This window comes from Cervus canadensis, chromosome 26 (genome assembly GCF_019320065.1).
Source record: "Cervus canadensis isolate Bull #8, Minnesota chromosome 26, ASM1932006v1, whole genome shotgun sequence".
Classification (NCBI taxonomy): domain Eukaryota; kingdom Metazoa; phylum Chordata; class Mammalia; order Artiodactyla; family Cervidae; genus Cervus; species Cervus canadensis.
The window spans coordinates 33848724-34087505 of NC_057411.1; the positions used below are offsets into that span (position 1 = coordinate 33848724).

Consider the following 238782-nt stretch of genomic DNA (forward strand, 5'->3'; position numbering starts at 1 on the left):
ATCTGGAACGGTTTGAAATCCTCCACTGAGGCAGCATGATGGTGGAACACATGGTTCTTATTACACGCACAGTTCCCTGGACTTTTCTCTATTTTCTTTGCCACCATCCTCATTCAATCTATCATCGCTGTTTACAGCTGGTTCCCCTGAGGCTACTCTTGTCTCCCTTCAACCCACAGAGCAGCTCCAGTGATTAATAACAAACACATTATCACAGACAGAGAAAACAAACTTATGGTTACCGAAAGGGGAAGGGCGGGGCGAGGTGGGGGGAGGCTTGGAGAGGGGTAAATTAGGAATTTGGGATATGCACTACTAGGTATAAAATTTCCCAGGTGCTGCTAGTGGTAAAGAATCTGCCTGCAAATGCAGGGGACGCAAGAGACACGGGTGTGATTCCTGAAGTCAGGAAGATCCCCTGGAGAAGGAAATGGCAGCCCACTCCAGTATTCTTGACTGGAGTCAAGAATCCCATGGACAGAGGAGTCTGGCGGGCTACAGTCCATGGGGTCACAAAGAGTCGGACACGACTGAGCGACTGATCGTAGCACGTGTCTAACCAGCAAGGACCTACTGTATAGCACAGGGAACTCTATTTAGTATCTTTTAATAACCTATAATGGAAAAGAATCTGAAATGCTGAATCACTTTGCTGTACACCTAATTGTAAATCAGCTATATTTTAATTTTTAAAAAGTTTACAGAAACACCACATTATACCAACCATTTCTGTCTTTAACGGCTTCTCACTGCACTAAGACTTAAAGCTCAAGGACCTCCCACTGCCTGCAAGGCACGATGCGGTCTGGGCCCTGGCCTCCTCTTCAGCCTCACCTAAGCCCCATCCCCCTTGCTCATCTTGTCCTAGCCATGTTGAGTCTATGAACCAGTTTAGAATAAGCTAAATTCTTTTGCTCCCCAGGACCTGGCATTAAGTGTCCTTACTAGCTGGAAAGTTCTTCTCTTGGATGTTCGTATGACTACTCGTTCTCACTGGTCAGATCTCAGCTCCGTTGCTCCTTCTTGCTCTAAGATAATTGTTTCTTCTAGTCTTTATCTCCGCACTCTGTTTATTTCCTTCATAGCATTATCAAAATCTAAAATCTTATGCATTTGTTGATATTTATTATAGATTTCTTTCATCAGAACCCAAGCTCAGCAAGTTCAGGAGCAATCTATCTTGTTTTATCCAAGTGTCTAGCTCACTGCCTGGCACATATAAAATAGTCAATAAATATTTGTTGAATAAAAGATGTGCTAAAACAACACATTTACATGCATTTGCACACATAATATCACTCATACTGTGCTTAGCTTTGCAGGTGGCTCAGTGGTAAAGAATACCCTTGCCAAGGATATACAATGGAAAAAAGACAACCTCTTTAACAAGTGGTGCTGGGAAAACTGGTCAACCACTTGTAAAAGAATGAAACTAGAACACTTTCTAACACCATACACAAAAATAAACTCAAAATGGATTAAAGATCTAAATGTAAGACCAGAAACTATAAAACTCCTAGAGGAGAACATAGGCAAAACACTCTCCGACATAAATCACAGCAAGATCCTCTATGACCCACCTCCCAGAATATTGGAAATAAAAGCAAAACTAAACAAATGGGACCTAATGAAACTTAAAAGCTTTTGCACAACAAAGGAAACTATAAGTAAGGTGAAAAGACAGCCTTCAGATTGGGAGAAAATAATAGCAAATGAAGAAACAGACAAAGGATTAATCTCAAAAATATACAAGCAACTCCTGCAGCTCAATTCCAGAAAAATAAATGACCCAATCAAAAAATGGGCCAAAGAACTAAACAGACATTTCTCCAAAGAAGACATACAGATGGCTAACAAACACATGAAAAGATGCTCAACATCACTCATTATCAGAGAAATGCAAATCAAAACCACAATGAGGTACCATTACACGCCAGTCAGGATGGCTGCTATCCAAAAGTCTACAAGCAATAAATGCTGGAGAGGGTGTGGAGAAAAGGGAACCCCCTTACACTGTTGGTGGGAATGCAAACTAGTACAGCCACTATGGAGAACAGTGTGGAGATTTCTTAAAAAACTGGAAATAGAACTGCCATATGACCCAGCAATCCCACTTCTGGGCATACACACTGAGGAAACCAGATCTGAAAGAGACACGTGCACCCCAATGTTCATCGCAGCACTGTTTATAATAGCCAGGACATGGAAGCAACCTAGATGCCCATCAGCAGATGAATGGATAAGGAAGCTGTGGTACATATACACCATGGAATATTACTCAGCCATTAAAAAGAATTCATTTGAACCAGTCCTAATGAGATGGATGAAACTGGAGCCCATTATACAGAGTGAAGTAAGCCAGAAAGATAAAGAACATTACAGCATACTAACACATATATATGGAATTTAGAAAGATGGTAACGATAACCCTATATGCAAAACAGAAAAAGAGACACAGAAGTACAGAACAGACTTTTGGACTCTGTGGGAGAAGGTGAGGGTGGGATGTTTCGAAAGAACAGCATGTATACTATCTATAGTGAAACAGATCACCAGCCCAGGTGGGATGCATGAGACAAGTGCTCGGGCCTGGTGCACTGGGAAGACCCAGAGGAATCGGGTGGAGAGGGAGGTGGGAGGGGGGATCGGGATGGGGAATAAGTGTAAATCTATGGCTGATTCATATCAATGTATGACAAAACCCACTGAAATGTTGTGAAGTAATTAGCCTCCAACTAAAAAAAAAAAAAAAAAAAGAATACCCTTGCCAAAGCAGGAGACATGGGCTCAATCCTAGGTCATGAAGATCCTCTAAAAAAAGAAAATAGCAACCCACTCCAGTATTCTGAAAAATCCCATGGACAGAGGAGGCTGGTGGGTTACTGTCCATAGGGTCGCAGAAGAGTTAGACACGACTTAGTGACTAAACAAAAACAACATCAAATAAAGTGCTTATTATACCCCAGGCATTGTTCTGAGAATGTTCTACCTGTTAACTCATTCAGTTCTCATGTAACTCTGAATAGGTGTTATTATTATCTCCAGTTCACAGCAGAGTCAACAGGCTGATTACCTATGTCCCCTAAGTTCACACAGTAAGTTAGGTAAAGCTGGGATTGAAGCCTAGCAGACTTTCTCCAGAGTCTGTGCTCTTAACCCATATGCTGTAAAACCTCTGAACAAAGAAGAACATATTTGGCACATTTTTCGTTTTCTCATGTGGAGACACTCTCAGCTGCCCACTCAATATCCACTTCAACCTCCTGCACCCTTGACTCTTGCCAACAGAATCCCTCTTTGGTCCAGCAAGGCAGTGTGGCCAGCCCCAGCACTAAGCCAGTCCTGGTAACTCCACTCCCATTTGCTCTTTACTCATATACTCAGCCTCTTTTTGCATGTAGGGATGGCATGTGACCTGGTTCTGCCCTGTGAGAGACCAGGAGGAGCTGACTGGGGGACATCCTCTTATAAAAGAGACTGGTGGGAGCTAAGAACTTACAGATAACCATTTTTTTTCTTGCTGTATATATGGATTTGATTCTGGAGCAGTGGCAGCTATTTTGGGGCCATGAAACAATGAACATGAGAATCAGAGGCCAATGTGATCAGGACAGCAGACTTAGAGCGTGGTAAGAGCGTGAGTCTGATGACATCGTGAAACTGCTGGATGAAGCTGAGAATCACCCACTTCAGACATCCAGTTATAAGAGATAATCAAATATCCATAGGCAGCTATTTTTTTTATAAACAGCTATATCAAGGTATAATTTAATTTTGGGACCATAAAATTGACCCATGTTAAGCATACTATTCTAGTTAATTTACAGAGTTGGGCAACCACTACCACAATCCAGCTTTAGAACATTCCCATCGCCCCCAGAAGGTCCCTTGTGCCTGTCTACAGTCAATCTTCATTCTTACCCACAGTTCTTGGCAGTCACTAGTTTGTTTTTTCGTCTCTATAGATTTGCCTTTTCTGGACATTTCATAAAATGACATATGGATGTACAGATGGTAAAGAAACCCACACCCAGCTGACAGTAAAATGAAGGAAAAAGGATGGCCACCAATATGGTGTAAATAGAAAGAGCCCTCAATATCAGGACACCTCGTTCTGACTCCAGCAGATGTGTGCCTTGGGTAAATTTTAAAATATCTCTGAGCTGCTTTCTCATCCATGAAATGAAGGGATTCCAGTGAATGGTTTTTGAACTCTCTTCCAGATCTTAGTTTCTAAACTATTTTCTTGAGAAATGTAGTTGAATTATTTCAGATAAAGCTGTATCATTCCATAAAAACTGACAACTCCACTCTTCTATGAATCTAAAGAGTTAATCATGGTAAGGTGAATAATTCTGTAACTGGGAGAACTGAAGGTGTTATGAAATATCTATCAAGAAAGAGATACACGTAATTGTATGCAGGAGAGAATGAGTGAATTGTTACAAAAGGATAATGTTGGATTGGACCACTTGTTGGAGAGAAGGGTGAAGGATGTTTAGAACATGTTCTGTTCATGGTACATTTGAATGCCTAGATAGGAACATTTCTACTGTAAAAGGGACACTGTGAATTAGAGTGTTGTCCCATGATTATAGATAAACAGGATCATGTTTCTCTTTTAAAAAGTTTGTTACTGTTTTTAAAGATGTGATGGTAAGATTGTGGTTGTAGATAAGAAGCCTTCTGGGGTAGTAGAACTATTATGTATCATGATTGTAATAATGGTTACACGAATCTACACATGCATCAAAATTCATGGAAACATACACACTGCAAAAAGGCAATTGTCCTGCATGTTCATTTAAAAAGTAAAATTCAAAAGAGCCTTTACCTTTTAGAGATACATATTGAAGTATACAGTATCTAGTATTTGCTTCAAAATAATGTGAGAGGGAGGGGAGTGGTAGGCTACAGATAAAAGAAGATTGGCTGTGAGTTGATAATTTTTGAAACTAGGTGTCTTACACTCTCCAGGGGTTCAGTATGCTCTCTTCTCCCTTTCTGTGTCTGTTCAAAGATTTTCATCATAAAAAGTTAAAAATAAAAAGCATCGGTGAGCAAGAATAAATTTTCTTCCTGCTTGCACATTTAAAAGAAGCTTATTTTTTATTTCCCAACTGATGACTCTCTCTGAGGGGAGATGTAGTCTATACAGGTAAAGTGGTGTCAAAGATATATCATCTCTTTATATAATGCATGCTTATTTCATGATGTGAGAATGGATATTTTTATGTATATGAAACAGCTGAGCTGAATACATTTTAAAAATTACCTTTATATTAAATCAGAATTGATAACTACCATTTATTGAGACTCTTGAAAACCCCTTGGACAGCAAGGAGATCAAACCCGTCAATCCTAAAGGAAATCAACCCTGAATATTCATTGGAAGGACTGATGCTGAAGCTGAAGCTCCAGTACTTTGGTCACCTGATGCGAAGAGCTGATTCATTGAAAGTGACCCTGATGCTGGGAAAGATTGAAGGCAGGAGGAGAAGGGGATGACAGAAGATGAGATAGTTGGATGGCATCACCGACTCCACGGACCTGAGTTTGAACAAACTCTGGGAAATAGTGAAGGACAGGGAAGCCTGGTGTGCTGTGGTACATGGGGCCACAGAGAGTTGGACACAACTTAGCGACTGAACAACAACCACAACTTACTGAGCACCTGAGCATCCCAGGTGTCACAGCGGTAAAGAATCCACCTCCAATGCAGGAGCCATAAGAGACGTGAGTTCGATCCCTGATTTGGGAAGATCCCCTGGAGAAGGAAATGGCAACCCATTCCAGTATTCTAGCCTGGGAAATGCCATGGATAGAAGAGCCTGGCGAGCTACAGTCCATGGGGTCGTAAAGAGTCGGACATTGACTGAGAGAGCACACATGCATGCACCATTGAGTGCCTGTCTGTTATATTCATCAAAATAATTCTTCAGCTAAAATACCTGGAATTTCTACTCCTCCCCCAGAAGATACTGTTTCCATTTCATGAAGGAGAGAACCAAAGCCTAGCAGGACTTGGTTGCATGTCTTGCAAGTGAAGTTGGGATGCAAATCCACATCTGCTTTTAAAGAATGTGCTGACTCCCTGGGCAGTCAGATTTCCCAGCTGGATGCTGTTCCAAGCAGGATGCTTTGTTCAGGTTCTGGGTGTCCTTCCTCCACTTCTGACTGCTTCTGATCTAGCATCTCACACCTGGGACTTTCTTCAGAGAGTTTCAGACTCCTAAGGGTTTGCTCTGCTGAAGCCCAGAGAGCCAACAGTGCTCAGAGATTATTACATCCCTATAAACTGGCCCAAAGGCAGTGATTCTGTGCACTGGAGTACAGAGGTTCTGAGACGAACTCCGAGGAATAATGAACATATCTGAGCTCCCCTGGGGATCAGGTGGGAGCAGAAGCATCATTTGAAATCAGGTCCTTGTTCAGCATCTTCCACATCCCTGGCCCGCTTCCCCCACTCCCTCACTGGCTTCTTCTGGAAGGGTTTCCCTAGTAAATCACTTGCTCATGAACTGTTGTGTCAAAGGTTGTTTCTTGTGAACCTAACCAAGGACAACTTGTTTTTCCTATTTAGATGCAGAGGTTTTTGCTAATAATTTCTTACCTAGGAAACATTTATGAGACTATGATGTGTTTTCATAGAGTTAAGTTCATAAAGTTAAGTTCTTTTGTTAGAGAAAAAGATAGTAAAACAATTTTTTATTTTTTTAAAAAAATTATTTATTTATTTAGCTGCTCTGGGTCTTAGTTGCCGCATGCGGGATCTAATTTCCTGACAAGGGATAGAACCCAAGGCCCCTGCGTTGGGAGTGCAGTTTTAGCCACTGGACTCCCAGGGAAGTTCCCATATATATTTCTGTATGCAGTTTCTGCAGTGACTGGAAATAGACATATCAAAGATAAAATATATTACCTGCTTTGAAGATCATGTGCATACTTGTGTGCTGAGTCACTTCAGTCATGCCAGACTCCTTTTGACCCCATGGACTGTAGCCTGCCAGGCTCCTCTGTCCATGGGGATTCTCCAGGCAAGAACACTGGAGTGGGTTGCCATGCCCTCTCCAGCAGATCTTCCCTACAGAGGGATCAAATCCATGTCTCTGATGTCTCTTGCATTGGCAAGGGTGTTCTTAACCACTTGTGCCACCTGGGAAGTCCTATGAAGATTGTTCTGACCCATAATGAGAGGCTAAAAATATGTGCTCTTTGTTGCCGCAGCATCCACACAAGTGATCTAGCAGCACAGCCGAATCAGAACGGGCTTCTTCTGCATGATCATCCAAATGCCGTCTGCTGAACCAGCTCAGCTTTAGCCCCTGAAGTTGGGATGAGGGTTGGGAAGAGGGCCCGTTAGTGTGGGTTGAAAAGAAAAGACAGAACGGTTTGAGTAGGCTCAAAAACTCCATCTTTGGGACTTCCCTAGTTGTCCAGTAGCTATGACGCTATCCTCCCAATGCTGAGGGCCCAGGTTCTATCCCTGGTCAGGGAACTAGATCCTACATGCTACAGCTAAGAGTTTGCATGCCTCAACTAAGGAATCCACATGCCACAACTAACGCCCAGCACAGGCAAATATATGAATGAATATTTGAAACAAAACCGAAAACCTCATCCTCAAAGCCTCCGAGCACAACAAGCACAATGCTTTCCAGTAAGCTCCTTGCGGGAAAGAAGGAACTGCATTTATGGAGAACGGAGCTCAACTGAGTCCTGTCTCCAATGAGAAGGGGCTCTCCATTGGTAAAGGGGTCTCCTGCTGTGGTGTGGCGCCGGAGCAAACCGTGGCGGTGAATAAGAATGTGATTCCGCATCTCAGTTGTGTGGATCCACAGACTGGCTCCTTCACACCTCTGAGGCTCTGTTTCTTATTCTGTACAATGAGACAATAATAAAAAAGACCTCATATTGCTGTTGAGGGAATTGTATTAGGCCTGTAAGCCCCCAGAATGTGATGAGAGCTTAGTAAGTGATTCTTACATTAGCAGAGCTGCAAACGTTCTTCTCTGAATGTCTTTATTAAAGATATTGTGGTTGGAGAGATTGCAATGTACGCCCATGTGTGTTGGGGGCAGGGACCATCGGCATCCTTTTAGAAAGAAATGCAGCAAATCAAGCACGCCCCCCCCAAAAAAAAAACTCCACCTAGGCTTCTGTAGCAGTTTGTTCTTATCTATGTTACAGTGTTTGATGTGGTATATTCTGAGTTTTCTGTTAATGTGTCTCTCCATTACCAGGAGGAGAGCTTTTGGAGGGGCAGGCATCGTATGCATCACTGTGTCCCCAACATTTAGCAGCTGATGCAGTAGGTGCTCAGTAAGTATTTGTTGTTAAATGAAAACAGAGCCTTATCCCAGTAACTGGGCTGTGGGTAGAATTATTCTGACTCAAACCAAAGAAGAAAAGAATTTATACAAAAATGTCCAATGTAAGAAAGGAAGGAAGGAAGAAAAAGAGAGAAAGAAATGAAGGAAAAAATAAAAGAAGGAAGGAAAGAAAGGAGGGGGAGAGAACGATGGAAGAAAAGAAAGAAAAAGGAAAGAAAGAAAAACAATGGGATTTCATGATAGGAAATTTTAAGCAATTTAAAGCAGATCCAATCAATTCTGATATTATAATATATATGTGTCCATTAAAACTTAGAAAGTCTCTGTAACAACACGGAAAAAATAATTATGATGAATCATGGTTTTTTTTCCTTTTTTTTTTTTAAGGGGCCATGTAGCATGAGGAGAAGGGGGTGACAGAGGACGAGGTGGTTGGATGGCATCACCAACTCAATGGACATCAGTCTGAGCAAGCTCCAGGAGATGGTGAAGGACAAGGAAGCCTGGCGTGTGGCAGTCCACGGGGTCACAAAGAGTCAGACATGACTGAATGAGCAACTGTGGCTCATGGGATCTTAGTTCCCTGACCAGGGATCGAACCCAGACCACCTGCAGTGGAGGCAAGGAATCTTAACCACTGGACTGCCAAATAAGTCCCTAATTATGATGAATTGTTCAGTAAAAAGAAAAACATGTTTTAATCTTAATGATGACATTAACTCTGTAAAAGTTACATAAATGCATACAGACAAGGACTGGCAGGGAAATATGTAGACATATGAAAACAGGCTATTTTATGATCATGATGACATCATGGGTGAATTTTTAAAATTTTTAGTTTTTCATTAGTCTTGCTATAATATTTGTGTGTGTGTGTGTGTGTGTGAAATCAAATAATGTTCTTAAATAAGGAGAGTAGCTAATCTTTCACTGCAGAACTCTCAGTTTTTCTAGAACAATGGCTTCTCCATGTCTCTTTCAGCCCAGGAGTCTGGGATTTTCCAGCTCCTAGCTCTGCACTCTGAGACTCCCAGGACAGCTTCAGAAGCAATTGTTCGTACATATTGTCTGTGCTATCAAAACCCTGTGGAAAAACAGAGTTACAATAAAGCAGAATCAATACAAGTGGTGAAAGGGATGACCCCTACCTCTGAAGTACTCTCTAAACATTTACTGAATATTTGCTAATATGCCCATCACTGCCGTAAGTGCTGGGGATACAAAGTGTGAACAGGGAACAAGATGAAGTTCTTGTCTCAAGGGAGATCAAAGCCCAGCAGGTTAGGGAGACAGCAAATAAACAGCTACAGTGTGATATGGTAATTGCTATGGCAGAGCGTGGACTAGATGTGTGGGAAGGTTCCTTAGGGGAAAAGAATAGGAGGCTTCAGACTATCTGAAATCAAGGAGGGCTCATGTAAGGGCATAGAGAAATGTCATGGAACCCAAGAAGGAAGTGTATCCTGGATCTTGGGATTCAGGAAGCCCATCTGAAATACCTTAGGAACCAGAGCAGCTTGCAGTCTCGCCATTTCTTTCTCTTTCTCCATCTCTATCTCTTTCATTTCTTTGGGGATAATGGGGTCTTTTGTCTCCACTTCCCTTGGTGCATCTATTCCTTTCTCCGGACTCACCTCATTACTTGGTTTTCACAAGGTTCACCATGGATGATGCACCATGTCCGACTCTTTGCGACCTCATGGACTGTAGCCCGCCAGCTTCCTCTTGTCCAAGGGGATTCTCCAGGCCAGAATACTGGAGTGGGTTTCTATGCCCTCCTCCAGGGGATCTTTTCAACCCAGGGATCGAACCCAGGTCTCCCACACTGCAGAAGGATTCTTTACCATCTGAGCCACCAGGGGACCCCAAGAATACTGGAATGAGTAGCCTATTCCTTCTCCAGGGGATCTTCCTGACCCAGGAATTGAACTGGGGTCTTCTGCATTGCAGGCAGATTCTTTATCAGCTTAGCTACCGGGAAAATCCCTATGGCTTTCCTCAAATGGTGCCAAGTTCCAGACTCTGTATGACCTTCAGATCTAACACTTACAGGAAATTAGAGTCATTGGGTTCCAATTTCAAATTCCTAAGAAAATGCATGTAGTAGGTGAATGTTGAATCAGGGCCAAATACCCTGAGGGCAGGGTCATGTAGCCTACTGTCTACTCAGGAAGGGCCATGGTCCCGCCTCGCTAGAAAGGGGCATCTGGAAGCAAACTGACCAATGCATCTCCTTTGTTGGAAAGCAAGAGACTTAAGATTTAGACTAGGGATGCTGTGGTCAAGAAGGTGTTTTTGAATTGAGTTTTGGGGTGACAGTGAGGGGTTAGACTAGAATAGGATGTAGATTTCAAATATAATTAGGAGGAAGAATCAATAAATGTGATTGGATGACAGAAGGAGGGTTGTAGGCTGAATCTCAGTCTGTCTCATCATTGTTTTAGCTCATCCTATTTATTAAGGAAACTTTTCAACTTCACTGTCCTTGGGAATACCAGAATTTTCTCTATAGACAAAACCAGGGAACTTCCACCTACCTCAGCAATAATACATTGTATTAACCACCAACTTCAACTGGAGAAGGAAATGGCAACCCCCTCCAGTATTCTTGTCTGGGAAATCCCATGGACAGAGGAGCCTGGCAGGCTGCAGTCCATGGGGTCGCAAAGAGTTGGACGTGACTGATTGACTGAGCACACACGGACGTCAACTGCAATAAAAGCAGAGTTACAGGAAACAGCCTGATTCCTCAGAGGAACTAGAGAATTCCACCTATTGTCCCAGCTTTTTGCTGTATTTCAAATCCACATGCTTGTGTACACGCTCACACACACACACACACACACACACACTAACATATATTCCAAACACTTTCATGAAATGATGCAGAACATCTTTGTCTGGCTGGCTATATTTGTTTTATTTGTTTTGCATAATGTATGGAATAAATTCACCACGCTATTTGTTGGAGAGAATTACAGCCAGCATATGTGGTATGTTATACTCTGTATATATGTAAATACAGCCCATTTATAAACACAGTGATTGTGTGCATATGCATGTTTAAAATTAGATTTTTTTAAAACAGAGGATCCATCAGTTTACAAACTATTATTTTGCACGTTGGTCCTTTCCGTTCCCACTATCGTCAGCCTAATTCAGGACATTCAGCTCTTCCTAAGTTATTGCAGCAGCCCTGATGGACCATTCTATCCATGACCACCAGATTCAGCATCTTAAAGCGTCACTTGCATGATGACCCTCCTTGTTCACAAACCTTCCATGCTTCCCTGTTATGTACTAAAGTCCAAAGTCTATGTCCTAGCACAAAATGCCAAGGGAATTTAGTACTTGCCAACTACCCAAGCTTCTCTGCTTCTCTGCCATGCATCAGCTAAATTGAGCTACTTTACTACGAGATTCCTAAATACACATGAATCTTTTCGATCAGGATATAATTCTCCTTCGGCCCGGAGTGATTACTTTTCTTTCCTCTTCTCCAATGATCAAGCTAATTCTATTTCTTCCACTGCATCTTTACTAATAAACCCGGTAAGAAGTGATTGTGGAGATTTCCTGGTGGTCCAGTGGCCAAGAATTCACCTTCCAGGGGCTTCCCCGGTGGTCCAGTGGTTGGGAGTCTGCCTGCCAATGCAGGAGACACCGGTTCCATCCCTGATCTGGGAAGATCCCATTTGCTGCAAGGCAGCTAGGCCCATGTACTGCAGCTACTGAAGCCCTCGCCCCTAGAGCCTGTGCTCTGTAACAAGAGAGGCCCCTAGTTGATGCAGCTAGAGGAATCACACAGGCAACAATAAGGACCCAGTGTGGCGAAAATAATAATATCAATAATAATACTAAAATAAATTAACTTAAAAGAAGAACCCACCTTCCAAAGCAGGGGACTCGGGTTTGAAACCTGATTGGGAAACTAATGCCACATGCCAGGGCGAGGGGGTGCTTGGGAGGATGTGGGGGAGTGTTGAGGGGTGGGGTGGGGTGATGGTGGTTGGGGCCCTAAGCCTAAGTGCCACAACCAGAGAGAAGCCCACTCCTCCAACGAAGACCTGATGCAGCCTGAATAACTAGATAATTGTTTTAAAAAGAAGTGATCGTGCCTTCTTCTGCACCTCCAAAATATTTCACATGGATATTTTTCCCTCCCACGGATGTGTGAGCAGACATCTCATCTCTCCTTCTAGATGGCACTACCTTTACTCTTTCTCCATCTTTGCACACGCTGTGATTTATACCTATCTCCTCCACGCGCCCCTACACCCGGCACTCCGCCTGCCCAACCCTCACCTATATCAGTCAGTTGCTTCAAACAACAGAACCCAGGCTTGGCTTTCCTTAAGGAATTTGTTGGCAAGGACTCATGGAATAACAGGAAGCTGCTGGGAGAAATATCAGTAACCTCAGCTATGCAGATAACACCACCCTTATGGCAGAAAGTGAAGAGGAACTAAAAAGCCTCTTGATGAAAGTGAAAGAGGAGAGTGAAAAAGTTGGCTTAAAGCTCAACATTCAGAAAACTAAGATCATGGCATCCAGTCCCATCACTTCTTAGGAAATAGATGGGGAAACAATGGAAACAGTGTCAGACTTTATTTTTCTGGGCTCCAAAATCACTGCAGATGGTGATTGCAGCCATGAAATTAAAAGACGCTTACTCCTTGGAAGGAAAGTTATGACTAACCTAGACAGCATATTAAAAAGCAGAGACATTACTTTGCCAACAAAGGTCCATCTAGTCAAGGCTATGGTTTTTCCAGTAGTCATGTATGGATGTGAGAGTTGGACTATAAAGAAAGCTGAGCACCGAAGAATTGATGCTTTTGAACTGTGGTGTTGGAGAAGACTCTTGAGAGTCCCTTGGACTGCAAGGAGATCCAACCAGTCCATCCTAAAGGAGATCAGTCCTGGGTGTTCATTGGAAAGACTGATGCTGAAGCTGAAACTCCAATACTTTGGCCACCTCATGAGAAGAGTTGACTCATTGGAAAAGACCCGGATTCTGGGAGGGATTGGGGGCAGGAGAAGGGGACAACAGAGGATGAGATGGCTGGTTGGCATCACCAACTCGATGGACATGAGTTTGAATAAACTCTGGGAGTTGGTGATGGACAGGAAGGCCTGGTGTGCTGCAATTCATGGGGTCAGAAAGAGTCGGACATGACTGAGCGACTGAACTGAACTGAGAGGACCAAGATTGGAATGCAGACATGAATAGGGAACCAAGGAGGACCAAGGCCCAAAAGTACAGCTATTGGTTACAGGATTCTGCCATCGCTGCTGCTGGGCACTATTGCCATTAGTAGGCACTGTCAGTACCATCGCCCACACTGGCTACAGATGAGTTCTATCCAGTTTGCTCCTCTGCCACCAGATTCAATATTGTGGGCAGGGAGCCTGACAGGCTGAACCCAGGGCTTGTGCTCCTGCCTCGGCTTCCAGGAAGGAAAGAAGTCTAAATGGAGCCTCTTACCTGCAGGAGACAAAGCTCTAGAGACCCAAAAGTGCACACACAACAAAGATTTTCTCTCAAATAAGAGAGCTAGGCAAGGTTATACCCCGCAAAAGACAAAGGTCAACCACAACTTCTATTTCCTCTTCAATCCATGACTTTGAAGTCACCTCCTCTAAAAGGTTGGTATCAACTTCTCTCTCCTCCCTCCAGGAGAGGCTACGGACTCCCTCTCAGCTTGCAGAACATCCTAGAATTTCTCTATTACAACACCACATTGCACTTAATATAATTTTTTTTTCCTATTTGAAAATTAATTTATTGAAAATGTAAAAGTATAAAGCCAAAACAAAAGCTCACTTATCATCTCATTTTTAACATTTTGGATTGAGTATTTTGATTTTTTCTTCTATTATACACATATTTTACTTATATCTACAGAGTTTGGATCACACTTGCCACGTGACATATTTATGTTCACCTCTCACCTCTAGTGGATTATGAAGTCCATGAAGGCAGAGATGATGGTGTTTCCTATCTTGTGTCTACCAGCTAGTAGCTCCTAGACAGTGTTTGACACCTGCTTGGCTCATGCTTGTTAAATAAACTGAAAAGTTTCTCAAGGGCAGAAGCCATGACCTATAAAACTTTATAATCATTATAAGACCTATTATACTATATTGCACATAGTAAATATTTTAACTTAATAGTTTTGAATTAAATCACTTGTCATATGTCAATATTAAATTTTGACATTTTCAGCTTCAAATATATATACATACATATATTTTTTCCCCTTGGCTTTACAAATTTAGGAATAAGACCAAGAATGTGAATTACAGTAGCAAGTAATGAAACCGGCCTTTGTCTCTTCTTCCTCGTCAGCAAATCACCAGGAATATTGAAGTCCCAAAATTTCTTTCTCCTTCCACCTGGTAGGGCCAGACAACTGTGAGGTTCTACTTAAATAGCCGTTCGTTCTGCCATTCTATGGCTGATCTTTCCCATGGTCCATGTAAGGCATTAAAGATGGCAGCAGGGACTTCCCTGGAGGTCCAGTGATTAAGATTCTGTGCTCCTAATGTAGGGGGCCCAGGTTCGATTCCTGGTCAGGGAACGAGATCCCACCTGAGACAGTAAAGATCCTGCACTGCGCCTAAGACCTGGTGTTGCCACACACACACACAAAATGCAGGAAACTTACTGTCACTTCTGACGCTGAAAAGTAGGAGCTATTTCTCTGCTGCTCTGTATGCTGGGCCAGGCTTGTGGCTGTTTTGACCAAAAGAATATAGCGGAAGTGACGCTGTCCCAGTTTCCTCTTTGTCTCTCTTGGAACCCAGCCTCCATATTGTGAGGGAGCCTGAGCTTGGACACTTGCCAAGGTCCCTCTGAAAGAGAATTGAGGCCCCTGGTGGCCACCCAGGCTGAATGCTCAGCTGACAGCTGGCTGTGGGAGGAGTCTGACTTGAGAGTAACCCTCCTCCCAGTCAAGCTGTCCCAGCAGATGCTACATGGAGCAAGAAGGATGACCTGTCCCAGGCTTAATCCTCTTGGGGTTGTTCAGTCACTCATTTGTGTCTGACGCTTTGTGATTCCATGGACTGAAGCACACCAGGCTTCCCTGTCCTTCACCATCTCCTGGAGCTTGCTCAAACTCATGTCCACTGAGTCGGTGATGCCATCCAACCATCTCATCCTCTGTCGTCCCCTTCTCCTCCCACCTTCAATCTTTCCCAGCATCAGGGTCTTTTCCAATGAGTCAGCTCTTAGCTTTAGGGGGCCAAGTACTGGAGCTTTAGCTTCAGCATCAGTCCTTCCAATGAATATTCAGGGTTAATTTTCTTTAGGATTGACTGGTTTGATCTACTTGCAGTCCAAACAACTCTGAAGAGTTTTTCTCCAGCACCACAGTTCAAAAATATCAATTCTTCAGTGCTCAACCTTCTTTATGGTCCAACTCTCATATCTGTACATGACTACTGGAAAAACCATAGCTTTGACTGTGCTTAATCCTGACTTGATATCAAAATGGTGAGCAAATAAATGGTTCATGTTTTAAGCCACTAACTTCTGGAATAGTTTGTGACACAGCAACATATAACCGATACAACCCCCAGAGTTGACCCTGATTCTCTCCTAGAGATAGAAGGGAGATCACGTGCCTCTGGGGCAACAGCAAGAAATTTGCTATTCCCATTTCTAATTCCTTCCTGAGTTGTATCAGGGAACTCAGAAGTTGAAGTGGCACATTTAAGTATCTCATTTTTAAAAATCAATATTTATTTATTTGGCTGTGTTGGGTCTTAGTTTCTGCATGTGGAATCTGTAGTTGTGGCATGTGAACTCTTAGTGAGGTATGTGGGGTCTAGTTCCCTGCTCAGGGATTGAATCCTGGGCGCCCAGCACTGGGAGTGTGGAGTCTTAGCCCTTGGACCACCAGGGAAGTCCTTAAGTGTCTCATTGAGAAGAATCATTTAACAACTGACCAGTGCTTCAAGAGAAACCTAGGGCCCTCAGCTTTGCCTCCCACAGAGTCATCTCTCTAAACCTCCAAGGCATTGCTCAAGAGAGCCAGAGAGGCCTTGATGACCCCTTCTTGTTTAGAAGTCCTCATTATGGCTTCTAGGAGCCCAACTAGCAGTCCTCCAAATCTTCTCTGTTTTTTCCTCCAAAGATTCATCAGATCTCTGTGAAATTAGGATTCCAGTTAGCCCTGGTAGATAGGCCCAGCCCCCTCTGATGTCCACACCTTAGTTACATTTGCATGATGTCCAAAGTGCCTTACTAATCCCAACTCTTTGCAACTCTAATAACCTTTGACTCTTTGCAAGCTTCTCAGACTCTCAGTAGCTCATTGTAAAGAGACTCAGTATCTTTCTTTCCCTTGCATTTTGTGATCCCCTATTTAAATTTCTTTTGCCTGATGCTTTGGCTGTCTGCTTTGGATGACACCCCAGCATCTTAAATCCAGAGCTCTCTTCTGCTTCAGCAGCCCCCATGGTGTAATTTCCTCTTTTAATTCTGAAGGGCTGCAGTAGGATATCAGGGCATCCTGGGGTTGGGGAGAACCCCAGGGGAATGATTTAGATCAATCCTCTGCCTTCAGGTGGGATTACATGCACAAATAATTCAGCACATAAAAATAACAAGAAATATTTATCTCACTAAAAGATATCGGAGACTCTCTTGTAATCCACAATATTTTACCCTAATCTAAAGCCTCCAGGGTTGGGACTGAAGCACTTATTAAAAAGTGGACTGGGTCCTCTGCAAACTTGGGTCTCTACCAACACTAGGGGAGGCACACATTCATCTAAAATAGGGGAGGGAGGGCTTCCCTGGTGGTGCAGAGGTTGAGAATCCGCCTGCCTATGCAGGGGACATGGGTTCCATTCCTGGTCCAGGAAGATTCCACATGTCATGGGGCTAGTAAGCCCGTGGACACAACTGCTGAAGCTCGTGTACCTAGAGCCCTTGCTCCGAAACAAGAGAAGTCAAGGCAATGAGAAGCCCAAGCACTGCAACTGGAGAGTAGAACCTACTCACATCAACTAGAGAAAGCCCATACATAGCAACGAAGATCCAGCACAACCAAAAATAAATACATAACTTTTTAAAAGAGTAAAATAGGGAAGGGGTGGTGTTCAGGGTCTTGATTAAACTAGTTCCACTAAGAATCCTTTTAGGAAAAGCAATCAATCATACAGATGGGGACATTTTTAAGAGTAAAACGATTTGCTTTTGATAATTATGTCATGGCAACAGTTACAAACTGGGACTGTCCCAGTCAAACTCAGATGTATGGTCACCCTGTGTTTGGGAGGTCCTAAGAACATGTGGGATGGGAGGAGGAGTGAGGTAGGACAGATGTAAGAAGGAAAAAGTGTTCTAACACCCATCTTCCGTGTCCTTTGGAGTTTTTAGGCCCATGGTTCTTGCATTAAAATTGTCCAAGGAGCTTTAAAAAAAAAATCAAACCCCAGACTCCAGCCTAGACCAATTGAGCCAGAAACTCTGCTTGTGAAGACATGCCTTGAACATTCCCAGGTGATTTTAATGCACAGGCAAAATTGAGAACCCTGCTTGGGACCTTTGAGGAGAGCCTCAATTCATACCTGTTAAGTTCGACACAATGTTTAGGTTATGTTGAGTTGCAAAGAACAGAAGACCCCAGTAATCAATAAGAAGGTTTGCTCATTTAAATAAATAGTCTAAGGTAGGTTGAAGCTAGGCTTGGTTAATTCAATGGCTCAATGACATCATCAAAGTCTTACATTCTTGAAACTTTGTGCATTTTTTCACTTAGTAATGTCTGGGAACAACAAGGGCAGGTTGATATCACGTCATTTTACATTGACTAATCACATGTTCTTTGTGTCCTGATGAACAGCAAGGTCTTGACTTAGCAGGCACCCAGCAATTGTTGATTGAATAAATATTAGTTCTTCCCATAAAAAAAAATCTTACATCCTTCTGCCTTTTCCCTATGTCATCCTAATTTGTTGGTTTATTTCTGGGGTAGTTACCTTCACAATCATGAGATAGCTTCCACAGTCCTAGACATCAAACTCAGCCATGGACTCTTGAAGTACTGTTTGTTTCATCCCTGTGTCTTTCTAAGATCTAAAAGACTTTCCTAGAAGCTCCCCAGCAGACTTGTCTCCTGTTGCATTAGCTGACCTGGGTCATTTGCCACAAAGCAATCACTGGCAAAGAGAATAAAGTCACCATGATTGGCTCGGATAGTTCAGGGCTTTTACCACTGGACTGGGGGAGGGCCTTCTTCCAGGAGTTCTGCGGCAAGTAAGGAAGAATGTACGGGAACCAATAGTGTCTGCAATACCTAACTGTGCCCCAGGTCAGAACAACTGCAGCAAACCCAGTCGAGTTGCCTTGTGGATAGGAACACCCACCCTCCTTGGGTGGTTTTGTGCATCACATTGAGATAGTGTAAGCTGAAGGGCTGTACATTATGTACTACTCTAAAATCATGTATTTTTACTTTTTATTATTTTTAAGTTGAAGTATAGCTGATTTACCATGTTGTGTTAGTTTCAGGTGTATAGCAAAGGGACTCAGTTATACATATATGATTATATATATGTATCTGTTCTTTTTCAATTCCCTTATAGCTTATTATAAAATACTGAATATAGTTCCCTGTGCTATGCAATGGGTCCTTGTTGGTTACCTATTTTTTTATCTAGTAGTGTGTATCTGTTAATCCCAGACTCCTAACTTATCCCTCTCCCCTCCTTTCCCTTTTCGGTAACCACAAGTTTGTGTTCTATGCCTGTACATCTATTTCTGTTTCATAACGAAGTTCATTTGCATCATTTTTTAGATTCTACATACAAGTGATATGATTTTTCTCTAGAATTTCATTTTACAGAAGGAAAAATGAAAGTGCTAGTCGTTCCATCATGTCCAACTCTTTGTGACTCTACGGACTGTGGTCCACCAGGCTTCTCTGTCCACGGCATTTCCCAGGCAAGAACACTGGAGTGGATTGCCATTCCCTTCTCCAGGGGATCCTCCTGGCTCAGAAATCAAACTTAGGTCTCCTGCATTGTAGGCAGATATTTTACCTCTTTACTGTTGGAGCCAGAAGGAAAGATGAAGGCACAGGAAAATGGGATGCTCTCATCAAGCTCACCCAGGTGGTCCAGAAGCCATCTGAAGAGCTGGCTGCTGTGCCCCACAGGTGATGGTTCTGCTGGCACTTCCCGTCATCCGGTTTCCTGGGGCTCAGCCAGGGAGTCTTCCAGGAAGAGGGTTAGAAGGAAAGTGAAGTCGCTCAGTCATGTCCAACTCTTTGTGACTCCGTGGACTGTAGCCTACCAGGCTCCTTTGTCCATGGGATTTTCCAGGCAAGAGTACTGGAGTGGGTTGCCATTTCCTTCTCCAGGGTATCTTCCCAACCCAGGTATCGAACCCGGGTCTCCCATGTTTCAGGCAAACGCTTTACCATCTGAGCCACCAGTGATGTGGGTAAGGAGAAGGTATGATGTAAATATAAAGCAGAAATGGAATGGACTCTTGCTGGAGGAATACTATTTATGATGTGTGGGGGAGAATGGAGGAAGTACTTGCAATGATCAGGAAAGGAAGAAACACTTAAATGGGGGTGAAATGTTATAAAAAACCAAATGGAGACCCAGAGAAGATGCACAATGCTGAAAGAAGCCCTAGCAGGAGACATTGGCGAAATCGGATGCTGTTGTTTAACGTCTGTCAGGCTTGCACAGCGTTCAGTGCCCGTGGTGCTACAAGATGGTTGTTGTTGTTGTTTTTGTTTTCTGATTCCTAGAAGTTGATCTGTCAAAACACAGATGTTGTATTAGGCTGCTTTGTCGTTAGTAGGGCAGCCCAGGTGGCACTACTGGTAAAGAATCTGCCTGCCAATGCAGGAGACATAAGCAACAGGGGTTCAATCCCTGGGTGGGGAAGGTCCCCTGGAGGAGGGCATGGCAACCCACTCTAGTGTTCTTCCTGGAGAATCCAATGGACAGAGGAGCCTGGCAGGCTACAGTCTATGGGGTCACAGTCAGACACGACCGAAGCGACTTAGCACACACACAGGCACGCGTGGTGCCTTGTCTCAAAGACTGCACTTGGAGAGTCTTTGCAGAGGAGAGCAGACTGAGGTGTGCATGAAACTGAGATTCTTTTTTTCTCGGATCATTTTGGAAATAATTAACTCAGTTCTTTGAAAATATGTGTATTGCTTCTCTTCCCCCGACTCCATCCCTTCTTAAAAATCTTTCCTCCAGCCTAAGTAGTTTCTTCATGTTCTTGGTGTGGGTGTAATAACATGTTTGAGAATTTTGAAATGCAGACCATGAAACAAAATATTCTGTGGTTAAGCCACAGTGCTAGTGGGGTAGTGTCATTGAGAACATCGCTGACCAAATAACCATATATACCAGTATTTACTTTCTGGTGGTACCTTGTTCTGCCACCTCTAGATGCGAATTTATATTTGGAATAGTAAACCAGGGCCAACAATGCAGAGGAAATAGCCAGAGTTAAGCAACTTGATGCATTCTTGGTTAATACGTCCTAATAAGCAGGGCGACTCTTGAGTAAAATTACAAAGATGATCGTGCCCCTTTGGGGGCTATCTAACTTCTCTTCTGCGTCTCTGTTCCCTGCTGCCTTTCTTTCCTACTGATGGAATAATAAGTGTTCTCCAACACTAGCATCCTCTGGGATGAATTCTTTCCACTGGTCTCCACACCCTCAACCCTCACTCTAGTTCATAAATTATCACAAGCACCACCACCTCTCTCCTAGCAACCCTCAGTCTATTCCAGCTCAGCATGGTTAATCCACACTGGGTGTTAGGATAGAGTAGTTGGGTAAATCAATTTACTTCAAGGCATAAATGACCAAAGATATTTGCCATTTATTTATTTATAATATTTATTTATTTGGCTGCTCTGGGTCTTAGTCATAGCATGTGGGATCTTTAGTTGAGGCTTGTTGGATCTAGTTCCCTGACCAGGAATCGAACTTGGACCCCCTACATTAGGAGTACAGAGTCGTAGCCACTGGACTACCAGGGAATCCTGATATTTCACCTTTTCAATGAGATGCTTTTAGCCCAAACGGATCTGTAATTGGTAGAACTCTAGGCAGTGACAAAGAGCAATGAAAGTGAAGACTTGGCAAACAATGACAAAGGAAGGAAGGTGAAGGAAGTCTGGGGACAACTTTGATATCAGCCGCTTAGGCCACAACAAACGAGCTACTTAACTCATCAGCAAGAGAGTCACACCTCCGCAGCTAGGAAAGAAGTAGAGGGGAAAACAGGAGATGCTGTTCTTTTTTTTTTTTTTCCATATTTTCTTTATACTTTATTTTTTTTTCAATTATTTTTATTAGTTGGAGGCTAATTACTTTGCAACATTGCAGTGGGTTTTGTCATACATTGACATGAATCAGCCATGGAGTTACATGTGTTCCCCATCCGATCCCCCCTCCCGGAGATGCTGCTCTTGTAAAGCCATGGGATGCTTCCCCCTTTGCCTTAGGTGTTGCCTACTCTTTTTATGTCACTGGTCATGGTTATCTCTGGCCTATGTCCTTAGTCAATCCAGCTGGGCTTATAATTGTACAAACTGTGATAAAAGAAACACATATCCCAGGATACCTTTCCTTAAAAGCAGTTCTTCTAAGATATCAGACTTTGGACCAGTACGTTCACAAGGATCTATAAGCAGAATTTTAAAGGAAGCAAACCCAGAGAAGCTTGATAAAAAGAGACAATGATAATGCTATATATATTATGGGCTTATTATTATTATTATTATATATAATTATTATAATTAAATGGGCTTATTATAACTATATATATATATATATTATGGGCTCTCATTCTTTGGTCCCTGGGGATTCCCTCATACAAAGACTCCAAAAGAACGTACAGATTCTTTAGTTGAGCCTGATGAACTTCTTGTGTTAAATGTCAAAAGCAGCTAAGGAATCACAACCCTGAACAAAACAGTGAACTAGCAGGCTTTGCTACTGACTGTCCGTCTCGTAACAGTGAGTTGGCCAAAAAGTTCACTTGGGTTTTTCCATAAGATTTCAAAGAAAAACCCAAGTGAAATTTTTGGCCAACCCAATATATGCACATAAACACTCTATTTCTTAGTTTTCCCACAAAAATAAAACTTTGTGCTTGATTGTCTGCAATAGCAAAAGGTTGGGGAAAAAAACCTAATGTCTATCAACAAGGAAGTTGTGAAATAAACAATAGAATGTCTACACAATGAGGTATTAGGCAGCTATCAAAAAGGACAAGAAGGCTATTTTCTGGCACAGGAATAACTCCCATAGAGATTGAACACACAAAGGTGTTACCCGCTGTTTAAGAAGGAGCCATACAGTGATATACTTCTTCATATTGATGAATTTGCATAAATAAATCAGAATTAGACGGTTACTCAGACTTCCACTGTGGCTCAGTTGGTAAAGAATCTGCGTGCAATACAGGAGACCCAGGCTCAATCCCTGGGTGGGGACGATACCCTGGAGAAGGAAATGGCAGCCCACTCCAGTATTTTTGCTTGGAAAATCCCATGGACAGAGGAGCCTGGTGGCCTATTATAGCCCATGGTGTTGCTAAGAGCTGGACACGACTTAGCAACTAAACCACCTGACGGTTACTTGTACAGAGAAAATAGGAGGGGAATCGAAATAATGGGATCCAGGGTGACAGGCAGACTCTTCACCACTTTGTATTGTTTGGATTTCTGAGCCATGAAAATGGATTACCTGTTCCAAAGCTTCTGTGATTAGAATCTGAAATATTTTCAAACTGGTTTGTTGAGAGCATTTGTTACACTATTCTCCAGGGAAGTAAGTTGAACTTGGACAACATTCTCCATTGGATGGAGGAGCGAATACAGCCTCCAGGTGATCTGGCTAAGATCCCACCTCTGCCATTCTTTGATCTTGAGCCAACCGCTTAGCATTTCTAACCTATCTGTGACCTTGGTATAATAACAGAATTGAAATGGTGAGTGTGGAGTGGCAGATGAGGCCTCAGTGAAAGTTAGCCGCTGTTCTATGATTGGTCAGTGTCTGAGATCCTAGGACCCAGGTCTTCAGATTCCTAGTCCAGTGTGCACTTCACCAGAAGCTCTGCAGGAAAGCGGCTGCTCCTTTTCTCTTGTAAGATTTTAAAAAACATGAATCTTTTAAAAGTCTTTACTGAATTTGTCACAATATTGCTTCTGTTTTGATTTCTTGGCCCTGAGGCACGTAGAATCTTAGCTCCCTGACCATGCATAGAATCCACATCCCCTACATTGGAAGGCTAAGTCCCAACCACTGGTCCACTGGGAAAGTCCCAGTGGCTGTTCTTTGCTGTTCAAATATTTTGAGATTTCTTGGAAGGAAGGTATCTTCTAAGAGATAAGAATCATTTGGTATTAATAAAGGAAAGCCTCTGAAAAGGATAGATTTTCCTTCTAAAAGTTGTTCTATTTTCTGGTTGTTATAACACTTTAAGCATTGATGGATGAATTAATATGTCTGAGGTTTGATTAAAAACACTGTAGGGCTAGAGGAAGTAGGTAGGGAGTGTAGATGAAACAAATTGGCTGTAAGTTAAAAACTGTTGAAGCTAGATGATGTGTACCTGGAGGTTTAGATACTATTTTGCCTGCTTTTGGATATGTTTAACATTTTCCATAATAAAAGATAAACACACACACACACACACACACACACACACACATATATATAGTAGCAGAATAAAGATGGCTACAAATTCTCTGATGCTCCCTCTTTTTGAGTGGTGGTGTCTATGTCTCCTCCCCTTAAGCTGGTGGCTGTTTTGATCAACAGAATACAGTAGAAGGGACCCTCCCTCTGTTAGTTTACTGACTTTGGCTTTAAAAGACTGGCAACTTCTAGCCACTGTCACTTGGGACACAAGCCAGGATCCTGGAATTGCCATGTGCGAAGTCTGACTTTCCTGCTGAGAGACCGTAAGGAGCGGTCTTGAGACCACATGGAGAGGGAAAGGGGCTCAGCTTTCCAACCGTTGCCACTGAGGAGCCCAGCTCCTTGGGAATGAAGCCATCTTTGTCCCCACCGGCCCAGCCCTGTGACCAGCTGGATACCGCTGAGTGACTTAGTTCTTACACCTCATAAAATGCACCTTTTTGCATTCTATAAAGCAGGAGAATTGCCCAGTTAAACATGCTCAGTCAAAATTCCTGCCTCCCAGAGAGTGAGCATAGTGGGATTACTGCTGTTTTAAGCACCAAATTTTCTGGTTGTTTGTTACACAACAGTAGAGGGATAACACACATGTGGACATACCTACTTCTTTATATTATTATTATTTTTTATTGAAGTATAGCTGATTTGTTGTTGTTGTTGAGCTGCTAACTCATGTCTGACTCTTTATGACCCCATGGACTATAGCCTACCAGGCTCCTCTGACCATAGGATTTTCCAGGCAAGAATACTGGGGCAGGTTGCCATTACCTTCTCCAGGGGATGTTCCCAATCCAGGGATCAAACCCGCGTTTCCTGCATTGGCAGGGAGATTCTTCGCCACTGAGCCACCAAGGAAGCCTCAGTATTGTTCTATTTATTGCTATACGGCAAAATGATTCAGTTATTCTTTTTTTAATGTTCTTTTCCGAGACATACTTACTTTAAAAATGAAGTGTGAGACATTTAAACATCTGGCTACCTAAAATGTTGCAGCATGATCAAACGAAGGTATAAAATTATGAAGAGCTTGGTTCTTAGTGTGACAAATTTATTTAAGTATTTGAAATTCAGGACAGTATTATAAAAGCAGACTGGGTCTTTTTAGTAAGTAAATTGTAATGATAGGTTGTGAAAGACTTTCAGAGTCTGAGAAGTTCTACTAGTCTTCATTGGGTACCAGTTTTGCTGACAAAACTAAAAACTGTCAAAGGGACCAAAAACTGTCAAAAGTTCTTAGGAAAAAAGAACACAAACAGCTCACAGATAGATGCAGCCATATCTCAATTAAATGTGATTTAGTGGTCACTTTTCATCGTTTTCAGTGTCATCCTTTCATTTGGTAATATGCATGTTTCACCAAGTAGATAAATTAATCATAATCTCTTGAGCATCCATTGATTTTTAAATCCAGTTTATTCATCTGCTTGTGCAAATTGCACTTAGGTTGACTTAAGTGGTAATTTCAATTGACAGAGACAGCTCCAATTTATTTACATTCAAACATGACATAGAAAGAACAAAAACAAAAAAGACAGAACTTCCTGTGTCCCAGTGCTTTCTATAGAACCTTTTCCAGCTCTTGGATTGGGCGGATCAAACCCCAGCTTTTCAGGAAGACCCCTCCCGCTTACCCTATTGCAGAACAGCACCCCAGGTTACTCTGACCCCTGGCTCTCTTTTACTTCGTGGTCACTCTGAGGGCATTATATTTTACATTGGATTGTTGCTGTCTCTCTCTGCCATGTACAGGTAAGACCTTTTGGACCTACAACATTGAGTGGAATCTAGTAGATATGTAACAAATATTTGTTTAAGTGAATATTTTTATCCCAATTGATTTATGGTGAGAAGTCACCTAAATGTATAAAAATATGGGAACAATTAAATAAGTTATATTGGGGTTGGCCAAAAAGTTCGTTCAGGTTTTTACGGTAGGCTATTGAATCCGAACAAACTTTTTGGCCAACCCAATAGTATAGCCATGTGTTAGAATAATGCACGAGTTATGATGTGGTGCTAAGTTCCGAAGCCATACACCGTGGGAGGACTTCAAAATTATGCCAGGTCTGCAGGAGGAGACCACCGGCCTCCTGACACATAGTTTTTCTTTGGGAAGAATGATTAACAGTCATTAGCTTGTTCTGAAACATAAGAAGGCAGTTAGGCATCTGCTGCCTGAGGGAAGGACAGAGTATTTTCTGTGGTTGAGCCAAGTTCTCTGTCGGGTGCTTCTTCGAGCAAATCATCCTTAAGAGGAAGTGCTCTTGTTTGCATGAGGAGCCCAGGACCTCCTGAGGCGAAGTGACCGTCCCTGAAACTCAAAGTTAAACGAGTCTGTTGGGTCAGGCTGGAAGGGCCCTAAGGCTTGCAGTTGGTACAGGCAGAGGGTCTTTTGAGAAAATTACCTTGAGGGTAGAAAGAGATAGAATGGGTAGCCTATTGCGTCCTGGGCTGGCACGCGTCAGTGACCATTCTAGGCCCATGAACATGAAAGCAGGGGAGTGTGCCAGGGCACAGGGTCTTGGAGGCAGGCCCGTGCCAGGGATGTGGCTCTGAGAATGCTGACCTCACCAAATAGTCCACCTAGTGGCCAACTTCTCAGCCATGCTTAACTCTGCAAGGTGGTTAAATACAGGCTGTAGTCTCTGGGACCCGAGGGAGACTCACTGTTACTATCTCCCCTGGGCCCTGGATGACATCAGAGTCACCCCCACCCCCACCCCAGTAGGCAGGAAGACACCCCTGGAGTGACAAGTGTTGCAAGGAAGCCAGACTGGACTTCCTGTGAACCTTGGTAAGAGATTCAAGTACTTCTCTTTGGGAAACCAGGGGGTGGAGGGATTGTGTTCCATCTTATACTATAAAGTCAGATATCTGCATTACAGGTTCTACTGGGTTAAAGGGTGACCCCCCCCCACAACATTCGTGTCCACCTGAGACCTCAGAATGTGACTTTATTTGAAAATAGGGTATTTGCAAATGTAATTAGTTACGATGAGGTCATATTGGACTAGGCTGGAGCCTAAATCCAGTGACGGGTGTTCTTATAAGGAGACCATGTGAACATACAGAGGAGCAGACACTCAAGGAAGAGTCATGTGAAGACAGAGGCAGGGTCTGGTACTTTGTTCTAACAGTCCCAGGAAACTAATACACATGCATTTATAGAATGATCTTAACTTTGACAAGAATGATAGATAAGTACCTGTATGTGTTTTCACAGGGGAAGGCATACAAAAAAAGTGGGATCTTACACAAAGACCATGTAGCAAAATGTTAGCTGTGGTTATTTTTAGTGGTACGAAAATGATCAACTTTTATTTCCTTCTTTTTTCTCCTTCGGTTTTTCTACAACCAGCAGTTATTGCTTTAATAATCAGAACTAAATTAACTGCTCCTCTAATGGATGCTTCTGGCATATTAACACCCAAATCTGTAAATCGGATTGCTTTAAACCCCACTTTTAAAAGAACTTACAGGGACTTCCCTGGTGGCCCAGTGGCTGAGGCTCTGTGCTCCCAATGCAGGAAGCTGGAGGTCACTCCCTGGTCAGGGGACTAGATCCTACACGCCACAGCAAAGATTGAAGACCCACATGCCAACACCTGGTGTGCCCAAATAAGTAAACAAATAAATATTAAAAAGAAAAAGTACTTATACTGGTTTAGTCAGTATTGCCCACCAAATGTATTTGTCTTTCTAAACATAGCTATGGTTTGCTTTTGTTTAGTTTTTTATTTCTTTGTTTTATTTTCTGTCAAAAGATAATCCTCTTCAAGTTACAGAACACAGGCCTGTGAAGTTTATTTCTCAATTCTTCCTTCTAACCATGTTGATGTTTAAAATTAGCTGGTGGTTCTAGTCTTCTAAGGAATAAATGAAAGAACCTTGATAATGATAATGATCAGCCTTACTCTGTGCTGGGCATTATTCTGTGCGTTTACACATTGACCTGGGCTGGAACCCTCTTCATCTCCAAAATGTCTAGTGTGGATAATCAATTATGCGATTACCCTGACTCTGAGGTCCTGTTGTGTGTGTGGCTGTATGTGTGTGTATGTGTATGCACTTCGTCACTTGTTGTGTCCGACTCTTTGCAACCCTATGGATTGTGGCCAGCCAGGCTCCTCTGTCCATGGGATTCTCCAGGCACGAATACTAGAGTGGATTGCTATGCCCTCCTCCTAGGGGACCTTCCTGACCCAGGGATCGATTCTGAGTCTCCTACATTTCAGGCAGTTTCTTTACCACTGAACCACTGAGGAAGCCCCATGAAGTCCGATTACTATCCCCCATTTTACAAATGAGGAAACCAAGGCACAGAGCAATTCAAGAACCTGCCCAAGTTCACACAAGGAAGTGAGGGACAGAGCTGAGACCTGAACCCAAACTCCAGAATCCATGCTCTCCTAAACACTAAACAATACATTTGCACTACATCTGGTAGAGGAATATGGAAGAGTAGAGATACTATAAGTGAAATACAACTTTTTGTTAAGTAATTAGGTGCTTTAGATGTTATCTATTTAGTATTTATTTTGATGTGGGCCATTCTTTTTTTTTAAAGTCTTTACTGAATTTGTTACAATATCGCTTCTGTTTTATGTTTTGGTTTTTTGGCCATGAGGCATGTGGAATCTTAGCTCTCCAACCGGGGATCAAACCTGCACCCCTGCATTGGAAGATGAAGTCTTAACCCCTGAACTGCCAGGAAAGTGCCCATTAGGTGTTATTTAAAATCTACTTTATATCCTACAAATATGCATGATCGAGAGTAATACGTTCCCTTAAAGTCCTGGAAAAATGAGTCTGAAATTGTTCTTACATAAGAACACAGCTGTTAGGCAAGGACATGGTTAGAAAATCAAAAGGCTGCAGAGACCCAGCTGGCCCCAGGGCACAGGACAAACCATCCCTGACTTAAAACTTTTCACTGCCTCTGTGCCCTCAGGGTCAAGTCTAACAGTCCTTACCCAGACTCCAAGACCCTGTCCACCTTTCCAGGCTTACAGGTTTTCTTTCTGCTTCTGGGACATTTTCTGCTCCTTCCAGGTTTTCCTCTGCACAAACTGTTCCCTCTGCCTGAAGAGCCCTCCCTTCTTCGCCATCTTTGCCAAGAAAGTTCAAGGTTAAACTCCACTTTTCAGAGAGGTATTTCTGGACCCTGGTCCCCACCCCTCCACTCCACTCTACCACCTCTGCCTTGGACCTGCAGTGAGTTTTGGTCCCTCTGTTACACACACTTTGCTTTGCTCATGTTTGTAACACTCATGGTTCCAGTCCAACTTCTTGTCTTCTCCATTCTGCTGGAGGGCCCTTATTCGACTTGCTCAATGCCACATCCCCAGCATCAACACACAGGGAGTCATCTGGAAATATTTGTAAACTGAATTCCTGACAATTACACAGACTAAAGGAAACAGAAAATTCACACACACACAAGCTTGGGCTTGAAAAGTTTACCTCTAATGAAAGCAATCAACAAGAATGCATCAATCATCAGCGCTAAGTTGCTTCAGTTGTGTCCAACTCTTTGTGACCCTATGGACTATAGCCTGCCAGTCTCCTCTGTCCTTGGGATTCTCTAGGCAAGATTATTGGAGTAGGTTGCCATGTCCTCCTCCAGGGAATCTTCCTGACCCAAGGATGGAACAAGCATCTCTTATGTTTCCTGCATTGGCATGTGTTAGCTGCTCAGCTGTATCCCACTCTTTGCGACCCCATGGACTGCAGCCCTCCAAGGCTCCTCTGTCTGTAGGATTTTCCAGGTTTTTTTTTTTTTTTTTTAACCACTAGTGCCATCTGGAAAGCCCACATCAATCATAAGACTGCAAAATTAACAGAGTGGGGTTAAGGCCATGGCTGAGGTTGTCCTATTTAGTTACCCCTAAAGCTAATGGTTAAATTCATCAAATAGGATTCTGAGAAGATATCTTGCCTGTATTAAATTAACTATGATATGTTCTAATTTGCACATAATAATTTACATTTCTCAGATCTCATCTTGTACTGAAAGATCCAGCTTCCATCTGACACTAAGATATGTTCCACATTAGGAAGATAAATAAGCAGACCTGGAACTAACAAATGATTAGATGTCATGGGGGCTAATTGTTTTTCCCTGCTGGAGAAATTAGTCATGACATATGTAAATATCAACTATAGGTATTTATAGCGAGAAAGTGAAAGTGTTAGTCACTCAGTCATATCCAACTCTTTGCGACCCCATGGACTATAGCCCACCAGGCTCCTCTGTCCATGAAATTCTCCAGGCAAGAATACTGGAGTGGGTAGTCATTCCTTTCTCCAGGGGATCTTCTCAATCCTGGGATCGAACCCAGGTCTTCTGCATTGCAGACAGATTCATTACCATCTGTGTCACCAGGGAGAGGTAACCAAAAAGCAAGAAAATTGATTTTTTAATGACTGTTATGAATTCTTTTGTTAGTTTATGTAAGTTGGAGATCAGTTGCCTGGGTATACCCCAGATATTCCAGAATTGTGGGAGGCACTCTGTTAGATAATATTTAAATAAGAATTTTTAACTACATAGAGTATCAGATAGTGATGAATTGACAAATTCTGTGGGGAAGGTTAAGCAGGACAGAGGACTAGGGAGTGAGGGGACAGAGGAGTGTTAGGTATCCTGGACAAAGCCTCCCCAAGAAGGTGGCTTTTGAGAAAAGACTTGAAGTTGATGCAGGGGGGCTGGAGGTAGGACAGAGAGGGTGCAACCTTTCCAGCAAGTTCAAAGGCCCCATGCCCGGTGAGTTCAGGAACCCAGAGTCTGATCTGCCTGGAACAGAGCCAGCAAAGTGGAGAGGAGCAGAAGGTGGAGATTGAGCAGCTTGGGGTAGGAAATAAAAGGTCTGTAAGGTCTTGGCTTTTAACCTGATGAAGTGGGAAGACACTGGAGGGTGTGGCAAGAGGTATCATATAATCTGACAGCTTGTTGAGTAGAGATTGAAGGGTCAAGGGTGAAAGCTGAGCGAATAATCTGGAGGCTTCTGCAGAAAAGCAGACCAGAGAAGATGGTGACCTGGATCAGGGAGCTGGCAGTGGATGAAAAGAGGTCAGATTATAAATATATTTTGAAGATGGAAACACTTGTCTGATTACTCCCTTTTCAGTGTTGATACAGTAGCCACATTTTCTTCCAGAAAACTTGTGCTGATTAGTACTTGCTATGGGCAATTTATAACCTCAGATATGCAGATGACACCACCCTTATGGCAGAAAGTGAAGAACTAAAGAGCCTCTTGATGAGAGTGAAAGAAGAGAGTGAAAATGTTGGCTTAAAGCTCAACATTCAGAAAACTAAGATCATGGCATCCAGTCCCATCACTTCATGGCAAATAGATGGGGAAACAGTGGAAACAGTGGCTGACTTTATTTTTTTGGGCTCCAAAATCACTGCAGATGGCGATTGCAGCCATGAAATTAAAAGACACTTCTTCCTTGGAAGGACCAAACTAGACAGCATATTAAAAAGCAGAGGCATTACTTTGCCAACAAAGGTCCATCTAGTCAAGGCTATGGTTTTTCCAGTAGTCATGTATGGATGTGAGAGTTGGACTATAAAGAAAGCTGAGCGCCAAAGAATTCATGCTTTTGAATTGTGGTGTTGGAGAAGACTCTTGAAAGTCCCTTGGACTGCAAGGAGATTCAACCAGTCCACCCTAAAGGAGATAAGTCCTGGGTGTTCATTGGAAGGACTGATGTTGAAGCTGAAACTCCAATACTTTGGCCACTTGATGTGAAGGGCTGACTCATTTGAAAAGACCCTGATGCTGGGAAAGATTGAGGGCAGGAGGAGAAGGGGATGACAGAGGATGAGATGGTTGGATGGCATCACTGACTCAATGGACATGAGTTTGGGTAAACTCCGGGAGTTGGTGATGGATGGGGAGGTCTGGCGTGCTGCGGTTCATGGTGTCGCAAAGAGTCAGACACGACTGAGCGACTGAACTGAACTGATGGGCAATTTAATGGGATTCCTTCGTAGCTCAGTTGGTAAAAAATCTACCGACCATACAGGAAACTCAGGTTTGATTCCTGGGTCGGGAGATACCTGATATTCTTGCCAGGGAAACCCCATGGACAGAGGAACTGGCGAGCTATAGTCTATGGGATCATAAGAGTTGGACACGGCTTAGCAACTAAACCACTTTCTCTATACCTTCACCAACAGTGAATTAATGTATTGCTTAAAATTTTAGAAGTGAAAGTTAATTCACATTATTTCTCTTTGGAGGGAGTCAGTTATTTCACGAAATGACCAAACAACAAGAAATGCCTTGGAGTTGAGAACCCCTCCCTTAGTAGGCAAGAGCTGTGAGCTGCATACCATCAGTCCATTGGGATGACTAAATTGCTGAGCTAACCTCGTGTTGCACTCAGGCCCATCTCTGCTCTCTCAAACCACATTAGAAAAGTGACAAGGTCAAATCGCACAACTGGAAGTGGCTCACCACCTGGACCTTCCACTTTGCCCTCCCACAACGAAAGGACTCTAGCTTCTTGCGGATTTGCTGTTGCTGTTGACACTGAGGAATAGTTGTTTGTTTTACCTAAGACGAAATGATTCAAAGCACTTTTCTAAGGCTCGGTATTTCAAAGACTTGTTGAATTTCCCACATGACGGTCCACCCGGGTGACCAGCAGAGCCTGTGCCTAGCAACTGTCCTTCAGCTCTCAGTTTCTGGGTTTGCACTCATCCACTCTGGGGTGTGCACATTGCTATTTCATTTTTCTCACTTTGTTCTGCTATGATAATTGCACATTTGGGAAAAGGCAGCTAAAATATCACTGAGAAAATGAGAGAAGAAAAAGGTGACTTCTTGTGGGTGCTTCCATTAATTTAAGTCTTAATTCTGGTTTGCTTTCTGTCTGGCTTCTGATTTTATGTATTTACTCTTCAGGGCTGTAGTAATTGCATTTCTGGGCTTTCTTCTTCAGAGTTGGCTTAGTAAGATTCTTACAACACCTCAAAGGTTTTGTTTTGTTCCAATATATTCAGTTCCTTTGGATTGTCTGTCCTTAATGTCTTTCATCACTTCTCTGTCCCCTCCACCCCTTTGCAGATTTCCTATTGTTGGCACACTGGTTTCTTCTTGCACCTGGAATTGTTTGCTGAGACATCTCCGTCTGCAAGCAAATTGAAAAGAGGTTGTTTCAGTAGGAGTGTCGCCTTCTCTTTCTCAGCCTGTGCTTGCATTTCTGTGACAATTTGGTCGATGAACTAATTTCCCAGTGTTTGGCAGTACACCAGGATTGTTGGTGCATCCATCACACCCCTCCCCACCCCCCCCCCCCCGCCCAACACACACACACAAGGAGAAAGCGGTCTGATTAAATCTCCCCCGAAGTTCCCCCCATTTGTCACTCACTTCTGCCTGGCTCTCCTGCTGCCCTTTGGTGGGAATTTTGGTTTTACATGAGAAAGAATTATTTTCTAGGTTAGATTTTTTCAAGGTAGCAATTTAACTGTGGTGGTTATCCTTTTTAAGAAGGGATGTCTTATTCTGGAACTGAGAAAGAAGCAGGGGGAATTCCACAAAAAATAACAGTGAAAGAAGAGAAGTAAGGTTGAAAATACACTGCCACCTAAATTTCCATTTAAATTGAGAAATAGTTCGCACGATACCATCAAAACGCAAGGCCTCCTTAGACGTGGGAGTCTGATCATCAATTAGTCTTCCTTGTTGCTTGGTTGGAGTTTATCTTTGAAAGCCTGGTTCTTTGGAAGCGGTTGTCAAGGAAACCTGGACTGCAAGGCACTTCCTGAGTTCTTTCCACGGGCCCCGCCTCTGAGAGCTCGGGTGTGCCGTGGGGGCTTTTGTCTGCAGCTTATTATAGTTTTATCTTGATTAATATGAACAATCACTTGATGACTCAGGGAAATTTTTTTTACACCTTGTGATGAGGCATTGAAAAAAATGATACTCTCATTTTATTCACCAGCTGGATTTTAGTGGATGTTCCACCTAACAGTTTTTCACTAATACTGTCATTATCCTCGAAGACTTTCATATGTGGATTTAGGATGGTGTCCTAATAAAAATATGAGTCATGAAAACTACCCAGATTTTTAACTCTGTGAAGATGAAAATTGTGATCTAAACATTATTCATAGTCTCCATTTCCTTACTGATAGGATATAAGACTCATGGATTAAGAGAATCTTCATCTGTTGAGTGTGATTCTTTAAATGTTTCTTTCAGCACAGCTTTTAGATTTTCCTTTGCTTAAGCCCTTGTGCTCTAATGTGAGGGTTTTTAAATAGATAATTTTGTTTGTTTAGTTTAGGGAAAATCCATAATACTCTATGATTTTGGCTCTATTCTGAATTTAGCTATTCCCTAAAGTCATCTTCTAAATGAAATGAGGAACTTGGGAAAATGATTTTGTTTCCAATATAGTAAGAAACCAGCAGATCATCTTTCCTAGCTGAGTCCATTGGGCTGCTATTACAAAATAGCTTACAAACAACAGGAATTTATTTCTTATATTTCTGGAGGCTAGAGGTCTGAGATCAGGCTACCCACAGGGTTGGGTGATGAACCATCTCCCTGTGTCTTCACATGTGGGAGGGACGAAGGGGCCCATTCAAGAGGGCTCCACTCTCATGACTTAAGCACCTTCTAAAGGCCCTATCTCTTAATACTATATTAGTATTATAGTAGTATAGTATACTATATGTGCTCAGTTGCTCAGTCATGTCTGCCTCCTTGCAACCCCATGGACTGTAGCCCTCCAGGCTCCTCTGTCCATGCGACAAGGCAAGAACACTGGAGTGGGTTGCCATTTTCTCCTCCAGGGGATCTTCCCAACTCAGGGATCAAACCCAGGTCTCCTGCATTCCAGGCAAATTATCATCTGAGCCACGCAGGAAGTCCCATATAGTATATATACTATATATATTAGAATATATATACTATATGCAATATAGTATACTATCTGTGTATATAGTAGCATAGTGTACTATAATATGAGCTTCCCTGAGGCTCAGAGGTAGAGAATCTGCCTGCCAATGTAGGAGATGTCAGTTTGATCCCTGATTTGGGAAGATCCCTTGGAGAAGGAAATGGCAACCCACTCCAGTAGTTTTGCCTGGGAAATCCATAGGGTTGCAAAGAGTCAGATATGTCTTAGTGACTAAAAAGAACCCAAATATTATAAATAGTAATATAGTATATCATCTTTGGGAGTCAAGATTTCAAAATATGAATTTTGGAGGTGAGGCAGAAACATTCAGACCATAGCACTAGCTCAGCAACTTTGTACTATTCATAATACCTGTGATCTAGTAAGTTCAGGTCAAAATTAGATGGCTTATGTTTATTCATTTCCTCATTCATTCATTCATCTAGCCATCCAACATTTACTTTGAGGAAGCCTCTGTAACTAACAGTGTAACTTCAGTAAAAGACCATGTGTTATAGCAGATTGATGACTCATCTTAGCTAAGGCTGTGTGTAGATGTACTACAGCCAGGCCCCATATACAGTAATAAAGGGCTTGGGTTTTTTTCTTGTAGCAAATGAAAGCCATTGCAAGATTGCAATCAGAGGGGATAATGAGTGGCTGACGGCAACATGGAGGATAAATCAGGGTGGAAGAGTGGCAGCAGGTGAGAATCGAAGAGTGTATTGAGTGGTCCAGGCAAGCCTGATCTGATGATGGGACACCCAGGGTGCAGATGGGAGAAAACATGCTCTAGAAGTGTTTATGAGGAAGAATTGCAAAGATCTGATAGATTATCCCAGAGGCACTAGGTGGGGTGACTTTGACTGCCAAGCAGGAGAGGACGGATGTCAGAGGTAGGAAGATAAAATTGTGGGTTTGGGAGGTGCTGAGTGTGGGCTGCCTGAAGGGACATTCAAGAGAGCTCTGCAAAAGCCGAGCTGAGCCAGGAGTTCAGGACACCTGAAGTGCATCCTACTGCCAACAAAACATCCTCACTTTTGTTTCTGGGTCTCTCTGTTATTCTCACTTTCCCAAGGCCACTGTGACAATCTGTTAATAGCTCTTCTCCTGGCCTCAGCTCTGGTCTCTGCTCCATGAAATTCTCTCTTCATCCTGCCCCCAGAGGGATCCAAATGAAATGCTAATCTGCCATTTCCTGATTAATTCCTTAAATGACATTTCCATGTCATTTCCTGATTAACGCTTTTCAGCGGCTCACTCCTCCCCACTGTGGGATGAAGCTCAAGCCCTTGGGCATAGCCCTCAAGCCCTCTCTGTGTGGCCCTTGCTGACATGATGAAGGATGTCCAACCTCGCACGTTTTGCCCCAGCCCTGCCAGCCCCTGGCAGTTCCCTGACCTCTCCCTGTGCTGTTTTATGCTCCTGCTATCATCTCTTGCTGGTAGGGTTGAAGAAGCAGGAGCAAGTGGACTAATGAATGAGGCAAGAACCTGGAAGACATAGAAAGCAAGTGATCAGAGACACAGGAAGACAGGGAGGAGAGCTCTGCTGGGATTTCAGGAGAGGTGTAGAAATTGTAGGGGATGTAGATGAAAGCGTGGGCGACCCAAGGGACAGGAAGTTGGGTGCAGGCGACACACTGCATCTGGGCTGCTTCTGCCAAACACAGGGTCCCTCTAATGGGCAATCTTGGCTCTGGGATTTTCCAGTGACCTGATGGAGATTTTTTCAGAACTGTGCTGCAGTCAGGACCTGCATTCCCTGTCTCCTTCCACAGGGGTCACACCGGCATCAGGGCTCAAAACCGCTCCTTGATGACTCCTACTCCCCCCACCTTTATCTTTACAGGCATTTCCCTCAATAAATCTCTGGTACATCTAATTCCATTTTTGTGTCTGGCTCATCAAGGATCCAGAATGATGTAACAGTTTGTAAGTTACCCAAATGCAGGGGCAGGGGATAAAAGGATCAAGGGAGGGACTTCCCTGGTGGTCCAGTGGTTAAGGCTTCACCTTCCAATGCAGGGGGTGCGGGTTCAATCCCTGACCAGGGATTAAATCCCTGCTAAGATCTCCTGCTAATCTCACATGGCTTGTGGCCAAAAATTCAAAAAATAAAACAGAAGCAATATTGTAACAAATTCAATAAAGACTTTAAAAATGGTCCACATAAAAAAGATCTTAAAAAAAAAGAAAAAGGACCAAGGGACTTGATGTGGTGGAAGAACAGATGTGAGAGCACAAGGATTGGAAGGGGAGACAGTGAGGATCAGAGAGAAAGATGTGTGTGTGCGCTCCGTCTCTGAGTCATGTCCAACTCTTTTTGACCCCGTGGATGGTAGCCCACCAGGCTCCTCTGTCCATGGGATTTCCCAGGCAAGAATACTGGAGTGGGTTGCCAGTTCCTCCTCCAGGGGATCTTCACGAACCAGGGACTGAACCCACATCTCCTGGGTCTCCTGCATTGGCAGACAGATTCTTTACCACTGAATCAACTGGGAAGCCCAGAGAGGAGGATATTAAAACTTAGTTGATCAGGAGGTGAGGCGTAACAAACTACCAAGAATGGTCATGAAGAATAGGGTGGGTGAAGCAGAGTAGAAGTGAAGGTCAGTGACATTGGACAAAAACTACAAGGCAAGGATATTAGTTTTCACTGATTTTACTCAGAACAGCTAAGAGACTGCCCTTCTCAGGTTTCTCCGCAGTTGGCACAGCAAAGAATATATGTAAGTAGAAGTCCTCAGAGGGGAAGGGGACCTGGGATAATTGAAGTGAGCAATTATACCTGGAAGGTACACCCATTTGCCGTTTTGTTTCCCCCTTTTCTTCTTTTAGCCTTTCAGTCAATTTGAACCCTGAGGCCACTTGAAGGATAAAAACGAAGGCTAAGAACAGAAGGACTGAGTCCCCAGTAACATGGATTCACCCTTTTCACCCTGATCTGCCTAGTTCCTAGACTTGCTTTATGTGAACAAACTCTGTATTATTTAAGCCACTTATTTGGGGATTTTAGGTACAGCTAAACTTATTATGCTTCCCAGATGGTGCTAGTGGTAAAGAACTTGCTTACTAATACAGGAGACATAAGAGACTCAGGTTCGATCCCTGGGTTGGGAAGATGACCTGAAGAAAGGCATGGCAACCCACTCCAGTATTCTTGACTGGAGAAACCCACTCCAATACTTTTGACTGGAGCCTATCCGCCTCTATGTAGTCTGTAGGGTTGCAAAGAGTTGGAAATGACTGAAGCGACTTAGCATGCACACAAACTTGTAACCAGTACAGAGATGCTGTTCACACAGACATAACAATAGGAGCTTCTGCTGGACACGGTGTAGAGAGAAAGAAAGTACGTAAACAAGAAGGCAAAGCTTTTTGTGTATCAGGGGGTGTGACTTGGAGGTCGCAGATGAGTGGAGCAAGAGGGCGGTGGCAGTTATGAGAATGTGTGAATGTTGGGGGAATCAAGTGAGCAGAGTTTTCGCACGAGAGTGGAGAAGTAATGGGTTGGAAACATCAGTGGAAGGCAGCCAGTGGGAGAATGTTTATCTCCCCTGCCTGGCCCCAGTGATTGTGGGGTGAAGCAGAGGAGCAGCTTCTAGGCCAGAAGGCTGAAATGGAAGAGTTTCTTGCCAGTGGGAGTTTTGGAAAATAATTGAAATGGACAGGGGAGCTCTATCAAATGAAGGGAAGAGTCAGAGGAAATAAATCAGAAAATGAGATTGAGGTAAAGAGAGAGGAGAGGATGGGAGGAAGCGTGGAGTGCTGCCTCTGGGGGCAAAGTGTCCGAGGATTAGAAAGAACAGAAGCACAGAGAGAAAGGCTTGCAGTGTTTCAGCCACTGACTGAGGCTCAGTGGTTGAGGGCAACACAGCCCCATGGGCTCGAACTGGAGCCTGAAAAGGTTCTGCATTTTTGCTGCTGTTCAGGGACACTTTTGTGCACAGGAGCAAGGATGAATCTAGTCACAAATGTTGATTCTGACTCCAGTATCATATAGGAGGCATCCTGTGTGCTAAGTTGCTTGGATCACATCTGACTCTTTGTGACCCCATGGACTGTAGCCCGCCAGCCTCCTCTGTCCATGGGATTCTCCAGTCAAGAATACTGGAGAGGGTTTCCATGCCCTCCTCCAGGGGATCTTCCCGACCCAAAGATCGAACCCACGTCTCTGATGTCTCCTGCGTTGGCGGGAAGGTTCTTTACCACTAGCGCCACCTGGGAAGCCCATACATGTGGAAGCTCAATCCAAAAATGGAAGCAAGATTCTCGGTGAAGAACCTCAGGATCAGAAAGTGGCCCAAGGTTGAGGTATCTGAGAATTAGGGTTTTTACCAGGCTCTTTGGAGAGAGGTACAGTTTCTCCTTCACTTGGTATTTCCTTAGGCACCCCTGCAGTCATAAGAAAATCAAGGAAAAATCACAAATCTAAGGATTTCAGGGTGGAGGCCACAAATGGAGAGTTACTTAGCTCCATGTATTACATGAAAGAACCAATGTCTGATGTGATTAGGATAAATCTGAGCATTTCTGAAGTTCCAGAGTATCGCAGCCATATTTCCTCTTTCCTTGTCTCTTTTCCTCTCCTAAAAATGATGCATGAACAATACGACTAAATTTTCTGAACCCTAAAGACAATAAAAGCTCTGATCATAAGTGTATTTTTGTTAATAAGCCAGAATTCTTGAAATTAGACCTGCCCCACCCCCCTCAAATGTAGGCTGCCTAGGACATCCACACTTTTAAGAAAAATGTTTACTTTTGGCTGTTCTGAGCACAGGCTTTCTTTAGTTGTGGAGAGTGGGATCTATTCTCTAGTTGCAGTACATGGGCTCCTCATGATGGTGGCTTCTCTTGTTGCAGAGCTTGGACTTTAGGTGCACAGGCTTCAGTAACTGCAGCACAAGGGCTCAGTATTTGTGGCATATGGGCTTAGTTGCCCCATGGCATGTGGGATCTTCCCAGACCAGGGATCGAACTGGTGTCCTCTGCATTGCAAGGCAGATTCTTTTTAGAAATTTATTTATTTTTTAATTAAAGGATAATTGCTTTACAGAATTTTGTTGTTTTCTGTCAAACCTCATGAATTAGCCAGAGGTATACATATGTCCCCTCCCTCTGCAAAGCAGATCTTAACCACTGGACCACCAGGGAAGCCCCCATATTCACTTTCTATAACTAAGTTAATTCTGTTTTTAGGATTTCGTGACATTCACTCCATCTCGAGAGAATTAGGAAATATGTGGAATGTTGCAAAGATAGGGCTAGAAGTGACTAAGCCAGATATTGCCCCAAAGTGCCTTGGTCATCACCGGTCCTAACCCAAGCCATGCACAATCTCCTCCCTGCAGAGAATACTCACTTCTTAACCTCCTCTCTTTATAGCACCCGTCAGGCCCAGGACGTCCGAACAGTCCAGCTCCCAAATGGAACATGTTTGGATTCCAGGGGAAATGAATAGACTTTGGAGGTTTCTGTTTTTGGCTGTCTTCAACGACTTTGGACATTTTCTTTCAACTGGTTAAGATTGTGAATGAATGTGAACGTGCAAGTAGCTCAGTCGTGTCCGACTATACAGTCCATGGAGTTCTCCAGGCCAGAATACTGGAGTGGGTGAAAGTGAAGCCACTCAGTTGTGTCCGACTCTGCAACCCCATGAATTATAGCCTACCAGGCTCCTCCATCCATGGGATTTTCCAGGCAAGAATACTGGAGTGGGTTGCCATTTCCATCTCCAGGAGACCTTCCCGATCCAGGGATTGAACCTGGGTCTCCTGCATTGTAGGCAGATGTTTTACTCTCTGAGCTACCAGGGAAGTTCAGAGAAGTTCCCTTCTCCAGGGGATCTTCCCAACCCCAGGGATTGAACCCAGGTCTCCCGCACTGCAGGCGAATTCTTTACCAGCCAAGCCATGAGGGAGGGTTAAGATTAAATGTGCTTTGCTAAGGTTCTGTTGAGAAAAACCAGAGGCCTGCACTTCCTATTTCTGTCACTGCTGGTTCCCACATTCCAGGAGATTCTCCCTGTCTCTCCAGCTTGTTGTCTTGGGATGCTATTCCCAGGCCCGGAGGAGCCAGGATGGAAGCACAGCAGTGGATGATGAAGAAATGTGGTGAGGAAGCCAGGAAGTGACTGAAACTGGGGCCTCACAGTGTCATTTCCCTCTGTCCAGTGTCGTGGGCACAGCAGTCCTGGGAGCTCTCAGGGGCTTCTTCCCACCCCCAAGTCAGTTTGTGATCCCAGGGGAAACGTATTTAATGAATACTAAGGATGTCCATCAAGGGCCTGGGAAGGAAGAGGGGGTACAGTCAAATAGAGTCATCTGAAGAGAGTGTTAAAAGGGATGGCTTAGCTGGATTCTCCAGGAAACAGATGCTAGGGTGGAGTTAGGGTGTAACTGACTTATTGGGGGTGATGTCTGTGGAAGATGAAGGGGAAGGAAACAGGAATGAACAGGGAAACGCTGTGCTCTTTGATGCCGATCTGATCCCTATGAAAGAACACAGAGGGGGAAGCAGGACTGGGCAGGGAAGCCTGAGCACCATTCAGACCTGACAGAGTCTTAACTGATTCAGGGATGGTGAGCAAAGACTGCCAGTTAGTGGGGTCCCTCTTGTTGGGCAGAAACGGCCAGGCTTGCCCATGATGCTCAGTCACCATCTGGGGCTGTTCAGGAAGATGGAAACAATGGCAACAATTCTGATCTCGAAGTCTGAAGGCCATTGGTTAGCCGCAGCCTTGCAGCTCAGTGACAAATTCTTTTTTTTGGCTGCATTGGGTCTTAGTTGCAGCACGCAGGATCTTTGATCTTCATTTCAGAATGCGGGATCTAGTTTCCCAACCAGGGATGGAACCTGGAACCCCGGCACTGAAAGTGTGGAATCTTAGCCACTGGACTACCAGGGAAGTCCTGGCAAATTCTTTCTTGAAAGAAGATTTGAGAGACACACCTATGGCTGTCATCTGGGCTACTTGAAAAAGTATGGAGCATGGGGTTGTTAAGCCACTGGAAGCAACAGAATGGAGCTAGTGAGACAGGGGCACCACTAGCCCCCTTAGCTCCAAGGACAGAGAGACTGACCATGACCGTCAGCTCAAGGATGCAACAAGGATGGAGGGAATCGGGGCATCAATGCCTGGACCTCACTCACTGCCCTCCATCCTGCTGCTGCTCCTGTTCGCCAGTCCCAGCCAGCTTGCTGATATCACGTGTGCCCATCAGCCTCCCCAAGAAGAGAGCAGGGTGGAGGGGCGAACTAGTGCATCCAGCATCCAAGGGCAACTTCCAAGGAGCCAACTACAGAGGGAGAAATAACCCAGCCTTGGAGAAGGCAGGAGTCAGGGCACGCTGTTGCCTTGCTGTGCTTCTCCCCACCTGAGTGCTTCCTGTGATCACTGGCCAGGTTCTAGACCACGGCTCTCAGCAGCTGTGCTTCCCAAAGCAAGGTCCTCAGTGGCAGATGACCAAGTAATTCCTTGGATGGTTGAATGGCATCATCAACTCAATGGATAGGAGTTTGAGCAAACTCTGGGAGATGGTGAAGGACAGGGAAGCCTGGCGTGCTGCAGTCCATGGGGTCACAAAGAGTCGGACACAACTGATCAACTGAACATCAACAATTCCTTGGAAGTGGAGGAAGGAAGGGAGGGAGATAGAGACAGAGATGAGAGAGATGGAGAGAAAGAGGAGGAGGAGCAGGAGAAAGAGGATGGTGACGGTCATGGTGTTGGGGAGGAGGAGGAGGAAGGGGAGGAAGACAGAGAGAGACTGAGAACATGCCCTCACACACACCACACATCTTGTTCTATCAGTACTTCCTAGATCTTACATCTGAGTATGAGGCACTGAGGGAACCAGAATCTGAAGTCAGTGGCATGCCCCAGACTACTTATAAACCTGTGTGTGTGGTCCAGACTCCCCAGATCAGTCTGTCTTTCAGAGGTCTGGCGGCTCTCAGAGTACCCTGTGGCCATCGGCACACGCGTCCCGTTAGGTCTTTCTTATCAGTTCCTGCAGAGGGCTTCTCTCCATTATCAGCTCACTCTCTCTAGCTGCCTGTAGGCATTTATTTTGTGATGTTATTTCACAGACATTCACAGCCACAGGAAACATTAGTTCTGCTTCCGAGGAGTGGACAATGCTAGGCAAATTACTTTTGGCAGCGAGTGGTTAAGATAATTTTTAATGATACAAACAGGCCTCAGCCAATGGTGTTTGATACAGGCCTGTTGGAGTTGAACCTGGAGTGGACAGATGGTTTCTCTCCTAACTTAGTTTGATTGAGTGAGACATTTGATTTGAGCTTCTATTAAAGGGAAATAATGTATTTAATTGCTTGTTGATGCTTGGCCTATTTTCAGTGAAAGCATGTAACTCTTTTTGTCTATGATTCCAAGCACCTCCCCCGGCCCTCATTTAATCATCAAGGGTCAAATCCTTAAGTGAAGGCTTAAGACTAAGTTACTTTTTTTACTAAGTTACTTTTAAGTTACTAAGTTACATTTTCCCCTAAACATTTAGAAAAGTGATTGTGAGAGATGTCTAAGCCATGGTGAAGGTATTGGGACGCTGGGATGGGAGATGGGGAAGATTCCTTCCTTTCCACAAGAATTTGTTTCCTTCTTAAGAGTCAGAAATAATCGGTGCAGGCACTGTGGAGAACAATGTCGAGGTTCCTTTAAAAACTAAAAATAGAACTATCATATGACCCAGCAGTCCCAGTCCTGGACATATACTGGGAGAAAACCATAATTCCAAAAGATATATGCAGCCCAATGTTCGTTGCAGCACTGTTTACAATAGCTAGGACATGGAAGTAACCTAAATATCCACTGACAGAGGGATGGATAAAGAAGATGTGGCATATATATATATGTATATGGAATGTAATATATATCCTATATATATATGCATATATACACACACACTGGAATATTATCTTCAGCCATAAAAAGGAATGAAATTGTACAATTTGCAGAGATGTGGATGGACCTAAAGGCCATACATACAGAGTGAAGTAAGTCCAAAAGAGAAAAGCAAATATCAAATATTAATGCATCTGTGTAGACTCTAGAAAAAGTGGTACAAGAAAGTGAAAGAGAGAAAAGAAAGTGAAGTCTCTCAGTCGTGTCCGACTCCTTGAGACCCCATGGACTCCTCAGGCTCCTCCGTCCATGGAATTTTCCAGGCAAGAGTTCAGGAGTGGGTTGCCATTTCCTTCTCCAGGGGATCTTTCCGACCCAGGGATTGAACCCCGGTCTCCTGCATTGCAGGCAGACACTTTACCATCTGAGCCACCAGGGAAGCCCTCTAAATTCCATATATATGCATTAATAAACTGTATTGGTGTTGAACCTATTTGCAAAGCAGAGAGACTGGGATGTAGAGGACAAACTTACAGACACCAAGAGGGGAAGGAGGGTGGGATGAATTGGGAGTTCGGGATTGACATATATATATACTACTATGAATTGTCTTCTAGTTGATTTTGAGAAATGGACTATTTCCTGCCATATCAGTAAACAAGGATGTCACAGTCACCAGCAATTGCAGCTACCACAGATAGTGAGCTGGTGCACCCTGGGGGAACTCAGGAAGGAAAGAATACCTGCCGTCTAGCAGCCGTCAGACTACAGCCACTCCCCACGGTGAGCCCTGAGGAAGCAGGATGTGAAAACAGGATACTACCCACCTCCCCCACCATAGCTGAGGGGAACAGAGGAATGATTTCAGTGAGCCCAGACTCCTGCATCTTCCCATACACAGAAAAGTGCTAAATTTCTTAAGTTGAGCCATCTGGTTTTCTCTAATTAATAATAATCTTTTTTTTTGTTTGTTTTTTGCTTGTTCAATAAGTTTATTATTGTCTTATCTGCAAAATCTTGATAGAAAATTGTGGTTTGGTTTAACTCTCCGCAGTTCGTTCCTGAGGTCTAAGGAAGCTTGCCTTCTGAGCTACCCGATCTTTCCTCTGGGCAAGTGACATTTTGGGATGGTTCCACCTCTTCTTTTTAACTTCTTTCTTAGGCTTCTTCTCATACACTGGATTCTTTCGTGTTGCAGCATGAGCTTTCTTATACATCTCCTCCATGTCTGGAGTTACGTTGTTCTTTATGTACTTGAGAGAATTGTTTCTTGTAAGCATTTCCATCTTCTTCAATCAGGTAACGCATGTAGTCTGCAACATTCTGTCCCATGATATGCTTTCGGTGTACCTCAGCACTGAGTTCTTTGCTTTCTGAATCATAACCAGGGAACCATTTGGTACTGTGAGGGATAGACAAGCTTCCATCGACCGCTCCCTTTAGGGTCCCAAAACTTTATTCCCGGTAGTAGTTCTGGCAAGTCCTGCATCCAAGTAACAGGTGAAGGCACCAGGTTGACCATCAATACTTTCCACATTGTATTCATCTCCAGTCACTTCGACTTGGCCTTCATAAATTTTGTCCATACCAAACCTATTAAGAAGCCTGCAGGCCAGCAGCAGGCCGGTACAATACGCTGCTGCATAATTTGTCAGGCCAACATTCGCACCATACTTTGGGAGTTCATGAGAATAAGCTGCACAAACTGTCATATCTCCTTCTATACGGGCATAAGCAATCTGACAAATGATATCTCTGTTCGTTACATGAACAATCATTCTGTATTTAGGTGTGTTGTACTTATTTTTATCTTGGATTACCAATCGTTTCCGAGCATAGTAGTCATTTCTGCCCTCTCGCCTTCTTCTGCATTTCACTTGGTATCTCTTGAAGTAGGCCTTGTTCTTGACAACTTTAACAAACCCCATCCTGCGGAACAGAACCCCGATTCCGCGGCTTACCGCAGAGCTGCAGAACCAGCACGGCTCCAGGGGGCACAATGGCCGTGGCGCGCGCGCAGGCTCAGTATGTAGCCATAATTAATAATAATCTTTTGCTTTCAGACTACCTGCCCTTCGTTGCAAAACTTCTATGTAACCTGGCTCATTCCCTCACCTCCTTTCTCTGAGGGTTATTGAGATGCCATCTCCCAGGCGTGAAGTGCTAAAAATTCCCACTGAAGATAACTTTCTGGCCAGGGAAATCCCCCTGACAGAGGAACCTGGTAAGCTACACTCTTTGGGGTTGCAAACAGTCAGATACAACTTAGTGACTAAATAGCACCAGGAAGTGACCTAAATGTCCACTGACAGAGGAATGGATAAAGAAGATGTGGTTCTGCTAAGTCACTTCAGTCATGTCCAACTCTTTGCGATGCTATGGACTGTAGCCTGACAGGCTTTTCTGTCCATCAGATTCTCCAGGCAGGAATACTGGAGTGGGTGGCCATTAATAGAATATTACTCAGCCAATAAAAAGAATGAAATAATGCCATTTGCAGCAACATGGATGGACCTCGAGACTGTCCCACTGAGTGAAGTAAGTCAAACAGAGAAGGATAAACATCATATGACATCCTTTGTACGTGGAATCTAGGAAGAAATGATGCAAATGAACTTCCTTACAAAACAGAAAGAGACTCACAGACTTAGAGAATGAATTTATGGTTGCTGGAGGGGAGGGAAGGATGAGGGGAAAGGAAAGTTTGGGATCGACGTGTATACACTGCTGTATTTGAAATGGATAACCAACAAGGACCTACTGTATAGCACAGCGAACTCTGCTCAATGTTATGGCGGCCTGGATGGGAGGGGAGTTTGGGGGACAATGGATGCATGTATACGTGTGGCTGAGTCCCTTCGGCGTACTTGAAACTATCACGGCATTGTTTGTCAACTGGCTATGCCCCAGTACAAAATAAAAAGTTTGAAAAGCAAAAAATAAAACATAAACTCTCAACTTGGAGGTTGTGAATATTTTTTTTAAGTCCACAATTTACTTTTGTAGGTTGGATTGCTGCATCCCATCTGTATTCACAAACAGTGACAGCTGAACCAACAATGTTGAGGCCTTGGTACATGGTAAGCTCTCTGCTGGGGGCTTAGGAACCTGGTGAGCACATCACGAATTTGGGATTGCCTGCCTGGGGTTTCACGTTTAACAAGGTAAAGAACGGAGTGAGTTACAAACCTGAGACAGCAATACTAAATAGTTTCTTTCGCATTGCATTGCATTGCATTGCATGGCATTGCACCCATCCATTCATTCATCCAGTCATTCAGTAACTTTTATGGAACTCCTCCCACCTCAGGCCCTGTTCTGCCTGCTGGGAAAACACTGGTGATTAAGTCTGGCGTGATCTGCATGGCTCTTAAATGGGAAATGTGAATTCTTTGCCTATTATTTTATAGCTGCAGCTGTAATACATTCAGAAAACTGAGCCAAATGTGGTCAGAATTATGTGGAATTTGGGGAAATACCTTTCTTTCTAATGAAGTTTTCCTCCCCCCCACCTTTTTTTTCTGTCCATTGTTTTTTGAAAGATGGTGTGCTGAGCAAAATTTCAGTGATCTGAGGTGTCATTTGCAGACTGGTTTGCTAAGATTTAGGGCTTCCCAGGTGGAGCTAGTGGTAAAGAACTCATCTGCCAATGCAGGAGACACAAGAGACACGGGTTCCATCCCTGGGTCAGGAAGATCCATCCCCTGGAGAAGGGAACAGCAACCCACTCTAGTATTCTTGCCTATAGAGTCCCGTGGACAGAGGAACCTGGTGGGTTACAGTCCACAGACTTGCAAAGAGTTGGACACAGCTAAAGCGTCTTAGCATGTAGCACGCACATTGCTAAGGTTCTATGTACCACTTGTGGTCTGTCATACCTGATGTGCTTTCGTTTGGCTTTCTTTCTAATGAAAAAAAATTTTAGAAATGCACTACAATCATTGGCCTAGAACTTGTAATAAAGGATGTTCTTTTCAGTTAGAAATAACCCTTAAGTACTACATACCCACAAGCCAGGAGCATTCTCCTATTTAGAGCTGAAAAGACAAGCGAAATGGGAGTAGCAAAAAAATAGATACATATGCATACTTTCAAAGAGTAATTATATTTTTACACCTCCTCAAGCTGTCCTATTTTCTCTCTCTCTCTGATGTGGCAGTGTTCAAGTTAAAGCAAATGGGAAAACAACAGACTGACTGTTACAACAGAAGACATTGTAAAAATCAGATTAACCAAGACAAGTTGGTTGGAAGGTTTAAACGATCGCTGAGCAACCCGATTCTAACATGGAGTGGGGAGCTTTGGCAGCCAAATCCCCATGGCATATGATGGGTGGTGACCTTATTCTGAAGCATGTTATTGTTTCCAAGTGTTATAAAGCTGCAATTTCCTGGACACAGCACTGCTTATTTTAAGGGCATCTCTTCGATGGGAACTTAAAACAATTCAAAGAGAAACAAAGACAAACAAAAAACCCGAGATGGTGCAGAAATATCTAGCCATCCCAACGATGCCTCATGAATATCTCCACCAGCTGTTCACATGGGCTTGGAAAGAGGGTCAGTTTTCTGAGTGCTGCTGTCTTTGAGACTTGTCCCTTCTTTCCGTTTTTAGGGATACACAACTAGGATGGTTTCTGGCCACATCTTTTGCTTGGGTAAAGCTGAATCTAGTACTTCCTAAGCTTGCTTGCAATCGATTCCTGTAGTTTCTGACCTAAGAATGGATGCAGCAATCATTGTTCTATTAATAGCTCTTACATATTATAGATGGAGAAGCAGCGATTTTGCATATTTTTTCTTAGGCTGTTTGTCTCCCAGCTGACAATGCAGCCATCCCTGGGTTGTGTAAATGAAGGCCAAGGAGTCAAGTAATGTTTAAACAAAATCACATGAAAATGGCCTGTCCATTTCAGTGCCTTTAAATGGATTCAGGCCCCTGGGTTCAAAGTGAACAAGCAGGTGGTGGAAAAGGCTCCAAAGTATCATTGCTTAAAAATCTCCCACATCAAGGCAAAAGCAAGGACTCCACTTTTTAAAAATATATTTGTTTATTTGACTGCACTGGGTCTTAGTTGTGGCACATGGGATCCAGTTTCAGCTTGTGGGATCCAGCTCCCCAAGCAGGGATCAAACTCAGACCCCCTGCACTGGGAATGTGGATTCCTAGCCACTGAACCACCAGGGAAGTCCCAAGGTCTTTACATTTAGAACAGTGCTTTGAAACCATCCAGGCCAAAGTATATATAGGGCTTCCCGGGTAGCTTAGACAGTAAAGTATCTGCCTGCAATGCGGGAGACCCGGGTTTGATTCCCTGGAATTGGGAAGATCCCTTGGAGAAGGACATGGCAACCCACTGCAGTATTCTTGCCTGGAGAATCCCGTGGACAGAGGAGCCTGGTGGGCTACAGTCCATGGCATCGCAGAGTCAGACAGGACTGAGCAACTAACACTAAAGACAAACTATCCATTTGGAGATCACTTTTCCCATCTCACCTCAGTTGTACTTATTCTAACAAGCTGACTCTCAGAATCCGGATCCTGTGTGTTACAAACGGCTCGGTCTAGCAGGAGGTGTAGAGAGCAGTGCAAACATCTGGGCTCATCGCTTGGCGCACCTGGAACAAGCACTTTATGACGTCAGGAGCGCTTAAGTGCCTTTTAGTCCACAGAAGGGATTTGAGGGAGCCCCTCTGGCTCTCAAGGAGCTGTGTGTGCGTTCAATGCACAGTTCCTCCGGGGCCAGGAAGGAGCTGAAGTGGATCTTCTTCCCATCCTCTCCCCGTCAGGTGTGAGAAACCTGCTTACTGGAACCAGAAGGTCATCACCCACATTGCTCATTCACTCTTGCTTTGAGGCCCTGGGGATCCTAGTGAGCAGCCCAGGTCATCTCCCGCCAGTGATCACAATGACCACACCATGAACCTGGTGCAGACACCCAGCCTCACATACAGCGTTGTCACATTGAGACGGGCTGGGACCTGGGACCCTGTGCTGCAGTGCGGCAATGCTTGCTCCTGGACATACCTCTCCTCCAGCAACAAAACACAAAGAAACTATATGGGACTAAAAATAACTGCGTGCATGCCTAATTGGGGCAAATTTTGGCAAAGAGACCAAAAAACCTACCTGCTACCTTTGAGGAGCCTGGAGCAAAAACAGTGTCAGGAGCAAAAGCAAGTGACGGCGCATGCCCCCTGCACACTGCATCACCTGAGGGGGTGGGCAAACCACCTAAGCTACTCCTCTGCCAGACCCCTGGGCACACTCCCACCCTCACCCCATATAAGGAACAAGCTCACCCCTCCTAGCGGAGAATAAGCAAGTCAGAAAACCTGTTGTCTGTTCTCCCACCCCTCCAACCACCCCCCACACACACACTGCAGCAGGACCCCAGTAAACCCTTGCCTGAATTTCTTATCTGGCCTCTAGTCAATTTCCATTGACTGGGGAAGGCGAAGAACCCTGGTCCCAGGAGAGGAGCGCTGTCCACACGCAGCTCCTCTCTTTCCACAGGCTGTGAGCACAGGCTTGAGCAAAATCTGGTGTTAAAAAGACAACCACACCCCATCCAGTGGGAACTGGTGGTTTTGTCCACGGGCCGCAGGGTGGCAGGGTGGGAAGGGAGGGGTGATGCCCAGCAGTTGGCGCTTCTATTAGAAAAGCAACTTGGGAGATTTCTCTCAGTTACGGGAAGGGAGGAAAGGGGGGTGGAGAGGGGATGCCGAGGTAGTGAACCCCGAGTTGTAGGGATCTGGACAGAGGGTCGCAGGCAGAGTCTCTTTCCGCCAGTAACTGTGGTTCAGGAAGGGTCCTTCCTGGCTCGACTGGCCCTCTGAGGAAGGGCACTTTCTGGGGCCAAAGCCAGCACAGGCCAGCTGGCTCCGGTGCTCTCAGCCACTCTTTTCGTTTTGAATCCTGCGAGGAAGTGGAGGCAGGAGGCAGCTGGCTGATCCTTCACTCGGAGAGTCAGAGGTTTTGTGGCGGGGGCGGGGGACGGGGAAAGAGAAGAAAAAGGCTGCTGTCCCGGAGCCCACAGAAGCTGCTCACGGGCTTTGTGCATCATGAGCATTCCTGGGCGAGCACGTGCCTTCCTCCTGTGATGGGGCAGACTTAGGACCAGGAGCATTCCTGGGGCGGTGGAGGGTGGGGGATGGGGAGGTGGACGCCACAGCTCCCCAGGGAGAACAAGAGGAGTTCCCCCCTCAACCCCCAACATTGAGGAAGGGTAAAGACGGGTCTGCGGGGCTCATACCCTGACCCCAAAATGGGGAAATTTAAAAAAGGATTATAAGGTTTCTTTCTTTTCTTCCCTGTTTTTCACATGAGCTGCCATGGAGAACACAACTGGCTTTCAGTCTCCTGTGTAATTGGGGACAGGATTGAAATGGATAAATGAACCTCCCAGGTAATCCCCAAGCTCATTCTTTTCCATTAGCTTCAACCTCTCCCCTGCACAAATCTATCCGAGCTCCTGATGAGGATGAAAATGAGCTACAGAAGCATAAAGGACATTGCAAGCCAGATCTGTCCTCTGATGGGAGCGTGAAGGCTCAGGAAGGGAGGCAGAGGTACAGCGGGAGCCGCCGGGGGCTGGACAGAGCCGGCCCGCGGGGCCTTCTGCCTGCAGAGAGGACAGACTTACACAGATGGACGGGGTACACCAAGGATAACCCAGAAACCCAATCCAGTCGGTGTGGGGGGGGAGGGGAGTGGACACAGAAGCGCTGAGAGGTTAGAATTTCAGGGAAGGCAAAACTTTTCTCTTACCCTCTTACCGTCAGGGCAGAGTTAAGTTGACGTAAGATGGATTGTGGTGTTGGAGAAGACTCTTGAGAGTCCCTTGGACTGCAAGGAGATCAAACCAATCAATCCTAAAGGAAATCGACCCTGAATATTCACCAGAAGGACCGATGCAGAAGCTGAAGCTCCAATACTTTAGCCACCTGATGCAAAGTGCCGACTCATTGGAAAAGACCCTGATCCTGGGAGAGATTGAGGGCAAGAGGAGATGGGGCGACAGAGGATGAGATATTTGGATGGCATCTCCGTGACCGTGGATCAATGGACATGAATTTGAGCAAATTCTGGGAGATCATGGAGGACGAGTCTGGTGTGCAGCAGTTCGTGCATGTGCGCTCAGTCGTGTTTGACCACCAGGTCACTCTGTCCAAGGGATTTTCCAGGTAGAATACTGGAGTGGGTTGCCATTTCTTTCTCTAGGGGATGTACCTAACCCAGGAATCGAACCTGTGTCTCTTGTGTCTCCTGCATTGGCAGGCAGATTCTTTACCAACTGTGCCACCTGGCCAAGCCATGTGCTGCAATCCTTGGGGTCGTACAGAGTCAGACATGACTTAAGAAACTGAAAAACAAAGATGGATTCGCAGGAGAAAAGCATACAGATTTTATTGTTACATGGACTTGGGAGCCTTCACAGAAAAAATGAATACCCCCCCATTCTAAGTGGATAAACAACGAGGTCCTACAGTATAGCACAGGGGGCTATATCCAATCACCTGGGATAGACATGATGGAAAAGATATTTTAAAAAGAATGTATATGTGTGTTGCTGTCAATATACTGTACAATGGAGACTGGCACAACATTGTAAATCAACTATGCTTCAATAAATAAATTTTTAAAACAGACCCCAAAAATGGCTGGGTCTAAGTGCTCATATACTAGGTTGAACTAGTTTCCCTGGTTGCTCAGATGGTAAAGAATTAGTCTGCAATGCGGGAGACCTGGGTTCAATTCCTGGGTTGTGAAGATACCCTGGAGGAGGGCATGGCAACCCACTCTAGTAATCTTGCCTGGAGAATCCCCATGGACAGAGGAGCCTGGTGGGCCATGGTCCAAAGAGTCGGACACAACAGAGTGACTCGGCACAGCACTCCGTTGAACAGAGAGTAGTAATTGTGGAAAGGTAACTAAAGTATACGGGGCTACTCAAGGAAGATAAGGGCTGTTTGAACAAGGTTTGTTTGTACTGATTTCTCTTGGCACCTTCTCCCTGTCTGTGGAGATAAGAACGTTTCTTTGTTCTTGGTACAGAGAGCGCATCTTTCACACGGGAGTTTTGTCTTCTGCTTTTAAGAAGGAAAAAGGAAGTCAGGGCGCCTTCTTGCATTTGTTGTTTTTAAAGTATCTCTAACTCAAAATAATCTTATGTCAAACTGGCTCCTTTGGGCATATTCTGCTGCCTTTTACCATCCAGCTAATTAGGAGCAGAACAAGAACTGGAAGTTGGTCCTCTTCACTTCTGGTCTGTGGTTATTTGACTACATCTCAGTTTCCTTCTCAGGACAACCACTCACCCGGGGTGACTGTTTCCTTGGTGGTCTAGGAAGCACCAGGCCCTATGCTCCAGGCCTCTGGGGTTTCTCTGATACATAGTATTACTCTTTTTCTGCAGATGAGGACTCAGGGTCAGAGCACTCTGGGGATTAGTAATGGCACCCTCACGTGGGTGTGTGCTAAGTCGCTTCAGTCACGCCTGACTCTTCCCGACAGAGTTAATAACACTGTATCCAACCAGTCCATCCTAAAGGAGATGAGTCCTGAGTGTTCATTGGAAGGACTGATGCTGAAACTGAAACTCCAATACTTTGGCCACCTGATGCGAAGAGCTGACTCATTTGAAAAGACCCTGATGCTGGGAAAGATTGAAGGCGGGAGGAGAAGGGGACGACAGAGGATGAGATGGTTGGATGGCATCACCGACTCAAAGGACATGAGTTTGAGTAAACTCCGGGAGTAGGTGATAGACAGGGAGGCCTGGCGTGCTGCAGTCCATGGGGGTCACAAAGAGTCAGACACGACTGAGCAACCGAACTGACTGATTGATTGTATTATTTGAAAGCTTGTAAGAGGGGAGATCTTTAAAATTCTCATCACAAGAAATACATTATTTAACTATGTGTGGTAATGGTTGTTAACTAGGCTTACTATGGTGGTCATTCTGCAGTACATACAAATATCAAATCACAGTGTTCTACACCTGAAACTAATATGTTGTATGTCAGTTTCATCTCAGTTGGGGGGAAAAAAAGTGAATTCAAGCTCAGGTCTCTGAAAGTGAAAGTCTTAGCTGCTCGGTCATGTCTGACTCTTTGCAACTCCATGAATTGTAGTCTGCTGGGCTCCTCTTTCCATGGAATTCTCCAGCAAGAATACTGGAGCGGGTTGTCATTTCCTTCTCCGGGGGATCTTCCCAACCCAGGTATCAAACCTCGGCCTCCTGCATCACAGGCAGATTTTTTACCGTCTAAGCCACTAGGGAATCCCACTTCCTGGTCTCTGAGTCCAGTGCTATTTCTACTACTCTACTAAGCTGGAGTCTTTGGCAGTACTTTCTTTTATTATTTTTCATGGGTTATACTTATTTTTACTGCTTCACTATATGTTGGGAATAAATGAGACACACACTTTTTATTTTTACCGAGAACATTCTTTCCTTTCGGCCTCAGTCTGTGGTTTCCCACTCAGACTCGATTATTTTCCCTCAGTTTTGACCTCCTAGGTTCTAGAAAGGCTTGAGAGGTGCTTGCAATCTGAACGCAGGCATATTCCTGTCTCTGCTGCTGCCAGTGAATGTTAGGGCTGGGTGGGACCTGAGACAGAGTTTGATTTCATCCCTTCTCTTCACAGATGAGAAAACTGCATCCTTAGATGCTGCGGAGACCTGCAAGGAAGGTGACGATGAGGACTCTGGCGTGCTCTAACCTTCATCCACTCCATCAACAGTCCTTGAGTGGTGGGGAGAAGGGGAGGGTGGGATGAATTGGGAGGGTAGAACTGGCATATATACACTCCCGTGTGTAAAGTAGAGAGCTAGTGGGAAGCTTCTGTGTGGCATGGGGAACTCAGCTTGGTGCTCTATGATGACCAGAAGGGTGGAATGGGGGTAGGTGGGAGGGAGATCTAAGAGGGAGGGGCTATATGTATACATATAACTGACTCGCTTCATAGTACAGCAGAAACTAACACAATGTTGTAAGGCAATTATCCTCTAATAAAAAAAATAATAAAATGTGTAATTTGGGGTTGATTAAAAAAGAAAAAAAAGAAAAAAACCATTGCAGTTCTTATCTCATTCCTGGGTAAAGATGTGGCACCCAGGACTTCCCCAGGGGTCCAGCAGTTAAGACTTCTTGCATCCAATACAGGGGCACAGGTTCGATCCCTGGTTGGGGAATTAAGATCCCACATTCCATGTAGCACAACCAAAATAGATGAAAAAAAAAAAATGTGGCACTCAAGTTCAGAGGAGTGTAAATCCAGAGGTTCTGGATTTACTTGGATTAGCTGTGAAACAGCCTCCTTTCATGAGGAGATTACAAAGATTCCAAGTGTAATCTTTTCTATTAATGGACAAGCAAATAAGTTTAGTACTTTGAGGGGTCAAAAGTTCACAGAAATATGGCCAATCAGGGTCATTTTAGTTCAGGTGGATATAGATTCATCTTGGACTATATCTACACTCTACCAACACTGCATACAAGGTCTTAGCAACATATGGCTGGGGTACGAAGCAGCTGAACAGTGCCTCTTAAGAGTCCTTACAAATGAAGTCTGGTCTGGCCCCCACCAAGGGCTGGCCTCCCACTCAGCTGCAGGCAGGCTAGGACGTTGAGAGCTGATAGCCAGGGCACCGCTTTGGGGGCAAAAGATGGGCAGAGAGTGAGGAGCATGGTGCAGGGCAGAGCTGAGAGGCAGGTCTGGAGTGAGAGTTGAGTCCATCTGCCCACCTCGATCACCCCTGCGGGGCCTGGCAGGGCTGTGGGGAGGAAGGGATGCTTCATGATGTTTTGATGACATGTAGGAGCTGGGTTCCCATGTGTCAGCTCGAAGCAGTACAAGCGAAGGTGTTGATGAGTGAGAAATGACACCACTGGGGCAGCAGGGGTCCCCAACCTCTGGGATCTAATGCCTGATGACCGAGGTAGAGCTGATGCAATAAAGTGCACAATAAATGTAATGCACTTGAATCATTCCGAAACCACCCCCACAACACACACACCCCAAGTCTGTGAAAAAAATTGTCTTTCACAAAACCAGTCCCTGGTACTAAAGGTTGGGGACTGCTGCTCTAAGCTCTACAATCCAAATAAAACCTGCTGATTTTCCCTCTGGTTATGCGTAAGACTGATGGGATAGGAGAGGTCCCATCTTAGGGGCTGTTGTTAGCCCAGAGCCCAAATCAAATGTGCATTATGTGGTCATCACAAAGCATAAGGCACCCTTGAGGGACATTCAAACAGGGTTTAAGTATCAGGACAGGAACACCAACGAATTCATAATCATTTATTGTGAATCACTCATAGTTTACACATTATTAATGGCAAAAATAACACCGTTAAACACCTGCTGGATGAAGAACTTTATTATGACAATTCCCTACCGGCGTCACTTCTTTTAAAAAATTTAAATTTAAATCCTACATCTTCCCTATCTTTGCAGCACTATCTTCAAAGTGCTCTGATGCCAAACTATAAGGCTCTCTTTTGCTCTAACATCTAACACAAAGGGCACGCTGTCCCATTAATTCGACATGCTCTTTACAAGGCAACTTAACACACAAATTTTTTTTTAAGATCCAGAGGCTACATAATGATCACTTTATGTCTTGCTGCAAAATCAATGAAGGCCGCATGCAGGTGAAACATTTGTAGACACTGAGTTCTAGATAACTGTTGGTTATTCAGATCTGATGACCTGGTACGGAAAATTAATATGCTTATTTAGCAGGAGTAGGTAAAGTACATGCATCAGTGGCTAGGATCAATTAGAATATAAATTAGGTGTCTAAACATTTAAATGAGAGCTTCATTTGAGCTTCATTCGATGTCTGGCACTTCTGAGTTCTACACCTTAAAATGACAATAGCAAAGAGAACAAAATCAAACACTTAAAACAGGCACTGATTTATAGGCTCAGCTGGACGGACAGCTCAGGACAAAACTAGCTGAGCAGTGAACAGACCCCTTGAAGCAAAGAAAGTGGAACATTAACAAGCTGGAAACAGGGCAACAAAATAAGAGAGCCATTTCCTGTATTCTCGTTTTTTAACATTTTCAATTTTCTTACTTTAAAACAACAACAAACACACACAATAATTACAAAGCAGAAACATTCTTTCCTTACTACTTAGACCCTCTCTTTTGCCTTCTACCCTGCCTCTCTCTGCTCCTTCAGATAGTCTGTTTAAAAATAAGGTTGGGTTTAAAACAGAAAGAGAAAACAAAGGCTCTCCTGAATCACACTGAAAGAATATGAAATTCCTTCATCATGTCAGGGTTAACATCACGTACAAGGACAAGCACATGACGATGTATGTTTGAATGACATGTTGTAGCTATAGCGATTAAATCACATGTCCGCGTTCTAGTGTTAAAGCGTAGTTACACTGACTTTTAAAAAATTCTTTTCGTTGATAGTTTGTATCTTGACATTATTTTGAGACCAACGAAAAAAATCCCCAAACTGTGTGGATTCTGTTCTCTCCCCAGCTTGCGCCCCCTCCCACGATCCAATGAACAAGAGAAGTGTGGTAACAAAGGCCATGAACCGAGGCGTCGTTGACAGCGGGCACGGATGGAGGGTCCAGAGTCAGGCGCTACCGTCTCCAGTCCGGGCTTTCCGGGCCTCGATCATCTGCTTGGTTGCCCGTTTGCGGTCAGTGGCTAGCCCCAGCCAACACATGAAGTCAATGAACCAGGTGGTTGGGTTGAAATTTAAGCCAAATTCACTCGCAGAGTAGTCAAAGGGAAAGGTGTGATGGTAGTTATGGAAACCTTCACCTGGAAGACAAAGTAGGCTTGAAATAACACTATCACCACCTCTCTGCAGAGTTTTTAAATGCCACGAGATTGCAAGACACTGTGTTAGGTTCCATGGGGTACAGAAAACCTACAAAAGGTCCCCTATGTACAAACCTGCAAAGATGTGTTGTATGCCATCTGTTGTACAGTGCATACATTTCAAGGTACTGGACTGTAAGATTAGAGATGCTTTATTTTTTGTGTTTGCTTTTTATGTATGTATTATCTATGTGAAAAGTATTATAAACCTATTACAGTTCAGTACTATATAGCCAATTGTGTTAGCTGGCTACCTAGGCTAACTTTGTTGGACTTCTGAACAATCTGGACTTCCGAACTTGCTCTCGGAACAGAACGTGTTTGTATGTAGGGGACTTACTGTACTTGCTGTCTGCCCTTTGGGAGCGTTCACTGAATTGGCTAGACAAATGATAGAAACAGAAAAATAATAATAAAGTTATCAGCATAAAGTCTCAAGATGAATTTTCCCTGTGAACTGGTGACATGCTCCCATGACTTTAGAGCTGTACTTTGGAAGCTAAATGCCCAATGGCTGATAACAGATCATCATTTTGATGTATGTTCATAAAAGAAAAATAGCCTCTGTCGACTAAAGGGATTAAAGGAAGACTTCTTGGGAGAGCTCGGAAGAGATAAATGATAATCGACCCTATAAGTAAGTGAATTAAGGAGTTGGATCTTTAAATATCCAAAATCTGCCTATATATTACTCTTCCCTTCACAGTGAGTAACTTTTTCTCCCTTACTGCCCCTCCCCCAGGGTGTTTTCAGGAGGAGTCTCACATCTTTTTTCATTTTTTTCAAACAGCTTTATTGAGATGTAATTCACCATACAATTCACCCATTTAAAGTATCCAAGTTAATGGCTTTCTTTCTGTATATTCGCAGAGTTGTGCAGGCATCCCCACAACGAACTTTATAACATTTTCACTACCTAAAAAGAAACCCCACTCCCCAAGGATGGATGGATGTTGAGCCCCATCCATCCCCCCATCCTTCCAGTCCTACTTTCTTTCTCTGTGATGGTTAATTTTACATGTTAATCTGACCGGCCAAGGAGTGCACAGATTAACCCTTATTTCTGGGTGTCTGTGAAGGTGTTTCTGGGTGAGATTAGCATTTGAAGTGGTGGAGTCAGTAAAGTAGATGGTCCTCCTCCACGTGAGTGGGCATCAGCTAGTCTCTTAAGGGCCTGGAGGAAGGAGGAATTGCCCCCTGTTTTCCGGACACACTGACTGAATGTCTATTTCATCTTCTCCTGCCCTCAGGCTGGGATCTGCATCATCAGCTCCCCTAGTTCTCAGGCCTTTGTGAAAAGTGAAAGTGAAGTCGCTCAGTTTCCTTCTCCAGGGGATCTTCCCGACCCAGGGATTGAACCTGGGTCTCTCACATTGCAGGCAGACACTTTACCGTCTGAGCCACCAGGGAAGCCAGTTCTCAGGCCTTTGTACTCAGATTTCATTATACCACTGGCTTTCCAGGGTCTCCTGCTTACAGATGGCAGACGGTGGGACTCAGCCTCCGGCCAGTTCCTCATCACAAATCTCTCCTCCTTCCCCCGCCCTGTTCCCGTAAACACACACATACACACACACACAGAAACAGAATACATCTACCTTTATATAGATATAGATATATACTGTTTTCTATATGGATATATATTGGGTTGGCCAAAAAGTTCAGTCAGGTTTCCATATGATCTTACAGAATATACCCAATATTTAGGTAGAAAGAGACTTATTATAAGCAATATTAAATATATATATGTGTATATATATATATATAATTGCATATATATATTCCAGTATCCCTGCCTGGGAAATGCCACAGACAGAGGAGCTAAGAGTTGGAGACAACTTAGCAACTAAACTACCATGTGTATATATATATATATACATTGTCTCTGACTCTATGTGACCCCAGGACCATAGCCCGCCAGGCTCTGTCCATGGGATTTCCCAGGCAAGAATACTGGAGTGGTTTGCCATGCCCTCTTCCAGAGGATCTTCCCAACCCAGGGACCGAACCCAGGTCTCCCACACTGTGGGTGGATTCTTTACAAACTAAGCCAGCAGGGAAGCCAAAGGATACTGGAGTGTGTAGCCTACCCCTTCTCCAGGGGATCTTCCCAATCCAGGAATCGAACTCTGGCATTGCAGGAGTGGTCTCCTGCATTGCAGGTGGATTCTTTACCAGTTGAGCCACCAGGGAAGTCCCAGTAACATTTATTAATCACTTACTGTGTGACAGCCACAGGGCTGAATTCTTCAAAGGGTATTAATGACTATAATCCTCATTATCACTGAGCTAGCTGCTATGATTAATCCTATTTTAAAATGAGGATGGAAGTACATAGAAGGGACAAGTAATTTGCCTAAGACCATTAAGCTAGTAAGGAAAACAACATCCCTGAAGGCTTGTTTCCTGCTAAGCACTGCTGCAAACACTAGGTATTAACTCATCTAACCCTCTGGCGACCCTGGGCGAAGGTCAACGCTACTCTTGTCCCCACTTTAGATAAGAACACAAGGTGGGGAGGAGCCAGATAACTTGCCCGGAGAGATTGAGCAGAGGAACTAAGCCTCAACTAAGCCTGTCAGACTGACTCTTAACCATTCTGCAGTCCCACGAGATTGTCAAGGTCCCATTTCTCTCCATCCCTCTGTTTGAGGGCCCTTTTTAAGTGGTCAGCCAAATGTTGGACAGCTGAGGCTAAGAGCGGTCAGGCAGTTTGAGAGCAACATCAACTGCTACTCCTCCTTTAGGGAAATGGCCAGCATTAAAATAAACAGCTGCTAATTACCGATTACCTACTATGTGCCAGGCACCATACTAAGCAGATGATATATAGTATCTTATTTAATTATTGTAACACCCTTGAAAGTGAAGTGTGAGTCGCTCAGTCGGGTCCGACTCTTTGCAACCCCATGGACTGTAGCCCGCCAGGCTCCTCCATCCATGGAATTCCCCAGGCAAGAATACTAGAGTGGGTTACCATTTCCTTCTCCATGGGATCTTCCCAACCCAGGGATCGAACCCGTAACACCCTTATGAAGCACGTATTCCTGTTTCCATTTCACAAATAAGAGAGCTATAAACTAGAGAGTAAGAGGCTTGTCCAAGAGCCAGGATTCTAACACCAAAGCCCAAGTCCATTCCAGTCCTCTCCACTCCCTTGCCTCCCTTGACATGTCCTGCAAAACCCCCGAGAAGCCAAGAAGGTCCACACACCCACTGTCCCCAGGGGCTCCCACCCGACACTCACCGATGGCGCCCAGGGTGACGAGCGGGTTCTGCCGAGGACTGATGTGCTTGTCATAGGGCCGGTTTCCGTACATGTGGGCGACGCTGTTGACCAGCCAGGTGACGTTGAGTGAGATGGTGTAGCGGAGGATGGAGGCCAGGAAGTAGGAGTTCCATAGGCTCTCTCCCCAGATGTACCAGGGCACCAGCGTGGGGACCACGAAGCACATGAGCACCACGGTGATCTTGTAGTACCTGGAAAGAGGAGGAGGCCACGCTGTCACGGGGCACCTGTTGATGGTGGTGGGGCGGTGGTGAACAAGCTGCAGGGGAGTCAGGAATGATGCCAGTCGGCTCCGTCAGCTCTTGGACCCTGTTGTGTGTCTCTGTACGGGGGTCACAAACCCATCCACCTACCAAGGCTAGGCAGATAACACCAACTTGAGAATTAGGGCAGGCAGAAGTTATATGAAGTGGTAGGACCTGCGGCAAACTTCAGAATTTCAAGTGTTAAACAATCGATACAGGTAAAACCGATGCATCTCAGAGCTATATGTGTCCTACAAGATGCAGTGTGATGGCTTCTATTTCTTCCATCAGTCGGTCAACCCAACAGTCTTTTTTTATTTTTTTAAACCATAATTTCAAGAAATATCCAATATTCTTTGAATACCTTGCAGGCATGTGAATCTGTTTTAATGTAGCTTGGAAAAAAGGTAAACAACCCTTCCTTAAATGTTCTCTGTCCATCCGCAATTACATTCCAAACCAGCAAAAAAATAAACAAGTATAGGAACAAGCAGGGCTACGTATAAAGCAAAGATTACAAATAAACCATTAATAGTTTGATTGCTGGACTTGTGTACCCAGCAAGTGTTTTCTGAGCGCCTCCTGTATACCAGGCCCCAAGGGCTAGTGGTACCAAGACAAATTTGACAACAGTCCCTGCTCCGGTCATGTGAAATCTTTGGCTGTGTGGGACAGGCTCTTAGCGGGGACATCAAGGGGCTGTGAAATGAAAATGTCCAAAGCTACCTGTTCCAGAACTTTCCTGGAGGCCCAGTGGTTAAGACTCCATGCTTCCACTGCAGGAGCCACAGGTTTGATCCTTGGTCAGGGAACTAAGATCCCACATGCTGTGCAGTTTGGCTAAAAAATAAACCAACGCCTGCCTCACTCCAAAACAACAAAACAAAACAAAGCTGCCTGTTCATAACTGCTTTCTCCTCGGTTTTCCTTCTGCTGACCCAGCTCGTGGGAGGCCTCCGTTAAAAGGCGCATGTATGAACCGGGACGGGGCACAGCTTGAGGAAATGAGATGTGGGAGGTGGAAGAAATCTGACTTGAGTCCAGGTCTGATTCTTCACAGAAAACAAGTCTCTCTTTGTTCTTTCATTCTTTGTGTACACAGTGAGATGGTTCCCCAAACAGAGCATGAGGCAAGGGCTTGTATGCGGGTAGTTTATTTGGGGAAGTAACCTCAAGTAACAGGAGTGGGTAGCTGGGAAGAGGGAAGTGAAAGGAGAGAAGAGGTAAGCTGTGGGTGCCCACCGCTGCGGGACCTCCATGGGACACAAGAGGGCTCAGAACTCTTCTCTCCAGGAATGAAAAGGGGACTATTTTCCCGTAGGTTCCAGTTCCTCCTTGGTCAAGGGGTCCACGTGGAATGTCAGCTCTCTCACACTTCCAGGTTTGCTTGGGTCAGAATGGCTGAGTGTAGTCACGGGCATCTCAGGTGGGGGTGGCAGAGAGGCCAGGGCAGGAAGTAGGCAGTGTGGCTGGGCATGTTGCTGGTGAGTTACACTTGTGCCGCAGGCAGCTGCAGGGACAGCTGGAGTGAAAAGGCGGGTTTGGGAGTATGAGGTGGGCACCAGAGGTGTCCAACACAGGCAGGAATTACAATACCACATGGGGTTCTTGTGAGGAGCAAATACTAACGCCAGCATGGGGAGCTCAGCTCAGGGCTCTGTGATGACCTAGGGGGACGGGATGGGAGTGAGATGGGAGGGAGGTTCAAGAGGGAGGGGATATATGTGTACACACAGCTGATTCACTTTGCTGTACCGCAGAGATCAACATAACACTGTAAAGCAATTATCCTCCAATTTGATAAAATGCTAATACCTAATGGATACTATGTGCTTACTAAGTGTCGTGGCTATTCTGAGACCCACTGATGTACAGGCTCATTTAATTCTAACAAAAATTTAGGAGGAGCAGACCAGTAGTATCCTCATTTTACAGACGGGAAAATTGAACATTTTAAAGGTCAAGGTCACAAGGCTAATAAGTAGTAGAACCAAGATTCAAATCCAGGCAGAACCACTTCAGAGACTATCAGGTTATTCTGCTTTGCAAATAAAATCATGTAGGTTTTGCAGATTGCTAGCTGCACGTACGGAGAAGGCAATGGCACCCCACTCCAGTACTATTGCCTGGAAAATCCCATGGGCAGAGGAGCCTGGTGGGCAGCAGTCCATGGGGTCGCAAAGAGTCGTAGGACATGACTGAGCGACTTCACTTTCACTTTTCACTTTCATGCACTGGAGAAGGAAATGGCAGTCCACTCCAGTGTTCTTGCCTGGAGGATCCCAGGGATGGCAGAGCCTGGTGGGCTGCGGTCTCTGGGGTCGCACAGAGTCGGACACGACTGACGTGACTTAGCAGCAGCAGCAGTAGCTGCACGTAAGGGTCAGTTTCCACATAATTATCACTGTTTTTATTGGGCAACATATTAATCCATCAGGCTTCCCAGGTGGTGCTAGTGGTAAAGAACCCACCTGCCAATACCCAGGTAGACATAAGAGAGAGGGGTTCGATCCCTAGGTCAAGAAGAGCCCCTGGAGGAAGGCATGGCAGCCCACTCCAGTATTCTTGCCTGGAGAATCCCATGGACAGAGGAGCCTGGCGGGCTGCAGCCCATAGGGTTGCAGAGTTGGACGTGACTGAAGAGACTTATCATGCATGCACAGTAACCTATCAGCACCCATTTCGGCATAAGATATGACTGCATTTTAGTGGAAGGAGGGTGCCTGGGAGGTCAGATGAGTGGCTGTAGTTGGAGGGGCAAAGACAACACACAGTGAAGAAGAGATTGCTGGTCTGAGTCTGGGCTCCCAGAGTCCGATGCAGAAGGCTTTTGGGGTGATGCTTGAAGCGAGGAAGGCAGGATGGGCCCGGGGAGAAGCTCATGCACAGTGAGCCTTGGCAGATCCCGTGGAGCTGGGTGACTCTTTTAGAGCTCCTTTCCCGGATGGAAAGGTACCGTTGCATCATCCAGCCCCTGGCCTCAGGGTGCCTCCTGGGCTGGGTGAATCTCTGCACAAGGGCAACTCCCCCGAAAGGACAGCAGCTGGGGTGGGAGCATCCGCCGAAGAGGGGATCTGCAAGAAGCACGCAGGCCATGGCCAATGGTCCTGGGAGCTTGTGGGAGTGTGTGAGGAGGCGGGGGCTCTGACGGGAAGCCCAGAGATGATGGTCTGCGGTGGCTGCTTGTCTTGGACGCCTCTGGGGAGGACAGGAAGCAGCTGAATGTTGTCCGCAGGGCATCCTGCAACTCAGGCGGCTCCTTCCATCCCTCCACTCTGTGTTACAATCCAGTATCTCTGAAAGGAGCCTCTCCAAGTCCTGTTCTTTTTTAAAAGGCAGCTGCTTCCTTCCTTCCTTTTGCGGTGTCAGGGCTTAGTTGCCCCATGGCATGAGGGATCTTCGTCCCCCAACTAGGGATCAAACCCATGTTCCCTGCATTGCAAGTCAGGTTCTTAAACCACTGGATCGCCAGGGAAGTCCCCCTAGTCCTGTTCTGAGCCACAGTCTGGGACCCTCATTTTGCTCCTGGAAAGGAGACAGAAATCACGTATTGGCGGCTGACTCTGTGCTGGATGCTGGGCTAAGCGTGCCATATGCTTTCTCTCATTTACTCCTCGCCATGGACTCAGGATGGACACACTCTGTCAATGAGGGCGCTGTGTCGTGGTGCAGAGGGGCTGTGGTTCCCCGGGGAGAAGCCTGGCCCTTGCCATGACTCTCTTGCTTTGCCCCCACCCTATGGAATCCACCGTCTCTGGTTTGACTGCCCCCCACTGGCTTCAGCTTCAGTCTAACCGTTCTTCCCTCTCGGGGGATTTCTATAGCCCCCTTGGACCAGGCAGGATGCCCCAGGTTATTGTACTTCTCAGAGAGAAAGGATAGCTATAACTTTTGAAAAGGAAATAACAAGTGTTAATGATGATGTAGAGAAACTGGAACCCTTATGCATCACTGATGGGAATGGAAAGTGGTGAGGCTGCTGCTGCAAAAATTAAACGTTTCTCAAAAGGTTAAATATCAAATTAACATATGACCCAGCAATTCCACATCTACGTATCTATTCAGAAAGTTGGAAAGCAGGGACTTGAACAGGGCATTTGAGCAGCAATGTTCATAGAAACATTATTAACAATAGCCAAAAGGTGGAAACAATTCAAGTGTCCATTAGTAGATGAATGGATAAACAAAATGCTGTCCATCCATACTATGGAATACTATTCAGACATAAAAAGGAACAAACCTTTGATACAAGTCACAACATGGATGAAACCTGAAAACATGAAAGAAACCAGGCACAGAAAGACAAATATGGTTACAATTCCACCTATACAAGGAACCTAGAAAAGGCAGATTCATAGAGAGAGAAAGTAGAATAGAGGTCACTAGGAACTGGGAAGGAAGAGGAAAGAAAAAGCAATACCTATTGCTTCATAGGTATAGGGTTTTTTTTTGTTTTTTTTTTTTTGAGAGTGATGAAAAAGATTTGAGTATAAAAGTGAGGATAGGTATACAACACTGGCTATGTGCTAAGTCACTTCAGTCATGTCCGACTCTTTGTGACTCCATGGACTGTAGCCCACCAGGCTCCTCTGTCTATGGGGATTCTATAGGCATGGGGATTCTACTGGGGTGGGTTGCCATGCCCTTCTCCAAGGGATTTTCCAGACCCAGGGATTGAACCTGGGTCTTCTGCATCGGCAGACGGATTCTTTACCACTATCTCCACCTGGGAAGCCCGCATACAACACTGTGAATATACTTAAGGCTACAGAATTATACACTTATGAGTGGTTAAAATAATAAATATTATGTTGTGTATATTTTACCTCAATTAAAAAAAAGAGAGTGATGAAGCAACATTTTCCTTGATGGCAGAAAGGGCTCAGAGGGAAAGATGGAGTCTCTTTTCCTCACAGAGTCTCCTGGACCTGCTCCAGTCACAACCCTTGCAACAGTCACAGGAAAAAGGTTCAGAAAAAAAAGGAGACCTCTTGGGTTGACAGAACAGAAAGATGGAAAGGCTCTTGAATATGCTGTTGATCCACCAAATTAACCAACACTAGAATGGCTTTATCCCTGAGGTATTACTCTGGGACAAGCCAGGCGAGTCAAGTGCTTCTGTGGAGTAGCCGAAAACCTTCTAGAATAATGTAGTAGACACTACGGTGAGCCATCCAGATTCCTCTTAGGATCAGAGGGCTTCATGTCCCAGGCGATGACAATGTTGTCTCTGCCCGATGGAGTCATCTTGCCCTAAGTCATGCCTTCTCCCAACAACCCTATCCAGTGACTGACCTAAAAGGGCAGAAGTCCATTACGCAGGCGGAGTACCACCGCCCCGACTCACCATGACTCTGAAGAATAAACCACTGTCGGGCTGGCTGAAGCCTCCATTGAGACCATTGAGTCAAGGCCCAGCTTCTTCCCTTCCTCAATCCTGTTTCTGTCCCTTCTTCCACAGGTGTTGGCCCCAACAACCCTCCCCAGGAAACTTTTTACAATGTAATATCCATCTCACAGGCAACCTGTCTTGTCACAAGGATAGACCACCGGGCCTGTGGAGTGAGGCATAAAGTCAGACTCTCCAGAGTCTAGCACAGAGCCCTGCACAGAACAGCCACCCCTAAATATGTTTACATGATCGGTTAGTCAATGATGAGTTCTCAGCTCAGAAAAATAAAAACACTCATGTGACTTCAGCAGGGCTGTTCAGAGTATGACAGATAAGATGCCAAGGTTTTCCAAAACACCCACAAACTGCACAATCAATGTTCAGCCTGCTTTCGGGTTCCTCATTAGATGTTCACCTCTTGGACTGGTGCCAACACAAGATTGTGTATATGAAGTCAACAACTCGATGAAAGAGACGTTTGTGTTCCCTGAGACCCAACCCCCAGCTTCCACTAACAGGTTTCACTGTGAGGCTTCCTATGGAGGAGTCCTTGGACCTGGAAAAGAAAACAACAGTCTCAAAGGCCCTTGCTGAATCATTTAACTCTGGGGAAAACAAAACTGAACTTTAAGTCCCTCCCTGATGCTCCGGGCCAGTCGCATCTACCTGGGACTTATCACCCCCTGCCTAGAAACCTCCCACCCCCTGTTCAACTATAAATGCCGTCTCAACTAAAGATCACCCAAAATGTCCCGCCTGACTAACGCTTCCCTTATCACTTCCACAAACCTCCCTTTAAATATGAAGCCTCCCTGATCCCTCGCTCGCTCAGCCTGGTCGTTAGGCTGACTGTTGCCCATCCTTGCCTGAATAAAGGTAACCTACCTCCATTGAGGTCATCTCTCCTTTTTTCCTGCCTCGGCCGGAACTATATCTTACATCCTACCTCCAGTTTAATGAGTGATTTCTGGGCATGAGCTTCTAGGTCATTCTCTGAGCTGCCAAATATGCTGCGTTTCTGGCAACATTTAAGATTAACAGCCAGTCTAACAGGTTTGGTCTTTTCTTGGAATGTGAGTGACTTCCTCTCTGCCTTTCTGTGAACACTCAGATGGGAGTTATCTGATAGGAAAAGAAAGGAGATAGGAGAAGCCTCCTAAAATCATCAAGAGAGAAAGAAAAAGGAAGGGGTGAAGAAAGAGAGAAGGGGCGGTATGAATCTAAGAATGACCCAAAGAAGAGTAGCTCTCCTTTACAGATCTGAAACCAGAGACCCACACGTTTAAGCCAAAATCACAAGTCAAAGCACTCAAGCTCACCTTACAGTAACTTGGGAGGAGTGTCCTAGAGCTTTAAGGTGACAGTTTATAAGAGGAGACCCAAAGTAGATGTTGGAAACCTTTCAGTTCCCATCTCACAGTTGCTCATGACACTAATATCAACATGGGAAGATGGTTTACAGCATTTAGCTCAAAATCTGCAGTCCACTGGGCTTTCCAGGTGACGTTAGTGGTGAAAACAACAACAACAACAAACCCACCTGCCAACGCAGGAGACTAAGAGGTGCAGTTTGGATCCCTGGGTGGGGCAGATCCCCTAGAGGAGGGCATGGCAACCGACTTCAGTATTCTTGCCTGGAGAATCCCATGGACAGAGGAGCCTGGTGGGCTACAGTCCATGGAGTTGCAGAGCCAGACACAACTGAACTGACCAAGCATGCATGTGCGGTCTATTTTCACACATCAAATGCCATCACGCCACAACACCCCTGTCCAAGTAGGCTTTGATTAAAAGACACAGATATTGACACAGGCCCTAACCTTTCAACGCTTTGAAGAATATCCTTATTCCAATAAACTGGATCACAATAAGAACTGAAATATTAAAAGGCCTTGAGACCAAAAGTTTTTTCTATGGAGAAGAATCAGGGATTTCATATATATATATATGTGTGTGTGTGTGTATGTGTGTGTATTCAAATCTGGGTGTGATAAGCATCTTACAACTCTCATTTTTCTTCAGATGAAAAAGAAATTGCTGTTCTCTGTCTGCAAGCATTTCTTGTTGCTTGACTAACCCTTGCACAGCGGTCCACTGCTGCTGGGGTGTGAGATCTTGAGAGTGAAATCTATTAGAGCATGAAAGAAGGGGAAGTGACCTGCTGACTTCCAAACAGAGCCAGCTCAGGAAATGTGAAAAGAAGCAAATATAACGGGTGAGAGAGAAATTACAGCCCTCAAATGTATCGTAATGATGAGGGATGAGCCGTCACTGGCATCTTGATTAAACATGTTTGCTTCTGTGATTCCACTTACGGCCAAGTCAGAAATTCATCTTCCCTGCAATTTTCGCATCTTGTAGGGGACCAGGCAAAGTCATCTGGGTGCTTACAATAAGCATTTATTTTGAGGACAGATGATCTGCCCTGGCAGCTGGTTAAATGAACGGACCATTCCCTCCTTCTTCCTTTGTCTCCTCTGTTATCGACTACCAGGAGGTGGAATATGTGATTTGTTTGGAGGCAAATCTGAAGACAGAAGTCCACTGATGGACTTCAGAAAATCTTCCAGACTCTCTGAATTAAGTTGAAAATAGGCTTCACCGCTGTACCCTGGAGTCTGCTTCTCGGATGCTTCAGTGTCTTTAAGTGAGAGTGTTTCATGATGGCTGCATTTGAAGTAGTCTCAGAAAGTTTTAATCACTCCAGGTTTGTTTTTGACCTTCAGTTAGTCTTGACATCACTTTTCCTGTGCTACTTCACAATAAGCATTCCCTTAGAAGAAAACCTTTAACTAGACTACCTAGGAGCATAATTCCCATATTCTGTATAAATTCCTCCCATGGAGGAATCAGAGATAGCAACGAGCCTCTCCATGAAAGCATCTCTGTCGGAAACTTGCAACTTGTGGGAAAAAAGACATACTTTTATTTTCTCTCCAACTTCAGCTTTATTTGCTTTTGAGGTCTGCATGTGGAGGCTAGCTGCATCCATCTACTTGATTTTAATTTGTCTTTGTACAAACAGCTTGCATGAGCTCACTAAGCAGTTTATCAAAAGATAAACACCATCACTGCAGAATTTTAACACAAAAGAGCATTATCCCTACCTCATTAACAATGAAGGACTTGAAGGAAAATGCCCAGACATATTGATTGCTAAGACCATGGAAGGAAGGTTAAAAGGACTTTTTCCCTTTTCAAAGCTTTGATTACATCATAATGAGTGCAGGACAAATTCTTTGAGGTTAGGCTTTGTCTTGATCTAATTCACATCATTTGTGGTTCCTTGAACACAAAATGCTGGTTAACACAGCAGGTGCCCAATAAGTAGCTGAATTGTTGACTTGCGTGACAGAAATCCACCTGTCTGTGGCCAAAAAAATTAAGTCAGTTCACCCTCAATTGTTTGATATTTAGGGTTTCTCCAGTCTCCTCTAGAAATGTAAGTTGATTAGACACTATGTCAATCTGTGTCTCTCTTGAGGATTTTTCGTCTCTGTCCTTCCTTCCCCTCACTCTCCTCCCTCCTTTTCTAATTAGTTACCAATCATTCTCAATAAATTATAAGAATGACAGATTAACTCCCGATGGTAACAGAATACGATGACTAAGATGCACATTTACAATTATTTACAAAATAACTTTAAAACAAAGTCACTTCATGTCTACTTTCTCTCTTAAAACTGCACCCTTAAAACTGCATTTCACCTCGACTCTTGCTATCTGAGATAAACTGAACATCACAGGGGAAAACATAAGCATTTTCTCTAACCTGGGACCCATGAAATTACATGCAAACTTTTTTTTGGTATTCTCATTTTTCTGGGGTTCAAGGTCCACAGATTTCATCAAATTCTCAAAGAGATATTCAATTCCCAAAAGAATGAAAGTCCAATATGTTAGGTTACTACTTTTTGCTTTGATCATGCTGTTGTTATTTAAGTCTTATTTTCTCTGTTTCCTTTAGGATCTGGCCTAAGATTTAAGTAAGAAAAATTTAATTCATTTTAAAGAGTGGTCTTTTGATGTATTTAAAAATTTTTTTAAGAGTGGTCCTTTAAAATACAAGATTGTCCTCCCTTCTCTATTTAACAGTAAAATTTTTTATGGAATTAGTGACAGAAGATAGCACTCTGTGTGTGTGTGTGTGTGTGTGTGTGTGTGTGTGTGTGCTCACATGTGGATCTTGTGCTGAAACGACAATAGCCAAGTGAAAAGAGTACAATCCTCTTGCCCCACCCAAGGGAGCAAGGTTGATTCCCAAACTTATCAATGATAAGTTACTCACCAGCAGCTGATTTCTGCATAAGAAAGAAGCCACTGGAGTAATTCTGGCTACTTGCATGATCAATATCAACTGAAGAAAGCTGAGCGCTGAAAAATTGATGCTTTTGACCTGTGGTGTTGGAGAAGACTCTTGAGAGTCCCTTGGACTGCAAGGAGATCCAACCAGTCCATCCTAAAGGAGATCAGTCCTGGGTGTTCATTGGAAGGACTGATGCTGAAGCTGAAACTCCAGTACTTTGGTCACCTCATGCGAAGAGTTGACTCATTGGAAAAGATCCTGATGCTGGGAGGGATTGGGGGCAGGAGGAGAAGGGGACGACAGAGGATGAGATGGCTGGATGGCATCACCGACTTGATGGACATGAGTTTTAGTAAACTCCGGGAGTTGGTGATGGACAGGGAGACCTGGCGTGCTGAGATTCATGGGGTGGCAAAGAGTCAGACACGACTGAGTGACTGAACTGAACTGATCAACTGCTACAGATGAATTGATTTAGGTGGGCTGACTATTTTCCTTGTTGCGTGCAAAAATGAACAGGCTGACAAAACACGGTTTTTTCCATTTCGAGTGGAAGAAGTATCACCCTTGTGCACAATGCATACTTTCTAGTCCATGGGTTCCATTCCTAAATTCAAGCTGCACCATCCTTCCAAAGGTCCCCAGGCCTTCCAAACTCAGCTGAAGTCTGACTTCCTTCAGATAGCCTATCCTGGGACATCCCTGGTGGTCCAGGGGTTAAGAAACCACCTTCCACTGCAGTTCGATTCCCGGTCGAAGAACTAAGATCCCACAAGCTGCGGGGTAACCAAGCCTGCTAACCACAACTAAGACCCAACGCAGCCAAAAGTAAATAAATATAAAAAAGAAAGAAAGCCTATCCTGGTAAATCTCCTCCCAAGTCTGCTGATTGCATTTTCCAATAGCCCTCAGTTACAACTGTGCTGTCATGACTCAAGAAGACAACTACTTTAGACGGCTGAGTTTTCTTGCTAGCTGAAGGTATAAATGTTTAATTACCCCTACTTTCTTTTAAATTGTTTGTGGCAAAGGATAAGACGGAATTCCATCAGATGGAATCTGAATCAAAATGGAAATTTCTACATGAAAGGGGACAAAAGGCACACATTTCCCATTATAATTAATAAGTCCTGGGGCTATAATGTGCATGGGGACTATAGTTAATAAAACTGTGTTACATACCTGTGTTGTATGCTCGTAAGTACCTAGGGGAATGGATCTTGAAAGTTCTCGTCATGAGATAAAGATTTGTAACTATGTATGGTGAGGCATGTTAACTGGACTTACTGTGGTGATCATTCTGTAGTATTTAAAATACTGAAGCATGTTGTTGTTCACCTGAAACTAATATAATGTTATGTCAATTATACTTCATTAAAGATGGGTATATCTGGACTTCCCTGGTGGCATGGTGGATTAAAAATCCACCTGCCAATGCAGGGGACATGGGTTCGATCCCTGGTCTGGGAAGATTCCACATGCTGTGGAGCAGCCAAACCCATGGAGCACCTAACTAAGCTCATGGAGCACCTAAGCCTGTGCACCATGACTGCTGAGCCTGAGCCCTAGAGCCCATGCTTTGAAACAAGAGAAGCCACCGCAATGAGAAGCCGGAATATTGCAATGAAGAGTAACCCCCATGTGCCACAACTAGAGAAAGCCTGAGCAAAGCCACTAAGACCCAGTGCAACCAAAAATAAATAAAATAAATAACAAAAAATTTTTAATGGGAATTTCTATGTGCCAAATAAATAGTACGTGGAAATCAGTGCCCATTTTTCGGTCCTTCTTAATCAGTGAAATCAGAGCTGACTCATTTGAAAAGACCCTGATGTTGGGAAAGATTGAGAGCAGGCCGAGAAGGGGACGACAGAGGATAAGATGGCTGGACGGCATCACCGACTCAATGGACATGGGTTTGGGTGGACTCCGGGAGTTGGTGATGGACAGGGAGACCTGGCGTGCTGTAGTTCATAGGGTCGCAAAGAGTCGGACACGAATGAGCGACTGAACTGAACTGAATCAGTGAAAGTTGCTCAGTCGTGTCCTACTCTTTGCAACCCCATGGACTGTAGCCTGCCAGGCTCCTCTGTCCATGGAATTCTCTAGGCAAGAATACTGGAGTGGGTAGCTGTTCCCTTCTCCAGGGGATCGTCCCAACCCAGGGATCGAACCCAGGTCTCCCTGACTGCAGGCAGATTCTTTACCATCAATTTTTTGAAATAACTTGACCTTCCATGATGGTGATGAGTATTTTTGCCTGGGTTTCTCAAAAGGCAAGTCTTAAGCCAAAGCGTCTATGAATTATTCTATAAAGAGGGCTCAGTCCCGGAAGACAGAACGTGGGCAGCAGAGAAAGTCAGGGGGCTGACCTGAGCTGGCCACTGCTTGATCCCTCAACCTGGTGGCTCCATCTTCCAAGAGGCCAAATGGGTGAAGGAGACTTGGAACAATCCCTCTGGGAGGAAGAGTGCATCTACCAGCCCCCCTACATTGCCCACATCGCCACTACCACCACACAGAAACTTCTGGATTGTAAACATGGGTGCTGAGAGGTGTCACAGGCTCCAGCACCAATAGAGACACCCCAGTGCAGGAGGCTCGGGCATAAGGATAGCGCTGTCAGGATGAACCTGCCAGAAACCAGCTGGAGCGCAGAGAACTGCCGAGAATGAGGGGCCTCAGCCTCAGGACAGGGGAGGTCCAGACGTCTGTAATGTTGCCTAACAGGTGTCTGATACAATGAGCATGAGCCTTAGACTCTGTTTCATCCACAGGGTCTGTTAAGGTATGAAGAGCTCTTGGCCTCAAGTAACTGACTTATTATATGACTCAGTCATTACAAGAACTGAGTTCTTATATTTACTTATTAAATTTTGCTGATTCCACCTCTATTTGCAGGTACTGAAAAGCTGCCACTTCCGTTTGTCAGTTTTCCTACCTGCGGCAGCTTCCCTGTCTCCTCCTAGCTTGCTCCTCTTAATCTGTGAAGGGTCCGAAAACCCTAGAGAGCTGAACTTGAATTTGCACGCAGATGGAGAACACACAGGCTGAGTGAGGCCAAAGAGGGTGACTGGGGCTGAGACTGAAAATGCAGAATTACTAGGAGTGTGACATTTATTCAAAGATCTCTTTCTATGGAGGCAGAGGGGGGAGCGTGTATTTGGGAGGTTAGAGGATTCCGTGAAATATGGTGAATCTGGTACTGAGCATCTATCGTGATGATTCTCTCTGTTTATTCACAGGTTCTTGCCTTTATTCCAGTTAAATGAAATGATGGCATAGCTGAATTTCAGATAAATGAGACTCTACCATATTTGGTTTTCACTACGCTGTGTGTATTTGAACTTAATGATATTGTTATACTGCCTGTGATTTACTTGAAGATACTTCAGCATAAACAGTGTGAGACAGGGGTGTGTGTGTGTGTGTGTGTGTGTGTGTGTGAGCGCGCGCACACATGTGCGCACTTTATTCTTCACCCTAGGGGATGTCCATTAACATCTAAAGTACCCTCATCAGGAACCCACACTTCATTAGTTAGCATTTGACAGACTCTCATAGTTCATAAACCAGAGGTCTGTTATAGAGTTCAACTACTGTTATCTCCAACCAGCCCTAAAGAGTTTGTAATTAGGATAAGGAAAATACATTTTCACTGATAAAATGAGTGGTCAAAACATGTGGGTCGGCCAGAAATACTAGATAGGTACCTCTTGGCAGGATCAGAGAGGCATCACCTAAGCTTTTGTTCCACCCTGTGCCCAGCCACTGACGGAATTCTGTTGCTGGCTTCCAACAGGAACAGGATACGACTGCATCATGGCTTCCATGCAAGGGGCTTGTTGAGGCATTCACAAGGGAAGGAAGCAGGGTTAAAAAGAATGAAATAAAGTCATTTGCAGCAACATGGATGAATCTAGAGATTGTCATGCTGAGTGAAGTAAGAGAGGAGGAGAAATAGCAAATGACAAACACATTCTATGCAGAATCTAAAAAGAAATATAAATGAACTTACTTGCAAAACAGAAACAGATAGGCAGACTTAGAGAATGAACTTAAGATTGCTGCGGGGGCTGGGGGGGAAGCATAGGGGAAAGGGATAGTTAAAGAGTTTGGGATGGACATGTACACACTGCTATATTTAAAGTGGATAGCCAACAAGGACCTAGTGTATAGCATGGGGAACTCTGCCTATGTGGCGGCCTAGATGGGAGAGGAGTTTGCCGGGAGAATGGATACATGTACATGTATGGCTGAGTCCCTTTGCTGGCCATCTGGAACTATCACAACATTGTTCATCAGCTACACTACAATACAAAATTTAAAAAAAATTTTTTAAAGGGTAGGAGGCAGGGATTCATGAAGCCTGCAGATGGGGTATGTGGCTGTTTTTGTCCCTAATAGTGGTAGAATTTAGTATGATGTGGGATTCTATTCCCATGGGCTTCTTCATCCTCTCACTGAGTTGGCCAAAGTCAGTTCCCAGCATACACGGCCAAACGAGTCTCTTGTGGCGCCATCTATGTTTCTGTAATCCTAGTCCTCTCACTGTACCTTTACAGGTCAGAGAACCAGGGACACAGGAGAAGATGCCTGCTGGTGTGAGGATGCCCGGCACAAATGGGCGCTGCTGCTCATGGAACTCCCCTACCTCCCCCGGGAGGTGGGACTCCAGCAGCTGAAACATGCAGCGGAGTAACCCTGGGGCTGGTGGTGATGGCCATGTGTCACTTCCTTTAGCAACTGAGGGTTAGAGCATCATACACAAATCATCACCCCTGAAGCCAGTTCTCAGCTGTAGGCTGCCCAGGGCTCTCTCTATAAACTGGAGAGTAAACGTACTCCTTAGTCCCCAAAGTATTCTGGGAGGATGCTACATGTTTCTTTAGTCTCAATAAATAGCTGAATAGGTCATAGTCATAGTCCTCAAGGAGCTTATGATCTAATGAGAGAACTATACAAGTGGACCGGGCAAGAACACTGGAACCGGTTGCCAGGTAGCCATTTCCTTCTCCAGGGAAGGAAATGCTGAGAACCAACTCAGGGATAGGATCCATGTCTCTTCGTCTCCTGCATTGGCAGGCAGATTCTTTACCACTAAGCCACTTGGGAAGCCCAACAGTAACTATAAGGGAAATTAAAATAAAAAATATCTCCTTGATTGAATCAATACTAAATGTTAATATATATCAATAATACAAGATTACATATAAAGTAAATAAATGTGTTTGTTCATGTCATACAGTAATATTACATTGATGAGTTCATTAAAATAACAATAAGCCTATTACATGTTAGCATAAATAACATATGTTGATGAAAAATAACTATTTTCTGAAACAAAAAGAGAGTTTTAGTGTGAAGAATGGCCTCATTTTACATAATTGCAACTCTCTTTAATGTCTGGCTTAATAGAGGCAGCTGGATTGACGTATCTGTGCCTGCAGTCAGTCTGCCGCAATATACTGTTTTGTTTGATGTCTCTGAAGAAAAGCTGCCTCACACAGCTCTGTGCTTAGAAAGAAGAACATCACAGACACCCCCCTCCCTGAAAGGCAAGAGCTTATATGCTACATATAAAACTTGTATGCTTGGGGACCTCTCACCCAGAGGGACCTTGAAAACTGACCTCAGCTCAAAGGTAAGTTTTGAAGAATAAGTGAGAGTTGTCAAGGTGAAAAACAAGACAAGAACATTCTAGGTCATGTGCGCATGCTAAGTCGCTTCAGCCGTGTCTGACTCTGTGCGACCCCATGGACTGTAGCCCACCAGGCTCCACTGTCCATGGGATTCTCCAGGCAAGAGTACTGGAGTGGGTTGCCATGCCCCCTCCTCCAGTTCTAGGTCTGTGCTTCCCAAACAATCACTGTGCACCCTGATTACCTGGGATCTGGGGGTGGGGCTGGAATTCGCTTTTCTAACAAGCTCCCAGGTGATACTGATGCTGCTGGTCCCCAGAACCGCAGTTTGAGTAGCATAAATCTAAGCCAGCGAAAAAGCAGGAATCGAAGGCAAAGTGTCAGGGAGCAGACTGAAGTGCGAGGGAATGGCCTGACTAAAGAGATGAGTACAAGGAGGGCAGTTCCGGAGATGAGGGAAGCAGGCCTGGGCTCGGAGATGACAGTGGTAACTTTTCCCACAGGGAAGCCATGAAAAGGTCTTAAGCAGGAGACAAGTCTGGCTCACATGAAGTATCAGGGATGAGATGGTTGGATGGCTTCACTGACTCAATGGACCTGAGCTTGAACAAACTCCAGGAGATGGTGAAGGACAGGGAAGCCTGGCATGCTGCAGTCCATGGGGTCGCAACTTAGCAAATGAACAACAACAATAAATAACTCAGAACTGCAATAAACACAAGACATATGAGCAAAGTAAGCGTGAAAACTCCAGTGGTCACGTACGGATGTGAGAGTCGGACTGTGAAGAAAGCTGAGCGCCGAAAAATTGATGCTTCTGAACTGTGGTGTTGAGAAGACTCTTGAGAGTCCCTTGGACTGCAAGGAGATCCAACCAGTCCGTCCTAAGGGAGATCAGTCCTGGGTGTTCACTGGAAGGACTGATGCTGAAACTGAAACTCCAATACTTTGGTCACCTCATGTGAAGAGTTGTCTCGTTGGAAAAGACCCTGATGCTGGGAGGGATTGGGGGCAGGAGGAGGAGGGGACGACAGAGGATGAGATGGCTGGATGGCACCAACTCGATGGACATGAGTTTGAGTAAACTCCAGGAGTTTGTGATGGACAGGGAGGCCTGGCGTGCTGGGGTTCATGGGGTCGCAAAGAGTCGGACACGACTGAGCGACTGAACTGAACTGAACTGAACTGAAGCATGAAAAGGATGAAGGGTAGGAAGGTAATATTCTCCGTGGATATTATTACAACAGAATTTATTGGGAAGAACATGTGCTTTGGATGAGGATCGAGTTTGTCTAAATTCCAGCTTTGCCCTCTTCAAAATGTTACCGAGTCAACGTTTCAGAGCTTCAGATCCCATGCCGTGTAAAAAGATACGAATTACATGCACAGAGAACGAGTCTGGTGCATAGTAGGTACTCAAAACACTGAAATGAATAGAATAAAGAATTGTTACAGAGATAATTTAACAAATAAAAACTGGAAGTTATTACTGTTATTTTAATATTAGATGAAAGCATGAAACAAGACAATTGAGCTTAAGGGTTTTGTTTTTTTCAAGAGCAAAAACACTCAGAATGAAGACCAGAGGGGAATCACCTAAAAGTAAATGTTTTCCTACTGATATGCCAGGCAGTGTCAGCCCATAGTCATCCTTAGTAATGGAAGAGGTGGACTTCCCTGGTGGTCCAGGGGTTACGAATCTGCGTTTCCACTGCAGGGGACACGGGTTTGATCCCTGATCTGGGAAGTTCTGCATGCCTCAAGATGCAGCCAAAAAATAAAATAAAAAAATAATGGAAGAGGAGAGAGACGTCAAATGCTGTTGACGATCGGAAGAGAAGGACCTCAGGCCTCAAGCTAATTATTTTTTCTTTTAATACAACTTGGACCCAAAGATCCAATACAAAATTTGAAGGGTTTAAATCTTATATTTTTCCCCCTTCTGGTTTCCTGGTGGTTACAATGGTAGATAATAATGGGCAAAAATACTAAGGGCACAGAGGAAAAAAATCTATGCATATGAAATATAGCCAGTACAGTTTTAAAAGCTCTCTGTCTGCCTGAGCACTCACACTAGGTCTTTCTAGTCCTCTTTCTCTATAACACTTGGCTTGCAGGATCCAGAAATTCCCTCAGCACCACCTGGGATTCTCAGACTCTTAATACCTCATTCTTGGCTTGAAGTGTGAGTTACAGAAGTCACATATGATCTGTCACTTTCTCACTCCATTAGAGCAACCATTGGCTGTCTGACCGTACATTAAAGTTTCCATTACCCTAAAAACAGATTCTTAGCTGGGCAGAATTTGAAAGCCTATTTATTTATCTTGAAGAAAAGGCATATATGGGGTTTGTCTAAATCTCTTGATAGGATATCTGAGGAATTGTTTTTCTTTACTTTGAAAGGAAAGACAAGATAAGAGGAGGTTTATGAGAGAAAGCCAAATGTCAGAAGAGATAGCTCACTTCAGCTGAGTCGTCAATGAGCATGTCTGGACAAACCACATTATCTCAGTGCTACGAGTCTTTGTATCTGTGTGAGTGATTTGTTATTGCTTTATATGAAAATAGGCAGTGTGAGGAGAAATAAGTGACTCGGACAGGGAGACAGTTCAAAGCCAATTTCTGACAAGGCTTTCCTCAGCCCTTGGGGGGCTGATGGTGATTTCCTGGGTCTTTTTAATCACTGGGAATTCATCTTTCTTAAACTTTGTATGCAGGTCAGGGAGCAACAGTTAGAACTGGACAAGGAACAACAGACTGGTTCCAAATAGGAAAAGGAGTACATCAAGGCTGTATATTGTCACCCTGCTTATTTAACTTATATGCATAGTACATCATAAGAAACTTTGGGCTGGAGGAAGCACAAGCTGGAATCAAGATCGCTGGGAGAAATATCAACCTCAGATATGCAGATGACACCACCCTTATGGCAGAAAGTGAAGAAGAACTAAAGAGCCTCTTGATGAAAGTGCAAGAGGAGAGTGAAAAAGTTGGCTTAAAGCTCAACATTCAGAAAACTAAGATCATGGCATCCGGTCCCATCACTTCATGGCAAATAGATGGGGAAACAGTGGCAACAGTGGCTGACTTTATTTTTCTGGGCTCCCAAATTACTGCAGATGTTGACTGCAGCCATGAAATTAAAAGACGCTTACTCCTTGGAAGGAAAGTTATGATCAACCTAGATAGCATATTAAAAAGCAGAGACATTACTTAGCCAACAAACGTCCGTCTAGTCAAGGCTATTTTTCCTTGTGAGAGTTGGAATATAAAGAAAGCTGAGCGCCAAAGAATTGATGCTTTTGAACTGTGGTGTTGGAGAAGACTCTTGAGAGTCCCTTGGACTGCAAGGAGATCCAACCAGTCCATCCTAAAGGAGATGAGTCCTGGGTGTTCATTGGAAGGACTGATGCTGAAGCTGAAACTCCAATACTTTGGTTACCTCATGCAAAGAGTTGACTCATTGGAAAAAACCCTGATGCTGGGAGGGATTGGGGGCAGGAGGAGAAGGGGACGGCAGAGGATGAGATGGGTGGACGGCATCACTGACTCGATGGACATGAGTTTGAGTAATCTCCGGGAGTTGGTGATGGACAGGGAGGCCTGCCATGCTGCAATTCATGGGGTGGCAAAGAGTCAGACACGACTGAGTGACTGAACTGAACTGAATCTTTGTAATTTCAGTATTCTACGCAAAGGACTTGGCTCTTAAAACGTCCTTGCTGTAAGCTCTTAGAACTTCTCACAAAGGGAGAATTAGCCTGTGTTCTATTTTACTTTGTTTTATTTATTTTAATATTTATTTATTTGGCTTCAATGAGTCTTAGTTGTGGCATGTGAGATCTAGTTCCCTGACCAGGGATCGAACCCAGGCCCCCTGCATTTGGAACACAGAGTCTTAGCCCCTGGATCACCAGGGAAGTCTCCATTTTAAGAATTTCTGAATCCACAAAAGCATCTCTTGAAAGAAAGCAAAGAAGGAAGGAGGCTAAAATTTTAATTTCTAAAGCTGGGGAAGCTACCCTACCTGTCTTGATGATGGTTCTGGGTTGGTGCCCTCTGCCTCTAGCCAGAGGGGCTTCCCAGGTAGCTCAGTGGTAAAGAATCCGCCTGCCAATGTATAAGATGCAAAAGATGCAGGTTCGATCCCTGGGTTGGGAAGATCCCCTGGAGAAGCAAATGGCAACTCACTCTAGTAATTTTGCCTGGGATAATCCCATGGACAGAGGAGTCTGGTGGGCTACAGTCCACGAGGCTGCAATGACTGAGCATGCATGCATGCCTCCTGCCAGCACCCCTTGGGGCAACAACCTCCACATTCTCTACAGGTATGAGCCTCAGAGGCGTTGTGTGAAAAGTCCGGGTAACTCCCCAGTTTCTAGCAACTCACCAGCTCCTGTCATTTACCTGAGATACCTGGGGAAATGATTAAGGTCTGGGCATCCACTTCCTGTCTCTCGGATACAAATTCAGTGATACTGTTAACAGTAACAAAAATTATAGAATGTCTAGGAATGAACCAAACAAGAAACACGTAAGATCTATATTTAGAAAACTATGAACATTTACTGAAGGACAGTATGACAAAGGAATCAACTCTGTTCCTGGACAAAGAGCATCAGGAGAATGCCCTCACCCCACCAGGTATAAAGAACCACCACTTTCATGCAGACTTCAAGGTCCCTGTTCTTTCTTCCGTACTTTATTGTGGATTTTCTCAGTTCATGATAAAATCATCTACTAGTGTTACTTTCATACGTGGACTTTGAGGTCGCTGGCAATTTCATGAGTGTCTTCCCAATTAAATGATTTTGTTGTTCAGTCACCAAGTCCTGTCCAACTCTTTGAGATCCCATGGACTGCAGTATACCAGGCTTCCCTGTCCTTCACTATCTCCCAAACTTTGCTCAAACTCATGTCCACTGAATCAGTGACACCATTCAACCATCTCATCCACTGTCATCCCCTTCTCCTCCTGCCCTCAAGCTTTCCCAGCATCAGGATCTTTTCTAATGAGTCAGCTCTTCACATCAGGTGGCCAAAGTATTAAAGCTTCAGCTTCAGCATCAGTCCTTCCAATGAATATTCGGGGTTGATTTCCTTTAAGATTGACTGGTTTGATCTCCTTGTTGTCCAAGGGACTCTGAAGAGTCTTCTCTACTTAAATGATAAGATAAATAAAAACAAGGACTGTGTCTTTTCAGTTCAGTTTGGTTGAGTTCTGCTGTTCAGTTGAGTCCGAATCTTTGCAACCCCAAAGACTGTAGCATATCAGGCTTCTCTGTCCATCACCAACCCCTGGAGTTTGCTTAAACTCATGTCCATCGAGTCAGTGATGCCATCCAACGATCTCACCTTCTGTTGTCCCCTTCTCCTCCTGCCCCCAATCCCTCCCAGCATCAGGGTCTTTTCCAACGAGTCGGCTCTTGGCATCACGTGGCCAAAGTATTGGAGTTTCAGCTTCAGCATCAGTCCTTCCAATGAATATTCAGGACTGATTTCCTTTAGGATCGACTAAAGGTTGGATCTCCTTGCAGTCCAAGGGACTCTTAAAAGTTATCTCCAATACCACAGTTCAAAAGCATCAACTCTTCAGCGCACAGCTTTCTTTATAGTCCAACTCTCACACCCATTCATGACTACTGGAAAAACCATAGCTTTGACTAGACAGACCTTTGTTGGCAAAGTAATGTCTCTGCTTTTGATATGCTGTCTAGGTTGCTGCTGCTCCTGCTAAGTCACTTCAGTCGTGTCCCAGTCTGTGCAACCCCATAGACGTCCCCTGTCCCTGGGATTCTCCAGGCAAGAACACTGGAGTGGGTTGCCATTTCCTTCTCCAATGCATGAAAGTGAAAAGTGAAAGTGAAGTCGCCCAGTCGTATCCGGCTGTCTAGGTTAGTCATAGCTTTTTTTCCAAGGAGCAAACATCTTTTAATTTGATAGCTGCAATCACCATCTGCAGTGATTCTGGAGCCCAAAAAATAAGCTCCACAGCTGGGGGGGAAAAGATCCTGATGCTGGGAAAGATTGAAGACAGGAGGAGAAGGGGACAACAGAGGATGAGATGGTTGGATGGCATCACTGACTCAATGGACATGAGTTTGAGCAAGCTCTGAGAGGTCCACATCTGGGGGGAAATGTTGGATCGAATGCAAGAAAGAGAAGCATACTCTGGTTTTAAAGCTTTGAAGGTGAAGGATCCATTTATGTTTTTATTTATGGAGATATAAAACCTCAGTCACTTTGGATTTATGCGAAAACTGGGCAAATGAACAGGCTTTTAAAACCTGAGGTTTTGGACTTCCCTGGTGGTCCAGTGGTAAGAATCCCCTTGATGCGGGGCAGCTCGCCCGTGTGCCACAGCTACTGAGCCCAAGTACTGCAGATGCTGAAGCCCACGTGCCTAGAGCCTACACTCCACCGCAATGAGAAGCCCGTGCACTGTAACTAGAGAGGAGCCCCCACTCACTGCAGCCAGAGAAAGCTCGTGTACAGCAATGAAGACCCAGAGCAGCCAATAAATAAATAAATAACAAAATAACTAGAATACTAAAAAAACAAAAACAAAAACAAAACCCTTAAGGTCTTCACAAACAGTATGGCTTTCATGGAGTGCTGGATGTGTAATTAATTACACAAATGTTTACTGCATATCTCCTCACATTTCCATATAAATTAATTTATTCACCCAATAACTTTGTCAGGCAGATATCACTATCATCATTTTATGGGTGTGGAAGAAACAGAATCTCAGAGAATGCAAAAGCCAGATATTTTGATTCCAAGACTGTATTTAACCTCTCCAAAACTACCTCTTTGGGTCAACTAAATGAATGAATGAATGACTCACTACTAACACAGATCGTAATTCTCTCTATGCTTCACATAGTTTCAAAAATGGCTTGGTTTCTGAATGCACGTCTGTTATTGTATATAATGTCAATACATGTAATATATACACCACTAATGTTACATCATGTAATGCCACAAGTACCATGTTCTGTCTCTCTTCTGACCTTCAAAATACCTCTAGGAATGTTAGAAGGGGCATGGGAGGGGGCATCAAGAAGCACTGTTTGGAGCGGTTTCAAGAAATCCATAATAAAGCCATGAGAGTTACTTTTCAATATGCATCCTTGATGCAATTCACAGAGCACCTTGTAGTGCGTCCTCATGGTTGAGAATCCCGATTTGTCTCTGGACATCCTTTGTACTGATAAAAACAGAGAACATGGCTAAGAGTTCAACCCAAGTTTGTTCAGCAGGGGTTTCATTTCTCCAGTGCGCCTGTGTAAATTGTGTTAATAACAAAACCTCGTATCTCTCTACCTAATCATCCTATGACACATTTAATAGGCTATAACATGGTGAGATGGGGGCTTAGGAATTAGAATAAATTGTGTCACAGGAAAAGCTCCCTGGTAACTCTAACATGACAGACTCTCATGAGTAATCTAAACATTCATTTTGGGTAATGGAAGAGCTACCAATAAATTCATTACTTAAGACAATATTTTCCCTTCAACTGTCAACGGACAGGGAGCTCCATGATACGTTACCAATCAGCATCAGTAAGAGAGCAAAATATACTTGAATTTCACAAATACACAGGCATCACACTCTTTCAGTTTCAAAGACAGAGTCAGCCTCATTCAAAATTTTCACAAAACAGCTGTCACAACGACATAAACTCTGCAAATCATTTCACAGCAAGAACTACGGTCGTATGATAAGTAATGGATCTGTTTCCGGTTAACTAGTCTATTTCTTACTTTAAGTGTATGCACTGGTGGTTTCAGATGCCTCTGTTTAAACATCTTCTTCTTTGTCGCTCTTTCTAGCTTAGTAGTTCTCTCCAGATAGATGTGGAGAGGAGCTGGAACAGGAGAGAGTCTTGCATGGAGAAAAACAGCACTAAAATGACTCATTACCTGTGTTAACATATCCCAGCTCAGACCACTGAAGGGAGGATGAACAAGACACGTGTAACATACTCCATGGGTGAATTTGCCTATCTAGACATCAGACTCATTTGTGACTGTTCTACCTTCTTGTCCCATGATAGGCAGGATTCTGGATTTTAAAAAGTAGGCTTTGGAGAAGGAAATGGCAACCAACTCCAGTAGTCTGGCCTGGGAAATTCCATGGACAGAGGAGCCTGGGGGTGCTCCATTCCATGGGCTTGAAAGAGTTAGACATGACTGAGGAAGCAGCAGGTGCTCGCCAGAGGCCCCAGAGCTTTTGATGGCAGAGCCAGAACTGTGGCTGAAGACTCCCGGCTCCCAGGCCTCTTCATCCTGGCCTCTCTCACCAGATATTGAGTGTGGAAAACTAGAATCTAAAATATGCCTGAGGGCTTTCCTGGCATCTCAGTGGTAAAGGATCCTCACCTTCCAATGTAGGAGATGTGAGTTCCATCCCTGCTCCGGGAAGATCCCACACGGCCCAGAGCAGCTAAGCCCATGCGCCACAGCTACCGAGCCTGTGCTCTTGGACCCGGGAGCTGCAAATACTGAAGTCTGTGAGCACAGAGCCCGTGCTCTGCAACAAGAGAAGCCACCACAGTGAGAAGCCTGTGCACAGCTAGAGAGAAGCCCATGTAGCAATGAAGATCCTGCACAGCCATAAATAAATAAAATCATTAAAAAAAAAGTAGGCATTGTCACCTCGCTTTGTCAGATATCTCTCTTTAACAACAAAAAGAAAGGAAGAGAGATGAAGAGACGGTATCTCTTTTTTTAAAAAAAACAAAATGAAATTCTTGCATTTGCAGTGTATTTATTTTTGGCTCTGCTGGGTCTTCACTGTGCCATGCAGGCTTCTCTAGCTGTGGCTCACCGGCTTAGCTCTCTAGCTGCGGAGCATGGGCTTAGTTCTTTAGTTGTGGAGTATGGGCTTAGTTCTTTAGCTGTGGTGCATGGATTCAGTTCTCTAATTGTGGCGCACGGGCTTAGTTCTCTAGCTGTGGAGCATGGTGGGAATTTAAAGGGGTGGGAATCCCTCATTGTTCATCAGAAATAGTTACAATACATCTTCACAATGAGATACTAAGCGAGCATTACAACTGGAATGACTACCCCAATGTTCATCACAGCACTATTTACAACAGCCAGGACATGCAAGCAACCCAAACATCCATCAACAGAGGAATGATGAAGAAGATAAGGTACACATATACAATGGAATATTACTCAGCCATAAAAAGGAACAAAATTTGGGTCATTTGTAGTGATGTGGATGACCCTAGAATCTGTCATACAGAGCAAAGTAAGTCAGAAAGAGAAAAACAAATATCACATACTAACACATATATATGGAATCTAGAAAAATGGTACTGATGAACTTATTTGCAGGGCAGGAATAGAGATGCAGATGTAGAGACCAGACTTGTGGACACAGGGTGGGAAAGAGGGTGGGACGATGTAAACAGTAGCATTAACATAAATACACTGTCATGTATAAAGTAGATAGCTAGTGCGAATCTCCTATATAGCACAGGGGGCTCAACTGGGTGCTCTGTGATGACCTAGAGGGGTGGGATGGGGGGTGGGAGGGAGGCCCAAGAGGGAGGGGATATATGTATACCTATGGATGATTCATGCTGTTGTAAGGGAGAAACTAACAAAACATTGTAAAGCAATTATACTCCAATTTAAAAAATGAATTGAAAAAAAATTAAAACTGGAAAGACTTCCCAGTATTCTGTTAAGAGAAAAGTGCAGATTATAAAGCAGGATGCTGAGTTCTGCTTCTACTTAACAATGTGGGAAGTCCTAAGAGAATGCTGTTTCCATCTGAATGACGAGAAAAAGCGGAGTGATTTACAAAATAATAACTTTTCTTGAGCCCATCAGAGAGTTGAGGTCACAAGGCAGCCAAGTGAACTGAATTCCAAAGAACGAGAGGCCCTTCCCTGAACTGCCTCACTTCTGGCAGAGCACATGCACAAGAGGTAGTCACCGTGTAATTAGCTAAACATTTAATGCATCCTTAAATGCCTAGTGTGGGTGAGTGTGTCAGTGTGGAGTAGCTTAGCGTCTCAGACAAGAGGGAGTTCGCACTCACTCTGAAGCTCTTTTCTACAGACCTCCACTGGGTGTTCATAAGAAAGGTTAGAGGCAGAGACGGAAACTGGAGAGAGGCCCCCTGCCCTTCATAGGCATGCAAGAGGTGACACGGACAAGCAGCCGCTGCTGGGGGACAAGCCAGCCTCGTCTTCTTTCCCAGAGCCTTCTCTTGCAAAGCCAAAATCTCAAGCTCCTGGGGGAGGGCAGAAAACCCTCTGGCCTCTAGGACCAGGCAGAAGTCCATTGCTTCTGGGAGAAGAATAAAAGCAAAACTTGCTTGTCTCTGAGGGAGGAGTAGGAAACTCTCTGCCCGCAAACATAAGCAAAAAGCCACTGCACCTTAGCGAAGGGTGGAAGCAAAAATCTTCTGTCCACTGGCTTATGCCCTGCTCCAAAGCAGGTCTCTCACTGCAGAGAAAGGCAGGAATGTTTAGAAAGCCTTAACCTGGAAGGTTCAGGCTTGCCTAAGACTGATACAAGGCCGGGACAACAAAGAAACCCCATTACCCCTACAACAAGCCACGCCCAGAGAAAAAACAACAGAAGTGAGTGCCTAAATGCTTAGAAAACTCCTCTGGCACCCCAGGCTCCACTTCACACACACAGTTGACAGCAACCATCAATTGAAGTCTGTGGTGCACTAACTGTAACCATAGCAACAGTGAAACCCAAATCCAGCTCACCTCTTGATTCACTGACTCAGCCTCCACCCTCTGCCACATACCTCCAACACTGATGGCTTGAAAGAATAGGTATGCCCGTTCTCGATAATAAATGCTATTTACCTTAGTCTCTCTGTTCTTCCAGGCATGGTGTCTAGCATATAGTTAAAAATTATGAATCACACAAAAGCACAAGAAAAAAAAATTATCAAGAGATAAGTAATAAATAGAACCAGACTCAAGGATGACCCAGATGTTGCATCTATCAGGTAGGGACTTTAAGATAACTATAATTAACATGTTAAAGGGATCTAGTGGAAAAGATGGACAATATGCATGAACAGATGGGAAATTTCAGCAAAGAGACAGAAAGTACAAAAGTGTCAAATGCAAATGTTGTACATAAACAACAGTATCAGAGATGAATTTCTTTGATGGGCTTATTGTTAGGGCATAGCTGAGGAAAGAATTCATGAACTTGAAGATATGTCAATAGAAATTATTCAAACTGAAATATAAAGATAAAAAGGAGTGAATTAAACAGGACAGCACTTCCAAGAGTTGTGGAACATGAAACAGTAGGACATCTGTGTAATTAGAGTCCCAGAAAAAGACGAAGATAGAAAACAAGGTCAAAAATAATCTGAAGATATGATGACCAAAAATTTTCAAAAATTAATGAAAAAATAAACGAACAGCTCATACAATCCAACAACAAAAACAAACAACCCAATTGAAAAATGGGCAGAAGACATAAAGAGACGTTTCCCCAAAAGAAGAAATACAGATGGCCAACAGGCACATGAAAAGATGCTCAACATCTTAAATTATTAGAGAAATGCAAATCAAAACTACAATGAGATTACCACCTCATGCTGGTCAGAACGGCCATCGTTAAAAAGTCTACACACAACAAACACTGGAAAGGGCGTGGAAAAAAGGGAACCCTCCTACACAGTTGGTGGAAATGTAAATTGGTACAGCCACTGTGGAAAACAGCAGGGAGGTTCCTCAGAAAAGACTAAAAGTAGAATTATCATATGATTCAGGAATCCCATTGCTGGGCACATACCTGGACAATAATTCAAAAAGATACATGCACCCCTATGGTCATAGTGGCACTATTCACTACAGCCAAGACCTGGGAACAAATGTCCATCAACAGGTGACTGCATTAAGAAGATGTGGTACATATACACATTTCACATTCAGCCATAAGAAAGAACAAAAATAATGCCATTTGCAGCAACATGGATGCAACTAGAGATTATCACACTAATGAAGTAAGTCAGAAAGAGAAAGACCAACACCAGACAGTATCACTTACATGTGGAATCTAAAATATGACACAAATAAACCTATGAAACAGAAACAGAATCAGGGGACAGAGAGAATAGACTAGTGGTTGCCAAGGGCTTGGGGGGATGAAAGAGGGTAGGAGTGGGACTTTGGGATTAGCAGATGCAAACTGGTATATGTAGAATGGATAAACGACAAGGTCCCACTGTACAGCACAGGAAACTATACTTAGTATCCTATAATAAACGGTATTGTGATTCAAATATACGTTAATAAAAAATATATTTAAAAAAATTAATGAAAGACAACCAGCCACAGTTCCAGGAAGCTCAAAGACTCTCAAGCAGGATAGCACTCTCCTGCTCTGCCCTTACTCAAAAAAAAAAACCCCAAAAACCCAAACCTAGACACATCAGAGTCAAACTGCTTAAAACCAAAGACAAAAAAAAAATCTTAAAGGCAGCAAAAAACATTACATGTGGACCTGGGTCAGAAGGTAAAGAATTTGCCTGCAATACAGGAGACACGGATTTGATTCCTGGGTCGGGAAGATCCCCTGGAAACGGAAATGGCAGTCCACTCCAGAATTCTTGCCTGGAGAATTCAGTGGACAGAGGAGCCTGGAGGGCTAAAATCCATGGGATCGCAAAGAGTCACACACGACTGAGTGACTAACACTGGAGCTTGCTTATGGACCTCTGGTGGTCCAATGGCTAAGACTCGGTGCAAGGGGCCCGGATTCAATCCTGGTCAGGGAACTAGATCAGGAATAATGCTAAGAATTCCAGCAGACTTCTCAGATGCTATACAAGGCAAGATTGACATCTTATTGTTCTGAAAGTCTGCTTTAACATTGTGTTAATCCGGAGTTTTATGTCCAGTAAAAATACCTTTCAAAGATGGAAGTAAAATAAAGACCTCCAGACAAACAAAAGTTGAGAATTTATTGCCAATAAAACTGTGCTACAAGAAATAGTAAAGAAAGTTCTTTGGGCAGAAGGATGATATCAAATGGAAATTAGGATACATACAGTAAACAGGCTGGAAAGGATATAATTAAGGGAAATATAAATATATTTTTCTTATTTTAATCACTTTTAAATAGTATATACAGTATGGATATATTTTGTAGAAAGAACAGCATAATGCACTTTAAAAATCTTTAGAAGGTTGTACACCAAATTTTCAACTAATTTTTTCTAAGTGGAACGGCTACATATTATTTTATTCTTTACAAAGCTTATTTGCACTTTCTGAATTTTTTGCATCGAATTTATATTACATTTTGTGCTAAAAATATATTTTAAAGATAATGTGCAGATTTCAAGAGCTCAGAGGTTACAGAAATTTTCTAAGTTAACTGTTAGAAGAAATAATAACTAGGAAATAAATTTTCTGTTATAAAAGACTTTTCCCACTTTTTTTTCCTCCTACTATATGGGAAAGAAGAGGCAAAGAAAAGAAAAAAAGGGTCTCTTTGCTGCATAAGCCAATAGTAATAAAGTTAAGTTTCTAGATAATAAATAAGGATTAACTAGAAGCCTCTTAGAAAGGTTGTGGACGTTCTTTCTGCAAGCTTAAACTTTGGGACTGGAGACATATACATGAGTTGAAGGACTGTTTATTCCAAGAAAATATTAAAAGACTAATCTCTACATGGTCTAGAAAGAGAGCCAGGAATTGATAATGTCTAAATATTAGTGAGAATATTATCTACTTGCACCAAAATGTCTTTCATTTTGTCAGTCTTTCAAATGTCATTCTAATTTTGCTTTGACATCTCTGTAATTATTCAAAATTTACATGGAAACTAACTAAGACTTCTTCTTAGTCTTGATAGCTTCCCAAGTGGTGCAATGGTAAAAGAATCTGCCTGCCAATGCAGGAGATACAAGAGACATGGGTTCAATCACTGGGTTGGAGTGATCCCCTGGAGGAGGAAATGGCAACCCACTCCAGTATCCTTGCCTGGAAAATTCCATGGACAGAGGAGCCTGGTGGGCTATAATCCATGAGGTTGCAGAGTCGGACACAACTGAGCACATCAATATTTTACTTGTTGTTCAGCTGCTAAGTCAAGTATGACTCTTTGTGACCCTGTGGACTGCAGCATACCAGGCTTCCCTGTCCCTCACCACCTCCTGGAGTTTGCTCAAACTCATGTCCATTGAGTTGGTGATGCCATCCAACCATCTCTTCTTTTGTCATCCCATTCTCCTCCTACCTTCATTCCTTCCCAGCATCAGGGTCTTTTCCAATGAGCTGACTCTTCACATCAGGGGACCAAAGTATTGGAGCTTTAGCTTCAGCATCAGTCCTTCCAATGAATATTCAGGGTTGATGTCCTTTAGGATTGACTGGCTTGATCTCCTTGTAGTCCAAGGGACTCCCAAGAGCCTTCTCCAGCACTACAGTTCAAAAGCATCAATTCTTTGGTGCTCAGCTTTCCTTATGGTCCAACTCTCACATCAGTACATAATTACTGGAAAAACCATAAATTTGACTAGATGGACCTTTATCAGAAAAGTGATGTCTCTGCATTTTAATACAGTCTAGGTTTGTCATAGTTTTTCTTCCAAGGAGCAAGCATCTTTTAATTTCATGGCTGCAGTCACCATCCACAGTGATTTTGAAAGAATAATTTTGTGCAGATATATGGGCTGTTCTTCTTTACATTTTTTTATTTTTAAGAATTTTTACTGTGCTCTTTTTTTGATGTGGTTAATCAAGGCCATGGGGAGCCCGAATCTTTAGAATTCAAGGACATCATTTACATGACAGAATTATTGAAAGGATCAGAAATAGACTGAACAACAATAACAAAGATATAATGTAAGTACACAGTGGGCAGTTCGTGAAAGTGAAAGTGTTGGTTGCTCAGTCATGTCCAACTCTTTTCGACCCCATGGGCTGTAGCCCTCTGTCCATGGAATTCTCCAGGCTAGAATACTGGAGTGGGTAGCCATTTCCTTCTCCAGGGGATCTTCCAGACCCAAGGATTGAACCCGGGTCTCCTGCATTGCAGGCAGATCTTCACCATCTGAGCCACCAGGATAAACAGCAGCTATTATTGCTGGATGGCATCACTGACTCGATGGGCATGAGTTTGAGTAAACTCCGGGAGCTGGTGATGGACAGAGAGGCCTGGCGTGCTGCGACTCATGGGGTTGCAGAGAGTCGGACACGACTGAGCGACTGAACTGAACTGATTGTTGCCTACTGAACTGACTCGAAGATGCAAGAAGATGCCTTGTTGCCATCAGCAATGAAGCTAAGATAATACTTTACAAACAGCAGTTCCAAAATCCATTGACACCTACTGATTAATATGTCTAACATGCTCATGACTGGAATATTCAGATGACATTCGAGACACTGTCTCTTCATCTTGCAGGGGAATTTCACACACAGACATGGATGGTCAGTGTGGGGAAAGAAAAGTGAAACTAATGCAGTAGATGTGTGTGTTCAAACACACACACAGACACACACAGAGGCACGTTCTCCCAAAGTCCTAGTAGGAAAAGTACCTCTTACAGAAGCAAACAAATGACATTTTCACTTGGAAATTTTTAAAAAGTCAAAATGAATTCTTGAATTATGTGCCATACGGTTTCTCCCCTGTCCAAATTTTTAGCCACTAAAACAGGGAAACTTTGTTGGTTCTGCCACCTCAATATTGAATCATCTGTCCTGTATCCCAGAGTACCATCCAGATGTTTGACTACCGCAGAGTCTCTTTATAAAGGCCAAAAGCAATATTGGAAAGCAACAATACCCCAATAAAATTTTTTTAAAAGGAAAGGCCAGAAGTTTAGCTTGGGATGTTTCACCTCTTCCTATTGACTTTTAACAAAAGAGACCTGACTGAATACAGCTCATACCTCTTCCACTAATTTTTATCAAGTCCTTGTACCTCAGAATTTCAGAATTTTAACTCCTGTCAACGACAGCTGGATGTAGAGAAAACAATTCTAAGAAATAAATTATTTCATTCTTAAAAGTCTTACAGAGCCAGGATAAGATGTGACAGTTTTAAAGTGAGGACAGAGATGGAGAGAAGCTTCCAGGGCCCAAGCTGTTATCCAGAGATAGGCTGTCTCTCACAGGGCTTCCCAGGTGACGCTAGTGGTAAAGAATTCCCTGCCAGTGCAGGAAACCCAAAAGATGTGGGTTTGATCCCTGAGTTGGAAAGATTCCCTGGAGGAGGAAATGGTCACCCACTCCAGTATTCTTGCCTGGAAAATTCCATGGACTGAGGAGCCTGGCAGGCTACAGTCTGTGGGGTCACAAAGAGTCAGACACGACTGAGCACTCAAGTGGAAGAAAAGATTCAAGGAAAAGGAACGTTTACATAGACAACGAACATGTGAAAAGAATAAACCTGAGCAAGATGATGGAGCCAGGAGGGGAAATAAGAGGACAAAACCCTCATGCCATCAAAATAAAACATCTGAGCAATAGGCTGAATGGCTTTTGTTCTCTCAAGAGGCTGGGGGAGAGGAAGACATGGGGAACAACAAAGACGTGAGAACACTGTGTGACAGAAGAGGGAAAAATGTCCCTGTGCAGAGAAGGGCACCAAGGAACAAAGCCCCCTGGCAGGGAAAGAGACAAAGACAGCCAAGATGGTAAGAGGCCCATCAACAAGATGGCATGAACTGGAAACAGCTTCAGGGGACAGGCCTGAGTAACAGGAGAGGTGGAACCAGGAGCAGCCAAGGCATCCATGGAGAGAGACCCCAGTCAGGCCATGGGCGGATGCCTGGCGAGGCTTCCTTTCTCACTTTCCCAAACCCAAATCAGGCTCTAGACAGAAAGAGCAAGTTCTGTCCAGAATCTGGTTCTCTTGTTCCTGTTCCATTGCCAGCATCTACAGCAGAGCCTGGTATGCACCGAATGCTCACTCATGGTTGAATGAAAAGCGATACATGTAGAAAAGAAAAGGAGGCTGGCTGCCCTGAGAAACGCCATGTGTCTCATACGTGTATTAGTCGCTTCAGTCGTGTCCAACTCTTTTCCACCGTATGAACTGCAGCCCGACAGGCTCCTCTGTCCATGGGATTCTCCAGGCAAGAATACTGGAGTGGGTTGCCATTTCCTTCTCCAGGGGATCTTCCCAACACAGGGACTGAACCCAGGTTCTCCTGAATTGCAGGCAGACTCTTTACCATCTGAGCCACGAGGGAAGCCCATGTGCCTCATGGCTTCCATTATTTTTTAATATTTCTTTATTTGGCTGTGCCAGGTCTTAGCTGTGGCACTCAGGATCTTCAATCTTCCTTGAGGCATGTGGGATCTTCTGGTTGTGTGTGGACTCTTAGCTGCAGCATGCAGGATCTAGTTCTCTGACCAGGGATCAAACCTGGCCCCCATGCATTGGGAGTTCAAAGTCTTAGCCACTGAACCACAGGGGAACGTCCAAAGACTTTCATTATCGAGGTGTGAGTGGGCAGAGACGATGCCCAAGAGCTGGGCTCTGCGTACAGCATGCCTGAGTGATGCTCACCCTGGGGACAGTTTGATTCAGCTCTTGCAAGACCATCAAGGACCCAAGAGAGACAAGCAGTGCTCAAACCACAAGTGACTGATGAGCAAGGGAGTGCAGAGGGCGTTTATGCTTGAAAGACTCTGTCCCCAGCATCTCATCCATGTTTGGATGTTTGAATGTCTCATTATCTAGAATCTCTCCTTTGGGGGTAATTTCTATAGAATTTTCCACAAAATACAATTAGCCAACCAATGTGCTCAGCCATTCAAAGTCACTAAATTCTAGACAAGAATTGTTGTATCACTCTAGCAACAGTTAAGAGTAGGGCTGCAAGGCAAAAGAACTCAGGGTGGAGAGAGACTCCCCAAGACCCAGCATGGAGCCAGGACCAAAGAGCAATGGATTTGGTCAACAGAGATGGAACCAAGCTGATCGTAAATTCCCAGCTGACTCATCCCACCCACCTGGGGAATCCCCCAAGTGGAAGATGAAGTTTTAAGGATAGAGAAGTGAAGATAAGTCAATTGTAGATTTGTTGTCTGACTGCTCTGTCTTAGTCATGCAACAGAGAAATACACTTAGGGTTTACACAGAAAGGACTAAAATAAAGTCATAAGAAGGACAGTATCATTGAGAGATTTGGTGCTTGTCCTTTAAAAAGGAAAAAAAAAAAAAGACAAATGATAACAAATTAGGAGACAAATTGAAGTGAAATCAACCTCAAAAAGATTCAAATGCCTTTCTTCCTGAAATGGCAAGATTTACACATTTTCATCTCTTCTAAGGGCTTCCCAGGTGGCTCAATGATAAAGAACCCTCCTGCCAATGCAGGAGACTACAAGAGACACTGGTTCAATCCCTGGGTTGGAAAGATCTCCTGGAGGAGGAAATGGCAGCCCACTCCAGTATTCTTGCCTGGATAATCCCACGGATGGAGAAGCCTGATGGGCTACAGTGCATGGGGCCACAGAGAGTCAGACATGACTGAGGGGTAAACATAGCACAATCCCATCCCCACCCCACCTTCCTTTGGGTGGAACTCCAGTGGTAACCCTGGACCACAGAATGAAACATGGGAAGTCACAGCTAAGGACGGAGCAGAAAGATGAAAGAATCCAGTCCTCTCCTGGCCCTGTATGGCTGCCATAACCTGGACCTGTACAATTCTTCCATATGTGAGAGAAACGAACTTCTATCTTAAGACAAACACAATTCCCACCTGATAGACCCACTGTCAACCTGATGAGTAGCCCTTTTTCTAGGCTCACCCCCAACATTTTCAGGGTCCAGGCCAAGAGAAGAGGTGGGGGCCCTTAGCTGTGGCTGAACCCCTTCTCTTCCCACGCCTGTCTTCTTTGTGTGGAAATCCAGGCCCAAGCGTCTAAGTTCCTCCCCAGGCCAACACGGTCCCTCGGCCACTCTGGGTCTAGGGCGCACACACTTCCCTTCAGGAGGACAGAGCCTAGAAGAGGCTGGTGCAGACTCTGAAAGTGAGCTCAGAGACACTTGGGCAGGGAATTCCAGGATCCTAGGACCCTGAGGCAAGGTCTAGAAGTGGAAGGAGGTTCCAGGTGGCAAACCCTTGTGCTCTGTGATCTTCTTGCCCTGCGAGGACAAACACAGCTCTTGAAGGCACAGGAGCCAGGCAGGGACCCGAACCACCATGATCTAAATGTGATACCACGGGCTTCTCACCCTCTCATCTCCTAATGCCTGCCCTTTCAGCGTTCACAACTTGACAACAGAGCGAAACCTGAAGTTGTCCAGCTACCTGCTTGTAATCACCTTGGTAGAATGACCTCTTAGAGGAAAAGTTTGGAACTAAAACAACTGTGCCACTTTCCGATTACCCTTAAGTGAAATTTGCTCAGTCGTGTCTGACTCTTTGTGACCCCATGGACTATAGAGTGCATGGAATTCTCCAGGTAAGAATACTGGAGTGGGTAGCCTCTCCCTTCTCCAGGGGATTTTCCCAACCCAGGGATGGAACCCAGGTCTCCCACATTGCAGGCAGATTCTTTACCAGCTGAGTCACATAAGGCCCTATTACCCTTAAGGCCTCTATTTTCTCTCTTTTATTAGACTGTATAATGGAAAGCTGAGCATGCTTGGCTCTCAGGCAAGCTTTTCTTTTGATGGGTTGTCATTAGGATGATCAAGCACAGTGGCTCCATCAACTGTAATATTAGTGCTAGGGGACTTCCCTGGTGGTCCACACTTCCACTGCAGGAGGTATTGGTTCAATCCCTGGTGGGGAACTAAGATCCCACATGCTGCACACAGTGGCCAAAAAAATAAATAAAATAAAACAAAAATTATCAGTGCTCATGTTCTGATTGAAGGTGTGTGTCTGCTCAGTTGCTAAAATCATATCTCAGTCTTTGGGACCCCATGGACTGTAGCCCACCAGGCTCCTCTGTCCATGGGATTCTCCAGGCAAGAATAAGGAGTGGGTTGCCATTTTCTCCTCCAGGGAATCTTTCCAACCCAGAGATTGAATACGAGTCTCCTGCTCGACAGCTGGATTCTTTACTATTGTGCCACCTGGGAAACCTTCTGAGTGAAGGAGGAGTCTCTAAACCCTGCGTCTCTGTCATTTACACATTTGCCTGTTTGAGAAAACTCTCCAAGTGTTTAGCTAGGTCACTTTGCACAAATATTGCTCTCCAGGAGGCAGTGGAATCAGTGGCAAATCCCGGCCACTAAAACTGGAACAAGGACTGTTGCCCTCAGAGGACCCCAGAGGGGATGGGAATTCTGTCCAGGAGAGGGACTCTCTAAGGAGTGCTGCTGACATGGCACAAGACTGGGCTACGAGTGAGCATCTTCTTCTGTTTTTCAAGATGCCCCTCCCACTTGGCACAGAACAGCAAGGTCTGGGACCCGAAATGGCCGTGCCACCCGTGATGGGACCCACTGCTCCAGCTCCCACCCCCATGAGCAAGGACTCATTCCTTAAGGAACCTATGTCCTCTATGGGGCCTGAATGACAGGACTGGTAAAGCTGGCCTCATGAATGTAGCTCTCTTGCTGTAGTTCAGTGATTCTTTTATTATTATCATTTATTTATTTATGGGGCTGCATCGGGTCTTAGGGCTTCCCTAGCGGCTCAGTGGTAAAAAGCCTGCTTGCAATGCAGGTGCTGCGGGAGATGCAGGTTCAACCTCTGGGTCAGGAAGATGCTCTGGAGGAGGGCATGGCAACCCACTCCAGTACTCTTGCCTGGAGAATCCCATGGACAGAGGAGCCTGGCGGGCTGCAATCCATGGGGTCACAAAGAGTTGGATACGACTGAACAACGAACTTCATATGTTGAAATCAAATCCTCAAGGCAATGACGGGCTTCGGGAGGTGAATAAGTCATAAAAGTGAAGCCCTCATGGACAGAATTAGGGCTCTTATGAGAGAGACCCCAGAGAGCTCTCTTGTCCCTTCTGCCCTATGAGGACACAAGACAACAACTATCTAGGAACCAGGAAGCAGGCTCTCACCGGACACCAAATCTTCTGGTGCCTTGATCTTGGGCTTCCCAGCCTCCAAAACTGTGAGAAATAAATGTCTGTTGTGTAAGCCACCTGGTCGTCAGTATTTTTTGTTATAGTAGTGCAAACAGACTGACAGTACTTCTATTCCCAACTTTCTATTTACATTTTGTTTATTCGTTTTCTCATAGGAAAAATGGAAGGCAGGGGTTAACTGATTTGTAAAAGGCTCTAAAACTCAAGGGCTCTATAGACTTCTATGAAGTGACAGACATAATAAATATTCTTGCCCCCATCCTTATCTAACTTCTCATCCTTCAGGTCTTGGCTTGGGAGTTACTTCCTTCTAGCCTGCAGGGTGGGCTAGGAGACCCCTCTCTGTGTTCCCATGGTTCCTTACTCTACTCTATTATATATCATTCTCCTCCTTCTAGAGTATAATTATCTGTAAGTTAGTTTGTGGGTTCCCTGTTAGTCTGCAAATTCTGGGGAAACTGAGACCAATCTTTCAGACTATATCCTCAGCTCTGACTTCCAGCAGGAGCTCAATGATACATGAAATGATACTGTGAATGAATGGTTTCTGATACTACAGTTCTTCAGTCACTGAACTGGTGATGAAAGATGTTCTCAGACATCTATTCAGGAAATATGCTGAAATAGTCTTTGTTCTTCTGCCTGCCTTTAGAGATAGTCTTTGGACATATGTACCATGAGTATACACCTAATGAATCAGATTATCACATTGTTTAAAAGAGAAAACTTGAAAAAAATTTTCCATTTTTATGGTCAGAGAAACCACACTATTATACTCGGCTCACTTCTCATGAATAAAATAGAAGATCCTCTGCCTTCTCATCTGAGCTCTTCAAATTACTCTCAGGTCTGATTGTCCCAAAGCATTACTAATTGTATAGCAACATCATTTATATCACAAAATTAGAAACGACATACATTTCCTGTCGTGGAGTGATGGTTAAATAAACTCTGACACTCAAACAGTGAACCCGTGCAGCCTTTGATAATGGTGTCTACAACGTAATCTGAAGTTAAAAGGCAAGACATAAAATAACATAAGCAGTATGACTTTCACCATGTAAAAATATGTCAAATGTAAGCATAAATGTAGAAGATATTATAGAATCTAAACTGTGGTTGTGTTTATGTGTTAGAACTGTAGGTGATTTTCTTTCTACTTCTCTGAATTCTGCAGGTTTTCCTATTTTACTCTCAGGTTAAAAAATCAGAATCAAGAAGTCATTTAATTGAAAGCATCTTATTATTTTCTGCTATAAAACTTTTGGCTATTGATACTGGTTGCGTCCACCTGAAAGAACTGTCTGGAGGAGACAAAGAAGACCCAGAGGTGAAGCCAACAGAAGCAGAGGTTAGCGGACTTCCCTGGCGGTCCTGTGATTAAGAATTAGCCTTCCAATGCAGGGAACACGGGTTTGATCCCTGGTTGGGGAACTAAGGCCGTGGAAGAAGAGGATGGACTGGAGTAGCTCCTGCCTAGGACATGAGTCATCATGAATCTATCATTGTGTGCCAGGCATTTCCCATCCTTTTTGTTTTCATTATGTCCTCACAAAAACTGTAAGAGACAGGTACTACTGTTACCCCCATCCTACAGCCACAGATGAGCCCTGAGAGCAGTCAACTCTTTTGCAAGGATGTGGAGGTGCTCAAGTGCAGGTCTGTGCAATCTGTCTCTTCCACCCTCCCTTTTCTCACCACCATCTTCGACGTGAGAATTGAGGCTAAGGATCAAAGGGGCACATTTCTAAGCCATACTTCCTCTCATGCAAGGAACTTTGCATCAAAGGTACAGACTCCATTTCCATTATCAGGAGATTCTGTTTGAGAGAATGCTTCAAATGATTCCTGCCTGTCAGTGGAGATGGTCTCCAGGGACCACTTGTCCACCATACCATCTCAAGACCCTCACTAGAATGCCATACTCAAGTCATCTCTCTTTGCACATAAATCCATTGTTTGGGGGGCAAGGAACCTATTTATAAGTGCTCTCATTGTGGCCAATTCTGCTGATCTAAACCAACATGAGTTTCCCTGGTGGCTCAGATGGTAAAGAATCTGCCTGCAATGCTGGAGGCCTGGGTTTGATCTCTGGGTCGGATAGATCCCCTGGAGAGGGCAATGGCAACCCACTCCAGTATTCTTGCCTGGAGTATCCCATGGACAGAAGTGCCTGGTGGGCTACAGTCCACAGGGTCGCAAAGAGTGAGACATGACTGAGCGACTAAGACTAACACATTGCGGCCAACTCTGCAGATCTAGAGCAACAGGGATGCAGCCCAAGCCGGCTTCCTAGTGGAAATGTGAACCTTGGATGCTCCCCACTTGCAGCACAGTGACAGGCAGGCTGTCACTGGGGGGGTTGTTGAAAGAAGATTCACCCTGTAAATGCTGACGGGCTGAAACCGCTCAGCTGACACCATGCATGCACACAAGCATTTTGAGGCTCTTTGTTACCCGGTCATGTTTTCTCTGCACAGAAACCTTCTGGCGTTAACAGTTCCAGGAGTGGGGGAGGGGAGACTTCACTAGGAGAGGATTCCGGGAGAATAGAGCAGGGGACGGAGAGGGAGGCCAGTCCCACTGGAGTCCAGTATGTCACTAAAATAAAGCAAATCCTCTCTGCCCTCCTCGCCAGCCCAGGGAAGCTCGGACGAGCAAGTGAGGAAAACAACAGAGACATTCCATGAAATCAGCCACGCAGATGGGTCGGAAAGAAATGACAAGTGAGCTTACAGGAACTCCATTTCAAAATCAAGGTCAAATTCAAAACAAATGTGTGAGCAGGGGAAAAACATCATGATCAAAAGGGAATGAATCCACAGAGAGTGACCCTAACAAGAAGATCCAATCTGCAGGGGAACTGCCTGGGGATATTATTACACCCCACTGGGCTCTGTCTCTGGGTCCTGTCCCTCAGGGATATCGATGGTGAATGCTCACTTACTTTCTCTGGAACCGGACCACAGGGTCAGCCAGCAAGTCGGTGACGTCAAGCTTCCTCCCCTTCTCAATGACGTCCCGATGCTTGCGGACAAACAGCCAGCCGATGTGGGAGAAGAAGAAGCCCCGGCGGGCATTGTGCGGGTCAGCGTCCGTCTCCGAGTACTTGTGATGAACTCGGTGGTCCCTCGACCACTCAAAGATGTCGTTCTGCAGGGAGAATGCAGACCTGAGTGAAGGGATCAAGCACCCCGGCGTTTCCTGAAAGTTCCCCAATTTCCCCCACCCCGCTGCCTACTCCCACCCCCACTTCCATCCTCACCACTGGCAGACTTGCGCCCATCCTCAACTCACAGTCTCTCAACCTCAAGTTCAGTCCCCGGGGGTTGGTCTGGGATGGTTTTCATCCAAACAAAAATACATCCTCACTTAGTAGGCATCTTAGCTTGTCCTTGCGTGTGTGCTAAGTCGTTTCAGTCATGTTCAACTCTATGTAACCCTATGGACTGCAGCACAGACTCCTCTGTGCAGGGGATTCTCACTTAGTAGGCATCTTAGCTTGTCCTTGTGTGTGTGCTAAGTCACTTCAGTCATATTTAACTCTGTGAGACCTTACGGACAGCAGCCTGCCAGACTTCTCTGTCTATGGGATTCCCCAGGCAAGAATACTGGAGTGGGTTGCCATGCCCTCCTCCAGGGGATCTTCCCCATCCAGGGATTGAACCCAGGTCTCCTGCATTGCAGGTCGATTCTTTACTGACTGAGCCACCAGGGAATTAGGGTGTGCCCACTGTAGGAGGTTCCGGCTTGTTGAGTGAACTAGTAAGGAAGTCAGAAGCAAGTTCTGGTGGGGACTACTGAAGCCCACTGGGAGATCATTCATGTCCAGAAAAGAGACATTCATCCTCAAGGAGAGGGGCAACCCTGAGTATAGAAGGGGGTTAGCTGTTGGCCTGACTCTCTCTGTCCGTCCTCCTTCTCTTCAATGGGCTTCCTGTCCAACACACCAGAGAATAGAAAGTCAGTAAAGAAAAACCCAAACAGCTACTTCACCAAATCTCTGCAAAATGCCAAAGCACAAATAATATTGTCTGAGGACTGCTCTAATAGTGTGTCACAGACAGGAAGGGAGGGGACTTGGCTCTTTGAGGAATCTGGTCTGCTTGGCAGCATCCCAGGTGGAGAGGCAGGCGGCACTCACTGGAATCCCATAAGAGATTCTGGTGCCCAAAGAAGCAGACACGTCGGAGTCCAGCAGGTTCTGCCAAACCCACAGATGGAGGCGTGGCTTGGGCACACATGGGCGATCAGCTGTTGACCTCATGACGGGAGACAGTGTCAGGGTCTGGAGGTCCTCGGTGAGCTATCCGAGGAAGTATTTCAGTTCAAACTGTTAATGAAACCTTAGCTATAGCCATGGGCCAGAGAGATCTATAGATTTTTTTCAGTTTATACTCTGTTTTGCTCTTATTTGATAATGCTTTCAAAACGTTGAGAATGGCAAATTAAGTCGGGAAGTAGCATTTTTGATAGGAAAATCGCAGCTGACCCTTGAACAACATGGGTTTGAACTGCACAGGTCCACTTCTACACAGATATCTTTCAATAGGAAATGCTATAGCACTTCATGGTTTGAGGTTGGGTGACTCTGAGGATGTAAAGGAACCACAGATAGGAAAATTCAAAGAAAAATTATAGGTGGATTAACCTCCGAGTTATTCAGGGGTCAACTGTAATCTGAAAATAAAAACAAATGTATATAGTGTATAAGCCCTTTAAAAAGAGATAATAATGTTTTATACTGTATTATTCAGTACTGAGTCATGCTTTCATTAGGAATCTGTCATTTCACAGATATTGGCTTCTTCCTAATGATGATAAGAGAGAATTGCTTTATTCTCAAAGTTTTAACAGTTCTTTTAATCAGAAAAGTATTTATGGAGTTTTGTGTATGTTTGTGTGTGTGTCTGGCTCACCCAGTGCTGTTGGAAGGTGATTTGATCTTGTTTATCTTATAACTAAAAATTTGCTTAACACTTGGGTAATGGGACAAACAGGGAAAGTAGAAAGACCTTAAGAAGTATATGCTCAGCTTTGAATACAAAGAGGGAAAAAAGGTGCTTAGAAGTCTGTGTAAGGTGAAAATTATAGCTTGGCTTACTGTGATAAGAAAGAGGTCTTTAAATTTTACCAGTGTGTTGAAACACAGTGGCTGGAAAGAGTGAAAGCATTCATTATTTATAATCACAGAATCTGGAGTCAGGAAGGAATTGCAAATGTCAAGATGACTGCAGCCTGGGGAATAATTTATTACTTTTTCATCCAATTTATTGCTTTTATTGCAAACCCATCTGAATATAGGAAGGAGGGGCAACACTCTGTCCCCAGTTCACGAAATTAAGGCTTAGAAGATATGTATTCAAGTTCATCTAGTAAGTCAAACCAATCACGGAACAAAGATGGAGCTCTTTCGGTTCTTAGTTCACACTCATTCAACAAGATCTTTCCCTTATCCTTCAAGTTCAGGGGAGAGGGAATCTTTGAAAGCTAAGTCTCATTTTTCTTGTTAAAAGGTTATGTTGACTCTTGAATTTATTACAATGTAATTTTATAAAAACTAAGTGGAGGGCTCCAAAGGACTAGAAACATTATTCTTATAAAATTAAGCAAGATATAACAACAACAAAAGAGTGATAATGAGGACAAGTTGGAACAGAGATGTTTTTTTAATTCCTCTCACCTGGAGACCTTCCCTACAGAAGCTACTCTGAGTGAAGCAATGGAATGAAGCAAGGATTTTGGCCACATTCCAAATAATTGAGCATACAATCGAGCCCAAATACTTTATGATGTACTTTGAAAAATCTTTTATTTATTTTTTACTCTAAAATTGAGTCCAATGAAAGAGTGACTCAAAGAACAAGACATAAGCCAACAATAGGGCAGAAAGGAAGCAAGAGTCACACGCTAATCCCTAGGGCTTTTTCTTCCTACTTTTCTGCATTTTGTTTCCACTCTGAAGTGGTAGGGTGTGGAAGCCAACGTGGGAACAGCATTCGTGTTTGATGAAAAGGTGTGTGCAGCAAGGGTTTGTTTGGTACAATCAATAAGTGAGGAAGTGAAAGCTGAGGGCTGATAAGAGATGGCGGTCTTCCATCGATGAACTGTCCATCAAGTCTGCATATTCCGTCTGCACATGCTCTGTGTGGACATTTTAGCAGGAGCATGATGTTGAATCCAGCAGCAATTCCTGAAGTCTAAATACCTTTCTCACCAATCAATTAACAAATGATGCAACTTAGAGCTTGTACTTCCCAGTTGGTTTTGGTAGATTACAGTCCTAATACCCCATTATCTTCAAAAGTGGGCACTCACCACATGTTTACTGATCATTCCTGACAGAGGGAAAGAGTGAAGGCAGGAGGAGAAGGGGATGACAGAGGATGGGATAGTTGGATGGCATCACCGACTCTATGGACATGAGTTTGAGCAAGCTCTGAGAGTTGGTGATGGACAAGGAAGCCTGGCCTGCTGCAGTCCATGGGGTTGCAAAGAGTCGGACACGACTGAGCGACTGAACTGAACCTGATAGAGGATTTTTGGTGGTGAAGGGGGCTACATTAGTTCTAAGAGTGCTGGCTATAACTGAGGCACAGGTGGATGTGGGGTAGGAGCAGGAGAGGAAGAGAGCTTATCAGGAGTGCATCCCTCTGTGGCAGGTTTATTATCTAAGGATCCGTACGGTGCCCTACTTTCTGCTGTCCACAACAAATACAGTGCAAGCCACACATGTGACTTGAATTTCCCTAGTAACTACACTAAAAAAGTGAAATTAGACAAATGAAGTAAGTTTTACTCATATATTTTTACTAAACAGACTACATCATGACTACATGTCATTCAATATATTATTAGCATAAAATCATTAATGAAATATTTCACAGGACTTTTTTCTGGACCAGTTCTTTTGAAACTGGGTACTTTACACTTCCAGCACACCTCAATTTGGACCATCCACATTTCTAGTGTCACACACTTCAGCTGCCACGTGTGGCTGGTGGTTACCATATTGGACAGGGCAGGCTTAACCCATGACTTTGACACTTTTCTATATGTGTTATACTTTTAAAGATTTTTAAAAAGTCAAAGTTGCTTATGGATGACAGTGAGAAAGTGGCATAAATCATGTGAACGGTGAATGCACTGCATGTATCAGACGTGCTAAAGTAGTGCAATTTGTTTTCTGGAGTTTATCTTAGGGAAACAAGCATGGCTGTGTGCAAATGCTTAATCACAAAGATGTTCACCGAACTTGGAAAAACCCTGATTTTCCACAAAACAGAGTTTTACTTACTACCTTGTGATACATTCATTAATTGAATAATATTTGTGTGCGTGTGTGTGTGTCCATAGAAATTTTCTGGAGAGAAACATGAAGTACACAGTCTTAGGATTATGTCAAGGAAGGAAGACTGGAAGATAGGAGAAATACTTTTTATTCTATACTCAGAAATTTCTAACAAGAGCATCTGTTGGTTTTGTATTTCAAAACTAGCAAAAAGGGACTTCCCTGGTGGTCCAGTGGTTAAGACTTCTAATGCAGGGGGTATGGGTTTGATCCCTGGCAGGTGAACTAAGAACCCCCATGCCTCGGGGCCAAAAATAAAAACCAAAACATAAAATAGTAGCAATATTGTAACAAATTCAATAGAGACTTTAAAAAATGGTCCACACCAAAAGAATCTTTTTAAAAAACTGACAAAAAATGTATACTGTAGTATTGACATGGACAGGTGAGATAGAAAGAAAATAAGAGATAGATTAACGAATGCACTGGGCTTCCCTGGTGGCTCACAGGTAAAGAATCTGCCTACCAATGCAGGAGACACAGGAGACACAGGTTTGGCCCCCCGGTCAGGAAGATACCCTGGAGGAGGAAATGGTGACCCACTCCAGTGTTCTTGACTAGAGAATCCCATGGACAGAGGAGCCTGGTGGGCTACAGTCCATAGGGTCACAAAGAGTCAGACACAAATAAGCATGAACACAGGAATGAATGGATTCTTAATAAAAATATGTATTTAAGCATAGAAAAATGTTTACATATGTGTCATCCTGTTTATAGCTGTTCTCCCTAGGAAGCGGGGGCAGTGGATGACTTTTAATTTTTTTCTTTGTTTGTTGTATTTTCTACATTTTTATAAATAATCAGGTTTTTCTTCTGTAATATGAGGGTAACAAATTATTTTTAAGTTTCTGCATGCCGGAATCAAAACAATCACCTTCTGCCACCAGCCCCATGTTAGGAAAAAATGATGAAGCAGTAATATTCATCTAGTAAGGCAGTCAGTGAAACATCTTTATATCACCCTTCTTCGATCTCTGTTCTTATGAGCACTAATAAGCCAATCCCAACTCAAGTATACTGACAGTGCCCTCGCTGAAACCCACCCTGGGTCCCGTACCTTTATTACTTCACTCTCCATCATAGATAATATCCCTAACCAGGTCCCTGCTGAGACTGTAGAAACTGAAATTGATCCTGTGGTGATATTTCTCCATAAGCTCAGCCTTTGCGTGTTCTCTGGGACTCGAGTAAAGGTAATCAATCTCAAAAGCTTCACTGAAGCAGATTAGAAAGAATCTGCTCTATCAGAACTACTTTTCTTCCAACCTCCTTTTATACTGAAAATAAATTCTTGAGTCTAATCCTCTAAATGGCAGTAGGGGAACCTGTCTTTTAAGGCCCACCTCATTTGCTCTGGGAGTAAGATGAAGGCCAAGTGTGAAGAGCATTTAGCTTGTCCCAGTCAACAGATCTAAGACCGGAATCATTTTTTTAACTTTTCATTTCGTATTGGAGTACAGCCAATTAACAGTGTGATGGTTTCAGGCGGACAGCAAAGGGACTTAGCCAAACACATACACGCATCCATTCTCCCCCAAACTCCACCACCCCCACCCTCCAGGATGCCACGTAACATTGAGCAGAGTTCCCTGTCGAGACTGGCATCACTGGCTGCCTTTCCCCTAGAGTAACTGCAAACAGATGCTTGCTTCTGATCAGACACCCATGTGGCTGTTCTGTCCCCTAATTCAATTGTGTGGCTGCTTAAAATTCCAAAAGGGAAAGTTTACCAGGTGGTCTCAAAACACTCCCCCAGGTAATGCCACTTGTATTCATAATACACCTTCGTTTCCAGTCAGCAGTGAAAAAGAAAGTAGGACCAACATGTCAGCTTTGAACAGGCAAGTTTTAGAGTAGAGTGTGTGTATGTGTATGAGTCCTTTGTGAGTAATGGCATCCTGTCTGAGAAAAGAGTCGTTTTATCAAGCGGGTCAAAGAGGGAAAGACGCTGGGGCCTCCAGTCTTTAGGGACCCGAAGTCTCATTCGAAACAGACTTTATCTCAGTCTCCAAGTCTGAACCTCATCTTCCCCAGTTCAGATGACAACACTGCGCTATTCAAACAGTGAAGAACGTTCGGTGCTTTCCCCACAGTTGATACTGGGTCAGTATTGATTTCCCTCCAGATAACACTGACAATCTGTAAGAAGGGCCTAGAAAGTCCCCAAGAAGGCCTGGCATCAGCCTTCACCACCTGGCAAATTGCAGCTTCGACAGAACAAGTCCCCACCTGCTGTCTGGCCCTCATGTGGTGCTAAGCCTGGGGAAGTTTTAGGAGCCAGTTAAACATTGAAAAACCAGTTTTAGTATTTAAACAGTGTTTGCTGACAAAACTTAAAGACAGCAGGGGTGACTCATGTTTTCTTTTATTCCTCCAGTATTTAAATTCTTACACAAAGAATATGTTTGTGTAAGACATATTTTTAAGACACATTTTTAAGATGGCTTGGGTAGTCCTCTTGGTAGACTTCTCCGGTAGCTCAATGGTAAAGAACTCACCTGCCAACAAGGAGACATAAGAGATGTGGGTTCGATCCCTGGGTTGGGAAGATCCCCTGAAGGAGGGCATGGCAACCCACTCCGGTATTCTTGAGAATCCCATGGACAGAGAAACCTGGCAGGCTACAATCCATGCAGTCGCAAAGAGTCAGACTTAGCACCAGCACCTTGGTAGACTAGTTTGCCTTCTGTGAATCTTTCCAGTTTGGGTTTTGGATGATTTTGGTCTGTGAGGTGACCATTGTTTAGTCTCCTAACCTAGATCTCTCTCAGTCGATGAGTCAAAATTTCAGGGAAGAAAGGACCTGGAGGACAATGACAGTCCAGTCACCACAGACACACCTCACTCCCAGATCTTGGTTTTTAAATACCATTCCCCACTAAAAACGAATCAGAACTCTTCAGTGGAATGGCTGGTGCCAGGACAAAGGCAGGAAAAGCACAAAAGGAACCTGGCATATTTTGTGATGCCAGAAAGTAAGGGATTGCTCCAAAATAGGACGGGGACCTGTCAGAAGGACACAGGAGTCCACCTGCAGTGCTCCCACTGAACAAACTGGGGTACTCTGATGAATAATGCGGGTGCATTAAGATGCATACTAACAGGAATGGATTAATAAAATAAGAACCCATGAACCCACAATAAATAAATAAGAAGTAAAATGTCAACCAACAAGTGTAGAAGAAATAATGGAGATGGAAAAATCACCATTTTGCAGGTGCCTTGGCAATAACCGATTCAGGCAAGACTCACCAAGGTGTGCTAAAATTACTAAAATCAAAAGGTTGATTAAAATAAAAAACATAATACATCGGCTCATAGGATCTCAGCATAAATTACCCATTAATTACCAATGGAAACATAGTAATCTTACCATAAAGAAACAGGGTGGACACTACCTTAGCTAAGCAATTTATGTTCATACCACCAATATTATGACACAGTGATATCATGGGCCTCTTGTCTGATGCTAGAACACAAGATCATTAATGCAGCATTCCTGCCCCAAGTGCCCAATCTGAGTTAAGTTATGAGAAAACTTGAGCAAACCAAAAATAAGCAGTATTCTGCAAAATAACTGGTCTGCATACTTCAAAAAATGTCTAACTTCAAAGACCAAGGAACTATTCCAAATGAAAGGGACTAAAGGGACAGGTCAACTCACTGTCATGTAGGATCTTGAACTGGTTCCTGGGCTAGAACCCTGGATACAGTACTGTATCAACATTAAATTTCCCTGGTGTTGGTACAAGCATTGTGTTACTGTGAAATGTCTTTCCCATTAGGAAATGCACACTGAAATATTTAGGGATGAAGAGGCATGAAGTTGACAGCTTACTTGCAAAGGATTCATGAAAAAAATAACACAGAAGAATGCATACTCTACACATATACAAAGAAAGAAAGAGAATAATAAGGCAAATGAAGCAATATATTAACAATGAGTGAATCTGGGTGAAGGGTACACAGGAGTCCTTCATAACGTTTTTGCAACTTTTTTGTCAGTTTGAAATTATTTCAAAATAAAAAGTTAAACTTACAAAGAAAAAATGTCAACGGCATCTCTCTTAAAAACCTCAGTTTCCCCCTTTCACCCCATTCCTACTCCACCACCCTTGTTCAGACTTCCATCAGTTTACCTGGACTCCTGGAAGGGCCTCCTGCCTCTAGTCCTTTCCCTTCCACAACACATTTGATAAAGTGTGATCACACTTCACATACTCATTCTCCCCAAATATCTATCGCTCTCTTGCTTCTGATTTGACAACTTCACCATATCACTTTTCTCATCAAGCCTAAACATTTCTTCTTAGCAATCAAATAACTTCAACTGGCCTGATTATTATCTTTCCCACTTTCCCACTTTCTTTAGTTTGACAAATATTTACTGAATGTTGGTATGTGCTAGAAGATAAAGAAGGAACAAGACAATCAAGGCTATGTCATCAAGGAGTTTACATTTTATGGAGGCATAAACATAAATCAAATCATTTCAGATTGGAATTAGTCCCATGAAGCAGATAAGTATGGGGAGATAAAAGGACGACATTGAGATAGGCAAAGGCTTTCTAATCAGATAATCTTGTTGTTCAGTCGCCCAGTGGTGTCCGAGTCTTTGCAACCTCATGGACTGCAGCCGGCCAGGCCTCCCTGTCCCTCACCATCTCCCGAAGTTTGCCCAAGTTCATGTCCATTGCACTGGACATATATTCTTAGGCTGGGGGAGAGGGCGGGAATGAAACAGGGAAGAAGGAATTGTCTCAGGGAGAGGAAAGGAGTTGGCACAGCCCAGGAGTTAAGAGAAGACCGGCATGTCTGATGGGTGGGGTGCAAGGGAGGTGCAAGATGAGATCTGAGAAGTATTGCGATATAATAAAGATATACCTGTCCCCAGTGGTTCCTGGCAGAGAGCTTCAAAATCTGTTGGAATTTCCTAAACGATAGAAGTGATTTTACTGCATTAATTAGTTGACTCAGCAGGGACCACTGGATAGCTTCAGGATTGGGGCTGGTCACCAGAAAGATCAAGCATGTGATTAGAGTGCTGGCACTTCGGGAGGAGAAGGGGACCAGAGATAGAGTTTGGTAACATGGCCAATGATTTAATCAACCAAGCCTTTGTAATGAAACTCCAGTAAAAGCTCTGATGCTGAGGTTCAGAGGAACTCCCCGGCTGGTGAACCCATGGATAGGCAGGCAAAGTGAGGTCCCTGACTCCATGGGGAGAGGTGAGGAAGCTCTGCATGAGGAATCCTCCCAGACCTCCCACTGCGTGTCTGTTCCACTGGGTTGGTTCTAATTTGTACCCTTTATAACAAAACTGTAAGAGTAAGTATAGCCCTTTCTCTAGTTCTGTGAGTTGTTCTAGCAAATTATTAAACCTGAGGGAATTGTGGCAAGCCCTGAATCTGTAGGTATGAGGGGTCTGGAGACCCCTGCTTGTGGCTGGCATATGAAGTAGGAGCACCCATATGGAAGACTGGGGCTTTCCCTTGTGTTGTTTTTTGACTTAAGTTACTAAGTCTGACCCTTTGTGACCCCATGGACTGCAGCACACCAGGCTTCCCTGTCCTTCACTATCTCCCTGAGTCTGCTCAAACTCATGTCCATTGAGTCAGTGATGCCATCCAATCATCTCATCCTCTGCCCCCTCCCTTTCTTTTCCTGCCCTCAACCTTTTCCAGCATCAGGGTCTTTTCCAATGAGTCAGCTCTTTGCATCAGGTGGCCAAAGTATTGGAGCTTCAGTTTCAGCATCAGTCCTTCCAATGAATATTCAGGATTGATTTTTTTAGGATTGACTGGTTTGATCTCCTTGCTGTTCAAGGGACTCTCAAGAGTCTTCTCCAACACCACAGTTCAAAAGCATCAACTCTTTGGTGCTCAGCCTTCTTTACGGTCCAACTCTCACATCCATACGTGACTACTGGAAAAACCATAGCTTTGACTAGATGGACCTTTGTCAGCAAAGTGGTGTCTCTCCTTGTGTATCTGAAGCCAACGCGAGTGGTTAGTATTAGAATTATATTGAAGTGCACCCATGTGGGGTGGAAAAAGCATTGGTGTATAATAGCCTGACTACACCAGGCTATCTATGTCATGATAACAAGGTTGGGTTTCACTTCAAAGGCACCGCTCAGTCACTCAAAGATTTTCTTTTCTTGTTAGAGAGTGGTTTCATTTTCAGTAAGTTCTGTGTGGCTGCGGTATGGAGGGGGGCAAGTGCTGGAGGAGGAAGACAGGTGTGTGGGGTTTTTGCAGGAGTCCAGGCTGAGCTAGAGAGTGGCAAACATGAGAAGCACACAGATACAAGATAAAACTGTGCAGCAGAACCTAAAGAGATGGGCTAAAATATAGGGTGAGGGATGATTAGGGAGCTAGAGAAATCATGGAAGACATCCAGATTTCTGACGGGGAAAGTTAGGAGAGTAGTTTCGGGGAGAGGATGGAGTAACAGCTTTGATTCAAGGCACGTTGGTTTTAAGATGCCTCAGACACGAGGAAACCAGATCTGAAAGAGACACGTGCACCCCAATGTTCATCGCAGCACTGTTTATAATAGCCAGGACATGGAAGCAACCTAGATGCCCATCAGCAGATGAATGGATAAGGAAGCTGTGGTACATATACACCATGGAATATTACTCAGCCATTAAAAAGAATTCATTTGAACCAGTCCTAATGAGATGGATGAAGCTGGAGCCCATTATACAGAGTGAAGTAAGCCAGAAAGATAAAGAACATTACAGCATACTAACACATATATATGGAATTTAGAAAGGTGATAACGATAACCCTATATGCAAAACAGAAAAAGAGACACAGAAATACAGAACAGACTTTTGAACTTTGTGGGAGAATGTGAGGGTGGGATATTTCACAAGAACAGCATGTATACTATCTATGGTGAAGCAGATCACCAGCCCAGGTGGGATGCATGAGACAAGTGCTCGGGCCTGGTGCACTGGGAAGACCCAGAGGAATCGGGTGGAGAGGGAGGTGGGAGGGGGGATCGGGATTGGGAATACATGTAAATCCATGGCTGATTCATATCAATGTATGACAAAACCCACTGGAAAAAAAAAATAATAATATTAAAAAAAAAAAAAAACTGGATATACAAACAAATAAAAATATCCTAAAAAAAAAAAAAAAAGATGCCTCAGACACATCTGGTGAGAGATGCCATACAGTCTGGTGAGAGATGCCATACATCTGCAATGCGCCACACCAGATTTTTCTTCAATCAGACCGATGTTCTACTACTCAGGGACTCGACGCAGTATATCACAATCATTTCTCTCTCAGTGCTGTGTTATGCTAAGTCGCTTCTGTCACGTCTGACTCTGTGTGACTCTATGGTTGGCAACATGCCAGGCTCCTCAGTCCATGGGATTTTTCCAGGCAAGAATACTGGAGTGGGTTGCCATGCCCTCCTCCAGGGGATCTTCCCAAAGTGAGTGAAGTGAAAGTCGCTCAGTCGTGTCTGACTCTTTGCCATCCCATGGACAAGCCCATGGAATTCTCCAGGCCAGAATACTGGAATGGGTAGACTTTACCTTCTCCAGGGGATCTTCCAAACCCAGGAATTGAACCCAGGTCTCCCACATTGCAGGCCGATTCTTTACCAGCTGAGCCACAAGGGAAGCCCAACCCAGGGATCAAATCTGCCTCTCTTACATCTCCCTTTCAAAGTTGGGTTCTTTACCACTAGCGCCACCTGAGAAGCCCTTCTCTCTCTATTGTTGCTCAAATGTTTCCCTATCTTCCCCTGCTTCTTCCTTGCCATTGCAAATCCTTTTCACCTTTTGAGTTTTCAGCTCAAAACTTTCCTTCTGCATTAGGCTTTATCCTAATACCCTAACCTATACTCCTATTTTTGCAGCCTTAAGAGTCAGTTTGAAGCTTTCAAGCAATTTAATGCCACATCGTCTGGATAGAGTCCTTCTTCATTATACATGAACCTAGCCTGCTCTAGCAGATCATAAGTTTCTCATGACAAGGGCCATTTCATTTTCATAGCCTGTGTTCTGCACCAGCACATAATGGTTTATGCACCTTTAAATTCAAAGAGAATTAACTAGCAGATTTACACAAAAAACTCTAAAGAATAAATAGGAGAAGATAAAGGGTAATCAAATGTGTTTGCCTTGCAAAAGAGTTTTTAAAAGGCAAAAAATTTCCTCCGGCATATGAAACTATAAATTTTACTGCTAATTAAAATTCTTGACTCAATGACTTCTGTAGCTATTGTACCTCTGGAGCTTAATAAAGCATATAAAACAGCATCCTTGAGACATTCCTGTGACAAGAGCTCTGGTTGGCACTAGAAGGAACCAGAACAGTATGATTGAAAAGCCTGAACTTTAATAAACAAGACCCAGAGATGAAAAACAGCTCAGAGTCTATGGGGATCAGGTGGGGGATGCAGCTAATGGAAGGCTCCAAAGTAGCTGTTAGCTCTAGCTTTATTTAGCATCTTCATTAATAACTGAGAACAAGCCGTACACATTTAATAACATTTTTGGTTGGTGCCAAATTAGGGGGTGCTGCAGACATCATTGAGGGACTGAGAAATAACACAGATGGATCTAAAGAGGTTAGAAATAGGAAAAGAAATGATCACAATGAGATTTGATTTAGGCAAAATGCAAATGAAGGCAGCTGGGAGAGAAATCATCCAAAATGCAAAATAATCAGTGGGTTGGGAAACCTAGAAAGCAGCAACATAAGAGCGTCTGGCAGGAGAGCAGTGGAATGAGGAATAAGCAGTGACAATCTGCTGGCTCAGCCCCAAGGCTTGGTGGCAGGTATGGGAAGAAATAGCTTGTCAAGGAACTGCACTATGACACAGCCTCCTTCAACACCCACCAGCATTTTTTGGAGACAGTGTGGAAAATATAAACAAAAATAAGTATGATATTTGGCCCTTTGTTTATCAGTTGTTGGAGAAGGACATGGCAACCCACTCCAGTATTCTTGCCTGGAGAATCCCAATGGACGGAGGAGCCTGGCAGGCTACCGTCCACAGGGTTGCAAAGAGTCGGACACAACTGAGAGACTCGGCACTTTTCAGTTGTTAGGAAAGGGATACGACTTAGTTTTTTTTTGTTTTTTTTTTTTACGACTTAGTTTTTAATGTCCCTCAGCTTCAAACTTTTGTGGTTTCAGAAGAGACTGGCAGGGGGGAGTGGAGGTGGGGAGAGAGGTGAAGAGAGGGTAGGGACAGAATACTGTTAAGATGCCCTGTCTCTGCACTTTTAAACATCTTAGGTGTGAAAAGAAGAGAGAAACATTTCGCTTGAAAATATGTTTCAGGATAGATTGCAAATGGACAGAACTGCATGTGAAGTTCATCTTAAAAGTATCTTTCATTGCAGATGTGGAGCCAAATTCACAGGTGTAAGTAAAAATCTGGTGGCTATTTGTTTGCAAAGATACCCTCAACTTTACCAAGTGTTTCTTTCAATAAAAACTCTCTGTATGCCTTGAAAGTCTGTCATTATTTGCTTACAAAATTTAATCACCTTGAAATGCTTAGGAACACATCTGTAGTACAAAGAGGGTAAGATTTTATAAAAAGTCTCTGCTATATTTGGGAAGGATAACACAAGAGACCAGACTAGTCTTATTGGTTGGCATGTCCGTCTACAGTTACTCTCTCTCTTCTCAGGCCACCTCAGGCAATTACCTTTTCCTTCCCTTGAGATGGTTTCCCTCACATAACCTGTTTCCACTGAACTAGATCCATAACAAAGAAGGAGGTGAAGCATCTTAGGCAGGCAGAGCCATCTTAATCTCTACCTTAAATGGTAGATTTTTCGTGGCAGGAAATATGTAGTTTATCCTACCAGGAAGGAAGGAAAATGCTGAGCCCCATGCAGTAGCCCTGGAAGAATTTCTTCTCTTTTCTGCCTCCCACCTCCTCCCCGTCATCTCTTGGAGTGTCTCTTGATCCTGATGGAGTCACAAAGCAGCATGTATATAACAGTGCTTTGACGAATCCACATATCACCAGAGACAATTGCCATTTCCTCCTCCAGGGGATCTTCCTGACCCAGGGATTGAACCCGCATCTCCTGCTGTTCCTGCATTGGCAGGCAGAATCTTTACCACTGAGCCACCCGGGAAGCCCTATTTCTACTTGACACCAGAGGTGACTGGGAGGACAAGATGCCCTCCAAGAAGGAGATGGTGTGAGGCAGGCATGTGAGTCATCTAAAACCACACCAGGAAGTCTTCTCTGGGCACTGGGGTCAGGACCACTTCTGCGCTGGCTATTGACACAGTGTGAGGACAACCAACCACATTCACCCATCTCAACAGAAGAAGGAGAACCTGTTTCTGCCATGTGGAAGACAGGTTGTGTATCTGAAACTTAAGGTAGCTGGTAGGGAAGGCGGTAGAACCTGAAAGAGGAGCTCGGCATTGACAGTCAGGACCCAAGAGCCATGTAAGCTTCAGGATTCTTGAGCCTGTGGCATGCTCTGGGGTTTTCTTCTCCTTCTAACCAACAGTCACTGCATGCTGCTGCTAACACCCCGAGTCATCCTCGAGGGCACTGCCTCACATGCAGTCTCCCTCCTCGACACGCACACCCCAGAGAGACCCAGCCTCAGGAGTGGGTCCCCGGTCTACGGCCATACCACCCTGAACGCGCCCGATCTCGTCTGATCTTGGAAGCTAAGCAGGGTCAGGCCTGGTTAGTACTTGGATGGGAGGAGTGGGTCCCAGATCCTGAATCTGGTACAACCTCTTTGGGGTCCCATGACGGTGGCCTGAGGCTCATATGTGCCATCGAAATGCATGAGGCATGTCGCTCCACTGCCTAAAAGCTTGCAGTGCCTTCCCGGTGCTTTATTTAATTTTTTTCGGCTATGTCACATGGCATGTAGCATCTAAGTTCCCCAACCAGGGATTGAACCCATGCCCCCTGCATTGGAAGCACAGAGTCTCAGCTACTGGACCAATGGGGAAGTGCCCCCAGGGCTTTTAGAATAATATCCAAACTCCTTGCCACTCCTGGCAGAGCCCTGCACTGGTGTGGCCCAGCCCTCCTCTCTGGCCTCTCCTATGATCACCTTCTCCCTCACTCACGTGGAACAGTCACACGGGCCATCTGGCTCCTCCTTGAACGTACCATACTTGTTCCCACTTTTGACTCCTTCTATCTGGAATGCTCTTCCCCTACCTGTTCCCTCCCTCAGGTCTCAGTTCTCATGTCACCCCCTAAGTGACAATTTCCCTCACCATTCTCTCTAAAGGAGTCACCCTCCCTGGCATTCTTTATCATACACTGTGTTTCAATTCTTCGGCTCTTCTCTCTTTCTAAATAAACTTGTTTATTCATTGCTTGTTGGGCTTATCTTGTGGCTCAGCTGGTAAAGAACCTGCCTGCAATGTGGGAGACCTGGGTTCGATCCCTGGGATGGAAATATCCCCTGGAGAAGGGAAAGGCACTCCAGAATTCTGGCCTAGAGAATTCATCTCTTTCTGAATAAGCCTGTTTATTCCTTGCTTGTTTATTTGCTTTCTCTCCCACTGGAATATACATGTTCATGAGAACAGAGACCTTGGCCTCTTCTTCTCCAGTGCTGGAAATGACGTTTGGCACAAGCATCTGCCAAATGAAGGATAAATAGACATGTGAATGCTGGGAGAGGCATGAGGGCACTGCAGTGAGAGGGTGACCTCTACAGTCAAGGTGCCTGCACGTGAATTCCCCTTCTGTCGCTTAAATTTCTATGTCCTTGGACAGATTACATAGCCTCTTTCAATGTTTTCATCTATCAAACGAGGAAAAGAACAGTATCTACTTTGTACGGGTATTGTCAGATGACTAAAACACTTAATGAAGTGCTGGTATGTAGTCAGTGCTCAGTAACTGCTGTTGTTTTGTGGTTATATCATTGCCAAAGTTCATGGCCCATGACTCTGAGATTCACTTGACCGTATTTACGGATCACACTGCAACTTCCACTTTCTGGTCTGACATGTAAAGGGCTTGGAAGTTATTTACTCTTATCTTTTGTAACAAGAAAGAAAAAAACCCAGTAAACTGAAAATCAACAAGTCTTCTTAGATCTACCAGAAAATTGAGGCCACAGGGCAAACTGCTGGACCAAAAGCTAGAGAGACAGACAGACAGATAGAATCACAGCCTAGATGGACAGACAGAATCACCCACTAGCAGGAGCAGAGGCCAGGAGGAAAAGCCTGCAGCTGGCAGCAGCCTGGCAGGAATACTTTAAGCTGTAATTGACGAATTGCTGGAGGTTTAGTGTGGGCGAGCTTGAGAGTGAAAAGCTCATGGGGGGTCCAGTCCAGGCACCCCCACACTTTCATGAATCTTCCCTCCAGGAGCCCTACCAAGTTCTCACTATGATCAACCAAGAAAAATCCCCTTGCTCTTCCAGCAGGAGGAGAAAAGTAAACATTTTGAAATACAAGACAGAGCTCTCTGTTGCCCTTAGCAAGATCTGTTCTTAAGAGAAATTATTTCAGCAGAGCTTAATCAACCAGGATTTTACCAAAACCTGACTAATCTGGGGGCGGGGAGGGAAATACTCAGCTCCAGGTCAATGGAAGACTGGGACCTAATCATGGGATGGAGGAGGTGTTCCCTCAAAGGATTTTGTACAACAGGGGATTCAGCTGAAAGAACTGAAAGCCTTAACTACTGTTTAAGAAGTCTCTAGGAAAACCCAGCAACGCAGGGACAAAAAGAAGGCCACTAGAGGAAATTTTAGCTTCAACACTACAGATGCAGCACACAGTAACACAGCCTAATTCCTAGCCAGATAAACAAAAAACTTCACACTAAAACCTTATTTCCCCAGTTCCTGTTACCCAGTACATCACGTCCAGCTCTTCACAAAAAATTACAGAATACGTTAAAAAGCAAAAAATACTATCTTAAAAGAAAAAGCAAGCATCAGAACCAGACTCAGATATGAGAGAGATGTTGGAGTTATCAGACTGGCTATTTAAAATAATTACAATTGATGTGCTAAGGACTCTAATAGAAAAAGTGAACCACATGCAAGAACATACGGATATTACAAGCAGAGAGATGGAAAGTCTAAGAAAGAATAAGAAGAAACCAACAGAAGTCAGAAAAACTGTAACAAATGAAGAATATCTGTGATTGGCTCATCACTAGACTGGGCATGGCTAAGGAGAGAATCACTGAACTTAAAGACATATCAACAGCAGTCTCCCCAAACTGAAATGAGAAGAGAAAAGATGTAATAGAGCATCTGAGAACTGTGGGACCATTATAAAAGGTGTAAGTTGTCTGTAATGGGAATACCAAAAGGAGAAGGAAGGAAAGAAAGGAGGGAAGGCGGGAAGGTGGGAAAGAGCAAAAGAGGGTGGGCAGGAGAGAAGAAGGAACAAACAGTAGAAATATTTGAAGTAATAATGGCTGAAAGAGATGTTTCTAAATTAAAGACAGACACCAACTGATCTAGGAATTTCAGAGAGCAAGCACTAAGCAGGATAAATAGCAAAAAATCTATTGTTGAGCATATCATATTCAACTGGAAAAAAATCAAAGACAAAACGAAAATCTTGAAAAAAACCCGAGTGAGGGAAAAAACCACCTTACCTGTAGAGAAGTGAGGATAAGAATTACACCAGGTATACCAGGCTCCTCTTAAGAAACATATCAGCAAGAAGAAAGTGGAGTAAACTATTATAAATGTTGAAAGAAAAGTCCACATATTTGAATTCTGTACTCAGAAAGTTATTCTTCAAAAGTGAAAGGGAAATAAAGACTTTCTTAGACAAACAAAAATTGAAGAAATTTCTCACTGGTAGATCTGCCTGGTAAGAAATGAAATTCTTTACAGAGAAGGAAAATGGCCCAGGTTGGAAACTCAGATCTACACAAAGAAAGCATATTAGAGAATGAATAAATGAAGGTAAAATAAAATCTTCAAATTTTATTATGCTTAATTGATCTAATAGACAATAATTGACTTGCAATAATAATAGCAAAAATAAAATTGGTGATTATAGCTTATGGATGTATGAAATGAATGATAGTGATGTCATAAGGAACAAGAAAGAGGAAGTGGGACTATTAGCACAGTACCATGAAATGGTACAGTGTTATCTGAAAGTGGACTTGGATTAGCTTTAGATGTATTTTGCAAACTCTAGAGCAACGACTAAAAGAATTTGAAAAGGAGTATAATCGACATATCAAGAGAGGAAAGAAAATAGAATCCTGTAAAATGTTCAAATAAAACCAGGGAAGACAAAAAAATGACTGGAAGACAAAAGAAAGAAACAAAAGAACAAGGGCAATGAATAGCAAACAGAAATATGGTAGATATTAATTCACATATATTAATAATCACTTTGAGTGTGAATGGTCTAAATATATCAATTAAAAGACAGGGACTACATGTAACTCCATGGCTGATTCATGTCAATGTATGACAAAACCCACTGCAATGTTGTGAAGTAATTAGCCTCCAACTAATAAAAATAAATGAAAAAAAAAAAAAAAAGACAGGGACTCAAAAAGAAAAAGACAGGGACTGTTGGGGTGGATAAAAGAATAAGATCCAACGAAAAGTCGTTTACAAATCACACTGTTGAGCATCACAAAAGAACATCCATGTGTAAGCCAAGGGTCAGGAGACTTAAGTTTCAGTCTAGTCTATCCACTAACTAGTTTGTGACCTTCAACAAGTCCCTGATATTCTTTCAGTTTAGTTCAGTTGCTCAGTCATGTCTGACTCTTTGCGACCCCATGGACTGCAGCAGGCCAGGCTTCCTGTCCATCACCAACTCCCGGAGCTTACTCAGACTCATGCCCATTGAGTTGGTGATGCCATCCAACCATCTCATATTCTGTCATCCCCTTCTCCTCCTGCTTTCAATCTTTCCCAGCATCAGGGTCTTTTCCAAAGAGTCAGTTCTTCAAATCAGGTGGCCAAAGTATTGGAGCTTCAGCTTCAGCATCAGTCCTTCCAATAAATATTCAGGACTGATTTCCTTTAGGATGGACTGGTTTGATCTCTTTGCTGTCCAAGGGACTTTTCAGCATCACAGTTCAAAAGCATAAATTCTTTGGCACCCAGCTTTCTTTATAGTCCAACTCTCACATCCAAACACAACTACTAGAAAAACCACAGCTTTGACTATAGCTTTTTTTTTCCTACACAAAATGACGATGAAGGATGTGCGCACATCTTCGCCTTTGAGCACTCCAAAACTGCAGCTCACTGCTGAACAATCATTAACAGGAGAAAGTTGGATCCCATCAAAAAAACATACCCACATCCAAGGGCAAAGGATAAGCCCCAACAAGACGGTGAAAGTCGCTCAGTGTATCCAACTCTTTGTGACCCCATGGAGTTAGTCTATGGAATTCTCCAGGCCAGAATACTGGAGTGGGTAGCCTTTCGCTTCTCCAGGGGATCTTCCCAACCCAGGGATCAAACCCAGGTCTCCCATATTGCAGGCGGATTCTTTACCAGCTGAGCCACAAGGGAAGCCCAAGAATACTGGAGTGGGTAACCTATCCCTTCTCCAGCAGATCTTCCCGACCCAGAAATCAAACTGGGGCCTCCTGCATCGCAGGCGGATTCTTTACCAACTGAGATATGAAGGAAGCCCATCAACAAGATGGTAGGCAGGGCAAAAGTGCATTTAAAATCAAACCCCAAGGGTGAAACAGATCACCAGCCCAGGCTGGATGCATGAGACAAATTAAATGTTCAGGGCTGGTGAACTGGGAAGACCCAGAGGGATGGGATGGGGAGGGAGGCGGGAGGGGGGATCGGGACGGGGAACACATGTAAATCCATGGCTGATTCATGTCGATGTATGGCAAAAACCACTACAATACTGTAAAGTAATTAGCTTTCAACTAATAAAAATAAATGAAAAAAAAAAAACCTGGAAAAAAAAAAATCAAACCCCATACCCACTGCCTCTCTTTATCTTTCCATAAAACAGGAGGACATAGGCCAAATCCTTGTAGTTCCCTTACAGATTGAAATCCAGTGCCTCTCTACTAGGGTCTGATGAGTAAATGTGGACAGTAAGGGAGGGGACTAAAGCATCTACAGGTGCTTTTGGTTGGATTGCGGTCACAACAGACCCAGCTGCAGCCAGCAGGGGTTTGTGTGCATGAACACGACAGCCCAAATCCAAAGTTGTGGGTACTCTGTGAAAACCAAACTCTTGGAGACCACTGGATGGCAGGAATCCCTCACTCACGTCCATAGTTGACTGGAGAAAATTATAAGAAGTTCACAAGCAACCTTTTGAGTGACTTATATCCTACTGGTAAGGAAGGAGAGTCCCTTGGACTGCAAGGAGATCAAACCAGTCAGAAACGACTGAGCGACTGAAGTGGAGGAAGGAGAACAAGCCAGACAGGAATTCATGGGGTCTTTGCTGAATGCAAGGGTATGGAGGGGACAGAGGATTATTACAGCCCCTTATCTGGCATTCCTTGCCCATCATCATCTTTTCAGATTCAGCTTTCCCACTACTGCCCTCTCCCCCATACACAAGTCCTCTGCAGAAGAAAGAGAAAAAGAAGTTTCGAACATTTCAGTCATATTTTTAAGATTGCTCTTGATTATCAAGATCTCATTGGCAGCATCTAGCAAAAGCCCTGTTGATCCTCAAACAGAGATAACCATGGCATGACTTGTCTATTTTGGCCAAAGGCATGACTATTCTTATGGAAGAAAGCAGAAGAGAATCTTTGAAATGAGCTTTTAAAATGCAAGGGGACATCAAAGGGAAACTGAATCAATGATGCTGCAATAAGTTAAAGTTGTAGGCCAATACTCTAGACTGGGAGATCACAGCACACTTTTTTAAATTTTCCCAGGTGGTTCTCTTCCTAAGGTTAAGTGGCCTGAATCAACTGCATTCTTTCCTCTGACTCAGGCATTATATTGAATCTGGCCCTTTGCTGATCTTACGGAAGACACTGTTCATCTAGGTCAAAGTGCCATTGTTACAAAACGGCAGACACCAAAAGCACTTACATTTCCACTGGGAAACATCTCATTAGATGGAAACCTACATAAAGGCAAGGTTTGTAACCACATTTGCAATCACTGTATCCAGTGTGCCTAGTTCAGTGCCTGCCACATAACAGGTGCTCAGTAAGTACATGCTGAATTAATGAAGAAATCCACTACAGATGTGGGCCTGGAAGAAGCATGCATGCATAATTCAAATTTGATGATTTCTAAAAATACTTTGTTGTTTTTTCAGTTGCTAAGTCGTGTCTGACTCTTTGCAACCCCATGGACTGCAGCATGCCAGGATTCCCTGTCTTTCACTATCTCCTGGAGTTTGCCCAAATTCATGTCCATTGAGTTGGTGATGCTATCCAACCATCTCTTCCTCCGTCACCCCTTTCTCCTCCTGCCCTCAATCTTTCCCAGCATCAGAGTCGGCTCTTTGCATCAGGTGGCCAAAGTATTGGAGTTCCAGCTTCAGTATCAATCTTTCCAATGAATATTCAGGACTGATTTCCTTTAGAATTGACTGGTTTGACCACCGTGATGTCCAAGGGACTCTCAAGAGTCTTCTCCAGCACCACAGTTCAAAAGCAACAATTCTTCGGTGCTCAGCCTGCCTTATCGTCCAACTCTCATACCCGTACATGACTACTGGAAAAACCATAGCTTTGATTACATGGACCTTTGTTGGCAAAGTGATGTCTCTGCTTTTTAATATGCTGTCTAGGTTTGTCATAGCTTTCCTTCTAAGGAGCAAGCATCTTTTAATTTCCTGGCTGCAGTCACAGTCTTCAGTGATTTTGGAGCCCAAGAAAATGAAATCTGTCCTTGCTTCCACTTTTCCTCTTCTATTTGCCATGAAGTGATGGGACTGGATGCCATGATCTTAGTTTTTTGAATGTTGAGTTTTAAGCCAGCTTTTTCCACTCTCCTCTTTTACCCTCATCTATTATTTCATTTAACAGTCACTGAATATTTTCTGTGTGATAGGTACTGAAATACAGAAATGAGTAAGATGGTTGCCAATTCTCAAAAAGAAGACTGGAACAATATTCACTGAGTGCTACTATTAGCTAGGCACTTATTATTCATTATTTCATCCTCCCAATAACTGTGTGAGGTAAATATCATTACACCTCTCACTCACCTTTTCCAGATAAAGGAACAGAGACATTAACAAAAGCCTACATCCAGCAAATGGCAAAGCCAAGAATTTATTCAATGGCCTGGATACTTCCTTTGACAATATATTTTCTCTTCACAGTAAATTTAAAATCACAGTGTGATGTTCTCTATGTGATGTTTTGTTAAGGAAACTTAAGTTTTTAAAAACTGAGTTACAAACACGTTTTCCAAGTTTCATTTGGAAAAAGAGGTTTAGGCTCTAGACTTCAAGTTATTTATGTTGGAAAACATTCTAGTAATAGAGGTGCTTTGTAACTACATGAAGGCTTGAAGGCTTCACGTAGTTGAAGGCTAAAAATAATAAATTGCTTGAACAAAATAAATGAAAATTGAGTTAAGTCCTGAATAGCATCTAAGACCTAAATCAGTGAGTTTCTAAATTATAATTATCATAACTCATTGTTCGGGTAAACAAAGCCCAATACTGAACTAAGATGGCTGAATTCAGAGTGAAGGGCAGCATAGTTCCCACTGCCAACAGTGAACAAAAAGGACGTGGAACTGAGAAGCCGCCAGCTGCTCCTCTGTGCAAACAGCTTCCTCCCGGGACCCTGGTGCTTATTCCCAACTGCACTTGAATTGTTCAGTAGATATTCATAATACTAACTGTGATCCCTAAGTGATGTATTCTGCTAGATCCTTTTTGCTTTATAAATGCACAAACAGGAGGGAAGCCTGAATTGGGAAATGAATTCTTAAGACACAAGAACAACTTAGAGAAATATTCAAGGTCAGGCTGTCTTGGTAGGGATGGGATGCCCATTGTACAGGTGGCCACCTGACCTGCACATCTGAGGGTCAGAGAGAGACTTCCGGGTCACCTGTCTCCCTGGGTCCTAAAGCAGATTGGGGAATCACCATTTCTTCCCAATAGATTGAAAATACACAGGGCCTGAAATCATCTGTCCTCATAATATGGGCAGAAATTTTGAAAGCAAGTTATTCTCACCTACCCTGTTTGGATCAGATGAGGAACTGGGAAAACAGAGATTCATGATCAATCCAAAATTCCAGCAGCTCAGAAAGTGCCTGCGGTGGTGGGAAACAGTCTAGGATAGGCAAATTCTTCAAGTATATGGCCCAATCCTAGTTGCAGTCATGACCTCTCTTACATTTGTGTCATGATTTCATAACGACTCTGAAATTGAAGTCATATTCTTATATTTACAGATGAAGAAACTGGAGATGAATGAATCAAAGCTAGCAACCATGAGAGTCACTCAGTCATGTCTGACTCTTTTGTGACCCCATGGACTGCAGCCTGTCAGGCTCCTCTCTCTATGGAATTCTCCAGGCAAGAATACTGGAGTGGGTAGCCATTCTCTTATCCAGGGACTCTTTCCAGCCCAGGGATCAAATCTGGGTCTCCTGCATTGCAGGTGGATTCTTTACCATCTGAGCCACCAGGGAAGCCCAGCAACCATCAGAGTTAGAATTAAATCTTGAGTCTTCCTAATCCACACTGAGTAACAGACTTTTCACCACAAACCTAAAGCATGACCTCAAGAATATGTGTTGTAGGAGCAACGACTTTGGAGTTAGACCTGCATTGGCCTATCTAGATGTACCATTTTTTAGCCATATAATTAGGAAAGTTCTTTAACATCATGAAGCCTTAGTTTCCTCATCTGTAAAATGGGGACATGCATTACACCTAGCTCGTGGGGTTATGGTGAGGATCAAAGGCATATCATATGCATATAGCACACTCAGCATAGAAACTGACCCTCATTACAGCCAGACAGATGTTGAGGGTTTCAGGGTCATGTTTAGAGTATGGACTCTGGATGAAGGAATCTCCTTTCCTCCTCTGTAGTTCAGCATGCCTTGGGGCTTAAAACCGTCAGGGAATATTTTATAGTATCGAAAGCCACAAGAAGATAAAGACTGGACACAGGCAGCGAGTGCTTGGGCCTAGAATGGGTGTAGAGGATGTCCACTGTCCAGGAAGTGCGTCTGTGTCTCCTCCCACACTGCCGTCCGTGCCAAGTCCCTGAGAGCGAGGACCCTCCATTCCCACCTGGAAAGCCATGGAATTGGCAGCAGCCAGAAATATCCTCAGGGGCAGCTTGGCCTTGTAGGACCTGTGGCTCCACAAACGATGGGCACCAGCTGTCACGCCCAGAGCAGTCAGGAGGAAGCAGAAGTAGGCTGCAAGACACAAGCAAGGACAGAGTCAGCAGGTGACAGAGCTTTTGACCTCCCCCCAGCTTTTCTCTCTTCCGAATAGGGACCCATGCGGAATGATGTCAGAAGCATATGCAGCATGAAGAATCAATAACTTGGGAAAAGGCAGGCTTTTTTTTCATTGGTTTTTAGCTTTTCAGTACCAGAGAGACATAGAGAGACTTTTCCTAAGAAACTGGGAACTTGGAACAGCCATTTTTTCTATGTCAAAGGAATCTATTTCTTGCCAGTCTTGATACAAAATCACAGCCCTATTAGAGTGCATTTGTAATTCTTACGTGTCCACTCTTGGTAGAGCTGAAATAGATCTCTAATCTTGCTTCTTAATTGGCACCCATGCCAGGATGGCTCTTTTAAATGGCAGTGCCCATTTTCAGGGCTCTTCTAAATGGTTTGAAGGAACTCAGGCCAGACCTAAAAGCAATGAAGTCTGGCTCAGGGCCAGTAAGAATGAGACTAAAACTGACATCAAGGACAGCTGAGATTTGTCTTCTAGCACTCCTCACTTATACCATCACCATCACTATGACTGGGCTGGTAGAAATGGCCAGGTGGGGATCTAGTTATTTTTTTAAAAATTTATTGGAATATAATTAATTTACAGTGTTGTGTTAGTTTTAGGTATACAGGAAAACGAATCTGTTATGCAAATACATTGATCAACTCTCTTTTAGATTCTTTCCCCACATAGGCCATTACAGAGAATTGAATAGTGTCTGTGGTATACAGTAGGTCCTTACTAGTTATCTATTTTATTTATAGAAGTGTGTATGTGTCAATCCCAATCTTCCAATTTATCCTCCCTCTGCTTACCCCTCAGTAACCAGAAGTTTATTTTCTATATCTGTAATTTTATTTTGGTTTTATAGACAGGTTCACTCATAGCCTGTTTTTTTAGATTTCACATATAAGTGATATCATATGATATTTGTCTTTTTCTGTCTGACTTGCTTCACTCAGTTTAAGAATCTCTAGTTCTATCCATGTTGCTGCAAAATGCATTATTTTGGTCTTTTTTATGGCTGAGTAATATTCTATTGTATATATGTACCACATCTTCTTTATCCATTCCTCTGTTAATGGACATTTAGGTTGCTTCCAGGTCCTAGTTATTGTAAATAGTGATGCAGTGAACACCAGGGTGTATGTGTCTTTTCAAATTATGGTCTTCTCCAGATATATGCCCAGGAGAGGGGTTGCTGGATCATATGGCAGCTCTAGTTTCAGTTTTTTAAGTACCGTCCATACTGTTCTCCATAGTGGCTGCACTAGTTTACATTCCCACCAACAGTGTAGGAGGGTTCCCTTTTCTCCACACTGGGTGGGAATTTTCTTAAAGTCAGCCTACAGTGGAGCTTATTATCTGCCACACACTTAAATATATATAGTCCTCATAACATGTGTTAGCATCTCATTTTACAGCTGAGAAACTAAATCTCTGAGTTAACTCCTTCATATAAGCCAAAGTCAGCCTGGTTCTAAAGCCTCTGCCCAGAGACCCCACACTGACCCCACGTGGTGGTGGTGATTTGTTCTTTGTACAAGACTTGGGAAAGGTTGAGTGCATGGTAGAAAGGAGACGAAAAATCACAATTCCTGAGATTATTTTCCTCTAGTAGTTTTAAAGCAATGTTCCCACAAAATGTTAAATGTCTTACTTGAATTATCTTATTAAAACATAGCAAACAAACCTTATAGGTCTATATTATTATTGGGTCAAAGGCTTAAAGAAGTTAACTAATTTCCCAGTATCACAAGGTTGGGGAGTGTCTGTGCTAAGAGTCAAACCCAGAACTAAGAACTGAGTGCTGGCCCTCTCTACTTTCCTTTGCCTCCAGGAGACATCAGGTAAGTTTTATCTTCATTTCTCTACACCCTCCTAGAGAAGGAAATGGTAACCCACTCCAGTATTCTTGCCTGGAGAACCCTATGGACAGAGGAGTCTGGCAGGCTACAGTCCCTGGGTCTCAAGAGTCAGACACAACTGTGCGACTAAACCACCACCACCACCTCTACGCCCTATATCCTTAACGCATGCATGCTAAGTCACTTCAGTCACGTCTGACTCTTTGCGATTCCATGGACTATAGCCCCTCAGGGTCCTCTGTCCATGGAATTCTCCAGGCAAGAATACTGGAGGGGGTTGCCATTCCTTTCTTCAGGGGATCTTCCCCACCCAGGGATCAAACCTGGGTCTCCTGCACTGCAGGAGATTCTTTACTATCTGAGCCACCAGGGAAGCCCTATGTCCTTAATGTTGGATCCCAATCTAAATTTAAAAGTGAGTTGCTTCCTTACTAGAGGGGAGAGTCCTGAACTAGGTTATGTGTAAGCAGGGTCAGGCAGACAGACAATTGTTTCTACCACTTAGCACATACAAGGCCCTCCATAAAGAAGTGCAGAAGACCAAGCGACCAGCTGTGAGTAGATACATGAGTAGTCATGAACGGTACGCAGGCCAAGTCCTTAGGAAGGCCCTTGTAGGACTTCTTTGGAAGTATTACTAGGGCAACTTCAGTGTCAATATACGTATTTAAAGGGAGCACAATATTATAGCTTCCAAAAGTCAAGTCTGACTGATCTTGACCCCGATATTTATATGGGTCTAAAAACAAGACTCACCCTTGGCACTAAGATTAATGAGTCTGAGTACGTGTGGTTTTCATGAACTTGACAAATTATTCCTTCCTTGAAAGGTTAAAAACAAAAAGCAACAATCTGCCCATAAATCACAGAAAGTAGCAGTAAATAAAACGCTCTGACCTCTTTTGTTATCATAATTTAACCTTGGTCATGAGTCCATAAAATGGACAGCTATTTCCCATGTCACTCCTGGCCTTCATGGCTCTGCCAATAATTTTTTTCTAACTGTCAAGTGAAATCTATGATGGAAAAATTCAATGAGATCCTATCGTGCCAGTGGCTAAGATACTGAACCTTGAGTGCAATAAGATGAATTCCCAGGCTCCATGAAACATATTGGCCTAAAAGCAATCCCTCCAAACCATGGTTCTCAGGGCCTTGCCATGACTATGGCATTGTCTTGTCCTTTTCAAGATCTTCAATATTTCAGGAGTCATTTACCTTGTTGATCTGTTCATGTCTGGGCCCCTGACAATGGGTTTGAGTCAGAGCCTGCACTGGGCAGTAGTGGTTATTGGTTTCCCATGGTCCTTCTTTTGGCAACAAGGATGTAGCTGTTTGACCCAGGCCTTGGCCTTGCATTGTACCCCCATCTACCTTGTTCTGGGACTACAAACCTGACCCAAGTTTTCTCTCTTTTGGCTTAAAGATTAATGCATGATTGAAACAGTAAAGAATGAGGCCTGGAGAGCAAGATGTGAAGATGACAGACAGAGCCAGCTCTACAAGAGACAGAAGGACAGCTGTCTGCACTGAGCCACTGGCTGCAGGCCCCGGAGTTCTATAGTTGTTCTTTTCATCCTGTGAGCCTCCCCAGTATTCCTCCCAGTAATGTGAGCCAACAAATTCCCTTTTCTTGCTAGTTTGCACTAGGTTTCTGATAACTAAAATTCTGCAGAATGTTTGGAAAGAAAGCAATCTTTTGGTCATAGTCCAAATGAGGATAAACAGCAAAAATCCTGGGCTGGTTATGAGGCTTTACGGGATGTTCCATTTTACAGGTCTCAGTTTTCCTACTTTGACAGGGTTATCTTGAGAGGTTCTTAACCTCTCTTCTATGAGGTTTGTGGAGAGTAATATCCAAACAAGTTTTGATGAATGCTGGCTAGTTGGCTCTGAGGTAGTGAATAATCAGATACAGAATTGATGACTTTGAAAAAAGAGGAGTAATGGGCAGTGTCAATAACTTTACCAAGTAACTCATACCTCACAGAGCAAAGTGCTAAAGTAATTGAAACTAGAATCACAAAATCACAGAACAGTAAGTGACACATGGGCTGGTCTGTATGCAAATTAGAGTCACCAATTCTGGTTAGCTGAAGCCAAAAAGACATGCATTAAATAGATATTAAATAGTCTGTGGCACTCACGAGGAGGTTGCAGGAGAGGGTTTTGGTTCACAGCCTCCAAGATGGCACCAGTGCTGCCTACCTCCTGAAGTTCACGGCCTTGTGTAGTCTTCTCCCCTTGAGTAACTTTCTTCTAACCAAAGACTCATAGCAACATTGAGGGAATATCAGTTCCATTATTTGGTTACAAAAGATAAGACTTCTATTTTGCTAGCAGATTCTTTCTTCCCTTGGGTTTGGAGAAGTAAGTTGCCATATTGGGAAGGCTGAGCTGGCAAGGAACTCAGGGTGGCCTTCATCCAACAGTCAGTGAGGAAATGAGGGCCTCAGTTCAACTGTCCTCAAGGAACCAAGTCCCGCCAACAACAATGTAAGTGAGCTTGGCAGTAGGACCTTCCCCAGTCAAGCCTTCAGTTAAGACCACAGTCCTGGCCAGCACACTGCTACCTCATGTGAGATCCTGAAGTGGACAGTCCAGCCTAGCTGAATCTGGATCCCTGCTCCATATAAACTATGAGAAAATGAATCTATACTGTTTTAAACTGCTGACTTTGGGAGTACTTTGTTCTGCAGTTGGAAATGATTAATATAAGACCTGAATAGGAAACTTCCCAAGAGGGAAGGAAGGTACAGTCTAAATCCCAGTGTAAAAATGTTTTGCCATCTATAGGAATGGATAGTAGATTCAAACTGCATGGGGTGGGGGGCAGGGAGAAGCAGCATGGGGTGACTGCTAATAGGTATAGGGTTTGGGGGCTAAAGAGTGATAAAAACGTTCTGAAATTGATTTTGGTGATGGTTACATGAAACTGTGAATATACTTAAAATTAATGAATTGCATATTTTGAATAGCTGAGTTGTATGGTATGAGTTATAGCTCAATAAAGTCATTACTATAAAAAATGACTCAGCTTCTATTAGATTTTGTTATTACGTATATTTTCTCAGTGTAAATAAAATAGACATGTCACAAAAGAACATATGACAAAACAAACAAAAAAATCAATCATTTGCCTAGGATGGACACTTGGTAGGCTACCAGCGGGCACACATATCACACCATGGACCCTTAAATCTTCCATAGCTGCCAAGAAGAGTGTCTGTTTGACCCTACACCTCTTCATGAATCTATCCAGACCAAAGATTCCAAGGCAGAATCACCTACTTGCCAGTGTTCGGATCACAGACCACGCTCTACCAACAAAAGAGAGAGAATCCATGGTCTCTTTGGGTTCCATGGTGGAAGGCAGAGTCTCTTTCCGATCTAGATTCCTCCATTGGAGCAATGTGTGGAGAATAACTGAAGTGACCCTCTCTGGACCACAAAACCAGAGAACAGTCCGGGGGTGGGGGGGGGTGTATATATATATATACATATGTGTGTGCTAACTCACTTCAGCCATATCTGACTCTTTGCAACCCTATGGACTGTAGCCCACTAGGCTCCACTGTCCATGGGATTCTCCAGGCAAGAATACTGGAGCGGGTTGCCATTTCCTTCTCCAAGGGGTCTTCCCGACCCAGGGATCAAACTTGCATCTCCTGCATTGGCAGGTGGGTTCTTACCACTAGTGCCACCAGGGTATGTATGTATATATTCATTATAGATTAATAATGCTATACAGTAGGTCCTTGCTCTCTGTTTATTTTATATATAGTAGTGTGTATAGTTTGGGCTTTCCTGGTGGCTCAGATGGTAAAAAAAATCTACCTGCAGTACAGGAGATGCTGGTTTGATCCCTGGGTGGGGAAGATCCCCTGGAGAAAGAAATGGCAACCCACTCCAGTATTTTTGCCTGGAGAATTCCATGGCAGAGGAGCCTGTCAGGCTACGGTCCATGGGATCGCAAAGAGTCGGACATGACTGAGCGACTCTTTCACTTTATTTTCAGTTCAGTGTGTATAGTACATCTTAAAATAACCTCTTTTCGTCCACCCTCAAATACTCTGCACACGTAAGATCATTGCAATCTCTATTACAGAAGTGATAAAGATGAAAAAAATCGGTATTTGGGGACAGAGTGTGCAAAAACAAGTTGGTTTCTATAATTTCTTAAATGAGCTCACAGTAAAATTCCAATTAAAAAACGAAAAATGCACTGCACTGCCTAACAGTGTCAGCAGGGAGGCTGGAGAAGGGGGTCAGCTCTCACTGCCTGCCTGCCACAGACCCGCACTCTACCAGTATGTCTAATTTTATTGTTTTGTTTCTATGTGGTAGATATCTAATCCTCATTTCACAGATGTGTAAGACTGAAGCCCAGAGCCTAACTGCCTCGGGATCTCACAAGGACAGAGCTGGGGCCCCAAAACCGGCTCAGTCCAGCCCAGCCCTCCCTGCGGGTGGCCTGGTCACCAGCCCTGACTGCCCACTGCAGTCATCTGGGATCTTTAACAGTTTCGAGACCCATCAGGCCCAGTGAATCAGAGATTCACGGAGCAGGCATCTCTCTGCAGAGGGGACTGTGATGCACAACCGGGGCTGAGAAACCACTGCCCTGTAAGGTATGTGGGCCCTTAGAGACCATCTGGTCCCATCCCCTGAACTTACAAAGGGAGAAACCTAGGCCCCGAGTGCACTGCACTCCCTCCAACCCCCCGCCCCACCCCACGCTGACTCCCACGGGGCGTGGTAAATGCCCAGCGGTTTGGGAGCAGGAGACACCAAGCTGTCCTTTCATGTGAACCCAGGCCGCCTGTGCTCTTCTCCCGGCGGCTCCCTTTGATGGTGTGAGATGCTCCCCAGACGCCCTCGCTGGAGCCTTTGATATCCACGCACTGGACTGGAAGGCGGGTGTGCAGGGGGGCCCAGGCGGGAGGACCCAAGCTCGCAGGGACTTGTTTTCCACCAGGGGCAGGAATCTGAGGGTGAAGGCTCCTGGTGACAGGGCCACATGCAGGGGTGGCAGGGGGGAGGGGAGGGGGCGGGCAGGGGGATAGGAGGGGGGAGGGCGGGGCGGGGCGGAGGCTGTGTGGGAGAAAACAAGGCCCTTAGATATCTGCCTTTTTGCCTCAAGTGTTTTGAAGGTCACTTTGGGGCTCTGGCCAACAAATGATTGTTTCTCTTCTCCAGTCTTTCCTAGATTTGACAGCTCAGTAGAGAAAGCCATAGATGAATCGAGAGATACACACAGAGATACAAATACACATATGAGTAAATAATGCAGACTTCCCAGTGGTTAAAGAACCTGCCTGCTAATGAAGGAACTGGGTCAGGAAGATCCGAAGGAGAAGAGAGTGGCTACCCAATCCAGTATTCTTGCCTGGAGAATTACATGCACAGAGGAGCCTGGCAGGCTACAGTCCATGGAATGGTGAAGAGTCAGACACGACTGAAGCGACTTAGCACACATCCTTGGTGGTCCAGTGGTTAAGAATCTGCCTGCCAATGCAGGGGACACGTGTTTGATCCCTGGTCTGGGAAGATCACACATGTGACGAGGCACCTAAGCCCGTGGGCTACAACTACTGAAGCCTGCCCGCCTAAAGCCTGTGCTCCGCAATAAGAGAAGCCACTGCGACGAGAAGCCTGTGCACCGGCAACTAGACAGTAGCTCTCATTTGCTGCAACTAGAGGAAGCCCACGTTCAGCAAGGTGCTCAGCAAGGAAGACCCAAGGCAGCCAAAATAAGTAAGTTAACAGTAGAAAAGGAAACTTTCTCTGGGCTTTATATCTTTATCCATAAAATGGAGAAAGTCTTTACAAAAAATAAAATAAGTAAATGACGGGTGCTATGGCATTATGGTTAAGATGAACCTGGGCCGAATCCCTGGTATATCACCTATCAGCGTGACTTTCTCTCTAAACCTTGGTGTCTTCATCCACAAAATGGGAACACAGCCTGCCCGAGAGGCTTGCCGTAAGGACTGAAAGCAGCAGGGAACGTACAATGTGAGCCAGGCCTGGCAAGCAGCACCGCCAGGAGCTATTGCCCCAGCTGTGAACGCCAGCCCACTGCCTCTGAAACCAGCCCTTTCCCGGATAATCCCTCTGAAGACTCCCCCGCTCTTTATCACTCTGAGCTGGAGATTCTCAAGAGGATGGGCGATCTTGCCTACTCCCTTTCCTGAGACATTTAGCAAAGACTCCAAACATTGTTCGTTGTCACAAATCACAGCTGGAAGGGTGTTACTGGCATCTACTGGGTAGAGGCCAGGGATACTGCTGAGTAGCCCGCAATGCCCTGACGCTGCCTGCAACAAAGAGGGACCACGACCAAAATGTCAGGAGTGCTGAGGTAGAGAATCCTGTTCTGATTTCTTGGGAGAGTTCTTGAAACCTAGTGTGCCTACACAGGCCTTGCTTCCTCACACCTCTGATTTCACGGGGAGTCATAGGAGTAACTCATGTTTCACATATACACATAATATAATGTAATGCAATGCAACATAGGCCAAAAAGTTTGTTGAGGTTTTCTGTAACCTCGTATGGAAAAACTCAAATGAACTTTTTGGCCAACCCAATGTAATACAACATATGATAAACAAGCTAAGAACAAAGAACTAGGACAAAAAAGCCCATAGTATTTTAGGTCATTGATTCTTGAACTTTAAAGGGCCAGGGATCTTGCTAAAATGCAGATGCCCAGTTCCACTCTCAGAGATTCAGTAGGTCCGGGGAGAGACCCGGAAGTTTTGTTTCTAACAAGTCTGCAGGCGGCTCTGGTGCTGTTGGTCCAGGGTCTGAGTGTTTAGCCCACCCACCGGTGAGTGTTCAGCTGACCCACCAGATGTGAGACAGGGGGGCTAATAAGAGGCTGCAGTGACAGGGCAAGGCACTCCAGGGCCACTCACCTCATGAGACGCTGTAACAAAGAGTTGCAATTAGACCTCAGGTCTTCCAGTAAAAGGTTTGTATTTATAACACTTGAGATTCCGGGGCAGTTTCCTCCTAGATACTATTTGAACACTTGACTCCAAATCAGAAGGTTTTTACAAGGGCACGAGAACTGTGTGGGCTTAGAGGCAAAGGGCTTCTTTTGACTATTAAACCTTCCAAATCCTGTCGTATTTTTAAAAATTGAGTTGATTTACAGTGTTGTTTTAGTAATTTCAGCATACAGCACAATATACCAACAGCCTTTGTGATCCCCACCTCCTTCCTCTTGGCCACCTTCTCCTCTGCTGCAAACGGGCTGCAGGAAGATACAGAAGCAGGCATCTTGAAGGAAGTGCCCACATCTTCTAGATTCAACGGAAAGGGAACAGAACAGAAGGGAGAAGATAGATTTCATGCGTTTCACATGTACTGCCTATAGATTTCATGCGTTTCACATGTACTTCCTCCAGCATCCTTCCTGCCTTCAGTTAGGGTCACTTAGACTGTTCTGAAGTCCTGGGCAAATCCTCCTTTTCCTGGTCGGTTTACAAAATATATGACAGGTAGTATAAAAGTCATAGCAGATCACTAACAACCACAAAGTATAGCATATTTCCTCTTGGCTGTTGCACCCTGCTATCTATTCAGTTCAGTCACTCAGCTGTGTCCAACTCTTTGGGACCCCATGGACTGCAGCACGCCAGGCTTCCTTGTCCATTACCAACTCCAGGAGCTTGCTCAAACTCATGTCCATTGAGACGGTGATGCCATCCAACCATCTCATCCTCTGTTGTCCCCTCCTCCTCCTGCCTTCAATCTTTCCCAGCATCAGGGGCTTTTCTAATGAGTCAGTTCTTCACATCAGGTGGCCAAAGGATTGGAGTTTCAGCTTCAGCATCAGTCCTTCCAATGAATATTTAGGATAGGCTGGTTTGATCTCCTTGCAGTCCAAGGGACTCTCAAGAGTCTTCTCCAGCACCATAGTCTAAAAGTATCAATTCTTCAGCACTCAGCTTTCTTTATAGTCCAACTCTCACATCCATACAGGACTACTGGAAAAACCATAGCTTTGACTAGACGGACCTTTGTTGGCAAAATAATGTCTCTGCTTTTTAATATGCTGTCTTGGTTGGTCATAGCTTTTCTTCCAAGGGGCAAGCGTCTTTTAATTTCATGGCTGCAGTCACCATCCACAGTGATTTTGGAGACCCCCAAAATAAAAGTCTGTCACTGTTTCCATTGTTTCCCCATCTATTTGCCATGAAGTGATGGAACCGGATGCCATGACCTCAGTTTTTTGAATGTTGAGTTTTAAGCCATCTTTTTCACTCTCCTCTTTCATTTTCACAAACAAAAAAGAAGGCAAGCATTCGAGTCTTTTCCAGGACCTCATTCTGTATCCACAGGTCTCACTTCAAGTACTCAGGCTAAGCCAGGCATCCCTGTTAGATGCTCTCTGGCCCTCTGTGTTTTCCAACATGCAAATCATCACATTGTAATTAAACAAGGAATTGTTCATCTAATACCATCTAAAACATAAACTCCAGGAGGGCAGGGATCTTGTCGGTCCTTGCATGCATTGTCAGCTGGTACTTGTGCAACTATTATATAAGGTGTATATATATATAATTGTATAACAACTCTTTGTGACCCCATAGACTATACAGTCCATGGAATTCTCTAGGCCAGGATACTGGACTGGGTAGCCTTTCGCTTCTCCAGGGGATCTTCTCAACCCAGGGGTCAAACCCAGGTCTCCCGCATTGCAGGCGGATTCTCTACCAGCTGAGCCACAAGGGAAGCCCAAGAATACTGGAGTGGGTAGCCTATCCCTTCTCCAGCAGATCTTTCCGACCCAGGAATTGAACTGGGGTCTCCTGAATTACAGGCAGATTCTTTACCAACCGAGCTATCAGGAAAGTCATTATAATAACTTAGCTAGGGAAAAATATGCAACCATGCTGACTGGTTTCACTTTAAAATTCATAAACCATAACTACAGTTCAGCTTGCATATTACCCAGAAATCATATTACTTTCCCCTGGTCCACATGGGCTCCCTCCCTCCAACAGTTGTCTAACTGTTTCATACCTGTTCTGATCACCTTGCCTCCCTCCAGCCTCCCTCCCCCACTGCATATGATAACGTCGCTTCTGTTTGAGGGCAGAACTTCCCCAGGCCCCACCACCTCCACCCACTCACCCTTCAGCACCCGAGCCTGTGCATCCTGCCATTTCTCCATTCCTACAGATGGCCAGTCCACACATCCTTTAAGGCTGGCCCTTTCTTGTGCGTCTTATCCACTCCATCCTACTCAGTTGCTCTGCCATTTCCCCCTCTCTCTGCATGGGGAATACCCTCTTACTATTCCCACAGCCTACAATCAAGCTGTTATTTCTCTCATTTTAAGAAACAAAATTAAAAAACCTCTGTTGACACCTCCCTCCCCCATCTAGAACCTACTCGCTTTCTCTTTTCCTCTTTATACAGAATTCATTGAATGGATTGTCTCTTGATTCTGGATTACAGATCTTCACTTCTGATCCCAATCAAAACTGCTCCCACCATTCCAGCCAAGACAGATGTGGTCCCTTTCCCTGTGGGCAATCTCTAGATGTATATTAAGAAAGTCAATACGTGGGTGATGAACACAGTGGAGAGGCAAGAGGTGCTACTGGAGCCCTCAAAGGAGGAACTGACATTCCATGTAGAGGTGACATTGTGCACAAAGGCACAGAGGTGTGAAGGCTCCTGGGAGGAGCCCTGCCAAGTGGTGGGGTCTGGCTCCTGGGAGGGGATGTGGGGTGAAATGAAATGCAAAAAACAGGCAGTGACCCGACCAGGAAGGTGCTTAGTGTTATAAAGAGATTTAATCTTGAGGACAAGAGGGTTCCACTAAAGAATATTACATAGTCAGGGACTTCCCTGTGGTCCAGTGGTTAAGAATCTATCTGCCTTGCAGGGTAGGGGATGCGGGTCCTATCCCAGTTGGGAGAACTAAGGTCCCACATGCCACGGGGCAACTAAGCCCTCACACCGCAGCTAGAGAGCCTGCACGATCTAGACCACATGCTCCACAACTGGAGAAGCCCGTGTGCCACAACCAGAAGCAGAAAGTCTGCACGCCGAAATGAAGAGCCTTCTCAACCAATAAAGAAACAAAATTTAAAAATAATGTTATATGATCAAATTTAGAATGACAGATGTGAACGTGTTACGGAAGATGGAATCTAGCAGGCTGAAACTATCGCTTGTGCTGAATATTCTCCACGAGCCCTTGCAGACACACACCTTCTCTTTTTTTGCTGTTCTGTGCCCTCGGACGCTGGCTTCTATCAGCTGGACCAAAGGGCTCCTTCTGGAGCTGAACTAGCTGCATCAGGATTACTTGAGGAGCTTTAAAATCTGTACACATCTTCTAGATCCTTATGCCCACGAGACTAGAGTACGTAACTCCAGGTGGTCCAGTTACATAGCCCATTATGGGAGTGATGGACAAGGAGAGCGCTCCTTAAACTAATCTGCCCATCAATCATCTAGTGCAGGTGTGCTCCGTCCCTTAGTCGTGTCTGACTCTGTGAACCCCACAGACTGTAGCTCGTCAGCCTCCTCTGTCCATGGGATTCTCCAGGCAAGGATACTGGCGTGGGTAGCCGTTCCCTTCTCCAAGGGATCTTCCCAACCCAAGGATCAAATCCAGGTCTCCTGTGTCTCCTGCATTGCAGGAAGATTCTTTACCCACTGAGCCATCTGGAAAGCCCCACAAATCACCTAGGGGTTTTATTAAATTGCAGATACTAATCCAGTAGGTCTGGGCAGAGATAGAGATTCTGCATTTCCAACAAGCTCCCAGGTAATGCCACTGCTATTATCCCAAGTTGCAAGACACTGGGTAACTCCTGCAGAGAATTTAGGACCAAGGAAACCCAGCTTCTCCTCTCAGCTTCTTATGCAAGCAAAAGGATGTTTAGGACAGAAGCCCAGGAGCGAGGTCTCACCTCCCTACCCACAACCTGTGCTCACTCTTCCTACCTTCTCTTCCTTGCTTTCTTTCTTTTCTCAGGTACAGAGTGAAAAAGTTTATTTCAGGTAGATTTAAATTTATTTTTTATTTATTATTTTTTCACTGCACCACGCAGCATGTCGTTCTTAGTAGTTTCCCGACCAGGGATTGAACCCATGCACTCACTCTGCATTGGAAGCTCGGAGTTTTAACCACTGGACTGCAATGGAAATCCTTATTTCAGGTAGATTTTAAAATTTAGAAGACAAGAAAAGGGCTGCCTTCAAAGCATCACTAAAACAATTCCATGACATAAAAACACAAGAACTGAACTGCTAAAAGAACAATGGCTGAAGACATCTGTGCACTGCAATACCTTCATGTCTTGGTGTGGAAGAGGTCTGATTGAAGAAAAAAGGTCCCTGGGTATGAATAAGAATTTGTTAAACAGAATCTTAAGAGCTCTTAATCATCAGTGAATGGTGTTGACAGCCTTTCCCCTGAAGGAAAGTATGTAAAACATGTTGACCAAGCTGAATTGTTGGGGGAAGAGAGAAGAGGAGTTTATTTTCTTTTGGTCTTAAGAAAATGTCAGAAACTTAACACTGTTCCGCTTCCAGTTCATTTCTAAAAATATTTGGCATCTAATGCAAGTGGCCACATGTATAAGAAGAGCTATATTTGGAGCTGTCAATCATGTAACATTTAACTAGAAATGCAAAAAACAAATAAAAATCAGGATTATTTTAAGATTTATGATTTATCAATATTTGTTCAGTACGACACCACCCTAATGTCAGAAAGCAAAGAGGAACTAATGAGCCTCTTGATGAAGGTGAAAGAGGAGAGTGAAAAAGTTAGCTTAAAACTCAACATTCAAAAAACGAAGATCATGGCATCCAGTCCCATCACTTCATGGCAAACAGATGGGGAAACATTGGAAACAGTGATAGACTTCATTTTCTTGGCCTCCAAAATCACTGTGGATGGTGACTGCAGCCATGAAATTAAAAGACACTTGCTCCCTGGAAGAAGAGCTATGACCAATCTAGACAGCATATTAAAAAGCAGAGACATTACTTTGCCGACAGTGGTCTGTATAGTCAAAGCTATGGTTTTTTCCAGTAGCCATGCACAGATGTGAGATTTGGACAATAAAAAAGGCTGAGCACCAAAGAATGGATGCCTTCTAACTGTGGTGTTGGAGAGTCCCTTGGACTGCAAGGAGATCCATCCTAAAGGAAATGAGTCCTGACTATTCATTGGAAGGACTGATGCTGAAGCTGAATCTCCAATCCTTTGGCCACCTGATGCGAAGAGCCGAGTCATTTGTAAAGACCCTGATGCTGGGAAAGATTGAAGGCAGGAGGAGAAGGGGGCGACAGAGAATGAGATGGTTAGATGGCATCACTGACTCAACAGATATGAGTTTGAGCAAACTCAGGCAAATAGTGAAGGACAGGGAAGCCTGGCGTGCTGCAGTCCAAGCTGTTGCAAAGAGTCAGACATGACTGAGGGACTGAACAACAAGAACTCGACACCGAAGCAAGTCCTTGAGAGAGAACTATTTCAGAGCACAAACTAGTTCAGAATGGGATCTTTCAGCGTGGCTTTCTGCTCCCTCTGTGCTTCTTACTTTCTTCTTCAAGACTTCTTCTTGTTATTGTTTAGTCAGTAAATCATGTCCGATTCTTTGTGACCCCATGGACTGCTGCCCACCAGCCTCCTTTGTCCATGGGATTTTCCAGGCAAGAATGCTGGAATTGGTTGTTTTCTCCTCCTCCAGGGGATCTTCCTGGATCAGGGATCAAACCCATAGCTCCTGCATTGGCAGACAGATTTTTCCCACTAAGCCACCAGGGAAGTTCTCAAGACTTCTCCTCTCCCTCAAATAACACAAAGCTTCTTCGGGGTGGAGGGGATCATTTATTAGGTGTGGGAATCAGAGTTCCCTGGAACAGCTCATGGAGAATGCTGGTTCTTTATATAGAGAAGTACAGGGGTGCATAAATAAATCCGAGAATTCACAAGTGAATTGCCTGCCTATTGTCTCCTAGCTGGGGATGGGGGGGGGGGCGGGTAGTGCGGATACCATCTTCCTTGTTTTTAGTCTTAGTTCCCTTATCTATGAAACACACAAGCTAACAAAAGACTGTCTCAGAAAGTTATTGTGAGACAAATAAAAAATATATATAAGGTGGTTTTAACAAATAGTAATACCTTAATCAACATTACTGAAAACACCATTATTCTTATTTCTAGGCAAAGATTTTCAGACAGAGGCTGGGAGACCAGGAAGCAGGGTCTTCAGAGGAAAGAATGCCCCAAGTTTCAAAGCAACGATTTTCCTTATGCTGATTCTCAGCCCTCCCAGCTTCTTGGAGGTGAATTTGGCAAAAGCAAGCAGAGTTCATGATACAGAATAACTCCCATCATTCCCTCCCTCCCTCTCGCTCACACACAGAGTCAAAATCAGGACAAAACTATCAAAATTAGAATTAGAGATAATTGAATACAAGGAGAATAATGCACGGCACTATAGGCACACTGAATTTCCTTTTTCATTAATTATTCAGTTGTGATTTTTCTCTTCGGCAGTAACTGCGTGAGTGTGAGAGACAGGAGAGAGAGTGAGACAGAGAGGATTCATATACATCATATGGTTATAAGTATGTGCACGCTCATTAATGTCTTTAACCATAAATAGAAAACTGCAATATCGAAAATGTCAATCCCCCTGAAGGAAGGAAGACCAAAATTTAGAAATAGCACCCAAACTGATCATTTGAGGGAACTGGAAAAAAGAATAATTTCTGCCATTCTCATCTGAATTATCCGGGTACTTATGAGTATTCATTCTCTCTCCCCTAAGAAGCTATTTATCTCCCTACTGGGATTAAGACAGCCAGAGGTTGAAGCCCGCGCCAGAGGCTTAGGCAGGCGTCAGCAGGCATTAGCAGCAGTGAACCGGGAAGGTGTGTCAACCAGACCCTCAGAGGGCTGAGTGCTGAGCCTGGAGGGGTGTCTCGGAGGAAAGTTCTGACAGCAGAAGCGCAAGGCACTGCTGTTGCTTTGATGTCTGAGCCCTTTAAAGGGCTGGGAATTAAAATGACGAGGAGGGAAAGCTTCTGGGAGCCACAGCTTTCTGTCTGTCTTCATTCCTCCCCAGGGATCTCCTCCCCGTCTTCATTCACTCTTCTGATCAGGGAAGGGTCCTCCCCAGGGCTCCACGTCAATACAGCAGGGTTGGAACAAACCTCTCCACAGAGCAGCCATAGGACAAAGACAAAACACATTTGGTGGTGGAGGTGCCTTGATGCCCCCAAAGGGGAAAATGACGAAACACAGTCCTTCCAACGTTATTTTACCACAATAATGTTTCTGCCTTAAAGAAAAGGGTTAAAATTTTCATAAGACAGCATTCTATCAAGACACCAAGAAATCCCCTTCGACTCTGATTGGCGACCGCATCGTCAGGGCAGCCTGACCTAGTTCAAGAGCTCCAGTCTCAAGAGATTCCTTCACACATTTCTATTCCTGCCAAGTCTCCTTAAGTTATTGTGAATAACCCAAGGCGGGCTGGGTTTGTCTTTTCTTTGCAGCATAGTCCAGGGCCTGATTTTCTGATCTTCACAGGTTTTGAAGCAAAAAGTCCAACCTGATTTTATAAGTTGCCTTAGCAAAATATCTGGTTCTCTCCCTCCTCGACAAACATGCACCAACACCTTCCATATGCCCGGCTGTCTATAAGGTACTCAGCACGGAAACGATCAACAGCCAACAGCCGTCCCCGAGGAGTCTCATGGCAGGACAACTCCTCAAACTGGCAGCCCTCAGGCCACAATCAGCCCACAGATTAAAAAAAAAAAAAAAAAAAACTGAAAGTTAAAAATACAGGATTTCAGGAAATTCCTGGGTGGTCCAGCGATGAGGTCTTTGCTTCCCTTGCAGGAAGCGTGGGTTCCATCCCTGGTCAGGGAACTAAAAATCCTACATTCCCAGTGGTGTGGCAAAAAAAAAAAAGGATTTCAAATTTTATTTATTTATTTGTTGTTGTTGTTCAGTTGCTAAGTCGTGTCTCACTCCTGTGACCCCATGGCTGTAACCCAGCAGGTTCCATGCGATTTCCCAGACAAGAACACTGCAGTGGGTTGCCATTCCCTTCTCCAGGGGCTCTTCCTGACCCAGGGATCGATCCGGTGTTTCCTGCACTGCAGGCGGATTCTTTACCAACGAGCCACCTGGGAAGCCCATATATTAGGATTATTTCTATTGAAGTATAGTTGATACACAATATTGTGTTAGTTTCAGGCACTCCCCTGCTGGCTCAGAGTAAAGAGTCTGCATGCAATGTGGGAGACCCGGGTTCGATCCCTGGGTTGGGAAGATCTCCTGGAGAAGGAAATGGCAACCCACTCCAGTATTCTTGCCTGGAAAATCCCATGAACGAAAGAGCCTGGAGGGATACAGTCCACGGGGTCACAAAGAGTCTGATAACGACTGAGCGACTAACACACATTGTCAGGGAATGTTTGACGGGAGGATTCCTACATGCTGTCTCTCATGAGTCCTTTGTCCCTCTTCAAGCGGAACAGCACGCTGCTCCCAGGGACTGAGGTCATTATGTGAGGCAAGCATGAGTCTCCTTTAGTAAACATTCTCCTTAGGACAAAACAGCTTAATCTCCTTCCCCTTTCTTGAGATATGGATTGTCTCCTGACCTTGTGGTAACAGTTGCTGTACATTTGGTTTTCTGATCTCTATCATTCCCGAAAGAAGTTTCTTGTACTGCAGCCTATATATACTCATAGAAAAATCATTAAAGCACCTTTGCTCCATCAGAGCTTAGGTCCCCGGGTCTTTTTTGTCTCTCTCTCTCTCTCTTTCTCTCTCTCTCTTTCACTTTCTTATCGTCGACTCCGCACCACAAGGTTCCGGTCCATTAAAGGACCCCAACAAATGGCGCCCGAACAGGGACACTGGTATACGTGGCATATCGGGCGGACTGACTCAGGGACCTATTGAGGTCGGTAAGTACTAAGGCATGGGTTAAACGGCTGGCCAGCCCCATTATTTTTCTACTTTACTTCACCATTTGTTTAAATTTCAGGGACTTCTGGCTTCACAGCAATGAATAGAGGCTTGCCTTTAAACAGTAGTTGAACATAATCCTTAGTTTCCTGATAAATGCAGTTTTGATATAGAAATTTGGCTCCAGGTCAAAGAAAATGTTAAATGAGCAGCCAAACAAGGAAAAAATATTCCAATTGATCTCTAGCCCCTATGGGCTCTTATTAAAGCTATAATTTTGCCATTTCAAGGTACATTCTAGCCCTTCCAATATTTAGCAACAGACAGAACACTTATTACATAAATATAAATTAAATGATTAAACTTTACAAAAGGCCCAATTAAAACAATACAAAATATCTCAAAATGTTCTTACTAGCCCTGCCCCAGCTGCTCCAAATGCTTCTCCTCTGCCAACAGTCACAACTCCAAAAGTCTCTCATTTGTTGGAACCTAATGAAAAGTTATGCTAAATTTTAAACTAGATTAGAAGCTGCTATTTCCCGTACTGTAATCGGAGAAGAAACCAAAAAACAGCTAGAGAAATTACTTGCTTATGAGAATGCAAATCAAAAATGTCAAAGAGCTATAGCTGCAATTTGTGAGACTAAGATTATTATTGATTATTTGAAAGCTTATTGCAATCTAGGATCAGAAACTCAAAAGATACAAATGCTGATTGAGGCAATGGCTACTACCTTTAGAAAGGAAAATGAAAGATGCTTTAACTGTGGAGATAAAAATCATTTAAAAAGGGGCAAGTTCTATCTTTTCCCTCAAACCCTCAACATCCAGCAGTGCTGCCATCGATATACCAGCCCTAAATGATTTTTTCCTTACCCTCAAGCAGTCCCTACTAGAGTGCCTACCAGACTTTTTGGACCCCTGCCCCCACAAACTTTTGGTCTTTTGCTTGGCCGATCTAGTCTGACTTCTAAAGGAATTACTGTTCACCCTGAAATAATTGATTCAGATTATAAAAGAGAGATTCAAATTCTGATGTCATCTCAGATTCTATGGCAATTCAAAAAGGGGGACAAAATTGCTCAATTACTTCTTTTACCTTACATTTCTATTAATTCCTCTAATAATGTATGGACAGATGGGTTTGAAAGTACAGATCAAAAACAATCTTTGTGGACATCATTAGTATCTGAGTATGCCCGACCAAATATAAATATCAAAATTAATGGTAAAAGATTTTCTGGTCTCCTCGACACTGGATCTGATATTACTATTATTTCCAAACATTTATGGCCCAAATCCTGGCCTGTACAAAAGGTCTCTCGCCAAATTGCAAGAATTTCTCAAACTAAAGTACAAGAAGTTTATCAAATTGTTCAAATATACTCATGTGAGGGACCAGAAGGCCAACCTGCAACGTTAAAACCTTATGTGATAAATGTACCCTTTAATCTAATAGGAAGGGACTTACTTATACAATGGCAAACTCAGATATGCATTCCACATTTTTCCTAGGGGCCACTGCTCATTTAACAAACAAAACAATTATTAATATAACTAAGAAAAATTATGAGCCTATTTGGACAAAGCAATGGCCCCTTATGAAAGAAAAATTACAAGCTACTAAAGAACTTATAAACACACAATTAAAATTGAAACATATTGAAGAATCTTGCTCTTTTTTGCAACCAGAGATCCCATCACCTATTACTGTTCCTCAAAATTGGCACATTATTATTACTGATTCACAAGATTGCTTTTTAAATATACCTTTACACCCTTTAGACCGGCAGAGATTCACTTTCTCTCTCCCTTATCCTAATCATATTGGGCCTCATAAAAGATTTCAATAGACTATGTTACCTCAAGGTATGCTTAAAAGTCCTGCTACTGCTGCTGCTAAGTCACTTCGGTCGTGTCCTACTCTGTGCGACCCCATAGATGTCAGCCTGCCAGGCTCCCCCGTCCCTAGGATTCTCCAGACAAGAGTACTGAAATAGGATGCCATCGCTGTCTCCATAACAGTCCTAGTATTTGTCAAAATTTTGTAGCCAAGGCTTTACTTTCTATGTGACAACAATTCCCTCATGCATATATCATTAATAGTATCCTATAACTACAAAAAAGAAAAATGATATTTTTGACACTGAATGGCTATGATATTCTTTAGACTCCAGAGGAAACTGATGAAAATAAAATATTTTTTGAAATTGCAAAACCGGTTCTTCTTGCATGTGCAGTTAGGAAAAGGTTAACTTGTTAAAATATTTTTTTTTTTGAGCTAAAGTTCTGCCTGGGAAACAAAAATAGGCCTAAGAAAAAACCTTAAGTTAACTCTTATCATGTCCTTGGGATACACAGCCCACTCTATCTAGGACTCCAGCCATTAACAAATTGGTGGAGCTCAAAATAAATAAAACAAAAGGATATTTTAAATTTCAAACAGAGAACTATGCCTATGTATCTAAAATTATCTATGTCTCAATGTATGTCTTTGTTTTTGGGTAGTGTGGAATTAATGAGCTCTATTTGGATTCAGCTTTTTGAACTGAAGGGTGTTCAATGTTGGGCATAATGTTTATTTAAATGTGAATGTGATTTAAATATAATTATTTGTTAATCTAGTTGGGACATGTCTTGAGTCATCAACATTATATAATACTTTTATTATGCCTTGGTTTAAGGTAAACTAAGTTTGTCAACAAAAAGGTAACTCTTTATATATATATATATATATATATATATATATATATATATATATATACACAAAATATATAGATGAGATAAAAACTTTTAGATAAGCTCTTAGAAATAATTGTATTTTTGATAGAATGATCTATTATCTATAATCTGGAGCCATCTCTTGGGATTGGAGTGACTTAGGTTTCTAGAGTTGTGCTGAACTAAGTAGTAGAAGTTTGTTGAATGGCTGGGTCATTTCCAAATGAAGTAGGATTTTGAAGCGTTAATTGCTGAACATTGGCTTACTCTTAAAAGGGGTTTTTCTTGCAGAAGAGCTGAAGAGATTTTGAGCTGTTAATGAATATAAATATATATTTATATATGAATGGATATATATATAATATAATATGATTTGAGAAATATGTTCAACGGTCTATAAAATGCTAACATACAAGACATTTCATGGTTGCTATAGAAAAGTAAAATATATGCTTTTAATAGAAAGATATAAGAAATGGCAAATAAAATGATGAATACAAAAATATTTTTTTAATTGTTGAAACATTTATTATAGAATAAAGTGGTATTTGCATAAACTTTACTAGACTAGTTTTTCATTGTCGTTCTAGCTACAGCAAATGTTCTTTCTCCAAATTAAACCAAATTGGAAACAAGAGAAAAATTCTAGGAAAACAATATTTAACAGAATTAACTTTGGTCAGCAGATACATTCAGACTGCAACTATATTAGAAAATGCAGTTGAAATGCTTGGGTGGATCACAATGAAAACCACAAAGTATGGTATGTTTATTTAAAATAAACATTGGATTTGTTTATTATGCTATCATACTTTGTTTTGGCCTTTTAACTTTTAAAGATATTTAGTGCTAGAATTTTAAAAAGGCTTATGACAAATGAAAGAAAATTTTATGGCAAATTGATGTAACTCATTGTCCTCAACTTTCTTCCTCTTCCTTCTTACATGTCTCGATCAATACAAATTCTTCTTTTCTAGGGGCAACACCTCTCTAAGGTAAGACTACACAACATGTTATAACCCACCTATCAACTTACTTCACAATAATGAGAACACCTAATTCTATAAAAACAGACAATGACTCTGCCTGTATTTCTAAGCAGTTCAAACAATTTTTACATTCATTCTCTATTAAACAGATTGCAGACATTCCTCATAGTCCACAAACACAAGACATGATTGGACAAACACATTACACACTGTAGCTACAAATAAAAAATTAAATAAGAGAAAATACACAGGAACACTTTTGTCTTCTTTGTCCAGAGCAAACTTTGCTAGATTCTGGTGTAATGTAGTCTTTAAGCCTATAACTATTGTTGGTATGACTATTTCTGTTCCCAATGTGTAGGATTCTTAAAGCACGGCGAAAATGGCATAAAAAAAAAAAAAAAGACACCATTTCCCGAATGGATTATTTGTTCCTAAAAATATCAGAAATGTGGAATGTTTGCCTTCTTTTCAAGTCTGTCTTGGAAGTGTAGTCATCCTCTTTAACACACTGAACAGTGAGATTCAACAGTTGCTAAGCTGCATTTCTTTTTCAAGGACAAGGTCAAATATATTTGGATGTGAGCAACATTTCATTTGTCAAGTTGTTCTGCATCACATTTTCAATAATTTCACTTAGGAAAAAATATTTGAATGGTTACTCCTAATCCTTTGCCCCAAATAACACAAACCACAGCCAAATACCAGTCCCAAACAGATTTCTGAATGATTTTTTTTTTCTTTTGGACTGAAATATTTCCTAAGAATGTTTTCATCATTATCGCTTTCCTCTCTTTTTATAACTATTGTTAATATAGCCTTATTTGTTTTATAGTTTTTAAACTTACCACAAAGAGATGTTTTGACAAAAGCAAAAAACAAACAAACAAAAAAAGTTTTGAAACATTATAGGACACTTCCTTTCCTTTGCCCATTTGATATCAAGACGGGTTAACTAATCAATAGAAATCTAAGAAACTAATCTTACAGGGAAAGGATATGCTTCTATTTCTCCAGATGGATCCAACGAACTCACATGACTTCCTCTTCAGAAGATTCAACCTAAGGGGGCCCCCAGCATTCAGACTAGAGATGAAACAGCAAAAAAACCCAGGAAGAAAGAATTCCAATATAAGCCATGGCGACATTAAAAATTTCCAAAAAAACGCCGCACTCGACGTCATCGACCTTATGATCTCCCTACTTGGGGACAGATAAAAACCCTTACTAACTAAACTGAAAACCTGATTTCTCAACAGGGAATGCCTCGGAATCCTAAAAATATTTTTCTTCGCTATGCTTGCTTTGCTTGCTTTTGCTTCCCCCGCTCAGGCTGACCTGATTGATCACACTTACTGGGCTTATATACCTAACCCCCCTTTTTTATTGTAGGTTGTAAAATGGACAGATATAGAACCAATCACATCCACTAATGAGTCAACACATATGCCCCCTCCTTGGAACTGGAGGGGCCCTCTCATCCTGAAGAAAAAGAAAAACTAATTAATATCGTTCTAGGTCATGAAGTCCTTCCTTTATGTATGGGCCCAGCAGAATTATGTATAAACGTTAGTCGACAAACTTGGGCTTTCGTCCTGACTCCAGAAAAGGATTTTCGGACACTACTTGGATTATTTACTGCCCTTTCTTTGTCAGTAAACCATGTTTATACTACTGAAACTTTAGGGAAAGAATTAGGGAAAGAACAAAGAACAACATGCCAAGGGTTTACTAATAAGAACTTTAAATATATTCCTGATCATTGGGACAAATGTCAGGCCAAATCAGCAAAATTAATGTTTATAGCTAATCATACAATTGTCAATTGGGGAACCCATAGTATGTGGTTATTGAACTGCTCAGATGATATTAACAATACTATGTATGATTATATTACTCAAGTAACATGGAAGGTTACTAATACTACAATGGAACATTACCATGACAGAGGACTTCTTGGCTAGCTTGACGATGGAATGGCCCCCACCTCGTCCTCGAATCATCTTTGATAAACAGATTGGGCCTAAACAACGGGACATCTGAAAACTTGCTGCAAACACCGAAGAACTTGGGACTTGGACCAGACATTCCACAGGGACCAATCATAGCTATAGCAATTATTTCTTTTGCTATAATTGATCATATTTTATACAAGCCTATGTTCCATTTCCTTTTGTTATAGCTATAGGAAACTTACAATTCAATAAGACTATACGTTTTGTAACTTGCATAAATTGCAGGTTATATACTTGTCTTAACTCCTCTATTTCCTTAAGATATGATTCTCTTTTAATTCTTCGATCTCGACGTAGTCTATGGTTACCAATAAATCTCCAACGGCCCTGGGAAGAAGGTCCCATGGCTGGACTTGCTTCCCGGTTGCTTACTAAATTGCTCTAGCGATGTAAACGATTCATTGGATGGCTGATTTTTGGCATTATAAGATTAATAACTATTTGCACCATTGCTGTCATCACCAGCGTTACTTTACAAACCTCAATTCAAACACATAATTTTATCCAAAATTGGACTAAAAATGCTCATACTATGTGGGCCACTCAGTCTCAAATAGATGAGGATATTCAAAAAGAAATACAGGAACTGAAAACAGCCATCGAATGGGTTGGAGATCAATTAACAGATGTACAAAAACAGGTGATGCTAAAATGTGACTGGCATTCTACTCAATTTTGTGTTACTCCTGTTCATTTTAATAATAGTGCCTACAACTGGGAACAAATCAAGTTTCATTTACAAAACATACATGATAACGCCTCTCTGAATGTACAATTATTACAAAAAGAAAAATTTGAAACCTTTTCTAATAATCTGCCCTCTTCCATTGATATGGAAACTTTAGCTAAACAATTGGCTGATCAATTATCTGGGCTAGACCCACGTGGATGGTTTCAAAGTCTTACTCATAGCATTGGATATGGAACCATAATTTTGGTGATTGTCTTAACAATTATATTTGTTGTCTACCATTGCCTTCATGCAAAGATTGTCAAAACTAAATAAACTCTGATGGTCAGAACTCTTCTTACAAATATTATAAATAAATAAGGGGGAATTGTCAGGGAATGTTTGACGGGAGGATTCCTACATGCTGTCTCTCATGAGTCCTTTGTCCCTCTTCAAGCGGAACAGCATGCTGCTCCCAGGGACTGAGGTCATTATGTGAGGCAAGCATGAGTCTCCTTTAGTAAACATTCTCCTTAGGACAAAACAGCTTAATCTCCTTCCCCTTACTTGAGATATAGATTGTCTCCTGACCTTGTGACTAACGTTACCCCTTGTTCCCTTGGTAACAGTTGCTGTACATTTGGTTTTCTGATCTCTATCATTCCCGAAAGAAGTTTCTTGTACTGCAGCCTATATATACTCATAGAAAAATCATTAAAGCACCTTTGCTCCATCAGAGCTTAGGTCCCCGGGTCTTTTTTGTCTCTCTCTCTCTCTCTCTCTCTCTCTTTCTCTCTTTCACTTTCTTATCGTCGACTCCGCACCACAAGGTTCCGGTCCATTAAAGGACCCCAACAACACATCAGGCATACAGCATAGTGATTAAAAAATTTACAGGCTATATTCCGTTTATAGTTATACATTGGCTGTATTCCCTGTATATCCTTGTACCCTTGATCTTAGCCAAAAGGCCTAGAAGCGATATCTTTGTGAATTATTTATTTTATAGTTTTTTTTTAATCATAGGATTTTTTTTTTTTTAATCATAGGATTTTTTAAATTGGAGGATAATTGCTTTACAATGTTGTTGGTTTCTGTTGATGCAAAATTTAAAATCTCAGTTTCTACCTTCTTCTGAAAAATAAGAGCGATCTGGAAACATCAGGAGCTAACTGGCCCTTCCCTTCTGACGCTACCCCCACTACTGCATACACAAGGACACCCTAGGATCAACCCTCTTTGCTTATCACCCGCCCAGCCTCTGATCTGGAACAGGGCCACGGCCTTATCTGTTAGGCACAGAAGACATAGCTCTGAAAGTCCACAATATATTTTCTTCAGAAGGCAAACAAACATAACAGTAAATATATAATAATGAATCCAGCCTAGGTTCTTTACACCAACAGTTATAAAATATAATTTCTAATTTTTCTGATGGCACATGGGGCCCATAACAGCAAAAGTCATAACCAAGCCCAGTCCCTGATATACCAGCCCCTGATAAACAGATTTTGAATCTGCATCTCAAAATCTGTTTCCCAAAGAACCCAACCTAAGATCCCAATAAGTAATGGATTCTGGGAAGAATCATCAATGGATGCTGTTATGAGTTGAACTTTGTCCTTCTGAAATTGATGTATTGAATTCCTAACTCCCAGATGCACCCAGAATGTAACCTTACATAGAGTCTTTACAGATGGAATGTGTAGGGCTAGGCCCTGATCCAGTATACTGGTGTCCTTATAAGAAGAGGAAATCTGGACCCACAAGCACAAACAAAGGGAAGACAAATAAAGTGAAACAGCCCCCTTCAAGCCAAGGAGAGAAGCTTGGAACAGATTCTTCCCTCAGAGCCCTCAGGAGGAACAGACCCTGCCAACATCTTGATTTTAGGCTTCCAGCCTCCAGAACAGAGGAACAATACACTTCTGTTGCTTAAGCGACCCTGTCTATGGTTCTTTGTTATAGCAGCTCTCGCAAACTAATACAGATACTCAGATCATCAGATGAGAGACGTGATGCAAAGCAGGATACCCTCAAGGTCTCAGAGCATCACCCCTTGGACTGAGACTAATTGTGAAGTAGAAAATAAAAGTTTACAAGGGAGGCACCTGGCACCTAACCAAGAAATTTAGCATCGGGAATGGTGGAAGAACTTGACATTAGATGCCTTTGGACACAATGAATATGAAGCACATCGCATCACCCTGGAGGAACTGCTGCCACCTAGGCTTAACTTTAATCTCCACATGCTTGTATTCTCAGCTCCTGGTATACAGAAAATAGGGAGAAAAGAAAGCAATCAGACAACTCCAAATGTGGGACATTCTACAAAAAAAAAAACTGTCCTGGTCTCTTCAAAACATCTATGCCAAAGTTGAGAGCCTTTTCTAAAGACAGAGAACAAATATCAAATGGGATGCAATAATCTTGATTAAATCTGGATTCAAAAAATAAATTTAAAAAGATATTTTGAGAACAACTGTAGAAATTTGAATATAAATGAGATAGATTATTATTAAGTTACGATAATATTCTTATTTATAGGGGATGCATGTAGAATTATTTAGGAATAAAGGGCCACAACATATGCAACTTAGTTTTAAAGCAGTGGTCCCCAACATTTCTGGTACCAGGGACTGGTTTTGGGGAAGACAATTTTTCCACGGACCAGGGCGGTGGGGGTGGGAGGTGATGGTTTTGGGATGATTCAAGCGTATTACATTTATTGTGCACTTTATTTCTATTATTATTACATCAGCTCCACTCAGATCAGAGGTATTAGATCCCAGAGATTTCAAATGACCGTGAAAAAAATTACAGATAAAGCAAGTGTGGCAAAATTAATAACTGTCGAATTTGGTAGCAGATGTGCTGGTGTTTATTGTATTATTCTTTAAAATTCTCTGTTTGAAAATGTTCATATTAAATGTTTGGAGGAAATAAATGACACTGAGAACCAATACACAGACACTAAATGTCACCTTTCTTCTTTTGCTTCACACATTAACATACCAACCAGTTGAACACAGAGGGCCAGAATGTGGGAATATGGGTTAAACCTTGCTTTGTGCTGGCTTTATGATATTCAAGAAATTAAATACATTCATACTTAAAGAATGCTCCTGCAATGCGGGAGACCCTGGTTCGATCCCTGGATCAGGAAGATTCCCCTGGAGGAGGGCATGGCAACCCACTCCAGTATTCTTGCCTGGAAAATCCCATGGACAGAGGAGCCTGGAGGGCTACAGTCCGTGGGGTCACAAAGAGTCAGACATGACTAAGCGACTACCGCACTTTTCTGCTCACAATTAAGCAGGCTCTAAGACAAGCGTGAAATGCAAAGTCAGATAACAAGAAATATTGTAAAAAGGTGTACAGGTGGCTATGTTTCTGTCTCCTCTGATCCCTTCTGAGTCTCAGTTTCCTCATCTGTAAAATGGGGAGAATAAAACAAATCAGGAAGGGTTGTTTTCAGTATTAAAGATGAGGGATGCCCAGTGGCCGACACACAGTAGACAGGTGATAAATATCCTCTGAACTGCTGTTATTACTCTGATTGTGAGTGGTGGCAGCAGCCAGGCAGCAACAGGAAGGTGAAAACCCAGACATCCTGGCCCAAGTGCCTGTCCTCCGGGTGGTGCTGGGCTATACTGCCTCTGAGAGAAACTGTACATGCATTTTCTTCTAATGAGCACAACAAGGGTAACTCAGAGGGCAGTTCACTCTCTTCCAGGCAGAGAAAAGTGGACACACATTCCATCTACATTTCAGATGGCTCACGTCACACTTAGGATAATAATCAGGAAGAATTCAAGAGGAGTTTCTTTTTCCTTTTTTCTTGGAGTACAGTTGCTTTTCAGTGGGGTGCTAGTTTCTGCTGGACAGCGAGGGGAATCACCTATACGGATATATATAGTGCCTCTTCCTTGAATTTCCATCCCATTTAGGTCACCGCAGAGCACTGAATAGAGTTCCCTGTGTTATGCAGTAGGTTCTCTCAGTAGGTTCTCAATCTCGAATAGATTGTTATCTATTTATACACAGTCGTGGCTTCCCTGGTGGCTCAGACCGTAAAGAATCCATCTGCAATGCAGGAGATCTGGGTTCGATCCCCAAGTTGGGAAGATCCCCTGGAGGAAGGCATGGCAACCCACTCCAGTATTCTTGCTGGAGAATTCCATGGACAGAGGAGCCTGGAGGGCTACAGTCACTGCGGCCGCAAAGATTCGGACATGACTAAACCACAAACACTTTCAGTGTATATATGCCAATCCCAATCTCCCAGTTCATCCCACCTCCCACACTTGCCTTTCAAGAGGGGTTTCTCAAAGGTCTGTTTTAACAAAAAAGAAAAACTAAGTCAGAATAGTTCCACAAGAAAGAGGCCAAAGTTTTCCTGTAATCTACGTCAAGACCTTGAAATACTGGATTGCTTAAAAAAAAACACACACACTTCCCTGAGCTTTAGAAGAGAAAGAAACCTTTCCATTTCACATGCAATGTAGATGACGTTAGGCTATTCTTGGAATGGAAGGAGCCGAAGGACAAAGGCTTTTGATGTTTCAAATAAAACCTTGAATGTGAATTCAATTCAAACCCCAAGAGAGCTGTCACTCCCTGTCAGCCGACACTAATTTTCTGAAGGTAAAACCCAAGTCCCAGTTTTCTTTTCATTTCACCATCAACTACTCAAAAGTACCTCCACGGTACCTTTTTGTCTCGCCAAGCAAACTCAAACGGCAGCTTTGGGTGGCATGGGTTTTTTCCCCCCCATTTGTTATTGTGACAGCTCTGGCTCATCCATGAAAATTCTAAGACGTGACGCCTTGTGAAGATAAAGCCCTATTCCAGAGGCATTTGATTTGGGTCCAAACCTAAGGGGAGCAGCATACAAGTGACAAGATGAGTCACAGAAAAAAAAAGTGAGGAAAAGCCACTTGAAAGGTTGACGAGCTTCTGAAGCTCCCAGGGGCCTGAACCAAAGGGGTGGAGACGGCGTCCTGCCCAAAGGCTCTTAGAGGCACAAACGACTTTCCACTACCAGCATGTCCATTGCTAAAAAACAGCCCTGAATTTTCACAGCAAGGCTAATAGAACTCTCCCAGGCAGGCAAACTTGAATTTCTCAGACCCTGAGTGGAAAAAAATGGTTATTTTTATTCTGCCTTTAAGGAGGCAGCTGTTTTTATGTATTTAATAGAGACTTGCAGTAAAATGTGTTACACACTGCAATGTTGAACACAGACACACAGAACTGAATCAAATTTTCAGAAAACAATCTTTGCGTGCCTGATTAGTTGTGTCTGACTCTTAGTCGTGTCTGACCCCACAGACTGTAGCCCACCAGGCTCCTCTACCCATGGAATTCTCCAGGCAAGGATACCGGCGTGGGTTATTATTCCCTTCTCCAGGGATACTCTTGACCTAGGATTTGAACTTGCGTCTCCTGTATCTCCTGCATTGGCAGGTGGATTCTTTACCAACTGCGCCACCTGGGAAAAGCCCCCAAACAATCCTTAATCCTTACAATATGCAGTGCACTGATACTTTCTGTTTACTGTTTCTTAAAATGTTAGTCACGATCAAACTAAAGTGTTTCATACCATCTGCTAGGTTACAATGTGCTGTTTGAAATACACTGGGCTGGATGAAGCCTGGGCTTCTTGGTACAGTCCAGTCACATCTTAACCCTCCTCACCCTTTCCCTAGGAACTGCCAGAAACCCATCTTGATTGGTCAAGAAAAATAAGATAGCTTTTCTTTTTCCTCTACATTTCCAAAGTCCTGAAGGGCAACCATCATGGAGGCTAACCCATGTCTAATGGGGGGAGGGTGTCTATTTTCCCTTACAGGAATAATGAATGGTGAGTTATAGAAGGGGAAACTCCATCTTGTGTCTGAGACTCCTGGGTTCACATCTAAGTGAGGAGAGACTTCTCCACCAGAAGACCCATCAGATGCTCAACTCACGTGTCCTCATCCTTGGATTCATGGGAAACCTGAGCTTGACTACAGGACATAGGGATTTGGGTGCAACAGTGATAGGCAGTGGACGTGCCACAGTGCTGCACCATTGCAGACCATACACTCTGCATTGTCTCTGGAATAGTCCACGGAGGGAGGCCAGCCTTCCCGGTCACAGGGAGGGGTGCCTTAGCCCCGTGGCCGAACACTCAAGAGAGGCACTTGTCTCATCCTATCTTTTGTTACGGGGGGCATATGTGAGATCTGGGCTGCCCTGGTGGCTCAGATAGTAAAGAATCTGCCAGCAATGTGGGAGACCCAGTTGGATCCCTGGGTTGGAAAGATCCCCTGGAGGAGGGCATGGCAACCTACTCCAGTATCCGTGCCTGGAGAATCCCATGGACAGAAGAGCCTGGTAGGCTATAGTCCATGGGGTCGCAAAGAGTCAGACCCGACTGAGTGACTAACACTTTCACTTTTGCTTTTTTTCATGTAGGATCTTAGTTCCCTGACCAGGAATTGAACCGCAGCCCCCTACATTGGAGGCATGGAGTCTTAATTACTGGACCACCAGGGATGTCCCATATCCTCACCCTCTTTGAGAGTCCAGCCCCACCGCCCTCCCTCCCCGAGGGCTCCTCAAGTCAGGGGTTATGGCTCACATGCATCCCCAGCCTCTGTGAACGTCCCTCCTTTCATCTTCCAGGGACAGGGCCTGCTCTAGGCTTTGGTTCCCTTTTGGTTGTTTTGAGAACAAATGGTCCCTCCTGTCTGCCCCTTAGACATCCCCTAAGAGTCAGTCAAGACTGCTCTGACTCCACAGGTAAATCCCTCACCATCTGGTGCTCCCCAGGCGCGTCCCAGATCAGACGTTCCCTGGTCTGGGGAAGTCCAGCCGTTCTCAGTGTCTCCTCGTTGGCCTCGAACTTTTTCATGAGCAAGACTGTCTCTCATCTCCTCTGCACCATTTGCCACCTTGTGTTAGTCTAGAAGTTTAGGCCATTTAAGAATCATCGCTCTAAATTTACCTATGCAGGTCCTGTTTTCGTCTCCTTGCCCCCCTTTTTTTTCTGTAATATATTCTGTTATTGCTGTTCAGTTGCTCAGTTGTGTCCGACTCTTTTCGACCCCATGAACTGCAACATGCCAGGCTTCCCTGTCCATCACCAACTCCCAGAGCTTGCTCAAACTCATGTCCATTGAGTCGATGATGCCATCCAATCATCTCATCCTCTGTCACCCCTTTCTCCTCCTGCCCTCAATCTTTCCCAGCATCAGGGTCTTTTCCAATGAGTGGGCTCTTCACATCTGGTAGCCAAAGTACTGGAACTTCAACTTCAGCATCAGTCCTTCCAATGAGTATTCAGGGTTGATTTCCTTTAGGATTGACTGGTTTGATCTCCTTGCTGTCCAAGGGACCCTCAAGAGTCTTCTCCAGCCCTGCAGTTCAAAAGCATCAATTCTTCAGCGCTTTAGTTTTCACAGTTCTCCCTGGCATTGAGTGTCCCCGAAGTTACCAATTAAAGATCTTCTCCTGCCTGAAAAGGGTCAGCGGGCGGCCGTCCAAACAGCTGTTCCCAACCTGGCAGCAGACCAGAGTCACTTGGGTGTTTTTTAACGTATCTGGAGCCACAGATGCACGCAAACCAGTTAAATCAGACCTCTGGCGTTGGGGCCCCATGCTGGTATTTTTAAAGCTCCCCAGGTGATTATAAAGTGTAGGCAAGATTGAGAATCATTGTTTATTGTTCCCATTTACAGCAGGTTTTATGTTTTAAGATGCTTCTTCAGCCAGTAGGAGAGCAGATGCTCCAATTTCCAGAGTGAAGATCATTTCATCCTCATTGTCTAGGAATGTCACTTGCAGAGGTTAGATCTCATGTCAAAAAACAGTTTTTTTAAATAAAAACCAAGGGGACTGCCCTGGTCCTGTGGCTAATATTCTGGCCTTCCCAATGCAGAGGGCCCAGGTTTGATCCCTGGTCTGCCAACGCAGGAGACGTAAGAGACGTGGGTCTGATCTCTGGGTTGGGAAGTTCCCCTGGAGAAGGCAATAGCAACCCACTCCAGTATTCTTGGCTGGAGAATCTCATGGACAGAAGAGCTTGGCAGGCCACAGTCCATAGGGTGGCAGAGTCGGACACAACTGAAGCGACTTAGCACACACACAGGAACCCACATGACGCAACTAAAGATCCCGAGCGCCACAACTAAGACCTGGTGCAGCCTAATTAATTAATGAAAAAATGTAAAAGAATAAAAATAAAATCACTTGTCCCTAAAAATTAAAAAATAAATAAAAAATAAAATCAAGCCAGTTCTTCTCAGCACAAATATGCAGATCTCTAAAGGGACCCAACCAGTGCTGGAGTCTTGCATCTCCTGCATTGGCAGGCAGATTCTTCACCACCAGTACTATCTGGGAAGTTGATTTACAATATCAGTAAATTTCAAGTATACAGCACAGCACTTTGGTTTTATATATATATATATTCTTTCTCAGCTTCTTTTCCTGTATAGGTCATTACATAATATTGAGTACAGTTTCCTGTACTATACAGTAAGTCCTTGATGGTTATCAGTTTTATACATAGTGTGTGCATATGTGTGTATGCTAATCCCAGTCTCCTAATCTGTCCCTTCTTCTACACCCTCTTCCCCCTTTGGGAGCCAAAAGTTTGTTTTCTGGGTCTATGAGTTTTTATTTCTGTTTCAGAAATAAGTTCATTTGTATCATTTTCTCTTTTTAGATTTTACCTATAAGCAATATCATATATTTGCCTTTCTCTGTCTGGCTTATGTCACTGGTATGATAATCTTTAGGTCCAACCATGTTGTTGCAAGTGGCATTACATCACTCTTTTTTATGGCTAAGTAATATTCCATTGTATTTATATACCTCATCTTCTTTATCCATTCATCTGCTGGTGGATATTTAGGTGTTTTAGTGCTTTTCAGTTCCTTTCATTTCATTTTCACTCTCAACTCAGTGAGAGTTGACGACTGATGTGCAGAGGACCAGCCAAGTCTGCCATCCTCGAGAGCCGAAAGCTGAGGATATGGAAGCGTGGAGGGTACAGCAGATTCTGCTCAGTGCCTTCTCCTGGTAGTCAGCTGGTTGTGGCTGGGACTGGCAATTATTTTGCCTTCATCAGGAATCCAAGTACTCTTGCCTGGAAAATCCCATGGATGGAGGAGCCTGGTAGGCTGCAGTCCATGGGGTCGCTAAGAGTCGGACACAATTGAGCGACTTCACTTTCACTTTTCACTTTCCTGCATTGGAGAAGGAAATGGCAACCCACTCCAGTGTTCTTGCCTGGAGAATCCCAGGGACGGGGGAACCTGGTGGGCTGCTGTCTATGGGGTCGCACAGAGTCGGACACGACTGATGTGACTTAACAGCAGCAGCAGCAGCAGGAATCCAAGGTGCAGATCGCCGCTGCTGGGCCAAGGCCTGGCACATACCCAGCCTGGCTAGGACAGCTCTGAGGAGTCTGTAAGGGCGAGTGAGGGCAGAGCAGGCCACCCAGAGAGGGCACCAGCTCCCTCCCTCTCTCTCCTGCCAACACAGAGGAGCTTTCTCACAGCCATTGCTGTGAGTCAGTCCAGGACAGGGCTCGGGGCTGTGAGAGCCCTGGACCAGCAAGCATCACCGCGGCAGCAGCCACAGTGCAGACCACATCCAGCTGTGTGCTCACAGTCTGGAAGTGGAGCCCTTCTCTTCAGAGCTCTGCATCCCGCAGAGAGCCTCTCCAGGTGCTGGGATGCAGGGGGGATTCCAGGGTCTGGAGCCAAGGGAGGGGAACCCCATCACACTCCACCTACTAAGACAGAGAGTGAGCTAGATAGAATCCAGACCATGTAAGGACCCTGAACAGGCCAACGCACTCCTCACTCCCCTTCCTCCCCAGAGGTAGTAAAATGACTGCAGTTTGCACTTTTTTCTCATTATATTATCTCTCCTTTTACTTTGGAAAAGACAAGTTGTCATCTGCCTGGGTCAGACCAACTTTTGCCTCTTACAAGCCCCACAATTACAACTATGAATGTTGTGATCAGGGTCCCTCCCCTCCTCTCCTGACATTCCTTCATTGCTTGCATCTTTGCTCAAAGGCCATTTTTTTCAGGGGAGGAAAATTATTCTCTTTCTTCTCCTATTACTTCTAAAATCATCTAGTTTTTATCCATAGAGCTGCTCCTCCAGGAGTGTTTCTCTGCCTATTTCATGTTCCACATTTGCTAGCCCCCACTGACATGAGTCTCCTTGTGGCTGAAACTCACCACCTGTCGGATGCTGCTGAAACTCAGGCCCTGGCTAGGTTCCGAGATGGCATCTATCACTGGTCACTGACAGCCCTCCAGGCTGGGGCACAGTCCCTGGGTCGCTTCACTCTGGAAAGCAAAAAGACTCCAACAGAGCTCATGGAAAGAAATAGAACGTGGGCTGCTAGGATAGCGAGAGTTCTGGATCGTCTTCCTCAGTGGTCCTTGGTGTGGATCCCAGGCTAGAGGCAGCAGCGGCCCCGGAATGTGTTAGAAGTGCTCTTTGCATCACCATCAGTTTAGGAGAAAGAGGTGGAGCAGTGGTCCCCAAGCACTGGCATGAACGATGGCAGGAGGATAATGGCTAACGTTGATTAAGCATAGGCGCCCTGTACCAGCCCCAGTTCTCAGAACTTTATAGCATATTTAATCATCACAACAACCCTCGGAGGAGTTAAGTACTATTCATAAATCCTGCCGTTTTACCCATGTGAAAACTGAGAAATGGAGAGGTTCAGCAACTTGGTTTAATCGTAGAGTACATGACAGAACAGCAGGTCAGGCTCTACACATACAATCTCACACACACACACACACACACACACACACAAAACACCACTTTACCTCACTCCTCTGGCTTTGGTCTTTTTTCCCAGAACATTGGCAAGGTAAGCTTGGTTCACTGCCATAAGGTGGTGAAGTTTAGTGGCTCCAAGCTTGCACTTAGGGCCAGCTGCTTGGATCTGAAGCTTGTGTCTACCACATCTTAACTTTGGACAAGTCACTTAGGTTTCTGGTGCCTATTTCCTCAGTTATAAAATGGGCAGAGGGGATTTAATGCCATCTCTACCAAATTACAGTATTTTTTCACAGAACTAGAAGAAATAATCCTAAAATGTATATGGAACCATAAAAGACCCAGAACTGCCAAAGCAATATGGAGAAAAAAGGACAAACCTGGAGGCAAATGCTCCCAGACTTCAGACAATACTACAAAGCTACGATAATCAAAACAGCATCATACTGGTCCCAAAACAGACATATGGACCAAGGGAACAGAAAAGAGAGCCCAGAAATAAGCCCACACATCTCTGATCAATTAATCTTCAACAAAGACAGCAAGAATATACAATGGAGAAAAGACAGTCTATTTAGCAAGTGGTGTTGGGAAAGCTGGGCAGCTGCATGTAAAACAATGAAGTTAAGAGCACATCCTTACACCATACACAAAAATAAACTCAAAATGGCTTAAAGACTTAAATATAAGACATGACACCATAAAACTCTTAGAGGAGAGCATAGGCAAAATATTCTCTGATATAAATTGTCATGATGTTTCCTTAGGTCCGTCTCCCAAGGCAATAGAAATAAAAACAAAATTAAACAAATGGGACCTCTGTCAAACTTATTAAGTTTCTGCATAGCAAAGGAAACCTGTTTATGGTTTCCTTTCCTGTGCAGAAGGAAAATGAAAAGATAATCTATGGGCTGGAAGAAACTATTTGCACATGGTGCAATCAACCAGGGCTTAATTTCCAAAATACACAAATAGCTCATACAACAAACAATCCAATTAAGAAATGGGCAGAAGACCTAAGTAAGCATTTCTCCAAAGAAGTACATACAGATGGCCAATAAACACGTGAAAATATACTCAACACTGCTAATTATTAGAGAAATGCAAATCGAAGTTACACCGAGGTATCACCTCAGTCAGAATGTCCATCAGTAAAAAGTCTACAAGTAACAAATGCTGGAGGAGGTGTGGAGAAATGCTGTTGGTGGGAGTACAAATTGGTGCAGCCAGTGTGGAAAACAGTACGTGTGCTAAGTCACTTCAGTCGTGTCCAACTTCTTGAGACCCTGTGGACTAGAGCCCACTAGGCTCCTCTGTCCATGGGATTCTCCAGGCATGAATACTGGAGTGGGTTGCCATGCCCTTCTCCAGGGGATCTTTTTGATCCGGGAATCGAACCTGAATCACTTAAGTCTCCTGCATTGGCAGACAGGTTCTTTACCACTAGCACCACATGGAAAACAGTATGGAGGTTACTCAAAACATTAAAAACAGAGTTGTCATGTGATCCTGAAATCCCACAAATAGGCATATATATGGAGAAAACTAATTCAGAAAGATACATATATCCCTTTGTTCATGGCGGTGCTATTCACAATAGCCAAGACATGGAAACAACCTAAAGAATGGATAATGAAGATGTAGTACATATGAACAGATAAAAAAGATGTGATATATATATACACTGGAATATTACTCAGCCATAAAAAGAATGAAATAATGCCATTTGCAGTAGCATGAATGAACCCAGAGATTATCATATTAAGTGAAGTCAGAGAAAGACAAGTATCATATGATATCACTTATCTGTGGAATCTCAAATATGATACAAATGTGTGTTAGTCATTCAGTCATGTCCAACTCTGTGTGACCCCATGAACAGCCCTCTAGGCTCCTCTGTCCATGGAATTCTCCAGGCAAGAATATTGGAGTGCGTAGCCATTCCTTTCTCCAGGGGATCTTCCCAACCCAGGGATCAAACCAGGTGTCCTGCATTGCAGGCAGATTCTTTACCATCTGAGTCACCAGGGAAGCCACCTATGATACAAATGAACTTATTTAAAATAGAAACAGACTCACAGGCATAGAAAACTTATGGTTACCAAAGGGGATAGCAGGGGTTGGGGGGGACCTCTCAGTAAATTAAGATTCTGAGATTAGCAGATGCACACTAAATACATAGAAAATATTCAAATAACAAGGTTCTACTGTACAGCACATGGAAATATATACAGCATCCTATAATAATCTATAATGGAAAAGAATCTGAAAACAAATATGTATATATATTCATACATATATATGAATCACTTTGCTATACACCAGAAACTAACACAGCATTGTAAATTAACTATACATCGATTAAACATATATATATAAATAAATGAGATAAAAATAAAGAAACAGTGATACTAACTGTTCCCATCTACCTCATAAGGAAGATAAAATGGGTTATCTTCATATTTTGTGAAGCTAAAATGGGTTAATATATGTCAGCATGCCTGACGCAGAGCATATACTTAGTAAGTGTTAGCTTATTATCTCAAAGGCCTCTAATTAGGGGAGGAAAGAAAAAGGAAGAAAAATATGAGACAAGGAACAGAGGGAAGAAAGAATTTGGAAACCCTCCAACAATTTCTCTGGTAAAAAGTCATGGAGGGCCCTGCTGGTTCTCTCATCTGCTTGCGAAGCACACGCTAATGAAGCATCTTGTGCACATGTGAGGGTGCGTCCATCCTGGTCTCACGCGTGTGTTTAATCCTCCCGTGAAAGCAGATGGTGTTGAACAGGCCCGCCAGCCTCTGTCTCTGAGAACTGCCTGATGCAAGCAGAATTCTGTGTCCAAGCACAGAGATTCTCTGCTGCTGCAAAGAGGCAAATGTGAGACAAACCGATGAAATGTAAGGCCTGCTTACACATGTGTAAGGATGAAAAGAAAAACGGCCTCTACTGAATAAAATGACATCTCTATCTCAACCTTCAGAGCATCTTGCAACTTTGAGAAAATGTGTGACTATATTTTACTAGGATTACTGTTGCTGTCAGAGGTGGATGCGAGGAAAAATAAGCGGATGCCAAGCTTGACAGACAAGAAGGATCAGACCAGAAGGAAAAAGAGGCCTGTGACTGGGAAATGTGAGATTAGCTTAATTTAGGGGGAGATTCTTACAAGGGGAGAAAGGAGTGGACGCTTTGCCTCCAGAAACCCCCAAACAGTCCAAGCATGAGATCCAAGGAGGTAAAGCTCTGGCATTAGATGAGCCAACTGCACAGTTAACCCGACCTGATTTTCTCCTGCAAACACTCAGGCTCTTGGTAATCACATGTCCCCTCTCTGTACAATCAGCAGGGAATGCCACTGAAAAAGACCACGATGCTGCGAAGAGTGACGGCAAAAGGAGAAGAGGGCGGCAGAGGATGAGATGGCTGGATACCATCACCAACTCAATGAACATGAATTTGAGCAAGCTTCAGGAGACAGTGGAGGACAAAGGAGCCTGGCGTGCTACAGTCCACGGGGTCGCAAAGAGTTGGACACGACTGAGTGACTGAACAACAAGGGGTGCTGTTTTGGTGTGATTCCAGCTTGTGTTTACAATCTGTGCAGCTGTCAAAAACCACAAGACGGAGATGGAAGCGTTTACCTCTTTTCTGTCCTTGATAAATTACAATATACAGTGCAGCCTATAAAACCGTGTTTTTAACCCATCTTGTAATGAGAGACGAAACACAGACACCAAAGCAACAGACACTCAAATTCACTTCTCACCCTGTGATGTGACAAAACCGGATGATCTCTTCTTAGCTTTATTGTTGTTGGGGAATTTTTTTTACATATCTATAATCAATATTCAAAAAGTGTGAGCTCAAGCTGTTTTTCACTTGGGCTTCTCTAATAGCTCAGATGGTAAAGAATTTGCCTCCAAGGCAGGAGACCCAGTGTTCCATCCCTGGGTCAGGAGGATCCCCTGGAGAAGAAAATGGCAATTCACTCCAGTGTTCTTGCCTGAAGAATCACATGGAGATAGGAACCTGTCCATGGACTACAAAGCGGGTACAGTTCATGGAGATGCAAAGAGTCGGACACAACTGAACGACAAAGCACACAGCACGTTTTTCACTTAGCATTATTTTATATCAACTTTTCTATTTGCTTTCATAATAGACAAACTTACTATCCTTAATAGTAATATTAAATTTCATTTTCATACAGTAGTTTGTTTTTATTTTAAATTTTTGGGTATTGGTTTTTCTTTCTTTCTGTTTTTTCCCCTTATTTTTTCTTCTTTTGAGTTATTTCTCCAGGATATGGTCTCAGACACATGTTTACCAGGCCAAAGGACGTGATAGTCCATGGCTCACTATGCTTTGCCATGTTGCTTTCCAGAAATATTGTATTAATTGATGTCAGTATGAGAAGGCAGCCTTCTCCAAAGCCTTGCCAGATTTTGATTTTGTAATTATAATGTACTTTTACCAGCTTCGCTGGCATTGTATAATTTTGTGCTTTAAGTTCCCACGATTACTAGGGAGGCCACATCCTTTTGCAAGGATTTGTTTTCTTGTGTGAATCATGCATTCTGATTTTCTTGACCAGGAAAGTAGTTGAAATAATATTGCTCTTACGGATGTGGTTCCACTCCCTAGAGACTCTGAATGTTCCTTTTTTTCTTCATCCTTTTTTTTAAATCACAATTTCTCCCCTAAGTCACTTTGACTCAAGAAAGTTTTGCTCGGTGGACGCAGGTCCCACTCAGGCGGAAGACCATCAATTCAGCTCAGATTCCCAGTGCCCTATTTACTGGTGGCTGCACACAGTAATCCCCTCATAAATTTTCCTGAAGGCAGCCTGCTTTTTGAGTCCCCTAGCTCCCTAATGAACTGTATTCCCGATTTGTCAAATATAGCCAGCAATTATTCAATGTTGTATCATGTGCTACTGGAAAAAAGAAATCAAGGGTGCTATTTTCATGCCTGCCTCTCTGGCCATCCCTGGCTAATAACTGTGCCTTTCTGCCAGGTAGCATTTACATACTGTGGTCTCCACGCATTCTACACCTACTGGGTCAGACTCTGAAAAGAGAAGAAGGAACCAAAGTCAAGATGTCATCTCTGGTAGTAGGAGGGCTGGATAGGAAAACAAGGTCACGGACAAGATGAAATGAAACAAATGAAAACAGAACATATTTGAGCGTTAGGGTAGTAAATGGTTAATAATACTATCTTACGTATCTTTGAAAGTTGCTAAGAGAGTGGAAGTTCTCATCACAAGAAAACAAAACTGTAACTATGTGGGGTGATGGATGTTAACTAGACCTCCTATGATGATCCTTTAGCTCTATGTATATCAAATCATTGACACAGTGGTAAAGAATCTGCCTGCCAATGCCAGAGACTCAAGAGATTCGGGTTCCATCCCTGGGTGAGGAAGAGTCCCTGGAGGAGGAAATGGCAACCTACTCCAGTATTCTTGCCTGGAAAATTCCACGGACAGAGGAGCCTGGCAGGGCTACAGTCCATGGGGTCACAAACAGTCAGACACGACTGAGAAATTGGGCACTCGGAGCACACACATCAAATCATTATGTTGTATACCTAAAACTAAAACAATGTTCTATGTTAATTATATCTCAATTGTTAAATTTTTTAATTTAAGTATTTGAAACACGTTATAGAATGGACATAAGGTCAATTTAATTAGCTCAAAGAATACCCACTATCTAGAAATGTATCTCACGTTTGTGGGCATCACTAAAGATGGTTAAAACAAGAACAACAAAAACTAAGAACTGTACAGTGTAATCACTAGGTTGTGTCCGACTCTTATGACCCCATGGACTATAGCCCGCCAAGCTCCTCTGTCTGTACAAGACATGCTAAACATTTATCAAATTACTTGATAAAAAACGGCCAAAAGATTTCTCTCTTTTTTTGTTTATTTTGTTAAAGTCAGTGTTGTTCATTTCTTGGCTTTTTTTCCCCTTGCCTATATGAGGATCCTCAGTTGGGGAAGACTGCACCCCAGCTTGTTTCCTCACTCAATTCTTTCTGACTTACAAACGTCACTATAAAGCCACACACTCATCACTTCCGCCCCTCCACAGCCCCTCCCTCACCCTTGCCAACTCCTGGCCACTTTGGTCTGCGGAGATGCCCCAAGGAGATGACAGAGAAGCTACTCTGGAGACCTGTCTACCCAACTGGTGAGCGGCAGGGGCATTTCTCCACTGAATTAGACACAGCCACATTGAGAGTCCAAGTTACAGATGCCAAATAGGTGTTCTTATTACTGTTATTGCTGCTGCAATAATTGTGTGCAATAATAGTTGTGTTGTTGGCACAACAGTAATTAGTGAGTGCCTAGAATGAGCCATGAGCTGAGATGAGCAGTTATATGCCCATCTCATTGAATCTTCACCAACATTATTTTACCCATTTTACAGATGAGACAAAGTGAAATTCACAAACTTAGCCAATATCACCCACTAAGTATTAGTAATAACAACTGGGAACAGACATCGTAACATATCTCCTCTCAAGGTACTGTCACTTTTTGATGATTTGTAATCAATTGGAACTTTTCCCACAAGCCTGTTAGGTTTGACTACAAAAAAAAAAAAAAGCACTTTAACGGGATCCCTCCTACTTTCCAAATGACTGTTCCTGTGAAGTCAAATGCAAAAGCCCCAGACTGATTTCCCAGGCCAACCGCGGGAAGCACCTTGCCATCTTCTGTTCTTTTCTAATATTCCACGTGCAAGCCATCTTCCTCTCAACACTGCCAAGATCCCTGACATCATGCGAGGGGTTGGGGGTGAGAATGTGTGAAGGAGGAAGATGGAGGGTGGGGACCCCAGCACGGAAGTCAAGAGGCTTTTATTTCAGCCCTACTCCCACCACGAACTCCCCTCTCTGGACCACAGGTTCCTCATGGCCAAAAGGAAACATCTCCCCAGCTTTTAAATGTCTAAGGATTGATGAAGCCTGGGAGTGTCATCGCACTGGTGGTGCCCGGAGGTGTGGACACAGCACCCCCTACCGGCAGCCTCTGGGCAGTGAGGCCGTGGTCACACGCTCTGCCTGCTGGTCCTGCCTTGGAGCTGGGGGAGCTGGCAGGACCGTGGGGAAGGGCAGCAAGGGGGCAAGTGGTTCAGACTCGCCCTCAGCTCATCTCCGCTCCGTTCCTCCCCTCTCTAAACTGCCCTGTGTTCCGATGAAACAAACGTGCTTGGAAATCAGATGGGCAAAGGTTTCAAAGGGGACAAACAGATTACAGAATCATTTAGGTGGGAGTCAGATGGTGGAGTACCTTGCCAGTGGCTCAACGGTAAAGAATCCACCTGCAATGCAGGAGACGCGGGTTCGATTCCTAGGCTGGGAAGATCCCCTGGCCAAAGGAATGGCAACCCACTCCAGTATTCTTGCCTGAAAAATCCCACGGACAGGGGAGCCTGGCGGTCTACAGTGCATGGGGTCACAAAGGGTCGGACACGACTGAGCAGCAGCAGGAGCAGATGGTGGAGGCGGGGCAGCTAGAAAATCTTGTGCTCAGTCTTGTTGATAACAAAAAGCCACAAGTTACAAAACGCTTAAAAAAAAAAAAAGAAATATTCTCTCCAAGGCAGGTATACATCTATTCTGTGAAAGTGAAAAATTCTTTTATAGATTTTGTGTGTGCTGGTTTGAAATATCAGGCAAGTAAAGATTCTGAGCTTCCCCCTAAGCTGTGCTTATCAGCTTCAAAAGTCTGTCCTCTGAGCCTGCTCACCTTGCAGGCTGAAAACAAGCCCCAGGCACCTCATTTTTCAGCAAGGCAACCTGCCCTTCCAAGGTCTCCCGCCTCGGCTCCCTTCCTCGTGCGAGCATCTGATGGGGAGCGTGGGCCCTTTCAACTTACACTCTAGATAAACACACATAAAGTATTCACATATTTTTTTAAAAGACCATTTTAAAACCATTTCTTGAGGTGAGAGGTACTTAATCACTCAGTCGTATCCAGCTGTTTGCAACCCTTTGGATTGTAGTTTGCTAGGCTCCTCTGTCCATGGGGTTTTTCAGGCAAGAATACTGGAGTGGGCTGCCATTTCCTCCTCTAGGGAATCTTCTCGACCCACAGATGGATCCCACATCTTTTGTGTCTGCTGCATTCCAGGCAGATTCTTTACCCTCTGAGCCGCTGGGGGAGTCCACACCATTTCTAAAGGCTTTAGAAATTTTCTTTTTTAAATGATAAACTCTGAGCCTTGAATCTGCAGCCCACAGTAGACACAGCAATGGACTTGATCATCCCTCAGTCACCTTGCTTCTCCCACTCACCTGGTCCTGAAACCCCACCTGAAGACGGAGTTGTGCTGCTAGCACCCTGCACCCCTCTTTGTTGATGTTCACCTCCCCCTGTGAGCACAAGATCAGAGGAGAGAAAGGGTGGAGTGGGGGGGAGGGGGGGAGTTGCACCCAAGGGGACCGGTGGAAGGAACAGGGTTTGAGCATCACGGCTAGTATCAAGATAGCATCCTATGGTGTCCACTCAGGCCAGGCCCCAAGGGGAACTCAATCTGTGCTGAAGTCCACTTCACAATAGGCTCCAGAAGGTCTTAGGTGTTGCTATTTAGTCTCTAAGTCATGTCCGACTCTTCGCAACCCCATGGACTAGTCCGCCAGGCTCCTCTGTCCATGGGATTTCCCAGGCCAGAAGGTCTCATTGGCCCAATTCACAGAGATGCTGACCTGCTCTTACTGTCATGATCGGAAGTTTAGCCTGTTCTCCCAGTCCCCAACCTGTGGTCCGTTCCCCCCAAGAATGCTTGCCCAAAGTCAGCCACAGTGGCTGCTGCTTCTCCCATCTCCTGGATCTTTTCTCTTCCTTTCTATTCTTCCAAATGTTAGCCAACTAAAACCAATATAAATTCATTTTTCTTCCTCCCCTAACTCCACATCTGCTCAGGAAAATTTTAGAACCAGAGCTGGCAGAGGCAGGTTTTCTACAGTGGACGAGGGAGAGCCCCAAACTGGAAATGCTAAAGGTAGAGTCTTTTTCCCACCTCTTGAATCTAGGCTACCCTTGTGATTTTGCTTTGGCCAACACAATGTAAGGTTAGTGATGCTGTGTGATTTCCAGAGCCTAGGAGACTGTATAGTTTCTGCTTTGGTTCCCTGAAACATTGCCTGGATCACCATGAAAGGAAGCTAGTTTAGCCTAACAGAGAATGAGAGGCCCTGAGAAAGAGAACCGAGGCACCCAGCCAGCAGTCTGCGCCCAGCACCGGCTGTGTGAGCATGAGTGATGACTACCCATCCAGCCCAGGTGAGACCAATAGAGAAGCAGGCCAGCCACCTCAGAAGCAAGAGAAAGGATGCATCGCTCTTATTTAAAGCTACTCAGTTTTGGGGTGTTTTGGCAGCAAGAAATATCCAAAATGTACACTACTGTTTTTTCTCTCTGGTTTATGGAATAAAATACCAGAATGGGATTCTTTCTGCATTTCTTTTGCCCAAGGCGCCAATATGATAGATATCAGATACCCATGTGAATGGGAAACAAACCCCTTATACAGAATTCACAAAGGAAATTATCAAGACCTGGCTCCACCATTCCCGAACGCCCCATTCAGATGAAGAATAGCAAAGAGTTAGAAAGAAATGTGAATGAGCTGTGAGCTGAATACTCCCAAGGAAAGAGGGCAGAGAGCCGTGACTCCTTCATCTCAAACCCAGTGAAGTGGGCTTACGTGGACCCCTTGGAGAATTTTGAAATTCAGTAAGTCCACTTCATATGCAAGTTCCACGTCGAGAGCGCATTCATAAACCCAATTTGTAAATCCAAAGTTACCCTAGGTATCCAACTAACACAGTAGGCCATGTAGCACTGTACTGTAATAGGTTTATAATACTTTTCACAGAAATAATACATAAAAAACAAACACGAAAAATAAAGAAAATATTTTGAATCTTACAGTACAGTGACTTGAAAAGTACAGTAGTGCGGTACAACAGCTGGCATACGGGGCTGGCATCGAGTGAACAGACAAGGAGAGTTGCTGAGTGGAGGAGAGGAGGTGGGAGATGGCAGAGCTGAAGGATGGTCAGCAGTAGGAGACGAAGGGCGAGCTGCAACGTCACTCATGTCTGACGTTGATCGCACAGGTTTTGGTTCCTTGTGGGAATCAGATGCACAGTCACCTCTTTGAGAGTTTGTAACTTGAAGGTGTGTACGTAGGGGACTTACTGTAGAGCTGGCAAAGGGCACACATTTCATGCTTTCTATACGAAGAGAGGGCTGTGGCAGTAAGGTAGAGGCGTGGGGGGGGGGGGTGCGGCTGGGATGCTCTTTTGGGGTTTCCTGGCTGAAGTGTGTCTTGTGGACCAAATGTGATCACTCCAAAGAGAAAGCTGGGGTAGGATCAGCTTGGCTCCTGTCTCATAGGACCACCTACAGAGGCAGAAAGACCTCAGCAGCAAGAAAGTAGGGATGTGCACTGGACAGAGAGGATCTTAGAAAGAAAACAAAAGAGATCTCCTGGAATACAGATGCACCTTCTTAGGCCCAGAAACATCAACAACCTCAGATATGCAGATGATACGACCCTTATGGCAGAAAGCAAAGAGGACGTAAAGAGCCTCTTGACGAGGGTGAAAAAACAAAGTGAAAAAGCTGGCTTAAAACTCAACATTCAAAAAATGAAGATCATGGCATCCAGCCCCATCACTTCATGGCAAATAGATGGGGAAAGAGTGGAAACAGTGACAGACTACTTTCTTAGGCTCCAAAATCACTGCAAACAGTGACTGCAACCATGAAATTAAAAGACGCTTGCTCCTTGGAAGAAAAGCTATTACTAATCTAGACAGCGTATTAAAAAGCAGAGACATCACTTTGTCAACTAAGGTTCGTGTAGTCAAAGCTATGGTTTTTCCAGTAATCATGTACAGATGTGTGAGTTGGACCATAAAGAAGGATAAGCGCTGAAGAACTGATGCTTTCAAACTGTGGTGATGGAGAAGACTCTTGAGAGTCCCTTGGACTGCAAGGAGATCAAACTGTTAGGTAGTTAGAATAGGGAAAAGGAGTCCAAAATGGCGGTGGCTAAAACACAAGGAAGGGAAAAGCCCATGAAAATAGAACAGAGGAAGGTCAAAGAAGGTCCGAGGACCGGAGCGAGGACTTCAGGCAGAACAGCGCTCCTGCCTGAGCCCAATTTGCACAGGACAGGCCCAGGGGGAAGGAAAAAACATATAAAAACAGGAGTCAAAGGGTTTTCTCTCTCTCTCTCCCACACATGCGTACTTTCTTTCTCTCTCTCTGCACCCCCCTCCCCGGCCCCCGCGCAATGGGGCACTCTTCTCTTCACATCTTTGGATCGACATGCCCTCATGCCTCGAAGATGGATTTTCCTGCTGTTATCTAAATAAAATAGAGCTGTAACACTGATTTATTTAAGAGCTATACCACGGTCTGTCCTCCGAGAGCTGTGGCCCACCGAGGGGGCTTTAATGTCTGTCACTCCAAATTTTTGTTGTGACGGGACAAAGAACCGAGGCACATACACTCACCTGACAAAACCAGTCAATCCTTAATGAACTCCACACTGAATGTTCATTGGAAGGACTGGTGCTGAAGCTGAAATTCCAATACTTCGGTCACCTGATGTGAACAGTCGACTCATTGGAAAAGACCCTGATGCTGGGAAAGACTGAGGGCAGGAGGAGAAGGGGGCAGCAGAGGATGAGATGGTTGGATGGCATCACCGACTCAATGGACATGAACTTGAGCAAATTCTGGGAGACAGTGAGGGACAGGGAAGCCTGGCGTGCTGCAGTCCATGGGGTCGCAAACAGTCAGACATGACTTACCGACTGAACAGCAACAACAATGCCCAGAGGACTGTAGGAGAGAGATGGCCAGTAACGTGGGTTTCTAAAGATCCCGTCACAGGGCACAACAAGGCAAAGAGTCCATCAAACACTGGCCTGGTTCAGAGAGTGGGAAACCAACTTTGCTGAGTTCTTTGTCCCTAACCTGCCCACCCAATCCTCAGGGACTCAGAAACTAGCTGGCAAATTGAAAACTATAGGGAGGGGAAAGGCATAAGGCAGAGACCACAGATGCCTGTCACTCATCCATCATCGCTCCCAAGGCAGACTCCCAGCCTGATTCAGGCTTCAGAATAGAAAGGAAAAGAGGGTCAACATTCAATCAAGGTCGAAGGTTTGATTCTCACCTTGGCCTGGACATTCTAACTTCTGAATTGAGACAGAGTGCAACTTAGAATGACACAAAGACTGTTTCCTAAGAACGAGTTGAAAAGTCAAAGGCCTGTTGAGCTTTTACATCCACCTTCCTTTATTCAATAAAATTTAAAGGGCGACAGGGAGAAAAAGCAATATTTTGATGACACCACTGTGTTTGTTGGACGTGCTAGTTACATTTATCCTATTCACCATTTCTCCGGAATATACTTTTCTTTCTGCTTTTTTTTATACCAACTTCTTTGAAAGTCAAAGTGTTAGTCAGTCAACTCTGCAACCCCATGGACTAACTATAGCCCGCCAGGCTCCTCTGTCCATGGAATTCTCCAGGCAAGAATACTGGAATGGGTAGCCATTTATATGTATACATATATCCCCTCTTTTTTGGATTTCCTTCCCATTTAGATCACCACGGATCACTGAGCAGAGTTCTCTGTGCTATACAGTAGGTTCTCATTAGCTACCTATTTTCTACCTAATATCAATAGTACATATATGTCGATCCCAAACTCCCCATTCCTCCCAACCTTCTCCATGCAGAATATACTTTTCAAGACAAAAAACATCCTCTTTGTTCAAGTCTCCTTTTCCCAAGACAGTTACTCATATTTCTCTTTGCTCACGTGATCCTTCCTCTCATACAAACTAGGTGGGCTTATAACTTTTCTCACTACACGATTACATTTGTCCAGATCCAGAAAGCCCCTCGCTGCTCACCATTTAGGATCTTCGAGCTACTGAGGCGATAAACTTGGAAGTAAGTTCCTCAGGTACTGAAGGTCTTGGTAAGCTTTGTCCCCATGACTGTGGGAAGAGGTCAGGACAGGTGTCTGTTGGTTTCAGGCCCGTCCGTCTCCCTTGTCTGGAAATGCAGGACTTCAACCTGGTGACCCGCCTAAGAGCTTTCAAAGATTGAGATCTGTGGGTGAGGTTTTGGACTTCATGCTGGGAAGCTGAAATCTAAGAGAGAAGATGGGTTGGCAGAACCTCTCTGGTCTGAAATTCCAGCAGGTAAATTTTTATAAATAAAAGATGCCATCAATTATTTAGCATAACCAAACATGCTTGAAGAATTTAGGTATCACTTGCTAGTTCTCCAGAATTTAATGCATAATCATAGGGATGCATAATGCATGCAGACCTGGCCTCATTGGAGACCATCTTCCGAGAGAGAGATTGCTGATGTGAGAGGAAAAGGGGGATTGCATTTCAATCAATTATTTGCAGGTTATGTGTTACATTTATTCATGCTGCATAATAAAGCTCAGGTGGGAAAGGAGCATCCATTTCTTTTCTGTGGAAAGCGATGTGAGTCAATGAGGATATATATTAGACGAGGAACAAGGGCACAGAGCTCTATTTCTGACTGCGCAACAAATGATGCTCAGTGCCGTGGAAACATAAATCATGCTCCTACATTCCCTCCTCAATGCTGGGAATCACCACCCCAGGAAGAAATCTTGCAGGCTGTCCTACAAAAGACATCTCAGGGTAGACCTTGAAGATTCTGACAAGGTCCAGGGTGTGGCCTTCAGCCTCCTGGGCACTGAAGTCTGATCTGATGACTTCATTTCTCAAAAATCCATTTCCTGGGGACAGAGTCACATCTTCCAGCCTTAGAGCCTGAACCAGAGGGGCAATCTATTAATTCACAGGGATACCTGAAGTCCATATAACATTAGTTCTTTCCCTGCAGACAGACCTCTATGGGAGACCAGATTCTAAGCCTCACGTTGCTGGGTGAACGGGGCTTCCGAACAAGGAGAGACACGAATGGAATGTTTCAGGCACCGGACTAAGGCAGCCTGGCAGGTCCCTTCCCAATACAGAGGGTCTAGCCAATGGTTTTCAAGCTTCGTGCCAGTACCATCAGAGCTGTGAAATCATTTCTCAAGTCACACTGAGACACCATTAAATAATAATATCACATATTAACACATATATGTGGAATCCAGAAAAAATGGTACAGATGGTCTTATTTGCAAAGCAAAAATAGAGGCAGAGACATAGAGAATAAACATATGGTCAACAAGTGGGGGAAGGAGGAGGTGAGATGAATTAGGAGATTGGGATTTACATATGTACACTACTGATGCTGTGTATAAAACAGATCACTAATGAGGACACACCTCACAGTTCGGGGAACTCTGCTCAACGCTCTGTGGTGACTTAAAGAGGAAGGAAATCCAAAAACGAGGGGATATATGTATACACATAACTGAATCACTTTGCTACAGCAGAAACTAACACATGTAAAGTATAATAAAATAGAAAATATGTAAAAAAAAAAATAGACTATAGAGTAGAAAGTATCAAAGTGCACTGCACGTAATTGAGAGGGATAAGCGGCAGTAAAGAGGGGTGGTGAAGAGGACAGACACTCAAGGCAGGGTCCAGAGGATCAAACATGGGCTTGGCCAAACACCAGGCGTACAACCCTGAGTACGTTACTGAATCTATACCTTAGTTTCTTTGTTTGCAAAAATGGGGATGTAATAGCACTTAGCCCCATGCTGGCTGTGAAAATTAAATGCCTTAATGCCTCTAAAGGGCAGAGAACTATTCCTGGCTCCCCAAAAGTACTGTATAAGCTTCCGTTATTAGGAAGAATTGCTTTGTGAAACTACTGCCCACACCAGAGATATGAGAATTGAGTTCTTACGACAACTGGAGTCAGACATGCTGAGAGGGACAGCAGTTTCGCTTGTATTTGAAGGGTGGTTTCCATTGTATTCGAATTAGAGAATTATGGAAGCAGGACCAGGCTGCAGGAAAACGAGAAGTGGAGGAAATTACCCAAAAGGACATCCCAGCTGACCAGGCTTGAGCCCTCAGAAGTTGAGGAATGCTTTTCAGGGAAGGAAGAAGAAAATGGAATTGACACATATACATTATTGATAGTATGTGTAAAATAGGTAACTAATGAGAACACACTCTATAGCACCAGGAACACTACTTAATGCACTGTGGTGACTTCTTCCCTAAATGGGAAAGAAATGCAAAAACGAAGGGATATGTGTATATGAAGAGCTGATTCATTTTGCTATACAGTAGGAATTAACTCAACATTGCAAAGCAATTAATTTAAAAAAAATGTTGTTGAAATGAGTTGCTATAAATCTCTCTTTCCTGGAGAGACTTCTCATTCTCTGATGTACATTTTGCCTTTTTTCTTTCTTTTTGGCTTTCTTCTGAGACCAGGATGACATATTTTGATGTGCTAGAATGAATCATCAAGTTTAAACCTGAACTTATAAAATTCCTCTGTTCAGATCAGGCAGGTTCTCATCTCAATTTTGTATAGTATCAGCTATGATCAACTGGCTATTCCATCCCACACAACAAGTCCTTCTTTCATACATGTTACACATTCCATGAAAATCTGGACAAAGAGAAGGTGACTGACAAGGTAAAGGCAAGAGACTAAATCATGTTTGCTAAACTAAAACATCTTCTCCAAAGATATGATAGAGTAAACGGGAGAGATTTGATAATATTCAAGCAGAAGTTAACATAATTATAACATTGACCATACATGTAGACTGAATACTTACTATGCACCAGGCATAGTGCTAAGCACTTCATGACTTTTCACAGTGCCTCTTACAGACAGATGACATTAATTACAATGACAAATAAGGAAAGAGACACTTAGAAGATAAGGGACTGGGATTTCCCTGGTGGTCCAGTGGTTGGGACTCTGTGCTCCCAATGCAAGGGGTCTAAGATTAATCCCGGGTCAGGGAACAAGATCCCGCACACCACAACTAAGAGTTCACATGCAACAACTAAAGATCTTATGTGCCACAACTCAGACCTGGTGCAGCCAAGTAAACAAACAGATAAATAGAAGGTGAACAACTGCCCGATTCGCTGCTAGGAAATGTGAGGGCCAGTATTCAAATGGAGACTCCTCGATTCCAAAGCTCATGCCTTTCACTTAACATGCTGCAACGGTTTTAGAACTAGACCCACTGGATCTAAATTCTAGTTATACCACTTACAAGCTATTCAACTTCTCCAAACCTCACTTAATTTCCTCACACATAAAATAGGGGGTGATAACAGTAGCTTCCTCACCGGATTTTTTAAAAATTAAATGAGATGTTTATTCAAGTATCTAACATCATATCTGGCACATAGTAACTCTCAACTCTCCCTATTGTTATGCCAGCCCCTGCAAGACTGCCTATAATTGTAAACTTTACATATGGATGGATAATTGCTGGACCAGGTCAGCCAGCCATTTGGTCAACTGTCTTCAGCTCCCTCTCTATAAGTTCAGCATTTCCCAAACTTCCCTGGTGATCCAGCGGTTAAGAATCCGCCTGCCAAAGCAGGGGACATGCGTTCGATCCCTGGTCCAGGAAGATCCCATATGCCTTAGGGCAACTAAGCCCATGCACCACAACGAGAGAGTAGCTCCCTGCTCACCGAAACTAAAGAAAGGCCTTGCACAGCAACGAAGACCCAGCACAGCCAAAAAAAAAAAATTTTATTTTTTAACAAGGGCATCTTCCATGGCACTGCACTCCTGCCCTTGGCATTAGGAGAAAATCAGACACCAGTGAGGGCAAAAGCATGGAGAAGCAGGGTAAAGTAAGGGAACCAGCACCCCTGGAAGGTTTTAGCTCAAGCCTATGGAGCTGGGAAGACAGAAAGGCAGAGCTGATGTTTGAGACCACAGTCAAATCAGTCTCAAGAAGGATGAATTCAATAAATTGCAGAAGGCAGGAAGAAATTACTTGGGGATTTGAGTGGAGGCTTTGGCTCATTTTGCTGCACGAAGAAGTAACCCCACAGAAGAGCAGAGGATTTAGGGTTGGGAAGAATTTAATCAGTTTCCTGAGCCCCGTTCTAACCTCAAGGAGATGGATTTAACTTTCAAAGACTTAAATAGGAACCAGAATTTAGACAGAGCCAAACTAGGAGAAGGGAAAAGGTGAGCAGGGCCCATTCACTGTCCAGAAACCAGAAGGGAGAATTTACCTAATTAAACTCAAAAAGCTTTTGCACAGCAAAATGAAAAGACAACCTCCAGATTGGGAGAAAATATTTGCAAGTGATGTGACTGACAAGGGATTAGTCTCCAAAATTCAGTAATACAAACAGTTCATGAGGCTCGATATCATCAAAACAAACAACTCAATCATAAAATGGGCAGAAGACCTAAATAAACGTTTCTCCAGAAGGGAGAATTTACCGGGCTCAGGTCTAAGAGTGAATTTAACTCGGTAAGCACAGGGCACAGTGCAGGGAGTCTGATGAGGGAGAGACACAGGAATGAATGGTTATTTCCACACACATAGACACACCTAGAAGAGGACATCAAATTCAGCTGTGTGTACTTCTAATTGCCAGGCTAAAGATGCCAAGATTTTAAATTTAAGTTGAAACAATCCATTGGGGGTGACATTTACTTTTAACACCTGCATGGCTGAGGATGACCACAACTGCTGTAATCTCTGAGCTACAGAGGCAAAAAGCTTGCAAAGCATCTTTATTATTCCAACCAAGTGGAATTTTAAAATTTGTTATGAAGTCCACAGATGCTGGGATATAATATATAGTCTGGCCCCTACTGTGTTGTTGCTGTTGAGTCACTAAGTTGTGTCCAACTCTTTTGCAATTCCATGGACTACAGCCTGCCAGGCCCCATGTCCATGGAATTTCCCAGGCAAGAATACGGGAGTGGGTTGCCATTTCCTTCTCCAGGGGACCTTCGCAGACCAGAGACTGAACCTGAGTCTTCTGCACTGGCAGGCGGATTCTTTACCACTGAGCCACCAGGGAAGCCCCGGACCCTACTGTAGCAGGTTCCAAACAACCCTGAGACCCAAGAAACACTGCAAGTGAATTTACAGAGGTTAGTGGAAGAAGACCACAAAATGTTCGGAAGAAACAAAGAGGATTCAGTGTGCTCGATTTATCATCAGATGCTGCAGAACTGGGTTGGGTTAGCAGGCAGCCGGTCACGAACTCAGAGAACAACACCCTTCAGTGGGAAAGGCCAGCGGTAGCTGCTGTTGTTACCGCCAGCATCAATAAGCACCATTCACCGCAACGTGTGAGTCATTCAAGGACATTGTTCTCAAGAAGCTTAGGGTCTTATTTAAGGAAACAAAGCATGTCCATAAACAGAAGAAATAAAGAACAATACAAACTGGGTCAGATGGGTAACGTGTCCTCCTTGGAAACTGCTGCGTGTCTCCATGTTACAAAAACACACCCAACTTGCAGAAGCCACACCATGATTCTAGAGGGGAAGGGCCTCAAGTGCCAACACCATACAGTTTCACTCTAATTCATCCACCTACACCACAGACTCACATTTCAAGGAGACCTGTGAGATTAAGACATGAAGAATCACTGCCCTGGAAGTCGTTCAAAAAACTGCCTTGGACTTCCTTGGTGGTCTGATGGTTAAGAAAGTTTCTGCCAATACAGGGGACTCGGGTTTGATCCCTGGTCTGGCAAGATTCCACATGACTCAGGAAAACTACCGAAGCCCACATACTCTAGAGCCCGTGCTCTGCAACAAGAGAAGCCACTGCAATGAGTAGGCCCTGCTCACCGCAACTAGAGAAAAGCCTGTGCGGCAATGAAGACCCAGCGCAGCCAAAAAATTTTTAAAAAATCGCCTTATGTTCTGTTTAAAATGGTCAGTTTTAGCCTCATGCTGATTTAGGAGTTATTTATCTGAAATGACTATAGGCTTTATACTCCTAACGATGTTTTCTATTTATGAGGGCAAGATAAATTAGTAGCTAGGAGTAAGGACTATGGAACAGATTTCCTGGGTTCAAATCCCATTTCTACACTTTTCAGCTGTGTAATTGTGGCAGGTTACTTAATTCCTCTAAGCCTTGATTGCCTCATCTGTAAGCAAGAATAAAAGATTTGCCTCATATAATCATGGTGAGGAATAGATAGTGCATAAAGTACACAGCTCCATGGATGGCACACAGTCCACAGAAACACTTGCTCTCGTGACTATTTTCAACAAGGTGGCTAAGGGCCAGAGCTGGTGTGAGATGGCCATTGGCAGGGGCCAGGGCACTGCAGAGCCAAGGGTCTCCTGTGCTGGGAACTCTGGGACCCACCTCCCCCTTCTCAGTCGTGTAAAGGCAGGTGAGTGCACGGACTAGAAACAGGGAAGAGGCGCCTAACAGTCTGAGTGAGCAACACATGGGGAAAGAACACATCCAATACGTCTGCTTAAGAATTACTGGTCCAACAGAGAACAGACTGGTGGTAGCTCCTACCAAGGGTGAGGAGTTGCGGGAGGGATGGAGTTGGAGTTTGGGTTTAGCAGATGTAAGCTTTTAAATATAGAGTAGATAAACCACAAGGTCCTACCATATAGCACAGAGAACCATGTTCAATATCCTATGATAAACCGTAAAAATACTTTATAAGAATACTTTAAGAAAGAATGTATATATGTATAACTGCATCATGCTTTGTACAGCAGAAATTAACACAACGTTGTAAATAACTACACTTCAATAAAAAATATTGATTAAAAAAGGAATTATTGGTCCATACACACAAGAGATGAGAAAAAGAAATTTAAAGTTAGAAATAAATAAGCACACTTTGAAAAGAGCAAGACTGTGATGAATAGGTATGACTGAATTACTTTGTTGTACACTAGAAACTAACACAAGATTGTAAATCAACTATACTTCAATAAAAAATTTTTTACAACATTCAAAAATACTTAAATCCCACATTATAAAATTTTGATAAAAGAGGGTGATAGGGACAATGGATGAGAGGATGCTTCAAGGCTAATAAAACTGCTTCCAGAAAAATGTTCTTAAAGATTCAGGGAAGTTGTGAAGAGCCTTTTGAGTCTCAGAGAATACAGCTTTATTTCCGCCTGCACCAGAGAGCTGTGGGTAGCAAAAAAAAGAGCTGTGGGATCAAAAGGCAGGTAATTATGTCTGCTTTAAGAGAGGGTATTGAGGGGAAGAAGAGAAAGCTCTGATTAAAAGATCTGAGGGCTGACCAGGAGGGGAGGGTTTGGAGCCCATATCACATGCAGTGTTATTTCTTTTTCTTCTCTGATTGCCATGGCAAGGACTTCCAAGACTACGCTGAATAATAGTGGTGAAAGTGGATACCCTTATCTTATTCCTGATTTTAGAGAAAATGCTTTCAGTTTTTCACCATTGAAAATAATGTTTGTTACGGGTTTGTTGTGGGTTTCCCAGGGGGCACTAGTGGTAAAGAACCTGCCTGCCTATGCAGGAGACGTTAAGAGATGCTGGTTCGATCCCTGGGTTGAGAAGATCCCCTGGAAGAGGGCATGGCAACCCACACCAGTATTCTTGCCCGGAGAATCCCATGGACAGAGGAGCCTGGCGGGCTACAGTCCATGGGGTTGCAAAGAGTCGGACATAACTGAAGTGACTTAGCATGCACATACACACACATGGGTTTGTTGTATATGGCCTTTATTATGTTGAAGTAGGCTCCCTCCATGCCCACTTTCTGGAGAGTTTTTTTTTTATCACAAATGAATGTTGAATTTTGTCAAAAGCTTTTTTTTTGCATCTATGGAGATGATCTTGTGGTTTTCATTCTTCAATTTGCTAATATAGTGTACCACATTGATTGATTTGCATATATTGAAGACCACATGCGTTAAGTTCATGTTTAAGGGTCAGGTGGAAATTGTTTGCCGAGGGCTCTGTGGTACAAAGTTCCTCTCGAATTCTGCAGCAAATCCCAAAGAATGTGCCTTCCCCAGAGGCCCTGGACTGGAGAAAGACAGTCTAAGCTGGAATCTCTGCTCTACACTCAGAGACCTGTGTTCCTTCCTCACATCGCACACCTGCATTCTCCTCTATCTCTGCTTGTCTATCTCACTACCTTCAAACTTCACAAGAACTGGGGCCAAGCCTGCTTTTGGTTTCTGCTGTGTCTCAAGTGCTCACTCAGTCATGTATGGCTCTCTGTGACCCCATAAACTGTAGCCCGCCAGGTTCCTCTGTCCATGGGATTTCCCAGCCAAGAATACTGGAGTGGGCTGCCATTTCCTTCTTCAGGGGATCTTCCTGACCCAGGGATGGAACCTCAGTCTCCTGCACTGGCTGGCAGATTCTTTACCACTGAGCCACTGGGGAAGCCCCTAAACTCAATCCTAACCTTCAGGGAATCTTATTATTGATTGCTTGGTCCCCACAAGAACCATCGAAACTATTTTCACTTTGCTGAAATCACATGTTCTTTCACTTCCCCATTCGCTCTGTCCGGCTAACTCCCACTTATCATTCTTCCTTATAAGCCTTCCCCGACCACCTGGGCCCTCCACACCCACCTCCTTCCATCCTCAGCCAGGCTGAGTTAGGCGCCCCTCCTTTATAATCCAACCTGCTATCCTGTATTTAATATCCGGGTCACCCCCTTGTAACATGTCCTCCTCAAGGACAGAGGTCTTTCAGCTCCCTTCTTGGTACCTAGCATAAGGCCGGTCTCATAAGTGCTTGGAGAATGTTTCTTGAATGACCTAATGACTGATCAAAGTGCCAAGGAGGCCAGGAGCTAATGCATTTGAGGCACAGAAAGAAACAAGAATTGGAGGAAAGGAAGGAGAAGGAAAAGACATGACTAATACTTGATGCCTTAGCCTCATTTTCAGGACTTTTATCTCAGCTGATCCTCACAAGAGGTGAGGAAGAATTGCTATTCCCATTAGATAGATGTGTAAATTGAGGCTATGAGGAACGCTTCTTGTGGAGGGGAGGGGATTAAAATGATGCCATGGAGAGAGAGAAATTGTCTTTCTCTAGACTGGAAAATATCTTTATCACAAAAACGTTCTTCTCCCTTTAACCACAAGCTGGAGGAATCTCTGAAAATAGGACAGTGACAAAATCCTAGATTGTGAATTCTAGCAAGAAATACGGCTCTGTGTGAGACCTGTGCTAAAGCAAAACAAACCCCGTAATTATGTGGGCAGGAGAATCACTATCACAAAGTCTGAAGTGTTTAATCTGAATTAAATATAATTTTAAACCAGGGGGAATTTGTTCATGTATATGAATCTGTACTTCTATCAAGATGAGGAGAAGCAAAAGGCAAAAATACAGGCAACATCTCTAAGGCTGACCTTGACTTTAAAATATATATTTAATTGTGCAGAAGTCGGACTGAGTCTTCACATTCCAAGATAGTGTCCGTGGCTCATGGTCAGGCTGAAGGGCTGGGGAGGTACGAGGAGAGAACCTTTTGAAAGCAGCCAGCTGAAATTTTCTGACCAAGAAAGGCACAATCTCACTTCTAGGTTCAAATGGTGGGAAGTTCTGATAAGTCCGAAGCTGTCCCTAGAATTCAGGAATAAATTAAGCAAAGAGCTGCTTAGCACAAGAACAAGACAGTGCTGAGGAGATGGAGTCTCCTGGCCTCTGAACTGCTCTGGGAGCGAGAGCTCCACCTTCAATCCCAGGCGAATAAAACCTGCCCCTCTTCTAGTCTCCTCACCATAACTGGGCCTGGAGAAGCTACACATGCCCTTTGATCCCCTCTTAAAATTGATTTATTCAGAACATTCACCCTAGGAACACTCATACATTCATTCATTGCCCCCTTTCATTGTCTCTTTATTTCTCAGGCTTCCCAGATGGCTCAGTGGTACAGAATCTACCTTCCAATGCAGGAAACACAGGAGATGTGGTTCAATCCCTGGGTCCGGAAGATCCCCTGGATAAGGAAATGGCAACCTGCTCCAGCATTCTTGACTTGGAAGATCCCATGGACAGAGGAGCCTGGCGGGCTATAGTCCATGGGGTTGCAAAAAGTCAGACATGACTAAGCACACATATGCACGTATGCAAGTTCTATTTCTCTCTCTCTCTCTCTCTCTCTATCACACACACCCCAACACGCACGCACATACAGATGTATCTGTTTTATTTTTTCTCCCTAATTAAACCGAGTTCAATATTGAAAACAGATACAAACTGAACCCTACCCGCCAAATACTGTCACATTTTCCCAAAGACATCATTTCGCTCCAGTGACGAACGGGAACTTACTCCCACTACACCATTAAAATAATGTCTCTTTCACTTACTCCCTGCCCTCTCCCTGCCAAGAAAATAATTAAGGAAGTGTAGAATATCAGAGCTGCAAAGACCTTGAAGACCATCCCCGCCTTTGCTGCTCACAGCAGAGTCTAAGGACCAGCCTTGCCAGGAGCCTGTTGGAAGGACAGAACCTCTGGCTCCCCAGGAACTCTCGGGAGTAGAGTCTGAAATTGAACAATATCCATGTAATTCACATGCACACTCTGACCCTGAGCTGGGCAGCACTTCTCAGCCTGGCTCGCCAAGAGCCTCACCTGGGGAGGTTTATAAGCCACCGATTTCAGGCCTCCCTTATCTGAGAGCAAATTAACCAGGCATATTTCTGGATGCAGGGTGGTTAAAGGGTCCCCAGTGATTCTGTTCTGCAGCCGGTATCAAGTAGCACAGCTCCTGCCCAACCCTCCCATTTTCCAGATGAAGAAATGGAACTGCAGAAAGCCAAGTGACTTGACAAAGCCTCAGTGTAAACCAGGGGTCAGGCTGAATCCATAAAGTGATGCGCCCTAGGGTTTCCTCCAGAGGGTGGGCTCCAGCCGTGGAAGGGTCTGTTCCCTGGGCCCTCAGGAGTCTGGCTCTTGTCGGGCTGAGAGAGAAGGCTACTCCTTCAGCTGCTGCTGTTGAGTCTCTCAGTTGTGTCTGAGTCTCTGAGGTCCCATGGACTGTAGCCCGCCAGGCTCCTCTGTCCATGGGATTTTCCAAGCAAGAATGCTGGAGCAGGTTGCCATTTCCCATTTCAGGGGATCTTCCTGAGTCAGGGATCGAACCTGCCTCTGCTGCATCACTTGCATTGGCAGAAGGATTCTTTACCACTAGCGCCACCTAGGAAGCCCCCTGTGTTCACAGAGGGTCCCCCCCAGTCACTCCTTTAGGAGCCCTCCTCGTCTACTCCCTAAGAAACCATATTCAGTTTGGAGTACAGCTTTAGAAAACCAGATACCCATAACACTTCCGCTTGACCCACCATATATGTGTTAAATGCATTCATAGCTGCCTGTCCTCCTAGCTGTTTTTCTCTCCTCCTCTCCTCTACTATTTCTAAGAAAAACAACCAACACACACCAGCCCAACAGAAATCTCTGAGAAAATCCAACTCAGAAGGGTGAGAGACAAATCAGGATACGTGCCATTTCCTTGAAGCCCTGGAAAACGCTTACATCCGAGGCTGACTCGGGCGTTCCATTTTCAACCAGAAAAGCAACACTGATTCCAGCTGTGGGAAGGAAGGCATGAGTTTGGGTTTTGAGATTGGCCGGGACACTCCAGAGGTGGTTTATGAACAGCCCCAAAGTTGAAGCAGCCTTCTCTTTGCGGTCCCCTCGCAGACACTGCAGTCCCTGGTCAAGGAGACTCGTCTGAGAAATGCAGAGGTGAAGATCTACTCAAAGATTCAGAACTGGGAGGCTGGGACTGACACACACACACCCTTCTGGGTGTAAAAGAGACAGCTGGTGGGAACCTGCCGGATAGCCCAGGGAGCTCAGCTCAGGCTCCATGATGACCTAGAGGGCTGGGATGGGGGGGTGGGAGGGGATATATGTATATACCTATGCCTGAGTCACGCTGTTGTCCAGAAGAAACTAACACTGTAAAGCAATTTTACTCAAATAACAACAAAAAAAAATTTTTTTTTACGTGTTCCAGTCTCAGAGTTCTATGGCTCTCCATGTGGAGGAAAACTGATCTCCAAGTTTTGCAGGAGTCGAAGGCCAAAATGGAATGAAGGTGAAACGACATCAGAGGGCAAATCAGACTAGAAGAGGAGACAGAAGGAGAAGAGGGAAAGAAGAGGGCAGGAGGAGAGAAGTGTACCGTTATTAACAATACATTAAAAGGCTCTGCTTTCGCCTCCTGGATCTTCACATCACAGATCAAGGGCCGAGGCCCCTGAGATCGTGCAAAACGCAGGGATGAAGGATGAGCAAGCTGAGAGGGCAGGTCCTGGCAGCAACGGTCTAAGGCATCCTACTGCCCGGTCACGTGGCTGCGGCGGGAGCGCTGTGCTGGGTGGTCCTGGAGCGGAGGGATTCTGCCGGGCTCCATCCCAGGACCGCCTTTTGCAGAAAAAGGAACCTGAGTTTCCTCCCCCGGTTACCAGCAGTCACTGTGCCTCCCCCCACAGCTGGGAGGAAAGCTGCTCAGCGCTTCCAGTCACAACTTCCGATCAGGCCAGCCTCACGTTTGGGAATGGAGTCTGAGAGGGAGATGATTCCAGCTCCTCTTCTATTTTCAGGTTCCCTCTTACAGAGTGGCGCTAGTGGTAAAGAACGTTGAGTGCCAATGCAGGAGACATAAGAGACTTGGATTCAATCCCTGGGTCGGGAAGATCCCAGGAGAAGGGCATGGCAACCCACTCCAGTACTCTTGCCTGGAGAATCCCATGGACAGAGGAGCCTGGTGGGCTACAGTCCATGGGATCGCAGAGTCGGCCATGACTGAAGCGACTTAGCACGCTTATACAGAGAGTAGCATCAGCCAGACTCCAAGAAGCAACTGAGAAAGGAGGTTGGTAGGAAGGGGGAAAATCCATGTCCATCTATAAACCCGCACGGCCTGGGGAGGAAGCTTTTATTTTTAACACTGGGAGCTGTGAGGCCGACCTATATTTCACTTCTAATATTGACAGGAATGACAAGCCTCGAAGGCCAGGACACAGAGCTGGCCCACACCCTCTGAAGACTTCACACGGAGGAGCAGTAGACATCAGACACCAGATCTCACTGTGGACAGAGACCCGGGGCTGAAACAGAAGGGGACGGGGTAGCTGGGTAAAGGGCTCACTCAAGTAGGATGGAAGGGGACAGCCAGATCTTAGCTTTTAACTTCAGAGCTTGGAAATTAGCCCACAGCCCGACTGAACATGCAGCTGACAAAAAAAAGATATGGGGAGGAGGGCAGGGACTAAAAGCCCAAGAAAGGAGAAAATCAATAGGAGATGTACAGAGAATTAGGAGAGGTGAAAGAGGTGAAGAAGGTGGTCAGGATGAGGTAAAGGAATGGCTGAATTTCCCAGTATCAGTAGGATAACTTACACAACACAGCAGAATTCTCTGGCCAAGCAGGCAAAAGAAGAAGCGATATTAAACAAAGCCATCAGACAGGACAGCTTAAAACCATTGGATATGCTTTTTTTTAATGCATTATCCCCACTCTTCTTTTATTCCATATTTTATTTTTCCTACTCATTTCTCAAAACCTAACCCTCTAAATCATATTTGTCTGGCCAGCCTTCTGATGACAAGGCTTCAGACATGTAAGACAACGTTAAATTTAATTTTATGCCTCAGACACTGAAGGTTGGCAGCACTTCGTTATTTTTCGTCAAGCCTTCACATTTTAATCTGCCAACCAGTCAGTGAACTGGAAACAGAGAGGAATCACTTCAGATTATGAGAGACTTTAGACTCGACACCACCGATTTTTTTTTCGCTTATCTGGCTGTCATCTAAATGTAAAGCCGTGTAATGATTTAGTGGAGGCGTACAAAGGCCCTGGGGCTCCGTGACAGAGGCTCTGAGAGGAAGGGACTGAGCTGAAGGTCTCCACTGGGTGTTCCCCAAACATCTCCCCACTGAAAACACATAAATCAGAGCCCAGTATCTTCCTCTGCTGCCTTCTAAACCCTTGGTCAACAGCATCACCATGCACTTGGTCATCAGCAAGGGCGACAGTGGGGAGGGGAGGAGGGGCCATCTAGATGCCTCCCCGTGCCCCCCAAGCTCACACAGGACAGGTGCAGAAGCGTCACAAAGAGGGGAGGTGACAGAGCCAGACTTGAGCCTCTGCTTCGTCACTGGCTGGCCATAAGCCTGCCCTGGGCCAAGTCACCTAGCCTCTCTGTGCCTCCACGTCCTCACCTGTGAAACCTCGGAAAGCTGGGAGTGTTGTCGAGTCACTCAGTCGTGTCTGACTCTTTGCGACCCCATGGACTGTAGCCTGCCAGGCCCCTCCATCCATGGGATTTCCCAGGCAAGAATACTGGAGTGGGCTGCCATTTCCTTCTCCAGCGGATCTCCCCTGATCAGGGATCGAACCTGCATCCCCTGCATTGGCAGGCGGATTCTTTAACCACGGAGCTATCAGGGAAGCCCTGTTGTGGGAGTAAATGAATTAAAATATGTCACTTAGAACCAGACCTGGAACACATTAAGCACTCAGACTTCCCGGCCCTCAGAGCCTCCTGGACTCAATTGTCAGGACCTGTCAATTTCAACATCCTCTTTCCTCTCGTAGCCCTCACCACCTCCCACCTGGACTAACATCTTCCTCCCTGGTCTCCTTGTCTGTACTCTTGCTCCCTCAAATCCATCCTCCATAGAACAATGGCACTGACGTATCTAAAACACAAAACCGGGGACTTCCTGGGGGTCCAGCGGCTAAGAGGGGGCCCAAGTTCAATCCCCATTCAGGGAACTAGATCCCACATACCTCGACTAAGCATTTACATGATCCCACATGCTGCAACTAAGACCCGGTGCAGACAAGTAAATATTTTTAAATAAATAAAGAAAGCACAAAACCAAACATTTCACTCATTCTCAGAGCCCTTCAGCGGCACCCTGCTCTCCACAGGAAGAAATTTCCAGACTTCTTAGTGTGTAAGACAGCGCCTTCCCCAGCCTGCCCTCCCCCCTTCTCTCCATCTCCATTTCTGCCACTCCTCTCTCACCTCCCTCCTCTCCATGCCCCCGCTACCCTGCTCCTCTGAGCTGCTGTGCATCCCCCATCTTGCGGAGTCCAGGCTCCAGTGGCTGAGTTTGTGTGATTTCTCTATGGAAAAGTTCTCCAGGTCCCACTTTAGTCATCATCACCTTCAGAGAGCCTTCCAGAACTCCCTGGTGGCTGAGTGGTAAAGAACCCACCTGCCAATGCAGGAGACACAGGTTCAATTCCTGGTCCGGGAAGATCCCCTGGAGAAGGAAATGGCGACTCCAGTATTCTTGCCTGGAGGATCCCATGGATAGAGGCGCCTGGCGGGCTACAGTCCCTAGCTTCGCAAAGAGTCGGACACAACTGAGAGACTAACATTTTCACTTCCAGATTCCCAACGCTGGACAAACTCCTCCTTCTGGGTTCCCAAAGTCCCGTGCATTTTTCCTGCTCCACATTCACCAAGTTAGAATGAAACTTGAGAGCAGGACTCATCCCAAGCACCTTTGTAACTCTAATATATTCAAACCCAAACAGATTACTGTGTGATGCAAGGATTAAGGACATGGACTCTGGAATCCACGGACTGGACACATACCCTGCACTTACTGGCTCTATGACCTTGATCGTGTCACTGACCTTGTGAAGCCCCATCTGTAAACAGAGATGACTGTAGTACCTCCTTCACAGACGTATTGTGAAGAAACAACAAGGTTAATTTAACAGAGTCTTTAGCCTGGTGCCTGGCACAGCCTAAGCTCATATATAAACTTCAAGGGAGTGGGGAAAGTTCTCACAAATGAAAAATAGCAATAGAATGCAAATTTTAAAAAAAAGGATGACCACTAGCTTTAGTTTTATAGGCAGAACTCACAAATGGCTATGCCATTTGGCTGCTTCTGAGACTTCCAAAAAGTCAGCGAGAGAAAAGGGCTGAATCAGCAGGTGGAGTGATTACGCTCTATTCCCAAGAGACTGGGTCAGTGAGAGCAGTCCCTGTGAGGAGCCAGCGGACACATCCTGGAGAGTTCCGGAGGACGACAGTGAGCCCACGGCAAGATGCTCACCCCCAGCAGGCGGTGGGCAACAGATCCCTGGACCCTCCTGCTAGTCTCTACAATTGCAGATAAACTCTCCAGTGCCAGAGTGTTAGTCACTCAGTCGTGTCCAACTCTTTGCGATCCCATGGATTGTAGCCCACCAGGCTCCTCTGTCCCTGGGACTTCCCAGGCAAGAATACTGGAATGGGTTCTTCTCCAGGGGATCTTCCCAATCCAGGGATTGAACTCAGGTCTCCTGCATTGCAGGCAGATTCTTAACTGTCAGAGTCACCAGGGAAGCCTTCTCCAGAGCTAAGCTTTGCCAAAACTCTAACAACGGGTAACAGATCCATACTTTGCCCAGAGGACCTTCTTAACCAATGTGTGTTTCCATGACTTCCTTACACCTCCAGCCCCGGCAGAGTCAGCGGCGGGTGAAGGTGATCAGAAATGATTCCCTGCCCTTCACGCCAGGACCTGGAGTGGAAATACTCTCAGTTCATTAAAATGCTACACAACGGAGTAAATCTTGCCAAACGCCACCACAAGCATGTATGAAATTTTTTTTCTTTGCTAACTCGCCTACTCACAAATCTTTAACACCTGTCCAGCAGAGCATTTGCAGAGGTTTTGCTGTATTTAGGTGCTGGAGAAGACTCTTGAGAGCCTCTTGGACTGCAAGACCAAGCCAGTCAGTCCTAAAGGAAATCAACCCTGAAGAGTTGGACATGATGGAGCAACTGAACTACAACAATCCTGAGAAAGATTAACAAGCAGGAAAGGCGGGCCCCCACGTCTGCCGACAGCTTCTCTGAAGGAGCTGAGGGCCGGCCAGTCACAGCGAAACTTCTGACTGAGACTCTCCAAGCCGTAAGGAAAACACGGATTTCCACAGCATGGGGAGGGGAAGGGACCTCAGGGACCATGTCTCGGGGCCCACAGTTTCCTGATCTGAAAGTGTTCAGAGCACCTGACCCTTTGTCTGAGTCTACGAGGGCAACCACAGCAGGTCCCACAGTCTGGGTGGCTTCAAGACATTTATTCTTGAAGAATTTATTTAAGACATTTATTCAAGAATAAAGACATTTATTCTCACAGCTCTGGAGGCTGGAAGCTCGAAATCAAGGTATGGGCAAGTAACCTTTCTGCTGAGAACCTGGAGGGAGGTTCATTGTCAGGCCTCTCCCCTCAAAGTTGGTTTGTGGGCAACCTCTGATGTTCTTCAGTCTCAGCCCCCATCACTCCTCACCTCTGCCTTCATCATCACCTGGCGTCTCCCTGTGAGCACATCTATGCCCAACTTTCCTCTTTTTATAAGGACATCAGTTCTACTCAAATAGGGTCCACCCTTGTTGTTGCTCAGAAGCTCAGTTGTGTCCGACTCTTTGCAACCTCATGGACTGCAGCAAGCCAGGCTTCCCTGTCCTTCACCACCTCCCAGAGCTTGCTCAAACTCATGTCCACTGAGTTGGTGATGCCATCCAACCATCTCATCCTCTGCTGCCCCCTTCCCTTCCTGCCTTCAATTTTTCCCAGCATCAGGGTCTTTTCCAGTGAGTCAGCTCTTCCCGTCAGGTGCCCAAAGTATTGGAGCTTCAGAGTCAGCATCAGTCCTTCCAATGAATATTCAGGGTTGATTTCCTTTAGGATTGACTGGTTTTATCTTCTTGCTGTCCAAGGGACTCTCACGAGTCTTCTCCAGCACCAGTTTAAAAGCATCAATTCTTTAGCGCTCAGCCTTATAGTTGGACTATAATAGTCCAACTCCTACATCTGTACATGGATGGGAAAACCATAGCTAATGGTTTAGTTTGATTACCTTGTAAAGACCTATCTCAAATACAGCCACCTTCTGAGGTGCAGAGAGTTAAGACTTCAACATATAAATGAGAGGTGGGATACAATTCAGCCCGTAACATCCACTCTCCAGGGACCACTCTGTAACCAGGACACGAGCCTTGGGTCTTGTGACAGATGTTGGTGTTGGTGCCAGGGCTCCGTGGACATGGAGCAGGTGAACGCACCGTTCATGGGTGGTGGTGCACCGCCCTGGTGCACAAAACACAGAGGACGTGCATGCCAGACTCAGGGTGCCAGCTACAAAGGTGCCTTCTCAAAGGAACAGGCCTATCACCTCGCAATCAGGAGGCAGAGGCAACACTGGGATTCATCCCGCGGAGCCACCTGACTCTCACCCCAACCCCAGCCCCTACTGACAGACTCATAGCTCCAACCAAGGAGAATGAAACCACTCATCAGGTGGCCCGCACATCCTGACTCCCCGGCCTTCTGGTGATGGAGATGGTCTGAGAAGAATTCACTACTCCTTTTCTTTGCATCTTTGGCACTTCCCTTCAACCTGTCCTTTCTTACCTAGCCTAATTCTGCCTGTTGATGAGAAAGTTCTTAACTAGCAGATGGCCTCTGTGAGAGGAGGAATCTAGTCCGTTCTGTTCACTCCTGTGATCCAGTGTCCCCCACAGCACACAGTTCGCTGCGGGTCTCTACACAGACCTTTGAAGGATATAGTAAATGTTCCTCCCCGCCCTGGATGGGCAGTTCCTCCAGGGTGGGGAGCGAACCTCACTCATCTCTTCGTTTCTGCCCAAGGGCGGCCTCACACAGAAGTCCCTCTGTAACAATGAATGCAATGAATGAATGCTTCCACTTAGATGTTCTGCTTCACCTCAAAGTCAACTCTGAAGTCAAATACAACCCCTAACTTATCGTATTTCTTCCTCAAACAAGCTGTCCCTCAGCATTCAATTCAAGTGCATCTCTTACAAACCTCTTCCTGACAATCCGCCTCCTCCCCAGAATCGAGGACCGCTCCTTCCTGTATCCCTTCCCTGGACTCTGCACATGCTTCTGTCCTGGCATCTCTAATCACAGTGGTCTTCTCCTACTTGGCTGTGAGTTACTTAAGGGCAAGAATTTTCCTCTTGTGTTTTTGATTAATGCAGGGTTTCATAAGCATCCTTTCTTTTAAAGTTATGAACTGCTTTGCTACTCACCGAAGCTCAAACATTAGTTTCCCTCACCTGTTCTGCTGTATCCAATCAGCTATTGTCTATTCCTTCTCTGTATCCCTGGGGTCCCTCCCTCCCATCCATTCAGTCCATCCATGCACCCAAGCATCCCTCTTTCCATTTCCTCAACCACCATCCAAACCCTTCAATCAGTTTTCCATTCAACCTTTCTGGCTCTTTCTTTCCTCCTTCAATCCAATACACAGCTACCAGATTAAGCATCTTACTACATTATTATGGTTTTTGTTTGTTTTGCTCTAAAACCTTTGACAAACCATACTGCCTACAGGATAAAGTCTAAACTCCCTGCCATGCCTTTCAGAATCCCGACAACCAAAACCCTTGACTTTGCCTTGCCACATTTATTTTCCACCCTCCATGCCACAAACCATTCTCAAGTAAGTCTGCTCCTTCTCCTGAACAACCACCCACACTGACTCCTGTCTCAGTACTTCTTTTCTGGCCATTCTGCTTGCTTATTTGTTTCCAAGATCTTTCCTGTTACTCAAGCACTGCTCTTTATTCAAACCCAGTTCAAGTCCCACCCCTCCATGAACTCCCTGATCACCCCAGCCCTGGAAGAAAGGCTGCTCTTTGGAATTCCTATGGAGCGTACTGTCTGCACCATGCATGTGGAGCATATGCCAGCTGGTCCTGACACTTATTCTTGTCAGGAAAATGTTCATCATCCCATCCAGGTTGTAAGCATCCCATGAGCAGGAAATGTACCTGGTTGCATGCCTTTCTGTAACTTCAATAGCTAACACGATGCCCTAAGCATCACAAGACTGTGGGTGAAAGGAAGTAAGCGGCTGTTTGGAGGATTTAAAATATTAGCTTTTATTTGCTGTAGATCTATCATAGGAGGGTGTAGGCAACCAACATTCATCATGACGGGCATGCACTTCACCGTGTGATGGATGACTCGAGCAGAATTTAATGTGAGCCACTCTATAAATATTTTACTAAATGAACAAATTACAGGTTGGCCGGTGTCCTCTGGTTAACAAAGCCTAGAGGCAGGCAGGAAGGCGCCACAGCTTTTCCGCCCAAGAACTGCTGTTGCCATTCCCATAAGTCATTAGAGCAGGTGACTGCTCTCATCTCCCCTGGGGATGTGAGGCCTGACTCTTGGGAGACTTCTCCCAAAGCCCTAATACACATGTTGTACGTTAGTTTCTCTGTCGTGTCTAACTCTTTGAAACGCTATGGACTGTGGCCCACCAGGCATCTATGTCCATGGAATTCTCCAGGCAAGAATGCTGAGGTGGGTAGCCATTCCCTTCTCCAGGGGATCTTCCTGACCCAGGGATGGAACCAGGGTCTCCTGCATTGCAGGCAGGTTCTTTACTGTCTGAGCCCAGGGTCTCCTGCATTGCAGGCAAATTCTTTACTGTCTGAGCCCCAGGAAAGCCCTGAGCCATTAGGGAAGCCCAAAAAGCCCTAGACGCTAACCCAAATTTCTCCCTTCTAAGGTTAGTCTAATATATTCTGTCCTGAGTCCTCTCTTCCAACTGACACCCAGATTCTGTCCACAGAGAGGGGAGAACACTTTAGAGCAACTGATAGAGTCAGCTGAGATGTTACCATGGAAACACAGTGGTGCCTTCAGGAAATCCATCTGTTTTTAAATTGCTCTATAGACCTGCTCCACCTTCTTTCACAGACCATGTAGCCCAGAGCCCCCAAAGCCTTTGCTCCCACAGGACCTTCCTTCCCCTACATCTCTTCCAAATTTCAAGCCTCACCTAGAAACCCTGCACCTTAGGGGCTAAATTGATCAACTTGCTCCAGTCTCCCAACGTTAACAAAGCAAAGCCAAAACTAGCATCTCCACATGAATGTTGTCATGGCAACAAGAGGCAGCTGGTTGTGCGTGAGGAGAGCTGGTAGGTTTGTGGAAGGGTCAGCATTTTCAGTTGGTTCTTGTCTTCCACATCAGAAGAAACAACAGTGCATATTTGAAGCTTCTCTTTCATTATTCAAAAGGGAAAAATACATAGTAATACTTCAAGTAACAAAAAAGATATATCTGAGAGGCATAATTTGTTGTCAGAAGGTTCAACATAAATAATAGGAGTCACACAAGGTTCTGGGTGGACAGGGTTCCCTTCCTCCCCCCTCTATCTTCCTCCACAACTCTCTTGAGAGGTGAGCCACAGCCCCCAACCCTTGGGCCCTCCTCTCTTCTTGGGCTGGTTATTGCCTCATGGTCATCTCAAGAGGGAGGTCTCTGCCTGTTCCCAGACAATTACACCACACCATGGAAGCCGGAAGACACTGTTCTTGGGAGAACAGTGGTGATGAATAATCTCCCTTCCTGTTATGGGCTGAATTGTGTCCCTTCCACTCCAATATTCATATGCTGAGCGCTAACCTCCATTATGTGAGAATATGACTGCTTTGGGAGACAGGGCCTTTAAGGGGCAATTAAGTTAAAGTGAGGCCATGACTTGGGCCCTAATCCAATATGACTGGTGTCCTTGTGTGAGAGAGACATCAGAGGTGCACATGGACAGAGGGGTGACCAAGTCAAGAGGCAGCAAGAGGGTGGCCATCTGCAAGCCAAGGAGAGAGGCCTCAGAACAAACCAACCCTGCTGATATCTTGATCTTGGACTTCCAGCCTCCAGAACTGTGAGAAAACAAATGCCCATCGTTGAAGCCACGAAGTCCATGGTATTTTGTTAAAACCGCTCTAGCAAACTAACACACCACCCTTCTTTCCTTGGCTGTCCCCACCAGCAACAATGGAATACCAAGGATGACAAAAATAAAATGTTTGTCCTCACAAGAGTTGTGATGTTCTCTTGATGTTGGCTTTGACATAAAAAGTTCAGCCTTTAATGCTTGCCTGATACACTTTTTTCCATCCTCTTACTTTTAATTGATTTAATGTCTGTAGATTTAAAGAGAGTTTCTGGACTTTGCTGGTGGTACTGTGGATAAAAATCTGCCTGCTAGAGGAGGGGACATGGGTTTGATCCCTGGTCCGGGAAGATTCCACATGCTGCAGAGCAACTAAGCTGATGAGCTGAAACTACTGAAGCCCGTGCATCCCAGAGTACGTGCTCGGCAACAAGAGAAGCCCTCGCTCACTGCAACTAGAGAAGGCCTGTGCAAGGCAATGCAGACCCAGCACAACCAAAGATAAATTCATTAATTTTTTTAAAATGCTGTACCTTAAAACAAACTAGTTTGTTTTGCCAGCATATAGATGGGTTTCGCTCCTTATCCAATCTAACAATTTTTCCTTTTAATTTGGGTATTTATAACTATGCTGCCAATGGGCCACTAGCCACATGTAGTTATTTTAATTTAAATTAACTAGAATTTAACAAAAGTTAAAATTCCCTTCACAGGCACTCTATAACCACATGTGACTGAGCAGTAAAGAAGACAGATAAAGAACATTTTCATCATCACAGACAGTTCTACTGGGTAACCTGCTTTAGATCATTTATATTTGGTGCTATTATGGCTGGTTAACTCTACCATTTTGCTATGCATTTTTCATTTGTCCAACTGTTATTTGTTCATTTTTTCATCTTTTTCTGTTTTCTTTGAATTACTTGAGCATTTTTCATGATTTCATTTAATCTCCTTTGTTGATTTACTAGTGATAATTGTTTTGTTTTCTTCAGTGGTTGTTTTAGTGTTAATAGTATGTATACATCTTTAAGTTATTATCATCTACCTTCAACTCATAATTATAACACTTAACACATAAGAATCTTATAATAATCTACTTCTTGGCCTTTGTGCAATTTAATATTTTACTTCTACATATTAATATGTTTTAAACTCCAAAATACATAGTTACCATTTTTGTTTAAAAAGTCATTATCTTTTAAAGATAAGAAAAAGTCTTTCATATTTATCATTATATTCACATTGTTGATGCTAAACAGAATCAGAAATAAATAGCATTCCTTTATGTTGATCAATTTTTCAAACCGGTAGATTTTCCATCTATTAATAACTAAAGGACTTATTTCTAATATTTCTTAGTGCAGGTTTCCTGGCAATGGATTCTCTGTTTTTCCATGTCCGTAAAACTCATTTTAGCCTCTTATTTCAAAGATATCTTTGCTGGATGCAAAGTGCTCAGTTGACAGCTTTATTTTGTTTCTTGCAGCACTATAAAGATATTTTTCCACTATCTTCTTGTTCCGAGCAAGAAGCTTGCTCTCTTCCTTGTTTTTGTTCCTCTGTCTGTAATATATGTTCTTTTTATTCTTCCCTCTGTATGCTTTTAAGATTTTCTGATTATCACTGGTTTTAAGCAATTCCAATTTTTTTTTCCACAGTTCTTGTGCTTGGGTTTGTTGAACTTCTTGAACCAGTGGATTTTTCATTCTGATCAAATTTAAAAAATTTTGGCCAGTATTTCTTCAAATATTTTCTTCCCCATTCCCTGCTTGAGGACTTTAATTACACGCTGTATTAGGTCAGTTGAAACTGTTTCACAGCTCACTGATGCTGTGAGTCACACTTCTTTCAGTTCTTTTTTCTCTGTGTGCTTTTCTTTTAATCATTTCTATTGTGGTGTCTTCAAATTCACTAATCTCTTCTTCTGCAGTGTCTAGTCTGCTGTAAGTCCAACCTCGTGTATTTTTTTTAACCTCAGATTTTATATTTTCCACCTCTAAAAGCTTGATTTTGGTCTTTTAAAATGTCATCCACCTCTTTACTTTTCATGTTCACTCTTTACTTTCTTGAACATATGGGATATAGTCTTAGTGTTCTTGTCTAATAATTCCATTATATAAGTGTCATTTGGGGATCTGTTTCTTTTGATTGACTTTTCTCCTCTTTATAGGCTGTCTTTTTCCTTCTTATTTGTCTTGTAATTTTTGATTGTATGTCAGACATTGTGAATATTTCCTTGTCTGGTGCTAGATATTTTTGTTTCTTTATAGAATATTATTATTTTTCTATAAATTATATCCCATTATATAAAATTACATCCTATAATTATACTCTTGAGCTGTGTTCTAGGATGCAGTTACATTACCTACAAATAGTTTCATCATTTTGAGGCTTCTTTTTGTGTGTGGGCTATATTATTTTTATTTTTTTACATTATTTTTAATTGTAGTGAAATACACATAAAATTTACCATCTTAACAACAGTTCAGTAGTGTTAAGTACATTCACACTGTTGTGCTACCAATCTCCAGAACTCTCCTCAACTTCTGAAATTGAATCTCTATACCTCAAGTTTTCTTTTTCAAGCTCTGTGAGGTGGGACTAGAGCAATCTTTAGTCTAGGGCTAATTATACCCCACTAACAAGGCAATATCTCTCTAAGTACTGTACCCAAAGCTGAATTGTGTGGTTTCCCACTGTGGCTGGTGGGAAGACAAGCTACTTCCAGCCCTGTGTGAGCTCCCGGGATTGTTCCTTCTGCCCCTCTTGTGTGGCTTCCTTTCTGCCCTCAGGCAGCTTCCTCACAGGCAGACACCGTCAGCACTTGGCTAGAGCACTTGGGGAGGACTCCCTGTGCATCTCCAGCGCGCTGGTTCCCTTCATGCAACTGTCTGCTGTCTGGTCCTCTTCTCTGTGAATTCTAGCCACACTGGCCTCCCTGAATTCCTCGCTCCATACCCTCAACTCAAGGTCAGACATCACCTGGGTTAGACTCAAGGTTAGTTAAGCTCCACACCCTCAACTCAAGGTCAGACATCACCTGGGTTAGACTCAAGGTTAGTTAAGCTCCACATCCTCAACTCAAGGTCAGACATCACCTGGGTTCCCACTCCTTCTCTGCTGCCTGAAAACTCTATCTCCTTGTTCTTCTAAAAGTAGTCTTTTGTACATTACCTTTGCCTCTTCCTTCTTTGATTGGTACTGAAAACTAAAGGCACATGAAACGGAGTATCACTCTGGAAACACACATCACAAGATAACGATGGAATTTACCAGAAAGGATGTTAGCAGCAGTGATCAATCTGGCAAGGCCATAAGCTGCATGGCTGCAGAGAAACCCTGGTCTCACCAGGTTACTCACCCCATGCTACATGAACATTCTCCATATGTTCACTTCCTGAAGGGAAAAGTAAATCCCAGGTATCTTACATGATTCATCCTTACAGGGAAAAAAAAAAACCCTGGATTTTCTTTTATTTGGCTAACTGAGATGAACCAAAAATTGCTCCTATATAAAAATAGTAAGTGGGATGGTGGGGGAAGCTTAAGAGGAAGGGGATATGTATACATATGGCTGATTCCCATTGCTGTACAGCAGAAAGTAACACAACATTGTAAAGCAATTATCCTCCAATAAAAAATAAAAATAGTAAATACTCATTACATATCGCATACTCTTCGAAGTACTTTATATGAATTTAGTATAATGCAGCAACAAACTAAATAGTATAATTATTCTCATTTACAGATGAGGAAACGGAGACTTAAGATTAGCTTAGGGACATGCACTAGTTAATGGGTGAGCTGGGAATAAGTCTGCTTGACACTAAACCCGTCATAAATTGGAGAGGTCTGGCAAGTCAGAAACACTACTGCCTGACTGAGGAAAAATAACATGGGCCTAAAATAACTATTAGAATAACAATTCAAATAAGGAATAATAGTCTCTATTGGATGAAAAAGAAAAGTCTGACCAATAATGAGGAAAAGTAAGGCAATGAAAAGCAAGACATCACCTTTTATACAGCTAGTTGGTGAAAGGTGAAGGTAAGACTTCCGAAGGATGGTGGGTTTGGCATTACAGATGAGAGTAGCAGTGATGTGGCTGATCTGCAATGAAATGTGTTATTATGAAAACACTGAGATCATCTGGGCAGCAAGATTCATGTCCTGTCTTGAGAATCATGTCCTGGGAGTCTTGGTCTGTGTCACAGTGAAGGTCCATGTGAGAGAGGAATGGATGGTAGGCAGAGGGCTTTGGAGAAATGAAGTTATCCTTTGCTCAGAGGTACTCTTCTTTAAAATATTTTGCTCTTTGCTCCCCCCCAAAGCAAATATTTCCCTTTGAAAAGAACAAGCAAAGCAAGATGGCTGAGAGGCGGCTCTGCAGTGTGGAGGTGGAACAGGACATGCACTTGACAGGTGACCCGGCCCTGATACCCACTTGCTGGGTAATACTGAGCCCAGATGGTAAGGATGACCCTATATGCGAGATAGCAGAAGAGACACAGATGTATAGAACAGACTTCTGCACTCTGTGGGGGAGGACGAGGGTGGGATGATTTGAGAGAATAGCACTGAAACATGTGTATTACCATATGTGAAACAGATCGCCAGTCCAGGTTCCATGCATGAGTCAGGGCGCTCAGGGCCGGTGCACTAGGACGACCCTGAGGGATGGGATGGGGAGGGAGGTGGGAAGGGGGGTTCAGGATGGGGGATACAGGTACACCCATGGCTGATTCATGTGAATGTATGGCAAAAACCATTACAATATTGTAAAGTAATTAGCCTCCAATTAAAATAAATAAATTAATTTACAAAAAAAAAATCTTATGCAGAAGCTGTATATGTAAAACAAAAGAGGAAGCAAGGCTCTCAGATGGCAGCTGGAAGCTGAGGTGTGGCTCTCCTCACTCATCATACCCTCTCTAGGGCCCAGTGGGTTCCCAGGAGCCCCAGAGGCTCCCCTCCCAAACACTAGACTGGTCTTCTCGGAAGGACTCCCAAATCTAGAGTTCAGATCTCTAGGCTCCAGTCCCAAGCACTGCCCTAAGACTGTTAGGGCTGTGTCTTTCTGGTCCCCGGTTTGCTTAATTGTAAAGAAGGCTAGAAGAGGGCTTTCCAGACGGTGCTAGTGGTAAAGAACCCACCTGACAATGCAAGAGACTTGGGTTTGATCCCTGGGTCGGCAAGACCCCCTGGAGGAGTGCATGGTAATCCACTCCAGTATTCTTGCCTGGAGAATCCCATGAACAGAAGAGCCTGGCAGTCTATAGTCCATGGGGTCACAAAGAGTCAGACACGACTGAAGTGACTTTGCATGCACACGCTGGAAAAATCTCTAAGGTCCCTTCCAGCTCTAGCACTGTCTCTTAATAGGATTCTGATGGTTAATAAATTAATAAAATACCATTGCACTGAAGCAGGCTATTAAGGGAAAAGGATATTAGCCAAGTAGGCAGTGTTTTCCAAGCCCATAAATGTTTCACCACTTTACAGAGGATTAGATTTCTTTTTCTTTCTTTTTTTTTTTTTACAGATTGAAATAAAATCAATAGAATTTGGAAGCTCTGTTGAGCCATAACCTGCATTTCAGTATCCCACTGGATAAAAATTGACAAGTGTGCCAAGTCAACCCATTTGGTAAATGATATCTTGTGGTAGGAGGGCTTCAGATATCTGTGGTGGCTCAGATGGTAAAGAATCCACCTGCAATGCAGGAGACACAGGTTCGATTCCTGGGTAGGGAAGATCCCCTGGAGAAGGAAATGGCAGTCCACTCCAGTATTCTTGCCTGGAGAATCCCACGGACAGAGGAGGCTGGCAGGCTATAGTCCCTGGGGTCAAGAGAGTCGGACATGACTTAGTGACTAAACCACCACCATGGTTGTATAAGAGAACATCCCCAAAACAAAACAAAACAAAACAAAAAAATGCTCAGAAAAATAACTAACTGAAATTTATTTTCCTCCCATACCCTTCCTGTAAACTTGCTGTCATATCCAAATATAAAAGGGACTATTTGTGACATTTTTCTCCACATCATTTTCTCTTCCGGATCCCCTTTCTCCCTAACTGTGTGTGGCTTCAGTGTCTGAAAGCACCAAAGGATAAGGAGGTCAGGCTGAGAGTCTACTTAACCAACGTTCACAGCTCTTCAGCTGCTCCTACTATACTTCCAGAACAAAGTCAGGACACTACTGAGCTTCTAGAGTGATCCAAAGCGATCCCATCCAAAGGGATCACAGGGCAGAGAGAACAGCCTCTCCTGGGACTGTGCCTGGGATGCTCGTGGAAGGGCAAGGAGGCCAGTGGAATGGACTAGAAATGAGCTCAAGGGGGGGGGACCATGCAGGAACAGCACGTACACAGTGAGATGGGAGCCGTACGAGGGGTCTGAGCAGAGAAGAGGTATGATCAGAGCACCATGAGAGTCCCTGGGAGCTCAGCTGGTAAAGAATCTTGCCTCCAATGCAGGAGACCCTGGGTTGGGAAGATCCCCTGGAGGAGGGCATAGCAATCCAACTCCAGTTTTCTTGCCAGGAGAATCCCGTGGACAGAGAATCCTGGTGGGCCACAGTCTATGGGGTTGCAAAAAGTCAGGGATGCCTGAGCGACTAAACATACCATAGCACAGGGCTCCGTGTTAATAGGACCACTCTGGAGGCTGTGTTGAGGATGGACTAAAGAGGAAGAGCGGCAGTTGGGAGACACTACAGGAGGAGAATCATTCAGGGTAACTTGGACTGGGGTGGTGGTAGCACTAAAAGTGTTTTCTCTATTACCCCATTCACTTTTATATATGATGGAAATATTTATAGTGATGAAAAGATGACTAAAGAAGACCATGATTTTTTTAAAAATTTCTTTTTTTTTAAACTATGCCTCAATTTACCTTTTAACACGTATTTCATTTGTTGTTCAGTCGCTCAGTTGTGTCCGACTCTTTGCGACCTCCATGGGTCGCAGGTTTCCTTTCCTTCACTATCTCCCAGAGTTTATTCAAACTCACGTCCATTGAATTGGTGATGCCATCCAACCATCTCATCATCTGTTGTCCCCTTCTCCTCCTGCCTTCCCAGCATCTTTCCCAGCATCAGGGTCCTTTCCAATGAGTCAGCTCTTCACATCAGGTGGCCAAAGTATTGGTGCTTCAGCATCAGTCCTTCCAATGAATATTCATGGTTGATTTCCTTTAGGATTGACTAGTTTGATCTCCTTGCAGTCCAAGGGATGCTCAACAGTCTTCTCCAACACCACAGTTCGAAAGCATCAATTTTTCAGCTCCCAGTCTTCTTTATGGTCCAACTCTCACATCCATACACGACTACTGGAAAACCCATAGATTTGACTACACAGACTTTTGTTGGCAAAGTGATGTCTCTACTTTTTAATATGCTGCCTAGGTTTGTCATGGTTTTTCTTCCAAGGAACAAGCGTCTTTTAAGCAGTCACAGTCCGCAGTCATTTTGGAGCCCAAGAAAATAAAGTCTGTCACTGTTTCCACTTTATTCATTTATTTGGCTATAACAGGCTGCATGCAGGATATTAGTTTCCCAACTAAGGGATCAAACGCATGTCCCCTGTGGTGGGAGCTCAGAGTCTTAACCACTGGACCACCAGGAAAGTCCCCAACCTTGATTTTTGAAGGCATGCGGCTTCTGCTGCTGCTGCTAAGTCGCTTCAGTCGTGTCCGACTCTGTGCAACCCCATAGACGGCAGCCCACCAGGCTCCCCCGTCCCTGGGATTCTTCAGGCAAGAACACTGGAGTGGGTTGCCATTTCCTTCTCCAATGCATGACAGTGAAAAGTGAAAGTGAAGTCACTTAGTAGTGTGTGACTCTTAGTGACCCCATGGACTGCAGCCCACCAGGCCCCTCCGTCCCTGGGATTACTGCCTTCTCCATTTGAAGGCATACCTAGTCCAATTGCACTCCTTCATAGAGGACCACACTGAAATGGCCTGGGGGAGACCAGAACCTTTTTTACTTTCAAAGCCTTCCAGAGAAAAGTTTATATTCCTCTGCTTATGGCGAACTCCATTTGGTCCTTCCGTTCTTGATTTAGACATCACTTCTTTTTAATTTTTTAAAAAATATTTTATTTATTTTTACTTTTGGCTGTGCTGGGTCTTCAGTGCTGGGCAGGCTTTTCTCTAGTGGTGGCGAGGTGGGCCTTCTCTCTAGCTCCCATGCACTGGCTTCTCACAGTGCTGGCTTCTCTGGTTGTGGAGCACAGGCTCTAGGGCTTGCGGGTTTCAGTACTTGTGGCACACAGGCTTAGTTGCTCCGCAGCATGTGGGATCGCCCCAGATCAGGGATTGAACCCTGTCTCCTGCATTGACAGGTGGATTTTTTTACCACTGAACCACCGGGGAAGTCCTCTTTTTAATTGATTTTTTTTTAATTGATGTAACTTCTTTCACTTTCACTTTATTCCGGTTTATAACACTATATGTTTCACATGTGACAACTACATTACAGATTGTTTACCACCCAAAGTTCGGTTTCCATCCATTACCATACAGTTAACCCCCTTCACACATTTCCCTGTCCCCCTCCCCAGGCCCCTTCCCCTCGGGTAACCACTACCCTGGTCTCTGTACCTACCAAGATACCACATCTTAAGAGAAGTTTCGCTGACACCAGGCCCCCTCCACCCACCTCGACATCCCCATTAGGTAGGGTGTTTCCACCCTGGGCTCCACCCCGTACGTGCCTCTTCATAGCATGCACCCTGCCCGACACATTGTTGGAGGGTCTGTGCTCCATGAGGACAGGGACTGTGTCTTATTCCCTGGGTTTCATGGGGCCTGGCATCTAAAGAAGCTCAGGAAATATTTATCTTATGAATGGATGACTACAGGGCTTCCCCGGTCACTCCAACAGTAAAGAATCCACCTGCAATACAGGAGACCCCGGTTTGATTCCTGGGTTGGAAGATCCCCTGGAGGAGGGCATGGCAACTCACTCCAGTATTCTTGCCTGGAGAATCCCATGGACAGAGAAGCCTAGTGGGCTACAATCCATGGGGTCGCCAAGAGTAGGACACAACTGAGCAACCAACACGTTAACTTTTCATTTTCACTTTGGACAACTAGAGCACATTTCAAAGATGGATAAATGAAGTAGCTGGCTTCCATTAGAGCCGTGGGTTTGCCTGAAAAGGAGACTTTATGGATAGGATAACATTTTGGGTTATCGCACAGCCTCATAACACACAGTAAGGGGAGTGATGATGTTTTCCCTTCCCAACGGGTGGGCCCTGGCCAGCGCCCCAGGACACAGGCCTTCTGGCTCCCTATGCCAGCTTCAGGGAGACAATAGAGGCTTTCTGATCGCTCCCTGCTCCTGCACCCTGCAGTGGCCTGTGTTCTCCCTGCCTGGGTCCTCAGTGCCCGGAACTGGCCTTCAGGTCCCTAAAGAATACATACAATTCTCTTTTCATTGCAACAAGGATGGCATTGTCCAGACAGCACCACCCCCTTCCCCATTCCATCTCTCTCTTTGCCCCCTTCTCCTGCACCTCCTCCTGGGGCATCCTGCCCCTCTTTCTCTCCTAGATGCAAGGACAGGCTCCAAGTGGCTCACATTAGTCATTTCCCTTCTCCAGAACAGTGCGGGCACTCTGCAAGTGGGAGACAGGATGGGACTGGGTTGGTCTGAGTTGTGCGCCAATTAAACTGAGTACCTTGACCTTGTTTTCTTTGGAGGCTTGCAAGCTCCAGCACCACAAATATTACCAAAAATAAAAATATCCATGTGTGTGTGATGGAATATTATCCAGCCACGAGACAGAAGGAAATCTGGCTGTTTGGGATAATTTGAATGAACACTGAGGGCATCACCCTAAGTGAAGTAAGACAAAGATGAATACCACATGATCTCTTATATGTGTGGAGGTTAAAAAAGTCAAACTCAGAGGTCCAGAGAGTAAAGGGCTGATTACCAGGGGTACATAGGAAGATGTTGGTCAAAGGTACAAAATTCCAGTTATTAACGAGCTCTGGGGATCTACCTACACTTGAAAGTTGTCAAGTGAGCAGAAGTTAAATGTTCTCACCATAAAAGAGAAATGGTAACTATGAGACAGGATGGAAGTGTTAGCTAATGCTATGGTGGTGATCATTTTGCAAGATATCAATAGATGAAATCAATACATTATACACCTTAAACTTATACAATGTTATGTGTCAATGATATCTTAATAAAGCTGGGTGGGGAGAGGTGGAATTCATGTGTTCAAAGCAGAGTTTCTCAACGTCGGTGCTAATTAACATTTTGAAATTGATAATTCTTTGATGTGAGAGCTGTCCTGTAATTGCTGGATGTTTAGTAGCACCATGCTTCCTTACCACTAGATACTGGCAGCAACCTCACCTCTAACTGTGACAGACAAAAATGTCTCTAAAAGTGCAAGTGTTAGTCATTCAGTCATGTCCGACTCTTTTGAGACCCCATAGACTGCAGCCCATCAAGCTCCTCTGTCCATTGAATTCTCCAGGAAAGAATACTGGAGTGGGCTGCCATGCTCTCCTCCAGGGAATCTTCCCAACCCAGGGATCCAACCCAGGTCTCCTGCATTGTCTTTATACATTGCCAACTGCCCCTTGCCAGGGAAGTGTCATCTCTGCTGGAGAACCACTCGTCTAAAGCTTTAAAATGCACACAGAAATGTATCCTATGGAGAGGGCGAAGGATAAATTAGAGGAGTAAGGGATGAACAAACTACTCTATATAAAATAGATAAACAACAAGGATTTGTTGTATAGCACAGGGAACTATATTCAATACCTTGTAATAACCTATAATGGAAAAGAATATGAAAATATACATACATATATATATGAATCCCTTTGCTGTACATCTGAAACTAACACAATATTACAAATCAATTGTACTTCAATTTTGAAAAAAATAAGTTTAGAATGAAATATATCCTATGGAAAGCTTATTGAAATGTCTTCTGAGGAAATAATTAAGGACATGAATAAAGACGAAGCTACCAGGACAGAGTGCTGTTGATAAGAGTAACAACAGCAAGAAAAGGACCACCTAAATTCCAACAACAGGGGATTCAGTTCAGCTCAGTTCAGTCGCTCAGTCGTGTCTGACTCTTTGCAACCCCATGAACCACAGTACACCAGGCGTCCCTGTCCATCACCAACTCCCGGAGTCCACCCAAACCTATGTCCATTGTGTAGGTGATGCCATCCAACCATCTCATCCTCTGTCTTCCCCTTCTCCTCCTGCCCTCAATCTTTCCCAGCATCAAGGTCTTTTCAAATAAGTCAGCTCTCTGTATCAAGTGGCCAAAGTACTGGAGTTTCAGCTTCAGCATCAGTCCCTCCAGTGAACATGCAGGACTGATCTTTAGGAAGGACTGGTTGGATAAATCCACCCAAACTTGGCAAAATTCCAGTGCCATTTTAAAAATTCCAGGATCCACTTCTATGGGCATGAAATGAGTCTCTGATGTGGCAACAAGGGACGAAGGCTGATAACAAAACAGCACTGTAGGATAAATGCAGAGAGAGAAGCTTCGTTATGCACAGAGAAAAATGTCCAGAAGGATACAGCCCCAAATGTTAGCAATGTGGGCTTCCCTGGTGGCTCAAACAGTAAAGAATCTGCCTGCAATGCAGGAGACACGAGTTCGATCCCTGGGTCGGGAGGATCCCCTGGAGAAGGAATGGCATCTCTCAGATGGGGAGATATTTTTTTTTACTTTGGCATGCCTGCATTTTCCTAGGCTGTCTACAAGGAATAAGTATTTGTAAGATATAAAATAAGGGAACCCTACTCAGTGTTCTGTGGTGACCTAAATGGGAAGGAAATCCAAAAGAGAGGGAACATATGTAAACGTATGGCCAATTCACTTCGCTGTATGGCAGGAACCAACAACACGGAATGAAGCACCAGCTGGAACCAAGATTGCCGGGAGAGAGATCAATAACCTCAGATATGCAGATGATACCACCCTTAAGGCCGTAAGCAAAGAGGAACTAAAGAGCCTCTGGATGAAGGTGAAAGGGGAGAGTGAAAAAGCTGGCTTAAAATTCAACATTCAAAAAACAAAGATCATGGCATCCGGTCCCACCACTTCATGGCAAATAGATGGGGAAACAATGGAAACAGTGAGATACTTTTATTTTCTTGGGCTCCAGAATCACTGAGGATGGTGATTGCAGCCATGAAATTAAGACGCTTGTTCCTTGGAAGAAAATCTATGACTAACCTAGACAGAGTATTAAAATGCAGAGACATCACTTTGCCAACAAAGGTCCATTTAGACAAACCTATGGTTTTTCCAGTTGTTGTGTACAGAAGTGAGAGTTGGACCATAAAGAAGGCTGAGCACTGAAGAATTGACGCTTTCTAACTGAGGCATTAAAGACTCTTGAGAGTCCCTTGAACAGCAAGGAGATCAAGCCAGTCAATCCTAAAGGAAATCAACCCCGAATATTCATGAAAAGGACTGATGCTGAAGCTAAAGCTCTAATACTTTGGCCACCTGATGCAAAGAGTCGACTCATTAGAAAAGACCTTGATGCTGGGAAAGATTGAAGGCAGGAGAAGAAGGGGGCAGCAGAGAACGAGAAGGCTGGATGGCATCACCGACTCAATGGACATGAATTTGAGTAAGCTCAAGGAGATGGTGAAGGACAGGGAAGCCTGGCGTGCTGCAGTCCATGGGGTCGCAAAGAGCTGCACACAACTTAGCGACTAAGCAACAAAGAAACTAACATGACATTGCAAAGCACCTGTGCTCCAATAAAAATTAATTTTAAACATAAATAAATGTGTTAAAACAACAACAACGAAGATGTAAAATAAGATTCTTCAGAGAGAAAAAGAGCAGCCTCAGATCTCCAGCCCCACCCCACTCCCACTCTTTGCTCCTCCTATTTGGTAAAAGGACTGTGTTGCTTGAAGAAAGCTGTTAACCAGATCCGAAGTCTTCCCCTTCTGCGTCTCTCTGACCCTGCTCAATGCTCCACCCACCCTGTCCTCCGAGGATGCCCCTTAAAAGCGAGGCTATCAGCTGGGAGAAGAGAGGCACCGGCCACTCAACCACCAGCAGAGATTCAGAGGCGCGCTAACTGCCCCAGCCGGGGCTGGGTGCCCCAGGCTCTCCACGGTCCACTCCCTGCAGCAGGGACATCTCCTCTGACACATTCCAGATCCTGGAGGCACACCCTTCTTCACACAGCCTGCCTCTGCACTGCTGGTTAGCCCCCCAGACTTGGCCAGAGCTGAGTGGGTGGGGAGATGACTTACCAGCCATTGCTTCTGCCTCTCACCACCAGTGCCCATGAACCAGTTGCTGGGAAAGATGCAGCCAAGTGCTGGTGGGGATGAGTCTGTGGAGATGAGAATCTGGCCATCCCCCATTCACTGGACCACAAGGGTCTTCTTCCTCCCTCGAGGTTTCCCTCCCCTGTCCATCCTGAGTCTTTCTCAGATGTCTGCTTCAGGCTGGAAGGCTTCTGGGCAGGCTGGGGCTGGGGAAGCTCAGATCAGTGGCTCCCGGTCCTGCAGAGGAAAGCATCTCCACAGGTGTGGGTGTGTGGGTGTAGGTGTGCTGAGGGCAGGTAAAGGGCAGCAGGGGGACAAGCAAGTCAGGTCAGCCACACTGAATGAGGTTGGTCCTCAGGGACTGTGCCCACACTCATCTGCAGACTCTGTGGCCATTTGTTCTGGCCAGAGACCTGTTGGATGGGTAGGGGAACTGGCGGCCCCACACGCCAGCCACAGTCCTGGCCCCTCTCAGAGCCTCTTAACCAACCAGCCCCATGAAGTCACTTTGGAGTCAGTAACCTTATAGATGAAGAACAGGGATGGGGAGAATCTCCAGTGCTTGTCCAAGGTCACACTATCAGAACGGGAGGCTCCGAGCATCCCAAGTTTCTCCTCCTCACAGCCCTCTTCCTTCCTGCTCCTAGAATGTGGGTTCCTGCAAACACAGCAAAGTGCCTGTCGAGTGGCATCATTATTCTATTTATCCAGTGCAACCAAGAGAAGTTCTATGATAAGAAAGTAAGTCCTCAGGGCCAAGGCCCATGGTCTTGGCAGTTCTCTGAGAAACAGTCCTGGAACATCCCTTGTGATATCAGAGGGAGCCAAGGACACACACCTAGAACGTTATCTTGGGCAGTGGCCTCTTCACGCTTCATGGTGCATGACCAGGGTGAGAATCCAAGGCCGTAGAAAGGCCCCAAGTCTGGCTAAATACTCTGCCATCACCGAAAAGGGATATTTTTAAACATTTATTTATTTTTAACTTTACTGTACCATGTCACATGTGGAATCATAGTTCCCCAACCAGGAATTGAACCCGTGGCCTCTGCACTGGAAGTGCAGAGTCTTAACCACTGGACCACCGGGGAAGTTCTGAGAACATACCCTTTGTTGTGACTGTATGCAGTCCTGGCCTTACAGGAAGCCCTGAGGCTGGGGACAGGGAAGGAAGGGAGAAGGTGACCCAGAAACTTTCCCAGTATCAGGACCAGCTACATAATTTACAGGGCTGAGTGTACAATGAAACTACAGGGCTCTTGTTCAATAACTATTATGAGTTTCATGATGATGATGCCAGAGTGTTTTTAATAAGCAGAGATAAGCAGAGACTTTCATCCTGAATATTCATTGGAAGGACTGATGCTGAAGCTGAAGCTCCAATACTTGGGCCACCTGATGCAAAGAGCCAACTCATTGGAAAAGATCCTGATGCTGTGAAAGACTGAAGGCAGGAGGAGAAGGGGACGACAGAGGATGGTTGGATGGCATCATTGACTCAATGAACATGACTCTGCGCAAACTCTGGGAGATGGTGAAGGAAAGAGAAGCCTGGCGGGCGGCAGCCCACGGGGTCACCGAGTCGGACATCACTGAGCGACTGAACAGCAGCAAAGCAGAGGCAGGAAAAGGCCCCTGGAGGAACCATCACTGCTTCCCTCGTAACGAGAAGACCTGGCAAAATCGTGAATGAAATAAAATGATGAAAAACACCCTATGCGTTTTGTTCTTGGCATGTGCCACAATCCAAGTGGATGCCTCATTTGGTGGTGGAGGTGGGGTGGACAAAGGGAAAGTGTCACTCGCTCAGTCGTGTCCGACTCTCTTCGACCCCATAGACTGTAGCCCACCAGGCTCCTCTGTCCATGGAATTCTCCAGGCAAGAATACTGGAGTGGATTGCCATTCCCTTCTCCAGGGGACCGTCCCAATCCAGGGACTGAACCTAGGTCTCCCTCATGGCAGGCAGATTCTTTACCCTCTGAGCCACTAGGGAAGCCCATTTGGCAGGGGGTTTGGTGTGCTTTATGAAGATCTACCCGATAAAGACCTATGGAATCCAGAATCGGTCAGGTTTTCCCTTCAGCCCATGCTAGTGCTAATCCGCATCACTCATGTCTGACTCTGTGCAACCCTATGGGGTCCTTTGTCCGTGGGATTCTCCAGGCAAGAATACTGGAGTGGGTTGCTATGCCTTCCTCCAGGGGATCTTCCCTATTCAGGGATCGAACCCACATCTCTTACATCTCCTGCATTGGCAGGCAGGTTCTTTACCACTAGCGCCACCTGGGAAGCCCCCACCCTTCAGCCTATCAAAGCTTAATTACCCTGCCTACTAAATAAAGCATGAAAGTGGTCATATTGACTATAGATACAGGATGCGATAATGGATGAGAGTATATAAATGAACACTCATTTACTGTTTATCCTTTTAGGAAACACTGGCATGTTTAATGAGGCTCTTTCCAGTCCAGCAGCACTTAACCTTTTTAAAGTCACAGGCTCCGCTGAGAATCCAATAGAAGAAAAATGCCAACTCACACAAAATCTATTTCAGGGGCTCATGAAACCCCTGAAGCATGCAGTCTCAGTCCAGAATCCCTGCTTCAATGGGTAGGAGAGCTGGGGAAGGTGATTTGAGGGCTGTTTCAGGCCTGTCCTGGGTCCCTAAAACCACTTCTCACCATTGGCTACGCCCTGTCTGAACACAAAGCTGATCCTGGGGTTGACCTACAAAACTCCATAATTATTTGCAAGTACCTCTTTCCCGCTGGTCGAAGAGACCTTAGGGGTAACAGACCGGAAGCCAGTGATGGGAACAAAATGTGAGACAAATGGCAGAGAGGAGCAGTGAGAGAGCCCAGGGTGGGGAGGTGGGCAGCTTTTGGACAGGGCAACAGCAGGTCTTGTGGGCAGAGAAGCACAGAAAACCCACTCCTTGTCAAACAGGACCTGACTACCCCCAGGGCAAGGTGGCTGAGCCCAGGCCAAGGGGGGAAACTGACACGCACGTGCCCATCACAGCCGCCTGGGGACATCCGTGGGCAATGCCACCTCAATCCATCACCACTCCAGAGTCGCCCAGGAGTCTGGTGCCCAAACCACTGCAGTGTAAGTCGGAGTCTCTCAAGGCAGTGCCACCTGGGGGTGCCCAGCAGGGCCTGGGAATAGAAGGACATTCCCGCCAGCCGCGACTGCTCCTTGCAGCTCCAGATCTCGGGCAAATGAGTCTGCCCTGCATTCTGCCTTCTCAGATGCAAAATGCAGACGATGCCAGGACAAGTCCCCAGGCCCTCCTCAAAACCCAAGGGTTAGATGTGCTTCAAGATTCAGAATTGTTCAGACCTGAGAAAGGTAATAGAGTGCCTAGCCATTACAGTAATACCCATAGTGGGTCCGTCATCAGACATATCAATGGCGAGTGTGCGTGCTCAGTCATGTCTGACTCTTTGAGGCCCCATGGACTGTGTAGCCAGCCATGGAATTTTCCAGGCACGAATACTGGAGTGGGTTGCCATTTCCTCCTCCAGGGGATCTTCCCAACCCAGGGATCAAACCCGAGTCTCCTACTTGGCAGGCAGATTCTTTATCAGGGCACCACCTGGGAAGTCCTAAGCACATCAGTATGACTATTCAGGCTGAAAAGAATAAATAGTTTAGGTCAGGCTTTGCCACCAAATGGCTTCATTGGGTTACACTTCCCCACTATTATTTAGTGGTGAAATAATTTTGTTTGCAAATTTTGCTATTGTTCAGAAATGCCCTGAAGATACGAACACCCTGGAGGATCACTATTGTGTGGATTAAAAGAGCTACCATGCCCACCTCCTCTGGCCATCCGCATACCTCAGGCCCACTCTGTCCTAGAGTTTATCACACTGAATTACAATTCTCAGTCTGTTTCCCCTTCTAGATTTCCAGCATCTTGTGGGTGAGACTAGATTTCAAGCATCTTGTGGGTGGGAATGACAGCTAGCTTATCCGTGTATTCCCAGCAGTTGGCCCACACTAGGCTAGCGCTCCTGCTAAGTCACTCTAGTTGTGTCCAACTCTTTGCAACCCTATGGACAGTAGCCTGCCAATCCTCTGTCCATGGGATTCTCCAGGCAAGAATACAGGAGTGGGTTGCCATGCCCTCCTCCAGGGGATCTTTCCCAGCCAGGGATCAAACCCACGTCTCTTACATCTCCTGCATTGGTGCATGAACTCTTTATCACTAGTGCCACCTGGGAATCTCAGGTACATGTTCATAAATGTGTGTGAAACAGAATTTAATTATACATCTAAATCTCTCCACCTCCCTGTCTCCAAGAAGATGGAAAAGTGCATCCCAAAAGCACTCCCTCACTTGCTCCTAGAACCCGAGCACACATCAAAAACCAATCTGCTTATTCAGCAACATCACCATGGTGCAGGGGAAACTCTTTTACACTTTAAAATACTTTAAGCTTTTAAAAAAAAATAACCTCAGAGGAACACATTTTTATTCATGTATTTATCGGTTTGCGTGTTTATCTGGCCATGCTGTGTGGCTTCTGGGATCTTAGTTCCCTGACCAAGGATCAAACCCCTGCGTTGGGAGCTCAGAGTTCTAACCACTGGATCACAAGGGAATTTCCTAAAGCATTTTTTGTCATAAACCCGATTAATGACCACTAGGAATGGCTCTGATCAGGGAGAGACTTGGGAGTTTGCTAACCAGCAAAAATTTATCTGAGTCCAAAGTCTTGCCTCCAACCTTTAGACTAAAGAAGCACCTGGCGGCCTGGGCAGGGAGCCGAGTGAGGCCAGCTTGTCTGTCTGCCGCTCCGGGGGCCGCTCCCACACGCCTGGCTGCCTGGGCACAGGGCCAACAGGAGCTCTGCTTTCAGGGTTTCGCGTGTCTCTTTCACCGGGAAGACTCCAGGCCTGGCTAGGTTTGGAAGGCTCTCGGCCGCCTCTTCACACACATCACTGTGAGAAATCCAGCCCAGCTGTCTACACAGGCAGCTGTCTACACAGATGCCGGCTGCAGCCTGAGATGCACGCGTGCTAAAAGGGAAAACGACCTGGAGAGAGCAGCAACTTGCCAGGAGAACAGAGGGGAAGGTTCCTCCGCAGGGGGGACTGAAGCAGCCACGTGGATTACTGTCCTAGGTGAGGGGGTCACCTGTGTCACATGGCCACGCTGATAGGATGCGGGTTAGGATTAACCCGCTGCTCCACTGGATGCACAGCGAACATCTAGAGCAGGGGTCCCCCACCTTCTTGGCACCGGGGACTGGTTTCACGGAAGACAATTTTTCCATGGACGCGGTGTTGGGGGAGGGGGTTCTGAATGATTCAAGCACATTACATTTATTGTCTGTTTATCTGGCCATGCTGTGTGGCTTGTGGGATCTTAGTTCCCCGACCAAGGATCAAACCCCTGCATTGGGAGCTCAGAGTTCTAACCACTGGACTGCCAGGGAATTTATTTATTTATTTCATTATTATTACCTTGTGGTAGGTTTCCCTGGCGGCTCAGACGGTACAGAATCTGCCTGCAATGTAAGAGATCTGAATTCCATCTCTGGGTCTGGAAGATCCCCTAGAGGAGGAAATGGCAACCCCCTCCAGTATCCAGTATTCTTGCCTGGGAAATCCCATGGACAGAAGAGCCTAGTGGGTTACAGTCCATGGGGTCACAAACAGTCAGACACGAATGAGCAACTCACACACACACATATAATGAAATAATTTTACAACTCATCATAAAGCAGGATCATCAAGCATTGGATCCTCAGAAGGAGCACCCAGCCTAGGTCCCTCGGGTGGGAAGTTCACCGGAGCGTTGGAGCTTCTATTAGAATCTAACGCCACCACTGATCTGACAGGAGGCGGAGCTCAGGCTGCAATGTGAGTGATGGGGAGCGGCTGTAAACACAGTTGAAGCTTCTCTTGCTTGTCCGACACTCACTTCCGACTGTGTGGCTGGGTTCCTAACACCGGGCTTAGGGACCCCCGATTTAGAGTGCCTTCCCAATGGCTGCCATCCGTTGGTGGGTCAGAAACATTTCCAAGGGCCCTCATATCTCAGGTGGCCAAGGAGCCTGGGTCCAGGATGTCCCTAAAGGGTGTCTTGTCCCAGGTAGAGCTGCACTGCATCCCCGTCTGCTTGATCCAAGCAGTATCTGCTCCTCCGCAAATGAAGATGTCTGGAAAGTCACCCATCCTCAGAGATGAAAGGGCCCAGAGAGCAGGGCTCCATCGACCTCCATATTTAGAAAGGACACATTTACTGAATGAAATCACATCTGTATAGCAGATTTCCAGCACCAAAGCGCATGTCTGGTCCTGGGAACGGTAAGAATGATGCCAAGGCGACTCTTCTGGGGCTGGTCCTTCCTTGAGGGCAAGCCGGGGGAGGGGAGGCGCTGAGGCTGCGCAGTTGGCGGCCGCACCTAACTTAGTCCTCACCGCTGTCCTAAGAAACGGTTTCAGAGCACTCTTCCGAGCAGGGGACCACTGTCTCGCTCATTACCTGTGCCGGCTTCTCGGGTTCTACTCCTTTCTGCTTCTGAAAACTGCCCCTCAAAGCTGTTTTCACACAAAGAGCTGGGGGCAGTTGTCCCCCGAGGTGTTTTATGTGGACAGTGTAGCCAGAATTACCCCAACTAATACACAACGCCTGTGTGCATGTTAAGTCAATTCAGTCGTGTCCGACTCTTTGCAACCCTATGAACTGTAGCCCAGCAGGCTCCTCTGGGCTAAATACTGAAGTGGGTTGCTATGCTTTCCTCCAGGGGATCTTCCCCACCCCGGGTCAAACCTGCATCTCCTGTGTCTTTTGCATTGTAGGCAGATTGATTCTCTACCCGCTGAGCCATCAGGGAAGCCTGGATTAGATAATATCAAAGTTAAATTTCTGGTTTTGAACACTGTACAGTGGTTGTGTTCTTTTTAAAATATTTTATTTTTACTTATTAATTTTTAGCCTCCCTGCTTGCGGGATCTCAGATCCCCACCCTCGACTCTGGTAGTGAAAACATGGAGCCCTAACCATTGAACCACCAGGAAATTCCCTTGGTTGTATTCTTGCTGTTAGGAAATACTTACCAAGGTATTTTGAGATAAAGGGACAGATAGCTCTGATTTATTCTCAAATGGCTCAGAAAAAAACAGCACACACACATATGTGTACGCATATGCATAGAGAATATGATAAAGTCAATGGGATAAGATGCAAATAGTTCAGTCTGCCTAGAGTACATGGAAGTTCCCTGTACTAACAGGGAACTTAACACTGGTTCTGTGTGTCTGAAATTATATATCTAAGTAAAAAGCTACAAGGAAAAACAAATCCCCAGATGAGTAGGGGGTGTGGGAGAATACAGACTCCGTTCTGTTTACTTTTGTGTATGTTTGGAATTTTGCATCAGTAAGACAGTTTCCTGTACCAAGCCTCAGGTATGGTTTCAGTGGCAGGAATCCTGGGCTGCTGGGTGCCCAGATATCATTCATCTACAACATCACAAGCAATGACCTGTGAGCTAGGAGTACCACCTAGATTAGTGGCAAGGTCCTCCAATTCTGCGCCTCCCACTCCCGACACCTAGAGATACACCTTTACAACCTTATTTTTACGATGTCATTTTTTCCTGATAATAAAATTAGTATCAAATCTCTCTGGGGGAAACCTTACATAAAGGTAATTATAAATTAGAAAATAAAAATCACCTTTTATATATACATTGCTTCTATCACAAAAGAACTTTTTATCAGGACGGGTGAGTTACTTTCAACCCCAGAATTTTAATTGGGCCCTAGTACCTTTCCTTACATGGTTTAGAATATAAATTTCAGCCAGAATGATCAACTGATTTTTTTTTAGAGTTCTCATTCAATTAGACAAGGATATAAAGTAACGATTATTCAGATCATATGATAACAAGAAAATGCACATGCGGAGATGACATAAAAATATTTGAATACAGCATAGGGAACTATATTCAATATCATAATAACTTGTAATAGAAAAGAACAGAACAAAGAATATATGTATGTATGTATCTCCAAACAACTTTGCTATACACTTGAAGCTAACACAATATAGCATATCAACTGTACCTCAATTAAAAAAAATTAACAAAAAAAAAAAAAAAAATTAACAACCCACAAGGGCACCACCCAATCAAAACCAATCAGAACAAATTTAGTTCCAGATTTAAGCTTTGCAGCTGCAGTTCTTGTATTGCTGGGAATTGACGGAGTACCAGGGAAGTACCATGCTATTCAATGATTTTAACCACTGGGCACATGCTGACTGAATATCAGCTCTGTGCATCAAGGAATATTAGCACTAATAACTGTGGTTTATCCCAACCCTATGGGAGCTCTGCTAAGTTTAGGTTCATATCCAGCCTATACTCAGAGGGTAGTGACAAATCTCCCCAGAGCTCCACATTAGAGTCAAGAGAGTCTAGAGTAATTCCAGGAGAGCTCAGAGATGCTAATAACTTGTCCACTTGTCAGGAGCCAGGGAGCCAAACACAATGGGTTTGGGGGCGGGTGTGGGAGGGGGACAGATGTGGGTATTATTCACACTTGCTAATAAACATCTTCCTTTGCTTATAGAGACTCTAGGGCAAAACCGCTTGCTTTCGGGGACACTCCAGTGACTCATAGGTTGGGAATATGGATGATCTTCATCGTAACCATCTGTAAAAGCTTCTTGTGAACGTATTTATTAGAAGAGTAAATTGACAAACTACTCCAGGGAACAGTTACATTTTAGGGATTCATTTCTAATTTCATGCATGGAACTTTTACATTAAATTGTATATACTACTTGGGGAAAAATACAACTGTTCCTCTGAGTTATAAAAGGAGGGTAGAGACCAACTGGACATGGAACAGACTGGTTCCAAATCGGGAAAGGAATACATCAAGACTGTATATTGTCACCCTGCTTATTTAACTTCTGTGCAGAGTACATCATGCAAAATGCCAGGCTGGATGAAGCACAAGCTAGAATCCAGATTTCTGGGAGAAATATCAATAACCTCAGATACGCAGATGATACCACCCTTAAGGCAGAAAGTGAAGAAGAACTAAAGAGCCTCTTGATAAAATGAAAGAGGAGACTGAAAAAGTTGGCTTAAAATTAAACATTCAGAAAACTAAGATCATGGCATCCAGTCCCATCACTTCATGGCAAATAGATAGGGAAACAATGGAAACAGTGAGAGACTTTATTTTTGGGGGGCTCCAAAATCACTGCAGATGGTGACTGCAACCATGAAATTAAAAGACACTTGCTCCTTGGAAGAAAAGCTATGACCAACCTAGACAGCATATTAAAAAGCAGAGACATTACTTTGTCAACAAAGGTCTATCTAGTCAAAGCTATGGCTTTTCCAGTAGTCATGTACGGGTGTGAGATTTGGACTATAAAGAAAGCTGAGCACTGAAGAATTGATGTTTTTGAACTGTGGTGTTGGAGAAGACTCTTGAGAGTCTCTTGGACTACAAGGAGATCCAACCAGTCCATCCTAAAGGAGATCAGTCCTGGGTGTTCATTGGAAGGACTGATGCTGAAACTGAAACTCCAATACTCTGGCCACCTGATGTGAAGAGCTGACTCACTGGAAAAGACCCTGATGCTGGGAAAGAGAAGAAGAAGGGGACAACAGAGGATGAGACAGTTGGATGGCATCGCCGACTCGATGGACATGAGTTTGAGTAGGGTCCGGGAGTTGGTGATGGACAGGGAGGCCTGGTGTGCTGCAGTCCGTGGGGTTGCAAAGAGTCGGACACCACTGAGCAACTGAACTGACTGAGAGACTAGCTCTCTCTTTTTTTAACGTAGTGCCTGACTCAAGACTATAGGGAATTAATTGCTTGCTTGATAAATGCTTTATGATGATAAGGTGAAGGATGCTTTGTGAGATGGCCTTGCTCATTTAGGTCACAGATTGCATTTACAATCATTGTCTCTTTAGGGAACCAGGCTAAAACCAATACAGGCAGGGACTTCCCCAGTGGTCGAGTGGTTAAGACTCCAAGCTCCCAATGCAGGGGGCCTGGGTTTGATCTCTGATCAGGGAACTAGATCCCACATGCCACAACCAAGACCTGGCACAGCCAAATAAACATTCTTTTTAAAAATTAAAAAAGTCACACCATGACAGTCAAATTGTGAGTGCATGACGGTATTCATACAACAGACAGAGATACAGAAATAAAACTATTTTAAACCTGAGTTCTAAACACTATTCTTATACATCTTCATTTCTGAGTCCACTGGTATTTGATTTTTTTTTTTTTCCCATTTCAAAGGCAACCTCAGGATACTTCTACAATCCCCAAAGACCTTAATGACCACATCAATGTCACCTACGTGTATGTTAAATAATGACCTGCTCCTAACAAGCCATCCAGCAACCACCTAGAGACGATTAAGCGCTGACCTTAACTCGGCACCCTGCATGCAGCCTTTGACTCAAAGGTTTACACAGCAGTTTCACTACCACCTGCTTGACACATTTCCCCCATGTCTCATCTTTAAAATGCACTTTGCCATACTCTTTAGACAAAAGCTACTGTTTTGTTTCCCTGATCACAGAGTTAGCCCTTTCCTCCAGAGTAATTGATGCTTCATTTCTAGCTTGTTTGTGCAGATAAAAAGTACTTTCTGGGTGAGGTGACACGGGACAGAAATCTGGCCGTGATGCCATCACTGACATCTTACATCACTGCATCACCTGAAAGATGAAGACAAGGATCAGCCAAGAAAACCACTCATTGATCTGGGGAAAGTGTGTCACCATGGAAAACTCTGGGGAAGAACACATTCTAAGTCACTCACTGTCCATCTTTTTCTTCTTAATCTCGTTTTCCCACAAGGCATTTAACAAATTCCTGTGCCCAGAGCAACCTTTCCCAGCCCCGTTTTACCCCATAAAAAACCCAGAAGAGTGACAGATAATTCTGCAAGCTCCTTCTGAAGTCTGGGTGACTCCCGGGTGGACATGCAGAATCCTGGGGGCCCTGAGAATGACTTCTCTCTCCCCAGTCCATCCTCCGAAATCACATGGAACGTTCTCTTACAGGAGGAAAAAAAAAAAAAACAACACTTCTAAAGTTGGGACAAAATGAAAACTTTCCTTAGAAAGGCCACACAAATCTAGAAAAATGGTACAGATGAACCTATTTTCAGGGCAGGAATAGATGTAGAAAATGGACATGTGGACATGGTAGGGGAAGGAGAAAGTGAAAGTCACTCAGTCGTGTGTCCAAATCTTTGCAACCCCATGGACATGGAATTCTCCAGGCTGGAATACTGGAGTGGGTAGCCTTTCCCTTCTCCAGGGGATCCTCCCAACCCAGGAATTGAATCCAGGTCTCCCACACTGCAGGCGGATTCTTTTCCAGCTGAGCCTCAAGGGACGCCCGGGGCAAGGAGAGGGTGGGATGAATCCGGAGATTGGACTGACATATACACACTGCTGTGTGTACAAGAGACAGCTAGTGGGAACCTGCACAGGGAGTTCAGCTCTGCGCTCTGCGCTGATGTAGAGGGGTGGGATAGGGGAGGTGGGGGTGGGAAGGAGATCCAAGAGGGAGGGGATATATGTATACATGTAGCTGAGTCACTTCGTTGTACAGCTGAAATTAACAACAACATTGTAAGGCAACTGTATTCCAATTTTTTAAAAATGGCCACACAGACATCAAACTCATTCATTCAACTCTTCCTTCCTCCACCCTTCCAGCACCATGTATATGAAGCAGAAGCCATGTGTTGGGTCCTGGGGAGGCAGATATGCCAGGAAAGAGCTCAGAGCCTCATGGAAAAGGCAGACATTGACAAGTCACTGTGATGACAGCAGGCGTGGGGACAAGCCAAACCGGTAGGCAGCAGAAGGGAAGGGCACGTAAAACATGAACCCAGGGCCTTCCCATGGAATGGAGGTGACACCAGTGAGGGAAGGTCAGGAGAGGGAGGGAAGGCAGGCCCTGGAGCAGAGGTGTTGGCTGTCCCAGCAGCCAGGCCCTTCTCTCCCTTCCCCCAGAGCCTGGGTTTTGGTTGGTTCTTAAACCCCACCTCATGTGGCACGTGGCTCAGAGGCCAACCCTGATTAGCTTGAATCCCTTGCCAATGGTGGCTTAACAAGGGACTTGGGACCCAGTCCTGCTGATGATCCTGAGGAGACAACAGCTGTGAGACAACCAGGAGAGAGTTTCTCTGGTGAAACTTCAGGACGGGGGAGTCTCTCTCTTTCTGTAGGACATCGTTGTAACTGCTGGAAATCTGGCAGCCATTTTGCAACCACGTGGAAAACTAAATTCCACAGGACCACCATGGCAGAAGTGAAATCTGCTCTTTGATGTCACTTCTGAGTCATTCCACAAGTGCCCTACCTTAGGATTACTTCTCTGTGACATTAGAAATTCTCCTTGTCTTTTACGGCACACTGAGTTTTGTGCTACTTGCAGCCAAAAGCATTCTTTGTGGAAGGCACCCCTCTCCCCAGGCCTCCTCACCTTTACCAGTTCATCTGTTAAAGAGACAAGCTGAGTTCCCAAAGGCCATGCGCTGAGCCTCCCTGTTATTTTTCCCCAGCTCTACTCATGAAAATAAAAATAATTTTCTAGCCCATGAATTAAACATCACGGCTGCCGGCTGAAAGATTTTAGCAACAGCCTTTTGCTGGCAAGAGAGGCAGGATCCCGACATGTTCTAAAATAAGCTACAAGGAGGCAGGAGGGGAGGAGGGGACACCAAGGGGAAGAGGCCATTAGAAGAACGATGAAAGGGTGGACAAATCCCACTTGTGTCCAGTTTCTCTGACCCATCAGCCTGTGACCCAACTTGAGGGAGTGTTTTCTCTAAGTTCAACCCAGATGGGTCACCCGGAGGCCTTATCAAAAGGCAGGTATTGACTCAATAGGTCAGGGATGGGGTCTGACAGTCTTTCTTTCTAACAAGCTGCCAGCTGATGTGCTACTGATTGGTGGTCTACAGCCTGCTGGGACTTGCAGAACCCTTCAGCCTCTAACTGGCTTCCCAGCTGGCACTAGTGGTAAAGAACCTGCCTGCCAACGCAGGCGACAAAAGAGATGCGGGTTGGATCCCTGGGTTGGGAAGATCCCCTGGAGGAGAGCACGGCAACTCACTCCAGTAGTCTTGCCTGGAGAATCCCATGGACAAGGAGCCTGGTGGGCTACAGTCCTTAGGGATGCAAAGAATATGACCGAAAGGACTCAGCATGTAAGCATCAGCCTCTAACAGTAGGCTGCAGAAAAGGGGAGCAGGACGTAGGAAGGCGGATAGTGAGAACTAGCTGTTTAAACTCAGGTTCCAGAGAGGAAGGGAAGTCAGATGAACCCCACACACACCTGTACCTTTGAGAAAAAGAGGAAAGAGCGCAGACAAGCACAAGAGGAGAAGAGCGCCCTGGGTCTGGTAAGCCAGCGCTATTATACCCTTGGGGGCACATTAGTAATCTAGTCCTGGGACAATGCCCCCGAGTCTGTGAGATCAAAGGGCCAGCTGGGACATTATTCCTAGCTCTCCCTGAACTCTGGCCAGCCTGAGGGGGAGGCACCCAGCCCCACTGCACACTCGCTCTAAGGTGTCCGCCCCAGGGTCTTTCCTGAAAACCTTCAGGCTCACTCATCCCACCAGCATGTGTCTGGTCTAGAAACTATGTGCTCAGAACCACCGGTGTGTGTGATGGGCGAGCAGAGGTGAGAGACAATTAGAGGATGAAGGGCAGCCGCTCCGCAAGCCAGACCTCCTCCCAGTCCCGCAGGTCCTACTGACTGCCCGCCCTGGATCTGGGCCCCAATCACTTTCAACCTCGCTGAGTCTTCAGGTCCTGGACTGGCCCTGCTCCGGCTCTTCTCTCTCCCCTGGGGACCTCTGTCCTGTGGCTACAATGCCATCTCACCAGAACCCCCCGGCCGGGGCCTCCAGCCAGGCTCAGTTCAGCCACCTCCTCCTCTTGGTGTTGTTTAGTCGCTAAGTTGTGTCCAACTCTTTTGCAACTCCATGGACTGGAGCCCGCCAGGCTCCTCTGTCCATGGGATTGCCCAGGCAGGTATACCGGAGTGGGTTGCCAGTTCTTTCTCCAGGGATCGAACCTGCATCTCCTGCATTGGCAGGTGGGTTCTTTACCACTGAGCCCCCTGTGAAGTCCCCCTCGTCTAGGGCACCCCCCTGACTCCTCCAGGCTGGTGCTCTGCAGCTAAGGCTGCCCTGGCGGTTCTCCCCTCTCTGTCTCCCCAACTGGCCTGAAGAGCCATGAAGTCAGAGAGGGATGGCGTGGGTGCCTGGCAAGTCATGGGTGATAATAAGCGTAACTGAATATGGAGCAGGGAATCAAATGCACCAGCTGTGCCTCAGAAACACCCGAATGCCTTAAAACAATAATAATAAAATAGTCAGGGCCTCCCTCCTAGAGATTCCAATTCAGTAAGTTCAGGTAGGGGCCCAGCCTTCTGAATACTGTAAAGGACATCCAAGTGATTCTGATGTTTTGACAATAGTTGAAATGGGGAAAAATGAATGAATTCGTGGGTAAATGAGTACATGACTGCGTGTGGAACTGTGAGGCTCTCTTTACAAGGGAGAACAGATCCCTGCTTCAGTAGCCACCAACCCATTGCCAGGGGAAATGAAGTCAGAAACCATGCTTTATCCATGACCAGGGCTTTCTGACAACCGGGGGTGGGGGGGTGGTGGTGTGGCGGCTAGGACTTGTTCCAGCCAAGGAGGAGCTGCAGGAAGGGAAGGAGTGACGGGAAGTAGCAAGGGTCAAGTTCCTCACCGTCTTGTTTCATTTCACTCCAGCTGTGAACTGATGCTGGATGAGCTGTCATTCTCACTGGGCAACTAGGGATGCCTAAGCTAGAGAGGGCGACTGAGCTGCCCAAGACCCTACCTGGGGGGCTAGGCTTTGAACCCAGACCCTCAGAGTCCAACGCCCATACTCTCAACCCCACGCTGGTGCCACTTCCACAGAAACGGGGCACGTCACAGCAGAGGGATGGGGAGACTGCATACCAAAGAAGACAGAACATCAAAATAGTTGCTCAACAAGAAATATGCTGGCCAAAGATAATGGTGCTTTTTATAAAATTTCTGGTGGCTCAGGCGGTAAATAATCTGCCTGCAATGCAGGAGCCCCAGGTTCAACCCCTGAGTTGGGAAGATCCCCAGGAGAAGGGAATGGCTACCCACACCAGTATTCTTGCCTGGAGAATTTCATGGACAGAGGAGCCTGGTGGGCAACAGTCCACGCGGTCACAAAGAGTCAGACAAGACTGAGTGACTAACACTTTCACATTATGTCACCCTTCTGTAAATTTATCACTGGCTTTTTAAAGCAATTATTATAATTTTCTACAATACACAAGTCAGGACAAGATGAGAACTAAATGTTATACAGGAAAGGCCGTGATGTTTTATTTGGATTTAAACATTGTGCATTACATTGGAGCCAGAAGAACTCCAGGTCCCAGACAAACACTGAAGCCCTGTGAGTTCCCTGATGCCGCTCCCACCGTGGGGGGATAGGCTCAACAGACAGAACTGTCTACCCTGCGGCTCCACTTTGACATTTGGCCTGATGCTTAAAGGAACTTCCAGCTCAGTATTATCATCCCTGTTTCAGAGACCAAGAACCCAAGGCTCACAGACTGGAAAGAGACTTGGCTGAAGCTGAACTAAGAGGCGAGGCTGGGATCTCAGCCCTGGTTCCTACTCTGCAGGAGGACTTCACATTTTAGGATCACAGTGCAGTTGGCAGTGACCTTGACCAGTTTTAGAAGAAAAAAAGAACTGAGTTAATAATGTTAATCTCAACCTATATTTATACTTGTTGAGACTATGAAGCCAGTAAAAAGCACACCCCATTCTTCCAGGTTTCTCTGTACTCCACCCAGCCTGGGGCGCGGCCCTTAGTGCTTGCCCCATTATTAAAAATGGAAGAGTTGCAACAATGGGCTGGGAATTACAGACTTTAAAGGGAAGTTTCCTTGATGTTTTTCAGTTTTTTTTAGTAGTTTGTACATTAAAGTTTTGGTTTTTTTTAAAAGATGACTCAAGAAGACAAATGCGGGAAAAATTCAACACTGAGAACCTAAGACATTTAGAGAAATGATTAAGCCCTGTTTTTACAGCGATTGGCTCCGCTCAAAAAGCCCCAAAGAAAACACTAGAGACCAGGTGAGTTGTCCAGCTGAACAAAAAGATACTTATTTACAAAACAGTGACCTTTTAGAGGAAAATGGAGGAAGAGAGGATGAAAGAGAAGGGACTGGGGGAGGGAGGAGGAACAGGGCTATTTGTGTTCATTTCTCTTTGGACACGTTGAGAAAGAACCCTTGTTTCCCAAACCAAAGCAATCTTTTCCATGCAAGACGCAACGAAGCCACATTGTATGCCAGCTTTGTAGAACTGATTGTGTTGCAAGAGGGCCTTTTTTCCTTCTGCTAAAGAAAAAAAAGCCAGTATCAGGACCAGGAATAATAAGGGCAGCTAACAGTTACTGGACATCAGCCAAGGGTCAGGCACTGTGACAAGTAATTTACACCTATTATCGAATTTAGTTCTCACAACCTCATGAGCAAGAAGTACCGATTATCCATTTTACAGGTGAGAAAGTTGAGGTCTGGAGATGTTCATTTATCCCATCAGGCTATGCAGTTGGTGAACAAGTAGGAGAGCAGGGATTCACATTCAGAGCTGTTTCTCTTTTGAGCCGCGCTCACCCTAGAAAACCCAGAGGTGAAACAGAAGTCCATGGCCATGCATTCTTGGAGCTCCTCAACAATATTAGGGATTTGACAGAAAAAGAAGCACAACTCAACAAAGACGTTAGGACCATCGAAGGTGTGGATTCAGGCTATCCAATGCCTGACAGAAAATAGCTCACAGCTATTTTCTGGGCAGCTCACAGGATTGGACAGAATTTGACTAGTGGACCAGCAGGTTCCAAACCCCTGCCTCTCCTGACCCAAGCTCCTGCCAGACTACCTTATCCACCTCTGCCATGTCTCAGCTTCCTCTCATAAGCTGGGTTTCAGCAACCAAAAGAGCACCAGTGAATTCTCTATCTACTTCAGCAATGGACACATTCAGCCTGGGGCAAGATGGAAGGCTGAGAGCTGAAGAATTGATGCTTTCAAATTGTGATCCTGGTGAAGACTCTTGAGAGTCCCATAGACTGCAAGGAGATCCAACCAGTCCATCCTAAAGGAAATCAACCCCGAATATTCATTGGAAGGACTGATGCCCAAGCTGAAGTTCCAATACTCTGGCCACCTGATGCAAAGAGCCAACTCATTGGAAATGACCCTGATGCTGGGAAAGATTGAGTGCAGGAGGAGAAGGGGGCAGCAGAGGATGAGATGGCTGGATGGCATCACTGACTCAATGGACATAAACTTAAGCAAACTCTGGGAGATGGTGGAGGACAGAGGAGCCTGGAGTGCTGCAGTCCATGGGGTCGCAAAGAGTTGGACACGACTTAGCGACTGAACAACAATAACCGCAAGATGGAAAGGAGCAGGGCAGGTGACTTGTTTCGCATGCCTGATCCTCTGATTGAGGTGGTCATGATGTCACCAAGGCATATTCAGGGGACTCGAATGACATTTCAAGGGAAACCAGAAAAGTTCCTCCTGTTTCTGGAAACCAATGGCCAGAATGCCTAGACACAGGGCAAAGCTTGCTGGGAAAAATCACTAGGACTTTGGCCTTGAATCATAAGTGAGCTGCTCCTCACTCCCTTATTCTATTCATCTTGGGAGTCAGGGCATGAACTAACTGCCCCTTTGGTCAAAAATCCTCAAAGCAGGCCCATTGGTGAGCTTGAACCTTCAGGTAAAGATTTTTCCTCCAATTGGAGTTCACATTCTGTCCTTGAAACTCAAAAACTCATCCCTTAGGACTTGTGGGCACCAAGACTGTTCCATTCTGACAGCCTGCCCACTCAGAAAACTGCAAGGATAAGGAGAGTAAACAACTTGCTCTGGCCCCAAGGAGAGTCATAAAAAGGCGGGGGATGAGGCAGTGGAGGAGGTTTGGACTGAACAACTTGATGAGATCTTTCATGGATGACATTTCACCGCCAAGCAAATTACTCTGCGCACACTGCACACCTAACACATCCTTTGCTGGGTACACTGCATGGATGCCTCCTGTTTCCAGGGCAACCATACCTGGGGTGGAGGGTGGCAAGCAACGGATGGGCTGGCTAAGCCTTATTGCCTTGACAACCCAGGTCCCTGACGTGGATGAACAACCCACTGGTGCATAAGCTCAGCCCTAACACTAGACAGAGCCGGCGGGAGTGAGGATGGCAAAGGCTCCAGTGGGGAGGCCCGCAGCCCAAGGCCGGGGGTCTCAACAAAAATCATCCCGATCTACAGGCCTCCAGGAGACCGCCAGCACACCCATCTTGGCTGTCTCTCTCCCTCACTTCTTCTCTCACAAGATATCCACCAGGTAACATTCACTTATTTGGAATGTTTCTAAGTCACAAGTTGGGATCTTGAAGCTACAACATCCACCATTGTCTGCCCTTTTTTTGGGGGGTGGGGGGAGGGAGCAGGGGTGGGAAGGGCCATGAAGCTCAGGTGGGGAGAGAATCAAGAATGGAACTGATGAAAAGTAGCTAAAGCAGAAGACTCTGCAGGGAGGCAGAAGGATGGGCCTGGCAGCATCACCCATCATCAAGTGGATCCCAGATTCCTGCAGTGTGTTGACTTCTCCAGGGAGCCGGAGGAGTCTGGGGCCAGGATGCTATCTTCCAGCCAAGGTCTTTCAGAACAAAGATTCTGTCTCCACCACCATGAGTGGCCGGGAAAGGGCAGAGGTGACTTGGCGAAGCTGGAGAGGAGGCCTTGTCCTTGTGGCTCCTGGTGGGAGGCCAAAACCAGGGGGTGAGTGGCTGTAACGGGTGGAGCCTGTGGGCCTGTGGAGCTCCGGGCATGTAAGACAATATTTTAAGTGCTCACTTCTCCCTGAGCTTTCTCGGACACTGCAGCTATTAAGACTAAGCTCTAATTCCCTGGTGCCAGGAGGGCTCTGAAGTCCAAAGGCACAGTCTTTGGACTGGGGGGTGGGGTGGGGGGGGGGAGGAGGGGTGCAGAGGGAGCTGTTCTAGGGGATACAGGGCAATAAGAGCTTTGGTTGGCTGGTGGAGGGAGTGTGTCCAGTAAGCAATGGCTGAGCATCTTACGATCTAATCATCTAGAGGTAAAGGTAGAAAGAAGACAGGAGAAGGAAACCAATACATAACAAAAAAGATGGAGAAAAGGACACTGAATTGAGGAAGTGTACTGATGTTGGGAGAGCTTACTCAAAGCTTTCAGGGGACTTTCAAAGACTTCACAGATTCCCAAAGACCCCCGCCCCTCCCAATATTCCTCAACTCTGCTCAGCCACGCACCCTCCCCAAAAGGCACCCATCTTCTGGAAGGGTCTGCTTCCAAGAGCAGAGCCTGCAGTTTCAAGGGACAGCTTAAAACAGAGTGGCCCCGTTCTGAACCCAGGCACTTGGAGCTGGCACTATGCCAAGTCGGAAGCTTTGCCAAAAGAGGTCTTCAGATTTTTTTCCTTCCTCTTCCCCTCTGGAAATAAAAGGCGGTTGTGTTTCTCCTGCACACCACCCCACGCCCTCCCGCCCCCCGGCCCCGTTCCTTGCCCATCTCGGACAGATCTTAAAGGGCTTTTTGGATTACTTCACCAGATACTCAGCCCAGGATAGCAAAGCCCCCGGCACCTTTTTGTCCCGCCTAAGGTAGCCACTACAGTGACTGAGGCCAAAACCAGTTACTGGGGCAGGGGGTTTGGAAGTGGTTTTGAGTCAGCCATCAGAGTCATGCGGGGCAGGCTCTGAAGCACCCCCCGCCCCTGTCTCCCCGCCCCCAGGAGCTGGGGGTGGGGGCGGACTGGAGGGGAATTGGGTCCGGGGTTCCCCGCCCCCATGCTGGCAGGGGTGGGGGTGCTAGGAAAGTGGGTGGCGCGAGGGAGCGCTACAGGTGCGGTGACAGACTGGCACCTGGTCAGAAGGGGACAGGCCTGGAGGGGTCTACACAGCCACCTCGGAGCTTTGTGCTGGGCCAGAGCTAGCCGACAAACTTCTGGGACTGGAAAACTGCAACAGGGCACATGAGATCCCGGAGGGGGCCGGGACGGGGGCCTTACAGGGGCAGGAAGGGAACTGGCTTCTTCCACCTCCTGCGCGAAAATCAACGCTGAACCGGTGCGGGTGGTCTCTCCACCCCCCGCTACAACTCCCTTTCTAGTCCTTCACTCGGCCTCAAGGTCCGTGGCCCACGGAGGAGGCTGAGACGCTGCAAGGCGGCCGATTGGAGCGCCCCTGGGACGCGCAGGGGCTACACAGTCACCGCGTTGGTCTCCCCGCCCTGGAGCCCGGGCTCGGCATCCCCCTCGCGCGCCTCTGTGCACGGCGCCGGCGCCGGCGCCGCAGGACCCCGAGTCCCTCTCGCTCTCCATCCAGGGGTCGCCAAGGGCGCCTACTCAAGGAGACAGCGGAGGGGGCAGAAGTTGAAAATACCTGGATAGAAATACCTTCCCGTCCCAAAGGCCGGACAACTACAGGCCTGGGGGCGGGGGAAGGAGGTGGGGGGAGCAGGAGAGAAGGCGAACCGAGAGCCGCGGGAGCTCCGCACCGCCCGCAGCCAGCGGCGACCCGAGATCTCGCGCGCCTCGGCGCCGCCGGCCTCGCCGCGCCTCGGTGCCCGGGGGCGCAGGGGGGCTCGGGCGGGACTACTCACCCCAGAGCAGAGTGAGCGGCTGGGCTTTCGGGATGAGCACCAGGGAGTACACGGCCGCCAAGTGGAGCAGGCTCATCAGGAAGACGTTCCTCCAGACGATGTCCTGCCGGTGCCCGCGCGCGCCCGGCCTCTCCGGGCCGCCGCCGCCGCCCTCCGAGCCCTCGACCCCGACCCCCGCACGGATCTCCTCCTTGGCGCTGCGGAAGGGGACATTCTCCGCGTCCACGGCCGGGCCTGGCATGGCTGGGGAGACCTGGGCGCCCGCGGCAGTGGCAGCGAGCCGGCGATCTCCGGGGCGCGGAGCTCTCCGATGGGGGCGGCGGCTTCTGCCTTTTTTTGAGGGGATTGGGTGGGGGGGATCTCCGGCACCTCCTGTCCCCGCCTTCCCGGCCCTTCTCTGCTTCCTTCTCGCTTCTTCAGGCGTTCAGCGTGGCCTAAGGATGCCAATCTTGGCGCCCGGCATCTGTTGCTGGCGCATCACCCGCTCGGCTGCCGGAGAAGAACTCGGCGGCGGCGAGGAAGAGGGGGCGAGCGCGCGGGGCGGGAGGGGGCGCCGGGGGAGGGGAGGGGGTGTGGAAAGAGCGGAGAGCGCGGAGGGGGAGGGACTGCTCCGAGGGAGCGGGGAAGAAAGACCTGCATAGCTACAGCCAATCAGGGTCGCCCTTGCGGCTCTTAAAGAGAAAGGCGCCCCCTTGGCCTCGGCTGCCCGGGCTCCCCGGGGCCGGACGGGGCAGTCCGCAGGGCAGTGGGCAGCCTCCGCCGGGGTCGGGGCGCCAGGGAGTGGGTCGAGGGGGCTGTGGCTACAAGGTCAGGGAGCCCGCAGAGCCTCCAAACCACTTGTGCTGCTGCTGCGGTGGTTTCTCCAGTTCCCCGAAATACCTTTCCCTGTTGAAAAAGACTTCTTTTCCCCCCCACTCTTTGAAGCTACAGGCTGGAGAATTTGCAATCCTATTCCCAAATCGCAGCACAAGTTAAGGCCAGATCTGGGATGCCGATCAGAAGTTCCTGTGTCTCCCGGCTCCTACGGCTCTGGGCCTTGTGTGGAGGGGATGGAGGCAGCAGCTCGCTCGGTTCTTATTTGAATAACTGCAACCAGGCACAGAGAAAGTGCTCAGATAGCGCCTGTTAGATGATAAATGATCAAGGGGCCGGTTAGTATCCAGTCGGCCCGGCCCACTTGCGCAGCCCATCAGCCTTGCAGCTGTTCCTGGCAAATTCTCCCCTAGCCAGTTGGCTTCTGGACTGTCTAAGCCTTGAAGTCAGCCCCGGTTGAGAATGTGGCTTTAGGAAAGGAAAAAAAAAAAAAAATCACCCAGAACGTTCCAAGGCAAATGAACCTAAGAAAAAATCTTGTCTGCTCATTCCCCCTAAGGCAGATAATTTAGAGCTCCCCAGAGAGTACCCTGATGGCACAGGAGTGCAGAGAAAGGGCAGCTGACTGTGCCCCATAAAGCTGTGGCTGCACCCGCAGTGAGCAGGAGGCAGGCCCAGGTATGGAAGCCAGGGGCCCTGAATTCTAATTCTCACTCACTGTGACCCAGCTCGGTCCCCTAGGGACGAATTTCCTTGTTGTTTTCAGTTGCTCAGTCCTGTCCCACTCTTTTTGCAACCCCATGGACTTCAGCCCCCCAGGCTCGAATGTCCTCCATTGTCTCCTAGAGTCTACTCAAATTCTTGTCCATTGAGTCAGTGATGCTATCTAACCATCTAATCTTTGCTCTTCTTTCCAGCTTGCAAATTCTATAAATGTGAGTTAGAAAGGAGACTGTAGGTAGACAAAGCTGACTTTGGGATCAACCATTGTTAGTGATTCTTTCCAGCATTCTGTCGTACATGTTGTGCACTCAGTCATGTCTGACTCTTGTGACCCCACGGACTTGTAGCCTACCAGGTTCCTCTGTCCATGGGATTTCCCAGGCAAGAATACTGAAGTGGCTTGCCATTTCCTTCTCTCGGGGATCTTTCTGACCCAGGGATCAAACCTGTGTCTCTTTCATCTCCTGCATTGGCAGACAGAATCTTGACCATTAGCGCCACCTGGGAAGCCCTCTCGCATTGTCTGAGACAGAAAAAAATATTACCCAGAATTGATTACTTGAAAGGGCCACACATGAGCGTCTTGTTGTTAGCAGACCTGAATCAGTCCAATCAGCCAGAAGAAAATAATGTATAATTTAAAACTGACCCAAGATATGTGACTTGTGGAATGGGGGCCCCTGAGTCAGTGTTAGGGTGTTGCTTCAGACAAAGCTGAAACTATAGAATGAAAGGATACTTGCCTGGCCACCAGATAAACATCAGCACTGTCATTAGACCAGTGAGACAGCAGAACATGAAACGTCTGTGTGCATGCTAAGCTGCTTCAGTCGCGTCTGATTCTTGGCGACCCACCAGGCTCTTCTGTGCATGGGATCCCCCAGGCAAGAATAGACCCGTGAGACAACAGAACAGGAAACTTGAGGATGTCAGTTTCATCAACCTTGGTTTCATACTGAACCACTTCTCATGCTCCCTCTGCTCCCCACAACCCCCAGACCCACATACTCTCTGTGGCTCTCTTTTCAGCCTGTCCTTTATCTCAGGGTGAACTAGCTGCTCTGTCAAAAGCCTCTCTCTGGGTTATCGTAATGACTCACCCCACCATCACTGTAACCATTCAGTCATTGGTTGGGCAAGTATTAGGTACCTGCTAGGTGCTAGAACTGGTGGATGCTGGGGATACAAGGATGGATAAGATGTGGTCCCTGCCCTAAAGGAGCTCTCCATCTAGGAGAGAAGACAGATCAAAGAAATGTTACCTCTTGGCTATGAACTGGGAAGGGCAGCAAGGTCCAGTCCATTATCTGGGGAAGAAAAAAAAAACACTTTGTCAGGCATCAAGTGTATTGAGTTGGCCAAAAAGTTCGTTCGGGTTTTTGTAAGACTTTTTGGAAAAACCCGAATGAACTTTTTGCCTAATCCAGTACATACAGAATCCAGGGGGGTGGCCAAATCATTCTTCAGGGGGCCTCAGAGACCCTTATCCTGTTAGTTAAAGTACTCTAGCTTGAATCTCTCTTAAGTGAGCATCATCCACAGATCAGACTGGGTGTGCCAACCACTTCAGCTGGTTGAACTCAGGATGGGGAGGGGGATGTTTTTATGTTTTGGAGGTGGGAGGAAGTGCTCTTCAGGCCCTTCAGATAATACTTACGAAAGAGGGGTGACAGCAAATAGCCCCTCCAGTTCTAGCCTCAGAGTGAAACCTCTACAGAAACAAGGTATCCTATTGCTGATAATGAACATCGCCCGTAGTATATTATGCCATCAGGACGACTGTCTCTTTTCTCCATCTTGCCAAAGACCCCAGTATATTTTCTTAGCTTCTGGTCAAGACCCTAGAAGTGGATGAGTGGTCATCTCACTCATTGAAGAGTAACCTTTTTATCCTGTCAAACAAATAATTACCAAAAATGTGATAAGAGTTCTAATAGTGGTATGTGCAGGATAAAGGGGGGACATGATGAAGGAGTAGTTAATTCACACTAGAGAGGAGGAGGTTTGTGGTAACTGGGAAAGGTTTTCTTTTTTTGGAAGCTGATTTTTTTTTTTTTTTAATTTCACTGTGGTAAAAGTACACAGAACATAAGATTTACCACCTTAACCATTTATAAGTGTTCACTTCAGTAGTGTTAAATATATTCACAGTGGTGTGTAACTAATCTCTAGAACTTTTTCACTTAGCAAAACTGAAATCCTATACACATCAAACAATTCTCCATTTCTCTGTGACCCTGCTCCCTGGCAGCCACTATTGTGTTTTCTGTTGCTTTGAGTTTGACTCCTCTAGATATCTCGTAATACAGTATTTGCCTTTTTTGTGACTGGTTCAGATCACTTAGTGTCTTCAAGTTTCATCTATATTATAGCATGTGTCAGAATCTCCTTCCTTTTAAAAAAAAGCCAAATAATATTCCATTTTGTGAGAAATGGCAACCCACTCCAGTATTCTTGCCTGGAAAAATTCCATAGAGTCCACACGGTCACGAAAGAGTCAGACACGCCTTAGTGACTGAGCGTGAGCATACTTATAGCATAGCACGTCTTAATTCGGAGTGGCCTCACGTGGCTACTGGCTACATATTAGAAAGCACAGTTTTGGAGGATGACTAGTTTACTAGACAGAGACATGGTGGAGGGCATTCCTGGCAGAGAAAGCAGTGTGAGCAAAAGCTTTTGCCTTTGTCACTTAGAGACGTATCTGGAATATCCAAAGCGAAAGCAGGGGAAGAGTGGGAGATGGAGATGAAAAGTCATGCAGTGGGCAGCCCATGGAGAGTGTCTTTCGTGCCCTGCAGAGCAAGCAACGTGGTAGGTGAGGGGAGTCGCTGATTGGCTTTATGCAGTGTAATAACAGGATCAAGCTTGGACCACTCTAGAGGAGCTGTGGCGAATGACTGGACGGCAAGTAGAGGGAGCTAAGACTGGAGGCAAGAGGACCTGTTAGGGCACCGTGTTAAGAATCTGGTCGGTTGCTGAGGAGGGTCTGAAGTAAGACACAGGTACAGATTCTGGAAAAGAAGTGTTAGAGAGGAGATGATAAAGCCAGAGAAATGCAAAGAGAAGCACCGCAGGATTTGATGCTTGACTGAACATGAAGGAGGAGAAATAAAAAGGACAGGATTCTTTTGGGGGGGTCTCTGGATTGGGTATTCAGGTAAAAAACAATGCCACTTCCTGAGTAACAAATCATACTGTGTTTATTACCATTTTTGTGAAATGGGGATAATGATGCCTCTCTTACAATATTTTCATGGTGACTGAAGTTTAGAACTGTATCTGGCATGAAGTAAGGAATCCATAAACATTAGTCATCATCAGCATTATTATCTTATCAATGATTTGGGGGATGGGACTGAAGAAATAGGAGCAAGCTCAATAAGGAAAAAAAAGTCTTGTTTTGGACATCCAAGTGAAACTGTCCAGTAGGTTGTTAAATATACATATAGGCCTGGAACCCAGCAAAGGTTTAGGCTGGAGAAAATAACTTTTAATATATATATATATTTGGCTGTATCAGGTCTTAGTTGCAGCATGTGAACTCTTAATGACAGTTCATTTCAGTTCAGTCACTCAGTCATGTCTGACTCTTTGTGACCCCATGAACCGCAGCACGCCAGGCCTCCCTGTCTATCACCAACACCCGAAGTTTACCCACACTCATGTCCATTGAGTCGGTGATGCCATCCAACCATCTCATCCTCTGTTGTCCCCTTCTCTCCCTGCCTTCAATCTTTCCCAGCTTCAGGGTCTTTTCAAATGAGTATGTGGGATCAATTTCCCTGACCAGGGATCACACCCAGGCCCTGTGCATTGGGAGCGTGAAGTCTTAACCGCTGGATCACCAGGGAAGTCCCTGGAGAGGGTAACTTAGTTGTAGTTCAGTTAGTAAAATCCCAGTGGTAGAAGCAGTCGCCCAGGGAAGGTCAGAATGAGACTCAGAATAGACATCCAGTGAACTGCTATCTACGAGACTGGCAAAGAAAGGGAAGCCAGTGTGGACTGAGGACAGAAGAGAGATGGGGAAGAAGGAGCAGAGTGTGGGAGCGCAACCTTGAACACTACAGAAAGGCTGGGCAGGATGGGAATGAGGAGTCCACTGCAGAGAGGTCATCACTGAGCTTTGCCAAGGCCTTTTCAGTGAGTGATGGAACAGTCCTTACACAGAGCCGGAGGAGGAGATGCTTGCTTTGGCAGCCCATATACTAAAATTGGAACGATACAGAGAAGATTAACACGGGCCCCTTCGTAAGCTTGTTGTGCAAATTTGTGAAGCATTCCATATTAAAAAAAAATAAGGAGGAGGAGACAGCATGGTATACCTGTATAAGTTAACTTTTAAGAAGCTTGGCAGCGAAGAAGAGAAGAACAGAGAGATGAAGTTTAGTGTGCATCTATGGATTTGAATGGGAGGGATTTGAATATATTCAAATGTTGGGGAGGGAAAGATAATGAAAGGTCAAAGTTCAAAAGTATGAGAAAGAGGATGCTTCATGGAGCTATTTTCCTAGGGTTGGGGGAAGGTTAGACAGGATGGGACCAGGTGATCAGATGGTTGGCCTAACTTTGAACAGAGGGACAATTTTTTCTTGGAGACTGGAAGGAAATGGGGCTTCCTAGTGGTGGTACAGTGATAAAGATTTCGCCTGCAGTGCAGAAGACCTGGATTCAATCCCTGGGTCGGGAAGATCCTCTGGAGAAGGAAATGGCGACCCACTCCAGTATTCTTGCCTGGAGAATCCCGTGGACAGAGGAGCCTGGAGGGCTACAGTCTATGGGGTCGCAAGGAGTCAGACACAACTGAATCGACTTAGCACACACACATGGAAGGAAATGAGGATGAAGGTAGACTGAGCTTGCTGAAGGAGCCACTACAGTGAGGCGGGGTGCCCTGATGGCTGGCTGGCTCCAAAGGGAAGGTCAGATCACCTGCCAGGTAAACAGAGTGGGAATTTGGTGGAAAGTTGGAGAAAAGTGATGAAAGGTCCCAAGATCTGTTGAGCAGAATGAGAAAGGAAGCCGATCGAGGACCTTAAAAAGGTTACTGAGTCAAATTAAAGACCCCAACATAGAACAGATGCTATGAGCTTGGCATGGCATCAGTCTGCAGTCACAGCGACACAGTCTCACTCGCGTCTAACAGGATCTCCAGATTGAAGTAGGGGTAGGGGCTTAAGAGGGGGACAGGAGACCCAGGCACCCGAGTGGCTGGTGAGTCAGAAGTTTGTAAGGAGTCCAGACTAGGGGGAGGGGGAGGAAATGTGATCAGAAGGAAGCTAAGAACTCACAGGTAGCAGAGGAAGCAAAGGCACTGAAGTTTTAAAGAAGTTGAAAGGTGGATTTCTATTTGTTAGGAAATGAGACTAGGGCATTCCTCAGCAGTCCACTGGTTAAGACGTCATACTTCCAATGCAGGGGGCGTGGGTTCAATCCCTGGTCGAGGAACCAAGATCCCCCGTGTTGCACGGTGCAGCCAAAAAAAAAGAAAAAGGAAGCAGTGGCCATTGTGCACCAGGAGTGGGATTTGGAACTTCAGACATACAGTGGTGGAAGAGTTCCCATTGATAAACTCCAAGGTGAGGCACAGGGTTCTAGAGGAGGGACAGTGGCTGGAGCTGAGGAGGCCGAAGGATCAAGACAGCACCTCCACAGGGGACTGAAGTCCCACAGGGTGGCATCCAGGTTTAACTGGAGAAGATGGTGAGTCAGGTGCCCAAAGGTCAGGGGGACGCATCCAAAACCAGGACAGGAAACAGCTCTCAAATATCATTGAGTGGTTACAGGATTATGTATTTTGTGGGTTGTTCAGTTGCTAAGTCATGTCCGATTCTTTGTGACCCCATGGACTGGACTGCAGCACGCCAGGCTTCCCTGTTCTTCACCAACTCCTGAAGCTTGTTCAAACTCATATCCATTGAGTTGGTGATGCCATCCAACCATCTCATCCACTTCTCTTCCTGCCTTCAATCTTTCCCAGCATCAGGGTCTTTTCCAATGAGTTGGCTCTTTGCATCAGGTGGTCAAAGTATTGGAGCTTCAGCATCAGTCCCTCCAATGAATATTCAGGACTGATCTCCTTTAGGATGGACTGGTTGGATCTCCTTGCCGTCCAAGGGACTCTCAAGAGTCTTCTCCAGCACCACAATTCAAAAGCATCAATTCTTCAGCGCTCAGCCTTCTTTATGGTCCGACTCTCACATCCATACATGACTACTGGAAAAAACAACTCTGAGAGGTACTGGAAGAAAACCGTCATAGCCAGGTGGGGAGGCTCTGGCCAGTAGTATGTGCCTTGGAGTATGGTTGCTTCAGGGAAGGAGAGAGAAAGCAGACAGAAGATGAAGGTGTTGGATGGTAACACTGCCTATAGAAACTGTGAGTGAGACTTGCTGGTGAGGTGTGTGGTCTGGCGTGGTCAGGAGGGCTTCACAGAGGGGATGGCAGTCAACCAGGCCCTGAATGATAGAATGACCTGGTAGTGACTCCCAGTTGGAAAACTGCAAGGATCGGCTCAGAGACTGGAGTGAGCCTGGCAAAGGATTGACTATCTATCTAAGGTTGTATTCCTCTAAAGGATAAATACAAAAATTTTTTTAAAATGCATCAAAATATTTGACGGTGGACACAGTAAGGGAAGGAGAAGTTGGGATGAACTGAGAGTAACACTGACATATGTATACACTACCGTGCGTAAAATAGTTAACTAGTGGGGAACTCCTGTATCGCCCAGGGAGCTCAGCCCAGTGCTCTGTGATGGCGTAGAGGGATGGGAGGGAGACTTAAGAGGGAGGGGATATGCGTATATTTATAGCTGATTCAGGGCTTCCCTGGGGGCTCAGACAGTAAAGAATCTGCCTGCAATGCAGCAGACCTGGGTTCGATCCCTAGGTTGGGAAGATCCCCTGGAGGAGGGTATGGCAACCCACTTGAGTATCCCCTGGACGATCCCGGAGAATCCCCATGGACAGAGGAGCCTGGCGGGCTACACTCCACGGGGTTGCAAAGAGTTGGACACGACTGAGCGACCAAGCAGAGCGCAGCACATAGCTGATTCACGTTGTTGTACGGCAGGAACCAGCATGACGTTGTAAAGCAGTTATATTCCAACTAAAGAGATGTTTGTGGAGGGAAAGGACTTCCATGGTGGTTCGGCACTTGGGACTCTGCACTTTCACTGCCAAGGGCGCAAGCTCAATCCCTGGCTTGTGGATTTACATGCCTATGGTTTTCTTAAGTAAACCTATATTTTGGTGACAGGAACTACAGTGTTGAGAAAATGATCCAGGTTTGGCATCTGAAAACTGGGTTTGAGTTTGGCCTCACCTCTCTGAATTAGCCAGTCTGAGTACTCTGGTGGCTTGGGGACCATGAAGGTCTCGAAACTCTTCAGTTTCATCCTACATAATATAAAAATTAAGACTGCTCCATGCTGGGAATGCTCTCTGTACAGTTTACCTAATGATCTAACTTTTTTTTTTTTTCATGTGCGAAATGGAGACATTCCCTTTCCTCACAGGACTAGAGCGCAGGATGGGGTTTGATACCTCATAAGTGCTGGGTATTTGATGGTTTTTTAATCAGGCCAGAGAGATAGGCTCCTTGCAGTTACAAAACCTGCCTGGCCAGGAAGCTGCGGTGCTTCTGTGGGCCCCAGACTGGGTGAGCTGGAGGGGTTCAGGATTCACTTAACCCTAAGCGAACTATGAAATAAAATCTCCTGCTCTCCTTTATCCGAGGTAATCATTTAGGGCAACTCCTCCAGCTCAGGAAGGAATGGGCTCTGGATGAAGGGGGTGGGGGCAGGAGCGTGAGGAGAAAGCCTGCCTCTCGGATGAGGTGCACGGACAGAAATTTCAAACGTAAACCTCTTTCTGCTCCCAGGATGAGAAAACCACTCACAGGCTTTAGATGAGAGTGATTTCAAAGGAGCATAAAGTTGGGAAGTTAGCCTCCAAGATTAGGGGAAGATTGGTTTTGAGATACAGCAACACCACGGAGGATAGAAAATGCATCTTCTCAGCTTCCTCCATTCTCAGGAGGGTTGGCATTCCTGCTTCTGTACTA

General features: G+C 44.7%; 1 protein-coding gene, 2 non-coding genes and 1 pseudogene across 3 annotated transcripts; 1 reads left to right on the plus strand and 3 right to left on the minus strand.

The window, feature by feature from the left end:
• Window positions 1–44879: 44879 nt before the first annotated feature.
• On the minus strand, window positions 44880–45787 carry LOC122428294 (annotated as a pseudogene).
• A 10347-nt stretch (window positions 45788–56134) lies between these two features.
• On the minus strand, window positions 56135–229747 carry SCD5 (stearoyl-CoA desaturase 5). The gene is made up of 5 exons (XM_043447797.1): window positions 229180–229747; window positions 125180–125310; window positions 100566–100771; window positions 60952–61184; window positions 56135–57644 (listed from the first exon to the last, which is right to left on the minus strand). The coding sequence occupies exons 1-5, from the start codon at window positions 229418–229420 to the stop codon at window positions 57454–57456; spliced, it is 1002 nt and encodes a 333-aa protein (XP_043303732.1). The 5' UTR covers window positions 229421–229747; the 3' UTR covers window positions 56135–57453.
• Window positions 209424–209496, minus strand: TRNAG-UCC. The gene has a single exon. It is a non-coding gene; the product is annotated as a tRNA-Gly (tRNA).
• A 5156-nt stretch (window positions 229748–234903) lies between the features above and the next one.
• On the plus strand, window positions 234904–235007 carry LOC122428554. Its single transcript, XR_006265770.1, has one exon. It is a non-coding gene; the product is annotated as a U6 spliceosomal RNA (small nuclear RNA).
• The last annotated feature ends 3775 nt before the right edge of the window (window positions 235008–238782 follow it).

Coding starts and splice junctions, on each gene's coding strand:
- SCD5 (XM_043447797.1), bottom strand. CDS start 229,420: ATGCCAGGCCCGGCCGTGGACGCGGAGAATGTCCCCTTCCGCAGCGCC. Junction 125,311..229,179: donor GCCGCTCACTCTGCTCTGGG/GTGAGTAGTCCC, acceptor TGTGTCTTGCAG/CCTACTTCTGCTTCCTCCTG. Junction 61,185..100,565: donor GTGGTCCGGTTCCAGAGAAA/GTAAGTGAGCAT, acceptor TCCTCTTTCCAG/GTACTACAAGATCACCGTGG.